The sequence below is a fragment of the Diadema antillarum genome, unplaced genomic scaffold (genome assembly GCF_040938485.1).
Source record: "Diadema antillarum isolate AM-2024a unplaced genomic scaffold, OU_Dant_1.0 seq00000862_RagTag, whole genome shotgun sequence".
Classification (NCBI taxonomy): Eukaryota; Metazoa; Echinodermata; class Echinoidea; order Diadematoida; family Diadematidae; genus Diadema; species Diadema antillarum.
In genome coordinates this window covers 553,329-841,686 of record NW_027271732.1, presented here as the reverse complement: position 1 = coordinate 841,686, position 288,358 = coordinate 553,329, and the positions used below count along the sequence as shown (strand labels likewise).

Sequence of the window (288,358 nt, the reverse complement as noted above, 5' to 3'; positions counted from 1 at the left end):
CTTCATAATTTTGCTCCCTCCTTTTTGTTTTTAATCACCAAAACTTTGCTTGATATATCATATTAATATAGAACTACATCTGCTTCAGATTGTATATTATCATAATTAATATTAGGCCTACAATTATTGCTCCTATTATTGTTATTATTATATCATTATTATCATTATCCTTATCATTATTATTATTATTATTATCATCATCATCATTGTTATTATTTGGGGAGGGGGAGATCATAGTCATCAGGTTTAATAGTCATCAGGTTTAATAAGGCACCCGTGGGAGTAGGTTCTCACGACCTCGTATTTTTTTTCTTTAATATTTTTCCCATGTTATGGAAGAAAGAAGAATATATACATCACTGCATTCGTCTTCATTTGCTCCCTCTTTTTTGTCACCAAAACTTGGTTTGATAGACCATAGAACCACACATTCTATTTCCACTTGCAATTTTAAAAATAGGCGGTCGGCAAAGCGAGGTTTTCCTCTACGTCCGCTCATCTTATGAATATGTATGATTACAGCAGCTCTGCAGTAAACGAATGGACACAGCTGCGCGTGTAATCTGATATGTAAGGGTACGATCGGCAAATATATTTAGCCGCGTCCTAAACAGTCTGCGTACAGTGACACCGGACTTGAGAGCAAACGGCGAGCAAACTAAATGACGTACCTGACGTTCGTTGTTTTCATTTGGGGACGCAAATAATGGCGAACTGTACGTAAATGCCCTTGTAGTCCATATCACGCACACACAGATTCGTGTAACCATCGTCAATACATTCAGTACACGTAACAGGCGGAGGCAAAGGTACATCACAGAACTGTATACACACAGTGTAGAGTGTGTATAGAGTTCTGCGAGGTACATTGTGTGTGTGCGTGCGCGTCCGCCGGAATGTTAGATGTCAGAGATTTCGCTGCACCATCATCTTTAGTATCCCCCAGTGTCTCTGCAAGCTAAAAGATGGAAGATCGAGAAAGCAGAAGGCCAGCGCAGGTTCCGTGAATATTGAAACGCTCGGCTCTTTCGTCACGCACAAAAATGCATTATGCATGTAGCTAATTAATTTTTCTTTTTCGTCCTCGACGTCGACACGGAGACGGAGAGGGGACGAAACCCGCGCCATTCGATGCAGGATACTCTCCTGCGGCCGACGGCACCGGTCGCAACTGCCCGGAGCCGACGGCTCGGGAGGAGATAGACAAACCAGCAACGCCGAAATAAAACAGGAAATACATAAGGCCGCGACAACAACAACAACTTCGAGTATTATAGTATAGGACTAGCAGCACCCGTGGAAATCCACGGGTCAGAGGGCTTTTATTTTTTTTATTTGATTTTCCACATTTTTATTGATGAAATAAAACAAAACATTTTTGCATCCCTTCATGAAATTGTGCTCCTCTCGTCTACCCGCCACGTAATTGCTTTTATCACAGAACTTGAGTTTGGAGGGGTTAGCAGCACCCGCTGAAATCCAACCGCATTGTCTTGTTTTCCCTCACCTCCCCGCTCATGCAAACACACACACACACACACACATACACACACACACACAAATATCCATCCCCGCATAAAATAAACAAAACCAAAAACCAAAATTCGGGGAAACTACTAAAAAGCTTTGATATAACATTCCCAGAAAATTCTGCCAAAAGATTCTTCTTGTCGAAATGAGGAGATTTTTGCTTTGAAATTACCCTCCCCCATCCCGCGCACGTGCCTCCATCGCAGGCACCTGTGGAATTCCACGGCTCTCAGGGCCTAATTGTACGGTGTGTATTTTTTTTTCATTGATATTTCTTTTCCTACGCATTAGAATAGAAAAAAATCAAATATTTTCGCCTTCGTTTGCTCCCTCCTCTTTGCTTGTTTTTTCCACCCAACTTTGTTTGATGGATCATAGAACCATCAATGTATCTGCTTCAGACTGTTCCTTTATCATTCTCTCTTATTGTTATTGTGATTATTATCATTAAATATAAATCACCTTTACTGTTTTCTGTTATTGTCAAAAATGGGGAAGGAAAAAAGATGATTCGTCATGGATTGTGAATATCTTTTTTTTTTTCATTCATGTAAAAGGTATTCTTCACTTGATGAGAGGCTCAAATAGCTTTTGATACTTTTATTTTTAAACATTGAAAAAAAAATCCACCCGTTATATAGCGCCTCTTCCGCCCAGGGGACTTTATATCATGGGGGGGGGGGGGTAGAGCCATTTAGAGTTTTGGACACAGTAATATATATAGGGTCCTATGTATGTATATTTAGGGATGAATCAAGGGGGAATTAGTTAATTCGATAAGGATTGTGAATATCTTTTTTCCATCAGGTAAAAGTTGCTCTACTCTTAACGAAAGAGTAGGTCCTATATCCTGTGTAAACTGTCCCAACCTGATTCACTGCAATCACGTAGAATGTATACGTGATCTTGTGCCGAGTAAGTCATAGAATTCTATAGTGTTATTGATGTTGTTGTTGTTGTGCTTTCCCATGAAAAGTACACTCGCTATAATTCCACTGCTCAGTTCTACCAATACAAAGAGAAAAATTGAGGGAGATAGTGAGGAAGGGATCGAGAGCTATAGGCAAATTTCCAGAGAGCGTTATTTGCTTGGATTTATTGTAACGTTTCAAGACACTTTCCTTCATCGTCACATTCCATTTACACAACCGACATGTACAGCTCTATCCCCAACGCCTTTTTTTTTTTAAGTTTAAGGAGTGTATATCTAGTCTTTGCAAGCGAGTCATCGAGTCAACTCTCGCGAGTGTCATAACATGTACAACAGACAAAAAATGTTAATGGCCAACACAACGATTTTAGGACATGCCCGTCACTTGAGCTAACATTACAACTTCCCAAATTTTGTGAGGCAGCCCGTGGATCTGTTGAAGTTCGATGTAATTCCGACACTTGGATCCGCAATGCATGCACCACAATTGGATTAGGATAGCGACATTCTGACCGGCTGCGATGCCCCAGGTTGCTCGAATGAACTTAGACCGGGGGCCCAGAGCATTTATTCAGCTGAAAAGGGTCACAGTTTTTAATGGTCTCATCATATAAGGATGTGGCCAAGGGTCAATAAAATGAATTGCTGGCAAGTCACATCCTGTACCGTAAGCCTAGGGGCGACAAACAGGGACCCCGAAAAATGGATTTATTCAGCCGAAGGGGGTCACGGACAAAAGTTGGTGGATATTGTTCCTTTGGGTGTACTTATCATGAAAACAGCAATGCCAGCTATTTTATCCTGTACGGGGCCCCAGACAGTAGCCCCAAAGGGCCCCACAAATATGGTGTTATTCAGCTGAAAAGGGTCACGGCTAATTTCTTTTGCAATGGAAGTAGTTCCCATCAGAGATATCCAAAACACCAATGCCAGCTATTTTATCCTGTACGGGGCCCCAGACAGTAGCCCCAAAGGGCCCCACCCCCCATAGGCCCTACGTACAAACACACACAAACATTGATTTTATTCAGTTGAAAAGAGTCATGGCTAATTTCTTTTGCAATGGAAGGAGTACCAATCAGAGATATCCAAAACACCAAAGCCAGCTATTTTATCCTGCATGGGGCCCCAGACAGTAGCCCCAAAGTGCCCCGCCCCCTATAAGCCCTACGTACAAACACACACACACACACATTGACTTTATTCAGCTGATAAGAGTAACGGCTAATTTCATTTGCAATGGAAGTAGTACCCATCAGAGATATACAAAACACCAAAGCCAGCTATTTTATCCTGTACGGCGCCCCAGACAGTAGCCCCAAAGTGCCCCCCCCCCTACACACATACACAATAGTTTATTCAGCTGAAATGGGTCACAGTTTTTAATGGTCTCATCATATAAGGATGTGGCCAAGGGTCAATAAAATGAATTGCTGGCAAGTCACATCCTGTACCGTAAGCCTAGGGGCGACAAACAGGGACCCCGAAAAATGGATTTATTCAGCCGAAGGGGGTCACTGACAAAAGTTGGTGGATATTGTTCCTTTGGGTGTACTTATCATGAAAACAGCAATGCCAGCTATTTTATCCTGTACGGGGCCCCAGACAGTAGCCCCAAAGGGCCCCACAAATATGGTGTTATTCAGCTGAAAAGGGTCACGGCTAATTTCTTTTGCAATGGAAGTAGTTCCCATCAGAGATATCCAAAACACCAATGCCAGCTATTTTATCCTGCATGGGGCCCCAGACAGTAGCCCCAAAGTGCCCCGCCCCCTATAAGCCCTACGTACAAACACACACACACACACACATTGACTTTATTCAGCTGATAAGAGTAACGGCTAATTTCATTTGCAATGGAAGTAGTACCCATCAGAGATATCCAAAACACCAAAGCCAGCTATTTTATCCTGCATGGGGCCCCAGACAGTAGCCCCAAAGTGCCCCGCCCCCTATAAGCCCTACGTACAAACACACACACACACACACACATTGACTTTATTCAGCTGATAAGAGTAACGGCTAATTTCATTTGCAATGGAAGTAGTACCCATCAGAGATATACAAAACACCAAAGCCAGTTATTTTATCCTGCACGGGGCCCAAGACAGTAGCCCCAAATTGCCCCCTTACCCCCTCCCCCCTCCCCCCCCCCCCCCCCCACACACATTGATTTTATTCAGCTGAAAAGGGTCGCGGCTACTTTCTTTTGCAATCGGAAGTAGTACTCATCAGAGATATCCAAAGCACTAAAGCCAGTTATTTTATCCTGTACGGGGCCCCAGACAGTAGCCCCAAAGTGCCCCCTACACACACACACACACACACACACACACACATATATATATATATATATATATATATATTGGTTTCATTCAGCCGAAAAGGGTCACGGCTAATTTCTTTTGCAATGGAAGTAGTACCCATCGGATATCCAAAATACCAAAGTCAGACTTTATCCTGCACGGGGCCCAAAACAGTAGCTTCAATGTGTTTTGCTTTATTCTCTTTATCGTTTGCATCTCTTCTTCTTCTTAAATATGCGCTCCTTCGTCTTCATTTTCGCGACAACGACAACGTCCTCCTCATCATCATCAGTTTTGCTGTTCTGGCAAACATTTTCCAGCGTATCGGCTACGTTCGATTTTAGAGCGGCGAGAGCGGAAGACATGCGTAATTGAGTCTGGGAAAGCGTAGGAACAGCGTAGCTAAAGCGGCCAACAGCGTTATCTAAGCAGGAATGAAGCGTCGTAGGAACAGGCCTTGATTTTATACGAGAGTAGTGAACTTAGTGAGAGCGTCGTTAAAGCGGGAAGGTTGTGCTTTGATCAAGAAAGCGGCGCAGCAGCGGGACCATGTCGTCGGTGTCTAGTTTAGACTACTTCCCGTTCTTGTGACACTGTTACTACGGTCAGAAAAACCTAGAATTGTTATGCTCATCCCGCGGTATTTACACTGTCACTGCTCTCTCCCCGTTTGGGCTACGATTCAGACTAGGTCAATCTTGATGGGGAGATGGGGAAGAAATTTTGAACCAGTTCAAAATTTCTTCCCGATCTGTAAAATTGCCAGATCCAACCCCATCACCCAAACGCTGCTGCTACGATGCTCCCGGTCCCCGTACACTTTTGCCGCTCTCTCCCGATCTGACAGATTGAATAGATCGGGGTGCAGATCTTGATAGTGGAATTACATGTGGGGACACTTTAGGAACACTCCGTGGGGCCCCATACAGCTATATAACTGGTTTCGGTGTTTTTGATACCTCGTTGAGTACTACTTCCATTGCAAAAGAAATTATAGCAGTGATTCTTTTCACTTACTTAAGAATAAAATAATACGGGAGCACTTTCCAGCTACTGGCTTGGGGCCCCTTAACTGGATGGGTTTGTGTTTTACGTATCTCAGCTGTTAATTCCACTGCCAAGGAAAATAGGCATACATGACTCTTTTCACCTAAAAACACTTAATTCATATGGGATGGGAATACCTTGGGGCTATACCTGTCAAAGGTCCTGCATCCGGGCCAATTTCGCACCTCTTTTAATCGAATTCTTTACTGTTGAATTAAATTTAGCAAAAATTTCGCCTAGATGACATGGTAGTTCAATGTCATAATCTCTTCATTCAAATTCATTTTGAAACATTCACATTACCTCTAACCTTATTCTAAATAACACTTTTTCAAATGAAATCCATGATTATAAGACAATCACCATTCCACTATCCGTTCATTCATAAATTCATAATGATATAGTCACGTGATCACATGCTGCACTCGTTCATTCAAATTGATTTCTGGTCATCTAATTTAACGTGTCTGCAGTCCAGATATGTTCATGCTTGACCTCTTTCCTTATTTCCTTTCATCGTAGTTATTGTTTTGTAAGCATCATAGCTTTTCATGTTTTCGTATTCGTTTAAGAGACTTTGACACCAGTTTTTTTTTTTGTTTTTTTTTACGTGCTTTTTAAATCAGAAGAAGTAAGAAGCCACAAATTATCTGGCCGTTACGAGCGCTTTATTACGAGCGGTCGGCCAGTTCTAGGAAGTCAAGGTTATGATCCTCAATTTTTTTTTAAATAATTCTTTCCATGTCTTCTAGAGATATACGTCTGTGTCTATTGTGCTGTCATGCTTATAAAAAAATGAAGTTAATCTGCATTACTGGTACACGTATAGGCCTATAATGACATGTATATGACAGAGAAGGAGCGTTACCAGTCTGGTTACCATTGTGGTTACAGAACAACCAAATCCAGTTATACTAGATAAGAAATATGATACTTTTACTGCTTTATAACAGTAATTTATAGATGAAACGAAAACACACATAGAAAGACACATTAAAATGATCTGAAACAAAGAAATAGCATGATTTAAATTGAATTAACACGTTTGGAATTTGACTGTCTTTCGCGAAATTTAATGACTGAAATACCCTTTTCGGCAAGTCAAGGCGAATTTGAATGAACGTATAGGGTACCGGCCAACCAATTTGAATACCCATTGTACGAATTCGAACCTTCTATCAAATGAACCGACAAAAGTGCGAAATGGGCTGGGAAAACCTAACTGGCTTTGATGTTTTGGGTATCTGGGCTACGGTCACAACTCAGAGCGGCGACCGACCGATTTGTAGCCTGCTCGGTCGCCGCTGAGATTTTGGCACTGCCCAGCAGTTTTTGGAGCTGTTGAGCAGGCTGACAGCCCCAGCGAAAATCGAGCAGTGCCCGAGCGATGATCTGTCGATGTCCTGTCGGTGACTCGTCAGTTGCCGGCCGATTTTAGGTCAAACTTGGCGAAATGCGAGGATCCTCTCAGCGCAGAGTCCGATCAGTCACCGAGCGATTACCCGTCGGCAACTGAGCGGTCTCCCACCGGCCACCGGTCGATTTTTTAAAAATCGACCAGCGGCCGACCGATGATCGGCAGGGCATCAGAGGTTTCCTGTCGGCGTACGGGCGGTGGCCCATCGTTCCCTGCCAGGATGTTCTCACGAGCAATATTTGGGACTGTATGTCCCTTTTGTATAAACAATAACGCTCTTTCTCTGCATCAGAGAGGTCAACGAGGTCTAAGATGTCGTTGATTCCACCTCAACTACTTCGACAACGAGATCCACAAGTCCAGCAGTTTGTGACAGTCGGTCTCATTAGGGATTTAGCCAGCTCCCCCAACAGATGTCCTCTCTTGGCCTTATTTTTGTAATCATTGTTCCCCATGTTAAAGAACAATGTATGCTCCTCAAAAAAACAAAACACAACAACAACTGTGCGATTTGTTCTTCCTGCTCCTCTGTGAACCGTTTGCTGGAGTTCAGTGATTGTTGGATGGAGGGCAGGTCGTCATGTTTTGTCCCACAGTTGCTATCCTTTCCTTCCTTGTCCTCCATGTCTCCAGCCGACGTGACCGAGTCCTCTTCTTATGAGTGGACAATTAGAGCCACAGTTTCCTGCTTCTTCCTCCGGGGATAAACCCTGGTGACGGTTGCCTCTTTCTCTCTCCATACCTGTTCCAGACGGCCCCGATTCCTCCTCCCCTTCTTATCGCTTTGAAGTGCTTTTCCTTTGCGCTTTTGGCATTTTCTTGTGAATGAAAATTGTTGGGAAAACCAGGCTGAGTTGATGACTTCGTTCAGAAATCTTACTGTTTCTCTTGGTGGGTGCTGGGCAGCTCTTTATATATGCCCTGGGGAACGCCGCTGTAAATCAAGCAGTCGCCGCCCGGACGCCGGTCAGTTTTTAACTCGCCGACCGGTGACCGACCGGTGACCAACCGATCTCCCATCGGTCATCGAGCGGCCACTGCTCGGCAACTGATTCTCTTGGGGCTTAATTTTTTTTAACCTAAACCGCCCAACGGCGACCGCTCGATAAGATCGGTGACCGCTCAATTAGGTCGCCCAGGCACCGGTGGCCGCCCAGGCACCGAGCGTATTTTGAACGGCGAGTAGAAATCGAGCGGTCACCGCTGAAATTTTAGCTCCGCGCTTAAACTTCAGCGGCGACCGACCGATGCCCTAAAAATCAGCAGTGCCTGGTCGGTCACCGGTCGGCGACCGACCGATATTGGCTAAAAACTCGCCGAGCGGTCGCCGAGCAGGCTGATTTTGGGGGTTGTGACCGTGAGATGTAAACTAAGGCCTACTTCGATTGTAAAAGAAAAACAACTATGACTCTTTTCAGCTAAATGATGTCATACAATTATGTGGGGGAGGGGCACTTTATGGCTACTGTACTGGGCCCGATACAGGATGAAATGACTGGTTTTCGTAATATGGTCATCTCGGTTGTGCACTATACAGAAGTATGCTTCCTTTGCAAATTTCTTGGGTGTTTTGCTACTGTAGTAACCTATAGGACTCCGTATACAGGATAAGATGACTTGCTTTGGTGTTTGTGATATCTCTGTTCAGTAGGCCCTGATATTTACGTTACAAAAGAATTTGTAAGACCATTTTCAGCTGATTCACAGTACTTGAATAATGGATGGGACACTCAATCTGGGGCTCTGTACAAGATAAAATAACTGGTCTTGGTGTGTTGAATATCTCTGAAAGGTATACTTCTTCCAGTGCAAAAGAAATTACCCGTGTTTGGGGCTATACTGTCTGGGGCCCCGTGCAGGATAAAATAACTAGCTTTGGTATTTTGGATATCTCTGATGGATACTACTTCCATTGCAAAAGAAATTAGCCGTGACCCTTTTCAGCTGAATGAAAACTAATGTGTGTGCGTGTGTGTGTGTGTGTGTGTGTGTGTAGGGGTGCACTTTGGGGCTACTGTCTGGGGCCCCGTACAGGATAAAATAACTGGCTTTAGTGTTTTGGATCTCTCTGATGAGTATGCCTACTACTTCTGATTGCAAAAGAAAGTAGCCATGACCCTTTTCAGCTGAATAAAATCAATGTGTGTGTGGGGTGGGGGGAGAAATTTGGGGCTACTGTCTGGGGGCCCCGTGCAGGATGAAGTAACTGGCTTTGGTAATTTGCATATCTCTGATGGGTACAACTTTCCATTGCCCAAGAAATTATAGCCGTGACCCTTTTCAGCTGAATGAAGCTAATGAGTGTGTGTGTGTGTGGGGGGGGGGGGGGTACTTTGGGGCTACTGTCTGGGGGCCCCGTACAGGATAATAGCTGGCTTTGGTGTTTTGGATATCTCTGATGAGTACCACTTAAATTGCAAAAGAAATTAGCAGTTGACCCTTTTCAGCTGAATAAAATCAATGTGTGTGTGTGGGGGGGGGAGGGGCATTTTTGGGCTACTGTCTTGGGCCCCGTTCCGGAATGAAATTAACTGGCTTTGGTATTTTGGATATCTCTGATGGGTTCTACTTCCATTGCAAAAGAAATTAGCCGTGACCCTTTTTAGCTGAATGAAACTAATGTGTGTGTGTGTGTGTGTGTGTGTGTGCGGGGGGGGGGGGGGCTGCTACTGTCCGGGGCCCCGTACTGGATAAGATAGCTAGCTTTGGTGTTTTTGACATCTCTGATGGGTACTCCTATTGGAAAAGAAATTAGCCGTGATTCTTCACAGCTGCACGAATAAAATCAATGTTTGTGTGTGTTTGTACGTATAAAATTATGGCCTATAGGGGTGGGGCACTTTGGGGCTACTGTCTGGGGCCCCGTAAAGGATAAAATAGCTGGCATTGGTGTTTTGGATATCTCTGACGGGAACTACTTCCATTGCAAAAGAAATTAGCCGTGACTCTTTTCAACTGAATAAAATCAATGTTTGTGTGTGTTTGTACGTAGGGCCTATGGGGGGTGGGGCCCTTTGGGGCTACTGTCTGGGGCCCCGTACAGGATAAAATAGCTGGCATTGGTGTTTTGGATATCTCTGATGGGAACTACTTCCATTGCAAAAGAAATTAGCCGTGACCCTTTTCAGCTGAATAACACCATATTTGTGGGGCCCTTTGGGGCTACTGTCTGGGGCCCCGTACAGGATAAAATAGCTGGCATTGCTGTTTTCATGATAAGTACACCCAAAGGAACAATATCCACCAACTTTTGTCCGTGACCCCCTTCGGCTGAATAAATCCATTTTTCGGGGTCCCTTTTTGTGGTCCCTAGGCTTACGGTACAGGATGTGACTTGCCAGCAATTCATTTTATTGACCCTTGGCCACATCCTTATACAATGAGACCATCAAAAAGTGTGACCCTTTTAAGCTGAATAAATGCTCTGGGCCCCCGGTCTAACTCTTGTGTTACTTGTATGCATTGATACAGCAGCGGCGCATGCAATCCCTAAAATAGAAGGGCAACGACTGTGACGAACACGTCCAAGTAAAGTAGACATTTAGCCATCCTAATTAGAGTCTGAGTACAATGACACCCGATTTGAGAGCAAACTCAATGACTTACCCGAGCTACACAGGACCCTGTAGTTGTGCAAAAATGCAATAAAATACTGAGTAGAGCAATCGGAGCTTTCATTTCAGCCGTTGCACGGCGAAATAGGCAAGCTCCCGTGTATACAATGTACACACCTGTATTTACCGTGCGTACGCTCTCTGTGAGCAATCAGCTGGGCGATCGTGTGTGTGTGCGACCTGAGCCTGCGAGTTGGCGCGAGCAGCTGTATACATGTATAACATGTATACATCGTGTGCGTGTGTGTGCGTCAGGAGTCCGGCGCAATCGCTACCGTACTTGTTGTTGTTTGTCTTATGTGTTTCTTTGTTTTTTGTGCCGCTCTCGACGTCGACACGGAGGAGGTGCGCGGCCGAAACCCGGCCTATCCAATAGAAGAGACTCTCCCGCTGCCGACGGCACCGGTCTGGGCGGCCCGGAGCCGAGGGCTTCGGAGGAGATAGCGTTACAAAAAACAGCTCTCTCGATGACTAGCAGCACCCGTGGAAATCCACGGGTCAGAGGGCTTTTATTTTTATTTTTTTGATTTTCCACATTTTTAATGATGAAATAAAACAAAACATTTTCCTATTCCTTCATGGAAATTGTGCTCCTCTCGTCTACCCGCCACGTAAATGCTTTTATCACAGAACTTGAGTTTGGAGGGGTTAGCAGCACCCGTTGAAATCCAACCGTATTGTCTTGTTTTCCCTCATCCCCCCCCCCCGCTCATGCAAAACACACACACACACACACACACACACACACACACACAAATATCCACCCCCGCATAGAATATACAAAACCACTGAAAACCAAAATTTGGGGAAAACTACTAAAACCGCTTTGATATTTACATTCCCAGAAAATTACCCTGCAAAAAGATTCTTCCTGTCGAAATAAAAAGATTTTTACTTTGAAATTACCCTCCCCCATCCACGCGCACGTGCCTCCATCACAGGCACCTGTGGAATTCCACGGCTCTCAGGGCCTTGTACGGTGTGTATTAAGCTTTTGTTTTGTTTTTTCCATTGATATTTCTTTTCCTGCGCATATTAGAATAGAAAAAATCAAATATTTTCGCCATCGTTTGCTCCCTCCTCTTTGCTTGTTTTTTCCACCCAACTTTGTTTGATGGATCATAGAACCATCCATGTATCTGCTTCAGACTGTTCCTTTATCATTATCTCTCTTATTGTTATTGTGATTGTAATCATAAAATATAAATCACCTTTATTGTTATCTGTTATTATTAAAATTGAGGAAGGAAAAAAGATAGTTCGTCAAGGATTGTGAACATCTTTTTTTTCATTCATGTAAAAGGTACTCTTCACTTGATGAGACTTTCATCAAGTCAAATAGCTTTTGATACATACCTTTTTAAACATTGAAAAAATCCACCCGTTATATAGCGCCTCTTCCGCCCAGGGGACTTTTTTATCATGGGGGGTGGAGGGGGGGGGGGTAGAGCCATTTTAGAGTTTTGGACACAGAAATATATTATGTATATATATATATATATATATATATATATATATATATTTATATATACATATATATATATATATTTATATACATATATATATATATATATATATATTTAGGGATGAATCAAGGGGGAATTAGTTGATTCGATAGGATTGTAAATATCTTTTTCCATCAGGTAAAAGTTGCTCTACTCTTAACGAAAGTGTATATCCTGTGTAAACTGTCCAAAACTGATTCACTGCAATCACGTACAATGTATACGTGATTTTGTGCCGAGTAGGCCTCAGTCATGGAATTCTAGTGTTATTGATGTTGTTGTTGTGAAGTTTCCCATTAAGAGTACACTCGCTATAATTCCACTGCTCAGTTCTACCAATACAAAGAGAAAAATTGAGGGAGATAGTGAGGAAGTGATCGAGAGCTATAGGCAAATTTCCAGAGAGCGTTATTTGCTTGGATTTATTGTAACGTTTCAAGACACTTTCCTTCATCGTCACATTCCATTTACACAACCGACAGGTACAGCTCTATCCCCAACGCTTTTTTTTTTTTAGTTATAGGAGTGTATTTGTATATCTAGTCTTTGCAAGCGAGTCATCGAATCAACTCTCGCGAGTGTTTTTTTTTTTTGTGAGGCAGCCCGTGGATCTGTTGAAGTTCGCTATAATTCCGACACTATAGCGACATTCTGACCGGCTGCGATGCTCCAGGTTGCTCGAATGGACTCGTTCGTGTTACTTGTATGCATTGATACAGCAGCGGCGCATGCAATAGAAGGGCAACGACTGAGACGAACATGTCCAAGTAAAGTAGACATTTAGCCATCCTAAAGAGTCTGAGTACAATGACACCCGATTTGAGAGCAAACTCAATGACTAACCCGAGCTACACAGGACCCTGTAGTTGTGCAAAAATGCAATAAAATACTGAATAGGGCTATCGGAGCTTTCATTTCAGCCGTCGCACGGCGAAATAGGCAAGCTCCCGTGAACACAATGTATGACCGTGCGTACGCTCGCTGTGAGCAATTGGCTGGGCGGTCGTGTGTGTGTGCGACCTGAGCCTGCGAGCTGGCGCGAGCAGCTGTGTATAACATGTATACATCGTGTGCGTGTGTGCGTCAGGAGTCCGGCGCAATCGCTACCGTACTTGTTGTTGTTTGTCTTATGTGTTTCTTTGTTTTTTGTGCCGCTCTCGACGTCGACACGGAGGAGGAGCGCGGCCGAAACCCGGCCTACCCAATAGAAGAGACCCTCCCGCTGCCAACGGCACCGGTCTGGGCGGCCCGGAGCCGACGGCTTCGGAGGAGATAGCTCCAGAAAAAAAGCGTGCAAAACCTATGGGGCCTCCTCCCACGATTACTATATATAACTAGCAGCACCCGTGGAAATCCACGGGTCTGAGGGGTTTTACTCTTTTTTTCCCTCTCATATATACGATTTACACATTTTTATTGATGAAATAAAAAGAACAGTTACTTTGTGCTCTCTTCTACTCATGACCACCATGCCCTCACACACATTTTCACCCTCGCAGAACAAACAAACAAACAAACAAACATTCAGGGAAAAAATCACCAAAAAACGCTTGATGAGATTCTCCGAAAGTTCTGCCCACAGATTCTTCCCGTCTGAACGGGGAGATGCTATTGACACTGTATGACTTTGATATTAATTATACCCCCTGTTCTTGCATCCATGCAGGCACCCGAGCGAATCCGCGGCTGGTCTCAAGGCATCGCATTTTTTTTCATTCCTATTTCTTTTCCCACGTTATGAGAAAAAAATATAATATTTTCGTCTTCAATCGCTCCCTCCTTTTTGTTTTTAATCTCCAAAACTTGGTTCGATGTATCAGAGAACCATCCGTTTATATACTTCAGACTAAACATCATCATTATTATCATATTGTTATCATTATTATGCTCCTACTGTTATATTATTATTGTGATCATGTAGTCATTAGGCTTTATAAGTATAAGAAACCCGTGGAAATCTACGGGTCTCAGGGCTTCGTATTCTTTCTTTAATATTTCTTCAACCACGTTATGACAGAAGAAATACACAAAGATTATTTTTGTCTTCATTTCATTGATACTGTTTATTGTTTTTACTATCATTATAATCATTGATTATGATTATGATTATGATTATTACCATTATTATTATTTTCAGGGAGGGGAGATCATAGTCATTCGGTTTCATTGCTATTTTATATAATTCATTGACATGGGGATGACTCAAGGGAATTCAGAAAAAAAGTTTATCGGTCAAGGATAGTGAATCTTTTTGTCCGTCATGTCAAGGTTACTCTCAAGGTTACTTATTTCAAATAGCTTCGTTATCATTGATATTTATTTTTAAACATTAAAACAATCCAGTACCTGTTTGCGTCTCTTCCGCCCACTCTTAGTTATGGATTATAGCACCCCTCCCCATTAATTTGTATTGGCCTATTCTCTTATTATCATTATTACAGTGTAATATTGTTATTGTTATTATCATTTTTATTATTACTAACATTTGTATAATTATTATTATTTTTTTAATCATGTTCCAAATTTCACATTTCATATTCAGGTTACATATTCCATTTGATTTTGAAGTAAAATATGTTTAACACAACAGTCAATTTTAGACATAATTTCACAAATGTATAAGGACATGTAATACAATGATGTGTAAATATGAGGAACCTACTAAAAAGCAATGCTTGTAGGATGTAGGTTCCAAAGAAATAATGTAAGCGTTTAGTGCAACATGCTAATTACGAAAGATTACGAAACACATGCGAAATTCAGTATGTCGAGATTATAATAAAATCTACGGAATGAACAAAATAGTTTATAATTTTCAAGGTAAAAACTCAAGGATTTAATGCTACATAAAATTGCAATATTGGTCAAACAAATGTAGTCAAATGTAGTCACCCGAGCGAGGCACCATTAGGGGAGAGGAGAGAGTAGAGTCATAATATAGGGATGATCAACATAGGGAGGCAGAAATGTTAATTTGTTAAGAATTGTAAAAATCTCTTTCCCCCATTTTTCTGCTCTTGATAAAAAGCTTTTCTGAAGACAGTCCTGCGCAAACTGTCAAAAACTGCTTCACTGCACTAACATACTCAATCTTGTGCTGAGCAGGACTACCCCAGTTGTGTTTTTGTTGCTATTGTGCTGAGAGAAATACAATATTTTCGTCTTCACTATACTGCTCTCTTCTTTTAGTTTTTATCACCAAACCTTGGTTTGATAGATCATAGAACCACCCGTTTATCTGCTTCAGACACAGGTACATTTTATCATCATTATTATCATTATTGTTATTATCATTATTATTATTATTATTATTATCATTATCGTTATTATATTACCACTATAATCTCCACTATTATTTGTGGAGGGGGAGATCATATTATAGTCATTAGGTTTAATAAGTAGGCACCTGTTGGAATCCATGCATCTCAGGGCCTCGTATTTTTTCTTTAACTCTTTTCCCTCGTTATGGGAGAAAGAAGAATATTTTTGTCTTCATTTGCTCCCTCTTTTTTATTTTTATCAACAAAACTTGGTGTGATGGACCATAGAATTACCCATTTTATTTCCACCTGGAAATTCAAAAAAAAAGAAGCGGTCGGCAAAGCGAGGGTTTCCTCTACGTCCGCTCATCTTATGAATATTCATGTTTACAGCAGCCCTACAGTAAATGAATGGACAGCGGCGCGTGTAATCTGATATGGAAGGATACGATCGGCAAGGACAAAATTTAAGTGGATATTTAGCCGTCTCTAAACAGTCTGAGTACAATGATACCCGCTTGAGAGTAAACTAAATGACGTACCTGAGCTGCATCTGGATCAATGCATATGTATGGTATCCTGCAGTTGTGCAAAATACAATAAAATAACAGCATTCGTTGTTTTCATTAGGGCACGCCAATGCCAATGGCGAACGTCACTGTACGTAAATGCCCTTGTATGATCGCGCGCGCCGTGTATTATACGATATGAGAGTCCCATCACGCGAAAGCAGATAGTGTTTCATGTAACCATCGTCAATACATACACACAGGCGCAGGCCACACACTGGCGTACCGTGCCCACCCGAGAGTACATTGTGTGCGTGCCTGCGTGTCCGCCGGAAGATGTCAAAGATTTCGCTGCACCCATCATCTTTAGTATCCCACTGTCTCTGCCAGATAAATGATGCACTATCGAGAAAGTAGGAGTCCAGCGCAGGATTGGTGAATATTAAAACGCTTGGCTCTTTCGTCACGCACAAAAATGCATTATGCATGTTGCTAATTAATTTTTCTTTTTCGTCCTCGACGTCGACATGGAGGCGGAGAGGGGACGAAACCCGCGCCATTCGATGCAGGATACTCTCCTGCGGCCGACGGCACCGGTCGCAGCTGCCCGGAGCCGACGGCTCGGGAGGAGATAGACAATCCAGCAACGCCGGAATAAAACAGGAAATACATAAGGCCGCGACAACAACAACAACTTCGAGTATTATAGTATAGGACTAGCAGCACCCGTGGAAATCCACTCGAGTATTATAGTATAGGACTAGCAGCACCCGTGGAAATCCACGGGTCTGAGGGGTTTTATTTTTTTTTCTCATAATACGATTTTGCACATTTTTATTGAAGAAATAAAAAGAAAAGTCTTCTCATTCTTTCGTTAATTGTGCTGTCTTCTAAATGACCACCCTTCCCAGAAATTTTATAATACATTTTTGTAGTATATGCCAGGCGATCCGGTCCATTGGTAGGGATCATTCCCGCCACTACTTGCTTTTATTATAGAACTTGAGTTTCGAGGGGTTATTTGCACCCGTTGAAGTCCAACAGTTGTCTTGTTGCCCCTCGTACCCCTCCCCCCCCCCCTCACGCACACACACATTTCCACCTCCGCAGGGCAAAAAACAAAAACATTCAGGGAAAAATTACCAAAAACGCAAATGAGATTCCCCGAAAGTTCTGCCCACAGGTTGTTCCCGTCGAAACGGGAAGATATTAACACTATGACTTTGATTACCCCCTGCTCTTGCATCCACGCGGGCACCCGTGGGAACCCACGGCTGGTCTCAAGGCCTCGGTTTGTTTTGTGTGTTTTTTTTTTTCATGTTTCTTTTCCCCACGTTATGAGAGAAAAATAAGATATTTTCGTCTTCATAATTTTGCTCCCTCCTTTTTGTTTTTAATCACCAAAACTTGGCTTGATATATCATATTAATATAGAACTACATCTGCTTCAGATTGTACATTATCATAATTAATATTAGGCCTACAATTATTGCTCCTATTATTGTTATTATTATATCATTATTATCATTATCCTTATTATTATTATTATTATTATTATTATTATTATTATTATCATCATTGTTATTATTTGGGGAGGGGGAGATCATAGTCATCAGGTTTAATAGGCACCCGTGGGAGTAGGTTCTCACGACCTCGTATTTTTTTCTTTAATATTTTTCCCATGTTATGGAAGAAAGAAGAATATACACATCACTGCATTCGTCTTCATTTGCTCCCTCTTTTTTTTTGTCACCAAAACTTGGTCTGATAGACCATAGAACCACACATTCTATTTCCACTTGCAATTTTAAAAATAGGCGGTCGGCAAAGCGAGGTTTTCCTCTACGTCCGCTCATCTTATGAATATGTATGATTACAGCAGCTCTGCAGTAAACGAATGGACACTGCTGCGCGTGTAATCTGATATGTAAGGGTACGATCGGCAAATATATTTAGCCGCGTCCTAAACAGTCTGCGTACAATGACACCGGACTTGAGAGCAAACGGCGAGCAAACTAAATGACGTACCTGAGCTGCATATAGTATTCTGCAGTTGTGCAAAATACAATTACATAACCAACGTTCGTTGTTTTCATTTGGGGACGCCAATAATGGCGAACTGTACGTAAATGCCCTTGTAGTCCATATCACGCACACACAGATTCGTGTAACCATCGTCAATACATTCAGTACACGTAACAGGCGGAGGCAAAGGTACATCACAGAACTATATACACACAGTGTAGAGTGTGTATAGAGTTCTGCGAGGTACATTGTGTGTGTGCGTGCGCGTCCGCCGGAAGATGTCAGAGATTTCGCTGCACCATCATCTTTAGTATCCCCCAGTGTCTCTGCAAGCTAAAAGATGTAAGATCGAGAAAGCAGGAGGCCAGCGCAGGTTCGGTTGAAAGTTTGAAAGTTGAAGTTTGAAAGTTTATTTACTCACAACCCAAACTCTGGGTATCGGAGTCCAATGAAAAACATATAGCACATTATAATATCAATAAATAATAATTGCAAATAACTCTGAAAAGTGTACAAAACAACTATAACAAACAAAATAAGAATGAAATGCGATTGATGAAAAGAAAAAAAAATGTACAGAAATATACAATATATACACGATGTATAGTGAAAAAAAAACAAAGAAAGGGAAATATGACGACAGAGAGAGAGAGAGGAGAGAGAAAGAAGGGATATATGGAGGTGAAGAGGGAGAGTGAGAAGGACACAAGACTGGTGAATTAACAAAAGATATACGAGTGACTTTTGGTTCAGGAAAAAAAGAAAAAAAAAGAAAAAGAAAAAAAAGAAAACACACAAAGACATATGGAAATGAATTCATACGCTAAGTGAACAAGAAGCAAGGAAATATGGACGAGAAGAAGAAGAAGTAGAGAGGGGAAGAAAAAAGGAGGAGAGAATGAAAAGACAAATAAGTTACAAATCAATTGTAAAGAAGGCACAGCCTGTAAAAAAGCATGTATTATTTGCAAAAAGGATAAAAAATACTAATAATCTAAACATGTGTCATTATATAATTACAAAACTTGGATAAATTGGAAAGGACTGTTTTCTTTTGACAATTAAATAATTGATCCATCTTCATAGTGTTGGGGTATTTCCAGTAATATTTTTTTAAGTATTTCTTTCGTTGTTCATTAAAGAGTCTACACTGAAAAAGGTAGTGAAATTCATCACCAATTTTCTCTTCATTACAATGGGTACAAAATCTTTCGTTTCTTGGAATATTGAAACGTGAATATTGAAACGCTCGGCTCTTTCGTCACGCACAAAAATGCATTATGCATGTAGCTAATTAATTTTTCTTTTTCGTCCTCGACGTCGACACGGAGGCGGAGAGGGGACGAAACCCGCGCCATTCGATGTAGGATACTCTCCTGCGGCCGACGACACCGGTCGCAACTGCCCGGAGCCGACGGCTCGGGAGGAGATAGAGAAACCAGCAACGCCGAAATAAAACAGGAAATACATAAGGCCGCGACAACAACAACTTCGAGTATTATAGTATAGGATTCTATTGTGTGTAAGTCTTTTTTCAATGTGTAGGTCTGCTTAGTCTACAAATGTTGATTGAAAAGGGGGTGTATCCTCCTCCCACCAGAGAGAACCTTTTATATTTCTGGAACTGAAATTTGTAACTCCGCCCACGAGCAATGAAACTTGAATGACAAAATAATGGTACATGAATGAAGTAGTGACAGATATCACGATAATGTCATGTGAATTCTCACACTAACTATTCTCACATCAACCAAAAGTGTAATTAGCAAACGCAAGACAAAAACAAAGTAGAATAATCATAAATTCTTTAATCGCTGCGTGAATTAATGAAAAAAAAATATCGGCGTGTAAAGAAAGGATATGGTTTTTGTTTGTTTGTTTGGGAGAAAAGGAGAGAAGAATGAAGGTAGTTTTTCAATGAATTTATGAAGATTTCTTTGCGCCTACCATAACTTATACTGGGAGTCTGATTTATATTTTCATATTGTCCTGATATCAGGTTTCCTATTTTTGATAAGACTATGTAAATACTGATTGCCTATGACAGCGGATTTTTGAAAAGTACATGATAGATAAAAATCGATAACAAATATTAAAAGTGACAGCCCAAATGTGCCATATTATCGAGGAGTGGAGATGCAGAGCGCAACACAGGAGATTTTGAAGTTTCAGACCTGAAAATCAGTGATCTGGTGTGCATCATTTCTGTGTACATGATAATAAATCTATAGAATAGAGGGAAGGGGTATGTGTGGAGATACCCCCACGCACACAACGGAGCTTTTGCCTTTCGATGATTGCAATATAACGATCTGTTGCATATAATGCACATTTTTAGTGGAATATTTTGGACAACTTTGACTGTCAACCTCCAAAGCGTACCTATAGTCTATGCATGGAGGGGAGCCGAGCAGGGGGAGGGTTTATGGTAGGAGTATCCCCGACATCTCCCATGCGAGGGGGCATTTGCATTTAGAAATACAACGGAAATACGCTTTTTGAATTTTATATTTTGGACATTTTCAATCAAAAATATACAAAATCTTTGGAGGGGAACCGAGTGAGGGAATGGTTAATCAGAATGGGATATCCCCCTTTCACACGAGGGAACTTTTGCTCTCTTTTTTTAGTTGAAGTGACAGATTTGGTATATAAAGCATAGTTTTGGTGAAATATTCAGAATTTTTTAATCTCACAAGTGTACAAGTCTATGAAAAGGGACTTCACAGGGAATGGTGTGGGAGAGGGTGTCCCCTCCCATGCGCGGGAGATTTTGCATTCTCAGAATTAAAATTCAACGATCTGCTGCAAACTATATATGGATGAAATCTTTGGACAATTTTATTAATGAAAAAGCGAGCAATTTTCCCTGTGAAAAATAAAAATTGGGGGTGCTTCCGCACCCCCAATTTTTATTTATTCACAGGGGTGCTTTGCCCCTCCCCCCACCCCCTACTCCAAAAGTCAGGGGTGCTGCAGCACCCCCAGCACCCCCGGCTCCCAGGGGCTTGAACACCGTCGCCCATAGCAACCAGGTACTCGCACACTCCCCTCGGTCGTAGGGGCTACGAATAATAAATGAAATTGTCATGTACTCGTTGAATGAACAACAGACAACGACCCATCTTTCTTGAAAAGTGAATAATTATGTTCCATTCGTTGCACGATTGGTCTTCCGTTCGAGGTATTCAAAGCTGAAATCTGATAAATATCTAAGATGTGTAGAGAACTAGTGGCAATAACCGTACGTATACGTGTTTGCAGAAGTGGAAGGCGACACTGTGCAATGGATATGGTGCGGTATATGGTTCTTTTAGGTGAAAAGCCATTCGCACATTTCTTCTAACTGGGAAAGTTCGCTGTAGTTCCTTTTCACCATGACTCGTCCTGAGCTTAATGATTTTAAACCTGTAGGGCTATTCGGGAATATTTATGGTATAATGATTGTGTATACATTCTGTTGATCTGCGTGTCATTTAGACACAATAACCTAGACTCTAAAATTGCTCCGACAGAGATTTTTTAGACTCGTGTAAACGAGTACACGAACATATTTGTCGATATTTTGTATGCTTCTCTGCGTATAATACACGCCAGACTGTATCACTATGTTCGGGACGAAGAGTCGTTCCGTTTCACCTGATATCCGTTAGATCCTATAGGCCTTCCTGCCGAAAATAATTAACACGAGATTGAAGTACGTGTATATTCGACCAATACCATAAACGTTGAATTTAGAACAGACTAATTATAAGGCATTTGTATGTTTTAGGGCTAAGTGTATTTGTCAACCAACTTAGATCAAAAGTGGTATATTATAACAGCAGCATCAGGAGTAACCATGTTTAGGTAAAATCAGTAGAAACGGAAGAAGATGAACTGAGAATGATAACATACTATTTGACCCGCAATGAACATAAGACTCGGCCTCATCCATGTTGTGTTCTTTTCTTTTTTCGACTACATGTTCATTAGCGACCCATCAGTAACTGTAAGATCAGATTCATGATTCGCTACATTAACTTCTCATTGTTTTATGTGTCAAAACATCTTTCACAAATATCCAATACAAAGTCAATGTTATTGAATTAAAAAAACAACCTAAACTCTCTAGCCGTACATGCACTCTTGTATCATACGTAAAGGCTAACCGATTCCTTTAAATTTAACTACAATTGTACTACAATGCTAGACCATGTCTCACAGAAAAAAAAAATTACAGTAGTCGTGTCATGTTTGTACTGTGCTTTCAGTGCATTTATTTTCAAATTTTTCTTTTTTTTCAATGAGTTGATTTTTTGTTGTCATGATTGATACAACACCGTAACTACATACTTGTCACCTTGTCATACTACATACCACGTGCCATCCAGCACAACTTTCTGGACACAATTCTTCACTCCTTTGAGAACTTATTAAATGGTAACACTTTCGATAGGTGTGACTCCAACGGACAATGGTGCGTATCCTACAAAAGGAAAAAAGATGAGATGGAGAGGAAGAAAGATAGACAGATAGAGGTTCATCTACATTGTACAGTGATCTTATCCTTGTTTTAAATCAGTATTACTTACAACCTACATGTGCACTACTTATCCAGCCATTCCCTATCATGCCTTATATAACGACGGATGAATCTTTTTCTTTAAAAAGTATATAATATAGAGTATCAAAAATGCCGCTCCAAAACAGCATGTTATACAATTATACCATCCAGACTGTACAAAGGAAACACATCATGGTCTTTGGTAAACAAAATAAAGGCTCTGGTAAATTCTTTTTATCGCAAATAGAACATTTTCTCTGTCACCACAGACTTAAGACAGTATCACTTTTTGAATCCACCACTTCGACTAGAACACAGCAAAGAAAAAAATATTTGTTGACCAAATCTTCCCTTAAAAATGGGAGTTATACTTGTCCTTACATGGGCATTGAATGGAAGAATGTGTAGATTGCATTTCGATTGAGCATTTTGCAAACATGATATGCCCTTGTTGCTATGAAAAACAAACATAGAACACATTTTCCACTCCCAACACCATGAGCGCTCTTCATATATATTTAAAAAGAAAGCCATCAAACAAATTCACAAATGCAGAGCATATATTCTGCAGTTACAACATTCTTCTGTTATTAAAAGATTTGTGGTAAAAGATGTCTTGCAATGGAAAAACATGAATACACCAAAGGATGCCTTGGGCAAATCGATACATTTGTGTTTCTGTCATGTGCATTTTTACATCTCTGGAAGTTATTCAAAACACAAGTGGGCACTGCACCAGTGCTTCCTTCAGCAGCTTTAAAGCACAAAGCATTAGGTATTGCATACCCGAATGCTTCTCCATTTTCTTTGATATGATCTCTTCAAAATATAAATATGACATATCTGCCATTATACTGATTCTTGATTACGTCATCTAAAGTTTGATTGCAACATGTCCATCAGTGAATAGCTAATGTAAATATCTCAATGATATATCTGATTGTTCCACCAGTTCACCAAAATTCACCAATACACAGAACCATTTATTATCGACTACCTGAAAACCACAGTTTCACTGCACACCAAGATCACCAGATTCCACAAAATTTGGACAAAAAATCACAAGCAACACAATACGCCATTAACAGTACAGATCTTCGGTAAAGGAAATTCAACTTGAATGCATAACAAGTCTCAAAGGAAATAAAACATCATTGTGCAAATTTATACAATCCCATCAAAAACAGAGAAAAAAAAACCAGAAATGTGAATATGGAAACAAAAGTTTCACATTTACTTCTGATACTGACATTTCACAGAATAAATCACACCAAAGTTCAAAATTTCTGTATTCTCTTTAAAAATAACAGTTGTTCTTCAAAGTTCTCAACTAACTGCTGTATCTATAATCTTGAAGGTACCATTGGTAAAAAATTCTTATTCAAACACAAGCATGATAGGGAATGGCTGGCTGTAAAAATGTGCATAAAATACTTTTCAATATTTTTTTTTTCTTTTTGTATTTTTTTTTACGTAATACTTTCATTTACATGCTACCAGTACTTTGCTGCTAAAAGTAAACTTTAGTTATATCTCATCTCCTGGTTCACTTTTGAGCCTATACAAATCCTGTCCCCTTTTTTTTTCCTTTCTCTGACAAACATCCTTAAACATTCCATCCATACAACTGATGCAGTTTCCAAGGTAGCAGGATTCCACAAGACTGCTCTGGAGTCAATTTGTTAGCAACAACAATTCACTTATTCTCCTCCTGTTACAAATCACATCATAAAGCTTGCCATGTTTTTGAGAACACTGCTTCAATGAAATCTGGCTCCTTGCTGTTGTCCCTTCCTGTAACACACTCCAGAGGTATATTCGTCAAGCATTCCACTCATAATTAAAACCACCCACACATGATGAAAGATATATGAATCAAAGATAAGAAATAACAATCTACCTCCCCAGGTCCATGCCTGCAGGGAGTTCTACTCTACTTTTTAGTTTTGATTGGTCTTTTCTTTTTTAAACTACATATTTTACAACTTTAACTACAACTCACTACATATTCAAGTGTGTAGAATCATTCCTAACACTAGGTGAAAAGAATTGAAAGAGTAACTTACACTACACAAGCTTAATATTACATACATTCTCCTTTACTGTCTTGTAAAGTTCAAGAAAATTCAATATACTGACATAGACTTGTAAAGTGTTGTTACAACTGTTGGAAATTACAAAAGTGTAAGGAAAACAATCACTGTATTATTTCTTTCTTTTTTTATAGTTAGGACATAAACAAAGCAAGCTAAATTGCAATTTGGTCTAGAAAGAGAAGTGTGAGAAAGGGCATGATGGCACACAGTGATCATCTGATGAGTTGCCTGTGATCATGTACTGATTTGCAGAGTGATTTACTATTCAAACATATTTGTGTCTTGTAAGATTTAAAAGCCCTCATATTCATATATGCCGCAATTCATAAACTTTAACATGCAATGAAAAGACAAGAAATCTAAAAATGCTTGTTGGTGCAGAATTACTCTTCCCTTGATTGCCTTTCTGACTATATACACCAGCATCAAGGAAGTTTGAATTGACTGAAGAAATATGTTTAGAACTCTCCACTGATTGCATTTTTTTTTTCATGCTAATAAAGACCTCTCCATGAGGCTTTTTAACTGTCATCTGAATACAACAGTAAATACTGCTTGTTAATGGCATCCCTCAGAAAACAAAATCACATTCTCACAAATAAACATATGGTCATCAAAGAAAAACAAATTGACGGCAGAAGAAAACCATAAAGTATTCTGATCTAATAGCATCTGAAATGTGACATTACAAATCCAGCTTACATATAGTTGATAATTTGCCTAATAGGCGTCCCATAACTCTGTACTTGGTCTGTTTCATCATTCTCCACACAGACGAAGAAAGAAAATGAATTCATAAACTCTTCTATATGAGCGTTGAGTACATGAGTAAGAAATGTACAGATCTTCAATAAATAATGATGTATTATACAAATAGTACACATATGTCATTTTGAACACACCTTTGCTTTATCATTTTGCAAATGCAAATGGCAGCACTACACATGTATGCTCTACTTTGTCATTTTCATTCAATGAATAAATACATACACAAACAATACAAACAAAGGAAAGATCTTTCTTCATTGTGTGCTTGTTACAGGATCAAAGCTTGTAATTTCCACATGAACATGGCTTAACTGCTGCTTCTGGTACTGGTATGAGTGGAATGGAATGTAATTTGGAGACAGCTTTTAGAGCATACTTTATCACCTCAACACTGGCTTGAAGGAATCAGGTAACTTTCATATACTTATCTGTTGTTACAACCATGCTTCACACATGTCCACGATGTGTCTAAATAGTAGCACAAGGTATATTAAGTTGCAATTCAGCACAACTTTGTTATGTGAAATTTGATAAGAAAATCAATGAGAATGTGTGCTGTAAAAACACTGGAACTGGAAGTCTTTGGTCATTTTACTCTTCCTTCATTTTATAAATTTGGAGCGGTGCTAAAGAGAAACACACACAAAGCAAAACTGAAGACCAATGCAGTCACAATGGAATGAAGGAATGAATTTTATGAAGTTACGTTGTACATGATATCCAACTTTGGTCCTAATTATTTCTGGTCACAGGGGCCTTAGTAATAATCTTTAACACTACACCACACCCGTCTTTAAATTAGAGCTTGCAATACCTTTTTTGACTTTGCATTCTTGCTGTACTTTGACTTTTACATACTCAATCTAAACACACTTGCAGTGGTCAGTTCTTATTCAAATATTATAGGCCTACACCATGTGACATCAAGACAGCTCAATTTATCATGAAACTGATTTAACAGAGTACTGTACTTTAAAACTGTAATGTAGTTTTGCCATATCATTCCAATCATCGTGTTTATCAAGCAAAGACATGATCTTTCTTTTAGAAGCCTTCAACATTTTCCTTACATGTATGTCTGTGAATATGAGAAGACACTGATCTAGGTGTGTAAAACACATTTTGTGTTCTTGAAGAATGTTAAGCATCATGGCATGTGACAACCACACATAGTTTAATAGCTGTGATACTACACATCTCTGTAGTTTTACACTTCTTTCCACGTTAGACCCGTCTGTGCATAGAGACAGAGAAGAAGTGTGAAGTTGCATGCTGTTACTCATGTCATGTTTCATCCCACTTGTCATGATGGTCAGGTATATAGCCCTAAATATCTAGAAAATCTCAAGACACATCTACACTGGTAACTTAATGAATTGGAATGACTACATGGAGTTGAAATTGAATCAGTGTGATGACATGAATTGCAAACCTACAACTTAACATGAGATGGCCATCATAACACATCTGAATTCAAACTCCACGTCCACCCACTTTTGCATCTGTTGGTTCATTCTGTTCTCTTGTTTAAAGTTATATCATACCTGCAATTTCATCATATCTTGAAACAAAGCACAGAACTATACACGAGATTAGATCAAGCATGAAAGTGCATGGTGAAGGCAAATAAATCTATGAGCAGATTTATGTTCTTCACCTCCGATTGGTCTTCTGCTTATTACTGAATTCAGAGCTTTGTTCCTTAGATTTTGTCTTCAAGATTTACATACATACTGCATACAACTCTAGTTGAATGTGGGGAAGAACAGCCCTCGGACTGAAGTATGTACTGTGCATACACAGAGGAATTTAACTTTAAAAAAAAAATCATATCAACACATTAGTGCAACATCTGTTTAATTCAACTTGAGGAACCTGATGGTATAGATAGAACTAACAAAAGAAAAATCAAATATTTCTCAAAAGAGATTAGATGTCTTATGGTTTGGGGCAGGAACAGTTGTTTTAGGCATAAAGTGTAGTTATATGATTTCAACAGAAAGTACAATACAGTTCAATGTGACGGCACACAAGAAGAACATAAAACTCTTTGGTTGTCAACATTGACATTGAGAATAAATAAATTAATAAATATGTCACATATAAACACAACACAGTCATTGACAGGATACTACCATGAAAACCAAAAAGAACAAAGAAAAAGAAAATGCCACTATGATTTACAAAGGGATGATCCAGCAAGTGCTGGATATATCTAACTGGAAACAAAACAAACCTATCACTTGAAACAAGTCTTTTCACTTAACTTGGCCAAACATGACATAATTCTAGGTTCTACATGCAAACTGTCCAACTAAAGAGTTTTTTACCTCCTACTTGAGGTTAATATGGCATATCAATATTGCACTTTCTGTGTTTTCTGTTTAACAGCCTGAGTCTCCTTGTAGAAAGATAGCACAGACCAAGCAAAAAATAAAAAATAAAAAAAAATAAAAAACTGAAATAGATGAGATGTCTGGTCACAAATAAACAGCAGACCTAAGTTCCTGTCTCCTTCAGCAAGTCTTCTGACATTAATGTGCATCATGCCTGCTGCTGGAGCACAAACTTACAAAAAATTTCACAAAAAAGAGTTGACTTTATTTACCTTTATTGATTAGCCATGACTCCTTTCATGCAAGAAGTTTCTGTCACTGAATTCTCTACAAGGTTATTGCAAAACAGCAAAATGAATGCATGGCATGTAAATAATAACCTCTATCTATACATGCAGCTGAGCAGAAAAAAAAAATGTTATTCCACCTCTTCTGCGACTTGGGAAAAACGTGGTATATGTGAAATACATTTCCTTTATCCTCACAAAAAGAGGAAGCTGTACTTGGACAGTCATAATAAATGTAACACCTCTACAGTCAAATCTTTGAATATATCAAATGCTTTCAGTGATTATCTCTACAACTCATTGTATACAATTGTAAATTTCAAAAAAACAGAAAAATCATATATACAAAATAATCAATTAAACATTCCTTGCTTAAGAAATCCTTTGCTACATCTGTGTGTATGCTCAAATGCTACAAATGTCCTAAAAATTCCAAATTAAACCTGATAGAGTATGTACACAATCATTATTCTTTCAAATTCCTGTTCATATCAGATTGAAAAAAAAAGAGTGATTACTCTTTCATATCAATGCACATGTTGCTTTTACACAGGATGGAATCAAATTTGTAGATATGAAGAAGAAATGGTTATCCTCAGATGCTGGAAGAGAAGATGACTCCAAAGCCTGGCACAGCCTGAGTAGAATAAGTGAGAAGAAAGAGGAATTGTCTATAGATATCATGTAGTCAGATATGAACCATGGAGGTAGAAGCCCTGAAATTGAGGTAGGATGGCAAATCAAGGAAATAAAATCAGTTGCAGTTGAATCATATTTTTTCATTCCGTCATGGAGTAAAGTCACTCTAATTTCCTGAAGGTTATTCTACGACTAGTCAAAAGCCAAAATATATATAATTTTTTTTTTTTACAGCTCTTCACTCGTTTCTTTTTTTTAAATTGAAGTTCTGTGCAGCCTTCTTGATAATCAGAAATAACAACAAAGGTCAGTTGAACGTTACAGAACACTGCTTCATCGCCGAAAGTGAATTCTTTGCGTTGGATGGACTGAGCAAGGATATTGTGAATATTCTATTTTTTAGCTTGCTCATAATTTCCCATAACATGGGAAGTCATAGCAAATATATGTACATGATACACACAAAGATATGAATAATGAGGTAAAAACAAAGAAAATGTACCACAGATAGTGTGGTCAACCCTTTCATGGATTCATTAGAATCAGATAATATGAAGGCAAGTTACATATCACGCATAAAAATAACAGAAATTCAAGGATTATTTGAATTTCTGACCTCTGATCATTGTCTGCTGAAATGCATGATACATCCTCTACAGGGTGTCCCAAATAAAACTATACACTTTTGAAATGGCTGCCGAATAAGAAATATATAATTATGGGGAAAAAGGTTTATATGTATGGATAGCTTATGGACTCAACTTTTATATGACACCAAAAGGTCTGCAAATAATTCATGCTTGAATGAGCACTACACACTTTTGTAAAGGGTATGAAAATTAGGCTGCGCAGGAATTAGCCTTTTAAATTTTCGACAGGTGAGTCCGTTGGAGCTTAAAAAAACTGAAGTTGGTATGATAAATTTATCAATTGCGATCTGTTTGGGTTTGCTGAGTGAATTCTATGGTTTATTAAACCAAACTTTTATGCCTGAGTGAACCGCAATTGCATTTATTTTATTGTAGCATTGCAAATTTCCCTGGTAGACTCAGTGGTGTGTTCATGTGAGTAAGGATGAGGTGATGGTACATGTTGCAATTTCCATGTTACACACTCTTATTTTTTACATCTGTGACTTGAATGAAAACCTTCGCCCCACATTGCAGTTATTTTCAGATTAGTAGAATAGTTCATTGATTTACTTAATAACCAGATGGGGATGATGTAAATTCATTATTCAAATACATTTTGTTGAAAATTTTGCTAACTCACATGAACACACCACTGTGTCTACCAGGGAAATTTGTAATGCTACAACAACATAAATGCAACTGCGCTTTACTCAGGCATAAAAGTTTGGTTTAATAAACCATAAAATTCACTCAGCAAACCCAAACTGATCGCAATTTATTATAAGTTTTTCATATCAACTTCAGTTTTGTAAGCTCCAATGGACTCACCTGTCGCAAATAAGGCTAATTCCTGCGCAGCCTAATTTTCATACCCTTTACAAAAGTGAGCACTGCTCATTCAAGCATGAATCATTTGTAAACTTTTTGGTGTCATATGAAAGTTGAGTCCATAAGCTATCCATACATATAAACCTTTTCCCCCAGAATCATATATTTCTGATTTGGCAGCCATTTCAAAAGTGTATAGTTTTATTTGAGACACCCTGTATTGTTACCAAGCACGTCTTCAGACAAAATTGGGAGGTTATTGGATAAGGTGTGCCAAATAAAATCAGTACTTCGAAGAACACTAAAAAGGAACATCAGCTTACAGGATTGGAGTACTTAAATGTGTGTATCTTGATTAATTCCTCCAAATTGTATACAATTCTCTTTTACACATTCATGAAAATAACTAATATATAGACACTTTGAAATAAACGGCAGGCTTGAGTACCACTGATTTGACTGGAGTAAATGCTATTCACTCTGACAGAGAATTCTACAATGATCTCTTTGAACACACAGCATAAAACTTGCATCATATGGGTTGTAATTACCAGTCACGCAGCCTGCTAATAATCTCATCCTCCCAAACCCAACTTGGCAGTGTTCCACTAACCTGCTCTAGGCATCTTGCTCCTATCTCCTTCTGACCTGTTTTCCTCTCTAGTATGGCTTGTTGGCATCCTTGGGACGCTTGTGCTGCACTTTGAGTCTCTTCATTCCTATCTGAAAACCATTCATAGCCTGGATAGCTGTCTGGGCACTCGTAGGGTTGTCAAAACTCACAAAACCTGAAAGCACAAAAGAGAGGAGTATATCACTCTGGTCTCAAAGCTGGATATGTCTATGGGGAGGTGACTAACATGAAATAATTCCAGCAGAGCTAACTTCAATTATGAAGAGAAAGCTTCAACATGAAGGTCAATTAACCCGTTCCTTACTGGGAGCAACTGATATACTTTTGTACCGGAACCTGGTATACCAGGTTCCCAAGATGAAAATAAGAGTGCCTACTTTTGTGGCCTGAATTCATGTTTCTTTGTGTTGCAATGCCCTGAAAAATGGGTTTGATAAAAAGATAAGAGTTCATTCTATGACCATATGTGACCCGCTACAACAAAAGGATCCTAAAGTCGCTGATGGCCGAGCCGAGGAAATCGAGTTTGAAGTCACATCATTAAAATTGGTCAAAACAATCAGATTTCTGTTTTTGGCATAATTTTGTAGTCTATTATGTTTTGTCTATCATCTGCCGAAATTTTGAAGCTAAATGATCAAAGGAAAGGCAAGAAATTGGCGTTTTACTGGGCCATGATTTTCCGACTTTCAATGTAACAGAATCGTGTCAGAAGATTTGGATTTAGCGCCGCAGCTAGACTCCACCCCTAGCAACGAGGGAGTGATCTTATTGGTCAGTGTGTGGCATCCTGATTACCGATTGGTCGTGCGTAAACTGCTGGCGCTAAGCTTGAATGAACATCGCGGAGGTTGCTAGGAGCATGCCTTCAATTGTCAAGTGGTGAAAACTGTCTTGCGTCCCCTTGATCATGATAGTGTCGGAAGGAAAACTTTGAAGGCGTTTTTCTCGAAACTCATATTTCCTCAACCACTTGACATGCGCTAATAAAATCATCGATATCTCCGCAACCGAGTACTTTCATGAGTTGTGCTATATATGAAATTAAAGTAGAAGAGTAAAGGAATAATGTCATGCCATTTTCAGAAAATTGTCCCCCCCCCCCCCCCCCCCCCGACTTTCAGGTCCTTTTGTTGTAGCGGGCCACATATGTTCTCTTTCTTTTGAAAAATATGTATATCACAGCATTATTTCCCTTTTTCTGATTTAGTTTGCGCCTGCTTTGCTATAAAACTTGTATGAACATGTACATAGCGATAGAAGCTGAGCTCGAGTAGATTTCTCTGTTCGCTGACCTCAGTCATCCCAATCAAGTGCCCGGTTTGTGTAGAACAAAAGAGTCTGTGAGCCCATCAGCGCACGCTCTATTCATACCTTGCACTCAATCGATATTTTCATTGTTCACTGGCACATGTAGTTGACCGTGGAAAGGGGATACATGTACCGCTTGACTGCTTTCGCTCAGGTGGATTACCAACCTGTCCGTTCTCTGTCGACGGGCAAAAAAGAATCTCGTTTTGGGGCATTTAAGACACTCAAAGAATTGTGGAAGGAACGGGTTAATAAGCCAGTTCCAAGTTCGAGTCTGCACATCAGCAGAAAAAGGTAATTTGTATTAACGGGCAGGTTGGTTTTAAATCAACTGAGATAGAATGTGTGATATGACGATTATTCATGTAATCCTCATAAATGGCACTTGTCAGATATGTGGAAGGAACGGGTTAATAAGCCAGTTCCAAGTTCGAATCTGCACATCAGCAGAAAAAGGTCATTTGTATTAACGGGCAGGTTGGTTTTAAATCAACCGAGATAGAATGTGTGATATGATGATTATTCATGTAATCCTCATAAATGGCACTTGTCAGATACATCAACCTGACCGCGCGCTGCATGGAATTTGGCATATCAATAATGCAAAACAATAAAATGAATACTTCCCTAAGTGTTGATTGATGGACCATTCTGGTCACCTGTTGCACACAAGTTCATTCTTTGTTTGAACATGTTATTCCATAAATTGTCATGTAGGGCAAGCTTGCAAATGCATTATGTCACTTTGAAAATAGGTGAAGTGTCTAACCAACTGAGAAAGCAGAAAGGTCATTTGCACCAATGTGCACATGGCCTAACTCTGAACTGGCATTTGCATGGCCTTTTAGTAGACATTCACAGGCGCAGTGGAGCATACCAATTACAGGGCCGAAATCCACTGAGTGCAGCACTTCATATGAATAAAGTAAACATCACATCTTTGTTCAGTGCAAGAAAGTAAATAATTTTCCAACTCCAAAACTCAAAAAAGATTAATTTTTGGAAACTAAGCTTGGATATGAATTTTGATGAATATACAAGCATACTCATATACACATAGATAAAGTATTACACTATCAGAAAAAGACATTTTAGTGATATTTTGACATAGAAAACTGAGTAAAATTTGAAGTCGAATCCATCTAAAATTGTATGATTTTTGCTAGTGACCTGCCAAGTTTTGTCAATATATCAAATAATAGAGACCTAATTCATTTACCCATGAAATTTTGCAAAGATATTCACCCGACTAGATTTGTGTCAGGTTCAGATTGTGCAAAAAAGAGAATGATGCTTAGGGCAGTCCCATACATTCACAATCACGATGTGTGATGCATGCACCGCTGATAGTGATACATGTACATATGCTGCATGCATCTACAACTGCAGCTCAGAGCCACACTCGTACCACAGCAGCGGAATTCTCTACATTATCAGCTGTGCAAAATGTTCCCGCGATCTACTGCAGCACTGGACACTGAGCATGTGCTCTTTTCTCTACAAGCCAATTTGCTTACTCAAAATTTTCATATCAAGCCCTATAGAAAAGCATTGATATCTTGAATATTACATTGTAGTGACCTGGCACATTTTTATACTGACGGCTACACAACAGTTGCGGTCAGGAGACGACCTAGTTCCTTTGTTTTCCTTTATATTCAAGTTCCGGTGTTTACGCGCTTGGTAGACGTGCTTTGACCTCGGTTTAGCACTCTTCCTGCGCCAATGTAACATTTTAGCGAGTGTCAACATTCAACATTCCAGGTGTTCGCTCCATCTCACTAAGATTTCTGAGGCTCCAATCAGAGCTCACCTTCATCGCCGGACCAATTAGAAATCAGCGTATTTTCACGGCGTGATTGAGTTCAACCAATGAACGTTGTTTGTCCGCCGTGGTCACCGATTTCCGAAGCCGCGCTGGCAAAGTCACTTCTTCATGCTCGACACTTTGCTCTTAGTACTTGGTCACGTTAAAGGGGACCTCCGGATGATTTTCAGACTTTTACATTTGAACAGCTATAAATCAGTTAAACCGAGTACAGAGTTTCAGAATTTCTAGTGATTGGGATAAGGAATAAGAATGTTTTCAAAATTTATAACAAATTGCAATGAACAAGGATGATGACATGCCAGCCTCACCATAAGCATAATAAGAATGCATGAGTTGGGGCTCAAGGAAGCAGAACAAAAGAAGAAGGCATGCATAGATTTTCACAGGTGAACTTGTTGAGCAAGTGGTCTTGTAATGGAATTACACTGCTACATTTATGAAATATATGAGGCTCTGATGTCATCAACACTGTTCAGTGTAATTTGTTTAAGATTTTCAATTTATTGGTTTCTCTGCTCAAGGACCACAATAAATTCCACGAATCTATACATGGAGCTGTTGATTCATGTACTTCATGATGTGAAATTATGAAAATCGTCCGGAATGTCCCTTTAACTTCACGTAGGCCTGCAGTCAATTCATAAGAGTTTAGTCGCTATCGTATCGCTATCAACGGGAACCTTTTTAGCTTCACCTTCCGTGGATATCTTATTGGATATATACTGTTCTTCATGGAACTGTGCATGCATCAGCAGTTTTTCTGACTTCGCCATGGCTCGGATTATTCCTGCTTTAATTGGATTGCATTTACGCGAAAGGAACGCGCCATTCTTTTTCATGGTTCTTTACCGGGATTGTGCAATATCTGTGGACTTAACCTACGCGGTTATTTGCCACGCTAATCCAGCGGATGCTTCGCTTCCTGCGGTAACGCAGTGGTTCGCCCGGGACTTTCGGCTCGGCGGCTGGCCTCCGACCTTTAGCCTGTGTCATAGCTAGCAGTCCTGTCTACTCCTGACATTCTCTACAGTCTACGCCTTTGTTCTCGGTGAGTAGAGTAACTCTACGTAGACCTATGGAGTATAATCAACCGTTACTCCACAACATGATGGTCCAAGCTAAAACTGCTACCATATACTGTAAAAGTGGAAATTTTCACGGTGTGGAACTTTTCGCGCATTTCGTGCAACCAGACACCAGCGCAAAAATAAAATTACGCAAATACTTTTGCATACCATATGTTCCAGTAGTTCATGTCCTGATTCTGCGAAATTAAAAACATGTGAAATCCATCTTACCCGGCCAAGTGCGAAAAATCACTCGCGCAAAAATATCCAGTTTTACAGTATGGCTTGGAACTTCATGAATCAGTTTACAAATATCATGTTTATAGAGTACCAGCCAGGGGACAATCACAAAATAAATGAGTGAACATCTCTTGTGAGTCTGATTTCAAACATGTTTGTATCTCATGTTTTCAAATTTGATAATTTTGCACTCATATTAAGTTCACGGAAAACTTAGATAGCTAGGAAGGTTTCAGATCATTACTATTTTTGCATATCGATGCCACCCAAAGATAAAGATTTTACTTTCCCTGGCCAGGTCTATGGACAGGCGAAGACATCCATTGGTAATTTAGATAGAACGGACAGATAATGAGATGTAAATTGGGGTGCTCTGCTTTGCCTGCTCAGCCATCAAAAGAAATTGCTATCAACAAGGAAAAAGGGTAATCAGCAAAGTGTCATTTCCATTACAACAGCAGAAATATCAATAATTGTACATAATAAGACATACTGCTAGGGATGATTACTTGTACTACTGCACCTTTACATTAAAGCTGTGAAAAGAGCTAGATAATTAATAGTACTGTCAAAAACCGAGTGGTAAGAATAGGTTATAAGTTAATGACAGCTTACACAGTTTAATAAAAATACTACTAAAATCACTGTTCATCACTTCACAAAACATTTTCACATTTCATGGTCTCACCAAAGCACTTGCTCTGGTTGGTAACGCGGTCCACAAACACCTTTGAGCTGATAACGGTGCCAAAGGGCATAAACATCTGGGTCAGCTCACTATCACCAAACTCTTGAGGCAGGTGGTAGATGAAGAGGTTGCATCCTTCTGGCCCTGGGTGGAAGAATGCACAACAGTCTGGGTTCACACATCAGGAATTAATTTCACTACCAGTTTGGAACAGACCATCAACTTTATGTCTGTGACAAATGATTTAATTTCCAGGCATGTTTGGTGAGAGACAGACAGGTGAAGATTTGACTGACTTTGTCTGTTCTCTGAATTTTTATACAGTAGGCAAATATCTCAAAGACATACTGACTAATTGTTAACCCTCTATGTACCCAGGCACTTAGCTTAACTTGACCTTAGTGTAAATTTAGCAAGCTCACTCAGATGTAGCAGTGTGCCTCAGTCCAACAAAAAGGCCAAGTTAACACAGTAGGGATCTGGGTATTAGGTAATCTCCATTCATTGACAATTTGTTTCTAGACATCTGTGCGAATTGGTGAAGAAAGCACTCCAGCTTGCATGCTAATTGGCCATCAAAGCACAATAAGGATTAAAGGTGGCAGTACTAAAAGGGGAAAATTAATAATTACAAAAAAATGTCCTGGATCTACACAAAAAGTGATACACATAAGCATTTTGTGATGAATGAGGTGTGCATAAAGCAAGAAAAACCTTTCAATGTTCATTTATTTTCTCATTTTGTGGCAATCAACAACAAAAAAGTTCTGTGATAAGATATTGCCATGATGTCACACTCTGAGTTTATACGCACTCGTTATCATCACTCAAAAGGGGTTACAGTTATTTGTCTCCTCTTTTTTTAAATGGGGGTGGGGGGGGGGGGGGGGGCGATTAAACTTCTGTCCAGTCCAAATGAACCTCTGGCTTTACTTATCTTTCTACAATGACACCTTACTGTGTACCTATATAAAACCAATGATACAGACAAATCTTAACAAGAATATTCCATCAAACATCAAGGCTCAACACAATAAAAACAAATAGGGAAAATACACTAGGCATGCTCAAAAGAAATCATAATGTACAATTTAACATAATGCTGGGTCTGCAATGTAGATTAAAAAAAAAAAAAATTTACACTAACACTATCAATTGTTTGACCTTCCATGCAATTGCCACAAAACATATTTAAAAGGATAATAATAAGTAAAAAACATTTCTTTGAGTCAATCACAAAAGAGAAAAAGAGGATCATTTGCAAAATTATCAAGAACTAGGTTATGGATCTTTCTTTTAACTTATAAACAATTACATAACATCCCTCTCAACTCAACCATTATGAGCTTAAGGTTCTTAAGGTTTATTTGTTAGTAGTTTAAAGAATGAAGAGGACAGAACATTGGGCAGTGAACAAACACTTAGATAAAAGGGCAGCTAGATAGTGTACAAGACTGATTGAGGTGGGTGAGAGAATGGGGGAAAGTTTTGTTTTATGTTTTGTTAATTTCATCACTTTATTCTCCATAGTGCACACACTGCAATGTAAAAATAACAAAGTACTTCATATCTTTACTTACCATGAGACAAACATCTTTACACACTAACAATCACTCTCTTGCTCCCATTCACAGCTGAAGACAAATCATATGGTAAACCTTATCTTATGGGTTGGCTGTACAAACTCTACAGTACCCCATTGTCAAACTATCTTTCATTTAAAAGCCAATATGCATTCTTACCATGGGGAACAGCATACTGTACTGACAGAATAGGAAGTGGGAAGAAGGGGAAGAGAAGAAGCTGACATTATGTGTCAAAGAAAGTGAAATAAATAGAATGATATAAAGTGTAGGAGGTGAAATAAACAAACAAGAGACCCGCGGGTCTAGCGCTCACCTGAGTATCGCAGGTTCACCTTTCACGTAGTCACTAATCTAAATTACACACAGCTCTACCAAAATTTGACCAGGCATTCTCAAGTAGAAGATGAAAATGTACAATTAGGGCCCAAATTTGGACCCCCCCCCCCCCCCACTCATAGTATCAATTTTAGCTCTATCACTTCTGGTTCTAGAGAAGAGCACTTTTTTAACCCTAACTGCACTGGGGGGGGGGGCCTCGGAGGCCCCCCCCTTGACATGTCGCACAATTACTCTGCAACACGCAATGCTCTCGCCGCGATGCTCCATGACTTTTTTCTTTTGAGTTTCCCGCACATTTTGACACCAAATTTGTGACGCCTGGGAGTACGGTTCTGAAGTTACATGACTTTTTGTACATGCACGTGAGGCCAAAAATGGCTAAAAAATGTGATTTTGTGTACAAAGTCAATGCAAATTGAGTTTTTTCACATGGTTCATATAAATATGCTTATTTTTACTCTCAATGGCTAAAATTAGTTTGTTTTAGGAGTATTATGCTTCAAAAAGTGTCTGTGACAAATTTTGTTACAAAAAACAACAAAAACAAAAGGTCGAAAAAACAAGGAAATACATAAGAAATTAATGAAACAATAAAATAAATAAGAAATTAATTTTGATACTGAATTTTTTTTCAAGTACATTTGCTAAGAATGCCACAAAGATTAATTATACCAAAAATGAGCACTTTTGGAGCTTTATTTACTGATTTAGATGAAAGATTCTGATTTCTTGCATAAATTATCATAATTAATCAAAATAAAATAGAAGAAGTCTATTTTGGAAAATTTAAAAACACGATCTTGTAGATTACATCGCACGCTACCATTGTGCAAAGTTCCGCGGCGATCGCGCGATCCACGGCCGAGATCTTGGGGGGGGGGGCCCTTGAGGCCCCCCCCAGTCTTTCGAGCTACCAAAATAGCCCAGTCTTTTTAGGGTTAAAGATTCCTTAATTTGGGGGGATTGAGGTCCCCTGGGGCCTCCCTGTGTGGAGCATGGTGCCCATTTTAACAAATTGAGATTGTAACCCCTAGGGATACTACCTGCCAAGTTTGGTGAACATCCATCATGAGGCTTTCAAGAAGAAGATGAAAATGTACAATTTAGGCCCCAATTTGGACCTCCCCACCCCTCCCCCTGCCTGCAAGGGGGGCACCCCTGGATCTGCTTGAACAAACTTGAAACTACAGTCATTAATGTACTAACTCATAGTATTAACTTAGTTGTATCACTTCTGATTCTAGAGCAGATTTTTAAAGATTCCTTAATTTTGGGAGGTTTGGGTCCCTTGGGGCCCTCCAGGTGGGACACTGTGCCCATTTGAACAAATTGAGATCCTATGCCCTTAGGGATGCTACCTGCCAAGTTTGGTGAAAATGGGTCATGGGGATCTCAAGAAGAAGATGAAAAATGTACAATTTAGGCCCCATCAGGACCCCTCCACACCCCCTCCCCTGGGTCCCAAGGGGGGCACCCCTGATTCCGCCATGAACAAACTTGAAACTACAGTCATCAATGTACTCACTCATAGTATTAACTTAGCTCTATCATGTGTGGTTCTAGAGAAGAAGATTTCTAAAGATTCCTTAATTTGGGGGGGGGGGTGTTGGGCCCCCTGGGGCCCCCTGGGTGGGGCATGGTGCCCATATTAAAAAATTGAGATCCTAACCCCCTAGGGATGCTACCTGCCAAGTTTGGTGAAAATCCATCGCGAGGTTTTCAAGAAGAAGATGAAAATGTACAATTTAGGCCCCATTTGGACCTCCCCCCCCCCCCCCCCCCCCCCCCCGGGTCCCAAGGGGGGTACCCCTGATTCCGCCATGAACAAACTTGGAACTACAGTCATTAATGTACTAACTCATAGTATTAACTTAGCTCTATCACTTCTGGTTCTAGAGAAGAAGATTTTTAAAGATTCCTTAATTTTGGGAGGTTTTGGCCCCCCCCCCCTGGGGGCCCCCTGGGTGGGGCATGGTACCCATTTTAACAAATTGAGATCCTAACCCCTAGGGATGCTACCTGCCAAGTTTGGTGAGAATTGGTCTTGGGGTTTTCAAGAAGAAGATGAAAATGTAAAAGGGGCGGATGACGGACGAAGAACGATCACAATAGCTCACTTGAGCCTTTGGCTCAGGTGAGCTAAAAGGGACAGAAAGAAATATTACATTAGAAGGAGAACCACACCAAACACTGATAAAAATTAGCTGAAAAAGAGAGAAGAAAAATGAAAAATAAGCAGACACAAACCATGATGTCAGTGGGTGAAATCTGGGTACTGTGAAAGGATACAGGCACAATAACACTTAAGTTCCTGAATACAGAAACAAATGGGTGGAGAAGTCAACCTGATTGGCACAGAGTGACAAAGGTTCAAGCACAGTGCTAACTGTTATGGGTCAGGTGTGGCTGTCACAGAGCAAAAGAATGGAATACAGAAGTGACACAAATGGTCTGTGAACACAAATCAGGGGGGCATGAAAATGTTGTCTAGAGGGAGAGACAGGTGATTAATGGGAAGACACAACATAGAAAAAAAGAAAGAAGTGAGTGTTATTTACCATACTCACCCTCCCTCTGAGGTGCTGTGGGGATGACTTGCTGCTGGGTGGCAGTGGTGGCAAACCCCTGGGACAGACCCCCAAAAGCAGCAGGGTAGGTAGCTTGGTTAATGAAAAATAATACAGATACCAGTGATGAGTTCAAGGCAAGCTAATTATGTGGGAACACGTAGGATATGAGAAGCCCGAGGTTGACAGACAAAAGCACTGTATAGGATCGCAACACATGACAAATTATCGTATGTTGCTACAAATTACAGTGTGCAAGATTTACTGTAATATGTTTGCCAATTGGAGATATCATAAAGCACAAGTTTTACGACAATGTGTAGAACAATACGCAACAACAAGAACAGCAACTCCTTTTATTGCTAAAACTGGCAAAGCATGGGAAAAAAAATCTTTTGCCAACGACTAGGAGAGTCACAGAGTGAAACTTGATTCACTCGTACGTAGATGATGTGTAGTGACCCTTAGCCTTTACCACTGAATTTCTCCTGGAATCCCCTGAAATCATGAGACTGATATAAGGAATGTGATACAGTAAGCTACGTAGACTGACCTGCATACTGCTGCATCCCAGTGTAGGCCTGCTGGAGAGGGTCAGTGGCAACTGCTGTGGCAGCAGCAGCCACTGCTGCTGGGTTGGCAGCTAATAAGAAAGGAAATGGTTGAGAAATAGGTAAATACACACCAGGTTCATTTCATGTGTCTTTGTTACTCTTGTCACGACTACTTTTTCTCTACCCTTGATAAATCACTGCAGAATTAATTCATCTGTAACTAATGTGTTTATATAAAACATTGATATTCAGTTTATTATTGAAGACGCTGTGTTCATGCATAGTAAAATCCACAGAAGTTGGTTTCTATTAGGCTTGCAAATTGTGCACAGATTGTATCAATAAGGCTGATATCTGGTTATTGGTATTTTCTGCAAGCGTGTCTTTTTTTTTTCATCATCTTCTGGAGCTGGGAAGGATGATGATGATGATGAAACAGCATTTACATAGCCCCATTTACCTGTAGCAACATTCAAAGGCGCTGGCTCCCACAATGGGTGATTTCAAGTTCGGTGTTAGTGCTTAGTGCTAGTGCTATCTCAGCACGAGCACCAGTGATAAAACCGAACCTGAAATCAGTTGGTGTTGGGAGGTTGACCTCAAAATTATGACTTATTTCCGGTTGCTGGTGCTGGGCTTGGTGTTGAATGTCGTCTGTGTGAACCAAGCCCCACTGTTTGTGTTAGCGATTTACATGCTTTTTCCCCATTAGCCAACACAAGCCCCTAGGGATAATCATCGTCATTTCAAGTTTGGTGCTGGTGTTAGTGTTATTGTGCGAGACCCATATTTACGTCCATAAGTAGGCCAGTCCATATCATATTAATGTCTTTACTTTGCCTGTGCTGTCATGTTCAAAGATTCTACTGCTCAATGTGAGGCAAACTGTATTTTGTATATTTTCTAGAATGCACTCCACCTAGCTCTGCATGTTGTTCATGTGTATGTATGTCTACATGCACAGAGATTACTGGAGTATGTACGGCCCACATATGGCCCTATGCATCCACATCATTATGACTTAGCAGGTGTGAGGCAATCTCCTGATGTTGTGATTGGCTTTCTACTAGGGAATTCCCAATCTATGCACACATGCGCATACTGTACATAAACACAAAATGTGTCACACTACACATTATGCCTAACATGTTCGAATCTTCCACACACAACTCATGCTTGCCAGTAACATCACATCATTTACCGGACGAACATGACACAATCGCACATAAACTATTACAAATTTGAACATTCATTAAGGAACACATTCTTAAAATTGTATTTCATTGCCCAAAAACATCCCTTTATACATAAAGGTGAGTAAAATCTCTCACACACATTGCAGGTTATCTATATTAATTGAAATGTGATCTGTAGTCTCACATGTACAGATAAGTGTTTGTATGTTCAGCTTTTTTTTTTAAAGCTAACTGACATAATGAGATATTGGCTATATTGAGGAAAAGTGCTTGGTCCCAACCTCCTCATATAGGCATATATATATATTTTTTTTTTCTTTTTCTGACTGCTCTCATTCATTGTGCATGAAAACGCTTGTAAAAACATGACAATAATTTTGTTTAATTTAAACAGCAGTTAATATTGATACCTTCAAATAAACATGAAAATTATTTGCTCAAGTACCATGCCAAGTTTAAGGGTACAATTTATTATGCTTCATCTACTGATGAATCCCCTTTTTAACCCCACTACAGTAAGGTGTGTGAGAGCATTCAATGCGTATTTGTGATACTCAATCTCAGCGACTGAGACAAGAAATAGACAGTTTGGAGGTCTACCCTCTGGAAAACATGAATCACACTGATCACTACAAAAAGGGCATGCAGAATGAATGGGCTTGCAAAATACAAGATAAATCTGTTCAATCTATTTCTTCAATGAATGCATGCAAGAAAAGGGGACAAGTTATCAGAATAAATCTTCTTAATTTCCTTCTTTCAGCTTGCCTAGGCTGCGTTAAAATATGACAACTGAAATTAGTGTCACAGATGCAAAATACAAGATAAAACTGTTCAATCTATTTCTTCAATGAATACACGCAAAAAAAAAAAGGGACAAGTTATCAGAATAAATCTTCTTAATTTCCTTTCTTTCAGCTCGCCTAGGCTACTTTAAAATATGACAACTGAAATTAGTGTCACAGACTTTCACAAGTTCATGACAGTATATGCCTACTGTGATACAATATACGCTTCAATATTTCATGAAGTACCAGAACCAGGGTCATACATGAATTTCTTGATTCCTTTTCCTCGATAGTATGGTGAACTTCAAGAGAAGCATCACTGCTACATTTGTCAGATTTCATATGGATAGACCATCTGTTTGTCAAAACACTCAGCTATGTCTGAAAATAAATATTCTTGGAGGTAAGGATCTTTGAGCTCCCATGGAATTATTTCAGGGAAGGCAAATGTTTGACTTGCGGGTTTCTCATCCAGTGTCGATGGCTCAACTCTGTCCTTACCCCCTTCCACCATCACTTACCTGGCCCTTCTCTCTCTCTCTCTTTCTTTTTCTCTCCCTCCATTTCATCTCCCTTCCGTTGCCTCCCTCAATCATTTCCTGCTTCAAACTGCATAACATCCTCCTCAGATTTCCTCTTCAACTCTCTTTAAAATATTTTCCTCATCTACAGTTCTCCCAATACAGATGAATATCATCTGTTTCCTTTATATTTCCCTATGCAAATGAAAAACAAACAAAACCTCTTCAATGGTTATACTCTAAATTTCAATATTTGGCATGTCCCCTCCCCCCACAAAATTCACTAATAAGAATTCAAACTTCAATCTCCCCCATTATCTGAGAGTGTTTTCCTCTAAATGTTCCAGGCACATTTTCTGTCTATGTTGCTCTGTTTACCTTGCCATATCTGCAGTACCTACCTCCCTCTCCCTCCTTTCCTTTTTTCCCCCTCTTTCTTCACCCCCCCCCCCCCCCCCAATATTGGCTGCTTTTCTCTACAAGTTGTCTTGCTTGCTGCTCCTTGTCGACCTCTGGGAAGCATCTTGCAGATTGCAAGAGACCCTTCACAATTTTTCCTTGCCTACCTGCATACTCCCCTGGGTACTGTAGGCCATTGGTGTAGAGTGCGTCTGCCTGTCCATTTGTCTGTGCAGCCAGAGTGTATGTGGGCATGGTGGGGGAAGGGAGGGTGGGGGTGCTAACAGCACAGTTTACAGCAGACTGGCCGCCTCCTGGTGCTGGCACTACACAAGACAAAAGAGACCAGCAGACGAGCGTAACAAAGATAGCACTGATCAAATGCTTCTGATATTCAGTCATTGTTTCTAATAACAACATGTCATATCATATGGTGTACATATCATTCCACATACAATGTCATTAGTCAGCACATCTAGTATGAGCCTAAATGGAAATAATCCTCCATGTAATGTTACTTTCATGAGGAAAAAAATCACCGTAAGATACAAGCAACTTCAGTTTAATAACAGATCTGAATCTAGTTACAGCCACTTTTAAAAACATCATGGTAACACAGAAAATGCCATGAATACTTTACTGCAAATAGCATCACAAAACAAACAAAATTGTAACTTGTGCATCAAGGACTTCCCACCTAGAAGATGTTCTCCAGTAGTAGGGATGGTTGCTGCAGTACCTGCTGGAAAGCCATTGGCAGCCACAGCATTCATTTGGTTCATCTGCTGGGCAGCAGAGAGGGCAGCCATGGGGTTCATGTAGGCTGCAGGGGACTGCTGGGCCACAGTCATCAGGGCCGCCTGCTGGTGGAGCATTTGCTGCATGAAGTAGACAAAATGCATTAATGGACTCTAGCTACAGATATCCTGGATCGTGTGTATCATCAGACTGACAACAAAGTCATGCTTTGACTTGCAGTGAATGTCTGCTATTATTATGTGAAAGCCATTTAATACAGTGGTTGTCAGTAACAGTATATAAATACTACTCAGGACAGTCCAGTTGAAGCCATCTAAGGACACTCTTCGCTCAAATCACTTTCGTATACTGTAACGTCAAAATGTAAAACTCGGAATACACATTTAGTAAGTCTGCATTCATTTGGCATTATACGAGGCAGTGCAAAACTACACTAGCCCCTTGTGCTGCGCAGTGGCTTCAGATAAAAAATATGAAGACATCAAATAGGAAGCATGTTTCAGATCTCTGTCACGGACTCCATTACCATCTGTCAAACACAGCTCGCATTAGACCATTCACTGACAGGAAAGCATGTGAGGATGCCGTCAGAGCCATTTTTGCATCCAGACTGGATTACGCCAACTTGCTGCTTTATGGCATCAATTCTCATCAGGTCCAGCACCTTTAGAGGGTACAGAATTGTACAGCAAAACTCATCTTCATGTGCTGTAGGCGTGATCATGTCACTCCCTTGCTGAAGCAGCTACATTGGCTACCAGGCACACAGCGCATTGCTTTCTAGATCTTGACAATTGTGTACAAGTGTCTTCAAGGGAAAGCTCCTACTTATCTTAGATCTCATATCATCCCATAATATTCTGCTCGACCTGGACTACTGTAAAACATGATATATTCGCGGCATGGATTTTTCGGGAATTGGAGCCGAAGGCCTTTTCTGCGCCATGAAATTTTCACAAACTGCCACTGGCATTCAATGCATATAGTGTAGACAAAAACTATCGCGTGCATTTTAATTTTGCGAATCTTTGCGCTCGAAATTCGTGAAATTAAAATGCACGCGAACATTCCCCGTTTTACAGTATGTTCAAGTGCAGATAGCACCTTGCTCCATGTACCCAAAACTAACAGCAGAGCGGGAGACAATGCTTTTATGATGGCTGCACTGCGATTGTGGAATGATCTACCTCGGTTCGTCTGATTTCCCCATCCCTTGATGTCTTCAAGAAGAATCTTAAGACCTTTCTTTTTTAAGCCAATCTGTGACTGAATTACATTGTAAAGTGCGGTGAAACCAGTCACTGACTGTGTAAGAGCGCTATATAAATGATCCAATTGTATTGTATTGTATTAAAGGTCCTCCATCATCACTTTCTCTCTAAAAATCTGGACGAGAAACTACTTTCTATTCTTTACTTGGACGTAACTTCAATTTAATGCTATTTCAATTTGTTCTGTATATGATGTGTATGTATGACATTATATGTAGGTGTGTATATCATGTACATATATTACTTGGTTATTTAAAGAAGAAATCCACTCCAGAATTGTATCAATTTCATTAAGATAAGAGAAAAATATTCCCTACAGAACAGTGCAAAAATGATCAAAATTGGTTAAGAAATAAGTAAGTTATGACATTTTCAAATTTCAAAAATTTTTGGAAAACACTTCTTGACTAGTCGTTAAAAATATTCAAATCAGCATGTTGATGATGCTATGCTCTCACAATTTCTTATTCATTTCATATACAGAAATGACAAAAATCTCATGTTTCAGCTGTATAGATATGAGACTTGCTTTAAAACCGCCCAAAATAAAAAAGAACAAATGTTAACTCTGATATATTTTGGTATGGGAATATGCTTTTACCTGTATTAGCTAAAAAAAAAAAATCTGAATTTAATACATAACATAATAAACTAGAATTACCACTGAAGGTGATTAATACCCCCGCCCCTAGTGTTGCTTTATAGTATGTGATGTCATGAGGGCAATGACGTTAATACCAAATTTGTGCACTTGTCGAATTGGAAACAGAATAATTTTAGTTTACTGTACAATTACAGAGTTGACACTGAGTATAAAACTTACAGCAAATGGAAACATGTTTTCCCCCAGCATCACTACACTTAAAGACCATCATACACACCAAATTTGACCGTAATAGCTTGGTTTATTTTGATACAAAAATGAGTGGTTACCATGGCAACACATTTTCCTTAAACTAACACATTGGTGTCTTGCAAAACTACACTTCTAGATCATGATACATACTAAATTTGACTTTAATTGCTTGAATGATGGAAAAGTTATTTGATCTGCAAGGTTTTGGTAAAATTGTGGTTACCATGGCAACGGTTTGTGTGACAAACACAAAAATTATGTGTTCCACATCTATACCTCAGGGCCATAATGCCTACCAAATTTGGTTTCAATTGCTTGAAAACTGTGGAAGAAGTTCACGCCACAGGATTTTAAAAACAACAACATGCGGTTACCATGGTAATGCATTGTCCGATACAAATACAAAGGACATTTTGCAAAACTACACTTAAAGAGCATCATACACACCAAATTTCACCTTCATAGATTAAATGGTTCAATTTGATACAAAAATGAGCTGTTACCATGGCAACAAATTTTTCTTATATTAACACATTGGTGTCTTGCATAACTACACCTTCCGATCACCATACATACTAAATTTGACCTTAATTGCTTGAATGATGTGGAAGTTATTCAATCCACAAGGTTTTGGTAAAATTATGGTTACCATGGCAACGCTTTGTCCGACAAACACAAAAATTATGTGTTCCACATCTATGCCTCAAGGCCATAATGCCTACCAAATTTGATTTCAATTGCATCAAAACTGTGGAAGTTGTTCACTCCACAAGATTTCGAAGAAAATATGCGGTTACCATGGCAACGCTTTGTCAAGTACAAACACAAAGAGTATCTTGCATAACTACACCTATAGATGATCATTGATACCAATTTTGAAATTGATTGCATAAATACTATGGAAGTTTTATCTAATCCACAAGGTTTTGGTAAAATTATGGTTACCATGGCAATGCATTGTCCGACAAACACAAAAAACATGTCTTGCACATCTATACCTCAATATCATCATTTACCCTAAGTTTCATTTAAATTGCTTCAAAACTGTAGGAGTTCGCGACGCAAGATTTTGCAACAGACCGACCGACCGCCCGACTGCCCAACCAACATCACGGTGATTCCTATATACCCCCTTCACACTATGTGTGGCGGGGGTATAAAAACTGCGAGGGCATGACATCAATAACAAGGAAAAGTAGAAATTACGCGGTGCGTAATATATGTTCCCGCCGGAAGTAGCATTTTGTAGCAAAATGTACAATATAGGTAAAAAATCAAGGTCAAAGGTCAAAGCAGTCGCAGGTCAAAATTCTGTGTAGAAGTTTTGAAGCCCTCACTTAGTGCCATCACATAAAGCAAACGGAATCGAAATCGGGTTAGGAATGGCGAAGGAGTAGCATTTTGTAGCCAATGTACAATAAAATGTAGGTCAAAAATCAATGTCAAAGGTCAAAGAAGTCAAAGGTCAAAATTCTGTGTAGAAGTTTTGAAGCCCTCACCTAGTGCCATCACATAAAGCAAACCGAATCGAAATTGGGTTAGAAATGGCAAAGGAGTAGCATTTTGTGGCAAAATGTACAATACAGGTCAAAAATCAAGGTCAAAGGTCAAAGAAGTCAAAGGTCAAAATTCTGTGTACAAGTTTTGAAGCCCTCACCTAGTGCCATCACATAAAGCAAACGGAATCGAAATCGGGTAAGAAATGGCGAAGGATTAGCATTTTGTAGCCAATGTACAATATAGGTCAGAAATCAAGGTCAAAGGTCAAAGAAGTCAAAGGTCAAAAGTCTGTGTAGAAGTTTTGAAGCCCTCACCTAGTGCCATCACATAAAGCAAACGGAATCGAAATCGGGTTAGAAATGGCGAAGGAGTAGCATTTTGTAGCAAAATGTACAATACAGGTCAAAAATCAAGGTCAAAGAAGTCAAAGAAGTCAAAGGTCAAAATTCTGTGTAGAAGTTTTGAAGCCCTCACGTAGTGTCATCACATAAGGCAAACGGAATCGAAATCGGGTTAGAAATGGCGAAGGAGTAGCATTTTGTAGCAAAATGTACAATATAGGTCAAAAATCAAGGTCAAAGGTCAAAGAAGTCAAAGGTCAAAATTCTGTGTAGAAGTTTTGAAGCCCTCATCTAAAGCAAACAGAATCGAAATCGGGTTAGAAATGGCGAAGGAGTAGCATTTTGTAGCAAAATGTACAATATAGGTCAAAGGTCAAAGGTCACAACTGAAATTCTGTGTAGAAGTTTCAAAGCTCCCATGTAGTGTTATCATAAAAAGCAAACAGAATCAAAATTGGCTCATAAATGACAGAGAAGTAGCAAATTGAACATTTTGATCACACACGGACGCACACATATACACAGGGACGGACACACGGACACACACACGTACGGAGCCCGTTTCATAGTCCCCTGCTCGAACTCGTTCGGCGGGGACAACTAGCTCATTAAATATTCACAAGGACTGGTCAAGAAATGTTTTCTGAAGAAATGTGAAATGAAAAAATGTCATATCTTCCTTATTTCTTATCCGATTTTTGTCATGATATTTGCAATGTTCTGTCAGGATTTATTTTCTCTTTCTTTTAGAGTATATTTATATTTGGGATAGATTTCTTCTTTAATGTCTATTTCATGTACACATTTGTATTTACTTCACTTTTATATGCCTTTTCATCTGCTTTCAAAAGTGATTTTTTTTTTCCTTTATGTGAATTTGGTATTATCAAGATATGGAAAAATGAAATAAAATGAAATGCAATTGCTGTATCAAGGGAAGTACATAGTGATTTTGAATATACTTGTTGAATGATAAATTATAAAACTGAGTTGACTTCATGCTAATAACATTTGAATATGATTGCAACTGAAGAATGAAATGCATGTTTCATAATCAAGATTCTAATTGATTGACAGTCAGAAGGTTCTGGACATTGGTCTAGGTCTTGGTATAGGTTTTCAATGACTACATATGTACATCTAAGAAATTCCGCTCTATCAGGTGTAGCTGGTAACCACTGTAAAAGGAAAATGAACAACATCTAGTCATTACTGTATTTTGTAAAGTTAAGAGTTGGTTTGCAGTTCACTACATAATTCAAAGTACTTCATAGCAGCAATATATGCATGAATACCGTAAAAGCTGTTATTTTAATGATGGCTTTAAAATTTTCAGTAATTTTGTGAATAATTGTTGGGCCGCAAGCTTTTGTCATTTCACGTGACTGGCACTATAATGTACATCTAATAATTCCATGAGGCTGGAAAACAGAACCACCTTTTTAAGCCCTTTTCTCACCTGGTTTTCTTAGCCCTGAACTATCCTTAATCCTGGACTATCCTTAGCCTCTTTTCTGACTGGCATATTTAGTACCATACTATCGATACAGTGAAGGCAGGAGGCTTCTAATTTACAATAGTTTATATAGGTATGATGACTCCATTCAACACTGTATAAACCTTTCCTGACTTATCTTGGGATAATGTGTTCCATTAGCATTCTTCAATTTTCACAGCACTTACTCATTTCCTTTACAGCATGAAGGAATTCATCTGTGGTGTTTTTCCCAAGTATCATTTAATCACAAGTTCCACTCCCCAATAATTATATTACAATATGGAAATGTGTTGCCTTCCATGTTAGGAAAGAACACGTTATCATTTAAAACTTACCTGGTAACTACCATAGATGGACATTGGGGAGTTAACAGTGGTCATCTGGTTAAAAAGGCCCATGGAGCTGGACATCTGCTGCATGCGGCGAAGTTGGCGCTCCTTTTCTGTATCTGCAAACTTGACCACCAGGTTGGGGTTGGCCTGGACAAGGGAAAAAGAATTATTAGGTATGCGAAACCCTCTTGTGGTATGGACATAAACCTGATGTCATTTTGAGAATTACTTCATTTTCAATTAATCCAATTACAATGAAATATCTATTTCATTCAAGAAGCATTCCATATGATATACCCAGTTTACCCAAGGCTAGGCCTAACTTAATACTATAGGAGGTGAAATTTTTGCAAATTTCACAAATGGCCTTGGAACCTTAAAGAATACCAGAAAATATTTCTACAAAAATTAAGCCATGCCAGTGCTGGATCATGCGCAACTAGTAACTCATGGAGGTCGAGCACACACTGTGGGCCACGACATAGAGATATATGGGGAATCATTGAGTAAAAACATCAAGTACTAATTTCTTATACACTTATTTCATTAAAGGTAAAGCAACTTTAGCATAGACCCTCGGAACCACAAAATCAACAGCACATGAACATGTCTGACCAATGGCAATTCACAAAAATATCTTTTACACAAGAAAATTTCATCTCACACAGTAGGCCACTTTTGTGAGGCTGATTCATCGATAATATCAAATAACAAACAAACAAACAAAGAAACAAACAAAAACCAATAAAGATAGTTGGTAGCACTGCAATAAAACCAACATAGTATCAGTACAATGTCCACTAACAAAAAAGAAACTTACAATACTATTGACATTAATAATCATGCTTTTGTTACTCATAGGGTTACAGTAACATTTACGCCACACATGTACATACAACTTAGTATAAAGCAATAAACAAACTCTCATCAAGATGCAGGTAAGACATTATGTCAAAACTGATAATATATATCTATACCCCTCCTTGGAAGATTTATTCCTATACTTTTCCATAAGTCATTGCTGTGCCTTGATCCTCAAACCTTATGTTTGAAAAAAAAAGTCTTATCACTGGTTAATATCGTAGTTAAGTAAGTCCCTAGTTTAACTGATTTCTTCTATCATGTTTCTACTACTTCTTTCATTGTATAATCTGGCAAACAATATGAATTGTTGCAATACTTTCAGCTCTCTTCCACACATCAGTGAATACCACTACTGTAAATGGTAAATGAACTTCTGGACTTTTCACTTCTTTTCCAATACTAGAACATGTGAGGTCCCATAAAGAACTATAATCCTTGTACCAAGTTGAATTTCATTCAGTTTGCTATCAACATCTCAAAATGCTTTTTTTCCTTTCTTTTTAGACTTTGACCCTTTCTGGGGCTTTCTTTCCCCATACAACAATATCATATTCTGAATAGTTCTTCTGGCATAAGTATGCAGCTGTACAAAGATCAAACCACCAAGACATCAAAATTGAATTAGCGTTGATGTATGAAAACTATGATATTTTGCCAAGTCATCTTACAAGGCACTCCTAAAGATCTTGAAAGGGATCATACAACCACGAAACATATTGCTTGAAATTCCTATCTAATTGTGCATTACAGGAATACAATCTCAATTTTCTTGCACACTTAGGAAAAAAAATCAGCCTCATCTGTCTATGATGACATCTCTGCGTACAATATCCTTAAAGGTCCTGTTTACCTTTGGGAGCAGTGATTTAAAATTTTTTCAAGATATCACATTTGATGCATATGTGTAGGTCTGTTGGATCACAAAACATCTTAGTATATAAATTTTTCCAATAAAGCCTAAAATATAAGGTGATATCAGTATTTTTCTCAATAAACCGTAACTGTTGACAGTTTAGTCTGGAAACATTTTTATTATACCTATTGTTCACATTTTGTATATTCAACAATACTTAACATCGATTATACAGATTCAAATTTCTACAGTGGTTGTTTCTATCCCTAACTCACATTTAAGAACTATTATGAAGCACTAATGCTGGTTTTTTGCTTCATCTGCAAATGGTAGATTATGCCTTTAATGTATATGATTGAAGAGTCACAAAGACATTTTTAATAATTAAATTTTTTTAAAGTGAAAAAGAACTTTTTTTTTCACAAATAAGGAACAGAGAGTGAAAGAGAAAAAGGATACACTGCAAGCAACATCACTGCCACATCAACTCTTACAAGAATTAAATGTCAGATGACAAAGGGTATAAACTGTCCTTTAGGTAATAATTTTCCAAATGCATCTTAAACTCTGTTACTCAAATTTTCACTCCACTTGCGTTTGCTGCACTCTGGTTACAAAGTATACAATTTCCTTAATATGTAACATTTTTCTTCTGTGGATATTTTACAGCTGCATTTTTTTCATTTAAGTACTAATGGACTTTACTATTAACTCTATCCAGAATTTGCCCCAAAATGATTGTTGCATTGCTGTGTCTTTACAAATGTAGCATCTGTGATGAACAAAAACCTGCATAGTTTGACCTCGATCAAAACCTCTGTTGCAAGTTTCTATCAACATCAAAATACATGTATTAACATTAACATTAACATGACAATGGCAAAAAACAAAACAAAAACAACAAAAAACAGCATTGACAAACATTCATGTACAGGAAACATCTCTAGGTATTCAAGAGTTTATGTTCAAGTCACTATGAGACCATGGGTCAAAACTGCAATAAACCAAACATTACACACAATACCAGAACTTCTGGTAGTATGTAGCTGCTACATGGCTCTTTGCCACCCTGTCACACAGTCAGAGACTACTTAGAGCTGTTTCACAGGAGTTACTGTCAAGTGGCTGAGATATTGCAAACAAAAACATGTGAACACAAATGACATGAGTTGAGCTGCTGTGATGATCGATGTCAGTAAATAATGACTCCTGCAAAGGCAAGCATAGAACTGTGACCAACCCCCTGTTCAGACGCAAGCCAGTTTATACCAAAACTCGATAAAGAAACAAGGTATAAAGAATCATCGTATAGCCGACAGACCGTTCAGATGCTAATTTTGACCATTCTGGATAAACAGCGTATAGATGTGCAGTTTCTCACTGCATATGTTGTTATGGTCATGAATGACAGGTACAAAGTCACCTTTTGTGCTTGCTCCCATTAAAGGGATCGTATAGTTTTGATTGAGACCTAATTTCGGGTTTCTAACATTTTTTGGTGAGATAATGAGAAACCTCTTATGAAATATGAAAATGCATGTAATTCCATGAGGAATTCAACGTTTATTTGACGAAAATTGGTTTTGAAATGGCTGAGATATCCAAAACAGAGCGATTATAATAAAGTGTGGGACCCACACTTTTTTACGATCGCTTTGTTGTACTTTGTTTTTGGATGTTTCAGTCATTCCAAACCTGATTTTCATCAAATAAACTTTGAATTCCTCTTAGAATGGTATGCTCTGTACTATTCCAGAAGTGTTTTCTTGGTATCTCGCAAAAAGTTAAAAGCCCAATTCTCATCTCCACCAATACTGTACCATTCCTTTAAGCCCCGCCAAGTTATACCGTTCTATGGTCGCCATACGTTCAGACGCACGATGGACACGATGGAATGCTGATTCGTTTTCGAGTTCTAGTTTGAAACGATGCTCTGACTGTCGTCTCGCTATACGTCGTTTCGTTACATGTCGTTTCGTTAGCCAGCGTTCCGATGTATAAATTCATCGTATAGTTATACCGTTCTAGTAAGTAGTATAAATTGTTCGCGTCTGAACACCCTGCAAGACGTCATTCTCTCACTGCATCGAGTTTACGGCTGGAAAGTTGTTCTGAATGTTAAAATTGGCTGAGAGTGCAACCGAGCATATGAATATTACTTTATAATGACAAAGACACAATGGACAGAGTATAGGAGCTAAAAAAAAAACACACAATTCAAATATTGCCTACACATGTAGCTATTGTGCTAGGACACCTGTTGCATCAGATATTCTCCCTTCTTCCTAAAATTATCAGTGCACAAATTAGCAGAACTGTCCTCAAATATGTAAGTAATTCATGCAATATAACTACTTTTGCTCTCAAGACACAAATTTCACAAAGCAAATTGAGTACAGATAAGAAGCAATATTCCTATGAAGATGTTGTCATCACAACCCTACAGCTCAAATCACGTACATTACTCATTAGATACATACATGTATCTTCGTGAAAAAATGGCATTCATACCTACCTAGTACTTAACACAATATACAGCGTGGCTAAGGAATGATACAAGGTATTTTACCCAACCACAATGCCTACTTGCATACACTTGCTTTACACTGCACACCTCCTGATGTAAATTTGGCATATCTGTATGGCATGTAACATTTTTATTTATTTATTATTCATTTTGGTTTTATTTCCACAGAGTAGTCTCATCAAGACCTGTAGGTCCTGAACATGAACATTTCTTGACACCTTCATCTGTCACAACTGAATGATTAAAATGCAAAATATGGACTGTGTTGGCAGAGTTTAAATAAATGAAATATCCCCACCTTTTTTTTTCTTTGGTAAATCCTTCACAAATTTTGCATTTTACCTTCTTCTTTTTTTAAGTGGACAGAAAATTATTACATTAGTTGAAAAAATATACATATTCTCTGGCTGATATGCATCCCCCCCCCCCCCTCAAAAAAAAAAAATGCTTTTCCATATCCTCTATAAAAAGTAATACATCATGGCCACATTTGAACCTTTGATATGATACAGAACATTGTCAGAGCAACAATCCTGTTCTTGATAACTAAAAGATATTGAAACTGCAATTTCAATAACGTGAGTAAATTTGACAAAGATGTTTGCATCTGATTACTCTTACAGTAATGGTGAATGTAAGGGTGATGTGGTTTGAAAAATGATGAAAAGAAAATGCAATAAAATCATTCTTAGATCTTTTTGAGTGAGCTCTGTGTGATGAGGAGATATAGTGTATGGAGTTTTAAACAGTTCCTCAAACATGTATTTTCAATTGGCATGTACTCCAATGGCAGTCAATGTCAATTCTGCTTGGTGTCCAATGTAACTGCAACCAGTACACAAGATTAAGAAATGACAAGTTGTTTTTAAGTCAAAAAATTGTTTCTATTCTATATTGGATTTAGTCATACACATACATTTTCTTCCTATAAACATTGCTTTTGTTTTTAATTTTTAGGATACATCCTGATTTCTGTCACACAGATGCCACACTGAAAGTTGGTGCATTTCACTGTGCATGTTTTGGATTAAACTTTTCCACGAAGTGATGCCAAGATGCAAAATTGATGATGTAGACAAAGTAATTAAAGGTAGAATTGCTAATCAAAAGTGCAGTTGTAACATGGGTTAGTGTGGACATCAAAACACAGTCAGTAATTTCAGTACCCAGCAGCATTACCACACTAGAGAAGCACTCTGAGAGCACAGACCTCCGCCGAGCAGCTCATTTCCACCACTGATCTTGTTCCCCAAATGAGATCAGTGATTTCTACCCATACGTATGAATGCTGAAGATGTGATACTGCATGTGTAAAACCTTGATGAAAATATGCAGAGTATCAAGTCAGCTAGAAGTTGAAAATTTCTGTGCAGCCATTGCTAAGTGAGAATACTACAGTTTGCAATGTCCTGTATGTACAACAATATGAATAAATAATAAAGAGAATTCCACAAAACGTCATTAAGAAAAGTACATATTCCCTCCACTTGTTACTGACAAATGTTAAGGGTAAGATTTCATTTTGCTAGAAATATGAAAGTATGCTGAATTCTCTTAATATTTCCTTATATTGTTGTACTCACATGACATCACAAAATGTAGTAGTCTTCTCATCCAGTGATGACTGCACAGAAACTTTTGAAATTAACAACTTTTGAACAGATTGTCTCATTTTCCTCAAACTTTCACTGACGTGTTCTACTAACATTGCTGCAATTACTCAATTCACACATGTAGTTGGATGAACTTGTCCTTTAACTTAAGACCAATTACAGTCTCTAAACATTCTGTCCATAAAAAACAACGACATATGTATATGATATGTATATCCACTTCCAATGCCCTGTATTCTACTGAGTTTCAGATTCCAAGGCACACAAATATTGATAGCAGCTTGCATGTATTACGAGATGTTGTAAAATCTCAATTCATGATTGTTATAACGTCAGAGATCACAAACAAGCCAATTACATGCTAAGTTCATGACTATCAGTGCCTTTCCCTGCCAAGACTGCACTGTGAGCTCACATTAATGTCAATTCACAGATGACATGTCACTTTTGTGTAAGCATCCGTTCATTCTGAAATTGGAAAAGTGGACACTTTCACACAATCAAGTTTTCCTTGTTTGGCCAATTTATTGTAAGTGAACTTCACTCAGCAGCAACTTATTGGAGTTCTGTGTGAATATTTGATATCAGGCCTCCTATTTCATATCTTATTTTGGTACTACATCAGAGAGACATGTAATTTGTGAACATGTTTACACAGTGAAATATTCCATGCTTCTAGTACTCATATCTGACAGACACACATTTGATTCTGCTGATAAGTTTAAATCATTGATGAAAACTTATCTATTTACTCAATCCTAATTTTTGTTGATGTTGTTGTACATAATGCTGTATTTTAATTATTCTGCATTAATGCACTTAGAAACATCAGTATTAAATGCTATATAAGTGTTATTTATTACTTGTTATTATCATTATTATTATCATTATTTAGAAAAGACTTCTTCAGTTTTCTCTTCACATTCAAAAAAAGTATATTTGTTCTTGAATATCAACCAAAACTTATAACAATAGCTTGAACTACTTCTTGTAACTTGAAATATGCTTAATTTGTATGCACACACACGCCTAAAGACTGTAAATACATTGAAGATTCCTTTGAAATTGATGGAGCAATCTTTTATCTCCTCCCTTCTCTATTTCTCTCACACTACCTTTGCCTCCATCTCTGTCATGTTATGCTGCAGAGCTGAGTAAACACACATGTTAACCAATAACTAGCACTACGGTATGAAGCTTAAGTGTAAAATGCAGATGCATAATGCATTTACAAGATATCTAGTGCTTTTCCTGGTATAGTTTTGTGATACAATGACACAAGTGCGAACTGCTCTGTTCATGCAAGTGCACTGGTCAGACGATAGCCTTATGACTTTTTATTGGGTACCTGAACGGCTGATATTTCTACTTTGTTGAACCTCTCTTATCTGGCCTCCCTTTATCCGGATCTCTCTATTATACGGACGCAATCTCGCTGTGATTTTTTTAAAAATAATTACGGGAGGAAAGGGGGATTCCCAACTCCTTGAGAACTCCTACACAAACACACATGAATTACATATTACTTCCAACATGATTAACATACATTACATCAAATTTCCTCCCAAATTGCTTACCTTCAGACATTTTAACATCCCCAAACATCCCCAAATGTAACAATGAAAAGGTTGCAGTATACACATTACTACATGTGGTACTACAATGGGCTACATCAGTACATGTGTATGTATATGTACATGTATAAAGCATCGAGTCTCCAGTATCCGGCCAAATCCCTTATCCGGATGAGCCCCGGTCCCGACTTGAGAGGTTCAACTGTAATTGAATATCTCACAATCAGTTAAGAATTGACTGGCATACATTCAGCACTAATGCTCTATTGCTTTTCACATTGCCACAGCTTACTACCACTGGCTATAATATATTACTACCACTATGTTGGGTATTTTCTTTTTTTTTAACATAATATATCATAATATAAATCATTCTTCTAAGCCTAATAGACCAAGCTGTGCAAATTAATGATATTGTTTACCATTGGTAGCAGTGATTTTAAAAAAGGTTGAGTTATAACATTTGATGCATATATGTAGGTTAGTTTATCACAAAACATCCTATCATATAAAAATTCTGCAATAAAGCCTAAAATAGGAGATATCACTAATTTTCTGAGTAGACCATAACTGTAGAGAGTTTAGTCTGAAACAATTTTATTATAACTATTGTTCACATTTTGTATATTTAACAATACTTAACATTAATCATACTGATTAACATTTTCACATAAGTTGTTTCTGTCCCTAAGTCACATTTTAGAACTATTTTGAAGCACTAAAGCTGGGTTTTTATTTCACCTGCAAACGGTAAACGATGCCTTTAAAATGGAATTTCACAAAATAGGCAGTAATTTCATTTAAAAAGCACTTTTTTGTTGCAATTTATGCTAATGAGCTGACGAGCGTGAACGTCATGACATTATGGCAGCCCTACTGCTAATGTGCAGTCTTGCTTGTGCATTAGTATGAGTAGCAGACGACAGGCACACTTGTGTGTACTTACACGTCTATTATCCATGCATGTGCAGGTAATTCACCATCAACGTGCATACGTATATAATACCAAGCTCTATTCTGTAGCAATCATTGCGACAACTGCCCAGGGAAATCAAGATTTTTTTTAAAAAAACCATTCCCAATCCAAGGGAAGATAGGGAAAGATGGCTCCAAAACCTCTACAATATGACCAAACTGAGCGTCAGAACATTTGAATACTCAAAATTACATGTAGTTTGTAAGGACCACTTTGAGCCTACTGCTCTTGAAAGAGACCGCTGAAAAATTCATCACGTTGACAAACCTTTAAAAATCCTAAAAACTGATCTTGTAATGACAAAATGTCAGCACAGGAACCATGGAGACTACGGGCCTAGACCTGTGACCCTCAGAAGGGAATGTGATAAAAAGCATAATAAGGTATTCTTTGCTTTCTTGAATCTACGAGACATTTGGCATGATACTGCTACATATATACCATTCCCATACCATCTATCCCCACCTCAGTCTAGCCCATGTAGTGACAGTGTGATTGTATACATGATGTAAAGCAATGTAACAGCAGTGAAATTTCATGGATGTGATACGATATGCGTGTGTGGTCACCAACATTGTTTGTGTGACTAGAGTTAAAAGTCTAAAATTTCCTGCAGAAATCAGAATGTAAATGCAAAGTCTTCAAATGTTAGAATGCTTTACAGAAATCCATATCTGCACTCTAGTGGATAATCAGAGATTTGGATGTCATAAGTGGGTATGAGGCCAACTTTGTGGATTGACAAGCCATCACTATCACTATTGCCACTGACACTGCTGTTTGTGTGGTGCACCAGCTGGAATTGACTTTGGGTAGAAGCAAAATTGTACAGAATGGGGTCATCTTACTTTCTTTCAGACATCATTCTTCAGTGCCAAACAGTGAATAGAAGATACCTCTCTTTTTCATGTTGATTTTTGGGGAACTTTGACTGAAATAACAGTTGCTGAGGTTCACTGGTAAAATAAAGTGTAGAAACAACTCAGCCATAGCCATCAATCTACAAGTTATGCATGTGCTTATGCATTAAAGCTTACTTATTTTATACACAGCTCTCAACAGGAGCACCAAGGGACAACGATGCCAATTTCATTTTACAAGTTGCAACAATTTTCCTCTCATTTCCACAAAATAAGTCAGTATTGAAGTGATTCATTATTAAAATTTACAAAAATAGTTTAACAACTTCATTTTGAATTCATTTATATGAAATTGAATTATGATTACTTTATTACAGGACTTCATGTAAGGGTTCTTCAGTATATTGACATGTGCTGGTTGTCAGAGTTGGGCTGCTGTGATGTATGCAATTTTTGTGGATTGTTCCATTGTTTGCCAATTATTATGGTTTGTTTGTTGTTTTTTTTCAAAAATTTATCACAAGCTTATCTTGGGTTATAAAATTCTCTTTCCAACAGCAGGTTTTCACTTTCAGTCATAAAGGTAAGAAATATTACAAAACTATTGGAAAATGTCAGCAGAGTCTCCTTTTAATGGTACTAAAAGAAGTAGTCATGACAGGATTAAAGAGAAGATAGAAGCTGGTTGACCTGCAGGTAAGTACTGCTACTGAGGATAGAGGCATATCAAGAGTGTGATAAGATATTCTGCAGCCAAGACAGATTTGCCATCCACAGTACCCCCTGCATAAATAACTAGGAGCTAGCATATTTTACTTGGTAAACTGCATGAAATTACTATCCTTGAAGAATTCAACATGATGAAGTGTGTAGATAATAAACTAGCCGATATTTTATGTCAGTAATAGAGTTTGTTTGCATCATAAATCATTTGTATTTCAGTTCTGAATACAAAAAAAAAAACATATCAAGACATAGTTTATTATGTTATTCATGATCACTTCTGCAGGCAATACAAGTCATTATCTAGTCATAAAAATTCTTGTCATAAACCTGATATAAAAAAAAAGTTTGCCTAAACTTCTGTTTCTCAGTGTACAATGATGATCTATTTAACCCCATAATCATATTGTATGTGCACTAAAGATGATAAAGGCCAACATCACTATTATTTTTGTTTGTGTACCACACTAAAAATGCATTCATTTTGTATCTAGTTGGATTCACTGGCTTACATAAAGCATGTACAACACTGGAGCTTAGCATATGAACCAAAGTTAAGCAAATATAGGTTTTCCCATCCATTTTCGCACTTTTGTTATTCAATTTCAAAGATTTATTATTCAATTTTGTCCCGAGAAGCAGGTGGAACGCAAATCCTAACTTCAATTTTGTCAATTGTCATTGTAATTTGTTTTTCGTCAAACATTTTCGAAGATACAGCATTCAGAATCGTCAATTGTCATTCAAATTCGTCCCTCCCGCTAACGGATCGCAGAATGTGAAGATCAAATTCGTCTTTGTTCACACAATTTCATGAATTTTTCACTCAAATTAGTCAGATGTTGTCGATTATTTTGATGGTGAACCAAATTTAAGCCGACATATTTTACTTTCTCTCGTAAACTGTATCGTCACACATTATTCCCTAACCACTTGCTTGAACAATACACATGAAAAACAAGACTGCCAACGAAAATGATTGAAGGATAAACGACAGTCAAAAGTCATAACCCAGGACAGTATGTCAGTGTCACATTTTGAACTTTAACTCGTAATGTTCAAGTTTTCGCATCATAATGCATGAAGCAAAGTTAAAATTTTGTACCCTGGAAAGCAGCAAACATAATTATGTTATCCATTCTTTGACATTAAACAGGCGACAATTCTACACTTAAATTTTGTCTTTAATTATGTTTGCCTAGAAATCTTTTGTCAGTTTTTCTGTTTGCGAGACGGTACACGTCTGTTTGTATCAGTGTGTACTCGGATTGCTTGTGTGTGTGTCTGTATCTGTGGTTCTGTGTGTGTCGGTGTTGGGGGGGGGGGGGGGAAGGCACTTGTGTGTATGTTAACTCCTGAATGTAAAATGTGAACGGTTACAGAAACAAAAAAAAAAAAAAACAATACATGAATGACTGGAAAATCACACCGGGTAGAGATATGAGACGAATATGAATGAAAATTTAACGAAAATGACTGACAAAAGACGAAATCGATCCTGCTGTTTTGAGTGCTGCGAGTGAGACTGACGAATTTGAACTGTAAATGACAAAAATGTATGCCAAATGACTAAACTGAATGGACTTTATTTGAAAATGAACGACGAAAGACGAATTTGAAAGTAAGATTGGCCTACTACCGACATTCCGCGACGAAATTGAAGTAAAAATTTGTGAAATTGAATGAAAAAAAGTTTGAAAATGAATGGGAAAACCTATATTAATCAAGAGGTAGAATCATATCATGGCCAGGGCCACGTTTTTAAAAGGGGGGGGGGGGGGTTCATCAGCTGACAAGCAAAAAAAAAAAAAAAAAAAAAAAAAAAAAAAATGGCCATACCCTCTTCATCGGCTGGCAAATGTCAAAAGCTTAACCACATTCTGGTTTTTTTTTTTTTTCTGGTGTCGCGTAAGGGAAGGGAAGGGAAGGGGAGGTTTCTAGCCTTACAGGCTTTTAGCCGGCCAGGCTCCCTACGGGGATGACAACCCTAGCTTGCATCTGTACGGACTGTGAAGGGGGAAACCCTGTTTCAGTCCCAGGAGCAAGTGGCTCCGGCCCCTGGTTACATTTGGTCTGGGTTGACTGCCCATTCCATCTACTTCTTATTGTAACAAATAAAGACAGAATAAACTGACCAGAAAGAATATAAATTATTAGTGGAAAAGTGAGCAAAGAAAATGGGATTCCATCGGGATTCGAACCCGAGACCTCCGGATTGCTAGACCGGTGCTCTACCGACTGAGCTATAGAAAGCCCTAGTGCAGTGTTCGTCCCAGAAACCCTTAATTCTCAATGCTCGGGTGGTCAGAAGCTATAGCAGTGTGTTTGTGTGTGACACACACGCACAACACTTGAACCTGGCATAAACCCGAAGGATAATTCAACTTGGGGATAAATGCGAGGGATCACCGAAGTGATGCAGCTTTTTGAGTTTGTAACAAATAAAGACAGAATAAATTGTCACGTTACCAAATGATAAAGCCTCGAAACGGAATGATTATATGATGATGAATATTGGAACGAATGACCGAGATTATGGCATTGTTAGCTTATTTATGTTATTTCTTATGATTTTATCACTCATTTGTGGAGACATTCATCCAAACCCAGGTCCGCACCAGAATAGATTTATTGTAGGCTTCACAAATATACGTGGTCTTCGCTCAAACTGGGATTCTTTGGAGCTTTCTCTCCTTAGATCCCGACCTCATATCTTTTGTGTATCAGAAACCTTCTTGAATAGCAAGATCGACGGTGATTTGTTCACTGTGCCTGGCTACTCCTTTCTTAGACGCGATCGACCAGACAACTCTAGTTGGGGTGGAATTATGGTGTACTACAGTGATGCCTTCACTGCCACAAGAATGCCTCAATATGAAAGCCTGTACCATGAATTAATCTGCCTGAAGATACATCTCCCTGGCCGCATGGTATTCATGTTCTGTGTGTATAGACCACCCTCTGCTGACGATAGCATCTATGATGTCATCTCAGATCACATCGACACTATCCAAGAGCTCCACCCTAGATCTGAAATTATTGTTCTGGGTGACCTCAATGCCCACCACGAAGAGTGGCTGGGAAGCATAAAGACAGATGCCCACGGGGATTCTGCATTCGACTTTGCCACACTCAACAATCTCCATCAACTTGTAGATGACCCCACCAGAATTGGAAAGGATGGAAGCTGTTCTAAACTGGACCTCTTCTTAACTACTTCCCCTGACAACCATGTGGTATCAGTTGATGCCCCCCTTGGCTCCTCTGACCACTGTGTGGTTATGGACGTAGCTAACTACAGACTTCCAACTACAAGCAAGCCTGCCAAGCGCAAAATCTGGCAGTACGATAAAGCTGACTGGGACGGCATGCGCTCTTTTCTATCTGAAGCTGACTGGTCCTCCCTTTCAAAGACACATAGTGCTGATGCTGCCTGGAACAGTGTAAAAGACAACATTGGTGATGCCATGGACCTTTTCATACCATCCAGAACTACCAAACACAAGTACTCGGATAAACCATGGTTCAATGGTAGATGTCATGATGCTGTCAAAACCAAACAGAAAGCATACAAACAGTGGCAAAAAAAACGCACAAGTGAACTCTGGATCTTGTACATGAAATCCAAATCTGAATGCCAGCGCATCATACGCAGAGCTCGTATTCAGTTCTCGCACCACCTGGAGCAGGAACTCAAGTATGCCAACAGTAAACAATGGTGGAAACTGGTGAAGTCTGTAACTGATAGCAACAAAACATCCGCTGTTCCTCCATTGAAAAGTGATAATGGACAGATCTTCAATGAGGTTGCAGACAAGCCGAGCTCCTGAACAACACCTTTGCTGCAAATGCTCATCTTGACGACAAGGGCAAAGTCCCTCCCAATCTGAACTTAAAAACTGATGAAACCATCTCTATCGTCAAATTCTGGCCTAAGGTTGTTCTTAAGAAACTCCGTAATCTCGACACATCCAAGGCTACTGGCCCAGATGGCATCTCAGCCACGGTACTTAAGAACTGTGCGCCAGAGCTTGCACCTGTTCTTTCAAAGCTCTTCCAAATATCCTTGAACAGCAAGTCCGTGCCTTCAGAGTGGAAAACTGCTCATGTTGTAGCAGTGCCCAAGAAAGGGAACAAACAAGATCCATCCAACTACAGGCCCATATCTCTTCTCTCTATCATCTCGAAAGTAACGGAGAGCATAATTGGTGACCAAATTCGGAAACATCTCGAAAGACATCAACTTCTGAGCGATGCGCAATATGGGTTCCGGGAGAACAGATCCACTGTTGACATGCTTTCATATATCACCCAATGGTGGAACGACTCCCTAGACTCTCAACAGGAAGTCAGGATCATAGCTCTAGACATCAAGAAAGCCTTTGACTGTGTTTGGCACCGTGGCCTTTTAACGAAATTGTCATCCTTTGGCATACATGGAGATATATATGGATGGATTTCATCATTCTTGGCCGATAGGCATCAGGCTGTTGTTCTAGATGGCTACACTTCATCATCCAAGACCCTATCTGCTGGTGTGCCACAGGGAAGTGTGCTAGGGTCCCTGCTCTTCCTTATGTACATTGACGACTTGACTTCCCTTGTGGAAAATGATCTCCACCTCTTTGCTGATGACTCAACTCTGCACATTGTTATAAAGAATTCTTGTGACAGAACCATCTGTGCTGAGAGCCTCCAGTGTGACTTGTTGACTATTGAGAAATGGGCTACAGATTGGTGCGTCACCTTCAATGCAAGCAAGACAGAAGAGATGATCATCAGCAGGAAGCGGAACCAGAACCACCCTCCTCTCTACTTCATGAACTCTGCCCTACAGCCAACCAGACGTATCACCCTCCTTGGTGTTATCATTACCAACACCTTGACTTGGGCTCCTTATGTCACATGCCTTGCCAAAAAGGTTGCAAAGAGGCTTTACATTCTTAGCCGTTCAAGAGATCTCCTTCCATTTAAGGCAAGAGTCACCATCTACAAAGCTTACATTAGGCCCTTAATGGAGTATGCATGCCCGATATGGGCTGGAGCTGGTTCCACTGCACTTGGGCTACTGGACAGGCTACAGAGAAAAGCCCTTCGCCTCCTAAGAATTGATGACCCCACCAAAGTTGGAATTTATCCACTGGAGCATCGAAGAAATGTGGCATCTCTTTGTACCTTTTACCGCCATTTCTTCTTGAGACCGTCCCTTGAGCTGTCTGGAATTCTTCCACCACTGGTCTCCAATGTTCGATTGACACGCTCTTCTGCAATTGCTCACCCCTACAGAGTTACTGTACCAAAGTCGAACACGTATCTCCATCAGTCTTCTTACATACCAAGGACGACTCGGCTGTGGAACTCACTTCCCACCAATATATTTCCTCTAGCTCCAAATATGGACAGATTTAAGAATTGTGTTAATTCGTATTTAATTAGTTTGTTGTAAGAAATGATTTTTGTTATTTTGTATATATGCATACAGTGTATAAGTTATTTTGATTATGGTTTACAATTTGGTAATCTAGGGCCACCTCTCATCAAATTATGATGGCAACATCAGGCCCAAAAAATCTAATTAAAAAAAAAAAAAAAAAGGGAGGGGGTGGGGGCCCAAAGTTGTTACAACCTATGTATTCCTATGTATTGTGCAAAAAAAGTGAGGGGCCCCGTTCCGCCAGCCTTGCTTATCACATACACAAACAGCTGGCACATTAGACTGTCTTTCTCTTTTAAAACAATATAACAAATGATGCACAGGTCTGAGTATGTCAGTAGGAATTGTGTGCATAAGGCAACTATGAAATTGCTAACCCATGAAGCAAAGCCAAGTGGGTTTAGATGGGATCCATTGTCACTACATGCACACTATTCCTATGAATAAATCATTGAAGCACAAGTGTATCATCTGTTTTATTGAACAGTGGATAAATTTTTGCCAAAGATCTATTTTTTCAATTATATGGCAAATGTACTTGATGCATGGCTAGCTGTGAGTCAGCTACCCTGATGCATAACAAATTTACTGGATCCATGGCTAGCCATCTCTTGTGAAGTGCAAAAGCTCTTGCTCTTTATGTGAAAACTACATGCAGATCAATTAATTATTGCATGGCAATGGTTTTTGTTTAGAAAAAACCACGAAAGAATTAATGATATTTGTGAATTTTATCAGACTATCGTTTCATGAAAGTAGGCAGCAATGACAAATTGTCAGTCTCTGACAATTACCATAGTAACGGTCAGTGATCAGAGCATCTCAGCCAATCAAATTTGAGGATTTTACTGAAATTGTCACAGACAAGGAGCATCACACAACATAATGCCATCACATTGTGTGAGCCCATTTTGCAAACTGCTCCTCCATGATTGCCCAATAGGTTGCGGATTTGGGGAGAGTTCTGGCAGCGCATCTGCTACTTCACTACCCCCATGTTGAGACACTCCCCACATAAACACTGCATTGCTTCAGATATACCTGCAGCAACCCAGAGGTAGCAATTTAGCTCTGCCATTTCTTGACTGTTTTGAGTTCCCTCTTTGTCCGTGAATTTTTGTTCGAAGAGATAACTTTCCCAGACCACAATCTTCCTCTTTTTTTTTTCCATTAATAGGCTGTAATGTACTCTGAAGTGGAATTTTCAGAGAAAAGTAACTTCGAAAGGGAAACAACACATGTTTAGCTACAGCCTCTTACAGAGCACAACAATTGACATACATGTACTATACACATGTGTTTGCACATATGTATGAAGTCCCTACTGTTAGGCATGCACATGTGATGGTTGTGATCAGGTGCATGCAAAGTCAAGCAACGTATTGCTCTATGTTACATGGACAGCATCGATCGATATAATGTATCATAATCGAGCATCAACCCATCACGGGATTGTACAAATATTCTCCTTTTGTGAAGTTAGCAAGAAACTCTGAGAATAAACTAGTTGAGTTATGTGTTTACAAGTGCCGTATCTACCATATAGTATGAGCTAAGTCCTTGCCTAATAGTACACCCCTGTTCATATGAAGGCTAGAGAGACAACTGACTGCTCTTGATACTGACTTCTGCTATAAAGCATTCAAAATACAGTTTAACATTCTATTCAAACAACATGCAGAAAATAATAAATGACTAAAACCACTGTCACGCTATGGAAAAATTGAGTATTTACTGCATAATGTGGTGGAGCTTGCTTGTTCAATTGATTTCAAGGTCCAATCATCACTGAGATATGAGAATTGCTATTTGATGGAGAGCTAGCAAAGGCAGAAATAATCTCAATTAATTCCTGTAATATGCCTTAAGTTTCTGCAATATTCTTGGCAGACTAATCAGAGTTTACAGATTAGTGACTGACCCTGTAATCACAGAGCACTATTAGGCAAACTCTTGCGCAAACGCACAGCACAATGCTGTGCTGGAACACCAAATATGTTGTTCACTGGATGAGTTAGTCCAGTTTTAATAAACAAAGCACAGTACAGTTCAACACAGCACACCACTGAGCAGCATGAATGACATCAAAACATTACAGGAAAAAAAAAAACACCTGCCACCAAGATTTCGAAAAAAGTACAGATACCTTTTAATATTCATTATAGGACACTAAGTAAACCATGATAAAATCAAATCATGCAAGCAGATAGGCAAAAAAAGCATAGAAATATTCATGATATCAAAATCTACCATATTCACAAGGGTCATAATAAATGAAACTATCTATTTGGAAGAGTACAATTAAAAGAACAGTCTAGCGCAAATATAGTTACAGCACAGGACTTGAAAAGACTGGACTTGGCACTTATTATAAAAGAGTCACACAACAAGAATTCCATCAAACTTGAAGCATCACTATGCATTGCACCTGCCAATAATGGTCAAGAACTGCATGTGCTATATGAAACACATCAACTGTAGACATAGAACTTCCATTCACTAAATGGAGGATTGAACTTGGAATTACCTGTCCATTCCATCCCCTTATCTTGATGAAATGACTGTACCTTTAGACATCAATGCGAAGAATTTGTGATACTGCCCCTACTGAAAATTATTCCTTTAGTATATCATTTGCAGTTAGCTAACTGAAAAAGTGCCTATGAGGCAATGAACTTCGTACTGCCATACTACAATTCAATGACAAACAAAACTTTGATCTGAAATTCAGAACCAAGAACAATTACAAAATCCCATACATTTGAGAACATTGTTTAAATATTGAATAAAATATGACATCCACAAACAAAGCAAAGTCTAGCGACAAATAAGCATATCTTGTTGTTAATTTTTCAACACTGTCATTTTTGGAGTTGAATGGAAGTTCACAGTCTTTTGACAATAAACAACATACATCCAGTCTGATACCTGTTTGTGTATGTCTAAGGCTCGCATGCCATTTGAGACTTGCTTGAAGAATGGCCATTGGGTTGAACCATTGCCAATATGGGTAGGAGATGAGCATTACAAGATGAGGAATCAAACAACAGCATGGTTCTTTAGGAATTCATTCTGAGTTTTACTGTTGTTTTTGCTTTGAATTGGCAAGTCTCATGCAGCAGTTGACTCTGCTCTCACGATGGCAAGCAGTTATATTCCATGTAATAATAATGATTAAATACTGTATATCAATGTTTTCCCCATACCTGTCTGCATACAACTGGCTATGTGGTCAATGGGATGTGTGATAGTTTTAGTCTAAACAGAATATAACTTTTGTTAAAAAGGAATGAAATATCCATATCAGAATATTTCAGCTCATTTAGACAAATGTATGCACACTGACTATGTTTTTCATTATATATTTGCCTGTCTTGCACCAATGCAGTAAACCATTGGTCAATGTAGTGAAAATGGAGGGCACTATATGGGAAAATGGTTATTAAGATTCTTTCTCAACTCAGTGTTACACAATCACAACTAATGGGAAATTCATCTTCTCCCTTGCAACATACGAAGATGAAAAGGAATAGCCTGATGTACTACTATCTTTGGGCCAAAGTTGCCAATCCTGTTGATTACCAATACCCTTGGTTGGTATCTGCAGCTGTTTCTGCTTCTTCATCTTGCTTGAGTCAAAAGGGGCATGAGCTTTTGATCTTAGCAGAATCTTCATCAGAGGCAAAACGACAATGTCTCCTGTCTATAGGCTGCCAAAACCCATCGCAACTATTTGGGATAGTTTATATGATTACATTCTTGTAAGGACCTTCACACAGGCACTCCTTGTATGGCAAATGAATAAAGAGATCAACAAGAAACATGAGAGACAAAATTGCATGAATCTACTGAGCACAATACTAAGTATTTTCCATTCTCCCTTCCCTGCACACCAAACTATGTACAAGGAATGATGGTTAATTAACTCCTGCATATTGATGGTTGAGTTGAGTTGAGTTTATTTAACCACGGTAAAAAGCTTGCTATCAGCTAAAAGCTGTTTTTCAGCAAGGCTGTGACACCACAGGAACATGCCTTTATACACAGCCTGACTGTGGATTGGGGCAACATCATGCTTTTTCTTTAATGAAATTATAAATAGAATGGTAATCACAGTCATGCTTTGACTGTGAGATGGGGTAATGTATCAACATATATATGCATTGTTATATTTGACATTACAGGACAGTATGAGAAATATTTGTACCGCACAGATCATTGATAATAGTGAGACTCTTATAAAGCGCTCATTTCTACCTAAAAAGATACTCAAGGCGCTATAGAACAGAGTACATATTGTGTAACGTTACAACAGTATCACAGAAAATGATAAGACAATAAACCAACAAACAATAGGCCTATATACGTACACATACTATACATACAGGTATACAATATTGTCAATTTAAATTGAAAATATAGGTCTTGTAACAGCCTTGGGATTACAGGGCAATTTCAGACTAGTTAAAATTTTAGTCTGAAGAGAAAAAAGAACAATTTACTAGCACAACAATAAATATTTTATCAAATTGGATAAAAATTAGGGAAGTTATAAAATTGTGAAGTTTTGATAATTTTCACAAAACAATTCTTGAACAGTCAATAAAAACCTGCAAATAGTGAGCCTATGATGTCATTGCCTCACAACTTGCAATATAATTTGTACATAGAATCTTGAAATTTCCATTTTTTTTTTTTTGGTTCAAGTGCAATTATGCCCCAACCTAAAATCCTAATGTGTGACTGTACATCACAAAACCAACGGTCGCACCACTTGATTTTACATAAGGACTAAAAAAGGGTGAAACTGGTCAACCTAGTCAAGCTTGAGTTCTTCATATATACTGAAAGAGCTGTTCTTCTACATTATTCTTAAGTTTGGGATCATAAAGCAAATGGGAAAGTGTGTTTTTAGCAGTTTTCTAGAATACTGTACAAGTGGTTACTAAAACTAGTAGGTATGTCTTACAGGCCCCTTTTCATTTCTTAAAAATCCTTTACACACTCTTCATTCTCAACTCTATTAACTTTTGAAAGGATGATGCTGCTTTGAAAGTTGGTATTAATCATGGACAGAATCTGCTAAGAAAATCTGCTCAATTTCATCTTAATCTGATAATCCCGTCATTGTCGTTGCCAAGGTAGTTTACATCCTGTTTTGTTTTGTTTGTTTGTTTGTTTGTTTGTTTTTTTTTTTTTGGGGGGGGAGGGGGTCCCATTCCTTGCACGGCTAGCATGGCTTGGTAAAGATTAAGCGTTTGAATAGACCCTCCACTTTGGAGCCTTTTTTGTCAGTTCACACTTTTCCAGAGTGTGTGCTTTCTTTCCAATATTTAGATAGGTTAGAAGAGTCCATTTCAATTGAGTTATACATCATTTTAAAGCTTAAATTCTGCTCTTTCAGAATCTGCCCCAAACTAAAAATCCATATCTGGCGACTTTTTTTTGTTTTGTTTTGTGATGCATGGTCACATATATCTGACTGAATGTTATTTTGAAGATATTCAGCCAGGAATAACATTATGTTTCATACTTTCAAAGCAGACGAATTGAAATTTTGTCTTTTGTCTACACTATCGATGGGAAATTGTGGGATGACTCAGCTCACTCCTTTACATGCTCATATCAACTGTTTGAGAACTGTGTTTGCAAAAATTAGTGCATCTTTTAAAACATACACTGGGCACTTTTAATCATCTTTTTTCAAATTTTCACTCAAGTGCTTGCAAACTTTTTTCTTTCTTTTCAGACTAACATTTATCTGGTCCAGAATTCATCTTCAAGGTACAATAGGAATAAAGATTAAGACATGCATGGTCCTTTAAGTATCACCATGAGGAAAAATGGCAATTTTGCTTTTCTCCATTGCCAGTACCTTAATATCTTAGGTAGATAAGCCAACCAAGTTGCATCCTCCAACTTACTGATGACATACATGCCTACCTGTATACATCCATTTCCTGTATGCATCAATTAAGAACATATCTCTATTCCAATATATCTACCTGCAAATACACATGAAATCACAGATGCATATACACACACATACTTGACTATCAATGCACATTCAGATTCGCATACTCACTCTCAAGACCCCAAGCATGACTACTATACAGGTGCATGGTATACAGATAATTCCTATCAATGCACATAATTCCTTTCATTAAGATAAATGCAAATGCAAGTTCACCTGAATTTGATAACCTAGACATCATATTGTGAAATTCAATGCCATGATAAAATACTGTGTGCATTACCAGAAAGCTCTTCTCTCTCAAAAGAAAAATACCTTGTTTACTTGAAATTCTTTACAGGCTCACACAGATTTTGATGTTAACTTCAGGGCAAATCATTCAAGTAAACACATCTACTGGATGTGTAAAGTTGCCAAAGTTCAATGGCTTAGTATAGAGTTCACATTTCCTCCTATAATTTCTACAAGATTATTGATAGTTGTTAAATATTTTAATGTAAACCATGTATAATGTGGTTACTTCATCAACAAACCCAAGGGCTTGGCTTTATGCAGGATTGTGTTAATATGTGTCTGTCAGTGAGCATTAGTAAGCACATGTGATTTGACTGTGTGTGCTATTGTGAGTGCGTTTGAGTGAGTGTATGTGTATTATAAGTGGGTATGTGCGTAACAGTGTGCTAGGGGAGGGGGAATTTACACAAAGAGAAGCATCTTATGCCAAGTGGAGACAAGTAAGAACCAGCAGACTGATCCCCTGGGACTGTGAATTACAGGTTCACCTACCGATAACAATGGATATTGTAATCCCGCAGACACAGCCTCATGCAAAGAGTTATAAAGATAGAGAGAGAGAGAGAGAGAGAGAGAGAGAGAGAGAGAGAGAGACATGAGTGAGAGAGTTAGACTGATGGATAGACAAAAACAGAGTGTGGGAAATACAGACACAACAGGGCAGTGCAGAGGAAGCAAATGCTTAGAATTCAACTGCCTTTCATTCTTTCTCACACTGCTGCACCTCCCAACCTTAATTCCAATCTTTGGTCACTGTCGCAAAATTACTTGAAAATGTGACATAATCGGATACCACTGCAACCAAGGGAGGTGCCTGCTAATGGAGAATACCTCATTGGGCTATGTTTGCTCTAACCATTTCACTGCTTTATTGATCACTGTGGTGTAAACTCATTTGGTGTAATGGCCAAATGACTTCATATAATAAAAAGCCAAAGAGAGAGGGGAAAAGAGAGGTAAAAATACTTTGAGACCACACTGGAACAGAGAACCCTACCATGTAATTAGGGAGAAGAGTTAAAATAAATAGGCACAAGAGGGAGAGAGAGAGGGAGAGAGAGAGGGGGGGGGGGAGAGAAGTCAGGTAATTACCAAAGCATAAGACTCTGGGAGAAAGATAACATGTGAGTCAGAATGGTACATGAAACAGGTGGAATTGCTGAGATAGGGGCACAGCTACTGAAGAATAATAAATAAATTCAACGAGAACTTACCTGTTTGAAGTTTGATTTTTATTATTTGAGTAATAGGAGTGTGAGTTAATATGAGATCCCACTCGCACGCATGCGCAGTCAATATTCGTCGCCCAGGCAAATCTCCACGTAACAAAATCGGACTGTCTTCCGACGTCTCGCCTTACATAATGTCAATTTTAGGTGAGAGAACTGATCCGAAGACCCAACTGGGTGAAGTGAGATTTGCCTGTTCCAAGAGGAAATGCGACCACTGTCACAATCCCACAATCTGGAAATAAATTGACGGAGTAAGAACATTACCTTGAAGTTTGAATTGAGGGTGGGAGTGGAGGGCATATTAACTCACACTCCTATTACTCAAATAATAAAAATCAAACTTCAAACAGGTAAGTTCTCGTTTAATTTATTTATTATTTTTCGTAATCTCCGTTGTTCATTAATATGAGATTTTGAAGCAAGTGGTCACATTTCTGTAAAACCAAGCAATGTATGGTGATAAGAATGACATAGCTCACCAATAATACCCAAATCTCTTCAATGATTATCCAGTACCGCCATGGAGAACCTACATGTAGGTCCTGCCCTGATCGACGGCTTATCATAGAACCTGTTGAAGGTTTCCTTGTTAGACCATCCGGCCTGTTTCAGAATGTCCGCTATGGGCACATCTGCTGTCTTTGCAGTAGAGACTGCTGCAGCCCTTGTAGAATGCGGCTTGAAAATTCTAGTGTCGATACCCGCCGCACTCATTGTCTCCTTTATCCACCTGGAGATGGTTTGCTTACTAGCTCGTTTGTGAGGTTTCCTATAACATATGAACAGGTGCCTTTCTGTATCCCTCAGCACTTTTGTACGCTCAATGTACTTCTTCAGGTAGCGTACCACACAGAGTCTTTTCTCTGAAGGATACTCTTCAATTGTAGTCCAACTCCCTACTCTGTCGGAGGTCTTGTTCTGTTTTACCAAGTCACTGACATGAATCTCTACGCTATATGAATGTAGAACAAAGTCTGTGCCCTTTATGCCGAAGTGAGTGCGAGCAACATACACAGCTTATGAGTAAGTTCACACAAAGATAGCTTACTGGCTGGTGACATTTTGCGGAGATGATCTAACACGATTTTAACGTCCCAGATATGGTTGTACCGTAGCAGCGGAGTTCGTAAATGAAATACACCTTTCATGAATCTTGTCACCAAAGGATGTGTACTAATTGTACAGTTGCTGTTCTCCGACAGCACCACTGAGGCCAAAGCACTTCTGGCACAGTTAATAGCACTGTAACTCAACTTATGTACATGAAACAGATAACTCAAAAATTCTATAACACTTTCTGCAGCAGAGCAATGACTGTTCAAAGTTTCCTGTCTGCAATACTCTTGCCATTTCCTAATGCAGGTTCCATATTGTGTGCATGTAGACAGTCTCCAAGATGCACACAACACGTCCACAGTCCTGTCCTGTAGTCCCTTCATCTCGAACTGTGAACGCCAATCCTGCAACAAAGAAGATCGAGTTTAGTGCAGAGTGGGTGAGTAGCCTTAGATACTGGTTGTGTCAGCAAGGATTTGCTTCTTTTCAAGATCAAAGGTTCTTCACTCATCATACTTGTCAAGAGAGGGAACCAGGCCTGTGTAGGACAATTTGGTACCACAAGCAGGCCATGTGTATTGTCTTCTTGTATTTTCTGTAGGCATTTTGCTACCAAACAGAAAGGAGGGAAGGCATAAAAGAGTGCAAATTTTCCCCAGTCTAGTGTGAAAGCATCAACTGACTCTGCATTGGGATCTGGCAACCATGAAATGTACCTAGGTAACTGAGCATTTAGTCTGGATGCAAACAAATCAATTACTGGTGTACCATACTTTGCCACTATCTTCTCAAAGCTATTCTTATCTAGCATCCACTCTGTTCTGTCATTAAAGTGTCTAGACATGAAGTCTGCCTCGTTGTTCTGGCACCCAGGTAAGTGAGCTGCTGACAACCATATACTGCGTTCTATATACCAATGCCAGATGTCTAACACTACCTGATTGCAGGTTTCTGATTTCAGCCCTCCCATGTTATTAAGGTAGGCAACAGCCATAGTGTTATCAATCCTCAATAGGACATGTACATTTCTCTTATCTGCACAGAAGGATTTCAGAGCCAGTCCAGCTGCCAGTGTTTCTAGGTAATTAATGCCCAATGTTTGAGCTGAATGTACTTCCTCTGTGGTCCACCTGCCACCTGTGTGAGAGGTTAAGTCTGTAGCACCCCACCCCTCTGCACTGGCATCTGTAAGTAGCTCCAAATCGACCTTTTGTCTGACGACATGATTAAATGACTCATGAATATGTTCTTTCCACCATATCAATTCATGTCGTGCCTCCATGAAAAGAGTCATGGGCCTATCAAAATGACCACGAGCTGCCTTAAGGGCCTGTACCTTGTCTCTAGATATCTGTAATGCAATGGGCCATACTGTACTGCAGGGAACATGGCAACTATTTTCCCTTTGACCCTAGCAACCTTTCGAATGGATGGGGTGGCATGGGATAAGAGGGAGGTGCAAACCTCACAAATGCCATCTTGTTTTTCCCTTGGCAAAGTAATGTGCATTGACCTAGTATTCAAATGAAACCCAAGGAACTCTAGGTCTTGGCCTGGGCTAAGTACTGACTTCTCAGGATGAATTAAGAACCCCAGCTCTGTTAGAAGCTTAGTGGTAGCTGAAACATCCCTTTGGGTAGCATCCTTAAATCTCCCAATTATCAAAGTGTCATCAAGATAACCCATAACTACATGCCCTTCTGTCCTAAGCTGGGCAAACACTGGCTTCAGCATTTTCGTAAACAGTCTGGGAGCCGAGCTGAGACCATTAGGTAGGGCCTTGTATTGGTACAGTTTACTTTGCCAATAGAAACGCAAGTACTTTCTCGATGATGGATGGACAGGAACTGAATAGTATGCATCTTGTAAATCAATAGATGCGATGTAGCAATTTGGGCTGAGGAGTGACAAGGCTGTATGTATGTTGTCCATTTTGAAATGCTGATAAAGGATGCCTGTATTAAGATCAGAAGATCAAGGATAACTCGTAAGGAACCATTCTTTTTGGGTCTCATGAATATATTGGAGATGAATTCTCCATTCTCATGTTCGCAAAGTGCAATGACATTTTTAGCTAAGAGGTGAGAAATCTCTTCCTCTATCTGACTGTTAAGCTCTGAACTGCGAGATAAATTATACAACTCTTTCCCTCTTACAGTAGGGAATTCATTAGGATCAAATTTGAGTTTTTATCCTTTGACAACAGCATTCAAAATGTATGGATCTGAAGTCAGGCTTCTCCATTTGTCATAGAATTTTTTCAGTCGTCCACCCACCATCAAACAAGCAAGAGTAAGGAGAGGGCATGTACTCACCTCTACAGAGGATGAGGAGACTGTTGGTTTAACATGCTCAGTTACTTGCGGGCCCCCGCAAACCCCCGGTATTGAGGGCTCTGTCGGCCGCTGCCCTTGTTGGGTCTGGTCATCGGGGTGGCAGTATGTGGCTTCCAAGAACGCTGGCCTAAAAAAGGCCGCTGTACCGACCCAGCCTGTACGGATGGCGTGGTCCACCCCGCTGATCGCATTCTACGGTAATTAGCTTCCGTCTGTCAGCGGTAAGGGTGATAGTGAGACTGTGACTGCGAATATGGATGCTGACGGGAGTTACCTGTTGAGAAGGGTTTTGAGCCTTTCACAACGCCGGCTGCTGCTCTTTGTTCTTCCTGGATGTCTTTAACTTTCTTTCCTAAGTCGTCCCCAAACAGCTGTTTGGTCACAGGGTTCTGAGGCTTGCACAAGTGAGCAAATTTTGCATTCAAGCCAGGTTTTATGAGGTCTTTCCTCAAGGCATTCAGCTCGAAATTAGAGCTACACAGGAGTCCGAGAGCGTCCTGCTGTTTTTCTGACAGCTATGAAGCAGAAAGGGTCTGCTCAAAAGCGGTGATGCCTTTCACAAGAGCGCTCTGAATACGCTGGAGCTTCAGGTCCCTAGCCCGGGTAGTAGGGTTTAGATTCTCCCAAATCGTCAAGTTGACTTTGGGCATGTCAAGTAGTGGACAGTTTTCTGGGCTAGTGTACTTCTTACCAGTCTCCTCTTCGGCAGCCTGTTCAAGAGAGTGGCTGACAAGGTAGGATACTGACCCAGCAATTTCCTCATCTAAGGGTTCCCCCACGCTGAGAGGCACTGCGAATTTAGCGGCGATAGCTGGGATAGATTCATTCTTGCCAGAGGCAGGAATAGCATTACTATCTTCAGTGTTTGTTTCAGCACTGAAATCAGAAGCCTGTGAGTCAGACGCTGGTGTAAGTTTACAGCCAAAAGGCCCATCATCTTGATCGCAGTCATACTCATAGTCAGATAAAAGGAGATTATCATCCTCATCTCCGAGACTTCTCACGTCATGACTACTATGAGTCTGTGGATGAGAAAGTGGCAAATGATCCACCAATTTTCCCAGCATCTCTTCCAGTTTATTCAGACGATGTTCAAAATTTGAGCCACCAGCACTAGTGCTTGGTCCCAACTTCGAGGTAGCGGTCTGTGGAGGCTCTGCATGAATGCAGGCCTGACTGTCCTTCTTTGAAGTAGGATCTGCACGAATGCAGTCCTGGACAGCCCGAGAATCTTTGGCTATAATCTCAGAGTCATTCATGATCGAGGGCTTCTTAATCATAAGGTCCGAGACCTCAGAAGTAGCAGCCGACTTGGCGAACTTCCATGCGATGGCGGGAGGAGGAGACGTGATCTTCGCTGGTGCTTTGCCTTTGGCTTTTCCCGTGCCTTTTCCACCACGGCTAGCCGAGCTCGCCGCTGCCGTCTTACCCTTTCCCCCTGGATCGCTGCCGGGGGAGGGACCTGCTCACGGCGATGCTGGTTGAACCCGCATCGCGAACCAGCTTCTCTTGCGGGAAATTCGGCTTTGTGGAAGAACTCGAATTTGCTTCTATCGCTCTCCAAAAACACTACCAAACGATCGGGGAGGTAAAATAACCTATGAAACCCAGAAAACTTGAACGCGACAGATCGCAAAGTGAAAGAAAATTGGCGAAATTTAGAGCTCAAAATGGCGACTTGACCGCTAAGAAACACACGCTACGAATGAATTGACTGCGCATGCGTGCGAGTGGGATCTCATATTAATGAACAACGGAGATTACGAAAAATAATACACAAATTTAAACATTTCATGACTTGAGGTCCACAGTATATCTCTTTGGTTCTGCATGCTAAGTTGACTGACTGAAGATCAACAGACGAATCCGGGTACATCGGGGCACATCGGGCACTTTTCAGCTCTCTGGACGGGGGAACAGCGTGATAAGATCGTATAGAACGTTCAGAGCGTAAATACAGTGTGCATAGATCGGATAACATCGGCAACATCGCACTGACAGTGTACTTACATCGTTCTAAAGCGTAACTGCAGTGGCAGAGATTGCAATGTCTCATTCCCGATCATCGTAGTAAGAGCGTAGCTAGCACGTGTAAGCTGTAAATACAGCATTCTTAGAGCATTCTAACATCGTACTGTGTCCAGATCGGCTCATGTTTTACCCGATCCTTCCCGATTTGAGAAAATTGTCAAATCGTGGCGAGACAGCATAGTGGAACAGGGGCTTAAGCAGTGCATCTGCTTATGCCTAGGTCACAACTCGCCATACTTGCAAGTGCGTGCTGTCTACTTGCAAAAACATGAGCAAAATTTGGGGATCCGTACGCAGGAAGTACCGCCTCAGTACGGGTTTTGGAGCACGCAGACACGACGTATAGCACTTTTAGTGCATGATGAACTTTCGCTGCGTTCGAGCTGCGGTCGTGTTACGGATTCATCCTCAGTACGGGTGACGCGCGTTCTCTGAACAGCCGACTTGCACGCACTTACAACATACGTGAGCATCATGTGAAAGTACGTCCTCGGTATGACAACGTGGCAGTCGCATGGAAATCGTACATTGTAAGCACGTTGTAAGCACGTACAACTTGAACGTAGATCGACGTGAACGCTGACGACACGTATGTACACCTTGCGCAACTGTACTCCCTTCCTGCTTTTGCCACTCCTTCCCCATGTTTTCAGATAAACTTGATGGCCGTGGCCTTCGTTAAAAACTTACGGACTGTAAACACGCATGGTGAGTTGTGACCAAGGCTTTAACTGGAGAGCATGTCTCATTCATGTCACAGCTACCAAACACTATTAACTACATGTATGCACCTTACCTGTATCACATACACAGCAAGGTATGTCACTATAACAGCCACAGCTTGTCTGAAGTCACACACAAGACTTCAAAGAAACCCTGAAATATTATTTTTCCATGAACTGCCTGACGAGAGTTGCTGTGGAATTACAGTTTTGTAGCTTATTCTTCATTCTTTCTCGAGAGCTGGCAATGTGTAGCGACTAGTGTGTCACTGTATGTAGTTTGGGCAGTGGTGCTGGTGCAAGAGTTTGTACATGGCATGCATAAATGTGTCTATACCTGTAGTAATATGGGGAATCGATCATACACTGTGCATTTACTATGTTTTAAAAACATCAATGAAAGTGCTGCATTGTCTCTCAGCACCTCAGTTTCTTCAGAATTCAAAATATTTGCCCTAATTTCAGACTTTGTGCGGCAATCCATGAGAAAAGACGAGGTTTATCCAGAGAGCATTTCCACCGGTTTATCCAAAATGTCTACCCGATTATCTGGTAAATAATAACACACATCAGAACTGTTTGTTCAGTCTGTACATCAATTAAGCAGAGTACCAAATTAAGTTGTACCTGAATGATGCAGAAAATCCTGTATTTCACTCAGTAATACATGGTGATACTAGGAACTCTATCTGCTAGACAAAAGTTTTCATTTTGGGGGAACTATTAGATGCATGAATACAACAGAAGGGAAAAAAAATCACTCCCAAATGTCTGAATATCTGCCAGGTAGGTATCTAGGCTGAAAATTTGGCACATCATCATGCAGTTTGCAACATATTTCAATGATGTATGACTAAAGACTACTATACATACAAACAGTATTATACATGTTCCACCTTAATACCAATCTATGGTGCTATGTGAAGGCAGTCAAATTTACACAGAGGCAAGCTGAGAAATATGAACTATGCACTGCACAGTTTTCTTTTTACTTTCACCATGATTACACCAGATCAATAACCTCCACAGGAACTCTATCAATACAAGGCTATGCCAGCACAGGCCTCATTCATTTATTGAGTTACCTGTCCGTGAATTAGGGAAAATAAAACCCCTGCCATCCATACTGGACAAACGGGCATCTCACTAATCCCTCCTACTGGCTTTCCTAGCTAAGTGCTGGCCATGTGTCCCTAGATAATAGCATCCATTTTAGTTGTGTATGTGAAAGGTTTACAAGAATTTGAAGGGCCACTTGTACTGGAAAGTGCTTTTTACTAGAGAACATATGGGTAAAGTAGCAATGGCAAAAAACATTGTTCTTGCATTAAAATAGTAATATATATCATTAGCTTAAAGTAAATATGGTATATATAATTCACTCACAAAGACATACTGGACCATCATTGTGGAATTCTTTACCAGATATAGTAACAAATTCTCCCATTTCTAATACCTTCAGAAGAATCTCAAAATTATCAAATTCCATATTATGAAATACATAATTATCACATGTATTTTGTCCCTGTAGGTTTGTGTAATGAATCACTGGTGCAGGATTTACAGACTTTGTTATCATCATAATGCATTCCTTTGTATTTACCTTAATGTTTTACTCCATTTTATGTCATAACTTTGAGACATATCTTTCACTTTCCTTTAGTTGGGAATTACTCTTTATGTAGTTTCCATGTTTCATCTTTAATAATTAAATGTTATGTATTACATATTAATATATTCATCTTCTGTGCTCTTTCTCTTTTGAACAATATGGTATGCTTTTAGATGAAACAAAATAAAGTTCAAAGATAAAGTTCAAATTTCAAGGTTCAAATGTTACACATGAATGGTGTCTAGAAGTTAATGGTTTGCACAGCATTAACATGAATAATGCTGTGACAAAAAAAAAAAGACAGTGATGTGCAATAATGAACATTGTGACCAGTGCATCAAATTACAATACTTTGGCAAAGAATGAAACTGAGCTCTGATCAATGCAAAAAAAAAAAAACCCAAACAAACAAAAACAAAACGAGAAAGAATCAATACGTAGTAATGATATTATCAGTACAAATAAGAGCATGCAATCTTCTGATTATGCATTTTCCATCTCTTTTGTATCTTTCTAAGCAGCAAAGCAAGACAAAACAAGAGACCCACGGGTCTAGCGCTCACCTGAGTATCGCAGGTTCTCCTTTCACTCAGTCACTAATCTACATTATTCACAGCTCTACCAAAATTTGACCAGGCATTCTTATAGAAGATGAAAATGTACAATAAGGGCAAACATTTTTTAAGATTCCTTAATTTTGAGGGGATTGGGGGCCCCCTGGAGCCCTCTGGGTGGGGCATGGTGCCCATTTTGTCAAATTGAGTTCCTAACCCCCTAGGGATGCTACCTGCCAAGTTTGGTGAAAATCGGTCATGGGGTTCTCAAGAAGAAGATGAAAATATACAATATAGGCCTCATTAGGACCCCTCCCTACCCCCCTCCCCTGGGTCCCAAGGGGGGCACCCCTGATTCCGCCATGAACAAACTTGAAACTACAGTCATCAATGTACTAGCTCATAGTATTAACTTAGCTCTATCACTTCTGGTTCTAGAGAAGAAGATTTTTAAAGATTCCTTCATTTTGGGGGGTTTGGGCCCCCCTGGGGGCCCCCTGGGTGGGGCATGATGCCCATTTTAACAAATTGAGTTCCTAACCCCCTAGGGATGCTACCTGCCAAGTTTGGTGAAAATCGGTCTTGGGGTTTTTGAGAAGAAGATGAAAATGTAAAAAGTTTACGCACGACGGACGAGGGACGACAGAGCTACCAAGTCTCACGCATTCTGCGTGAGACTCAAGCATTTAGGGGCAATCTCATGATCTCACGCATGTATGACACCCATTTTTATCACGCATCGGGCCAAGTCTGCAACTTGGGCCTATAATAATGAGTATAGCTCAAAAGATTAAAGTGATCGTTGCAAATAAAGGTATATTTCCCTTTTGTCTTTCAAAATAAGTAAAAAATAGTCACTTAAGTATGCACCTGATCGCACCATTAAGAGCTAAAAATTGAAAAAGCTCCCTACCGTGGGAGGCCACAGGGGGGAAAAACCCCTCCCACACCCTCGCTTGCACACACATTCGCATGCCGAGATGCCGAGTCATGAAAATCTCACTCATAAAATTTTTTTGAACTTGACATCCCTGGGATGACGGACGACGCACGCCGGACGCCGGACGAAGGGCGATCGCAATAGCTCACTTGAGCCATCGGCTCAGGTGAGCTAAAAACCCCAACAAAACAAAAATATAAATTGTTTACTTGTACAAGATATGCATTTGCATCATACAAGAATACTTTAAGGAACCTGTACTGCTTCCTGAACCATAAATGTCAACTGGGGTCCAAATAATGTGTGACAAAGTTTGCATGATAATGTGTAAGGTTTATGCTAATGTCACATTTCTTGTCATTTCACTTTGTACTTGATGCACTGAAAAAAAAAAAAAAAACAACGTTGAATTTTTTGACCGCTGCATACAACCAGTAATATGATGTTGCCAACATTTTGAACAAAAAACATTATCTCAAAGGTAAAACATAGTTCTTGGATGCCTGCAAAACTGTCAGATTCCTCTCCAAAATGTACATGTAAGCCTAAGAAATGTGTGGAATAACGCTGTAATAACAAGATATTCATTGGGTAATGAAGAAAATGTAAAATATTAACCAAAAAGCTTCGCTGGAGTCGCAATCTCAGAACTTACCCTATCAGGGTCAGGCTAACTCGGACTCATGAACAACTTGACCTTGCTTTGACGGCGGGGCCGAGTTGTCCCTCTGGATTGTACAGTGCTGTACTATGGGAGTGCTTCACGTTCCGGCTGGTCACAGTTAGGGGCTGAATTGATACAACATGCGCATCAAAGAACATCTTTGGGGCGCATACAAAATGAACGTGCACCTTCGAGATGTATAAGATATGGCGATCATGAACTGTGTGTAAATTGTCTGAAATAGGGCTGAGTTGTCCTGAGTCCGAGTTAGCCTGGATCCTTCTAGGATAACAGTCAGTATACTGACATTTCTTATTCTACACTTTGATCTAAAAATACTCCAAAACAATTCATCATCCTGGCAAATTGCATTAGCCAGGTAAATTTCCTGGAAGACTCTTTCGATACATTACAAGAAAATATGAAATGGTGCGAGACGGGTTCTAAAACCCTTACCAGAACTATGTTTTCACTTTAAACTTCACTTCATGTGCTTTCATGTACTTTGCATTTGCTTGGTCAAAACACAAACATACTCTTTTCTTGGAAGGGCCAAGAAACCTATGTATATGAAAAATATAACAGCTTGCACAGAAGATATCTGAATGCTAAGGTTGCTTGTTCTGTGGTACAAGAGAGTGTGTGTATGTTTGTCTATGTGTTAAACATGTATGTACACACAAAGGACAAACGCAACAAGGTGCAGCATTTTCATTCTCCTGTGACAAATTAAATTATGAATAACAAAAATGAGATGTAAAAACATACCCAGACAATTGCTGATTCATATCACTGAAATGGTTCTATTGTGATATTATTCACACAGAAGTAACAGAGCAAATGCATAGATTGAAAAGAGTACCAGATCATTGTCTAATCTAATCTATCAAATTCATAATTTGATCTACCACACCAGTCTTCCCTATCCATGTCGCACCATGCATGTCTCTTGCTCAAAGAGATCAAAACAAGGATCAAGTCATGCAATATGCAAAACAGAAAGAAAGAGGGCGAGGGGGAAATGTGACATACCACTGGCTGGATAGAAGAGCTCCTTTTCTTGTGTGTTTCGAATGGAAGGAACATATGGGATACTGCACTATCCATCTATAACTCTGTTAAACCAATAAGGGTGTGCCCTAATTGGTATGCCACAGAAAAGACTGACAAATGGATACCTTTCACCAATTTCTCATGGTAATAATAGCCTCTTGCCTGTTACATACATACATGTACATCATCAGATATGTAAAGTCAGACCTGCTTGTGCCTTCTTTTTTTTTCCCAAGCCAGAAAGTCAGTCAGTGCTGTGAACTGTGTTGTTAAGAGATACACCACTCTCCTGGGAATGCATGGAAATGGATTTTATGTAAACAAGCTTCACACGCTGCAGCACTGGGGCCATATTTGCATATGATACACTCCAAACGTCACATGCTGGAAACACTGAGTTAATACTACAGAAATGAGTGAGACTCATCAGTGAGAATAAATGTGTCGTAATCTGGCATAATTCATGCAATTTTCTTTGCTACTGTTTTCATCCTTCTCCTTTCATCCACTGCTAATACTGGTATACCGGTTCTAGTGTGCTTCTCTTGTTCTTCCATCACTAGCTGTACAAACCACCATCTCCCAATCCATGCAAATCAATAAATGAATTATTGATGTATGCTACCACAATGTGTATATAATTAGACTTACAATGCTGTATAATATATGTGTAGCCTAATGAAATGTTCATGTCCATCAAGAAGATATCCATCCTTTTTTTTTGTATTTTTTTAAAAATGTTTAAAACAAATATTCATGTAGAATCCACTCTGAAAATAATGTTAAACAACAGTTAAATTAGACATATGTAATTAGTGTTAAGGCCATTTGAAGCTACACAAGTCATCTTGCCTGGCATCCCATGATACCCACAAAAGACCTGGTGACCCTGAGTTGCTCTACCTATGTAAGGTTCTTCACATGTTCTTACACAAAGACTGTCACCTATCTCTCATTTTTTTTCAGAGGAAATTTTGCCCTCTTGCTAAGTGACATCAATCATAGTCATGTGACCAATGTGACTTCTCTGATATCATCATGGCACGCCATAGTACAGGAATAACAGCCACTGAAAACAGACATGTATAGTTTTCTCACTATTTGTCCATTAGTGCTCAGATTTTTACTATAAAAAAAAATATACCGACTGCTAGTATCATTGCAAAGTCTCACAACGATTATGGATTTGGGGTGTGTACTGTAGAAAATATTGACAGTCTGTTGAAGAGAATTGCAGTCCTAGCAATGAGCATACTTACACTGAATATAGACTATTCCTATCATAGATTAGCGGTTTCTGAAAGGATGTCGGATATCTACCTATGCTGCACCAAAAAGAGTGTAGTCAATTTTACGAACCTTGATAGTACACTAAAAATAGGGTTTAATATGGGGTTGAAATTAGTGCAAAGAACCCATATTTCAACTTGGGTTGAATATTGTACCCCCATGGGTGCACTCTGCATATACATGTGTACTATGGTTCAATAATTGAAAGGGTTGAGTTCTGTTCTTTGCACCTAGGATTGTAAATCTTGAATGAAAACCCACATTAACAACATAATATCATTGTTTGCTACAATATATTTCATCAAAAAATAAATCCATGAAAGGTATGAAGATAATTATTCTGACTATTAACAGAATCGACAGAATCATACCATAATCAGTTGAAATTGCATAGATCTGATCATCGGATTTCAAAGAATATAATTGCATAAGACTAGCTAACCTTCAGTTTGGGGAGCCCAATTTGATGAAGCATAAGTTTAAAGCAAGCCTGCTCTGATGTCTACATGTGTGAACTTTAATGTAAGCAATACCATGCATACTTTATGGCTATTGGGTATTGGTTGAGAACGTAACAAATCCTCTCACCTCAGCACCATCATGGCTAGAAATGTGCATACAGTCACAATCATGCGTAATGCCACTAGAAAACTCCATAATGTATCCATTAGATTCACCCCCTTATTGTTCTAACATGCACACAGACTACTGCTCTGAGCCCAAGCGTCTAGTCTATCTGAGTAACCTAGTGAGTGAATATTTGCATATTGTATACCTAACCAACAAAAAAATTGTTTCTGCAGTTAGTTCATTAAACAACTTTCAAATGATATTGGTACTGGTAGCAGTAATGTAGGCCAAGGTATTACAAGTTTACATAAATTATGCAATCGGGTGAAAAACTGAAAACCTTGATCTATGTTCTGCTTGTTCTTTCAACTGTGTGTTAGTGTTCGTGTTTGTTGTGTATGAATATCATTCTGTGTCGTTTCATATCTCAAGACTTATTAGTGGTAGGCCTTTACTGGTGTCAGAGGGTATGTCAGAGGGAATGTTTTATGGCTATGGGCAGCTGAACAGACAGGCGATCCATACAATCTATATGGCCAATGCATGACTTCTGGTCATGTGAACCTTGTTTAACTTGTGTTGTAAATGATGTCTTGTATGCAAGGTCTGGTGCACCATACTAGAAAAATAGGAGTAGGAAGTACTCTGTAGCTGTGTACATAAGGCCTCAGCTTCTATTGAAAGTTATAAAAATTACCCATTGTCTAGACCACCCTTTCATAGTGGTATTTAAATGACAAGAGATATTCTGAAGGAATGTTACTAGAAAAAACATATATTAGTACAGTATATGGTATCCTTCAGTTACTTTTGCACTGAATATCATTACAGAAGTCTTAATCCTTTTTAAGTGAACATATGTATTTCAACAAATGTTAAAAGCAGAAATAATGGTAGCACTGTTGGGATAACCCTTCACCTCAGTCTTGCCCTTAAAATCCATCTAATCTATTGTAACAAATAATTATTCATTTAACTTATCTTTTTGTTAGAGTGTTACCTGTAAACAATGTATTTCAAGTAGAAAGAAAGCACGGCATGATGTGCAGAGCATGACAATGATACTGTGGTGCTGAAAATTGCTTACTACTGTCTGAAACCATTGTTCATAGTTTTCTGTAACTGTAAAGTAATGCATGTGTTAACATAAAAAGGGTATATATATATATATATATATATATATAGGCCAAACAAAGAATTTGTTCAATTACTTATTTACGATACTGCCTAAAGAATAATGTACACTGCAAGACTAATTGTCAGTCTTGCCACTAAAACTCTTTCTTCAACTCACTGCAACTGCAACACCTTTGATTAGGTGTATTTTTTGCAGAATTTTAGGAATTTCTTGACTTTCAATTATTCATTTACACTAACAATCTTGATTTTCTTTTGAGGGAGGGAGCAAATTATTCACCCTACACTACCACATGATACTGCCTTGAATGAATTTTGTTGATTACATTGCACTGTTTAGCAATTACCTCTAAAGGAAAATTACTGGTACTGTATGTGGTAGCTTCAAAATAGCAAATTTTGCATGTAATTTTAAAATTCCAGTAATACAGTTAGGCCACCATAATAAGCAATACTGTATAAGCTGTTATTTTCGCATACAGATATTGTTGCCAATGAGGAGGTAACAGGTATTTTTGTGACATGCTGTTTTCATGAATTGACACCGAGGCTATGGCAATTGCACTTTTACCCTAGCGCATTGCAACATTTTCACTTTTACCCTAGCGCATGGCAACATTTTCACATATTTTGCAAAAATATATTGCAAAAATAACAGCTTATACAGTAATCAGAGGAGATTTCACTGCAAATCTAGATTCAGTGAATGCAGAAATACTAGTAGTAAACATCAGTGAAGTTAGAGAAAAATTGGATAATAATTTTGGTTAAATTCATGTGCTGTCATCGCAGAATGAGACTTCAACAATTTGTGTTGTTGTAGTATGGTAATGATATAAAAATATTAAGAGAATTTAACATATTTTCAGTTTCTTCTCTCAAGCACATTAAAAGAGCACTATTTCAATGCTTAAGTGATGTCTCGTTATTTACATATAACATCTTGTGGCACTTCAGAAATCAAAGAAGTAAAGGTCAGCAGATATGACAAAAATGCATAACCATGGTCATCCAAGGTCAATAAATTACAATATTAAATGTATTTTTGTTAAATATTATTGTAACATGTCCCTTTACACTCATACAGCTTATTTAAAATGCTGATGATCCTACAAATATGTGTTAGACTTAAGAATGGAGAGTGCCACTTAATATGTCTGTTACCATTCCCAGTTATGTGTGTTTTGGATTGTTTTTTGCTCTGACTATTTCTGGAGAATGTTTATGTGTATAATGGTGCATTTTTGGGATTACTGTACTGTCAAATATTGGGAGTAAAATTGCACTATGAGTTGGGATGCAATTTCGAACAATAGAAGGGGTGCTTTTGCATCAACATCTGAGGGTACAAATTTAGACCTGTACTTCTTACTGTATATTGCTATCATCATGCATATTCATATTCGGATTCAGATTTCAGATTTCATTTTATTGTCCATATAGGAAATTCTTTCTGTTAGCATTTATGCAAATATTTTCCCAAGGTAGCATCGAAGAAGTATCATATTTTCAAATCACCATGATTCTAATAACCATGATAAAAAAAGTTTTGAAACATAGAAGTGGTTTAACGTAGAAAACTTGGAACAGGCATGATGACAAACATGCAAACATGCAAGAGGGGCAGAAAGGTATATAAGGACAGAAGGAAAACGAGAAAGATGAGAGAAAGAGAGGTGGGGAGAGAGAGAGAGGAGAGAGAGGGAGACAACAGAAATATAACAGGGTGTCTCTTTAGGCTGTCAAGGTAGCCCTGATCAAAACAATGTTCCTTGAAACTTGAGGCGACAATTATGGTGGTAGCAGCTGACCTCAAATTCTTTTAACAAGCATTGATTATGAGAGACCAAGACCCCTCCCTCCTGGATCTAATGAAATTACCCAGCATGCACTGTGGGTCAGTGCCACATCCATCCATGCTATATGAAATGCCCTCTTCTTCTTCCCAATACTGACTGCTCTGTATAAAATGCACTAAAATTCAGTGTAGCCTTGCTTTCAACACATGGAATGATTACTTATGATGCTGTATGTAATACCTTTTTCATCTTCACAATACTAACACTGTTCTGTATAAGATGCATTAAAATTTACTGTAGGTCTACTTTCTTTCCTTTTGACATACAGAATGATGTACTACATATACACGGTTGTATATGTTTTATTTCACTGTTTAAACATTACTTGCACATATATTAAATATCTTCCTTCATGTAAACCTGGAAGAACAGTAACCTTTTGTCTTTCCTTTCTGCTGGTTCATGTATTCTAATGTGTTTCAAAGGGGACACAGCTTCATGTTACAAGTAATTTCACTCCTGTAGGAAGATGCCTACAGTAAAATAAAGTGAAATGACCAGTCATTTTTCCATGCTGTCAAAATGATCGTTTTACTGTCAGCAACAATACATCACAATATTTCAATGGCACCTCTAAATGTATTTGCCAGAGGACCTCTGATCTTGCCACAATGCCATTGTAATCATTGAAACATAAATGACTCATACAGCTATTCAAATGCATGAATCCCTGAGAAATTTCTAAGACAAGGTACCCTGACTCATCATTCATAAATGACACTGTCTAATCACATAAAATCTTTCTTGCCATTTGTCTTTTGATTGAGTGGTGATTTCTTCTTTTTTAAAACAAGTTTTCTACATATGTCTACTGGTTAGATAACACAATTTTCCAATAAAAATAATTTGCATGGATGAATTTCTTTCACTAGGTACTCACAAAAGTACAATGCACATGAAAAATTTGTTCTTGTTTTTACACAATGAATCATTGAAAGTTACATGCAGCAAAAAGGTCTGTCACCTCAAAAGGGATGGTATAGTATTGGTGGCCATGAGGATTTAACTATTAACTTTTTGCAAGATACCAAGAAACCACTTATGAAATAGTACAAAACATATCATTCTAAGAGGAATTCAAAGTTTATTTGATGAAAATCGGTTTTGGAATGGCTGAGACATCCAAAAACAAGGTAAAACAGAGCGACCCTAATAAAAGGTGAGTCCCACCTTTTATTAGGATTGCTCCATTTTGGATATCCAAGCCATTTCAAAACTAATTTTTATCTACTAAACGTTGAATTCATTTTGGAAGTACATGCTCTTTCTTATTTTATAAGAGGTTTCTCATTATCTCACCAGAAAAATGTTATTAAACCTGAAGTTAGGTCTCCACCAAAACTATACAACCCCTTTAATACTGACATTTTGTCATTCAGTGAATAAATGGTAGCTTGGAAATGTAATCATTAAATCATTTGCAGTGTGGATTTTTCAGATTTTTCCCCTTTATTTTTGTGATGTGAACACAAAAACAAATACTGTTAAACCAGAACGGCGTGAAACTTTCGTGTATTTGAGCTGACAGCCCTTTTTGCTGCATGAACTTTCAATGATCCACTGTGTAAAAAAAGAAAAGTTTTATGTGCAAAAAAGAAAAGTTTTTTTTTTGTGAATATTGGCCCTTGGCACAATTCATGAAAGTTTCATGCATGTGAAAATTTCTGGTTTTACAGTATGAGAAAAAAGTATTTTGTTCACTTTGTATCATCTATATAATTCACATTATCACTTACAGAGTGTCAAACATACAAATTTCAGCCCAGTAGACTGAGTAAAAAAAAACAAAAAACTAATAATATGAAAAAGTAAGATTCAAAAATTTGTTGTGTGCAATTATTCTTACAGCTGCTATGAAAAAAAAATGAAATTACTTCTTACATGCACCTGTTAAGAATGATTGCTACAGTCAACATATGTAAGTAACATCACAACATCACCCTTCTTGACCATAAAACTCTCTGATAACATGAGAAATGAACACTTTGATTATAAAAATGCAGGAAGAGAACAACTAAGAATATCCTTCATCCAAAATAGAGGACAGCCAAGTCATAAGTAATAGAAATATCATTGAGCAAACCGCCAACCTGTGATATGATACTGTGACCACTGCCTGCCATGCTGTGTGGCATTGTTGTCAGATCATGTAAACTACACTGAAGCTGCAGGGTGGGAAGGTATGGGGAACATAGAGTAATCATAATTTTGAAATTTGATCGGACCAGGAGGAAGAGAGCAAGACAGCCATGGCCCAACTCTCTTATTTCTCTCTCTTTTATTCCTCCTCTGCATAGGCATTGAAATTAACAAGCACGTGTGTGGTGCAAGCCAAGCATATAATTTTTAATATCACAGAGGCCATGCTACATTCAAGATGGATCCTCCCTGGCAGACAATAGACTTTGCACAGTGCGTCATCTCTCCCTCTCTCTCTCCCCCTCTCTCCCTTTCTATTTCTATTTTTCTCTTGTGGGGTTGATATCTCATGTGAACAGAGTGATTTTTTTCTCTTTTTTGCAATAGCTGTTTGCCTCAACATATTGGTAAGAAGATGTCACAACAGTAAAACATACGGCAGTAAAACTTAAGTAAGTGAATTAAAAAGTAGAGAAATGCAGCACACACAGCATTTAGAATTTCAATACTAATATGGTAAACTGAAGTGTTTCATTTTTATCATACAGCTACCTATGGTTTAACAGGTTGAAAGACTGCATAAAAATCAACACTCACAGAATATATGTTTGTTTTTCTCTGGACAAGTTGTACAAGGAAATCTTGTCACATAGGAAACATAATGGATGTAAAAAACCTTGAACATACCAGCAGACAAAAATAAATATGGGAAAGACAGAGAAAGATACAAATTAGTTTCTGAGTAAAACACCTGTCTTTGTGCAGCATCACAGTATGTCTAGTTATTATCCTTGCATACTCCTTTTATGAGACTGCACTGATGAAAATAAACAGTGAAGCCAGTGAACTGTGGGGTGGTCAATGAGGATGCAGGCCAAATAATCTACTATGCTTTTTGCAGCAGCTGAAATGTTTGTATAGCTGTGGGAAGGAAGGGGTAGCCTTTTCAATGCTTGCAAACTCAGTGCACATGATATGCCTGCATGGCAATAGGTCGAAGGAAGAAAGCCATATAAAGACAAAATTTGCTTTTCAAGGACTACTCTTTGGATCATTTTTTTTTTTAATAAAATAGTTTTTCCCAAAATTCTGTAAACTCATCACTCTGAATGTGAAGAGGAAATGTGCACTGCCACTGTTCTATGCAACTTATTTACTTTTAACAGCACCTACACAACTGCATTGTACCACTTAGTGGACTTTGAGTTAGAAGTTTAAAATTCACACAGATTTTCGACACTTTCCTCCATTTAGGCACTCATTAGAGCCACATACACTATCTAAACAATTCTTTGAATCAATGTGATCCCAGGAGTTATTCCTGAACAGTTTGATGAAAATTTAATCATGCACAATTAAATGAAGATAAAGAAATAAATGTAGACCAAAAAGGCCCCATCCAATGTCGTTACCTAGTATTACTGTTAGGTGCCACTATGCAACTGCAGTCAAACCTAATAGCGGCCATCCAAGGGAAATTAAAAAAGTGGCTACTACAGGCAGGTTGGTGGCCATTTTGAATTTCAACACTTGCATTGTATAATAGCATAAAATACTGCATGATAGTCTTTTAAAAACTAGAAATATCACTTAAGGTGATTAATACCCCCGCCCCGTGACGACAGTCTTACCCAAGGAATGATCTTTCCTTGATCTTCTGCCATTTAAATGCCGTTACCATGGCAACGCAGCTTCCGACACGTCTGAAAAATATGTCTTGCACATCTTCCCACCAAGACTATTGTGTGTGCCACATTTCATAAGCTTTTGTCAAAAACTGAGGAAGTAGTTCAATCCACAAGATCTTTCCTTGATCTTCCACCATTAATATGCCGTTACCATGGCAACGCAGCTTCCGACATGTCCAAAAAATATGTCTTGCACATCTTCCCACCAAGACCAATGTGTGTGCCACATTTCATGAGCTTCAGTCGAATACAGAGGAAGTAGTTCAATCCGCAAGATCTTTCCTTGATCTTCTGCCATTTATATGCCGTTACCATGGCAACGCAGATTCCGACACGTCCGAAAAATATGTCTTCCACATCTTCCCACCAAGATCAAGGTGTGTGCCACATTTCATAAGCTTTGGTCAAAAAACTGAGGAAGTAGTTAAATCCGCAAGATCTTTCCTTGATCTTCTGCCATTAAAATGCCGTTACCATGGCAACCTACTTTCGGGTACTGTCAAAAAATGTGTCTTGCACATCTACAACCAAAGGCACACATCTGTACCAAGTTTCATGGAAATTGGGCAAAAACTGAGGAAGTAGTTTGCAACACAAAATTTTCCATCATTTTGGCTCATAATATGTGAGCTGTTACCATGGCAACATACTTTTTGTCACTGTCAAGAAATGTGTCATGCTGACCTATATCCTAAGACAAACATTCAATATGAATTCCATGAGAATTGGAAGAACACTGATGAAGCAGTTTTGCCATGAAGCATTTTGCCCTATATTTTACCAATAACATGCTGTTACCATGGCAACGCACTTTTTGCCACTGCTGAAATATGTGTCTTGCACATTAACATATTCAGATGAACATCTGTACCTAATTTCATAAAAATTGATCAAAAACTGTGGGAGGAGTTCGCGACGCAAGATTTGTACCCATTTTTGCCCATAATATGCCGTTACCATGGCAACGTACTTTTGGGTACTGTCAAAAAATACGTCTTGCACATCTACAACCCAAGGCACACATCTGTGCCAAGTTTTATGGGAATCGGTTGAAAACTGAGGAAGTAGTTCGCGACGCAAGATTTGCAACGGACCGACCGCCCGACCGCCCGACCGACCGCCCGACCGCCCGACCGCCCGACCGCCCGACCGCCCGACCGCCCGACCGCCCGACCGCCCGACCGCCCGACCGTCCGCTGATTCCTATATACCCCCTTCAAACTTCGTATGGCGGGGGTATAAAAACTACCAAATTATAAGTTTGCATGAGCAGCTATAATATAGAGGTGTTTTTTTTTTGTGTACAATATCCTTCCTTTTGAATTTTCTCTTAGCCTACTTCTGTTCTTTTGATTTTTAAAATTAAATTTTGAGCCTGAGGAACTGGTTCGTAAGACATACCGGTTTTGCATGAATGGGGTTCACGTGTGAGTCCAGAGGGGATAGATCGATAATATGCGAAGCTGACATAAAAACAAGCAATACCCACACAAGGATCCCATTGTCCTTATTCAAAGGGATTTTAATCACTAATTAGTCAGCATTTTGGTAAAGTTCTAAGATGTTATGGGAGCAGCCTTTGCCTTTGTAGTATCTATTAAGGGTGGCATTACCGAAGCCTGGATCTAGTCAAGTTAGTGACAGGTTGGCTTTTCACGGCTAAGAGCTGCAATTCTCGCTATCGCCAATGACGTAAAAAACTCCTGCGCACGCTAAAGAGCTCTGTCACAGGTGCACTGTGGGATTCCTCGGTCCATTGTTCACTTCCGGTTGTCTAACATGAGTCGCAGTTCCCATACGATTCAATGGAGTTCTTTGTCTGCTTTTCCGTTGTTAGCCCTTTTTTCTTGGCTTTAATTCAGCTTAAAAGAGTTGAAAGTGTCTAAGCTTTACTGATTTGCGGTCACTAGAGTCATGGTTCACTACTGCAAGGCTTTAATGTGCTGGTCACATGATGGAAAGCGAAGAAATCTTCAACAAAAAATACGTCTTTATAAAGACAGAGCGTGTTGTAAGTGCATGTGCAGCCAAAACCGGGGCTAGTTTGCCACCCGAGCTATCCCATAATACATCTAAAACGCTGCTCTGCGCACGGCACCTACGTATTGGCGATACCCTCAATTGTCTATCATGTTTGGGTGATTGTGACAGAGCTAGGACTAGGTAAAATTCATGCAATGAACAGAAAAGCAAATTTATTGGTGGCTGATTTAGCAGTTCAGCTAAATTTTTGTGGCTGCTATACACAGATAGATATTCACCACGGGATACAAAAAAAAATGAGTGGCCACTGGCCACGTTAGGCAGGTGACCACTATATAAAGGATCTATAGTACAGCATTTTCGGGCAGGGATTTTTCAGTGGCTACTATAAGCAGGTGGCCACTGTAGACAGGTGGCCGATAAGACAGGTTTGACTGTACTGCCACCATCATAAACAATTTTGAGTTATGAGTACTATATGAATACAAATTGGATGTTCTACCTAAGATCTGGAGGAAATTAATGGAAAAATGTACATACTTTTTGGATCTTTCGTGACCAAATACCTTGGATCATCTTAACCACAGGAAAAATATGCATTTGCTTCCCCAGGAATAATGCCAGCTAGGTTAGTAAAAATCTGATCATGCATTTTGAATAAAGAAAAGGTTAAGTTTATGCTTTGAGCCCAATTTTAAAGAGTATCAATACGGTAAAACAAGGAATGTTCGCGTGCATTTTAATTTCGCAAGAGCCAAGATTCACAAAATTAAAATGCACACGAAAGTTCTTGTCTACACTATATGCATTGAATGTTAGAGGCAACTCGCAAATATTTTATGCCGCGAAGGCGTCGGCTCCAATTCACGAAAGTGTTTTACAGTACCCTGACAATTAACTTTCTGACATGGAAGAACACTATTCTAAAAATGTTTCCTGAAAATATGAGTGTAAAGCTCTTTACAAACAGAAATAGTGAAAAGAAGAATATTCCAAATTGCACTAAAACGTGTATGCATCTTAAATTGACAGGCACTATCGATAGGTGTCAATTACACAAGTTGGATATTTTTGTGTAGATCTTAGGGTGTAGTATGCATGTGTACAATGGCTTGCCTGAATGGCCAATGGCTGGTTCAGGTGCACTATGCATTATAGGTGGCCTAGCATTCTTCTACTTGGAAACTTTGCTACATGGCACAGGCACACTCACTATTTGATGCTGGATCAAATACTTACACAATATACATTGTTTATATGCCATGCATGCTATCAGCTTTATCATACGGCATGTTGCATGAGCATAGATATGTACACATACAAAAGCGTGAAATCAGAATGGAAGTTGAAACTCCACTAGATTTGTTACATTCATCATAAAATGTATGCAATCCTTGGCACTGTATTGAGGTGATAAGCACAATCAGGGAGTGCAATTATGGTTTTCTCACTTTAAACTGTTGTAACTTTTAAAATAATGCACCAACTGACTTCAAAATTCACATGCAGCACATTTAGACATCAGTTATCACATGTGGACAGAGAATTGATGATTTTCTCTCATTTACTGTTAATTACTGAAGGTTAATTACCAAAAAGTCTCCAAAAACCCATGTAATGCATCAAAAAAACTGTTTTATGACTTACATAAAATCAAGATTTGAGGTCTGAATTTTAAGACTTTCCCTATGTGTTTGGTATCAAATTAATGGATTTTTTCCTAGCATTCCTTAAGGACGTTCCTCAGTTGAGTTTGTGCACATCCTAGCTGCGCAGGTGTCAGTGACGTAACAAAGACGTAGAAGCGCACGCACGAGTGATGAGCTGAGCTAGCTGAGCTGAGCAGCTGCTAGTAGATCGAGAGCTAGAGTGTGGTACGTGTACGTACGGATACCCGACAGCTCCCCACCGCGGCCACGCCGGGCAGCCGCGCTGGGCGGCCTCGCTCGGCTCGCGTGCCGACTGTACGCGTTACAATCTGTACATACTACGCAAAATTCAGCGGTCCGAGCCGCATATACATGGTCATTGTAGCACAACACTGATTGACGGAATCGCGAAGCTTGGAAGTGGAACAGAGTTGTTTCCATTTTCAATCCATATATCTGTTTTGTGACATGAAGTTCATTATCTGGTCATCAACATGGTAAAGTCGAGTGCTAAGGTATAGGGCCTATAGGCCCTAGTCGGGGTCTAAGGCTCACTAGTCTACTGGACTAGGTGTTAAAAACAACAACAACAACAACAACAACAAAAACAAGCATATGACACGCATTTCATCTTTAGGTCTAGCAGCTAAAACAATCTGAGTATCTTTGTTAAAATCTAAATTAGATCTAAACCTGTCGTTACTAGTAATATAAGATATTGCTTTTTTTATTTTTGGTTAAAAAATACAAGGTCACGAAAGTGTTATCAAACGAGACTATTCATCATCAAAGAATTATTATTATTATTATTATTATTATTTTTTTTTTTTTTTTTTTTTTTGGGGGGGGGGGGAGGTACATCTCCATAGCTTACAACACGCACTTTACCAACCACTGCAACAACCAACACATGCAATCTACAATCAACGTCATTGTATTAAGATTTGTTTTTCCCTTGAAGGACCGTCAGACTAATGCCAAAACTCCCATTTCCTTATTTCTATTCTTCTTCCTCCATTATCACTTTCTGTACATGGTTACAGCAAGTGGGTAAAACAAACAAACAAGCGTGCATGTCAATATGGAGTTTTCCACGCTTGCATCCACATAATATCATTATGGCTGTGTAAGGGAAATAATGACAAAAACGCACATTGACCTTTCTTTCTGAATATATTTCACCATATCACTGCAATTGTGACACGTTTTTTGTTTGTTTGTGTTTTTTTTTTTAAAGAAAATGGGGTTTCGAGTGAACCGCATGAGATTCATGCATCCTAGCAGGGTATATCCCTGCATTGGTTCCTGACCAGATTTGGGGGTCTTACGATGATTTCTGTCGCAAGGAGGCTCTGCTAGCGCTAAAACGAGCACATGAACCCCCCATTTTTACAATTGTTCTGCATTAAGTAACCCTTCTTCTACAATTTGATAAAGTTTCGTAAAAATGACATTGGTTTTGAATGTACAGCATGACATTCACAAACCCCACCTATAACCATGCAGGGCACCCACGAGAGGTTTATAACCAGATTTTCGGGTCCGGTGAGGTGATTTCTATCATCTGGGGATGCTACCAGCACAAAAACTAGGACAAGAACCCCCACTTTTTATTGCTTTTCTGAAATTAGTAAGCCTTCTTCTATAATTTGGCCAAGTTTCGTAAAAATGACATGGGTTTTGAATGAACAGCTCAAGTTTTATGGACCAACCTTGTCAGGGTATCCCCGCATAGGTTCTTGACCAGATTTTGGAGACTTACGATGATATATGTCGCATGTGGGCGCTGCTAGCACAAAAACGAGCACATGAACCCCAACTTTTGATAATTTTTCTGGAATTAGTAAGCCTTCGTCTACAATTTGGTCAAGTTTGGTGAAAATGACATGGGTTTTGAATGAACAGCATAAGTCTAATGAACCCATCTTGTCAGGGCATCCCTGCATAGGTTCATGACCAGATTTTGGTTACTTACGATGATATATGTGGCATGGGGGCGCTGCTAGCACAAAAACGAGCACATGAACCCCCACTTTTACTTATTTTTCTAGAATAAGTAAGCCTACCTCTACAATTTGGTGAAGTTTCGTGAGAATGACATGGGTTTTGAATATACAGCATGAGATTTATGAACCCACCCTGTTAGGGCGACCCTGGATGTTTTCCTAACCAGATTTTAGGGACTTACTATAGTAACCCTATATAGCATAATTATGTCGCATGGGGGGGGGGGGGGGGGGGGGGGCTGCTAGCACAAAAACGAGCACATGAACCCCAACTTTGCATAGTTTTCCTGGAATAAAAGCCTTCCTCTACAATTTGGTGAAGTTTCGTGAAAATTACATGGGTTTTGAATGTACAGCATGAGATTTATAAACCCACCCTGTCAGGGCGACCCTATGATGGATAGGTTCCTGACCAGATATGGGGGTCTTATGTTGGTATATGTCGCATTGGGGGGCTGCTAGCACAAAAACGAGCACATGAACCCCCACTTTTTATTGTTTTTCTGGAATAAGTAAGCCTTCCTCTACAATTTGGTGAAGTTTCGTGAAAATGACATGGGTTTTGAATATACAGCATGAGATTTATGAACCCACCCTGTTAGAGGGCGACCCTGTGGATAAGGTCCTAACCAGATTTTGGGGTCTTACTATAGTATGTCGCATTTGGGCGCTGCTAGCACAAAAACGAGAACATGAACCCCAACTTTTCATAGTTTTTCTGGAACAAGTAAGCCTTCTACAATTTGGCCAAATTTCGTGAAAATGGCATGGGTTTTGAATGTTCAGCATGAGATTTGTAAACCCACCCTGTCAGGACGTCCCTGGATAGGTTCCTGACCAGATTTTGGGGTCTTACTGTAGTATATGTCACATGAGGGCACTGCTAGCACAAAAACGAGCACATGAACCCCCACTTTTGATTATTTTTCTGGTATTAGTAAGCCTCTTTCTACAATTTGGTCAGTTTTCATGAATTTGACATGGGTTTTGAATGTACAGCATAAGTTTTAAGAACCCACCCTGTCAGGGCATCCCTGCAAAGGTTCCTGACCAGATTTTGGGGACTTACGATGATATATGTCGCACAGGGGCGCTCCTAGCACAAAAACAAGCACATGAACCCCCACTTTTGATTGTTTTTCTGGAATAAGTAATCCTCTGTCTACAATTTGGTAAAGTTTCGTGAATTTGACATGGGTTTTGAATGTACAGCATAAGTTTTATGAACCTTGTCCTTTTGCCCACCCCTAACAGAAAACGTCGATGAGAAGGATTTGAGAGATTTCGGTGTTTTCTGCCGCGTGAGGGCGCTGTTTGCTCAAGAATGAGAGAATAAACCCTTACTTTAAAACCTTTTCCTCGTTTTGGGTACCTTTTTCTGCAATTCTTGCAAATTTGGAGAAAATAACGTGGATTTTGAAAGAATTATGGGGATTTAAGTTTGTCATTGCATATTTTGTTGCCAATCATGGTCTTAATCAGGCTGTAACGCTATCATTTTGGTACAGGACGGCACATTAGTCATATTCTTCAAAGTCCCGTAGAAGAAAAACAAGCACATGATCCCATGGTTTTATTTACATATTTGGGCTTCGGATGGGTCAAAGTTACGGTATGGAAAGTTTGAAGAAAATGACATGGACTTCACTTCAACTGAGGAACGTCCTTAAATGCAATAAAAAACAGTGGGCCTTTTTGCTGGAGAAAGTCATGAGGTCTAAAGTATTTTCATGGTAGGAGTGTAATGCTGGCTAATTTACATGACCTTCTGACCTTTTAACCCATGCTGTGCAGCTATACATGGAGAAACAACTTATATTTCTACTTTTTCTGAAAGTACTGAAAACACACTTCAATTTGGTGTACTGTTTGCTAATAAAAGTTCAGCCGGTTTTGAGTTTTGAGCCATCTTCAAATGCTGAGGAAAATAAGTGCGGCCATTTTTTAGTATTTTCAGTGATCTACATCCTTATTTGACAACATGAAAGAATCTGTTCCTTTTATTCAATATCCTTTGCATTTTAGCCATGGATTGTGCATATGTAGTAGTCTATTGTGTGAAAATTTTAGCAAGTTTGAACAATGAGAACTTATATTTTTATACACTTATAAATTGCTGAGGAAAAAAAATACTGATCCGGGCCCACTCCCTACTGCATCAAGGTCATATGATAAGTGTGTAGTGTTCTTATTTCAATGATTATTCACTCTTTAAATATGTCATTAGCAAAAACACATTATTTGGGCTAAATATCCAATTTTTCTATTGTCACAGCTTGGATATCAACTCAAGTCAACATAAATCTCATATAATTACTCCATCTATGTTTACACACATGAGAATGGACCCAAACATTATGCGCATATATATGAACACGTAAGGTCAATCCTTAGATATGAATTTTTGATGAAAAATATCATATCTTCCCACATACTTGTGTACCAGCTCTAATTTCGTGAAACTTTGTAATAATGGCTGACGTATGTCTGTTATCTATTCCTGAAAGTTTCACCTCTGAACTCTATGCCAAATGCGAAATATTATCAAATATATGAAAGTGGTTTTAAATGAATTCAAAGTTATGCCTACAAAATCGAGTGTCCATTTTGATTACTTAAAATATGGCATTAATTTTTATTTTATGATATGTCATGGTAATGTACTAGTGGTGAATGAAAGAGGTAGTTATCAGAAGTATATAAAAGGAATTTCATAAGAAAAAAACATTTCTCTTTTTTTAATGAATTTTTGCAATATATCAGTCATTTTAATGTAATTTGACATCCCTAATTAAAATGCTAATTTATGCGCATATAAATTCAAAATTTTCACTCTTTTTGTACATGAAATGAAAATTTGTATAATCAGATATAAAAAGCAGCAAAAAAAGCATTTTCGCCAAGATTTTTCATTTTTCAAATGTTACGCATTTGCATACCCTGATTGTGCTATTGACCTTGAGACAAGATGCGATGTATTTGCACATACGGTACATAGCATGCATACCGCATTCACGTTTGCCAGTGTATGACTTTGATGATTTTGTAACAGCTGCAATGAGCGGATGCACACAAGGAAAACACAAACACATACACACAAACAGGATATTTACAGAGTTTGTCAGGGAATGAACTCTGTAAGTACCAGGTATTAAATCAGTTTATGTACACTATGGAAGAAACTGATGAACAATGAGCACACTGGTGGTATCTCTACAGGTGCACTTCCATGTCACAAAGTTACTTTTCAGGGTATATACTTTCTCCTACCACCCCTACACACTTTGTATGTGTTGAATTAAGTCCTCACTTCCATTTCTATGAGGAGAGTATATCAAATACTTGAAAGACTATCTAAATGCTGTGTGAATTGGCTGTACTATTACCTGATCAGGAAAAGAAAACCTTGGAAATTTACACACTTTAACACTTCTTGGCCTTACCCTTCATTCCTCATGGGATCACCTGCACCATTAGAAAAATTTGATATCCCCTGTCCTTAAGCATGATTCCTGCAAAGTTTGGTCAATGTCCAATGATTAGTTTTAAAGCAAAAGACAAAAATTAACAAACTACCGATGAAAAGTGATTGCAATTATAGATTATTTTAGTCCTTGGCTCAAGTAAGTACAGTTGAACCTCTCTTATCCGGCCTCCCTTTATCCGGATCTCTCTATTATACGGACGCAATCTCGCCGTGATTTTTTTTAAAATAATTACGGGAGGAAAGGGGGATTTTCAACTCCTTGAGAACTCGTACACAAACACACATGAATTACATATTACTTCCAATATGATTAACATACATTACATCAAATTTCCTTCCAAATTGCTTACCTTCAGACATTTTAACATCCCCAAACATCCCCAAATCATCGCAAGAACATGGACAGATTATGCGCTCGAGTCCTCTCATATTGCACTGCCACATATAGGTCCATACACAGCCGTCGATATGACTAGATAGACATGCATTGTTTTGAGTCATTGGCTGAGCAACGAATTATATTGAACAATTTATAAAAGAAAATGATTTCATTCTTGCAAACACGAACCTCTATTTTGGGGTCTGTTACTGAGTGTAACAATGAAAAGGTTGCAGTAAACACATTACTACATGTGGTACTACAATGGGCTACATCAGTACATGTGTATGTATATGTACATGTATAAAGCATTGAGTCTCCCGTATCCGGCCAAATCCCTTATCCGGATGAGCCCCGGTCCCGACTTGTCCGGATACGAGAGGTTCAACTGTAAAAAGAAACAACAACAACCACAACTCTGCTTTGATGCCTCAAGTTCGATGGTTTGTGTCAGATAAGTAAAAAAGGTAGAGAGAATGGAGTGCACTAGAAATGCACGCTAGAAACTTAATTACATGACTTCAGCTGCAGAATGTGTCATATGAAAGGCATTTTGGGACACTGCCAAATGTGGTACATAATGTTACCATGACAATATCAAGAAATTGTTACTTGGCCTTAAAAAAAAAACCAGTACTGAAAGGCTTAAATTCTTAAGTTCAGAGCAGAGTCCTAGTTGCCTTGGGCCTGCGTAAAAGATTTTACGTATACAATGTAGTTTTCAGTGCTTAAGTCATCAATGTACCATAATACATTTGAATATGATATTTTGCTATCAGAGTCACCTTTCAAAAAACTTTAGATAACATTTTTACTGGTGGCAAGGCAGCTATCCTTTTGGGATATGTGTTAAATGGGTAGTAGTGTATATAGGTTTGTGTTCAGCATATTTGCCTTCTGCTCAATGAGCCCTTGTCATATCTTATTTTATGCTCGCATGCATGGTAATGCAGTCACTAACAAGTCTAATGCACAAATAATCCCATCTCTTGGCTAAGATGGCTTATAAACATACAGTGTTGATGTTAATTTCATTCCTATGAATCAGCATCATGACACAATTTCTTTTTTTGGCATACATTCTGACGTTAAATTCTTTGTACACAAATACAGCATGGCACTCCTGAACCTTCATACCTACTTCTAACTAATCAATTTCTTGCACAACTCATATCATGGGAAATAAAGCTTACAATCTTAGCTGCCTTGTCAAAATAGTAATGTATATTTCCTATTGCTGCACAGATGCTCTGGAAAAATACAGTGGTGGAACTGTATAGTTTGATATCTAGATATATTATATTTCTTGCATGAGCCAAACCATGGCATATGAAACTAACATTTTCAGCTGCCCTGTCAAAACATATATTTCTTATCGCTGTAAAGATGCTCCTGATAACTATGACAACAATGGTGGAACTCAAAATCTGATCTTGTTCTTGGCAATGCTGCTCTCTCCCCTCAGTGTATATACAGTATGCATTAGGGGAATTTGTCCAGGCTTTTGGACATATTCATCATGAGAGGTGCTCAGGAAAAGGGGTTCTTCAAGTTGTTATGGCAACATGTACGGTTAATGGGCTTTGCATAATTACACTAATCCAACAGGAAACATAAAGAATTAATGTACTGAGGTTCCTGAATGCTTCAGATAGGCACATATGCACAAACATGTCCACAGACACACCATGATATCACACACACACACACACACACACACACACACACACACACACACACACACAAAATACCATCTACATATTACTCACACTGCACTGAATATTTAGTTTTTTGTTACCCCATCTAAAAACCAGAAGTGTGCATCAGTCAAGAGAAATGGACATTTTGTATGGAGGACAAGCATGAACTGTCTCTTTGGATGAACAAGGGGAGAAGGAAGAAATATGAGGAGAGATGGAGAGAGACAGACACAGAGAGATGCAAATACACTTATACAGATAAAAGACATAAATTTTAAAAAAAAAACCAATAACAACAAAATCCTGCATTCTTCGATTCCCTGATTCAGCATCCCGGGCACATAACATGACAACTAAAAAGAGTGCCTCCAGCACATCCCACCAGAGAGAATTCCCCTGGACCTACTAGCAGCATGAACAGATTACTTGAGAAAATTTGACGCTCGTCTACCTTCCCTTGGAGAAGGACTAATGTTGTGACACACTTTTCAATCAGATGCCTACAAATACAGAGGTAATGAAAATGAGCGTCACAATTATACATGCATTACAGACAGGTTGTCAGCAACTGATTGTCATTTTTTTCTGACATTCTTTTTCTACCTTTTATATGAAAATAACAGCCAAATTTCCACACAGCAAGTGTGCTAGCTTGAACAATAGAGTTATCGTTTCTACACTGTGCTTGTGTTTCTACATTGATAACAATGACTTCTCAACTTTCTTTCAAAGAGCAATCAGAAGGCCAGTGGTGACACATTAATAATTTGTCTAAAAAGTATAAATTTTGAATTATACATACATTTTGTGTATATTCTATGGTTATCATGCATCAATGAAATTTCATTTGCAAATATGTGACGGTATGTAGCTTTTGCATCTTTTATATAGATTATTCTCTGAGTCAACATCTAACTTGACAGCAGGTGAGAAATCTTCACTGTCATTCCAAGACCCTCCAGTAAGGCTTACAGTCTTGGACACAGTCACTGTAATGTGTAGCAAACAAGACATACTACTAGCACAGTGTCATTACATCCCACATGCCTATCCACATGTCAAGCATGCTCATATTCTCTACTTCTGCTACTGCAATAATAATGCTCTTTTTCTTTCAATGTACCAAACATGAACCAAAATAGTTGTGCTGGTGGTGATCAGTGAGAACAGGAAATTCATGTCTGAATAAAGTAATTTCTCTATACACTTTGCCTTTATTTCCTGCCCTTTGTTCATCCACCTGCTACTGTCCATGGGAAGGTTGCATTCTACAAAGGCACTGACTTCTCTTCCTCAAACACACCCTCCTACCCACACACACACACACACACACACACACACACACACACACATACATACATGTGTGCACATGCACATATAATATATATATATATATATATCATACACATAAACACAAATATGTGTGTGAGCAATGGCATACATTTATGTATGTATATAATACATTGTATGTGCATGAGAAAAAGCAATTGTATATGGTTTAACATGGGTTTGTCATATAGCTTTGCTCTGGGGGAATGTGTTAGTCTTGTCACCAACAAATACTGTATACGCCATATATTTAGCGAGTCTAATTTTTCGCGAATCAGGACTTCCTGACAATTTCGCGAGTGGTTAAATTTGTGATTGTGGAGTGCAGTACTGAATGGAGAAACGTATGTGTGCACGTCACATTGATGTCAGGGTCAGACTCAATATTTTCGCATGTTTTTAAATTCGCGAATAGCACCAGACTCGCGAATTCACAAAAAACTCACAAAATATTCGGTGTATACAGTTAATATTTTGCATTTAGTGTACTTCCATCTGGAAATAACATTAACAAAGACTGTAAATTCAGCGATCAGAATAACTGGACCAAGTAGCTGAAATTCCTGCCATGGTTGTCTATGCAACTTAGCGAAAGATTCCAGCAGTGACACAAATCACTTGCAAAGCACTATTCAGGCTCTGGATAAACTCCAGGAGATCCCGACAAACACAATTACAAAGATTAGAACACAGATTGGTAACTTATGCCAGAAGTAAGTAGTAGCTAGGCCAAGTTGAGCCCTTTGAGCATTTGAGTGTGAGGATGTGAGTGAGTGTAAGTGTGTGTGTGTATGTGAATACTTAACAGCTTTGTCTCAAACTTTCATGGATATTTCTAAATATGAAACATGCCTATGACTCTTGATCATCACATTGAATGTACTACTCATATTGTTGACTGTAAGATAATTCTTCATGCTGCTTTGAGATCACCGTTGGTAATTAATCCTAAAAATGTCCCTTTCATCACTAATCACAGTCATCTGCAATATAATTTTTTTTTTAAACAAGGTGACTGTCCTGTTTTCTGATCCCTTCAAGCTTTCAATGTCTTTGAATTCATAATTTGTGGTGAAATAAAGATAGACTTTCAAGTTGCAGTGAAATAAAGAAAAGCATTTAGTAGTAGAGGGCTTCACAGTGCACCCACATATTCTTTCTTGGGTATGTATGTGGCCCAGATAAGGTCCTACCACTCTTGATGTTTCAGCAAGCATGTTTTTGCCATTTCTCTTGAAAACAGCAAGAACATACTTGCTGACATGTCGGGGATGGGTAGGCCCTCTTCAGAGCCACATACAAGAAAGAATACGTGGTGCACCATGAAGCACTCTACTACAAAATGTTCTGTCGTCACGGAAACCTTCAAAGATTTTAAAGATAAGCATGTTCTATCTATCAGGCACATTCCACATGCCTTTTATCGTAATAAATCCAGTGATGGAACAGTATATGTTACATCATGCTCTGATAAAATCAATACTGTTTGAGACCTAGGAATACTTCACTTTATGTAAAACCTTCTTCCTTTAGAGACTTTACTCTTCCATTTTCTACTTTATTCTCTTTTATTGTATATGAAACTGATACACAATGATATTCACAAGGTATTTTAGATAGTCTCCCTAGCTATGTCCTTGACAGGAGTTCTGGGGAAATGTCCCCCGGAAATATTAAACTGCATTTTCTTGACCCAAAATTTGGCTGGTAGAGCAATAATTTTCAGTCTGAGAGGTATCCATTCAGGTCCACTGTTTCAAACATTGAAAATATTGAGTGTGTACACATTTCATTTTTTATCAGTCCATATTCATTTAGGATTTTTAACACTGAAATTTACCACACTCTTTAAAAGAATACTGCGAAGCGACAGACCACAACATGCAAAGATTATGGTCAGTATTACCTCCTAATATGCAAAAGAACACAAGTCAGTTTTCAGCATCTTTCATGGGAGTGAAACTTTGCAATCACAAACCAAATGATCTACAGAGTGGAAAAATCAGAGGTGCTTTCAGAAAGAGATTGATTACTCATTTGAACATTCTTGATGAAATGTGACTTTTAAAGAGTTTAAGTAGAATAGCATAAATATCTCATGTCATGATTGATGAATTTGTATAAAATATAAATAATCAAGAAAAACATTAATGCTCTCAAACAGTGGTTTTATATAATTCATAAGAGCTACATCTATTTGTGTGTGTGTGTGTGTGTGTGTGTGTGTGTGTCTTTGTTCTGTATTTACCTTTTGTACACATAATCTGGTTTAAAGAATATACTACAGTTTTATCTATTTATTTTTTCTATTAAATCTTGCCAAAGATAGAACCTTGTGATTCCTTTTAAAAACAATATAACATTCACCTTTTTCACTTGTAAATAAATGAACTTAAAATCATTTTTCCATATCATTCTTAGTTTAATACATGTATGTCATGCTCCTTGCATTCTTTTGTTATCTCTATATTCACATTCATATCCTCTATCTCATTTGCTCTTCTTGGTATTGTTAAGAACAGACGAATATTTTGTTCTTAGATCTGGTATTGTTGTAAATATAAACTCAAACTAGGCTCAACTCAAAACAGACTACCAACCTGGCCCTAGGCAGTGAGGTGAAGACTAATAATGGAGCTATGCTCCTTTCTATGCTCCTTTCTAAAATGAGCATGTATGATTGATATTTTGATGATAATGTCACAGAATTGAGGTATCATGCTCTCTCTCTCTCTCTCTCTCTTCTCTCTCTCTTTTCTCTCTCTCTTACGCCCTCCCCCTTTATAATCTAATATGTTATATCAATCTTCATCATTTTTTTTTTTTTTGGGGGGGGGGGGGTTCTAAGCATTATGTGAAACAAGCAATAACTTAAGGCCAGGAGATGCTAGAATGTATGTATTATTAAAATTACCTGTTGTCCAGTTTATCTACTACTTGAAAATCTGACAAAAACTTTGTTGTTTGTGATTTGGGACATACATAATTATACTGTAGCAGGGATTTTTATGGGTTTGTCAGTCTTTAATCATTCATCATATCTGGAAAACATCCAACTAGTCTGTTTGGTGATATAAATCTATTTTTGCTCACACATAAAAATCATGCAGCACGTGATATATCTCGAGTTGGTGGCACATCTATGTTAAACAGAAAGACAATATTATCCCACACCATAAACTCTACAGGTAGCAATTACTATTAATTGTCATCCTAGACGTATTACGTTTCACATTTTACTTTATCCTTTTACATCAGCGACAGGGTTCAGTAGGTATCTTAAAGGGATATGGTGCTAAAATAATTATGTGGACTGAGTGAATGCAGCAATATTATTAGAACACATCAGCAGAGTTTGAAGAAAATCAGACAATCTCTTCAAAAGTTATGAATCCTTAAAGTTTCTGTGCTGCTATCACTGGATGTGAAGACTAAAGCAGTTTGTGACATCACTGCAGGACAATGATATAAAGAAAATATAATGAGAATTAGGCATGTTTACATTTTTCTAGCATAATTAAAGAACACTTGACTGACCACTTTTAGAAAGCAGGAGGAATAATATTACCATTACCACATGTCAGTAACAAGTCAAGGGAGTGTGTACTTCTTATTACTGCATTCACTCAATTCACATATATTTTTTAGTATTATTCCCCTTTAATCGCCACTAGGAAAGTAGGGGCAAAAGACGTTGTGAAACTAGTGATGCATACGGTTTGCTCTTCTTCAATGAGTTATTTCCATATCTTGCCCTTCTCTGTACTTGGAATTTCCATGTGGTGTCGGACCCAGACAGTCAACTTCTAACCTTACCTCATGGGAGAGAGTGCACTGCAATGTATTTACTATCTCACAATGAGAGTCAAACATACGTTGACTCTGATGGCACTTGCCCAATGATGATGAGGACTCTCATGACTACCATTGTATAATTTGGACTATGCATGTCGATGTTTGTAAGTCTCTGTGTTAGTGCTAATATGAAGTAGCAAGCAGTATTAAGAAACATTTCTTCTATCATTTCTTGAAATACCTGTATAACACTGCACACATTGAGGAATGAGATAGGTGAGTCATACAACTTACCGACAGATTGATACTGTTAATGGCACCAGCAGCTTCTTTTCTTGTGCTGAATTGACAAACGCACATCCTGGATGGTAGCAAATAAAAGCACAAGAAGAAATGAGTAGTGAGAGAGTAAAAATATGATGCTGTCACAATGTGTATCATCAGAACCAGGGTGACCATTGTGGAAACATTACTCTCTGAATATGTGTATACAAGCATTCTAAATGGCTTTATCATGTAGATATTTCACGTTATCAAAAATGGTGACGACAAATTGCTACATTACAAACAATTTTCATTGTGAGTCCATAACATTTTTTTTTTCTAGAACAGGAGTTCACAACCCATGATCCATGATACTCAACTCAAATTCATGAAGTTGCTATGTAAACCACTATAGACACTTTCAACATACCGTCTTGCGCCTTCACATCTTTTACAGCCACTGTTTACCATTGGGAGCAGTGATTTAAAAAATTTTCCGAGTTATCACATCTGATGCATACGTATAGTTCAGTTGTATCACGAAACACCCTACCAAACAAAAATTTTGCAATAAAGCCACAAATATAACAAGATACCACTAATTTTCTCAATAAACAATAACTGTTGATGGTTTATTGTACAAGATTTGAATAAAACTATTGTTCACATTTTGTATATCTAACAATACTTCACTTTGATTATACTGATTAACATTTCTACATTGGTTGTTTTGATCTCTAAATCACATATTAGAACTACTTTGAAGCACTGAAGCTGTTTTTTTTTTCATCTGTAAACAGTGGCTTTAAATACAGAAGAAAAGAAAAGAAAAGAAAAGAAAGGAATTATACTTAGAATTGAAGGTTTCAACATTTTTGCTAAAACAGGCTTCCTGGGGTTATTCTGAAGTAAACAGCAGAACACAGACTCTAAGAGACTGGACCAGGTGTGGGTATAACAAAGAATCCAAAAGCTTGTGTCAAAGCATGATATTCCACAAGTAACAATAAGGTCAGGGTATGATTTCTAGCCTGAAATTATGTTCTCTATGTAAATAGATAGAGAACTATAGAGTACCTGTCTCTTGACATGAGCTTGCCTCAATCAGCCAGAGGCACTAGGGGTGACATGACATGCATGCTTTGTTGTTCTTTGCTGTGCTTGATGGAAGTCTTACTCATTTATATTTAAGTATAACACCTTCTACAATCAGGCCGAAGCTATACTACCAAATTATAATGTATTCCGACACACTGGATGGGTCATTAATTTTGTGCAATAATTGCATGTGAATGAAGTAGACAAATTTGCAAGCAAATTGCTTCCTACATCATTGAACAGAAACTGAAATAATTTTGTGATTATATTCATATAATACTGACATGCAATACATCATTTTTTATACATATTTCAAAAAGACATGAGCTTTCATCAGGCATTTTCACATCAGCCCGATGAAAATCCAAGCTCAAGATTTTTTCCGCGTTCACACAATAGCATGCTATTTTTTCATGCTCATTCAAAAGCTGAGCATGCCCAAACAGCATTGGTAGAGTGTGCACCTTCAAAAAATAACCTGCAATTTATGTGCAGGTTGCCTCGATCAATCTGGTCACACACGCTAGGCATGATGGGATGTATCGCGCTAAGTTCTTGAGGCGAACTGACATTATCAAATAGCGGCCCAGTTTACAAATCATCCTGCTATTTCGGAAATTACCCGAGTTTCGGTCGAGAAATTTTCTCGAGCTTAGCTTTCATATTATCAAACAGCATGCTATTTGGTCATCAGGTTATGAAAATCCAAGCTCGAGATTCTGAAAATAGCGCACTACTGTATACGCTGTTATTTTCGTGAACAGATATTTTCGCGAATGACGAGGTCACAAACATTTTTGCGAGATGTTGTTTTCGCGAATCAACGCGGACGCTTACGTTAATGCTCTATTAACACAGCGCATGGAGTCATTTTCGCGTGTTGTTAAATTTGCGATCCAACTGTGATTCGCTAAATTCGCAAAAATTAAACCCTCGTGAAAATAACAGCTTATACAGTATTTTGAAGCATTGGGCTGATGTGAAAATGCCAATTATTATTCCCAAGATATGGCGAGCATCCAAACTATTAGAAACTGATGACTGATTCCCCCCGTGAAATTTACTATGTACAAATAACAATGGACCCACTGCTTCAATTGTTCCTTGCAGCTGTATTTCTTTATCAAGAGGACTTCAACACATGAGTATGGCTTGGCTCTTTTGAAAAATTAGAGGATCTTTGACTCACGAAAGGAACAGCAGCAGTTACATTTAAAATTGTGGGAAGGAGTGCCAGTTACACAAAATGTCCCACTCATGTACACACACATACACATGTACACATCATAATTTATGCATACATATTTACATAATGTCCCTCTAAGAGGCATATCAAAATTACTCAATCACTAATTTTTCCTTCCTTTTCTCACAACTGTGGCAACATATGCCATCAACTTCAAAAGCATTTTTTTTTTATGGGGAAAAGCTAATGATGATGTATGCCCAAAATGCTGTATCAAGGAGCATAAATCTAAATTACACATATATTGAATGCAAATCAAAAATATTAAATGAGCCCCACCTTAGATATTACAGGATATGTATGAAGTAAAATTATTAACTTTAAGTAATCAACATTCGCTGAGGAGAGTGTGTGAAAAGAAATGCATTTTATTTCTTACTATTGATAGGTTTTTGGACTATTTACATACTGATTGTTGATCGGAATATTACAGGAACAGAATTGCTTCCAACAAATCTTCCAAAGACAAATTCAAAAAAGAATAGAAATTTGATCAAATATGATCAGACTGAGCATATTTTACCAAAGAGTTGTGTGTTATTTAAAAAGAAAAACAAGAACCAAAACAATTACTTGTATAATTCTTGTGTTCATGATCATCTGAATATTTTGCAGGGTGTTTTTTTTTTTAATCATTGTTTCAAAATAGATTTTTATGTGATTTTGAGATGATGTACTTTGACTCAAAACATGTTTTGTACTTCAGAATGTAAACCATATAAACTTAATAGTCCTCCAATGAAGCAAAGAGAAAATCAAAAACTTAAAAAAACTAGCTGTATATTGATGTAATATTTACACACAGTACATAGTATTTGTAAGAAATGAATGTTTGCAAACAAGAGTTTGCATGTCCCATATGCAGCTTAATTAGTATCCCCTGCATCCTTTCAAAAACAGGTGAACTCACTGAAAATAGCCAAAATACTAATATAGCCATAAAACAGGACAGATGTCTCTAGACAAATCCATCATGAATACTCATTACTAAGATGATATTCTTACAATCAGAAATGAAATACTTGAAATGCCATAAAACTTTTATTTTCTATAACCTGTAATCCATCACATTAGACAATGCACCTGCAAGTAATGCACTATTGTTACACAACACTTGTAGCTTAGAGACAAGGATGGAAGAGCTATCTTTACTCTAATAGAGGATCCAGTCATATGGTAGCAAAGTGCCACAGTACATTCTCATAAATGTGAGAGAGCACACAGAGTAAACTCAGTCATACAGGTTCTGCTCTGCCATGACTGTTGAGGTACAGTGCTCACCTGTTAATCAGGAACCACTTTAGTGGGAACCCCACTTAGGTGTAACAAAACTTGATGTAACAATTTTTCATATATATGTTATTTCCACCACTTAATTGGAACCACAAACTGCTTTATCTGAACAAATTCTGGCTGAAGCACTTTTATTGTCTAAAAATAAGTAAATCCTTAGAAATGATCAAAGGCATTTCATTTCCTTATCATATAGGGGTTATTTTCTAATCACTTCCAGACAGATTAGGCCGATTGCATAGTCTAAACAAATGCCATTACGCAGCAGGATGTAGTGCAGGCAGTCATATGATTATAATAATACTGTAAAAGTGGATATTTTCACGCGACTAATTTTTCGCGCTAGGCCAGGTAAGAAGAGTTTCGCATGTTTTTAATTCCGCGAAATCAAGACATCAAGTACAGGAACATATGGTAAAGCAGAAATATTTGCATGTTTTTATTTTCGCTCTAGCTTCTGGTTGCGCAAAATGCACAAAAATTTCCACTTTTACAGTAATAGTGGCTACTTGTATAGCACACAGGTCCACCTTTCGGTGCTCATGGCGCTTCAAAAAAAGAAAAGATAGATATATATATATATATATATATACATGTTCAGACATGACAACAGAGAAGGAAATGGCAAACAACAAACAAACAGATATCAGATAAAGAATACAATTGTTCCAAACCTCATAGACTGCAATTATAGTCCTCAGTGTGAGAGGAACACATACATTTTAAGTTCAGATTTGAATGTTTCTGTAGATGACAGTTGCCTTAACTGAATAGGTAACTGATTCCACAATTTTGGTCCCATCACGAAGAAAGCATGATCACCCCATCCATGTTTTACTCTGGGTGTTTGGAGTAGCAATGCATCTGATGATAAACGTAGACTTCATGTCTGATTGTATTTGGGAATAGAGTCACGTAGGTATACGGGGGAAAAAGAATGAACTGAATGATGTACTAACAACAGAATCTTGAAAATAATCCTATTTTTTCTACAGGTAACCAATGTAAAGAATGGAGAATCGCTGATATGGAATCAAACTTATTAGTAAAAGTTTAAAGATTACACAACAAATTTGAAAAAATCTAACCAAGAAGAAATCAAAGCATGAATAAGTATCTCAGCTGCAGAGTTATACAAATATTTCCTTATGAAACTTAAATTACACAACTGATATCTAACATTCCGCTGAATTTTAGTTATATGACTTCGAAATGACATTTCCCGATCAAATATAACACCTTAATTATGGGCTGTTTTTGATGGAGTAATACAAGTGCTACCGATGTGGACATGACATGATTGGTAATCGACTTTACTTAGCATATGCTTTGAACCCAATAAAAAAACCCTCAGATTTATTATAAAGCATTGTCAGCTTCTACTCATACACTTAGCACCCAATGCATAGGGAGAATCACCTTGCCATCATGCAGTCTATACTCTCACTGTTAGTGCATATGGTAGTAATGTGTGTAGTGTGTGTGATTGTGTGACAGACAGCGTTAGAAGGGAGGTATGAGTATGGTAAAGAGAAAAAATGTGTTCTTTCCAAGAAGTGTCAGCATATTTTATGTACATTTATGTACCACGTTAAAGTTAGCAGAGTTGCCTACTTTCTCTGGATTGATAGGGTCATAGGCATCATGACTTGATATGCCCTAGGAACTCCAAAAAGGGTTATTTTGTGGATAAAATGAATACAGATTTGTTCTGATGATGCATTTGCCAAAATTATGCGACTGCTGTGTCTTTTTTTTTAAATTGCCGTTTTGTGCCTGTGTGTCATAGCGCCTGTGTAATTGTTGCTGTGGTTATCAGTGGGTTTGATGACTGTGCATAGTTTAGTCCAGCCCACATACAGGGCTTCATGCTGTGTGGTTTGTACAGGCCAATACCAGTCACCACTTAAGTGGGAGCACTGCTTTAATGGGAGAAAAACATGTCTCCCGACCCCTCTTGATTAAGCAGTGACCACTGTACTAATATTAGGCTGAAAAGTGAGTAAAAAAGGCAGCCATCGCACAGTTCATTTTAGGTGCAAATATACAAAACAGAGCCAGCGAGAAGATGGGAAGGGTCATCGTGCAATTCTCGTCCCTAATGGCCAACACGCTAATGGCTATGTGCCACATGTCACTCTCAAGTGATTATGCATGGCTGCAGTGAATGTCAGTAGGGTACATACGTTCAGTAGTAAATTGTCAAAATCAAAACAAGCCCCTTAACATTGTTCTTCTGAAGATAAGTCATACTAACAACACTAACAAAAAGAAGTACGAGGTTCAGAGCCTAGTGCAAGCAATGATAAGTTAACTATTCCTAAGACAGGCTATACTCTGTGGAATCTGTGAGCTGTGAGCTGATATATTGGGATTTTGTACTGTTGTTTCTGACAATTCTATTCAATTCAAAGTTTATTTCATTTTTCGACAAAACATATATGTTACACTTCTTTTACAACAGAGAATAAGGTAAACAGAACATAATGCAATGAAAAGACTGTGCAATAATTGAGGACCTTATAGTAATTATACATTGTAGAAAAAAAGAAACAGAAGTGGTCGAAATGAAGTACATGTATAACTTTGCTTAAAGTGCGAAAAATGGAGAGACCCACTAAAAAGACAGAGCTTGTAGAATGTGGGCCCCTCTGGAAAAAAAAAAAAAAAACATCGATGGGAAGATTAATTGGAGCATCATAAATACAAAAGTAAAGAAGGAAGAAGAGGAAGAAATCTGGAAGCCCACTGAGAATTAGGTTCACAGATAAATACACTTACTTTCATAGACGCGAACAAACATGAAACAAGACTAGACAACAAAGTAGATGCTGAAGAAAAGGCTGTACGGGACAAAATGGAATGGACAAGACTAACAACGCGAACAAGCATGAAACAGGACTAAACAACAAAACAACTACTGAAGGAAAGGCAGTACAGAACTCATGTTGCAGATATTTTGAAGTCAAACCAGCTGACTGCTTTGAAATGCAGCACAACTCTTTCTAGATTTAAGTGCTTATTGAAGTGCTCTTTTTTTTTTTAACAGTTAGCCATGAATGAGTAGGCAATGTTCTTTTTATCTATCCTGTCTGCTATCCTTATGTATACTGCATGTGTGTGTGTGTGTGTGTTGTGTGTGTGAGTGGATATAATATGTATGTATTAAAGGCATAATCTACCATTTGCAGAAGAAACAAAAACCCAGCATTAGTGCTTTAAAACAGTTCTAAAATATAAGTCAGGGACAGAAACAACCACTAAAAAAATTTGAATTCGTATAATCGATGTTCAGTACTGTTAAATACACAAAATGTGAACAATAGTTAAAATAAAAATGTTTCCAGACTAAACCGTCTACAGTTACGGTTTAATGAGAAAAATACTGATCTCCTTATATTTTAGGCTTTATTGCAAAAATTTTACATGGTAGGATGTTTTTTTGATACAACAGACCTACAAGTATGCATCAAATGTGACATCTTGAACATCTTTTAAATCACTGCTCCCAAAGGTAAACAGGACCTTTAATGTGAAGGTGTCTTGTTTATCTACTTGACTTCACGCAGAATTATTTGTAATGTTGCCATTGTAAAGTATATAGTATTATCATGTGTAGGCATCCCAATACAAGCACATGATGCTTTCAAGGCTGCCTGGCTCTCATTGTAAATGCCATTATCTATATGTTTTTGTGTTTTATTTGGCCGTATAAATGGCCTAAATTGGCCTCAATCAATCATCTTAGACTTATGATTTTTGCAGGTGTGTGAAAGTACCTGCAGAAGAAAAACAAAATAGAAACTTGCGAAAAAAGGTATGAAGCGCATTAAACTGTGAACATTCCAATGCAATCAAACTGCAAAAAAAAACCCAAAAAACAAAAGACAAAAAAAGTCTGAAAAGTGGGCATTGGGTACAGCAAAAAGATTTGAAATCAAAACTCTGAACTCTGAAATCCCTGTTCATAGTACAACAAATGGCCCTGAGAACAAGCAGTAAGAATCTCTGAGAACATTGTGATTCAAAACATGACATTTCTGATACATTTATGATGTGCAAATCAGAGGGCAGATAATGTTATATATTCAAAATACCAAATCATATTTGCATCTATTATTGTTTTTAACTTTCTGTCATATATCAGTCTCTTATTTTGCTAATTCACAAAGTCTTTGCTAGTTTGAGCTCGCCACACATACAGATGGATGGAAAGGACGCTTGTTTTGACAGACAAACAAATAAATAATTACAGGTTGCAGCTCGAATGTCTCAAAGTCTCATTCTCCCTTTAGCCTGTCTTCAAGGTTGAGAGATGTTTTCAACACCAGTCCTCAATCAAACTTTATAAATACATTGGTCCATGCCCAAGTCTTGGGTGCGTACCTATCTTGTGAATGACCTAGGACAATTAGTCTAACTGCAGAAATGTTGTTACTGATAAGTGACCGAGCACATGGGTGGAACAATGGGCAACAGCCTGTTTCCAGGCCGAGTGCCCTGTCAGACATAATTACATAGCTCACATAAGTTGATATATAAACCTCCTTAGGTCAAGGAGTGTGAAAGGAGCATTCATGCTCATTTGGTTTAGACTAAACATCAATTTGAATCTAGACAAAATGGGGACTAGACCATATACAAATTGCAGAAACATGTCAAGAGGAAAGTGAAAGAGAAAAGGAAAATAGGACATAGAATGTAAAAGATGGAATGGAGAGAGTGATTGAAAGAGGAGACTATACTGGCACTTTATCTAGAGTAGATATGCTTCTCTGAATTCAAGAGAGACAAATCTATAAAACATGTTATGAATTAAAATGTCTTAATGAAAGTTTTATTCAGTATTATGGATTGTATATCTTTTCGTACTGCAACTGCAATATCTGTATGACAGGAAAAAAAATAATCACCTGAGCTTCCACTGGTTGTTTAGTATTACTGCAGACTCAACATTCATTTGCTTGTCTGCACATAGAAGCATCTGTTTTTCCCATGACAAGCCTGTCACTCTCCAAATACAGAACATTCTGAGGAACAAAGGTATGTTGGGAAACTTCCCTGTCATATCAGACTTAAATCAGTTTTATCTGATACCAAACCAGCTGCCTTCAGGACTGTCTTAGTAATAACATATTGAATGTGATTCCAATGAAATGACCTGGCAAAGGAGGCAAAAGGTGCTAGTGGGCACAAAATCAAAATATTTCCATCACAACAGACAAGACAGGCATTCACAGTCATGGAGACAGAAGAAATAACTTAAACCTCACAGAACCGAGAAACAAGCAGGCAGGAACAATGGTATCATAATGATAATTTGAAGAAAAAGAAATTAAGAAGAAAACATTCACTAATGAATGAAACAAGCTGAGAAGTAGTAGGACATGTGAACTGGAGTTCACAAATTGCAGAAATAGTCTCATTCACATATGGCAAAAAAAAGATACGTGGCTGAAGAAAGCATGGAAACAAATAGCATGAAGAGAGGAAGAAAAGCAAACCCCAGGATAGTCAATAGCAAACCCACAGTAGGGTCAAGAGAGTAATCTTATGTCCAAACCTCGACTGATTCCGTTAGGGTCCTTGAGAATGGTGCACTCGTCTATCTTGCCAAAGTGACTGAACATGGCACGGACTTCTTCCTCCGTCTGAGCTTTGTTCAGCATCCCAACGAAAAGCTTCCTATCTTCTGTGTAGCAGAAAAAGTGGGAACAACAGAGGGACAAATACGGTAAGGCAAATCAAGATTAAGAAGACACAGGCATGCCTTAATGGGGGACAGTTTCAGAAAGCTTGTAGATAACAGACATATGACCTCAGATCACCATATTGCTGACTAACCCACCACTCTACTGCTTGTTGTTTTGTTAACTTTTTGCCTGTCTGTCTGCTAGCCAGCTTTGACCTCTGGCAAAAATAGGCAAATAGTTAAATACAGTATGTCCCCCAAAAATTACAATCTGACTTCTGCATTAATAACCTTCAAAATGATTAAACTATCTTAACCCTATTTCAGGGTATAAAAATATAACATCTTACCTTGGTCTGTATTTTGCAGAAAACCCCATTCAATTTGATTTAGTGGTCAAATAGAGAAATGTAGATTGTTGCAAGGCCTGTCATGGGTCTGATTCTTCCAAGTTTAGCACTTGAATGCTTTTGGAAATGCATATTACTGTGTGACATACAGTATAGAGTGCTTTCTTATGTAAGAATGGACATACTAGTTTTTTGTTTTTGCTTATGCTGTCGAGGCATAGGTTTAAAAGTAAAACTTGTATTCTATTCTTTAACACTTTGTTAAGAGGATTTCTCACATTTAAAAAATGATCTGTTGTTCATATCTAACATCACCTGTGCACCATTTCTTTATAACTATCAAGCTTTGATACACACACACACATACACACACAAATATATATGTTAGTATGTTGTACAAGGATTCTCATTTTAAAAGCAAAAGCTTATCACAGTACCTGCTACCTCCTTTTAGGCACCAGCCTTTGAGTACCAGGAAAGTTGCAAAATTTTGAACCAGCAAACTAAAATTATAGATATTTAGAGGTACAGCTTAACATACAACATTGGGGTTTGCACACTCGAAAAAATACAATACACAAAAATATCACTGGTATCCTCTGCAGCAGAGGCATGTAATAAAGTCTGAACATGTTAACTGCTCATCTATGAAATAAGACATGTCAAAGAAGGGAATTCATGGCTGGGATATGAACTAGCAGAAGCCTCTTTGTAGTAGGAAAGAGTTACAGTTGCTGCAAGATAATTATGCAACTGTATATCACATAAACTTTGTTTCCACAGAAAATCTGGAAGTTATTGGATAATGAGTATGGTAAAGAAAAAAGGGAAACCTGTTGGGTAAACTGAACACTTAAATGCAAAAAGCACACCAATGCATTTATCCATTTCATATTGTAACATTTTGATATTGACACATTGGATTAACCCTTTTGGTGCCATGGACTTTGGAAAGTGTGTAAAATGCTATGGGGTTTTCTTTGTGAATGTGGATTATCAGACAAGACTTGGCACTTCACAGTGCACAAAAGGGATATGACTGCGGTTGACTCAAACTTGTTAATGATGTGTAGTCTACATGTACATGGTCTCTCTAAGCTGTCTCTCTACAGAGATTAGCAAGTAGTATTTCTTCATAAAAACCCACCAAATGTCCAAATTTTACTTATAAATGTTATGTCAGAAAATATGTGAGCTTTGAGACTAAGCCACATTCACTGCTGACAGCTGTAAACAGCAATTCATGATTCCCTTCAAGTGTACAAAACAATATAGAACAGCTCACCACACATTTAGCCCACTGAGGGTGAGTCCAGAGTATACTCGGGCAAGTGTCTATGGGAAATGCGTGTTGTACCAAATCAGCCCGTCCTCACTAGGTTAATGGCATTTGGCTCTCCAGACATCAAGTGACAACTTCCTGTCTACAATTTCCTCATTTTATCGCTAACAAGTTTGTCTGTCTCATCACTGCAGCACTACAAAATTCCTTTTTGGTTAGGGATATATAAAAACCCATCCAATTGATGCAAGATACAAATGAAACATAAAAAAAAAAATGAATCTAACATGTTCACATCTAATGTAGATAATAAAGAAGTGGCATGAAGATTATATACAAGTCAGCAAACTTGATGACCTTTGACACTATAAAAGATGGAACACGGAAGGAGCATCACCAAAAACAACAGGAGTCTGGATTTGACCATCATACATCTGAGTACAAAACATTAATGATATCTGTCACAAAATGCTAACTTTATGGTGCACACAAGATACCCAGAATAATATGGCCTTTGGCCCTATAGGAGGTGAAACAGTAGGAGAAGCAGTATCAGAAATTGTAGGGGTCTAATTTCACCATGATGCAGGTCTATATGAGTTTTGAAAGAAAAATCCATCAGGAAATGTGGATGGCAGAGCACTACATAAGAAATGACCAAATGAAAGGCAAAACATTTGAGGGCAGCATAAACTAAAACAAGTATGGGTCAAGATTTAACGAAAATACACCTCTGTACAAAACTTAAACAAAATCCTTTGACAAATGGGGCCAGTAGAATGCAGAGAAGGAGACCATAGATATTCAATCAGTTTGTGACAAAACAAGTGAGGTCACTACAAGAAATGGGAGGCTAGATTTATAAACAAATACACTTCCAATTCGATATGAGTAAAATCCATCAAGAAAATAATGGCCCATTGGCCACCCACATGACATCAACCAAAATATGACCTTAGACCCTAAAAAGGGCAAAACACTAGGGACAGCAGCATTAAAGACATTAAGGGGTCTAGGTTTCACCATGAAACACCTCCATACCACTTTTGAAGAAAAATCAATCTAGAAATGCACACCACAGAGCACACACAAGAAATACGATATGGTGACTGCCTTTGATTCCGTACAAGGCAGCACATTAGGGGCAGCATCACCAAAAATTACAGGGGTTCAATTGGGGGCAGTAAGCCGAAATGAGCACAGGTCTCTGGGATCCCCAGAGGGTTCCTGGGGTGGGGGGGGGGGGGGCATGGTGCCCATTTGAACAAGTACATCTTTCATCATGCTAGCAATTACACATTGTATCAATTTGTGACAAATTTGACAATACATTTTCAAGAAGATAAAAATGTGAAAATTGGCCCTTACTTCAGTCCCTTTACCTCACCCAAAACAAGCCTCAACTTGGTCACCCCTGGGTCTGACATGAATAAACATGAACAGTACAGTGATCTACGTAATTACATTACTAACTTAGCTAATATGGTACTATAGAATACTATACAGTACTGTACTGTATTGTGACATACAAGTATATACATTACATCAACCCAGCAATAATACCTGTAAAGTTTGGTAAAAATTTGACCATGCATTTTCAAAAAGATGCAAATGTCCAAACTGGTCCCTAATCTGGTCCCCCTCCCTCGCTTACCCAAGCACAGGGAACCCCTGGATCTGCCATAAATTAACTTGCAAATACAGTCACCAATGTACTTACTCACAGCACTAATTTACATTGTAGCACCATCACATCTAGACTTTTATAGATTCTTTAATTTGGGGGCTTTGGGGCCAAGGTGGGAGGGGGGCATGGCACCCATCTGAACAAATTGAGATCCTACCGCCCTAAGGATGCACCTGCTGAGGTTGGTAAAAATCTGTCATGGTGTTTTTAAGAAGAAGCTAAAAATGTAAAAAATGTACAGAGGACACATAACAGGCGATGGACGATTAATGACTGCATTTGGTCACTTGAGTCTGTGGCTAAGGTGAACTAAAAACAAAAATTTACTAACAGTTCCATTATTACTAAATACCACAATGAGTTCCAGTAAGAGAAAAAAGGTCATTCCCCTGCAGGTATCTTGGCACTCTCCTGTATGTAAACGTCATCATTATTTTTATTTCAACTGGAAATCTAATGAACGCAGTGTTCCTCAGAATGGACCAGTCATCTAGTCACACTCTTAGCAGTTACTCTGAGGGATTTGCCTCCTGTAAATATTGGAAGACAATGCCCTCTATTGACTCGGTCTTCTCCTCCTTGGATCTGTGGTACTCTTGATCTTAAAGGACAAGTTCACCTTCATAAACATAAGGATTGAGAGAATGCAACAATATTAGTAGAACACATCAGTGAAAGTTTGAGGAAAATTGGACAATCGATGCAAAAGTTATGAATTTTTAAAATTTTTGTGTTGGAACCGCTGGATGAGGAGACTACTACAGCTTGTGAGTCATATGCGTACAACAGTATAAAGAAAATGTAAAAGAAAATTCAACATATTTTCACTTTTTTCGCATAATAAAAGAGCTCTTGACTTGCCTCTTTCTAAAGGCAGGGGGAATAACATTGCCCATAACATTTGTCGGTAACGAGTCAGGGGAATGTGTACTTTTTTCAAAAGATGGAATTTTGTGAAATTCTCTTTATATTTTCCTTATATTGTTGCACGCAAGTTATTCATACACTGCAGTAGTCTTCTCATCCAGCGTTTGCTGCACAAAAATTTTAAAAATTCATAACTTTTGAACGGATTGTCTGATTTTCCTCAAACTTTCAATGATGTGTTCTACTAATATTGCTACATTCTCTCAATCCTTATGTTTATAAAGGTGAACTTGTCCTTTAAGTCCCAAAAGCGTACCAGGGCAATTACCCCTTGGTTAATTACTGGTTAGTGATAAGGTTAGAGTAAAGACTAGAAGCACTCGCAATCGAGCACATGACGTATCCCCCGAACCCGTCTCCCATACTCCATCTAAATTACTTTTTAGGCCAGAATTTTGTACGATATGGCAACTGTTGCAGGATACAATAAAATCCAAATAGGTGTAGGTGTATAGATTTGACTATGATACATTTACATACCAAATTTGAAAAAAATCGGTCAAGAAACAAGGCAGGGTCGCACACACAAGCAGACCCTGTAAAATTCACCTTTTCATGTATAAAGACGGAACAAGCGAGGACGCCATCACCAAAAACAATACGGGCATCTTCATTTCACTATAATGCACCTTTTTGCCAAATTTGAAGAAAATCTTGTAAGAAATGTGGCTGATAGAGCACACACAAGAAATGAGCATTGGCATCCAAAGTCGGAACACTGAGGGCGCCGTCACCACAAACTGTTGTGTCCTTCATGTAGAATGATCACCCATACTCCTCCCTAGCAAGTCTGAATAAAATCTGTTGGGTAACAATCAAGTTATTGCATAAATAAGCACTTTTGCACATTTTGACATGATCAAGATGACCTTTGACCCTGTAAAAGGTGGAACAGTAAGGGCAGCATTACCAATAGGTATAGATGTATAGATTTGACTATGATATATTTACATACCATATTTGAAAAAAATTGGTCAAGAAACAAGGCCAGCGTCACACACAAGCAGACCCTTTAAAAGTTACCTTTTCATGTATAAAGACGGAACAAGCGAGGGCGCCATCACCAAAAACGATAGGCCTCTTCATCTTACAATAATACACCTTCATGCCAAATTTGAAGATGATCAAAGAAGAACTGCAGCCAGTAGAGCGCTCACAAACAGGCCCTATTGAATTTACCTTTTCATGTTTAAAGATGGAACAAGCGAGGGCGCCATCATCAAAAACAATAGGCCTCTTCATCTTACCATAATACACCTTCATGCCAAATTTGAAGACGATCGAAGAAGAACTGCAGCCAGTAGAGCGCTCACAAGCAGACCCTATTGGTTTTACCTTTTCATGTATAAAGACGGAACAAGCGTGCCTAAAACCATAGGCATCTTTGACTTATTATAATACACCTTCATGCCAAATTTGAAGATGATTGAAGACGAACTGCAGCCAGTAGAGCGCTCACAAGCAGACCCTACTGAATTTACCTTTTCATGTATAAAGACGGAATAAGCGAGGGCGCCATCACCAAAAACAATAGGCCTCTTCATCTTACCATAATACACCTTCATGCCAAATTTGAAGATGATAGAAGAAGAACTGCAGCCAGTAGAGCGCTCACAAGCAGACCCTATTGAATTTACCTTTTCATGTATAAAGACGGAACAAGCGTGGGCGCCATTCACCTAAAACCATAGGCATCTTTGACTTATCATAATACACCTTCATGCCAAATTTGAAGATGATCGAAGAAGAACTGCAGCCAGTAGAGCACTCACAAGCAGACCCTACTGAATTTACCTTTCCATGTTTAAAGACGGAACAAGCGAGGGGGCCATCACCAAGAACGATAGGCGTCTTTGTCTAACCATAATACACCTACATGCCAAATTTGAAGATGATCGGAAAAGAAACGCAGCTGGTAGAGCGCTCACAAGGAAATCTCTGCGGCGGCGGCGGCAGCGGACGCGGCGCGACGAGGCCAAATTCATAGTATCCTCCAAACTCTGTTCGGGGGATACAATTAGGGTAAGGGTTAGGTTTAGGGTTCGGAGTTATGAGTTAGGGTTAGGATTAGGTTCGAGATTAGGGCTAGGGTCAGGGGAAGGGTCCAGGGTAATTGCCCAGGGGGGTAATTGCCCTAGACCCCCAAAAGGAAATGTTTCCACATCATATCAACCTATTTCTTTCATCTGAATGATAAGTTTTCCTGTGTGATAGAGATCTTGCAAGGGGGAAATTGGTGAAACTGCAAAAATTTCAAGTTAACTTGGTACTGAGTTACATGCCTATTACAGCAATGGATGCATCGCTACATGGCATCAAACCTATGGTGATTGCTCTAATAAATCTATTTCATTGATTGTAATCAGTAAAATAGATTTCTGTAATCACAGAGAATAAAAGTTATATCTTCCATTTTCTTCCTGTATTTAAAAGTGAGTGAAGGTAAAATTAAAGTTGATTTGTATAAATCCCTCATCATTCTTTGTATACTAACCATGCACTAAGCACTCTCTTCATGTTTGTGAAGGTAAAATTAAAGTTGAATTTTTTGTGTATAAATCCTTCATCGTTATTAACCAGGCACTATGCACTCTCTTCATGTTTGTGAAGGTAAAATTAAAGTTTCGAGATATTTGTATTTTTCTGTTCGAGTTGATCATGGGAAAGGGTACAATTATTTCCAGACACAACTCTGCTAAAGCATGAATATGCATTTGATTAACACATTGCTGGTCTGTATACCCCAGATTCACTACCTGCGAAGTTTCGTGTTTGCGCAATAAGTAGTCAGGTTAAAATCAGAGCAAGTAGACAACCAAATTTTAGAGAAAATATTGGATATGCACAACTAGATCATCCTCCTGCACATACATTCTCTACTGGTCAGTGCACACTTAGCCCTGGCATTCAATGCATATTTTGTCAACAAGAACTTTTGAATACACTTTAATTTTGCAAATCTTGGCTTTTGCCAAATTTACGAAATCAAAATGCACATGAACATTCCTCGTTTTACAGTATATCCAAATCAAATGAAAGTTAACAAAGGATAAAGCTCATTTCAAGCATTACACTTATGCATGCTCTGTCTCAACTGGTAGTGATATGGGAAATTTCTGGACAAAGTGTCCATAAATAATGACTCCTCAAGCTATGTTTCCCTGCATCATATCTGTACTTCAGATAGGGCATTAAATGAAGGTCCCAAGTGTGAAAAAAAATCCCATTTCATTCATATCACAAAGAGCCAGGTGCTAACTCATTGAAGTCGTCCACCAACATATCCACACCAACATATCCACATCAAAAATGAAAATGATGCTGACCCCTCATAATTTGCCCCAGGTGACTTGCAATAGTAAGCAAACCATATCAACAAGCACATTGTGCCATATGAAGAAAAGTAACTGCATATATTACTTGATACATGCCAATTCTATAATTATATTTGTAAGTGACTATATATGTTATCTCAAAACCTGCTGGACTGAGCACAATTCACATTTTTTCAAGGAAAGAATGAGCTTGTCTAACTAAATATGTTATGACAGAATATCATCGCCATCCTTGTGATTTAGCAGTGACAAGATGTAAATTAAATGCAGCAGCTTTTTGCATATGACAAACCACCACCAAGATGTCTCTTGTCACTTCCCATACAACAAGAAACTGCTATTGAGATGCATGCCAAACTTCAGGTTCTTTAGACAGAAAAGACTTGCAATCAGCATTTCAAAGACAGGCCAGGGAAAAGTGGGTAAGCTACATGTCACTAGAGAATAAAAACACTTTTGCCTTCTCTCTGCACAGTTAAATGGCACCTGAGATGACTACCTCCTCAAGTTTCCCCAAATTTACATGCTGATTTGAGTGTAATTGCGGAACTCTAGACCAGTGTTTCAACAAGGCATTGATCTCTAAAACAATTCAAAACTCAATTTGCCCAATTTACCATCTACTGTAGACGAAGGTGTGGTATTATGTATCCTTTTGTCTATCAGATCATCGATACCTACGCGTGCCCATCGATTTGTAATGCACGTCATACAGCTATGCTTCCCAGGTGGGACCTTCCACTCCATTTCCAGCAAAGGAAATTGCTTGTTTTGGTGAGCAAGTATTCTGACAAAGGATGCATGAAGCAAATAGCATTTCTTGTCACTGTTGTTGTTCTGTTTTTCCTGGGCTTCCTTCACACATTCTTTTTTTTCCCCCAGAATTCCTCCTTACCATGGAACATAGGTTGAAGCACATGAATGGATACTCAACATATTCATTCAGTTGCCTTGTGGGTTGACTAGAGTTATCTGCTCAATTCAATACAAAATATTGTCCAAAATAGAAATCTCAGGAGCGTAAAAAAGAAGAAGCTTTTTAATGCACTACTTGTGCATTTCTCGCACAGTATGGCTTCATACATGTAGTACAGTTTGTAGCATGCTTCCATTTGTGCATCTCTGACTAATTTACTTGACAGCCATTAAGCAAATGCAGGCTGTCTATAAGTGCCATAGCTATTGTTCTCACTCTCACATACATGGGAATTGAATCCAAGTCATCTTTTTGTGCTTCATCCGAAAGGCTTGACCCTATTTACACAAGAATTCCTGTTTCTACCGTGGTGTGTATTTTTTTTCCTTTCAAGAAAAAGAATTCACTTAATACAGAAGTCAGCTGGCACTTTGACAATAATTTATAGTTGACAATGACATGTAATGTCTGAGCTAAATTGATATCTCTGATTCACAATGGCCCTCACAGTGGTCTTTTTTTTTTCAAAGTACATGCATTACATAAGATATTTCAAAGATCTGCCAAAATGGTTTCAAATATTGTCTGTTAGTAATCTGATCATGTGAAGTATTCCTTCCTGAGCAATTTTTAATTTTGTGCAAAATTCTTAGGTTTTCAGACTTTTGTACTAGTTTTGTCAATTGCTAAGAATATAAATTCCCTTCACAAATAATTGATAAGTGACTTGTCCCATAGTAGTACTACAGCTAAGCCCATCATGTTGTTTGATCACCTGCAGGTTTTTTGTTGTTTTTTTTAAATTGCAAAATTATTGGATTTACTCAACATTTGATGCATCACACGTTACGCCGGGGTACCGTAGCACCCCGAGGTACCACGTTGTGTAGCGCCACCTCACATCCACTCGAGGACAGCCACAGAGAAATGCATGCACTGTGTGTGCGTGTACATAGTCATTCCCATGCCACTGCATGTTATACTATGCATGCACAGTACGCTGTGATAGCTAGCAATAGCGTGTGCATCAGTGCCGTGCAGTGCAGTGGCTAGCGCACGCTAGCTCCAGCACCAAAAGAGGCCTCATTTCCACTTTTTGGCAACCCAGGGCACAACCTTTAGAAAAAAAAATAATTCAAAAAAATGGCTGATTTTTATTTGGTACCCCGGGGTACCATTTATGTCATCATTTACCATCATCATACCAAGTTCCTGTTATGGCACATCCATGAGAAATCAAGAAACAAGTTTTCTTTTTTTTTTTCTTTTTAGTTTTCCCAAAGCTCAAAAAATATCTTATCTCAACCCGATGACGACATGTCCCGAGAATACTCAGGCAGGTGTCTATGGGAAATGCGTGTTATAGCAAAATAAGTCAATCCTCAATGGGTTAATTGTTAATTGGTCCCCTTTACGAGGTCTGAATTCAAGCTTACAAATGGAAGTTTGTTATGGAGCAATCATTTGGAATTTGACATAGGTTGGGATTTCTATATTCTGAATGAAACTAGTACAATGTAAAATTTATAGATCCATTTCTCCTGTATGAGAAATGGATCTATATTAACAAATCCCAATTTGCCTTAATGAAATATCACAAGGACTACATATGGCTGAAAGCTTTCAATAAAATACGGACTGTAAATATATACACCACAGAATTAGTCTGTATGGATAATACGCTATAAAAACTGTATTTTCGCAAGGGTTTATTTTTTTCCAAATTTCGTGAATCATGATTTGGGCTGTAAATTGAACAACATGCAAAAAATATTGCCACCTGATGTTGATTGCACAAAGTGGTAGAGTGAACAGACAGGCATTAGTGCACTTACAATAGCTTTGGTATTAAATCGCAAAAACAATTTAGATTAAAAAAGCTGTAAAGTGCTTTTGACAGGGCAAACAATGAATACTAATGTAAACATGGTCTAGGCTTTATTTAGGTAAAGCCCACTGAGGTCAATCTCAATCTCTGTGTTTCTCAGGAGTTTAAGTTCATTTAATGTACAACACTTATCTATTTTGCTAACTCTACATAATTGAAATGTTTTTCTACAAATCAGAGCTTTTTTCTTCTATTGAGAACTCACCTGACACATTCATACTTTCATAAAATGAACATAAAGTCAAGTGGGAGAAAATCATGAAATTGCAGGTCATAAGTCTTTAATGAAAGATCCATGCCATCTTTAGTTTGCAATTTGCATTTGCACATTTTCCATCAACACTCACGACATACTGATCACCTGCACTGACACACACAATACTAGTAGCTTATGATGCATTGTCAATATACCAGGTGGACAAGAACCCTAATTTCATAAAAGTTCTCACTGGCACATCTTTGGAGAATGTTGTTAACATCAATCATGGATCAACAATTCTGTACTTAAGCCATTCATATTTTTGTATTTTCTCTTGGTCGCAGATTTCATTTCTTCTTTCTCCAAAGAACCAATACTGCCTTAAAAAAATAAAAATGGCTGATCTCTACTTTTATTCACACAGCAGAATGTATTGCTCATGCCAGGACAATATTAAACTCACTCCTGATGCACTCAATGTGCTTTTACAGTGCATTCCTGTTATAACGAACAAGGTTATAACAAAATTCTGGCTACAACGGAGTAAAATTTCAGGCCACAGCATTATCCACTCTATGTATTGTTATTGTCTGGTTATAACGAAAGAAAACTCCCGGTCCGAGGACTTCGTTATAACGGGAGTCTACTGTACTTCTGATTTGTTGATTACTATAAAACATGACATAGCTATTGACTGGAAAGGGATGTGGAACCACCGAATGGAAGAAATGCTGGTGTCTGAAAAGCTTCAGTCTGTCCAACAATGCAGCTGATGGATTTGACTTCCCAAGGTATCAATTCAATACCAGGGGAAATAACATGATTCCTGACAACCAATCTCATCATGGCTTACATCACAAGCAATAGTCTATGTCTGGCATAAAAACAGAACTATCCATTGTTATGCAGTACATTAAAGATAATACAAAGTTTTGGTACCTCAAAAGTTTCCCTGAGTTTCCTTGTCTTAGTTTGTGTTTCAGGTTAAAGTACCTTTCATATAACTAACACTGTGAGACTTACTCGCCCCAAAGTGCTCTCATGTCTTAGTAATCATGCAATAATGGTTTCGTACAATACGTGTATATTGATTCTCGCGGGTACTGCGTCGAGTCAAACTAACGGCTCGTTCGAATTTTTCAGAGCCCACTCTCCTCTGGTACAAAACCATTATTGCATGATTACTAAGGCATGAGAGCACTTTGGGGCGAGTAAGTCTCACAGTGTTAGCTACATGAAAGGTACTTTAACCTGAAACACAAACTAAGACAAGGAAATTCAGGGAAACTTTTGAGGTACCAAAACTTTATATTATCTTTAATGAGCCAGTGGTTTGCATCACCAATCCATTTCCATGAATATGCTATTGTAGTAAAACCATATGTACTTGAACAGTAGTACCTAACCGTACATCACTACAGCTTACACAAATGCAGCTTGCTGAAGTGCATCAGTGCTTTGAATATTTGGTCCATATTTACAACATATTGGTTTTATTGTTGCCAATTCTGCAAAATTAACAGCATGCCTAAAAATTCTCTCCAGATTCCTTGCATGCAAATGCATAAGAATCATTTTATAAATATCCAATTAACAATAATTGTCAGCAACACTACGCATAATGGCTAAATGTGCAGGTATGACTACATACATAGAATGATTAATGCAGTTGGCGGAAAAAAAAAAATAGTTTGATCAAGTCATGCACTCCTAGACACCATGGGTAGAGTTCATTTTACAGAGGTAACCATTAGCAAACATATCACTTTACACAGTAATTTCTTGTCATTAAGATAAGAATGAGCACATGCACCCTTCTAACATGTTTTCTGAAAATGTTGGATCTATTTTTTCAACTGCAAACTCCACAGTTCATTTATACCCAATGCATCAGTCTTCCCATTGCCATCTTGATAACCCAAGAATCATAATAGCCCCCAAATCATTGGAACATCATGAGCCAAACGTCTGGACTTCTTTGTCCCTAATCTATGACAGTGTACAGCAGTACATATTTTTAGAAGAAATCTAGAAAAGGGCTATTCCACAGGTTGGTGGACATGAGCTTAAAAATTCAAATTCAATATTTTTCTGTGTTATTTTCATTTTTAGTCCTTCATACATGATATTTTCAGGAACCAAAAATAAAAAGTTAATTTTCATATGTTTACTTTGGGAAAAAACGGTTGAAAGTTGTGACTTCCATTCTGTACCAAAATACACGAAAAATAGCGAAAAATGGAATATGGCATATTACCATTTCATTATTGCAACATCATTCCAGTTTATTCATTTCTGAATTTTAGAAGACTCAAATTACCTAAAATACACAACAGCTTTTCAAGTAAATTTGTAGAACTCGTTCAAAAATAAATTTTGTAACCCACTTAGGCGATGTAACGTGAGTAACCAAAAAAACTGACTTTGTTTTCTGAGAGAACAATTCTTCACATTAAATTGGTGGGATTTGAAATTCTGTTCCTTCAAACAAACTTTGACAAGGTGATGACTATCAAAATCACAACAAAATACTAATCTTTATAAAAATGATGAAGAAAAACTGTAACGTGAGTAACCTTGTAACGTGAGTAACCATTTTGTAACGTGAGTAACCAGCAAAAATTATGAATTTAGGTAACATTTACTGTGGGATGGCAAATTTTAAGTCTCGTGGTAAGCTTTAAAGTTATTTTTGGTTCATTAAAGTGAAATGAGAGTACCCCTCTCTGATGTGACTCTTTCCTCATCAAAAATAAACAAATAAATAAATAAATATGAGCTTGGTACATGGCATTGTCAATTTTGGAAACGCATGCTCTTTTCTACAAGGTGTTCCCAGATGTCAAAGTGGGAAAGTATGAGTAAAATTTACTGAACTTTGTCTCGATCATGTCCAACTTTCAAACAAGCTTCCCCACAGTGTTTGTTTTTAAGATACGTAAATATCACGGGAACTTCATCATGGAAATCAGTGCTCTTCACAAAGTATCATCACCATGTCCCATTCTGCATGAGCTCCCAGAGATCTAGAGATTCTTGTGTACATAGTGAACCTACACGTACACGTAAGTGAGCATGCTGGATGAATGAGTCCAATTTGTGCAAGGATGGTGGAGATTCATAAGAATCATGAACTCTGACAGTGCTGGTACCCAGCAGTACATTTGGAAATCTGTGCACAGAAGACAACCGATAAATGAAAGCTGTTGAGGAGAGCACCACACATAAGTAACCTAGTCGATTACAACATACTGTAGTTTGGTGCCTCAGTTCCTCCAACATAACAAGCGTCACCAGGCATAGTATGTGAGGACCAGACATGCAACCAAACAACCAACAATGATTATCCTAAAGAAGCCCTCATTTAGGTTCATTTCAGCAAAAATTACACCTGTGTTGCTCAAGATAAGATCCAGAGTGCCTACTGGAATCAAAGGCAGGTTAGTCTTTTTTACAGTGGCAGTGTGGCATTCTGGGTCTCCATCTCAGCACTCCCACATCAACACATCAGACAATCTTGCCCACAGAAAAGGAAACTGTGCTGGATGGCTTACCAGATCATGTGAAAAAGGATTTCTCTGGTCAGATGGCCCAGCATCATAATTAAAAAACAGAAACATTGCAGCATCACTGTACACACTGCACAGATAAACTCTAGATTTAGTGGAACTTTTTAGACACATCCGATGGCCAGTGACTAGTGGACAGGATAGCTATATTTGTGAAACATCAAATGTGGGGTAAAGTAAGGATCAGAAAAGCTAATATGTGTGATGCTACTACATCTGTTGCTGCAGTTAAGGGCATGAAGGGTGTAACAGTGGCAGTCCTGTCACCAGCTAAGATGAAGGCTAGAAATTGTCTTCATATTGGTATCATATATGAAGCCACACAGCCCATTCCAGGAATCACAAGCTTAAATCGTATGTATTTTTTCAAAAGCAGGGGAGATCTCAAAATTCCTGATTTCTGCGGATGCAGCAAGTCAAGTTTAACCAGAGTCAGAGGAGGCACAAGAGAACCCATCTATCTATTAGAGACTGGTATACAGTGGAGTAAGACAGAAGAATGTATCCTGGAGAAGTAATTGCTGTTGGCCAAGAGAATAACTACATATCAAGTATATTGTACACTGTATCTGTAATGGACCAAGTTGGGATGTATTGGAAATGGCCCAACCCTAGTAATCTTTTACATGAAATAGAAGATGTTTAATGAAAAAACTAGATATATCGCTACAGCTACTGATATGCCTCCGCAATAATGCATGGTTCTCCTAATAGGTCTATAGTACAATGTCTTGACAATGTGTGATGACAGTTTCACACAATTGGCAAAATATTAAAATGACAGGTTTGACACAAATGTGCTGAATGTTCACTTTCCTAGAACTAGGTTCAATTGGATGAATGATTAAAATGTCAGAGTGCAGGTATTTGGGGAACTGATGATTTTTACTTGACTTTTGACCCTTTTATAAGTTTATGCATTGAGTAATTTTCAAGGTATTGAGAAGAAGTATAATTTCAGTATCAAATGGGAAAATAGCATTATCTAAACCTGGCCTTTGACCTTTGACCTCACAGTTCCAAAGAGAATCACTGTTAGGTTGAACATGCATAAATATGTAAGTTTCATGATGATACCTTGAGTTACTTTCGAGATATGGAGGAAAAAGTGCAATTTAGCACTTTCACTTGACCTTTTACCTTTTGACCTTTGACCTTTTGGCAAGAAACTTCCCCAAAAATATATATTGGGTAATACATGCCATACATCAAGTTTAAAAAAAAAAAACCTTCAGCCTATTGCATTTTAAGGAAAGTAGTGATATTTTGAGGAGTTGACCTTGACCTTTGACCCCCTGACCTGTGACCCATGACCCCCAACTTCCCTAGATAATCACTGCCCATCGGTACAAGCATATATACTAAGTTCCATGAAGATACCTTGAACCATTTGCGAGATATGGAGAAAAACATGAAATTTCAATTTTTTTTCACAAAATAAACCTGTGACCTTTGACCTTTGACCCTGTGACCCTAAAATCCACACAAAGTATTATCCCCCAAGGATATACCCTCATACCAAGTTTGATGTAAAACCACCACACGGTTCTTGAGATATCGACAAAAACAAAACGGGACGGACGGACGTACGGACGTATGGACGGACGGACGGACGGACGGACGGACGGACGGACGGACGGACGGACGACCCGAAAACATAATGCCTCCGGCCACTTCGTTGCGGAGGCATAAAAAAACTACTGTAGATGCACCAGCTATCAATATTGGCAATAATTGTGGACACTTTAACTTTCAATACAAACACATATCAGCTGGATAGTATAGTCAAAATGCAGGTTAAATAACATGGACAGTAGTATCAAGAAAGGAGAGCCCAATGTGAACATTTGATTTGGATTTTGAGTCTATGTCTAGGGTCTATTGTATAGCCAATCGGAAGAGTATTTAATTATGTTTGTCTATTTTTCATACTTACTGTTGTTCTTTTTTAATTGATGCTGAAGCAAGAAATTAAATTGAATGCATTTGTTGAGTTTTTTCATTTGCAAAGCCCATGCCAGATCTCATACAGTATAATAAATACATTTAAATAGCATATATATACTGTCCAATTTACAAAATTGTAGTAAAAGAGAAAAGGAAACCTACTCAGAATGTTATCTTTAACATAAACTGGTCTCTGATATCCTACACACATTATTTCAGAAAAAGAAACTTGAATGCTACACACATTATTAATTTTTTTGTGATGTTTATATTGAGGACCATACATGGACAAAATGTAACGTGAGTAACCGTAACGTGAGTAACCACCTTATCTGCACCCCAAGAAAAATCCATGCGTTCGTTATTTTTCATACTATATACAAAGTTGGTCTCCCTACTGTACTTCTTTGAAATGGATATAATTAACTTTCATAAAGGCTTGGTATGAGGACACTTTTCACTTTTGTCGACTTTTCATTTTATGCATGTCCAAATCGTGTAACGTGAGTAACCGACACATTTTAAAGATTTGCCAGGAGCATATCGAAATTTCTCAAGTTTTGTTTTTATACAAAGGATAGTCAGACTGTATACTTTGTTGTGATAAAAAGTTGTTTGGTTCATATCTATAATAAGGGAGTTACAGCTCCAGGAATGAGAGAAGGTTTCTCCAAGTGTAACGTGAGTAACCGTGGAATAGCCCAATTTAACATCTTCATATTGTTGTTGTTTTTTTGACACATGAATAAACTCGTAGGTTCCCACTTACTCTAAACAATGAGTTTAAGGCCATTACAGATAGCATAGTTATTACAATATTTTTGATTTGTTAAATTGGTGCCATGTGACATTCATTGATTTTATTATGTGGCACGGTCATACAATATGCTCTTTGATACTTATGCGAGAATCCCATTGTATACAAAAGGAGTGAGTAATCTTGTTCACGAACAGTAGAGTGGTGCTGCATAGGCTTTTTTGGGCATGTCCAAGTATTCTGAAGAAAAATAGTTGAAAAATTATTGTAAAATATATGGCACATTTGGCTATACATAAAGTACAAGGAATGTGAGATTTGAATTTTTTAATAGGAAAATCATATGAAAAAAGGTGGCAGAGCAGAGGGAAATGTCTCCTGAAACAGATTATCAATATTACTTAATTAAAAAATAAAACTTATCGATTCACTCCACCAATTTTCGCCCCAGAACAGCTATCTTTTTCAAGCCCTAAATAACTACGTCACGCAAAGATCAAAACCCTATACGAGTGCAGCAGTACATTGAGGCAGTCATTCATAAAGCACGTATTCCCGGGTGAGCGGATGCAATATCTGAGCTGTGTTTCTTTGCATCAGTCTTTTTCTCCTGAACCCGTAAAACGTCCAATTCTTACCTTATATGAATATATTTTTGACTTTTGATTTTGTTTTTGTTATATGTTTTTGAACTTTTAAGTATCAAAAGTAGGATTTTTTTTTTGTGTGTAACACCTAGTAGTTCCCAATATCTTTTGTTAATCATGTTAGTACCTTAGAAATGATTGACAGATGATGTCATGGCAGAATCTAGGTTTGGAAAGTTTTTGTTGGCATGCTTTTGTTGACATATCCAAGTCATCTGAGTGCAAAATAGAACTAGAAATGTCGCTATGGTGACTGGTATGCCGCCGCCATAATGCATGATTCTCCGAATAGGTCTCTAGTACATGTGGACAATGTGTGATGATGACAGTTTCACATAACTAGCAAAATATGAAAATGACATGTTTGTCATAAATGTGTTGAATGCTCACCTTCCTTGACCTAGGTTTAATTGGATGAATGGGAGAGCATGTATTTGGGAATTTGAGGACGTTTACTTGACTTTGACAATTTTATAAGTTTATGCATTGAGTAATTTTCAAGATATGGAGAAAAAGTGCAATTTCTGTATTGAATAGTAAACTGTTACCATTTTCACATGGCCTTTGACCCCTGACCTTTGACCCTAAAATTCACAAGAGAATCATTGCCAGGCAGAACATGCATAAATATGTACTAACTTTCAAGACAACTTGAGCCACTTCCGAGATATGCAGGAATTAAGAAGTAAAGTTCAGCACTTTCCCTTGATCTCTGACCTTTTTCCCTTTGACCTTTTTTTGGCAAAAAACCTTCCCAGACAATCTTTATTGGGTATAAATACATGTATACACCAAGTTTTAAAAAAAAATCCTGCAGGCATTGCAAAAATATGAGGAACATAGTCAAATCTTGAAGAGTTGACCTTGACCTTTGACCCTGACATTTGACCCAATGACCCCAAAATTCCCTAGATAATCACTGCCAGTCAGTATGTGCATATATACTATGTTCCATGAAGATACCTTGAACCATTTCCAAGATACAGAGAAAAAAAGTGAAATTTTAACATTTTCACCTGACCTTCGACCTTTGAGCTCGTGACCTGAAACTCTCACCAGAGAATCTTAAAGGGGATGGCTAGTAAGTGATCAGTGGGAATCAGTGGGAATGCTGGAGGATGATTGTTCCAATCCTTGTGGGATTCATGTAAGAGTACATTATATATCTATTGTTGTGTGAAAATTATTTGCTTCAGAATGGTCTCATATTCAAGTAATGTGCAGTTTAATGTTTCCAGGTTAGCATGCCTGGTCAGTGACGGGGCATTAAAGGACAAGTTCACCTTCATAGACATGTGGGTTGAGTGAATGCAGCAATATTAGTAGAACACATCAGCGAGAGTTTGAGCAAAATCAGACAATCCGTTCAAAAGTTATGAATTTTTGAAGTTTCTGCTCAGTCACGGCTGGATGAAAAGACTACTATAGCTTGTGATGTCACATGAGTACAACGATATAAAGAAAGAATAAAGAAAATTCAACATATTTCAATTTTTCTTGCATAACAAAAGAACACTCGACTTCTCTCTTTCAGAAGGCAGGGAGAATAATATTACTCTTAACATTCGTCAGTAGGAAGTCGAAGAAATGTGCTCTTTATTCAAAAAGTAAAGTTTTGTGAAATTCTCTTTTTATTTTCCTTATATAGTTGTACGCATTTGACATCATACACTCTAGTAGTCTTCTCTTCCAGCAGTGACTGCGCAGATACTTAAAATATTCGTAACTTTTGAACGGATTGTCCAATTTTCCTCAAACTTTCACTGATGTGTTCTACTAATATTGCTGTATTCTCTCAATCCTTATGTATATGAAGGTGGACTTGTCCTTTAATCTGCACATTACTTGAATATGAGACCGTTCTGAAGCAAATAATTTTCACACAACAGTAGATATAATAATGTACTCTTAAATGAATCCCACAAGGATTGGAACAATCATCCCTCAGCATTCCCACTGATTCCCACTGATCGGTTACTAGCCATCCCCTTTAATTGGGTATTACTGTATGAGCTGAAATTTTCGCGTACAGATATTATCGCAAATTGCTGCTTGGAGGACATTTTTGCGTGTTGTTAATTTCGTGGCTGCGAGGGTCTAACTGAAATTAGTTATTCGAGCATTCTTATTTTCGCGTGTTGTTATTTTCGCGGTTCAAAGGCGATTCGCGAAAATAACACCACCGCAAAAATTTCAGCTCGTACAGTACATGTATATACTAAGTTTCAAGAAAATATCTTCAGGCATTGCATAGATATGGGGGAAATAGTGAAATTTTGAGCATTTGACCTTGACCTTTTGACCTTTGACCTTGACCTTTTGACCTTGAGCATGTGCACCCAAAAGTTGATAAACTCAACTTCACCTCCTCAGACACATACATGCCAAGTTTCATTAGGATACCTCAAAAGGTTTATTAGTTATGCTGTCCACAAAATTGATTACGGACGGACGCAAGGACGGACGGCAGGACGGATGGACGGACGGACAACCAAAAAACATAATGCCTCCGGCACTACTTGGTGGCAGAGGCTTAAAAAATTATCATAAAATGTATGGCCCATATTTAGACATTCATTTGACCACATAAGTGATGTTGTGGGGATGTTGCACAGTTCCTTTAATGTTTTGACAAGATTATATTTCATATGGATCAAATTCAATATGCTTTTAGAGAAATTTGCAATCATCTGTCTGCTAAGAGAAAATAATCTAATGTTAGTCATTCAGTAATGCAGTTGCCATACATTAAAAATCAGAAGGAAAATATAGAGTGCATTCCCTACTTTATTTGTACCTTCATGGGTGAATGACTTCACATTTAACTGAACACCAGCAGGATAGCTTTGCATAATTATGATGTCAAGGAGAACAGTGTTTTTTTTTTTCAAGAGCCCCACAAACTTACTGACCTCTAAAACATTGCCTTTGCCCTTGCCTACACACACACACACACACACACACACACTCCCTCCCCCTTTTCTTTCTTTATCTGTTGCAGAGTTAATGACATCCTGGGCAAGGAGTCTTTTGTCGAGGTGGACTATGCTTAGATCACTTGGATTCATTAACAAAGGAGGAGAGATTTATAGCTTCGTCTCTAGATCGATAAATTCACCCTCTCCATCTGCTCAGCTTGCCGCTCTGAGTTCTTACATGTCACATTGCTCTTGCCCATATAATCTCACAGGCTGGGGCTGTCACAGGATCCTGCTTGTTCTTTCTTCAAAGTTATCTTGTAAATAGAACATCAATCAGCCGGTGACGGAAGAATGGCTGGCTTCAAACAGTCTGCATAATCAGCTACTAGCCAAGATTATGATAACATTCTTCACACTACTGGTATTCCCCAGGTTGAACAGGAAGACAGTTGCACACATTTACTGTGAAGCTTGTTCGTGCAGAGTTCATAGTGCCTCATGAATAGTGAACTAAAATAGCCTAAGAGCGCATGGAAATATCTCAGAATCTTCCATTACTATTTTCGACTGAGGAGAAAGCAGAGTTTGTCTTCTTGTGATAATCTTCTAGGGTGTGGTCCCTCATCAGATGCTGCTACTGTGCTCATTCCTACCAGCTACACAAAGCTTTCATATACATTGTATCATACACCCTTGTGTCAGTGTATGTAATGATGGGATTTTGGGGCTTATAATTACCTCCACCAAGAAGGTTATTTTTTTGCTGATATTGGTTTGTTTGTCTGTCTGTATGTTTGCAACTAGAACTGTCAGTATGGTGACTGGTATGCCTCTGCCATAATGCATGGTACTCCCAATAAATCTACAGTATGTCTTGACAATGAGACAAAAGTTTCACATAACTGGCAAAAAATTAAAATGACATGCTTGTCACAAGTGTGTTGAGTGTTTACTTTCCTTGATCTAGATTTCATTTTGATGGATGGCTAAATTGTTTCAGAGAGCAGGTATTTGGGGATTTGAGCATTTTCACTTGACCTATGACCATATGGCTAACAATTTTTCAAATAATTACTAACTGGTAATATCCATTCTCATAGCAATACTTTGAACTATTTTCAAACCATGGGAAAAATTGTGACATTTGAACATTTTCCCTTGACCTGTGACCCCATGGCCAAACTCCTTCCCTACAGAATCAATTACAGTAATCCATGTATAGGCCTACCTACTTTTATTAAGTTAATGCATTGAGTAATCTCCAAGGTATGGAGAAAAGGTGTAATTTCAGTATTACATAGTAGAATTGTAGCATTTTACCCTGACCTCTGACCCTTGATCTTTGACCCACTGACCCAAAATTCCCAAGGGAGTCATTGTCAGGCAGTATTTGGATGACACTTACATGAAAAGTTGAAAAGAACACACATCACATTTTGGTAGTGATCTGGATCACCATCTGGATCCAAAAGTGTTTTTTTTTTAACATTTCAAAGAACTCTTTATCATTGGTAAATAGGGCCCATAAACACGGAATTCAAGCTGCACATGAGGTGCGCATAATTTGTGGACTGAGTGCATGCTCAAGGCGCAGCAGGTAAAGACACTAGAAAGGATTCTTTATCACTACGAAACAGGGCCATTTTCAGCACATATTTATGAGTGGAAATGAGCTGCTTGGTTGAGGTATGTGCTATCAGAATGCTTTTCTGGTTAGTACTTGTTATAAAATGGGCTTTAGAATCTGCAATCTGCTTGGTCAATTATCATGCATTGACTGTTACTTATCCACACTGAGCCATGCGTCCAGTAAAATTTGAATGCACGGCCATGCATCCGGTAAAATCCAAACACATAGCTCAAGCCTTGTATAGTATTTTAGGTGTACCAGACACATGATGGTGAAAAAAGTTAAATTTCATGAATTTACGGGCCCTTTTATGAAATGAATGATGCGCAGGCCTTTTTCATGGATCAGTGAGAATTGGATGCTCTCACTTAACTTTGGAAATAGTCTAAAACCCACTTACTGCACTCGTGGGTTTAAACTGTTCCAAAGTTAAACTTGCATGTCCAATTCTCACCAATACACTCTGTCCTGTACATCAGTTGTTGAGGCACGAAGGTAGCAAACCCCAATACTGGACAACTAAATGTTAGTATTAGATGTTCTGGTGGCTTAATGGAAGGTCCTGATAGCAAGCCTGTACTTTTTCACTAGAGCAGTGCTCAAGTGCTCAGATCGCTAAGATGCTTCTGCTTTTTTAAGCAATTACTCTACTCTATTGCATGTATGGCTCCTCAGTTACATTCGGATTAAGTTCACTGATCTTGAACTTGATCTTGAGGGTTGACCTTTAATCCCATTGCATGATGAGAATATTCCCCTTTAACTATTTCTACCCCTCTTAGCATAATTACACTACCTTTGGTACATTGACTAATTTATTGCATTTTGCACACTTCAGATGTGGTGTCTACTTCCAGTAAATCAGTTAATATCATGATGTGACTTATTCACCCACAGTTCTAAAACACTATCAAAAAGTGACTCAAATATCTATTTAATTCACAGTTCATACAAAAGAAAAAGTGTTTTGGGAGAACATGGCGTTCTGTTGTAAAGCAGCAATGTGCTAGTCAGAGGAAAATAAGAAATCTAACGAAGCATCAGTGGATGCAAGATGTTACATGGGTAAAATTTCCAACACATCCTAACTGAGCAGCAGCATGAAAGAAACTGCTATATCTCACAAACACACGTTTGAACTGACATAGTATTCCAGGCTTTGTTCAAGACGTTTTGACGATGCACAAAGTTGTTTTGATGGCCATGCCTATGGCTTATCACCACAATTTTTCTTTTGGGATGATTACAGTAGCAGTTCACAAAAAGCGAGACACTTCTGCCACAGAGAAAAGAAACTCTGTTGTAGCTCATCAATGCCATACCAGCATGGAAGCATGGAAGCTGAAGCGACTGGTTAAAGGATCGGTGCTGTTCACGGGCTCATGCTACAAGCCATTGGTAGTTTCTTAGTCGGTAAATTCACACCTCATATAGCATATCTCGGCCAGTTACTAAGAGGATCCAACAAACAGTCTTTCTGAAATTGCTAAAACAAGAAGTAGGACAGGGGGATGGATGGATGGACAATTTACAAATTAAATGCCTTTGGCACTCATTGAGATCTAAACATACAAATGTCATTGACAATTCAGTCAAGTAAGAATCATCCTTAACATTCTTGGAATTTCAAGCACTGCACTGTGAAGTGTGGCTGGACAATATATACCAATATCATACTGAGCTCATAGAAGTAGCAAGATAAAACCAAACAGATTTGGTGTTTAAATTCACACCAATGCGATTTCTTTACACCATTCTTAATGGCAGAAAGTAAAATTGATTGATTGTTGCTAAAAGTGCTCATCACAATCAGCTTGAGATGTGTTCACCTTTATCTACTCTTTTCTCCAACAATAGATATAATCCTACACATTATTATCACTATCATCATTATGTTTTTGACTAGCAGATTTGATTCTGTGTACTTCACTATCTTTTCTTAATTACATCGACATGATGCTACATTACTTTTGACAATTAATTTCAGAGCCATCATTATGTTAGTCATTGGCAACACTGTCACCAATGTCTTCTATCTAATATAAGATCACAATCTGACATTTCATAATTTGCAACAGAGAAAATTAGCAAATGTAGAGACTAAAAGATGAAATTAAAAAAAATGAAAATTAGAAAATGGATAAGAATTTGTACAAAGAAAGAAAAATTTAGAGATACAACTGCACAATATAGCTCAAAAGTTTCTTCAAGCTAGAGGGATTTCTGGCATTGGAAGACTTAAGATCACTGCCAATGCAACATGACCTACCGCTCATGATCCTCAGTCTTAAACCTTTGTCCTCAATTCCTGCTTCTCTTCTACTTTCCCCGCAGGAATCACGCTTTTACCCACACTCAACTCCCAAGGGGGATTACATTTCCTTTCCACAGCAGCAAAACAAAACAAAACAAAACATGCTTATAATCAGCCACCTCAGAAATGTATTGCAAGAATCCCCAGTAGTAATCAGAAGATAAAGCAAGTGCAAATTCCATAATGCACTTAAGGGGAAAAAACTGGACATTTGCAACAAAACAAATTTTGAAATAAAAAGAGAAAGACAAGCCATAAAAAAGAAACCTCACAAAGGATAGAATCGATCCAAGAAGATTGAAGAATAACAATTACTGTATCTTGAGGACATTTTGTTCATCTCGTCTCCACTTTTTTCTTCTTTACTTCTCCAGTTACATGCAAATTTGTCAAATTTTCTTGAAATTCACCATCCAGCATCTGAGGGAAATAGCAGCAGCGATCTGTCAGATTATCACTTCATGAATGCCAGCAGAGAGGGAGATCAACAAAGAAAGGCAGGAATACATATCAGTCTCCCCTGCTAACAGTAAAAAAAAAACCAACAACAACTGAAGATTGGGGAACGATTTCCGCCATGAAGCTGGCATTTTGAATGAAACAATGCAATCAGTAACAGGGAAATGAGTTGAATTTGTATATAATTTATTGATAACACTGGCAGAACATGTTACTTCAGGGTCACTTTTACAAACACAAATATTACCTTCTGAAATATTTGATGAGCATCATTCTCAAAATTCCACGATATAAATACAAGGATCAAAGCTGTAGAAAGCATGAAATCTATTTGACATTCAATGTAAGAACTGTGTTCATTTCACATCTTACTACAGATCCTTTCTAGATCTGAATTATGATCTGATTATCATCAAACCATAAACAAACTTCTCATCATAAATAGCTTATGTATCCTCCAGTTACACTTAATATAAACCTGTGCAATTCTTATGGAATATGTCTTCAAAAAATATAATTGTGTGAAACAAAAACAGCTTTCTAATATCATATGATATAACATATTATGATGAAATCAGTTCTCATTTAGTACATAGAGAGGTAAATCAAACTAAGATCATGGGAAAACTTTGAGATGCTTGGAATTAATACTTGAACAAACACCACACTAACATGAACATGATGAAAACAAACCTTTAAGGGATCTTTGCTGATCTGATAAACTATCTACATCTGTGTACCTGGTAGTGAAAGAGACAACTTTACATGGTTGATAGCCAGCGAAACATGATTAGATTTCAAAACTCATGCTCTGTCAAAGGCCATTTTTGCCTTCTTCCCACCCTATTCACCCTCAGTTTTACAAGGGGTAAAAAATGCTAGACGGCACCCTAGAGGGTGGAAATACGAGTGTGAAAATAACGTGTGCATATGTATTCTAATCACTTGCATCAATTATGTCCCTGCACATTCAAGCCCCGTAACAGGGACTTGAATTCCCAGAGCACACCCCCCTCCCCCAGTTCGATGATTCTCCTAAAGGCATATGTGGGTATGCTGCCACTGAGTTATCTATGAGAGTGCTTCGTCATAAGCTCTCCGATGACGACGGGCAAGGCAGACACTGAGCTGGAAGAGCAGTTTGAGAAGACTATAATGAGAGGGATCTGCATGCAAAATCAGCTTAAGGCCAGAGAGCCATCAGAGTCTTGGCTCACAGACCCTCTTATGGCATTGAAAAAAAGTGAAGTATACTGAAGTTAAGGTTTCTTTAAGATTTCTGCGTTTTCAAACAAGGGTCTTACAAACATAGTTTTTTCAGTCATATTCATCTAAAGGTATTTGGCAATAATGATTCCAGGGTATTTTTCACGTATATGTAAAACAGTTTTCTAAACATTTTTGTCACAGGTAAAAAGAAAATAGAATTTGATTCCTCTCCAAAATACCACAAACGCCTGACTTTACACTCATCAATTACCTCTGATTGTGATGCAGAGACATATTGAAGTCATTACAAACAGACTTAAATGTACATGAAAGAAGTATGACTTCAAACAAAACTGAAAATTCTACAAAGTTGCCATGCAGAGTTCATTACCTAAGAATCATCCATTCCAGTAGAATCTCTTGGAAATTCATATAAAAACAAGTATACATTTTTTTTTTCAGTGTCCTGAATTTTTTTTTTGTGCTGTTGCAATATGTTTTATCACAAGATAGTGACTAAGCATAGAACAAGCTTTTTGTTATTCTTCCTTCGTCTTCAGTCTAACATTATCACAGCATAGCTATGATATCTTAATTCAGACTTTATCTTAAATTTCAAAAAGGCAGGATTACAGGAGGAAATGCATTGGACCATTGCCACAAGGATCCACAAGCATGCCTGTCTGAAGGGCAAGTGGACTCTCAGAGTAAAATGTGTAAGGTTGAGGGTAAAAACGACAAATCTGTACTCAACAGGGAAAACAGTCACCGACAGAGAGAGATTTCAGCAAGTGGGAAAAGAAGCCTGGAGGCAATGAATCATTAATGCAGACACCACACAATTATTGTGAAATATTCCATATCATAGCCTGAATGATTTAGCGTGGGTGTGGCTTTTAAAAAGGTTATAGCTCTTTGTATCTACATGGATACATAATTGATAAATCATAAAAATGTCCCAATCAATGATGCACCGATACTAGAAAATAGATGTGCACATTTAGATGATGAAATATCATAAATAACTTGAAGCTACAAGTGTACTGCATGAACTATGTATATATGTATGTGTATATATATCTATATATATACATACATTGTAGTTGTTCCGCGTATTGGCAGTACTAGAAATAGCAATAACAAGGAAAAGTAGAAATTACGCAGTGCGTAACATATGTCCCCGCCGGAAGTAGCATTTTGTAACAAAATGTGCAATATAGGTAAAAAATCAAGGTCAAAGGTCAAAGAAGTCAAAGGTCAAAATTCTGTGTAGAAGTTTTGAAGCCCTCACCTAGTGCCATCACATAAAGCAAATGGAATCGAAATTGGGTTAGAAATGGCGAAGGAGTAGCATTTTGTAGCCAATGTACAATATAGGTCAAAAATCAAGGTCAAAGGTCAAAGAAGACAAAGGTCAAAATTCTGTGTAGAAGTTTTGAAGCCCTCACCTAGTGCTATCACATAAAGCAAACGGAATCGAAATCGGGTTAGAAATGGCGAAGGAGTAGCATTCTGTAGCAAAATGCACAATATAGGTCAAAAATCAAGGTCAAAGGTCAAAGAAGTCAAAGGTCAAAATTCTGTGTAGAAGTTTTGAAGCCCTCAACTAGTGCCATCATATAAAGCAAACGGAATCGAAATCGGGTTAAAAATGGCGAAGGAGTAGCATTTCGTAGCAAAATGTACAATATAGGTCAAAAATCAAGGTCAAAGGTCAAAGAAGTCAAAGGTCAAAATTCTGTGTAGAAGTTTTGAAGCCCTCACCTAGTGCCATCACATAAAGCAAACGGAATCGAAATCGGGTTAGAAATGGCGAAGGAGTAGCATTTTGTAGCAAAATGTACAATATAGGTCAAAAAATCAAGGTCAAAGGTCAAAGAAGTCAAAGGTCAAAATTCTGTGTAGAAGTTTTGAAGCCCTCACCTAGCGCCATCACATAAAGCAAACGGAATCGAAATCGGGTTAGAAATGGCGAAGGAGTAGCATTTTGTAGCAAAATGTACAATATAGGTCAAAGGTCAAGGTCAAAGGTCACGACTGAAATTCTGTGTAGAAGTTTCAAAGCTCCCATGTAGTGCTATCATATAAAGCAAACAGAATCAAAATTGGCTCATAAATGACAGAGAAGTAGCAAATTGAAGATTTTGATCACACACGGACGCACACACGGACACACGGACACACGGACACACGGACGGACGGACGGACAGACGGACGGACACACGGACACACACACGTACGGAGCCCGTTTCATAGTCCCCTGCTCGAACTCGTTCGGCGGGGACAATAAAGTCACAACAGAGGAATGCAGGGAATGCATTGATAGCCAATCTTGATTTAATGAATAATCCGAATTTTCGAGGAACCTTCCTCTTCTTCAGGGACAGTGCGAATCGCACTGTCATCCCTGAAGAAGAGGAAGGTTCCTCGAAAATTCGGATTATTCATTAAATCAAGTGCATATATATATAGATATATATATATATATATACATATATAGATATATATATATATATATATATATATATATATATATATATATACATATATATATATATATATATATATATATATATATATAAATACACTTTTATTTGTACATACATATCATATATATTTCTGAACAGTAAGTTTTTTAATCATTGTGGTGTTTTGGTCTATGTTCAGTTTGGATTTCAACAAAAAAAAAAATATTACCACCCATGCTTTACTTGCATTTATAGAAAAGGTCACCACTTCATTGGAAAGTTTTTAAAATCCGACTGGTATATTCCTGGACTTCTCCAAGGCCTTTGACACTATCAACTATAAAATCTTACTCTATATATCACAGCATTACGGCTTCATGGAAGGGCCTTAGAGTGGTTCAGGAGTTACCTGGCCAACAGGCAACAGTTTGGTTCTGTTGACAACAATGCATCTATGATGTGTGACATTTGATGTGTTGTATCCAAAGGTAGTTTATTAGGCCCCCTTTTTATTCATTATTCATATCAATTATTTTCTTAGATCTTCTTATATGCTCTCTTTCATTCTATATACAGAAGAATCTAATCTGTTTTGCTCTCATAGATATCCTGAAATTCTGTAGCAAATTATCAATGAAGAGCTGAAACATTTTACACAGTGGATTCAAGCAAATAAATTGTCTCTTAATTTGATTAAGTTTATGCTTTTTAGCAATTCACTTGAATCGCTGACTGGCAATGTTGTGCTTGATGACACTTTGCTTGAAATGGTCTCATTTCTCGGTGTTTATGTAGATAGTAAATTGTCATATAAATTTCATTTAATGATTATTGTAAGAATGTATCCCGGAATATTGGTATTATCAACAAGTTGAAGTATTTTCCCCCACCCATACTTTACTTACTTTATATAATGGTCTTATATTTCCACATCTGAACTACGGTATAGTCACTTTGGGAAATACCCATCAATACTTGATTGACAAATTGTTGTTATTTTAAAAAAAGGCTTTGAAAATTATATATCATTTACAACCATGCGACCACTTTGACGAATTGCTCTTTAACAGCAACATTTTGAAGGTTAAAGATATCTCTTGATATCAACTAGGACAATTTATGTTTACTTTCAGGACAATTTATGTTTACTTTCAGGAAAAACTAGAACTAACACTCATAGTGATTGATACCCCCACCTAAAACTGTAAAGAGTTGGCTCGACCAGCAAGGACTTTGTATGCTTTCTATTGAGGAAAAAAAAAGTTGTTACCATGGCAACACAATGTTCAGCATTGAATCAAGATGTGTTTTGCTTATTTACAAATTACACTAATTAGTCACATGTGACATAAAATCTCAAATCAAGTGCTAAAAAAAGTGAGTTAAATGAATAAATTGGTAATTTCTATGATTTTCATTGACAAGAGACCTGCGGGTCTAGTGCTCACCTGAGTATCTAAATTATTCACAGCTCTACCAAAATTTGACCAGGCATTCTTAAGTAGAAGATGAAAAAGTACAATAAGGGCCCAATTTTTTTTAAGATTCCTTAACTTTGAGGGGATGGGGGTCCCCTTGGGACCTCTGGGTGGGGCATGGTGCCCATTTTAAGAAATTGAGATCCTAACCCCCTAGGGATACTACCTGCCAAGTTTGATGAAAATCCATCATGAGGTTATCAGGAAGAAGATGAAAATATACAATTTAGGCCCCCATTTGGACCTCTCCACCACTCCCTCCTGCCCCCAAGAGGGGCACCCCTGGATCTGCTATGAACAAACTTGAAACTACAGTCATTAATGTACTAACTCATAGTATTAATTTAGCTCTATCACTTCTGATTCTAGAGAAGATTTTTAAAGATTCCTTCATTTTTGGAAGTTTGGGCCCCTTGGGGCTCTCCAGGTGGGATATGGTGCCCATTTGAACAGATTGATATCCTCTGCCTCTAGGGACGCTACCTACCAAGTTTGGTGACAATCTGCCATGGGGTTCTCAAAAAGAAGATGAAAATGTACAATTTAGGCCCCATTAGGACCCCACCCCACCCCCTTCCCTATGGTCCCAAGGGGGGCACCCCTTGTTCCGCCATGAACAAACTTGAAACTGCAGTCATCAATGTACTAACTCATAGTATTAACTTAGCTCTATCACTTCTGGTTCTAAAGAAGAAGATTTTTAAAGATTCCTTAATTTTGGAAGGTTTGGGCCCCCTGGGGGCCCCCTGGGTGGGGCATGGTGCCCATTTTAACAAATTGAGTTCCTAACCCCCTAGGGATGCTACCTGCCAAGTTTGGTGAAAATTGGTCTTGGGGTTTTCAAGAAGAAGATGAAAATGTAAAAAATTTACGCACGACGCACGACGCACAAAGAACGATCGCAATAGCTCACTTGAGCCTTTGGCTCAGGTGAGCTAAAAATGCTGTTACTATGGTAACACAATGTTGGACATTAAAAAAAAAAAAGATAAATTTTGCACAACCCCATTTCCTTACGGTCACATGTGCCAAATTTCGATCCAAATGCTCAAAAGCTGAGGGAGTTAGCTGAATCCATAATATTTTTGTCTGATTTTCAGCTAAGATATGCTGTACCATGTGGTACAGCATGGCAATATATTGTTTGACAAAGACCAAATATGAAATTTGCACATCTGCATACCATAGCAGTAACATGTGCCAAATTTCAAGCTAAATGCTAGAAAATTGAGTTTACTGAATACACTATTTTTGCATGATATTCATTAAAAATACACTGTTACCATGGCAACACATCATTTACCAATGAGGAAAGAAGAAGTTTGCACATCTGCATACTATAGCAGTTACAAGCCAAATAATACAAAAAATGAGACAGTTAGCTGAATCCACAATATGTTTGTATGATTTCCAGTCAAAGTTTGCTGTTATCATGGCAACACAATGTTCAACAAACACAAAAGATGTTTTCACATCTACGTACTAAAGTAGTAACAAATTTCAAGTCAAATGCTCAAAGACTGGGGGAGTTAGCTGAATCCACAATACTTTTGTATGATTTTCATTCAAAATATGCTGTTACCGTGGCAATGTATCTTTTAACAATGAGGAGAGAAGAAGTTTGCACATCTACATACCATGGCAATCACATGTGCCAAATTTCAAGCCAAATGCTCAAAGACTGACGGAGTTAGCTGAATCCACAATATTTTTGTAAGCTTTTTAGTCAAAAATGCTGTTACCATGGCAATGCACTGTTCAACATCAACAGAAGATGTGTTTTGCAAGTCTGCATACTATAGCAGTCGCATGTGCCAAAATTCAAGTCAAATACTAACTAGAAATGTCGCTACAGCGACTGGTTATACCCCCGCCAAACAACATTTCATAAGCTTTGGTCAAAAAACTGAGGAAGTAGTTAAATCCGCAAGATCTTTCCTTGATCTTCTGCCATTAATATGCCGTTACCATGGCAACATACTTTCGGGTACTGTCGAAAAATGCGTCTTGCACATCTACAACCAAAGGCACACATCTGTACCAAGTTTCATGGAAATTGGGCAAAAACTGAGGAAGTAGTTTGCAACACAAAATTTTCCATCATTTTGGCTCATAATATGTGAGCTGTTACCATGGCAACATACTTTTTGTCACTGTCAAGAAATGTGTCATGCTGACCTATATCCTAAGACAAACATTCAATATGAATTCCATGAGAATTGGAAGAACACTGATGAAGCAGTTTTGCCATGAAGCATTTTGCCCTATATTTTACCAATAACATGCCGTTACCATGGCAACGCACTTTTTGCCACTGCGGAAATATGTGTCTTGCACATTAACATATTCAGATGAACATCTGTACCTAATTTCATAAAAATTGATCAAAAACTGTGGGAGGAGTTCGCGACGCAAGATTTGTACCCATTTTTGCCCATAATAATCCGTTACCATGGCAACGTACTTTTGGGTACTGTCAAAAAATACGTCTTGCACATCTACAACCCAAGGCACACATTTGTGCCAAGTTTTATGGGAATCGGTCGAAAACTGAGGAAGTAGTTCGCGACGCAAGATTTGCAACGGACCGACCGCCCGACCGCCCGACCGCCCGACCGACCGCCCGACTCGACCACCCGCTGATTCCTATTTACCCCCTTCAAACTTCGTTTGGCGGGGGTATAAAAAAGTAAGGGAGTTCGGTCAATCCCCATATTTTTTGTATGATTGGTATAAAGAACTGCTGTTGCCATGGCAACAGACTTCTTCACACACATGAAAAACATGTCTCACACAACTATGCATTACACTGATATTATGTGCTTTCAAATGAATTGCTTTAAAACTGAGAATAGTTGAATATACAACATTTTGTATATTTTTCAAAAATTTGCCATTGTCATTACAAGACATTATGCAATATTAACACAAAAAAAAATGTCTTGCACATCTACCTTTGATAGCGGTCACACATGCCAAATTTGGGGTTAATTGTTCAAAAAATGAGGGAGTAGTTTGATCCACAACATTTTGTAATTTGGGCAATTCCATAAATGTGTCAACCAGCAGGTCAAATTTTCAAATTGAACACACCAAGCTAAATGACACATCAACTGAAAGCTTATTGTATGAACTTTCAGAAATCACGCATAAGAAATAGTTTGCGCCAAGTTCAAGGTCACAAAATCCTTTTCAAGCAAGAGAAAATATTGGGTGCATTTTGATCTCCAATATGCTGTCTAATCGTTTTCATTATATTTTCCTTCAGTAAATGTGAAATTACCACTTTTGGTTTTGTGTATGAAGAGCATAGTTCAGTGAACAAAAATTTGTTAATGACACTCAATTTGACCTGTGTAATTACTCTGTACTACTGTATAAGCTGTTATTTTCGCGAGGGTTTTATATTTGCGAATTTTGCGAGCTTTGGGCTGATCGTGAAATTAAAGACACGCGAAAATATTACCCTGTCATACCTTATGTACAAATTGATGACAAAATGCATCCAACGCTGGCCGGACCAGAACGCGGTTGTTACATCAACCAGTACGTACACATACTATTACTAGTACGCTCATTAATCCACTAAGTACTGCACTGTTTCATAGTAATCATGCCATGGTAATTTGTGCATTGTAGGCCCTATGTGCTTTTCGCCAGCTTTTGGGCAATTCCACTGAGCCACAGTGAGGAAATTGGCCACTTCCGAGAGATAAACACTTCACTTCAAAGTAAGGCCCTAAAAAAAAATTATTGCATTGGCGTAACCCGCCCGACCCTAAAAATTCCGCCGACCCTGTGTTATTTTATTTTTTATTTTTGCTGTCGATATCAAGTATCTTGTTGATTGCGATCGCGATCGCAAAAACCCGGAAGTGGAAACGGCTCTGGGGCCCGGGAGGCATGTACGAGGGAGAGATCTAGCTAGCTCCTAGCCTAGCCTCGCTTGATCAGTACGTCGTCTATTTCCAACACGGATGCGTACTCTATCAAGATTTATGCAATGTATTTGCATTCAGACTGCAATGTATTGTGTACAGTTTTGCCATAGGTTTCTTTGTGGAAAACTTACACGAATCTGTATATGTGGGACTGTAATAGAGATCGCCGTGTGCGATGAAAAGATCGTACACATGGGTCAATTTGCATCTATCTTATCTAAGTCAAAATAGTAAAATATGAAGTGAAAACATTCAGGATAGGGATTTCAACATCTTTAAATTCTGTGAAGGGGTATAGTTCCAGTAATATCGGCCTCATAAATGATTTGTAGAATAGATGAACACTGCACATTCAGTGCAGCAGTAGTAACTGTTAACTGAGCACTAACAGCAGTGCAATGGGTCTCTAGTTACCCGGGGCCAGCGGGACAGGTGTATGGGTCTACGGAGCAATAGGGTTACAGTAGCCTCCTACTGGCTGCCTGAAATGAAGCTGTACACAGTCTTGATTTTGGTGTAGTATGTTTACTGTTTATTATTATAACACAGGAACTATCACTACATGAAACTTTAGTTCAATGCAGGTTTATCACGGAGTTATCACGTTAAAAAAAAAAATTAAATAAAGAGTCTTCATATGGGATTTCCTGGCATTTGACGATAGAATTTACACATCTTAGAGCTGTTGTAAAAACTACAGTCAACCTTGCCTAGTAAAGACCTATGGAAATGCTAAATTGCATAGATCTCTCATCTTTTGGCCACTGTGTATCAGGAGACAGAGAGTTAGAAGTGGCCTCTTAATGCCATAAAACAAAGAGCACTGTTACTGCGTCAGATGAGCTATACAACACAAGTAAATCATCTATAGATCTACACAATTATGGAGCATATGTTGATTAGGATTAAACAAAAATACCCTAAACTACCCATAGTCCATGTGGTTTCAGATGGTGCATGTACCCAGTTCAAGCCATGTCTTACTTGATACAAAAGTAGAAGGAAAATATCAATGCAGATAATGATAAAGTGGCTTTTTGTCACTACTTCTCATGGTAAGGGTACACAACGAAAGTGTGTTCTCAGTGGATGGACAAGATAGTACTGTAAAGAAAAAAAAAAGAAAAAAACAGAACAGTTTGGAGATACATGACATATATGTGAAAATTGGGCGGGCAGCTACATCAACTCCACAAATAACCTAAGAGGTAGAAATACTAAGAATCCCACAAAAGATGTGATTAATAAAGGAAATGATATCAACAGAGAGAGAAGTTGAATTCAAAGGCACCCCTATTTGCAAATAGCTGTACCTGTACCAAATGCTCACACAGTCATTATATAAGGAGCATAATGTGAGTAAAGTGCCTAATGCTTTAGAATACAGGAAAGTCCAATTAGACAGGTTTAAGATCTATGATTCCATTGACAGTCTAGATGAGATACCTGAAGATGACACTTCAGTGAAGATGACACGTCAGTGAATGATAAACTTGATGTAAATGTTGGGGATTTAGTGTTTTAGATGAATATCACAGAGAAACATTTCCTGGTGAGGTTCTATAAATGGGGGCACTAAGAGCAGGAATCTCAGGACCAATGTCATGCATATTGCAAGTGGTCATTGGAGGTGGCTTCAGCCACCAGATCAAATGTTTTCCTTTAAAAAAAAAACACTGCCAGAAAAATCACACTACAAATAGTTGATGGCAATCGTGGCCAGTTTAGCTTGAGTCTGGGACTAGCATTCAAACTCTTTGCTCTGTAAATTATGTCCTTCTTTCCATTAAAGTCTCCATCATTCCATGTTGCACTATTTTTAAGACAAAAAAAAATGTGAAATTAGTACTTCAGTTTAACCATACAAACTAGTATAATTTTGTTTTTAACATGCTGAGAGATAAAAGATTTTTGGAATACTTACAGTTCACAGGACAAGAGATACCATGATGTGTTTTTAACATCCACATCAAAATAGATTCATCTTGTTAATGGCTTTGTTCTCACTAATTCTGGTCATCATGATAGTTTACTGTCAATTTGTTTTTATGTACAAATATGTATTTATTTTTTTATTTCAAAACTTTGATCAGGTATAGCTATAATTCAGATATATGTTAAAAAGGATTTTGTTTAAAATGCTTGCAAAGTATAGTAGGCCTACACCATCAATTTTTCATGTGTGGTGCAAACCATTTTAGCACTGCTTTGTGTGTACTGCATACATGAGCAACGGATCTCTAGATAGTTTTATGGTGGCAATTAATTTAAGTTTCAAGTTTCAAGTTTATTTAACCAATACATTAAACATTTGACATTTTACAAAAGGATACAGCATTAAGAATAATGAATGGTTTGGGACCCCAAAAGAAGCAGAGCTTGTAAAAAAAGGGGTCCCGGATAAACATATAAAACAAAACATAGTAAAGTTTTAAACATAATAACAAGAAGTATAATAGTAACATATTTACATAGGACAGATGCAACACAAGCACACACACACACACACATTCAATCACACAAACACGTGTCACAAAAACGCTCATGCACATACATGTAGTTCACATAAAATTGCAGAAAGATACTTTATATTTTACTATACTTTTAAATTCAGCTTCCAATATTAAATGAATTCATTTTCTACAAATTAATGTTTTAGACCATAATATGTCTGTCAAAATGATATTGGCTATTATGACCAACTGACAAGCTAATTTACCAAAAAGGATATTTCTTTGGTTAACGTAATCATCCTGTTGCTCAGTGAAGCACGAACTGTATGCAAGATGATGATCTTGGGAAGGTGTTATCAGATTTCAGTAAAAAAATGTGATTGTCATCTAAAATTATTTTAAGATTGAGACCCTACAGCATGAGAAGTCACCAAATTCTGGTAAAAGGATCTTAAAAATCCATCAAAATAAGGAAATTAAGAACAATTTCAAAATGTATGTCTGTAACGGAAATTTTGTACGTCTGTAACTGTACGTCCGTAACACAAAAAGGGTGCAATTAATGCCTAATTAGAAAAGAAATAATTCTTCATTTCTGCACTTTTGGGTTGTTTAACATCTAATTAAAATGAAAAAGAATGAATTTGCTGGAAAGTACCCCACAATTCACAGAGTTTTCCACTTTAAATTCCAATGTCAGAAAAGTCAATTCGTGCGAGTACGTCTGTAACGGCACTATTTTCCATCATTTCACGGTCAAAGTATTGATCATATTGAATATAATTTTGTGATCACTTTACCTGAGATGGATGTTAGAAATTAAAAGTATTAAATCTTGTGAATGAAATCAAGTCTAGTTGTGAGAGCTTTTTAAAGTGTACGAAATGTACGTCTGTAATTATGGAATCGCCCATTTATGAAAATTTGTGGTTGCCATTGCAACACATTATGTGACCGTAACAAAAAAGGTTTCTGTATACCTATCTATGATAGTGGTCTCACATGCCAAATTTGGGGTCAATTGCTCAAAAACTGAGGGAGTTAGGTCAATCATCATATTTTTGTAGGATTTGTATAAAAAATTGCTGCTGCCATGACAACGGATTTCTAATCACTCAGGAATAAGGTGCTTTGCACAACGATACTTCATATTGATCGCATGTACCAAATTTCAGCTGAATTGCTTTGAAACTGTGAGTAGTTCGATCCACAACATTTTGTGATTTCATTTGCCATTGCCATGGCAATACATTACAGGATACTGACAAAAATGTTATCTTGCACATCTACCTATGCTGGAGGTCACATATGCCAAATTTTACATCAATTGCCAAAAAAGTGTGAGAGTTGTTCGAGCCACAACATTATGCATGATTTTAATAAAAATTTGCTGTTACCCTGGTAATGCGTTACTCCATACAGACAAAAAATGTGTCTTGCACATCTACCTATGATAGCAGTCACACATGCCAAATTTTAGATCAATTGCTCAAAAAATGAGAGAGGTCAAGCCACAAGACTTTGCAACGACCAACCGACTGCCCGATTGACCACCCGCTCGGCCACGCGACGTCAGAGTGATTCCTATATTGTATATACCCCCATACACACTATGTGTGGGTGGGGGTATAATGAGTTGCCCACAGTACTTGATGATGTATTTTGTACAAATGTCATTGTTCATAATCACCCTACAAGAGGATCCAGTGAATTTCATTTACCTTTACTCCGCACGTCCTCACCAAAAATAGTTTTATTCATACAGGTCCAAGCTTTAGAATCAACTAAGTGATGATCTAAAATTGCACCAAGTCTTGCTGTATTCAAAAGAAGATGAAAGACAGTCTTGTTTGGTTTTTAGATAATACATTACATTTTATTTTGTTTTGTTTTTTCATCACATTTGCATAATTTCATTGATGTTAATTACCGTGCCCATGCCAATGGATAGTATCTGGCAATAGCTCTGCATGTGCTGCAACCCCTGCTTCCTCTCAAATAGTCCTTCCTTCCTTCTTACCTTCCCTTCCTTCCTTCTTCCTCTAATCTACCCCTTTCCATTGTCTCTTGTTGTTTGTCCTGTCCACATCTTTGTTTTCCCCCACCATCTCTGTGCCTGTGTGTGTGCACCTTTTCCTTTTTTCAATTTTAAGTTCAGCTTATCAAGTGGCCCACATCTCTACAAGCTTGTCTTTTACATGGACATCTCTTTTCCAATAACACAATTATTATGAATAGATAGTTTCACACATATATGTTTTATATTGTTGTAGTACATTGTACAATCATGTTTTCCTTGAACTTGTATCAACGACAAAAATGTGATATTGGAAATAAAATTCAATTTGAATTGAAATGAAAAATACAATCGACATTGACCATAGCACGTCATTTCCAATAGAAGAAAACAAACATATACATAATTTTTCATGAGTAAATCTCTTTTCAAAAGCAATTAATTCCTTCCATTTTTTTTTGTTCTCTCTAAATAAACTATTAAAACAATGAAAAGGGTTGTGGGCTCTTTTAAAGCCTAATGAAAATGTGAATATCATTGAATTCCTTGTGAACAAGACAAGGAGATACATATGATTGAAGAGGAAGAATAAGTGAAGAGATTTCTTTTTGCAGAGCGAGTGCAGTTATAGAATTCTTTTCATAGTTATATAGTTGGTATGCTCACTCTGTAGTATCTTTAATACCAAGTGAAATAGAAGGAACCAGCCTGGCATTTGACCCTGCATCACCTATTGTCTACAGGGCAGTTGCACTACCAACACAGTTGAAGCCAGTTCATTGCAGTGACATGATAAGTTGGAACAAATACCCAATTCCTCATCTCATTTCACCTCAATGGCAAATGACTCACAATACAAAAGCTAGGGTTTCAATACAGATTACATCTTTCATTTTGTGATGCTCCTTTGTTCCACAAGCTCTGGTAGAACTGATAGAGGTGTCTTCAGTATATCACTTGTTGGATCATTCACCAAAATAAATTCTAAACAAATAGCAATGCAATATAATATCATGTGAGTAGAAAAATACATGAGATTGAAATACCATGTTCATCTGTGCTTCATATTCACAAATTTGAAACTGTAAAAGGGCTTCTTTGTAGTGCAGACGTGTAAAGATCAGGATAGGACATTGTGTGACCAGTTTTCTGAAAGACTGAAAATCAGAGATGTACCCAGCAAGCATGGGATATAGAAAGTTGGATACTGTTAGTATTGATTACACAATACCTTTCTTGTCAGAGTAAATACTTAACAAGTATGTTACAGTCAGTCATTTATCATTCTACACAATAGACACAAGATTTAGATCACATGGAAAAGAGAGACTATAGATAAACCATAACACAGACTTTCTGAATTTAACATGCACTCTGAGTAAAATGAAGGAATCAACCCCACAACTACCTAGGGGTGAAGCTTGTTTTTTGATTAACTTCCTGGAATGCACAAACACAAATGTACAGATACCACAAGATGTCCTTTTTCTTCTCTTTCTTTTTTCTACTTTCTTCTATTCAGGAAATGCACCCTTCCCCCTCCCATTTATGATATAATTACTCCCCCTAGAAGACAAGGCTACTTCAGAACACCTCCATCCTGACTGGAATATGCATGACCAATTAGAGGAACATTTTGTCATCCCAGGAGGTAGTGATATGTGAACTCCTGGTCTCTGAGATGTGCGCTGCTGATGGACGTTTGCAGTCACCTGCGGAGAGATTTGGGATTACCCAAGAGAAATGCAGCTACACTGCCTGCAAGCACTGACTAGTTGGCAGCAAGATGCTACCAATTCCATGCTGAAATTCTAGTCGGCTGCATCTACTGATAGGATGTCAAGTCTCAGCAGTACACACACATTTACAATAACAATGTGCAAAGCCCACATAAATATTACAGCAGTTCAATATCCTCCTCCCAATCATCTTTAAGCCATGATAATGGGCAATTCCAGTTGTTTTTTAGAAAAATTGGTTGGAAAACATGTGGTTTTGTCATGTAGATGGACTAAGAAAACATTTTCAGAGCAGTCTAGTCTATTTTTGAATAAATGGTATCAACTTTCAATAAAAAATAAAAAAATACTCTACTTCAGCTACAAATATGTATGGAACTTTTCAGTACAAAGCATTTGAACATAGCTGAGTGAGTATCAACACACAAGATTGCTAATCACAAGCAGTATGGAATGTGTGTGATTGAATATTTTTATTTCAAAAGAAAATAAGGTTTTAATGTCTAAATTAATTCACTCTTTTACAAATATAGCACTTTACATTCAAAGTTGGCTGAATTGATTAAGAACAAAATGATTTTCATGCTAAAAGAAAGCATTGCTTAAATTAACAAACTCCTGTTACGGGTGAGTGTGAGCAGATGAGATGCTATGTTTAGAACATTACTGAATAGCTGTGAAGAGAGCAATTGTGTTCTTTTTACATCATGCTCAAATAGCTTTATGGGAAAGTGTGCAATGCACTGTAGTGCAATCTAGCTTGAACTAGGGCTGATCTTGCAGGTACCAAAAAATTAGAAATGCTTCCCTGGTTTACTTTCGAAGACTGAAACACAATTTCAAAGTGCTACATCTTATACTTTCCCATGAAAGGGCATAAAATTTGTCTTCAGATTTCATTAAAGAAGAAGAAAATCTATTTTAAAATACAAAGTCAGGTACATTCAATGACATAAATGCTTTGGGGGATCTTCAGCTAATGATAAGTACACACTGTTCATATGGGTATTCGATAGAAAAGATTCACATCTTTCAAAACAGCAAATGATTTATACTACCTTCATGAATAGAAATTTTAACATTTCTGTGAAAACTGCACAAATCATGTCTTCTACTGTTGAAGGCACGATTACCAGTCAGTAATAGTTGTACTTGTTGCTATACCAAATTGCAGCATTACAAAGTCAGCTGATGAAATCAACTATGATATATGGAAGAGCCAAGTGTGATTCTACATGTACTTCTTCATCTAGAGTAAAATGAGAAGGAATATCAATGAGGGGATATTAAAGGCATTATTTACCATTTGCAGATTATACAAAAATCCAGCTTTAGTGCTTCAAAGTAGTTCTAAAATGTGAGTTAGGGATAGAAACAACAAAATTGATAATCAGTATAATCAATGTTGAGTATTGTTAAATATACAAAATGTGAACAACAGTTATAATAAAATTGTTTCTAGAATTAACCATCTACAATTATTGGTTTATTGAGAAAAATAGTGATATCTCCTTACATTTTAGGCTTTATTGCACAATTTTTACCTGGTGAGAAGCTTTGTGATACAACTGACCTACACATATGCATCCAGCAAATGCGATAACTCGAACATTTTTTTAAATCGCTGCTCCCGATGGTAAGCAATACCTTTGAAGCAGTATATCTATCTATCAAGTTGCTCAAGTTTCATTTTCACAAGGAAATATATATATATATATATATATATATATATATATATATATAGAGTCCCATATATAATAACTCTCACAGAGCTTGCCACACTATCAAATCCTAAATCATCAATGCCTATTTAAGCTACATGTACATCAACTTATATCAGTTCGTGAAAGATCACTTTAGTCTATTTGCCCAAATCCCAATATAATTTAGATATTAGATGACAACGTGTTTATGTCTTACATGCTAACTGACAGTCCTAAAATTACAACACTGGAAATCTTGCTGTTAGGTTATCCTAACATGTGATGGAAATGGCATTTTCTCGAAAGAATGCATCTGATAGGATGGAAAGATTAGAAGCACGTCGTCTGAAATCTAGATTTTTATTTTATGTGTGTGCATGTCTTGTACAATAAATCAATTCTGCCTGCAGGTCCCAATCTGCATTCTTTTTGTGAGCAGCATTTCATCTATCTTCTGGTTGTCACACTTGTCGCTGACACATTTGAAATGTGAAAATTTCACTTTGATTAATCAGTCTTTCGGTTAATTCCCACATTTATCAGAAACTGAGAAAGATTGGGTGTCAGGCTTTCTCTCAGTCTAAACTTCTTTTTCCCCTCCTTCCAAAGCTCCCATTTCTGTCATAGTCATTCAAACCCCCCCCCCCCCCCCCCCCCCCCCGAAAAAATACAATTTCAACCTTCTTTTTTTCTGGATGCTTATTCAGCAGCAAACATGTAACTTCGCTCTGCAGCAAAATTTTACTTAAATTAGTTTTCCTTCCTGAATGATCCACCAGACAGAAAAAAAATATTGATCATGGTTTAACAGATATGAATAAATCTACAAAGTCAGTTTGGACTAATTGATAGTGTTTGGTGCATCAAAATGATTAATATCAATATCAAATCCATACCATCTGTAGATAAAAATGTTACATCTAGGTTTTTCCTCAGCAGCAAATGAAAAAAAGTGGCTAAGAACATGCAAAACCATCTACAATGGTTAAGTGGAGAAGTGTATCAATGACCCACAGTAGACACACACAAACATGTGTCAAATATTATATTTAAATGTGGATATATCCAGAAAGTGGAAAGGACTATCCTGTAAAGGATCAAGAGGAGGATTATTTAAAAGAAGCATTGTGATTCATTAGATCAGCTGTCTCCTCTGATATGGATTATTACAATTTATCACAATTAACATACAAATAGTTGTGCTACATTAAACCTGCTGATGATGATGAAAAAACATCAAACAAATTGTAACTCCTTAGACAAATTAACACTGCTCTAAAACAGGAAGAGCATAGGCAGTGAATATATTCCAAGGAAGATTAGCAGAACAATGTGAATATCATGAGAGCATAGTGATAGCATCTGATGAGACGAGAACTGTTTAGAGGTGGACGGGAAACTCACATGCAGGTATTAAGAAGAGGAAGAGAGAGAGAAAGGGAAAGGATGAATCAGAGAGAGAAGGCCATTTCACCCAGATTGGGAAATGGGAAGGAGACAGAAGACACCAAGAATCTGAATGAGAAGGATGGCTATCCGTTGGGATCTGACCATTCTAATAAATGGGAAAGCCGATCCTAGCCATTGTAATTGGGTTTGGATGTGGGATTTACTGTATCCCTGCCACTTGGGCATTCACCATTTCATATGGCACACCCAGCCTGTCTATTCATCATTTGGCTTTCACACAAACAGCTAGAAGGAATGGCTGGATGGTAAAACTCACAGGAAATTGAAGAGGAAAGCAGAATAAAATATTTGGGCTTGGGATATATTGAACAACACTTTTTCCTTTTTCTTTGCCCAAACTGCATTCAATAGTTACTCTTAGATTTGAACTGGCATCACAGGTGTTTCTCAAAATAGTGGCTTGTTCATGTCTTTTGATGAAGCTTGCTACACCTGGGGCACTTCATTAGTATACAAAATGGCTTGTGGCTCTGCCAAAAGTATGCATATGGATAAATGTTTTCAAACTGAGGCAGAGACGGATAGGCAGACAGACACACACACAATGAGAGAGGGAAAGAGAGAAAGAGATAGCTCTCTCTTTATATGATGCACTACCTGCTGTATAGATTTTAAGGGCAAAGAAAGTGTTCTTGTTTGAGAGCAGGTAAACAATAATCTCTAGTGGGGAAACACACAAGCTTTACACTTTCATTAACATGAAACATGAATGAAAGAGGCAAAGCAGCAAATCAATGAATATAACTACTTACTAGAGGGTATTTATCAAATGCTTGCTTTCCATTGGTTGCCATGCATTGTGGGTTCAGTGGGTATGGCTTCTGGTTGTATTGCCTACTGTACTTCTGATCTTTTACACCACATGTAGTACATGTTACAATACAGTTTACACATCGTATATAGTACAATATCTTACAGCTACATAAAGAATTCATCAAATTTTCCCACTCATAGTTTTATAATAATGTCATGAATATGTATTCCTATATCTAATGTCACAAGTCTTGTCTAGATGGCCAAGTTACTTCATTAACAATAGGTAGATTCAATGGAGAGACTACCAATGGTTTGTAGCATGAGCCTGTGAATAGCTGCACTTTTTCAGCCCATCTCTCCCTCAAACTTACAGCTTTCATGCTAGTTTGGCACAGGTCTCTTCAGTAGAGTTTCTTTTCTCTACAGCAAAAGTATCTAATTTCTTGCGACGGCTACCATAGTTATTCCTACAGAAAAACTGTGGTGAGCCAGCAGCATGGTCATCATGTCAAAATTTGTTCATTCGTTCAAAATGTCTTGAATAAAACCTGGAATGTTTGGTCGGTTCGAACTTGTCCTCGTTCCTGTACAGGAAGCTAGTTCTACACCCAAAGTATACCAAAGTGATGTAGCACCACCATCGCCGGATATCTTATACTATACTAGTACAGTCCTCACCACTTAATCGTGTAGTATCGTGCAGAGCATTTCTTGCCCGATTAAGCAGAGTACCCGATTAGCCCGAGAGTGTATAATTCTTTCATGTCACAGCTACCACAAACTATGCACCTATCTGCATCACATACACCACATGCACGTTAGGTCACTACAGCCACAGCTTGGTTGAAGTTGCATACACAGCCTTTCCAGAAACCCCAATTACTTTTGCAATGATTTTAAGAAAATGACACACAAACCCAATGGAATTATTATGTTTTATATAACCTTGTTGATGACCAACTGCAAAGGATACTAATAATCTGGAATCCACTGCTTGCATGAGAGCAGACTTGCCATTCATGAAAGTACGGCTACATTAGACAAGTCATATTAACATAACATTATTAATGCAACTTGCCATCGTAAACTTTGCATGCAGCTGTAAATTCTGTTGTCCACATTAATGGTAATTGCAAGTGCATTTTTTAATGAATATTTCAGTGGAGCTAGCTTGATTTTTTGTTTTTATCGAGAACTGGATAGACACATGTAGTGATTAGTATGTCACTATGTGTGTAGTTACGGTAGAGTGTGTAGTGCTGTGTATTGGTTTGTATACATAGCATGTATAAATGCATTTACGTAGTATTATTATTCACTGCACATTAACATGTTAAAATGTAAACCATAGCTCTCTATCGACACTCAGCGCCCTTCAGAATTTATTATTACATATATTTCAAAGACTTTCCGGATGAAACAAAGAGAATAGATGGGGCTTGTCTGGATAATTTCTACCCGTTTAACCAAAATGCCAACTCGATTATCGGGTAAACATAACATGCAACGGAACTGTCTGTTCACTCTGAATGTTAATTAAGTGAAGTATCGGATTAAGAGGTATCTGATTATGCAGAGACTACTGCAATGATAATAGTGTCAATAACTCTGGTGCCACTTTCTTCATATAGAAGATGTTAAGATATTATTCTTATTTGTAAAACAATGCAATTTGGTGAGCATGCTCTCTTCAACCCTAGCATAAAAATTGGAGGAAATATATTCCTGAGCAGTACGTGAAGCAGGGCTGAGTTTGAGCAGATTTAGCAAGAAGTTCACATCTGCAGTAGATATTGATTTTCCCCTCAAGTTTCCACATAGGATCCTTATCTGCATGGAGCACTGCATACAGGTCAGCAGAATCAATGCTAGTGGTATGCCCAGAAATGGTATGAGATGGAAGGGCGGGACAGAATCACAGCAATGGCTGAGAGATGACAGGATGGGAACAAGGCAGAGGGATAAGACAGAGATTAGAGAATGGGACAGACAATGTGGGGTAGGACAAAGACTAGAGAATGGGACAGACATTGTGGGGTAGGACAAAGACTAGAGAATGGGACAGAGATTAGAGAATGGGACAGACATTGTGGGATAGGACAGAGATTAGAGAATGGGACAGACATTGTGGGGTAGGACAAAGATTACAGAATGGGACAGATATTGTGGGGTAGGACAAAGATTACAGAATGGGAAAGACATTGTGGGGTAGGACAAAGATTACAGAATGGGACAGATAATGTGGGGTAGGACAAAGATTACAGAATGGGACAGATATTGTGGGGTAGGACAAAGATTACAGAATGGGAAGAACATTGTGGGGTAGGACAGAGATTGAAGAATGGGACAGACAATGTGGCATAGGACAGATATCACAGAACAGAGAGATGTATGGGGTGGGAGAAGTAAAAACAATAGAACAGACAGCTTGGGGTGGGACAGAGAATAAGGAATGGACAGGCAGTAAGTAGGAAGACAGAGATTTAAGGATGGGGCAAGCATGGGGGGGGGGGCCCTAAGATTTACAAATGGGACAGAGTGGGATATTTTCTGCAATAAAGTGATATATATATATTTTAATTTTTTGGTTATTACATACTCATCACAATCATCACTTTTGTGCCAATTCTGATGACATTTAAGAAAAGTCTAAAAAATACAGCACAGTGCAATCAAGGTAGTGTGCACAGCCATAGTGGCAACTGCAATCCTACAATAATTCGACCCTGCACACATCACACAACAGCACTAACTCATACAACACTTAACTATTGAATAGTGTGTGTGAATGAAGGCATACTGGTACAAGTGCTCAGCTACTGAATAGTGTGTGTGATTGAAGACACAAACATGCATGCTTTTTCTCACCAGAGTTTTTTTTTTTTTTTTTTTTTCCACACACACTCCATCATTCTTCACATTACACACTGAAACATCATTTAAAATCCTGACATGCAGCTTGCATCATTTGGAAAACCTAAAGTTCAGACAAACAAAACTAAATTGTTATGAAACACACAAAAACATGAAGGAAAAGTTTATTAACATAAGTAATGTAGTAAAGTCATGAAGTTTTGATCAGAAAAAAAAAAACTCTCCATTTTTTTTTTTTCTGTTTTCCTCACCAAATTTGGGATGTGGCTTATCTGGCAATGCAGCCTTATCACAGGTGAATATGTTGAATAATTTGAAACTTGGCATATTCACATTAATATCATGCATTATGAAAACAAAGGAAATTATGCATACAAAGGAAAGCAAGTTAATTAAATGCAGTCATTTCTAGTATTTCATAAAAAGACTACTTTTTCTAAATCTCAAGGAAATCATGGCCACCTAATTACATAAACGGCACCCCATCAGAAAGTCAATCTGTGTTACTTCTGTTGGTTTAGTGACAATAAGTCACCACTAAAAACAAACTAATCTGGTAAATTACAATATGGTTATAAACAGATGAACAAAGGAATATGGTGGCTGAAAAGGTACTGGTGATATATGACTGATAGACAGTGGACATTTTGGAATGAAACATACAGTTTGCATACCTGTTTACATCTTGCAGACAAAGCTTTGAAATTGAATTATAATCTCAAGTCCAGTATGCGATTGATGTCAACCTATATACTCCTTCCTACCTAAAACTACAATTATGTTAAAGGCAGGCCAGTGCTTGTGATTCTGTGCAATCCCTTAAAGAAGTGAGACAGTGGCACAAGCCCCTTCAAAACCACTGTGAATGGAGTATGCATCTGCAGAGTCACCAGGATTCATAGAGCTATAACCCCAAGAGGCTGTATCAGTGCATTATTTCATGAGAGGTGGGGACTTTAAGACAGAGTTAATTGGATGTGATTGATGGCTTGCCCAGTGAGAAACAAACCGTGACTGGCTACAGCCATGCTTGGAAGGAGGAGGAAGGAGAAAGTACCAGAGGCCAAGCCAAAGTGTCAGCCCATATTTACCTTGCTAACAATCAATGAACACTGAAGAAGAGGACTGAACTATATCACTCTCCCTCTAGCTTCCTGGCTTCCCTGCATCCACTCCAATATACCACACAATTTGTCTTAATTCCTGTAAAAGAGCTACAACCTTGGGATTCTTTAAACAAGAGCAGAAGCTTTTAAGATTGGGGATATTCATTTGAATGTTTGTATGTGTGTGGTGGATAGAGAGGCAAACTGAGGAGAAGATAAGGCTCACACAATCAGTCACCTACTTATTTACTATTTCGGTTTTAGCAAAGGGAAAAGAACATCATGATGCCACAGGTGCAAAGATCATCATAAATTCTTTCAGGTCAATAATTCCCCCTCCTCCCTAAGGGCAGATGTGAAAAGTAATGATTTCATAACTCACAACTCAGGCTCTGAATAGCTTTAAACGTTGTTGTTGTTGTTGTTGTTGTTGTTGTTGTTGTTGTTGTTGTTGTTGCTGTTTGTTTGTTTTACCTGTCCTATCAAATGTAAAGCTTACTTTCATTCATAACATGCCACTAGCACTTCTTGCTATAATTATGAATTGCCTGCTGAAATCAGTCTCAACTCAATGACCAGTATAAGAACATTTGTTTTTCTTGACAAGAAGAAGCTTATCTGTCGTCATCCTACTTAAGAACAAATAATAAATGCAATTTGACTCAAATTCTTGTTATAACATAAGATCCACAAAAGCTTCAAAGCAGAAGGCGGTTGTGCAAATTAGTTAGATCACCTCTGAGAAACATTTGTTAATCAGAATGCATTTTAAAACTCCTTCACTGGCAGGATTGCTGCATTCCCGAAACAAAGGAAATGAAAGTGAATGAAATGAATGATGAAGTGTTCTTCAATTTGTCATTACTCAGAACACTTGTCTGAAGTAACTCTGTAGCTCAACAAGAATAACAAATGTCAGAATATTACAATTATTTATGATCTTTATTATTTGATGTTATGACTATCACTGTCATCATCATTATTATTAGAATCCTAAAGTAGTTGTGACGGCGGTGACGGTAGCCACCACAGATGTAAAATCATCATTATCACCCATGATACAGTCAAAACCTGCTCTCGCAACCACCTGTCTATACAGGTCACCTGTTTTATGCAGCCACCACACATTCCTCCTGATATATATCATGTGTTAAAGACCTGTGTATAACAGCTACCTGTCTAACAAGGCCAGCAGCAACCAAATTGTCTTCTTTGGTAGCATTTTACTGTGTTATCTATATCGTTGCCAAAAACTTTAGTAAGCTCCTTCTGTCATCATTGTGTTTTACTTTTTTTCTACTGGACTTACCACACCTCACAAATGGTGTGTGTGTGTATGTGTATGTGTGTGTGTGTGTGTGTGTGTGTGTGTGTGTGTGTGTGTATGTATGCATGCATGTGTGTGTATTGTTTTATTTATTTATTTTTTGGCCAACTAAATTGGTAACTTATAGTGGTAACTCAGAATAAAATACACTGTGCTGGCACTCAGTCACTTTGAGGTACAGCTTGTTAACTTCATCAAAGTGCCCTTGTATTGCACTATAACATAATTGGTGAAAAATTGTTCCATTTTTCATTACATGGCCTCAATGCCCATTCACTACTGTATTTATCAACTAGGGGAAATGATACAAAGCAAGTTCATCAAACAAAATACATGCATATGACCTCATAATCAGCAACTGTATATAATGGCTTTAACTTTGGTTGAGGAGAGATAAAAAAACCCAGGATTGCCTGTTTGAAGAAATCTTCGTATGTACAACATATCTATTCATCTACAGATATATGTATATATATATATATATATATATACATGTATAATAATGATGTGCACATACACACACATGCACATATATTTTCGTTCACTGTATCTCACCTCCCCTACTTTCACTGTCTGCGGGCTTGACCTGCAGCGCACGAGTCATCTGTAGAATAGGGTGAAAAGTGGGCAAGAGAAGAAAAGCACAATAACATTTTAAACAAACATTACTGTAATAATGTTACTGATGTGCTACATAGTAAGGCATGCAGTCTCAAGAAATGTTATCTGAAGCCTAGCAAATCAGAGTTATGAGATCAATATCAGGCCTAACAGATCAAAATATTACGTCATCACCTACCATACAAATGAAGGAACTGGTGGCACAGAAGAATGCTTATAGCTCCCCTCCCCTTGAACTGACCTGTATCAGCCCTTAAACACATTGTTTTCTTCTAGCAAATATTGAAACCTCCCCCTTATTTGGAATAGAATTCAATATCAATGTAATTTTGATTTCATCAATATTTGGAATAGCACAAAGACACCAGAAAGATTTGTACCTGGAAGCAAATACACAGAAATAATTGTTTTCAATATGAAGGTGCAAAATACTTGAAACTTTCAAAAGTATTTTGAAAACAAAGTGGAAGGGAAAAGTAAACACATAGAAACAAACACAAAGAAAAAAAAAGTTCCTCAGAAATAAAACTACGAAAACAACATCTTTGTACAGTCTGAGAGAATCGTAAGGTTTTGGGAGTCTGCGCTCATTAGAAAATTTTGCCCATCCCATTCTGATGAAAGGCTTGACTACTACTGAGAATAAATCAGAGGTGTCAGCTAAGTGCTCTGCCTACTTTGCTAAGTTTAGTGGTTGGGCAGGCAACTCTACATTGTATAATTCCATTACTGTTCCTGGCCCCTATTTATTATTCATGGGCACAGCTGTATCGCACACTCCCATCAGTGTAGCAAGGCGCCACCTCCTAATCCTGTTCAATCAAGTATCCTCACCCTCTTAACACGCCTCCAAGAACCCAATCATTGAATCAGGCAACCACACCATCCCTAGTCTACTCTCGCAAACCACCTTCACAACATCCCTTCCAACTCCCACTGAATCACAGTGGTCAGTGCAGGGGATCAACACAGGTATCTGCTGTGAATCCTACCAGCATGGGATCCTTTGTTTGCAAGTCTCTATGGGTCATCTCAATGACCAAATTGATATGCAAATCACAGTAATTTCTCTTAAGATGTGCAATAAATCTGCAAGCTTTGCACAGTTTTCATACCATTCGAATATTGTGTAACCAATAATTCAATACATATTACACACATGAACACACATGAATGACAAATAATACAGACATACATATTTGAAATATTGCACTACAACTTTAACAGACTGCCCCATCTGAAGTGAACAGACATGTGATAAATAACTATTGCTAGTGAATCTCTGTCATCTTGCTCTATGATCTCCAAACTCCAAAACAGAAATCATTTCTTGAAACAGAAAAAGGAGAAGAATGTTCTTGTAACTCATACTTCTTCCCACCTTCGCAGAACTTACTGCAGACAATTTTTTTATACTCCCTGTACAACATTACAGCTTTCTTTGTCACTCTCATGTGTACTGCCTATTTGACCTCGAACTGAGTAGTTGCTCTGCAATCTTCATCATGAACAATTTGAGTTAGCTTACATATTCTGCTCATTCAAATAAAAACTGAAATCATTTCCCCTGGAGAGGGAGATCTCTGCTATCAGACATAATTTCATCAATTATCAATACATTAAAAGTCATATCATGATTTCTAATGATTATACTGTTATAGTAAACAACAGTGCTTTCTAGGGCAAGTAATTGCAGTTATAATTGCACAAGAAAAAAAAAATCATCCCACACTTGTAGATCATGATCAAAGCACAGTTCAACCCTGTTTTTTTGTTTTCCTACAGAAATCCCTCTATATGCATAACATGCTTTCACTACACAAATCAACAATCAATACACACCGATACACCACATATTTTTATCAGCCTCATGTACTAATATCTCTTTTATTTCTCTACTGTAATTCCCTTTGATAACAGAAATGGACTGAGTGCTTGCATTCTTAAAACATGCATGTGCATGTTCCCCAGTATGGAAAGACCCCTTTGTTTCTCCCATTCAAACATCTTTTGATATAATAAAGTCTTATGACTTAAATAAGTCCTAAATATTACCCGAATTGCTTCCTATCATTCTGCCACTATATCATCTTCTTATCACAGTAGCTAATGATACTCTAGCTGGTATCACACGCATCAATACTACAATACACACTGACACAAGAACAATTTCACACCATATTAAAGTTAGCCTTAACACTTCATAACAGAGAGTAAAATGCCAGAATTTCCATTTGAATTGAAAGTTTAAAAAAAAACAAGCAAAAAATGTTATCTGATGTTGACATGTTGACACCATCATATGATAGTCCCTAAGATTTGTGCACAAACTGATCTAAAAATCATGGTTTTGTTTGATATCTCTAAAACCTCAGCTCTTGTTGGCTATCCAATAACAGCTTTAAGATAATGTTAAGGATACAGGATATTCTCACTGATTTCTCTTAAAAACTAGAAATGTTGCTTAAATGGCGACTGGTATACCTCGGCCACAATGCATGATTCTCCTAATAGTTCTACAGTACGTCTTGAAAATGTGTGATGAAAATTTCACATAAATGGCAAATATTTAAAATAACATGTTTGTCACAAATGTGTTGAATGTTCACTTTCCAGGTTTAATTGGATGAATAGCTATATTTTCTAAGAGAACATGTATTTGGGGATTTTAGGATTTTTACTCGACTTTTGACCCTTTTACAAGTTTATGCATTGAATGATTTTCAAGGTATGGAGAAAAAGTGTAATTTCAGTATTAAATAGCAAAATGTTTGCATTTTACCCTGGCCTTTGACCCTTGACCTTTGACCCTATGACCCTAAAATTCCCAACAGAATCACTGTCTGGCAGAACATGCATAAATATGTACTACGTTTCATGATGATACCTTGAGCCACTTCCAAGTATATTATGGAGGAAGAAGTGAAATTTAGCACTCTCACTTGACCTTTGACCTTTTTGGCAAAAAAAAAAAAAAACTTTGCAGAGAATCTCTATTGGGGAATACATATATACAGTAAGTTTCAAGAAAAATCTTGCATGCATTACACAAATATGAGGGGAAAAGCGAAATTTTAATACGTTAACCTTGACCTTTGTTTGACCCCATGATCCCAAAATTCCCTAGATAATCACTGCCAGTAAATGCATACATATGTACCAAGTTCCATGAAGATACCCTTTAACCATTTCCGGGATATGGAGAAAAAAAGTAAAATTTTAACACATTCGCTTGACCTTTGACCCCTCACCTCATGACCCAAAACACTCTCTAGAGAACCTTTATTGGTTAGTACATTGTTAAGTTTTGAGCATTTGACCTTGACCTTTGACCTCTGACCTTGAGCATCTGCACCCAAAAGTTGATAGGCACAACTTCACCCACTCATACATATGCATGGCAAGTTTCATTAGGATACCTCAAAAGGTTTTCTAGTTACGCTGTCCACAAAATTGATTACGGACTGACAGAAGAAAGGATGGATGAGAGGACGGACAACCCGAAAACAGGGACAGGGACATCATATCACTATTCTTGCATTATATGCATGCGTGTTTCACACCGATATAACTAAATTTGTTTTTGTGCAAACTTGTGGCACTTCAAATAGCCCATAACTTTCTAATGTTCAATCTAAGTGAAACTGCCATCACTGCCTATTGGTTACACTGGAAAACTAGGCTGCATCTTTCAGAATCAGAGAAGTGTCAACATTGGAATGTGAAAAAGGTGTGATTTTTATGGTGAACTCACTGCGTCTTACTTTCTCTCACCAATCGCCAGCATACACATTTGTCATAGCCTTTTTTTTTGTAAAATGTTTGATGGACTTGCAAACAGAACTTTGCTGATTTGAGGTAAATATCATCCCGAAGAAATATGTTTTGCTATTTATCTTTGTTACATCATATATCAACAGCCAGGAGTTTAGGCTCTACAATGCTATGTAAATAATCTGTCATTTTCTCTACTTATATAGTTCTCCATTGCTCTCAATTGCGATTGTGCCCTACACAATCTACTTATATAGTTCTCCATTGCTCTCAATTGCGATTGTGCCCTACACAATCGCAATTACTATATTACTTCATTTTTGTGACACAAAATATTACTTACAGGAGGGGGATAGTCACATTAGCAGCAGAGTATAAGAAATATTATGAGACGTTTGGACGAGTAAGCAAAAAATCTATGAAATTATGCATGAAAGCTTGAATTTTCTTCCTGCCCAATGCATAACCTTTTGCTATGAGTATCATCTTGCTCTCTCACAAAGACAATTTTAAACATGAAATGACAGGCATGTGTGCATATATCTTAAATCTTCAATAAACTGGAAAGCACAAACCCCTTATTCTTGTGACTCTATAGAGATCCATGAATTGCAGAAAACAATGTCAGAATATAAGAAAAGTATATCATTCTGCACATGTTTCTTATTATCGCTGTGTTTGTGCGTGTGTGTGTGAGTACTTGTGCATGTGTGTATTACAACATAGCACACCATGCTAGGTATTATACAAACATTCAAAAAAGGGTCATAGAATCTTGTGAACAGTCAGCTTGTATCAATGTATGAATTTGCAAACAACAAGATTCATTTTGTGTCTCATGAATAATTGATCATAATTGAGCCAGTACTCTATGTATATGTGTATATCTTGAGGTTATGCAGCAGACTTTACCACAGTAACACTGTATTGGTAACTTCATATGAATATTCTGTCCCAAGCTAGGAATTTTCATTTCAATATCAGAACTGGACTAATTCACACATTGACAATATGTCAGTCCATCGTCTGTACAATACATTGCTATCTCTCTGCCTGTTTCTCTTTCTTCACTCTCATCCCTGTGGGCCCATGGAGCTGGCTCACTCAGATGTCCCTGATTACATCTGATAGTGTGCATTGCACACACGTGGCTTCCCCTGGCAAGATGAATGGCAGGAAGGGATGTTGGCATGGCAACCCTTATTGAGGATGATGAATCATAATCCATCTGACCACTGGATACCATGGGGATCCATGGGACACACACTGCTATTGCATCTTCTGCTGTGCTCCAGTCTCCTTAATGAGATCGGGTCTTCTCCAGTGAGTGGCAGTTGCATGCTAGCCCAGGCATAGCATGTCATCATCTGTGCAACACTCTTCTATAGGTTATGATCCTCTGTTGTTATGAAATACTAATTTACGGAAGAATACCAGCTAGTACATTTGGAAAGTGGATGGTAGATTCCAAAGAAAAATAGCTCTCAAAAAATAGATCACCTCCCACAAGAAAAAGAATATTGATATTTAGATGTTTGCAATGTTGATAGATATATATAGATATGTATTCTGTTGACATGCAGCAATAACCCAGATAAGAGTAAAACTCTGAAAGACCAATTACACACCAGCTACCATCGATTTCATATTTTATATTTCTCCAGATTTTTTAGGGATATTGAGATTGACTGCTATATTTCACAAGCTTTCATGCTATCCACACTACTACTACAATTAGATTGTAAAATATAATATTAGAGAACCATATTGAATGACACTATGATTACCAAGAAGAAATGGTAACATCAGTTAAAATCAATTTCATATATCTATCTACTGAATATATTTAGTATGCCCATGAACTATAGCCTCCTCAGGACAGAATATGGAGCACAAGATGCAGCTACTTCTTTTTTAGGGGGGGGGGGGGGTACTGTTTTGCATGATACTATAAGACACACAAGAAAACCTGTGAAATGCAGCCCAGCATACTTACTTTTCTGCCACTTAAAAGAGATATGCATGTCTTAGTCATTATGGAATTGCAACATCATATTATGAAAGCTTAGGGGAATTATATACATGCTTTCTATCATCTGTTATTATCAAGGGTACGTTCTGTAGAATGTGAATGCTATCATGTAAGTCTAGGACAGTGTTGATGGGCAGTGTACTTTGGAACATTCAAAAAAATACCAGCACGGTTATCTGCTTCACTGCCACTTTGCCAATCTATAAATATCTCAGCAGACAGGTTCTACTTACTTTGGTACATTACAACATAGTAGGATATAAGCAATGTGAATAAAATCGGAGATACATAAACTGAAGGAGAAGGAAACTAGGTAAAAGAAGATAATAAACAATGACCTATTTGCATTGATGCACCATGGGTGACATTCTGTATCAGAAGGTAAATCACAGTGAACTGCATTTGGATCTGCGTAAGCAGTTGTAGGTCACATCTCCCATGAAGTAAATTGGATGTGCATGTTTTTGTGGGTTTTTTTTTTCCCCTCCCTCAGCAGAGTATTCCTGCCTGTCAGCATATTGTATGATTTACAGTAACTGATGCAGGCGCAAATGCAAAATCCCAATCATCGATGCTTCCCATCTTGAGGATGCTTCCCATCTTGAGGATGCTCCCTCTGCCATTCATTGGCTGCATGCTAAATGCCCTGTGTTTGGCACCCGACTCTTTGCCACTGCTGCCTGCTAGTGTTTCTACGACCAATAAAAATAAATTGAACACGTGTATAAATTTGGAGCCAATCATTTCGCCAGCCCCCAGGCTGATTGGAGAAGCAGTGATGGCATTCTCAGGCCTTACATTTTGGCATTTTATTCAGCAACAAGGGAGGGGTGCAAAGGAGGTCCTCCACAAATTTCTATGGATTTCTAGCTATTTCACTACGTATAAGCATTCATCCATTTCAGGTTGACAACTTGCAAATTGCTTTCGCTGCACAGGCTGACAAAAGTTTAGCTGAATCTGTTTTGAACATACTTCAAAATGACAGTCCATTGCTTACAGAGCAGAAAGAAATTCAAATGTTCTTCCTTTAATATTTAAATTAGCAAAGGAGCATTTGCAAATCATTGGAGCAAAACATTAATCTCAATTTGCCCATGGATTTCATTATACACAAAGACAATATGAAGTGGAACAATACAAGGAATGGCAATTTTCTGAAAGGGTGGCTTATTATCACACCATAGTCATTACATCATATACTATTCAGTTTCTTCATACAGGTCATACTTCAAGACATCAAACCATACATCTCAGGAATCAGATGGAACTGTCAAGTCTCAATGAAAACATATTTTATACAGGGTAGCATTCAGCCAATGACTCAATGACCAATAAGTAGCCTCCCAAGTCTGTGACACTACACTAATTATGTACATATAGTATCTTCTGACTATCGTAACAAACTTCTTGCATTTAATATGTATAGCATGAGAAAATATGAGGTTAGTATATATTATTATCTTTTAGCGATCGTGAATTCTGTAATCTCATTGGTCAATCAACCCCTTAATATATCCCGTATTACGTGGATATGACGTCATGTGTACTGTATTACACAGCCAGCTGCGCGTATACCAAAGACGCTTATAGTAAAGTGCGCGCTAATCCTGTACAAAACAAATGGACAGCGCGCGGTCCTCAAGCGTATTGCGCACATAACCTGAGACCACTAGACGCTTGATAAACAACAGCAACTTATATCTATCTGGCTACTGCACTGCAGTATCTTATGGCGTGTACGTGTACGTATTTGTATGCGCGCATCGCATGTAGTAATCAGCTCGTGAGACGTAGGCCTAAGTCAACATGGTCATGGCTGACAGCCGGCGATTTCAACATCATTCACGAGGGGAAATCAGGGAGAAGAAGGTTAGCACTTACACTAAAAGATAAAATCTTTACCCCCTCCTTGTTCTTAGAAATACGGGAAATATCTACAGGCTGGTGCCATATTCCATTCGGCCTTCGGCCTCATGGAATATGGCACCAGATCGTAGATATTTGCCCGTATTTCGTGAACAAGCAGGGGATAACTAATACACCCTTTGTCTGATTTCTGATAGAGTACTAACCTCCTCTCTCTTTATTTGCGTGTGTGTGTGTGTGTGTGTGTGTAAAGAGAGATGTATAATTGGTATATGTATATATTCATGTAATTCAAGGCTGTGACATCAATGCTTCCATAGAGAACTGCAAATGATGTTAAACAGACTAGACTGATAACAAGAATGAATCCTTTCAGGGTCACCTACAGATTTTTTTCTCTCTTATCTACAGATTCTTAATAAGACATTATAAGAAAGTCTTGCAAGAGACAGAAAGGGGCTAGAAAGTCATTGTAGAATGGACTGAGTGCAAATTGTGGTAAAGCATACTGTGTGCATTGTATTAAGAGCAGGCTGCAGTCCCATTGGAAGTTTGTGTACAGTATCATACATGCATCATCTGGACACTTTGGAAACGAGGCACGGAGTGTTTTTGCAGGAGAGAGTGTTGCGTTATCACAGGAGGCGACAGAGGGCTAGAAGATCAATACTAAAGTGGGAAGGATTGCGCATCTTGCATTGATGATTAGAACCGCAAAAAGGCCCGAGGGGGGGGGGGGGGGGCATGGGAAAAAGCATGCACACAGGGCACAAAATTGGATAGAAGTGGTAGTCAAAAAACATGGTTAATACCAAAAAAGTGGGTCAAAATGGAATTTAAGAACTTTGTGAACTGGTGACTGGTATGCCTCAGTCATATTGCATTAATTTCCCAAATGGGCTATAGTATTTTTTTGACTATATGAAACAACAGTAGAAATCACATGATTGCCCCCCCCCCCCAAAAAAAAAAATGCTTAAATTACATACATTTTGTACACTATGTTTGAAAGTTTGGTGGCACAAAACCCCTAAATGTGTTAAGTGGTTTTATTCCTTGAACCAAGTTTCATTTGAAAGGCAAAATTGTTACAGATAGCAATTATTTAGGAATTACATCAAGTTTCATGAATGAACTTGCTGTGCATTCTTAATGTACAATTTTGTTGATATTGACCTCATGACCATGACGACTATTTTCTGTTGAGAAGCCCGAGCTGAGCAAACATGTGCTTTATCTCCAAAAGCTTGAGCAAATTACAGAGAGATGGGGAATTGTATCATTTGGTCTTCACCTTTTGACACTTTACCCTTGACCTTTGACCCCACGGCATACAACATTTTCCAAATAATCACTATAGGGACTGGTAATATAGTATGCATACACCAATTTTCATGACAAAGCTTTACGTAATTTTCAAAATAGAGGAAAAAGTTGACCTTTGACCGCATGGCCCAAATCTTTTCCTGCTGATTCACTGTGTTGTCAAGTTTAATAAAGTGCATCCCTTGAACAATCTTTATGATATGAAGTGTAATTTCAGCATTTCAACTTGACTATTCACAAATCATCCGTCAAATCATCAAATCATCGAGCCATCAAACACCTGACATAAGAGATATCCCTGGTAACGATGATCATCCCAGGAAAATCTCAGGAAGATATGAATATAGTACTACTGAGATGCTGGCAACAGCAAGAACTTTTAGCACATTGACTCTAGTGCAGCATAACTACTTAAAATGTCTACTACACTCCCACTGGCTGGGAAACTGAAAATAAAGGAGAATATTTACAATAAATCCCATTCTGACATTTCTCTCCTCAGTGTTCATGTCACATGATGTAGCTGGATGACAAAGGAACATGGTTGCTGATTTCTCCTTACAGTAGCTTATGCGAACAATCCTCTCCAGAAATGAGACGGTGACTGGTGTGACATGTTGTTTATATTTCTCACTGGATGGAATTCATTATAGTAGAAATGGCTGAGCTTTCAGGTAAAGCTCCTGACAGTGGCTGCAATAAGATTCACAAAGAGGACAGATTGATCAGAGTAATATGCCGAGAGCTTCTCTCCTATGAGATCCATCTCTGACGGGTTTGTATACAATGCACTTGTGGTATATGCCAACCATTCGGTTTTCACATCCTGGGAGCCAATATCTTCTTCATGGGAGAAGAGTACATCGTACACTGTACCATCTACTGAAAAGGGAAATGTGGGTACATACTAGTGCATGCATCAAATATAGACACAATGCAACTACCTGCAAACAGTACCCTGTATGTCAATTTATGTGATTTCTTAGGTTATTTATAAAAAGTATGCCGGATAAGCTGTTGGTTCAGCACTAATTGTGTACGGCCCTCACTATAATGTTTTGCCCTGCAGATAGGCTGATTAAAATGTATGTACTATTATACACACATGTATGTGTGGCCTGTGGAAACATTAAGAAAACAATAACTATTTTATTCTGAAGAAATATTCTCAACTATATTTACATGTAGCAGAAGGTGGTGTCAATATGGAATATTTCAACACCCCGAGCTGAATCGGCAAAAAATGAGGAAATGGATGTCATAGTGGCATGTTAGGTTTTGTTTTGTTTTTTGTTTTGATTTTTCGTATTTTGTTGATTGAGGCCAATTTAGGCCATTTATTCGGCAAAATAAAACACAAAAGCATATCATAGTGGCATTTACAATTAGAACCAGGTTTAAGCAGAAATGGCCATACATATAATCTGTCATCATTAGAAGTTATAGATTAGACTGCAACTTGCAGGTCTCATCAAGAACATATACCATAATATTTACTCTGATCACATACCCTACCACAAAGATTTGACAAACCCAGCAAATATTATCAAAGCTCCATTTTCTGGTCTGATCAGGAATGTCTAAATCAAATTAGAAGGAGTGCCCCAAAACAGTGATGTGTTCGAAATAATTTGCTTCTAAAATGTCCTTCATCATATGGAACAGCACATCCACCCTCACTGATTATTTGTGTGGTTAATGGTACAGTGCCATTCTCCACACAGGTTTATAAAAATACAACAACACTTGTACGTACACATATATTCAATGCTTTCAAGTTTCTTTCCAAAGTAAACAAACTTGTTTCTGATAAGAGCTAATATTTGCAAGTTTGTTTTTTTTTTTCATTGTCATCAAACCTTAATCAGAGGAATCTTAAATATTGGATGAGGTTTGTGAAGGTTAGCCACTATGAATGTGAATCCATGGGAAGAAACCCTATCAACAGCTAATCACATATCATGGAGCTTTTTATTACCTCCGCCAAGGGAAGTAATGTTTTCATCGCCATTGGTTTGTTGGTTTGTCTGTGTGCAAAATAACTCAAAAAGTTTGTGAACGGATTTGGATGAAACTTACAGGAAAGTTAGAAAACAACACAACAGATGATTGAATTTTGGTAGTGATCCGGGAGTTTTTGTGGATTTTATAAAGGATTTTTGATATTTTGGCAGGTAGGGTCAATGAACATGGGAGTTTGAGCTGCGCATTTTTTAGGTTTTTATACGCGCACTGAAGTGCGTGATCTAGTTTCTGCTAGGGCAAGACGCACCACGCAGCTGGAAATTGAAGACATAACAAAAGCCTTATATTGGGAAATCGGGCTCAGCATGCATATATAGGTGGAATTCACTATCTCTATGGAAGAACAAGATCAGTGGTGGAAATAAGCTGCTTGGCAGAGGTCTGCACTCTCAGAATGCTTCTCTAGTTGTTTTTTAACAGAACTGCTATTCATATGCTGTCCTTTCTCAATGGCAAGAGACTTTACATCAATAAGAACTCCAGGTATTGTGAAAAAGTGTCAGTATCACTATTGTGTATGAAGAAATGATAATTTGTGATATTTTTGTAGTTGCAATAACTAGTAATGTAATTTTTAAAATCCTCTATTGGCTACTTAAAAGACGAGAAAACGCACTCCTCACTCCTGTCTGTTTTACATGTATTTCCAATACTCTGACTTCTGAGAAATGAGAACAAAAATAGAAACGAAGTACTACACAGGGTAGTACATCATAGCCTGCCACATAAGAATGTATTGCCTTCACCATGTGTCCTAATTTTTCAGGCCTCACTGTCTAAGAATGAGAGAGGGTCTCCAGTGGTTATCCAATCAATGTTCATACAAAACTTAAGTTGAACCAATTAAAAATGCATCAAAGATATCAAGAACACCATGTTGTTTGTATACTAATTTGATCAAGGTATTTCAAGAAAAACTGAAAACACCTGTAACTATGACCTGGTTTGCACTCACTTCTGTTAGTTTAAAATCTCTTTATGCGCTTCCTTTTTTTTGTGCATACACATACAATACACTCAGACATACACACGCACACAAATACAAACACATGCACACACTCGAGAGAGAAGAGAAGATAGGCAGCCATTATTCAAACCTTGCACAGTCATAGTGAGTCAGGCATAGAGACAAATCTGACCAGCGGGACATCTACAAGCTGCCATAGCATCACAAGTGTGACGTAAACATGCGTGTCAGAAATACCTTTTTTTATCATTCGGGTCAGTAACCATCATTAGTCTGCCTGCACATCATTAAGTTGGGCACTGAAGTGTGCACAGTAGTAAGCTGTGGAACAGCCATCCACACCAGCAAACCAATGGGTGATGGAATCTCACAAATGGAAAACTTGTAAAATTAGTTCAGCTGAATTGATCACATCTCATACACGTATGAGAGATTAGCAAATTAGAAAAAAACAACTATATGTATATGTTGTAGGTATCCAACACAACTGCAGAATCAGAATGCAACTTAATACACTATACTGAGTTGTCTAACACATTCTAGCAATAATTTTGTTGTCAGATGAGTCAGGAATAGCTACACTCCCATGACTGACTCTAATCAAATAGTCAATATTGATTAAAGTTATTGGCTCTAAGCACTGTAAGTCTTATGTCTTACAATGCAGCACTCTTACATGTTGTCACATGTCTATACCCAAGCACTGCTTTTACCTTTCACCTTTACATGCTGATTACATAAAATGACGAAATGTCGAAGAATGCTAAATATGCTGCATATTTTATTCATAAAGCTCTGGGCTCCGTTTTATCAAAAGATAAAATCGATTATAAATTTCCTTAACACACAGGCTGCCATAGACTTATGAAAGAAATCAACTATATAATCAATTATAACTCTTCATAAAACAGGGCCCTGGTCCAGATTATCCCTGTGCCACTGTAACAATGATCCAGTGTAATTGTGACCAAGAGTCAAGGCCAGGAAGATCCAAATATTTCCTGTTTCACTACATTTATTTTTATATACATTTTATCCCATTAATATGATATGACTTCAGGCCCCCCAAAAAGTGAATCAAACTATAGTGGGTTGATTTCTATTTATCACATATTCGGTATGTGTGTAAGACAGTTAAAACAAACTCTTTCAAACTTTATCCTACTCTTCCTGAAAACACTCATCATACCTGGCAACAAGCAGATGTTTTTTGTATAACAGTCAATCAGAATATAAAATGTTTTCTTGGTCCCTATATGAGACAACATCAAGGTTCAACAGAATGAATGGAAAAGGACAGAGAATACAGATAATAAAGTTAGAAGAGAAACTTTCTGTCAGGGAGAAGATGAGGGGTAGGGCAGGTGACAGAGAGAAAGAGAGAGAAAGAGAGAGAAAGAGAGAGAAAGAAAGAGGAAAGAGAAGAATATTTCATGTGGTACTTCCCCCGTTTATGTTTCATCACTATCATTCACCCGACACTTGCATGTCACAAGGCATGCATCACCCCAGCTTTCATGACCAAAATTTCACTGCTCTCCCAAATCCAACCATTCACCATCTAGAAGATCTGTCATTCTCTTGAAGCACACACACACACACACACACACACACACACATATATACACACACGCGCACGCGCGCGCGCAAAATGTACAAACGGATTGGTTGACACTGTATCATGCAAGCAAGGTCACTTCTTATTTAACACATTTCAATGGAAACATTACATATGTGTAATACTGGTACTATATGTGCATGTTGTAATCAACAATGTATTCCATGTTCAGCTACTAATGCCATCATGCTAAGGAGCTGAAGATGTGAAGTTAGTGCTCTGACTATTACTCAAGTGAAAGAACATGTTTCTTTCTACAAGCTCATCTGCATCTTGGTAGACAGTGAGGCATCCATCTAGTGAAATAGTAATACACCAACATTAAAAATTCTCAACTGGTACCATCAACACTGAATAGTAACCGGTGTGAAAATTTTCAGCCATTTGATGCCATGTTAAAATGTGATATAATTATCAACGCCTCAAAGCAAAAGAAACTATTAACAGAGATATTCTATCCAACTTGACGTAGCACAAAATATTATGCACAGAATATTTTCATTTCACAGTATGTGAGGAAGGAACCACAGGGCAGTTTATGCATGTGAAAGCATTTTCATTTGCATAAGGACAGGATGATGGGGGCTGGGAACCACTTGAAGAGAGGGATTGAGGGCCACCTACTCTTGACACGGGCAAACAGGACGCTTTCTTCGGGCTTGTGGTTGCTATGGGCATCTCAGGCATTTGTGAAGTGTCCCAAAGGAGATGGTTTAAAATGCTGGGCAAATTCTTCTGCCAAGCATAATCAATTATAGTTATCAATTCAGGAATAGTAACTAGTGGCATGCAATAAGTACAGACTCGTGTCACATTTTTAGCTTCACTCAACGCCTAGTCTATGCACATCATTAGTTTGAAAAAAAAAAATGAGTTTGAGCTGAGTAGGCAATGTTTGCTTGTTGGTCAAGCACCATGGCTATGGATTTGAGGATACACAGACACAAAAACAGGGCTGACAGAATGAAACAGTTTCTTCATTTGATATGACAAAACATGAAGTTCTACATTAACTTTTTTTTCTTTTTTTTCTAGTCAAATTTCATCAAAATTGTCAAATTTCATATTTGCTGGCCTGACGATAAAATTTGGTGGCCCGAAAAAATACAGAAAAGCATGATAATTTGATAAAACATCAAAGCAATCATAAATCATGATGAATACGTAAAAATTGGCAGGAATGATGATAAAGGCTTGAAATACAATGTACAGTTTCTCGAAAGTAAAAAAGAATAACATTACAAAATGAAATGATTTCAAACACAATTATAAATCATGATAATTGTGTTAAAACTGGCTGATACGATAGGGGCTTCAACTAGCACGTACTGTGACAAGAAAGTTCACAAGGTCTAACATTTTAAATACTTAATTGAGGCACAATTATGGTTTGTTGTTACTTTTTTCCCCATGACACTATACTCACAGTATATCAATGATGTGACTGATTTTAACATTGGGCTATATACCTACTTTAATTTCAAGACAGTTAAATTTGGTGGTGAAATTTGGCCATGAGAAAAAAGTAGTTTGGCCAAATTGGGCAGTAAAATAGACCGAGTTTGGCCGTGAAGACTGTGGGTGATCAGGCAACCCTTGTTGAGGCATCTACATAGTAGAAATGCATGCAGTGATACTAAGCTAAGTTATTCTTCCTTTTTTTCTGGACTAGAAAAACAAATAAAAACAATGTATGCACTCACAGACTTTGGTGGCCCAGTTGGGCCACCAAAACATATAATTTCTTAAATAATGCTGGCCTGGCATCTATTTCTGATGAGCCTTGTATGTATACAAATGTAAGTCACTCCAGACAAATGCATATCAACCATAATATTTATGTAGCATATTCAGGGTGAATTTGTGTGAAGTATGCACAATACTATTTCGCCATAAGATATCACACCCCCTTCAACCTGTATATTGGCTTTAAAAGTCTTATGATATTGATGAGCAATGTGTCACAAACAAGTATAACTTCCATGAAAAGATCTTGTTTTCATATCCTTTTTTATGAAGAATAAGTAACAATCAAGCAAGCAACACAAGATTACATTTGTACATGATTTGGTTAGTCTGAGAAACTCTAAGGACCCATTATAAACATCTTAACAGGGCTTTTGTCTCCCTGCTGTCATCTCTTTCAGGAGGAATCTCATTTGAGCCTATTTGTAATCAACCAGCTGCTGCATATCAAGCTCCTCTGTTTATTGATTACTGTACATCTGAGAAGAACATTAGATGTAATTCTTCTTCTTCAAAGGAGTAGAAAGAAAAGCACAGCAAATCAACACAAAAACATTTTAATGCCACTTAGACCAAAAGTTATGTACACAATCTAATATGGGTGATTCAGAGAAATCTGAAAAATCAGAAACATTTTTATTGAATAGTTTTTCAAAACATACTTTGAAAAGAACAAAGCAGTTATCTCAAATGAAGTCATTGTTACCATTTATGTCGACAATCTAAACCAAGGCATTAAGGCATTATTTACCTTTTGCAGATGAAACAAAAGCCCAGCTTTAGTGCTTCAAAATAGTTCTAAAATGTGAGTGAGGGATAGAAACAACCAGTGTAAAAAAGTTAATCAGTATAACCAATGTTATGTATTATCAAAAATACAAAATGTGAACAATAGTTATGATAAAATTATTTCTAGACTAAATCATCTACAGTTGTGGTTTAGTGAGAAAATAGTGATATCTCCTTATATTTTAGGCTTTATTGTAAAATTTTTATTTAGTGCGATGTTTTGTGATACAACTGACCTACACATATGCATCAAACGTGATAACTCAAACATTTTAAAAATCACTGCTCCCAATGGTAAGCAGTACCTTTAAATGTGGTATCCTGCAAATCAAACTTAACAGCATCTATATGAATTACTACAAATATCCGTTGCCACCCAATGGAAGTGGATCCACAGGTTGTTACATTATAGGGGTTAAAAGTATACCATAATGAATCTGCATACCACAGGAAAAACAAAAACAAAACAGTTAAAAAGTGTGGCCAGTACAGCATATAAAAGTCAGCAACCTAAATATGACCTTTAATCCTAAAAGAGATGGAACACTGAGGGACAGCATCACCCAAAACAATAGGAGTTTAGACTTGACCATCATACAACCGAGTACAAAATTTACACAAAATCTGTCTCAATAGGGGCAGTCACACTGGAAAAAGATCCAAAGTTTAAGATCGCGAAGTCCTCACCATCTTTTGTCTTCCAGTCACACTGGCAAAAGATCCAGAAGTTTGGCAGGGGTGGCATAGGGGGAAATATCCCTAGTTGGAGTGGGAAGTTTCATGAGAAGTTTTGCAGGAATTTTTGTGGGAAGTTGAGAGTCACACTGGCAAAACTTTGAGATCTTAAAGATCACAATTTTAACTTCTCAATCTTTTGCCAATCTGACCACACCACAAATGCCCTCTGTGTGTCATATACAAGACACCCATCAAAATATCACCTCTGACTCTTTAAAAGGCTGAACAGGGGGAGCCGCATTGCTAGAACAATAGGGGGCTGAATTTTACCTAGATGCATGTCCATATGTTTTCAAGAAAAAAACAAGACAAAACCATCAAGAACTGTGGATAGTACCTTTGACCCAATAAAAGGTAAATCACTGGGACCAGGACAGCCTAGGATATGACAATGATATACCTTCATGCAAAATTTGCACAAAATCCATCAAGAAATGTGGCCAGACGAGTGCAGACAATGAGACCCTTAAAAATCAACCATTTTGTGTACAGAGATGGGACAGGCAAGGGGCATTATTACCATCAAAAGTTTTTTGAACAATACACTTCAATATTGAATATGAATAAAATTTCTCTAGAAACACCACCCAGAGGCCACACAGGAGACACCAACCAAAATGTGACTTTTAACCATATAAAAGGCAGAGCACTGAGGCCACAGCACCAAAAACAATTTGGAGTCCAAGTTTTACCATGATACACTTCAATCAACGTTTGGAAGAAAATTTAGAAAGAAATGTGCATTGTACAGAGTACACAATAAATAAAGCACAGTGGCTGCCTTTGATGTTATAAAAAGCAAAATTTGGGACAGCATCACTGTAAATTATGGGGGCTCAGATTTGACTATGATAACCTCTGCACAAAACTTGATAAAATATATTTCAAAGAAATGTGATCAGTACAGTGCACACTCACAGACTCTCTAAAACTCAACCTCTTTCAGTGCACAAAGATGAAAAAAGCAAGGTGCTACCAGTGAAAGTGTATGGGCAGCTAGATTTTTCAATGATGTCCTTCAATATCTAGTTTGTAATAAAATTCATCAAGAAACATGGCCAGCCTTGCGCACAGAAAGTATGATGTCATGGCAGCAGTGCAGCAGTGATATAACACTGCTGAATCCAAAGTACTTCAAGTACACATACAGGGGGATACACAAAAAATACTAATACATGTACATTACAGTCTTTGCAATAATCATCTCCGAATCTAAAATAACATCAGTTGGTTTGCTTTTTAAGCAGTATTTTGAATAGGTTCTTTGTGACCAAATATTATCAACAAATTACCCTGCATAAGAATGGCATTATACAATGGCTGACATGAATAGATCCTGGACCCATGGCCACTGAGTGGTGAATGAATTAGCTCATTAGTTATATAATGATTGGACAAGTATTCATCCGATGATTAATGAATGTGCACGTAGTCCAGTCTTGAAACTAAGAGTATATACAAAGTACTGTTAATTCCCTTGCTGTCCACACCTTGATTTATAAAAAGTTGAGTATGGAGGACAAGAATTGGAAATTGAACATATACAAATGCTAACACCCATATCTGTTCTTGAAAAAAAAAAATGGTGTCAAAATGGTGTCCTGACACTCTCCGTATTTTTTCCACATGCCAATTCTTTACAAGTAGGCTAAAGACAAGGCAAAAAGATGAGAACGAACTATGTCTTATTATCTCATATTTGAAGATTTCATCATATTCCTCTACAAAATAATAATTTCATAGCAGTGTCCAGCATTCTGCAGTTAAGTCCAAGCCTATTTGTCTATAAAAGTATTCCTGTGAATATGTTGATCTCACTATTCCATACCATCATATCTTATTGCCATGATGGGCCCAGAGACTCTCTTTGTGTTTTGAGATAAGTAAAGAGTGCTTGCCGATTTCCTTGGCTTGGTTTACTTTGGCTTCAAGATGGAGGCTGCCTTTAGTCCATAAAAAATGCATGGATGAATTGAAGCTAAGATGAACGCATGATTGTCTCTGTGACATATTTGTTTCCTGAATCATGACAGCATTTCATACCAAAAACTCTACGTATAATATATAATAATATATCGTGCTTTACAGTATGATGTCTCATACTGTAAAGCACGATATATTCGCAGCATGAAATTTTCATGAATTGGGGCTGAGGGGCTTTTTGGCAGCATGAAATTTTTGTGTATTGCCACTTGCATTCAAACGCATATACTAGTGAAGACAAGAACTATCGCGAGCATTTCAAATTTGCGAATCTTGGCTCTCGCAAAATTCGAAAAATTAAAATGCGCGCAAACATTCCTTGTTTTACAGTATCTGGAGGAAATGTCATTGCTGGAACACAAATCATACTTAATTTTCTGTGGCAGATTGTAAGCAACACTGACTCCTTTCTGCAGTTAAGGAAGGAAGGGTGACTTGAATGTTGGATAAACTGTATTATTTGTGCATTTAAGCAAGCCATAGCATGGCAACTCAGTTTGAGTTGACTGAAAATGTATTCAACGTGCAACCTGTGACACCATCTTTTGAACTAATGGCAACATGTGAATTCAGAGGCAAACACAGACAATAGAGCTTTTGTTCATGGCTTCCACTGGTATTCACATTATTATAATTATTATTAGTACCTACTGCTTACACTACAATGGCTTATAGCAAGCATCCTTGTGAATAGTAAAAATGCAGGTGTACATCAGTGGATGATTAAGCGCTAACAACAGCAATCCTAAACATGGCTTCTCGTTATATTGCCCAGTAATGCTGTCACACAGCCATGATAAGGAGGTTCTTTTTATGAAAGTCATAATGTGTGTAATACCACTTTTTACAGGAAATCACAATGTAAGTCATTGACCAAGCATTCAACTATACTCTCAACAGAGAAGTTAAATTTTTGTGAAGAACTACAGCATTATACAGGCCATGTTTCTCATCAATCCAGTATTTGCCTGGACAGAATATGACCACCGTATTCATCAATGCAGCTTGGGCACTGCCTGGCACACTGTATCCCATTTAAAGACTAATCTACTAAACATTGACAGTAAGAGTAGTATGACAGAGGAGAGTCTGGATGGAATTGTTGAGATACATAGCTCTGACTTATTCCACTACAAACAATCTGACAAGTTTAGAGTCATTATTTGTTCATTTTGTTTTGTTTTTTTCTCTTTTGCTGTTTTAGTAAATACTATTGATTTCTTGTATTTTGTTAAAAGTGACAAAGCACTATGAGTCTGTACAGAAAAGGCGGTATATAAATGTTGGTTATTATTATTACATAGTATGTCTTTTTCATATGAACAAGTACTGACAACAGAGTTGAAGTAGGGCCCTATACTATTCTACTACAAAACTGTTCATACACATTCAAATTGCTCTACTACTCAGTATATCTTGCAGAGTTCTGCGGGACTATGATGTTCATGGTCATTAATGATTATCTATGGCATTGATGGCAAAGTCAGCATTTCTAATAACAGAGGTTGTATATAAATAACACATATCAACTGGCCCCTACTTCATGACTCATAGCATTAAAACTTACTGTAGTACTATAAATTCTGTAGCTTTCTCCGTATTTCACATTTGAAGAAATGGAATAGGAAGAAAGATTAACAAATGATAGATGAATAGGTGGTTACATAGATGGATAGATTCATATCTCTAAGCACAAAACAAAAAGGAATAAAATGACCTTTTAATCAAGCTTTCCATTTCCAAGGCTTACTGGGTATCAAGACAAGCTGCTTTCTGGGATGACTTCATTACTGCAATACAAGGGCTGGTATTATATTTTGTATTTTCATCTGCAGTCTGCCGATTGTGCCACCAAAGATCAGGTATAGGGTTGCAAATTTTATTAGAAGAGATGACTTTGAGACAGACTCAGGAACTGTGCTCAACAGATGGAGGGGGCTGGCAAGGGATCAATTGCAATACACACACTGACACCTCACCCTCCTTGGGCCCACGGAGACAAGGAAAGGGGAAATGAAAGATACACATACAGAGAGGGCAGGGACTGTAGAGATTCAACAAGACATCAAAAGTACAGAGAAGGTTGTCCATGATTTAAACCAAAACACAGTCGACTGGATCAGACAAAGATAAGGCGGGATGGCTAACGATTATGACAATTGCCTCAGTTACCGATCAATTTGCTCATTTTTTAGACACGTGTATATGGCAGGGCATGACAATGGCACACGGCAGCTTTCCAGGGGCAAGTGAAAATATACAAATACTCAAAATTTATTTTTCAGACTGGGTAAGAAAAATTTTTATTGTAAAATGAGGGGGAGATTCAAAAAATAAAGTCTTCTCAAAAGTGAGCCAACTATGTGTAAAATGTGTTCATATTACAATGTCGTTCTTCTACATGTCAACTTCCAGCTACCAAATAAAAACTTAATGGCTGACTTTGGTAATTTCTGTCTGCAGAACTTTTTTTTTTTGGGGGGGGGGGAGGGGAGATAATCTAGTCTCTGACATGACAAACCAGATTCTCAGCTCATAATGGAATTCTTTTGTATCAACTACATTTAACATAAAACTGTTTGCCAACATATGGTAAAAAATACATTTCTGAAGTATCTATTTTGTTACTGACAGTAATAGTTTATACTTTTTGTACATTACTTTGCTTGGAACAAGTTGCCTGTGAGGTAAATGCAAGAAGACAATGTAATTCTCCATGAAAAAAAAAAGTTGTTTGATGCTACAGAAAATGCCATTGTCTTTTACTGACATTTGGAGGACAACAGATGTATCTCATGGACAGACCACAACAAATCAATGGCCATCCCATTGGGGTACATTTCTGATCAATAGACTTCCTTGATGTGATGGCCCACCAACTGCAATGAGATGGTGTGCTGTTAGCAGCAGGCTTGAGTTCTGTTAGATTGTATGTTTGCAACCTCTCTCAGCCTTTCCTATCACTCTCTTAACCCGTTCAGGACGAGTCCCAAGCATCTATGGAAAATGTGTGTTGTAGCAAAATCAAACCGTCCTCAATGGGTTGATTCATCAGTATTTGAAAGCATATCTTTGGTGAAGAAATATAATGGCACTAAGAAGCAAGAACTGTAACTTGTCAACGTAACAGTATTTTTTTTTTTTTTTACAAGCATTACAGAATGTTGTAAATTAGTTGGTTCGATGAAGTTTTGAGTATTTGCTTGAAGAAAATCCTGGGCCTGATATTAACCTTTAGACAGTTTTGACCTCGAAGTAGCCTCCCTGGGATGCCCCCTTGAAAGGTTTATCAGTCAAGAAATGGGGTTACCTGAACAATTGTTGTGGACAACTTATCAGCTTTCCCCTCATGTAGGTATCTACAATATCTACAATTGTTTGGAGATGTCTCAGAAGTCGCCCTGGAGTCACCTTCTTGGTGAGAGTGCAAGCCATTTTTTGGTGACTGATCAGTTGCGGCAGTCACAGCGACATCTCCTCCAGTGAGATATGCCCTTTCAATAAACTTTGAGTATTTATCATGAGAAATTAAAGTACCATAACACAAGCATGAAAAAAAAAAAACCCTCTATGTGTTTTTCCTATAGTGCTGCTAAAGTGCCTTAAATAGATAATAACTCAGTATATTGTGTGAACTCCCAGCTTTCTACTGATGTCTAAAATGCCATATTTGAGTTTTCCTAATAAATCTGTAACTATAACAATGACAGATGACAATTGATAGATGAAGGACAAAGTGATATCAATCATTCACATGTACTTTTGTATTTTTGCCATGGGTAAAGATTATTACATTCCAGTCAAAATATTACTTTGTCAGGGATATTGGCTAAGAAACCACTGAAACACATGACAAAGTTCAATTACAAGCAGACAGATTGTATGTTAGACGGTAATTGATATGACTGCAATGAGCTAAGTGCAATCATTACTGATCATTATAGGTTTGTTGTAGCAATGTCCAGGATTCCATTCCTTGTCACACATACACACACACATGCACACACATAATATGCAAACTAAGCAAATAGATAATGTCATACATTACTAGATTTTAGATCACTACAAACAAAACCCAGAACCAAGCAGACCAAAAGCCATTATTGCACATGACCCGTATGGTAAACATACCTCAGGAGCAGGTGTATATTTTGTTCTCGCAAATTCTGTTGTCCTGTAGCATGTCCTTGTCACATGGAGTTGAACTAAGGTCATTATGAACAATAGACACACAGTACCAAAAGACGACTCATATATAATGCTATTTAATCCAGCTTAAGCAATGCTTTTTATTTTTTTTTCCTTTTTTCTCAATATATTTCTCTTCCACAACTATTCTAGTCATTCTAAATTAAGCGAAGCAATATCAAATCCACTTTCAAAATTACTAGATTAAGATAATATGTGTGTGTGTACACACCATTCCCATTCACCCAAACAATGTAACAAAGGGTTGGCACAAACAGGGTTTGTAAATGACTCTGCAAACAAAAAAATCTGGATGCAAAGTGCTGTACAAACAAGTGAGTCTATTCCTGTGAATCCTGCCTGTATTCTAATGAAGGCTCATCATCTTATTTTATGAAGTAAATGTACATAACACATTTATTACCCATCCCATTTCATTATCAAAAGCAGCAGTAATAACAACTAACAACAGTCAATTCAAAGGAGAGAAGAGGTGATATCAAGTAGGCAAGTGGAGGCAAGGAGGTGAACTAGGACAAGTGAAGATAGTATGAAGTTGGAGACTAGTGGACTTCAAATGAAAGAGACTGAGAGAGGACAGAATAAATACCAAGTATCATCTAGTACTGCTGTATGTCAGTGGATGTGTAAGTTTTTTATGATTTTGAAGAAATATTCAGAGAAATGCCACCTGCTGTCACACATGATACATATGAAAGGGTAACGTAAATAGTAAGTGTAAGGCACACCCCAACTTTGAATATTTTCAGGACAAAAAAGTGTGCCTTATATGAGTTTTGTGGTTCATCATTTCATGCTTGAGTATGATAGCTATTACATTATATTTTAAAAGTAAATAATTATACTTACAAAGTATCATGCTAATTGGGATTACCAAAAGAAATTGAAAAGCTGATCTATGATGAAACTAGAAATGCCGCTATGGGAACTGATATGCCTCTGCCATATCACATTATTCTCTCACAGGTCTGTTGTACATCTTGACAGTGTGAGACCACAGTTTCACATGATAGGTAATAAATTGAAATGGCATGTTTGAAAGTTTGATGGCACAACCACAAATATGTTTAGTATTTATACATTTCTTGAACCAGACTTCATTTGCATGACTAAATCTTTTTCAGAGAGCAAGTATTTGGGAATTTGAACATTTTCACTTGAACTTTGACCCTTGGCCAATCTTTCTTCAAGTAATCACTAACTAGTAATATCCAGTTTTCATGGCAATGCTTTGAGCTATTTTAAAAATATGGGAAAGAATAGTGGCAATTGAACATTATCACTCTCTGACCCACCCAAATCTTTCCTTACAGAATCATTGTACGTATATGTAGTTTAATTAAGTGTTGGCACTGAGTAATTTTTAAAGTATGGAGAAAATTGTGTAATTTCAGCACTATATAGCAGATTTTTTTCAGCTGACCTTTGACCCAGTGACCTCCAAACTCCAAAGAGAATCATTGTCATTATGCAATATTCTAAGTTTCATGAAAATAACTTGGGCTACTTCCAAAATATGGAGAAAGAATAAATCTTAGCATTTTCCTTGACCTTTGACCTTGGGATTTTGACTCCATGGCCAAAAACTTTGCCTAGAGAATCTTTACTTGGTGATACATTTATATACTAAGTTTCATGTAAATACCTTCACACATTGCAGAGATATTGCAAAAATTGTGAAATTTTAAGAATTTGTCCCTGACCTTTGATCTTGAGCATCCAAAAGTTGATAAGCACAACTATGTCCACTCAAATACATATGGCAAGTTTCATTTCACTCAAAGTTACGCTATCAACAAAATTGATTATGGATGAAACGACAGACAGACGGATGGACAGACAACCTGTCCTCCAGTGACACTTCCAATGCGGAGTCATAAAAACAAACTATCAAATTACAAGTTTCTTTAAGATGACTGCTGTAAATACAGAAAAAGGTACATACAAGGCCCATTCACACAGCCACCAACAATCATGATTTTTGTGTTGTGATTCTAATCACAATGCAAAAGCCCTTCTTTTTATGTGCATGGACATAGTATACAAATATTGACTGCTCATTAGGATGAAATGCCTCGGGGTGATGGAAGGGTCAGTATGAAAAGCACCTTGGGAATGATAATTTCCACCACCATCTGAATACAGAGCAGTTAATATTTGTTTTATATACCTCATCGTTTAACACTTAACCAACATCTAGGGCTAGGCAAATACAAAGTAAATTCTAACTGTTAGGCCTAAACGTTAGCCCTAAAATCAGGCCACAGCCTGCGCTTGCTTGGATGGTTTTCGTGCATTTCGTAGACTACCCAGTACGCACGGTACTCACTCACAGTTAAAGTCACACGGCCTTCGGCGAGCTCCTGCATAAAATCTTGGCAGAAGATTACAGTAGGGCCTATACATCCAGTTTCCCGTCGCTCGTGTTTTAATTTGATATTTCCAACATGCTGAGATTTGTCTCTGCTTCAGGATCCTAAGAAATCCTAAAGACAAAGTGTACGATCTTTGATCCAGCTCACTTCAAATCACGGAGGAGCGCTCGATCACCATGTCACGTTGAAACATGCCTGCTGTGCGCTATCCAGTGCGATGATTTTGCATGTGTTTATACGATGCACGTAGTGAACGTCCTTGGAGGGGTTGCGGACACCGCGCGCCAAGTCTAGTGTACCTGTTATGTGTACAAAAGTCGCGGAGGGTTTACGAATTCTATCACGAGGGTTTTGCCTTTCTATCACTTATATGAAAAGCCTAAGGCAAGATAGACGGGACTACACCTTGTCACGTGATATACTTTTGACCAATCAGTGATACGAATCTCACTTATGAGGTATATAATAATCATTAGCACTAGTATTAGTGAAATTCAAATTGCTATCCACACAACCCTGAAAGTGTGACATTTCTGAACCAGTCACTATGTTTGCACTGCACAGCATGCACAGAAGGGTGTGCATATTTTGTATAAAGTCTGTACATGTCATTAAAACCATTTAGAGCAAATGGCCACCTTCTTCATACAATAACTTTTAAGTGTGTAACCTGTCACACAAAACATGATGCCACTACTCTCCCAGTAGTGGCCACCACGCCATTTTCAGAGCTACCAAGTCTCACAAATTGTGAGTGAGACTCAAGCATTTAGGGTCCGTCTCACGATCTCATGCATGACACCCATTTTTGTCACGCATTGGGAGCATAGCTTAAAGGATTAAAGTGAGAGTTGCAATTGAAGGCATATTTCCCTTTTGTCTTTCAAAATAAGTAAAAATTAGTCACTTAAAAGTATGCACCAGCTTGCACCTCCTACACCCTCCCCTTGCTCAGTCGCTTTGCTCCCTTGCTCACACACATGCGCGCGCGCCGAAATGCTGAGTCATGAAAATCTCACTCGTAAAATTTTTTTGAACTTGGCATCTATGCATTTTATACTAGTTCTGTCACAGCTATCGACTGCAACTCTCAACATATCTAACAGAGATTTTCACAGATTCTTCATCCTCTTATTCTTGATGATTTTTTTCCATGACTGCCAAGACATGATGCTCCACCTGTCATTTGCACGTGTGTACACACACATTTGAAGTTAGCTTACCTGTCACTTTGTGTGCTGCCTCAATTATTCCTGCTGGGCAGATCACAAGATCACCCATTGTCTTCTCCCTCATGTGAACATGCATGTAAGTTCAGGTGCTGCCAATGCCCTCACAGAGAATATGCAGGGAATATTGACAACCTCTATACATTTGATGTGAATCTACAAGCAGCCACAAGTCAGTCAGAAAAAAAATGCAGAGAACAAGTTCACTTACACACAAAATATCACAAACTTGAGATTTTGAGAAGTTTCAATTAATTTGAAAAAGTAATAATTGATTCACGAGGTTATAATTGATTTCACTTAAAGATCTCTTGATGAATTGGACTTACAATTGATCAAGAGGTTATGACTGATTTATGGACTTATGATTGCTTTGGGTAAGTTAAGTAATTGATTTCCAGGACTTATAATCAATTACTGTAAAACGAGGAATGTTTGCGTGCATTTTAATTTCGCGAATTGCGCGGGAGCCAAGATTCGCGAAATCATAATGCACATGAAAGTTCTTGTCCACACTATACACATTGAATGCTAGAGGCAACTCGCAAAAATTTCATATAAGTTTATTATATAAGTATAAGTTTGGATAAAACAGGGCCCCGGGCGAATAAGTTGTCACCTTGTTTGAAGACATCTTGGGCATCACCCTGGAGTCACCTTCTTGGTGACAGAGCAAGTCATTTTTTGTATTTTGAGTTGCACAAGTCACAGCAACATTTCCTCCAGGCCCTTTAAACAAATTATGGAATAAGTATGTTGTTTTAGGTTGCCTAAATGAAGTACATGTAGGCAACTGCCTTGATCTTTCTTTTTACATTCTCCATTTTCTTTACATACTTGTCTCTGACCACATTTTATCAATGATATTGTGTCATCAAATACATAGACAAATAAGAAGATGCATTCTTCATGCTACCTCAGAAAATATAATATGATCTTCATAACTGCAAACATGAGAATTTGGAGGCATGTAGCACCACTCAACATGTAACAGAAACTGCGCGTACTTTAAGTTCTCGTGGTGAACCTGAATACACCGATGAAAGATGTTCAAACAGTTGCACATCAATATCGTCTTATTTGATTTAGTGTGTCAAAGATATGTTGCCTTATTTCATGAATATCATTCAACTAACTGCCAGTATGCAGCTGTTTGAGGAGCATTTCCCTTTAAAGCTTTGCTGTTAAAGGGAAAAGGGCTTACTCTCTTTGTGTGGATGGTGATCCCTTTAAGGCCTTAATGAGGTGCCTTCAAAATGAGCCTTTCTCCCAGCAGCCAGGCCTGCTGTGAATAATTAGCAGTCAGGCTAATCAATGTGGGAGATGCCACTGTGCATATTGACTGTGTGCGAACCACAGGATGATCAAGATGGCAGAGAAGTGCCAGTGTTGCTAGGAAGCTATGATGGCATCAACCCCTTATCCAGTCATCTTACCACAGCTCTTTCACTAACCCTTTCCCTTTCACTCCATCTCTTCTTCAATTATCTTTCCATACATCTCTTTCCTTTGTCTTTCATATCCTTTCCTCATCTTCCTTGTCTTGTTCTCTCTCTCTCTTACTCTTTGTCTTCCATCCCTCCCCTTCCCTTGTTTTTAACAGTCCTACCATCTTCTACTTACATCTCTACCATTCACACTTGGTATATATTTACCCATGATTAACTAACACTGAAAACACCATGGAAAACACAGAGTCATTGCTAGAGTCATTCAGTGCTGCTTGTATGTATTACAACTCATTTCTGAAAAACCTCCAAATAATCATGTAAACTGTATGAATACTGATCTGATGGAATGCTGCAACCACAAACAAATTTTCATTGGGAATGATACAATCCTCCAATCAATGATTGTCAAAAGGGACATTCATATGCACTTGTTCTTCATTAAAAGCTATTTTGACTTTCACAGTGGCCATGCAAAACCCTTGAGCCAATATCCATTGTGAACAACAAAAATAAGCAAAGTCTTGGATGTTCTATGATCCCCTGCCTGTAATAAGTTGCGGAACATACAATTCAAATGCTTCCCTTGGTATATCCCCATCTGTATCTGACTTTGACCTCTCCACTGCAACAAGGTATTCTACTAGTCTTTGTCACCTTGATGAGTAAGCGATGTAAGTGCTGTTGGTCACTCACAATGCTCCCCATCCCTCCCCATTTCCCTTGCTCATTAGCATTCATCGTCGGATGCTGGCTTATAATGAATGCTTGGTCTCTGATTGCTCTGCATTTCATTTTGCCTTCAATTGCTTGCTATTGTTCTTTCTTTTTCCCTCTGTCCATCCTTCGAACTCTCTCTTTCTATCACATTGTACGCCAGTATATATAAAGATATATTATATATATATTATATATATATATATATACATATACATATATGATATATATGTATACATATACATATATATTTACATGTACGTGCGTACATGCAATGTTCATATACATGTTGATATATATACTCCTCTCTGCTGTGAAGTTTGTGTTCCAACTTCCATCTAAAATATTAGCAGCGCAGTAGAAAAAGTGCAATAAAAAGTCTATGTAGTAATGTGTGTGGAAAAGCTGGAAGACAAATTAGACATAACATGCATTACCAAAAAAAAGTTTCATTGTTCCTTTAGACCCCATATCCCTAGACACACTGAATTTTTACTTATGCAAATGTGGTATCATAATATCTTTAATAGATCCTTGAACCTACCAGTTTCCTCCACTTCTCCTGGACAAAATATCAAGTATTCCAGGATATCACCTCATGTCGGCATCCTGAACACTGTTGAATGCATACATGAGCATCATCTATCATCCATCTATCACAATCAGGCCTTATCCTAACAATCCCCCTCCCTCATTCTCTGGCAGTCCTGTCATATTTTTTTTTATCTTCCCCAAATAATCAGCTTGCCTCCTGTCAACTGCTATTGGGCAATGTTCCCAGCGCGTGCCATGCATTGTTCTGTAGGTTGTGTGGTGAGTACAACACACAGCCTATAGCTGCTCAGGCACGTGCCAGGGCTTGACCCCTGTGGAGAGGGGTGCAGAGACACATTTCTGTTTCTCCCCTTCCCACCATTGTTTTTTCTCTATCCATCTTTCTCTTTCTTTCTTTCTCTCCCTCCCCCTCTCTCCTTTCTTTCTCTCTCTCCAACTCAACTGTGTACTGAGTGGTACAGTCCCTTCATAGCGTTATTTTCAAGTCAGTCCATTCACACACCGCTGCTTCAACACATGTGTGTAGCTCAGGGGACAAAGGCCACAAAGCCAGCAAAGACTGGCTGTAGGGAGAAAGGCAAGCTAGCAATAAAGCTGTAGCATTACAACAACCCACGGCTATGGCTTTCTTGACCTACAGTCTACAATAACTTTTGTCACACCAATGAACTGCCATGAGATACTCAGATGGATAATCTAATAAATCTAGTATTTTCAAATATTCCCACACATGAAAAGCATGGTATTCCCACAATTTGTTCAACAAAAATATTCTCTGCCTGTGCAGTTCATGTCTTTTATATAGGCCTACTGTGAAGCAGTCTATTCGTATTACTACTGCAAACTACAACATTGAACTATTTCTTAAACCTCTGACCCAAGCAAATAACTGGTATAACCATGTATAGTATCTTTCAAAGCATCAAATAGTTTGACGACAAATAACACATATTGCTCATGTTTGAGCTTTGGGCATGAAAATAACTGATCAAGATAAAGCACATTGAGATTATATTCTTTAAAGGACAAGTTCACCTTCATAAACATAAAGATTGAGAGAATGCAACAATATTAGTAGAACACATCAGTGAAAGTTTGAGGAAAATTGGACAATCGATGCAAAAGTTATGAATTTTTAAAATTTTTGTGTTGGAACTGCTGGATGAGGAGACTACTACAGCTTGTGAGTAATATGCGTACAACAGTATAAAGAAAATGTAAAGAAAATTCAACATATTTTCACTTTTTTTCGCATAATAAAAGAGCACTTGACTTGCCTCTTTCTAAAGGCAGGGGGAATAGTATTACCCATAACATTTGTCGGTAACAAGTCAGGGAAATGTGTACTTTTTACAAAAGATGAAATTTTGTGAAATTCTCTTTATATTTTCCTTATATTGTTGTACGCATGTGACATCTAAGTTATTCACACACTGCAGTAGTCTTCTCATCCAGCGGTTACTGCACAAAAACTTCAAAAATTCATAACTTTTGAACGGATTGTTCGATTTTCTTCAAACTTTCAATGATGTGTTCTACTAATATTGCTACATTCTCTCAATCCTTATGTTTATGAAGGTGAACTTGTCCTTTAAACTGAATGTTTTATAGGCTTACATATCAAGTTTCAACTTATGTTCATCACAAAAATACAAACAAAGTCACTCAGTACCAACGTATAGGCCTACATCTTGTAGTATGAAATTCTAAATGTTTGAATAAATCATGCAATACCATTTGTGAGCATGTAATGATACCTCAAACTCAACAAACCCTTAGACTGAAACATTACAAGATTTAATGCCATCCCAAATTATGCACCCATTCAACTCCTAGATTTTTTTCTTTTCCTTGCTATCATTACATTTTATTGCTTGACCTTAACAAAATAATTCTACAATACAGCAGGTAACTGGGAGCAAATCAGTCCCTTAAGTCAATGGCCTGATGGAGTGGAGGGTTTACCTCCATGTAAACAACCCTCTCCTCCGCCATTTTACCGGAGAGTTAAAGAATTAGGGCTCCCTCACTTCACTAGGAATATCAAATCAGTCACATTAGTACAGGCAACTTCTAACACCGTCATTTTCTGTTTCCCATGAGCAGAATATAATAACTACAATACACACAAAAGGAGATATACTAGACATGGCTGGTGGTGCAGACAGCTGAAGAAAACACCATTTCACATCAGGAGTTATACAATTGTGTGTGACCGTTCCTCTGTAGAGCATGAAGTGGATATTATTCAATATCAGTACACTAACATGGAGGGGGAAAATGGAGTTCAGAGTGACACTGATTAAATTTGCCTGTTGCATAGAATGTATGTCTGAGAGCTGTCACCACTTGATGTCTCCCCCTTTGTCTGCTGGCTGTGTCGATGCCTGCAGTGTGCACTCTCAAATTAAATTTTAAGTCAAGAGATACAGGACATTTTCTTACCCTTTGTATCCAGGTTTCCCAATGGTGCTGAGACAAGCACATGCAAAATACAATGCATCTAGTCAATTTATTATCTTCCATTGATACCATCCATGTAATTCAAATGCCGTTTTCAACATATTGCCACATAGATAGTCATGAGAAATTTTAAAATGTACTATGTTTCACTTTCACATTTACATGGCTAGTAATCACAGTCCTACCTGTTGTTATTTATCATACATGACATTTTTGACACCATGCCTCATTCCAAATGAAATCATGAACGAAGTTGATGCACTCTTGCTTGAGAAGAAAAAATGATGGGAAATGTGGTATGTTCAGTATCAGATCAGTTTCATAAACTTTGAACTATACATATCAGAAAATCTCAATATTTTGTGCCCATCAATAGATAATATATATATATAAATGTATATATATATATATATATATATATCTCTCTCTCTACATATACATATATATACACACACACATATATATATATATATATATATATATATATATATATACATATATATACATATCATATAACTTTAATAATGAAATATACTCTGAATTGTATTATCTTGAATTGTGCTGCGGTGGCTTTCAATATACCCTAGAGATTCTCCTCAAGCTGTATATAAAAAGACTAAAATTTGGTCTGAAAGAATTAAATCGCACAGTAATTTCACTCCAAAAAATTAGCACTCCCATATCACATTCCCAAACAAGTGGGACTTTAGCTCCTTTACATTTACAAAGTAGAATGAGCTTTCAAGCCAACTTTTATAGATTTTGACATATGTATAGCACATTCAGGCCACGCATCAACAAAATCAAAGACAGGTTTGACTGTATCACCTTAATGAGCTCTGGACGTGTACAAGCAGACAACCCCAAAACAGGCCTCTCGACACCCTTCAGAGCAGAGGCATAAATGTCCTCAATCGTAGTCTTGTGTTGACATAATATTTATGAGAAGCCACACATTGATTAGTTTTGCTGAATCTTAAGTGATGTAGAGTTATTACTTTAATATGACATACTAACCCTGATATAGTACACTAGCACAGTGGTCACAAATAGAAAAATAATTACATAAAGATATTGTATAATATGCTTCCCATATATTCCTACATTTTCATTGCAGTGACAATAAGCAGCAGTGCTTTCATCAACATCCTTGTCTGTGGGAAAGATAAAGCACATATTGTTTTATATGTTATGTGGTCATTCCAGGAAACAGAATAAATCATGAATAATCACTTATTTGTAACAGTCCCACATATTCTCGCCCAATATTTCTAGAGGAATTAACCTCACAGAAAAAGTTATTCAATAAATTCATTAAATATGAATTTAGTCAAAATGGGAAGCAGAAGTTGATAAGTATCATTAAAACATTCACTGTTGTTGAATAAATGTATGAGACAGGGACTGTGAGAAATTTCTTGCATTCTTGTGAAAAGAAAACCTTACAGAAGTCCACAGCAATGTCACAAAGAAAATGAATACTTGGAGGAAAAAAGGTATGAAACATCTTGGTCTTCAAATACGAATATAATAAGAAGCACTCTGCCAGGGATGTCATATTCACACATAACCAACAGGTGCTGTTAAATCTTGTTGTTCTTGTTTTTATTGTTTGTTTTTTGTTTGTTGTTGTTGGGTTTTTTTTTTTGTTTTTTTTTTTTTTGGGGGGGGGGTTCAATGCAGGGGTGGGAGTGATTTTATCTATTCTATTTTAGGGGGGATACAAATTTAGAGAGAGAAAAAAAAACGGTCAGGGGAGCTGAGCTGTAGCCCCCCCCCCCCCCCCCCTCCCTCTTCCCGCTACATTCTGCAGCTTGTGATCAATATGTAACAATTTCATTTCATAACAAATCACATTTGGTTGTTGTTTGCTATTCTGAAAATTGTCAAGCTTTACTCTTTCTTTTTTTTTTTGCAATAAAGATACATTGTTTGGATGTGGCACTCTCCACATAGAAATAAGGTATTTTTGTATTTAGTATTTTAAAACTATATTCCACAAGAGCAAATGATTTAACACTTGGCTGCAGAAATAAGAGGGGATAGTCTTCTGGCACTGAATCTTTCACAGAGTATTCAAATGTGGAGCACTGGAGTGCAGGTAGATATACAGTGCCACATTTATAAATTCCCCTCCAGCCAGCTCTGCATCAGTGCCATTGCCCGGAGACGTGCAAGCTCACCAAGATGTATCGCACGCATCGCCAGGTTGGAGGATGAGTCATAGGAATACTTCCCACAGAGCTGCGCATGTTAGCCGAACCCATCACCCCAATTGTCAAAACACCAGGCTCTGGAATGAGCTTGCCACTGAAAGAAGCCTGCCACTGATTGCATTGATTTTACTACATGTACATTATATATGCGTGTGTGCCTTCTGTGCGTGTCGGCAAGTAAATATGTATGGGTGTATTTATGTGCATATGTGCATGTGTGTGTGTGTGTGTGTGTGTGTGTGTGTGTGTAGATATATCACGAAATTTGTATTATTTTGCAATTAACTAATTTGTATATTGTTTATACGAAAAAGAAAGAAAAATAAAAGATTGACAAAAACATCAAAAAAGTATGCGCTACTTATTTTTCCTTGTGTACATCCATGGCATGTTTTATATTGAATCAATGTCCTTTTTTTAACACTCAATTGTTTTATAAAACAAATACTTCATGCAGCAAATGACCCCAAAATAAAATTGCATTGTAAATGGTCTATGCTGTTGTGTTCTCAATAGAGACTTCCATCAAAACTTACTTTCTCACACAGCTTATCAAAGATTACCACAGAGAGAAATCACCTGGCATACAGATGGAATTCTCCTCTTCTAACGATGAATATACACTTGCTGGTTTGTAATTGATTTCTCACTACTGTATAATATTACACTTTTTAGAATAAAATCATTAGGTACCATGAGTATGTATGTGAAATCTATAACAAAACATAATCATGTGTCAATTCTGTTTAATGTTTTTCTTATGGATATGAGTATGTATGAAGAAGCAAACAGTGATAATTTTGAGATCTTCTGACATTCACAGGAGGCAGAACTGTCCTCATATTGACAACATGACCCACTTTTCCTCTTGGCAACCTGCATAATGCATGCAGTATCACCTTCCATTACCCTGAAATGAATGCAATGATGTACCTTGTCACATAACACCTTTCTAGCTGTGGTCAGGTGTGAGGAAGAAAAATGGTCTTCTGTTCCATCAAGCTTACTGGTCTTCCCAAAGTAAAGAATTAAGGTAAACAGTCAATATTAAAAGAGTATATAAGGTATGGCCAGTTCACAGAATGGGCTTGGGTCCCATCATCACGACCAGACTGAAGGTTGTTGCTTTTTCTTCCTTTTTCAGATTTGCTCAATGTTGTTTCACACAATAATATAAACAACCCATTTACAGAGCAGTATGTATAGTGTGACAAACTTCTAAAAATAGATACAGAACATTGAGCCCTCAAAATAACTGGAAAATACACATTCATATTCAGATTGAACATTCACAACCACAAATTATTTCACCAAAACTTGAATGTGACTGGGCTTATAATAGCAAATACATCTCACATAATAGATTTGCAATACCTCTTAATGTCTGTAATTGTCCCCTACCCCCCCCCCCTCCATCCTGGGTTTTGAGGGGCAGATAGCAAGTGGGAAATATTTTGATAGATCATTTAGTTACTTACAAACAGCAGAACAAATTCATCTGTATTCAGGCACCACTCCAAAGTACAGTATACCTACATTATTGAATTTCTACGTCATCGAATATCATTGGAGTTCAACAACATATTGCAGTTGTAGGTATTTAAGGCCATTAAAACATTGATTTTATATGAGTTGGTACCAAAAAAAGGGCTATGAAGCAATCTTAATCTCTAAAATGAAATGGTGATGACAAGTAATGAAATTTGTACACTACAAAACCATTCAGAAAAAAAATATATATATATGATATCATCAGGTTACATTACTCAAATTGGGCTATGACCGCCCTTCCTAACCCTAATGTCTTGTAGGACTTGTAACTGATTGTCAATTAGAATCCAACATGGATAGATGAAATCATTATTCTATTTCGTTTTTCACTTCTAGAATGTGTTGAAGCACAAGTAGCTGTCAGATTTATTAGATAATACTTCATGACAGAACACATTATCAAGTATTGTCAAAGTGATATCAGCTGTCAGATATAAAAGCAGAGAAATGAGTGAAACAGATGATATATGGAGAAGATTTAACTCTTTATGTGCCACGTTCGCACGCCCAACACAGTTGCTGGTGTGCAAAGTTCGTCTATTCTGCTTGAAAGCACAAACCCAACCAATTCGATAGATAAATTGCCAAATGTAAAAGTACAATAAAAGCGTTTCTGGTGATTCCATTCTTGTCACTTTTTCTGTGCAAAAGTGAAGGCTCTACCAAAATGTAGCTACTGGTCATTAGAAAGAAAAACAATCATAGATTTGCCATATAATTTGCATCAAAGCAAAGTTCGGCATTTTTTCTACAACTTCTGTCATTTCATGTCAAGAATAACAACACCCTTTAAAAGTTACACCAATTTGAAAAACAGAATGTTTCCCAAAAGCATGAAGTATGTTCCTGTCTCAGAATAATGTGGCTTACACGGGGTTTACACCATGGCATATAAAGAGCTAAAAAAAGCCAGAAAATCATCTTCTTTTCTTAAAACAAGCATCACTGTTGTGAGAGATTATGGTAGTTTATTTTGTACAAAGCTGCTATACATACACAAAATTCAGGGGGAAGTTTTGACCTATTCAATTATGCTCGAAAAATTTAGTTTGTCAAAGAGGCAGTATGAAACTGTAATGTCATTTAATCTTTCCAACTGCAAACAGTATATTGAACTTGAGGGGAAACATTAAAGTTTAATAGTGTTTTACAATCAACACAAAGTGTAAGCTTTCCTTTCATCTTATGGTGTGAGGGCATTAAATATGGTTGTCTACTGATGTCTCTTGAATCTCATGTTAAGACAAACATGCCACCTTTGCGAAAACCTGAAGCCTACATCACATACCAGTTTGGCATACCTACAAGTACTGCAGAAACTGTAGTGAGAAATTGTATTATAGCATACATGTGGAAAATCACACTGAAATACACCAGCATAAATGACAGCAGATTGAATGCTCCGCTGAAGAAAAGAAAGAAAAAACAACAACAAATAAACAAGAGACCAAGGGGGTCTTGCCCTCATCCGAGTATTACAAGTTCACCTTCCCTGTATTCTTGCAGACTCTTACTGTACCTCAGAGCATTACAAACTTGGGGGCAGGGGCAGCTTTGAGAGTTTGGGGCATAGTGTCCATTTGCATATCCATCAAACCGGTAAAATACCTGCCAATTACACTGTACTTAGAAAGTTTGACTATGCAGTTTGAAAACAGGACTTAAAGCTCTATCACTTCTGATTCTAGAGAAGAATATTTTATTGAATATTCCTTAATTTAGGAGGTTTGGGCCCCCTGGGGCCCCAAAGGGGAGCATGGTGCCCAGTTCAACAAATTGAGAGAGATCCCAACCCCCTAGGCATGATACCTGCCAAGTTTGGTGAAAATCCATAAGAAGATGAACATGTACAAAGCCTGGGGGGAGCACCACTGGATCTGCAATGAAACAAACTTGAAACTACAGTCATTAATGTACTAATTCATAGTATTATCTCTGCTTTAACACTTCTGGTTCTAGAGAGGAAGATAGTAAATATTTTAATTTGGGGAGTTTGGGCCCCTTGGGGCCCCCAAGGAGAGCATGGTGCCCAGTGAACAAATTGAGAGAGATCCTAACCCCCTAAGCATGATACCTGCCAAGTTTGGTGAAAATCCATAAGAAGATGAACATGTATAATTTAAGTCCCCATTGGACCCTCAGGAGCCCTTTCGTCAGTGAGGGGGGGGGGGGGGGGGGGGTCACCCCTGCTTCCGCCATGAATAAACTTGAAACAACAGTCATCAATGTACTAACTCATAGTATCAACTTAGCTCTATTACTTCTGGTTCTAGAGCAGCTATTTAAAAATGCCTTGATGGGGGGGGGGGGGGGGGGGGGGGGCCTGGGGCCCCCGAGTAGGGCATGGTGCCCATTCAAACAAATTGAGATCCTATCCCCCTAGGGATGCTACCTGCCAAGTTTGGTGAAATTTCATCGTGGGGTTTTCAAGAAGAAGATGACAAATGTGACTGTGCACCTCAAAACGAACATAAAGTCGCACACACTGAATTTGTGTGAGGACTGAAAATAAGTGAAATGGGTCAACCTAGCCGAACTTGACTTTTTCATATTTTCGGAAAGAGCGAGTCTTCTTTTACATTATGCTAAAATTTGGTTTCATAAAACGGGCAGGAAAGTGTGTTTTTTTAGCAGTTTATCTCGAACATTTTTGGTAGAATAGTATGATTAGGTGTGTCTTTAGAATCCCTTTTTCATTTCTGAAAAACCTCGTCCACACACTTCACTTTCAACTCTTAATAACTTTTGAAAGGATAGGGCTACTCCTTTGGAAGTTGGATTTAATTATGGACAGAATGTGTTAATGAGGCATGCTTAATTTCAGTTTAATCTGATAATCCCTTCATTGTTGTTACTCTGGTGGTTTACTTCCTGTTTTTTGTCCCATTCATCGCACAGCCAGCACGGTTTGGTAAAGATTAAGCGCTTGAATAGACACTGTACTTCAGAGCCTCTTTTCTCCGTTCACACTTTTCCTGAGTTTGTGCTTTCTTTCCAACATTTAGATAGGTTAGGAGAGTCCATTTGATTTGAGTTATGCATCATTTTAAAGCTTAAAGTCTGCCCTTTCAGAATATGGTCTTAACTAAAAATTCATGTCTGGCGACTTTTTGTTTGTTTTGAGGTGCAGAGTCACAAATGTACAATTAGGTCCCCAATTGGACCCCTCCCCCAACTTTCAACTATGAGCGTGTTTCTACTGAGTGATGAAAATTCGAGGTGATGCCAGGCGATGCAAGGTGATTCGTGGTGATACATGGTGATGCGCGGGTGACACCTCGAATTTTTCCTCGGTAGAAACAGATCGGGTAGTGGCCGACGTGCGGTGATGTGAGGTGCTCCGTCATCCATCTTTTGAGGTGGTCAATGCGCGGTGATGCGAGGGACGATTCTCAGTAGAAACACACCGGGTAGCGAAATTCGTGGTGTACCGGAAGTCTCGAATTATTGGGAGCTTTCGCCCGCGCTTTTCAAATCGGTTCATCGCACACTCCGACACTTGTGTACATGCACAGCGATCGTAGTTTCGCACACATCATGCCTTGTATGAACTCCTACTAAATACTTGTACATGAGGTGGTGGTACATGTGAATTGCGTGCATTCATCATTTATTGTTTGCGTGCCCAGCAGCCTACTTATTAATCCTCTGATTTTTACACTACGTTCATTTTCCCAAAATATCATATTGTCTCGAAGTTGTAGATTCCATAATTCGTTTTCGCTGGAATACTAACGTTAGTATCTCCTTAAAACACATCTATTTCATGAGAGTTTCCCATAGTTACATTTTAGTACATTATCTACATCGTTCCCGGATATCAGATATTTTCATGTGTTATGATTATGCAATTATCAGTCCCGTAATTGTAGTTTTCTGCATATTGTATGATTTTCAGTTAAGAATTAGATTGTGTTACTTATGAATCTGATTTTTTTTTCTTTGATTACATCTTATTGTTATGCGCAGTTGAGTATATATGCTTCATAGAAACTGCGCAATATAAATCCACAATTACTATTATTAGTAGTAGTAGTATGCCGGAGCCTCTAGACAGCATTGTAACTGGACCCTAGACCTGCGACGATTCCTAATAACCAAGTGGCAGGAAATCTTGGTGAGAGGCATTTCGAATGGAAAAACTAAACGAAATTCAGTGGTCTACCACAAAATGGCAGTCGAGGCAGCGTGACCCGATCTGTGACCTGAAAATATGTGACTTCCGGATTCACCGCATTTTGCACGTCACCTTCCGTCACCGCGTATTTTATCGCTCTGTAGAAACAGCTCGAGTGGTCGTAAAATATGACGTGATGCGGGATACGAAATTCGCGGTGATGCCAAGTGATGCGAGGTGATGCGAGGTGATGCGAGGTGCTCTCAGTAGAAACACGCTCAAAGATGGTTATTGCTATGTGGGAAGTGGGTCTATGACAAGAAAATGTGTGGAATTGAATTATAAAAAGCTTTCTGGCATCTGGCCATGGCAGGATACATTATATCATTCTAATTGTAGAATACTGTTGTTATGCTGACTTTTTTAATACTGTTGATAACATCACAACAGGTGAGAAAGATTCTTTAGATGTGGAGCTTAGTGGGTACAAAAAGAAAAAACAAATCAAACGCAGGGACGCCTATTATAGAATGATGGAGAAAGCCTGAAATTCATCTATATGAAGCCAATTTGTACATGAAATGGTCTGAAACAAAAAGGAGCTAAATTAAGGCTTTTGCCTGAAAATAATCAGCCCTGCAAACGATTGAAAACATTTGATCACACTTGATCAAACAAATCTAGAATATCGGAAGTGAAAACCTACTCACAAGAGCATTAAAAATAATGTTTCACAGGACTGGAATAGGATACCAGCGCGTTTTTCAACATAACAATTCATCTGCTTTAAGCAGTGAGATGACCATACAAATATGCTTGTAATGTATATGATGGGATTACATTTTGAGTTTTATTCAAGGTACAAATCTTGTATAGACAGATCTCTTTTGAAACTGACTGATATCTTGCAATGACATGCATTAACAAAAGACATATCTTAGAAATGGCTATTTTGAAGTATTGTCTTCCTCTGCCCACCACTACATACAAAACCAAAAACAAAGGTAATTGATGAGTCTCCCTTTTTATAATCATAATAATATTCAGAGTCTTTATCTTCAATCGCACCCGTCAAATGATGATATTCCCCACATACACATCAAGTAGGTGGCATTTCTAGTACTAACTGACCTTTTGTAAATTTATAAAGAGATATTGTTGCTAGGAAACCAATACCTCATTATGAGGCCATGATGACTTGTCTCCATGCACAGACTAATTTTCACTTTTGATATTACAAAAAATCTTCCAGTAAAAGTAGAAAAACAGAGACTAGGAAAGTTGTTACGACAGAGGGACAACATGTATACCTACACCATGTTCACTGGCATACTGTACATATGCTCGCAGCAGAGCTCAAATGCTCAAAACATTTTTTCTGGATGCATGACATTTATGACATTGCTCACCAAACTTGCACAAATTGATTCCATCATGTCTCAATGAAACAAATGAAATACGGGCTTGTTAGGCTGTGTGTCTCACTTTCTACGAACCACAGTTTATTCAACTCACACAGGAAAAGCACTGTCAACAGCTCTTTATTTGTCCTTGCCCGTTCTTGCATATTTGGCCTATTGAAGACTATTTCAAAACCACAATTCTAAAAGACAATGACAGAAAAATCATCCACAATGGTACAGCATCTCATGTGCAGAAGAATACCTGCCCATAGCACATTAAAGGGATGCAGTCCTCACAAAATTTAAAAAAATATGCTGTTGTTGGTACCTCCAATGAACTACTTTCATCAAAAACAAACTTTCAAATCACCAGATAAGCTCGTACATTCCGGTTAAAAAAGTGTGACTCTGCAAATGAGCAAGTCTTGGCGGAGAGTCATACATCATCGATGCACAACTCTTTCCAGCGGTGTTCTGCTCGTCATCCCTAGTTATTTATAAATACATGTTTACTATTTATTTTTATATTAATTGTATATATAAATAAGCATGAAATATTTTGTTTGAAATAATAAAACCACATATTGTCACATTTTATGAAAAAATCAGATATGATCATTTTGAACACTTAAATTGGTTTTCTGAGGCACGGCTGTCAACTTGAGAGTAGGGCATCAATGACGTTGCACCTTTTGGCAGGCTCTTACACGATCGCTTGCAGGAATTATTTTTTAAAAATCGCGTACGGAGACAATTTTTGAAGTCCACGCGTATAAATTGGTGAAAGGTTATATTTTTTACTCTTCTTAATTATCAGTACAGTGAAAATCTCAGGACTGCTTCCCTTTAATCTAAACATGGAGTATGTGTATTGCATATCAGTTATAAATCAAATTGTCTCTTACATTAAGTATGCAAAATTTGCAATGAACATGATTCGCATGAAATTGAAATATGTTTGAAATTTTGATGGCACAACCTTAAAATGTGTTGAGTGGTTACACATTCCATCAACTACTGTATACGCTGTTATTTTCGCGTACAGATATTTTCGCGAATGAGGAGGTCACAGACATGTTCATGAGATGTTGTTTTCGCGAATTGACACAGAGGCTTACATAAGCGCACTACTACCTCGGCGTATGGTCACATTTTCGCGTGTTGTTGAATTCGCGGTCCAACTGTGATTCGCGAAATTCACGAAAATTAAACCCTCACGAAAATAACAGCTTATACAGTAAGTTTCAATTGACCTTGACCCTTGACCTTTGAAGCCATGGCCCACAATTTTCTCCAAATAATCTCAATCTGGTAATATATAAACACCAATTTTCATGACAATGCTTTGAGAATTTGACCTTGGCCTTGCCCCCAAAGATTGATTATGGACAGAAGGACAGATGGATGGACAACCTGTCTCTGGCGACACTTCATAGCAGAGGCATAAAAATGAGCAATAATCGCATCTTAATCCAAGAACAAAAGGAATTACCAAATTCAAATATATCCAGAACCTTAGATATAAGAATTCATGAGCAACCATGTTGTATGCTTTTTTCAAAGTCCATTGTAACTAAAAGTTCATTTGTATTTCATGCAATGAATGAAATTACATCATCATTTAGCTAGTTTTGTACAAACTCTTATGCCTCGTCCTACATTTCTGTTTTCAATAATATGTCCTAATTAATCAAGGTGATCTGTTTACCATAAAACTTCATTTATCCTTCTTGATAACGCCTTAGATAATTATCTTATTATCCACAATAACAATATAATTGGTCGGTAGTTTTGAATGTACAGTGCATTCCCATTTTTTCCTTTTCCTTTTTCTTGCAAACCTTGCTTTTCTGATGTTGATAAATCCCCTTCATCATATTCTTAATTCAATGCATCTACAATAATTTGCCTCAGAACTGGCTAAAAGGTGAGATAAAACTCTGCCATGAAGCCTTCATCCCCTGGAGCTTTTTCACCATCATTTCTTTTAAAACCATGAAACATTCATTTCCACCTTAATACTTTACCTTTACAAAAATCCTGATTCTCTTTACTTAGTTTAAAAATTTGTTCATGACATAACTTACTTCCCATATTGCATTACAGAAATATATTTCAAATTTTCCATGATTATCTTCAATATTCCAGTTAAATCCTTTGTTAGTTGTTCTTTGTGATCAAATATTCCATTTGTATAAATAATTGTTCAAAGTATTGTGTTCTTGCTTCTCCTTCACAGAAGCCCTCAGCACTGGGGCAAACTCTGAAGTGCTGTCTGGAATAATCATAAATTCTCCGCAACACATTTTTTTTTTCTATCAATGTCATATCCTATAGTTTTTATAGGTGCAACCACCATCTGATTCTCTACATACCTATTTCCCTTTCTAATTTTTCTATTTTACATCCTTTAAGCCCTGCTTTTTCTTTCAAATAACTGATTATATATTCCCCTATTTTCATTTTTATAAAAATTCTTGTAATAACCATTTATCCTGAATTTCAAAATCAAATTCTCCTTCAATTGATTATCTTATCAGCAACCCTTTTTTTAATCTCTATCCATACATTATCTGCTAGTAAATTTCCAATACAATTTTCTATTACACAACAGACACTCACACACACACACACAAAAAAAAACAAGGCATATGATGACACAAGGAAAATATGATGTCTTTTTGGACAATATCTGTCCAGTAAAATACCAAAAAGTCTTCACTGTTTGCAGAGCTTCTAAATGTTTTTTATCATGTAGATAAAAAAGATTTGTGCTTGTTATTGTTCATTATCCTCAACATGCCAAAATGAAAATGGCAGCTCTACCACCACACCACTGATATCAGAGCAAACTAGAGCCTAATTTTACCAGGAATTCATCAAGTATTTTAATGTATGCAGGTCAGGACAGGTTCTGCACCACATACTGGAGAAGTAGCTGTCCTCATCATTAAGACAGTTCAAAGGGAATGGAGAGAGAGAGAGCGCCTGACAGCCCCCTGGGAAGGTAACGTGACTGATAACTTAAAAGCATGTGAGAACTTAGAAGCTCACTAAACATGGCAGCTAAAAAAAGAGAAAAGAAACGAAGAATTAAAAACCAAAGGCTTGAAAATTCTTGCATAATGTGTAAGCTAATCTAAACTGTACACACAGTGAATCAGTCCATTAAGAGACAGAGGAAAGGACCAGTAATTAAGAAACCCTGAAGTACAGTGTGTCTCAACTGATATAATTGCCAGTAAAATTAACCTCTGATTATCTTGGAAAGTCTTTCATATAAGAAATAATGTCATCACTCTCATTTTCTATCTATCTCAGTCTCTTTCCCTCTAACCCTGTCTGTCTCCTTTAGATATACTATGAACCAACCCCCCCATGAAAAGACTCAAATAAATGTAATGATAAAAGTGTGCCTCTTAGTTGTACATGAGAACAAAAAAACAAAAAATCATTCCAGTGGAGAGGAACAAGCTTTGAGGCCCGTAACCAGAAGATGTGGCAAAAAAAAAAAAAAAAAAAAAAGCATTGACATTTGTCCAACGAAAACCAGAGCTGCATGCCTATGTATACCTGTATACATGCAGCAAGTCAACAAAATATGGGAAAATTTTAAATGGTCTTGGACTATGAATGAATGGGTGACAGTTATACGTATTACTTGGCTGATAGCAAGTAGATCTACAAGTTTATATCATGCTACAAAATGCTGAACAATGACAGCACCATACCATGCACAATCCAGATAATGAAAAAGTAAAAAGGAGTACACAGACTAAATTGAAGTTGCAATAAGCAGCAAAAGCAAACCATGTATATTATCATATGTGACCGGCGACAACGGTTTCAGGCAAAAGTCGGGAATTTTGAAAATTCATTTTTTCACTGAATCTCATTGCCCATTTCCTAAGCTTTGCATTGATATAAAACACTTGTATTCTTCGGCACCATAAGTGGGCATAGAAAGAGAAATAAAATGCACTTTTTAAGTTGATAGCCTGACAAAATTGCGAGAAAACAGGCTTTGAAGATTCACCTCTTTCTCAAAGACAATGTCCGGGCGGCGATGCGAGGGGAGAATCACCCATCCGTACGATGGTGCCAATCGATGTTAAGCTCCGCCTCTAGCAACCACATCGCCTTCTGATTGGCTCACTGAGAGAGTCAAATTTCCCGGGCACCTTCCTCGGAGCTCAGCGTATGGAGCCGAAAAATAATGCATTTCGCTCGGGTTTGTTTACCATTACGTCTTTCAAGATGGCGAATACGATAATTGCACGTATGGTGTACATGTACAATGTTCTTGTGTATGGTGCACGCATTACGCAATGGCATCCACATGCCACTGCCGTGTGCATGTAACAGGAGCGGTGGCAAATCCACACATTTACAAATCGCGTTTTCATTGTGGTGCCTTTTTAAGGCAGAAAATTGCTAGTGCTGGTGAGGGTCACGCTTCCTGTTTGTTTTGCTTTCACAAGACATGCATATGTTGCTTTGTTCGGTGGTGCTAATCAAATTAAAACAAACAAACAAACAAACAAACAAACAAACACGACTCGTTACTCTGGTGCGATCTTGACGTGTAGTATGTGAATATGATTGGTTACATGTGACGGCTCCTTTCCTCTCATCTACCTTCCATTGAGTCAGTCTACTGTCATAATTTTTACTGCATGTACAAGTAGACAAATTTGAGAATATTTAGTTTTCTTTTCACACGATTATGTCATGCTACATGATTTTTGTTTCACTTCCGTTGTCGAACATTGCGGTAGAATAGTTCGGATAGAAAGCCAAACGAAGAGCACGCACTACAGAGCAAGCGTATAAACCACTATAGCAAGAACAATGGAGCGTGCACGCGTGGACAAAGCATTCCCCAAATGCTGCAACTGGTGTCTCCGAAAGCCGAATTATGTAAATGTATGCGACGCACCAGCCAATTGCATGCGAGATCCTGCGCCGTAGCAACGCTGAGGATATTGGCGCGGCGTTCGAAAGAAGCTCGAAACTGACGGGTGCGATCCAACATAGGGTGCTTAAAATTCCATTTTCGATAGGAAAAACTTAGTCTTATGCTATGAAATTTGGTGTAGATGTAGAAAACATATCAAAGATTCGATTTCTGCAAAAAACCTAAATCGACAAAAATAATGGTCAAAATCTTTGTACCCCGCCTAGGAGGGAATTTGCTCTTGCGACTTTTGCCTGAAACCGTTGTCGCGGGTCACATATAGTGGAACATGGGATGTAATGAGGGCAACAATAGCACAAATGTAGAAGTAATAAGTTCCCTTTTTCTTTGTCAATGTATTAGTTCATGACCAACACTGTATTCTGACCACAGATATATGGGCCACAAATCAAAATGCTCTGTATTGACCGTATAGGCTTAAAGAGAGCCTCTGGGTTATGGAAAACTTTTGATATTGTTTTTGTTTCAAAATGATTTTCAATGGATTGAATAAAGGATTTCTGTGATTTCTGTGATGAGAAAACTAAGAAATAATAAATGATATAATGGGTTTCATTGAACATATATATATACATATATATATTTGCCATGTCTAATTTTCTTTTGTTTGTTTGTTTTCATGATAAGTATATATTCACTGCTTATTGCCAATAAATTATTGGCACTTCATGCACAGAAGTGAAGCTTTGGATGCAAGCATGCGTGCACACACGGTAGCTATAGACTCGCTGTAATATCACTCACTCATGCATCAAGCACATCGCTTGCGACTTGGTGCATGCAGGGGCCAGTGAATTATAGTATACATCGCTCTACATTATATCCAAAAACAAAAAACAAAACAAAACATCGAGTGATGTATCGTTCCAGAGCATCAATCAGGTAAGAGATTGTACAAAATGTTCTCCTTTTGTGGAATCAGAAGGAAATTTTGAGATATGTAATAGGTTCAACAGGTAAAGTTACGGCCTGTTGTGGATCAATGCACCACAAGGGTAGAACAAAGTCAGCATGAAAACATAATCTGAAGAAGTCAGAAGTGAGTTTCTTCAACAAAAGTATGTGTGCGTGTGGAGGAGTGGTAGGATGGGGAAGAGGGTAATTCAAAACAGATAAAATCATGTCAGGCGCTTTGTTCTCACCAAACATAACATGAAATTTTAAAAAAATAGTGTCATAGTATATAAAATTCAAAGAGTGTAAAGAGGAAATGTATTTTGAGATTTTGCTTCGGCATTGGGATTATTTCTTAAAATTATGATGTGAAATAATGCATGTAATACATTTCAAAGCAATATCATTGATACAACTGACATGTTTACATTTCACAAGACAGTCTGTCTAACAAAATGCAAAAATATGGTAAGAAATGAGAGCAAGGGAAGATTCTGTGCTCTAAGTGCTGCTTTCTAGTGGAAACAATCCGAGGTCTAAGTGCCGCGTTTTCTCGAAAGAGCAACATCGATAAAGAGGAGATCGCCTTTGAGCATCCAACTTGCTGTATTTGGGATATCGCTCCACTGCTGATCTGGTATCTATAAAGCCAGCAGCACTCTGCTTCGTTATAAGCTTGGATTACAGGGTAAATTTCCTTTCTGCCCAGGCCTGTATGAGTGGCTGTGGGGAATGACCAAGCAGTACAAGGATATCTCCCTACCAACACACTGAAATCAAAATACTGAGGCAAGCGCGTACGTCAAGTGTTTTTGCTCATCCCCCACTCTAAGGAAGGTGATGTAATGGATAACTGCCTTCAGTTGAGGAAACAAGGCATGGAGCCTTCCCAGCAAACACAACACCAATGCAACATGCAGTACCTTTCATTAGCAAAACAGTGTTACATTTCAGCCCTTTCCTCCATCCCTTTTTGTCCATTCCAATTCTCTTTCAATCTCTCCCTCACTTTTTCTAGCCTTTAGAAATAGATCCCAGCCCAACAAAGATTTTACTACTTTCTTAAGTTAATCTTGCAAAAATTTCAGTTTTGACAAGAAGTATTTCATGTCTGAGATAAAATGAATATCTTTTGACTGTTCTGTACCATGAATATGACCAACAGGAGTGATAATACCCCTGTCAGCTGGGAGGGTTTTAGTCCGGTGCACTCAGTGTTAAAGGACAAGTTCACCTTCATAGACATGTGGGTTGAGTGAATGCAGCAACATTAGTAGAACACATCTGTGAGAGTTTGAGCAAAATCGGACAATCCGTTAAAAAGTTATGAATTTGTGAAGTTTCTGCTCAGTCACGGCTGGATGAAAAGACTACTATAGCTTGTGATGTCACATGAGTACAACGATATAAAGAAAGAATAAAGAAAATTAAACATACTTCCATTTTTCATTATTGATATCATCTGCCTCTCAGCTTAACCCGTTGAGGACGAGTCCCCAGTATACTCGGGCAGGTGTGTATGAGAAATGCGTGTTGTAGCAAAATCAGCCCGTCCTCAAAACTGAAATATTTTTCATCCAGAGCTTTCTTGTCAGTCAAGAAATATAGAAGAAACTTAAATATTTTGGACATGTTCAAAACTCTGACAATCACTGATAGAAAAACTTATATTCTAGTATTCTTCACATGTATGGGCATTTTAAAATGTCTCATTTGGCATTTCTGAATTTCCTGCAGTTGTGGTAACAATTCAAACCACATTCCCTGCATAATGCTGATGGCACGAAGTCTGCAGGTAATCATAAGCACATAAAAACCTAATTTTAGAATTGACAGGTAGTAACAAAGTCTCCTAAGCCCTGTTTTCACCCATTGAGGATGGACTGGCTTTGTTTGTATTTGTATTTTGTATTTATTTATTCACCACTCATGGGATGGATAGCCCTTTGATGATCCAGCGATCTGACCCCAGCTATCACTGCGTGCACCAACAATTTGTATGACTGCTGTACATGTGCGAGTGCAACATTGCGGTGTACACTGACTCGTCGATGCAGTGGCAGAGGACGTTACGGGTGTGCAATGAACTTGCACCTCATAAACAACCACTTAATTTTTAATATCAGAACATGCCTCAATGAAAAAAAAAAAGCAAACATCTATATTAACTATGATACCACTTGTTAGGTCTTGACATCGGATCATTTGGACTTCATGCAGATTTCATTGTCCTAACAATACGAATTACGATCAGATGTAACAGTGCATTTCCGTGAAGAGAATACAAAAATTTGGGTATGTGGGACTGTACTTTGTCTCCAGCAGTGGGAAAGACTACAAGATTTGTGCTCGGAACAAAGGCAGAAAATGCACCATCTTTTGATTATTTCCAGACAAATTTGGATGCATGACTCCTCGAATGTGATTTTTTTGTTTTAAGGATTTAGTAAAGAAATATATTCTTACGAACTGTACTGATGTATTGCAATATTGCTTGGGGACACACATTTAGGACTCATGTACATAAGTTGCATGTTCTTCAAAAGAAAGTTGTCAGGTATATAACAAATTCAAACTATAGATCACCTAGTACTCCTTTGTTTTTGCAGCTACATATTTTGCCGTTTGATGAAATGGTTTCTCTTCAATGCTTAATATCTATGTTTAAATGTCGTTCTCTTCAATATACATTTTTGTCTGATGTGTTCATGGAAAATTCTTCCATCCATCGCTATAATACTCGCCAGAGTAACTTCATCCATCAGCCATATGCAAGAACACAAACTACCTTAAATTCATTCAGAATAGTCTGTGTTTAAGAGTGGAATAAGTTGCCTCGTAATAAAATTAATTCCACTACACTGTCTCGTTTCAAAATTTTGTGTAAAAGACACCTTTTCGACAGATTGAAATTAGGTACATGAATGTAGAAAATGAGATGAGGTAGCCATGTGTGAAGTGTGCATGTATGTGTGTATGTGTGTGTGTGTGTGAGTGTGTTTGTGTTGTGTTGTGTATGGGGGAGGTGGCATACGTGTACTTGTCTGCATTTATTATGTTGTATAATTTGTACATATGTTATACTCCATGTAAATATGTTACACCTTGCCATACTATTGTGTAAAGGGGCCCCGACCACAAGCTGTGCTTCACTGGGGTCCCAAACCTATCATTCTAAATTTTTGCAGTTATGTCTTGTACTTTTGTTATGTTTGATTTGGTTTGAATAAACTGAAACTAAACTGAAACTAAACTAAACACACTTGTAAGATTTTGGTTGTTTACGCCGTGAAGATGTGAAATTTTAGCAAACATTTCTTACCATTATATTTTATTTTGAAAGAAAAGTTTTACTCCATTTTGTAATTTTTTGTCATTATTTAACAACTGTAACATAATAAGACCAAAAAAAAGTAAAAATCATTAGAAAGTATGAACTAATAGTGGAGTACATTATAGCAATTTTGCTGCGACACTTTCTCAATGGTTTCTCGTATGCAATGCATTCTTTCGGGGGGAAAGCAAGGTCGCAGCAGAATGAAAACCGCGAGTTAATTTTACCTGTCTGCTGCAACAGCATTGCTCAGTGTATTCCTACAATCTTTTCACCGCAGTCCACTATCACCATTTTTACCTATCATATGACTGCACACTCCACCAGGCATGAGCTGTAATTTATTCCCCCCCCCCAAGTGCATCTTATCCTCCCCTTCCTTCATCCTCTTCTTGCTCTTATATGAAAAGGGCAATACATGGTGATTAACACAAAGCAGCGAAAGGAAATTTGGATCCCTTTGTTTATAATTACATCAGCAAAATACAGCATCATTACCACAGGAAAGCAGTAGCTACCCCCTAAGTCATAGCCTACATCAACTAATTTTTGTGGGATTAAATCTAAGCCTGTACTGAACTTATCTCAAGATTCAAATCACCAGTGCTGCCTGTCATGGATCACTGTTCACATACATATTAAAGGTATTGTTTACCAATGGGAGCGGTGATTTAAAAAATGTTCGAGATATCACTTTTGATGGTCATGTGTAGGTCAGTTGTATTGATCACAAAACATCCTGCCATATAAAAATTTCGGCTTAAAGCCTAAAATATAAGAAGATATCAATATTTCTCTCAATAAACCACAACTGTAGACGGTTTATTCTAGAAACAATGTTATTATAACTATTGTTCACATTTTGTATATTCAACAATACATTTTTACATCAATTGTTTCACCAATCCCTAACTCACATTTTAGAGCTATTTTGATGCACTAAAGCTGCGTTTTTGTTTCACCTGTAAATGGTCAATAATGCCTTTAAAATGGCTGCATTCTGCCTCAGTTTCCTTCACGGACTGGTCGAGGAGGGATGGATAGGGTGATTACGGCAGGCCATACATTTTGAGTCCATCCCTGATGAGGAAATTCTCTTAGTGCCAAGAATATGAATGCAGAGGATGATATGAATCCTTAAGTGCACAGGAACCTACATGCTAAAAGGGTTTCGTATGTGGTCTCTCCAACTGGCAAATAAAGACGGGCGGAGATCTGCCAAGAAATGGCGACAGCGGTGGAATTAATATCGAGAATGCGGAAAAGTTTAAGCAAACATGGACAAGCTGCCGAGAGTACAGAGTGAGGGTGCGCTGCTCTTTGCCAATCTGGCTGGACTTTGGATAGCGGGAGCATCAGCGACCAGTACCACATGAGAAAATTCAGCCACTCTGGACTTATGAATCTCCCCTCATCTTTCATGTGAAAAAAAAAAAGAAAAAATGGGCCATCTTTAGAAATGGTGCATGTCCCAAACATGACAGCATGTACAATAGGAGGCAATCTGTAAATGCAAACTGTTTCTTATTACGTAGTCATTAGGATGAAGAAGTTAACACTCAGTTTCTCATTGTTTTTTTTTTCTTTTTTCTTGATACAAGTTGAACTGGGAATGTATATAAATTCCAGCTTTATCATGCATGCTTTTATCATTCATTCATTGCATTACCATGGTACTCACTTTTAATTACAATGTACATTCTTTTAAACATTCCAATCTTAGGCTAGAATGGGTTGTTATCGTTCCCCGTCATTCCATCACAAACATCATACCTAGATTGATAAGCGTTCCTAGCTATTGCCCCCCCCCCCCCATGAAGAACTTACAGACTACAATAAGCATCACACCCCTAAACCGCTGCCATCCATTATCACTCCCTGAACTCTTTTTCATAATATCTGCCAAGTATTTACTTTTGCTCTAAAATATTCTCTGTTCTGTCCTCCTTCTGATTTTCTGTTCTCAAATGTGATGATGGTAGAGTCAATCATAGACTTGAATATGTGACAGTCTGGTGACAGTAAAAAATAGGCATGCGGAGTAATGCCTGCTTGCATGTTGGCATGAATGGCAAGACATGGCTATTCTCATTCCCTGTAGTATTTGCCAGGCAGAGGAAAAATATACGTGTAGCGTCCCTGCTTGCTTCCTTTTTTGAGGGAGCCTGCTTTTTCTCTCTCTCTTTTTTTCTTGGATAAAAAAATGGAAATACAATCTCATTCCAAAAATTTAGATTTTTCTTGGATGAAAAAATCACACTTTCTATTTTACACACCCACATCAACTTTTCCATTTGCTGTAAAAATTGTCAATGTATGTCTGCACAAGTCTATGATTTTGTTCATGTTTGCCCTGTGTAAATTTCAAAGTCACTTTGAAATGAAATACGGCCGTACAAAACTATCTCCCCATATGTGCATGTCACACAGTGTAAATTAAAACCATGAACTGTTGTAAGATCTTTTGCTGTTCTCTGTTCTTCTGTAGAGAGAAAGAAAAGTCATATCCTGAGTCCAAGTGGGGTTCATTAACCCATTGAGGACGAGTCCCGAGTATACTCGGGCAAGTATCTATGGGAAATGCGTGTTGTATCAAAGTCAAATCGTCCTCAACGGGTTAAAATAAAAAAAAGCTGGCAGCTACCTTGAAAAACAATTTGGCCGGTTGTTTTGGCATATGTGTCAGGCGGGCATTCAAAAAAAAAAAAAAGAGTACCTCCTACTCCAATGTTTTCCATGGAGGCAGGAAACTAAACACACTTTTTTTTTTCTTTTTTTTTTTTTGCCTTAAATGTCTGTTTACCAGATACATCAAATGCTTCACACCCACACTCATTCCTAATTTCATCAACATCTCTTTTGCCTGAGGATACATTTCAGTTTCAGATTTAAAATTTGATATTTGCAGTCCATGCATATGAACTGACTGTCTTTTCATTTATTCATAATTCTACACATCTGTATAAATGGCATACAGTCCTTACTTTTTACAATAAAAAACCAGTGCAGAGAAAGTGGTTTAAGGAAGAGCAAAGCAGCTAACTGATTGTACAAAAGAAAGAAAGAAAAATAACCTACACATGGGCATATTACTGATGGGTTTCCCTGTTTTCACATGCTTTATGTTAGTCTATGAATACTTTGGAAGCATGTAAGTTCTGTGAAGAACTGGGTAAGAAAACTAGGTAAGAAAACAACTTACAAAGATCACAATAGTCAGTCAGCATCAACCTGACACTTCAAATATTGAAATATATATGATATATATAAACAAGGAGTTGATACTCCCTTTACATCTACCCCTGATGTCATACTTCCAAGAGCTCATCCTTCCCCCTACTATCATCCCCCCCCCCCCCTTTTCCCCCTGTATCAACTTCCTGGAGAAGAAAGCAAACATGAACACTGCTTCTTCTAGCCCGGATCCCACTCCAAAAGTGAACTGTCAACACTTAGAGCCAAACCACAGCAGAAAACCCAGAATACAGAAGAAGACTTGCCAGAAAGAGGATGCCATGACAGCTTCCGTTCTTGCCTGTGAGTCACAGATTGTATCTCCAGACTTGCCCCGTGCATCTCCTTGTACACAACAAATTGTAGTTTTCATTGCATGCATGATTCTTATCCATCTGACATGAAAATTGTCCCAATCTACACAAACTGTGTCATTAAGGAAGAAATGAATTATGATGATCCTTGCACTCTAAAGCACCCTGGGTTTTTTGTCTTTCAATTCACTCATGTTCCATGAGAACTTCTGCCTATCTCTTCCCCCAATCTTCCCTGTCTTGTCCTCCCTGCCCATTTTCCTACCTCCTTCTCTTTCTACCTAGATCTCTCTTGCAGTATTTGAACAAGTATGTTCTCAGGCATGTCAATGGATGAAGCAAATATGTAATATTTACCTCATCCAGTGTACATTTTTTTGAATGTTTCATAATTAGCAAAATTAAGTTGTACCATTCAACAAAGAATCCCAAAAAGCCACTAAGATTTCTCAAAGATTTCTTGCATGCTTTCATTAGTAAGTCGGTATTTGAACACAATTGTGACCGGCGACACGGGTTTCTGGCAAAAGTCGGGAATTTTGAAAATTCATTTTTTCATTGAATCACATTGCTAATTTCCTAAGCTTTACATTGATATATAACACTTGTTTTCTCCGGTACTGTAACTGGTCATATAAAGCGAAATATAATGCACTTTTTGATTTGTTAGTCTGACAAAATTGTGAGAAAATGGGCTTTGAAGATTCCCTTCATGCTCGAAGACAATGCCCAGCGGCGATGCGAGGTGAGAATCACCCATCCGTACAATGGTGCCAATCGAGATTAAGCTCCGCCTCTAGCAACCACAGCGGCTTCTGATTGGCTCACTGAGAGAGTCAAATTTCCCGGGCACCTTCCTCGGAACTCAGCATATGGAGCCGAATGCACAATGCCTTTCGCTCGGGTTTGTTTACCAGTACGTCTTTCAAGATGGAGGATACGATAATTACAAGCTGCTGGTTACGTGTGTATGGTGCACGTATACTCAATGGCATCCAAACACTATGCCTGTGTGTATGCGTCACGGGAGCGGGTGGCACATTCGCATCCACATCTTTACAAATCACGTTTTCATAGCGTTGATTTGTCTTGTATATTTCATCATTGTGACCCTTTAGAAGGCAGAAAGATGAAAAGGGTCACGCTTCCTTTTTTTTTTCAAGCCGTGCATGTGTTGCATTGTGTGGTAAACGAGCAAGCAAGCAAACAAACAAACGAACAAACACGACTTTACTTAGTTTGGTGCAATTTTGATGTTTACTATGTCGGGTGTATTATGTGAATACTGGTCATTTATATGACACCACTCCTTTTCTCTCTTCTACTGTCTGTTTGAGTCAACCTGCTGTCATATTTACTACAAACACAATTAACAAGTCAGTTTCCGATCATATGTTGCGCGATTTGTGTGGCGATTTGCCACTCTGATACGCTTAAACCATGTTCCCTATCGTATCTATTTTCACGTTAAGTTAGTACTGCCTAGTGTTGCTGTTCACTTTTTGTTTCACTTCTGTTGTCGAACATTGCGGTTGAAAAGCTCGGATAGAAAGCCAAACGAAGAGCGTACACTAAAGACCGAGCGTACTGGTATCTATTGTTGCAACAACCATGGACCCTACTTGGTAGGGTCCATGCAACAACAATGGAGCATGCATGCGTGGACAAAACATTTCCGATACGCTGCGAGACGTACATGTATCTCCGAAAGCCGAACTGTAAATGTGTGCAACACACTATCCAATCACACGCGAGATGCCGCGTCGTAGCAACACTGGGCATAGTGGCACGGCGTTCGAAAGAAGATCGAAACTTGACGAGTGCGATCCAACATAGGGTGTTTAAAATTCCATTTTCGGTAGGAAAAACTTAGTGTTACTGTAAAAGTGGATATTTGCGCGCGACTAATTTTTCGCGCTTGGCCGGGTCAGAAGAGTTTCCCGTGTTTTTAATTCTGCGGAATCAAGACATCACGCACAGGAATGTATGGCAAGCAAAAATATTTGCGTGCTCTATCTTCGCGCTAGTTTCTTGTTGCGCAAAATGCGCGAAAATTTCAACACCGCGAAATTTCTACTTTTACAGTATGCTGTGAAATTGAGTGTAGATGTAGAAAACATATCAAAGATTCAATTTCTGCAAAAACCCAAAATCGACAAAAAAAATGGTCAAAATCTTTGTACCCTGCCTAGGAGGGAATTTGCTCTTGCGACTTTTGCCTGAAACCGTTGTCGCGGGTCACAATTATGTTTTTTAATACACAGTTTCCATTTGCATCAATTAGTTTAAGGACATCACTTTACATTAGTCTTTAGCCACATCAATCCCATGTTTCTTGCAGACAATTTCTGCCTTTTAAAAAATTTTGTCTCATATCAAGTTATTTTGCTCCCTCACCTCCCACATTACACACACACACACACACACACACACACACACACAAACACTAGCACAAACACACACTCCTAGGCTCCACTTTCTTTCCCTTATTTTTACATCCCCGTACATTATTTCACCCCATTATGCATCATGGCAATCTACAATGAGACTTTCGTATAATTTTGTAGTATTCCACAGCACAGTGAGAGACCAAGCAGGATGAATCAATGAGCAAAGAGTGCAGTGGAAGCTAGGCATAATTATATTGGTGATGGCCATAGGATGGAGGAGTAAAAGGAAAAAAAATCGATGATGATGAATGGCAGTGTTGATGAGGATATATAACCTCTATGAGACTAGACCACTACATCTAAAGGATGTGCAGCATACCAATGACTTATAATTTCTTCAGCTTTTTCTTCTTACCTAGTACACAGTGCTGACTCATTCTCCTTTGTAATGATCTTAATCATCAAGAATATTACAATACTCTACATGTGCCTGGTTGAAAACTGAACAGAAATATGTTCCTGATTTGAATTTGTTTTTCAAAAAAAACTTCAAGGTACTTACTAAAGTATTTGAATTGTATGTACTCGTATAGAAATCACAATTTTGTTGGCCCTGTCCAAGCTACTGGAATTCCATCTTTCCTGAGCAAAGTGCGTAATGATCAATTTCAACATTGCAGAACAATCTCATTTAAGCGGGGTTCCCACTATCGTGCGATCCATTGCGAACGTCACGATTGGACATTCGTAACTGATCGTGGAAAATTTGTTGAACTCGTCTGAAATTTCACGTTTGGATACGAGGTTATGCGAGTCAATACGTGTTGGTACGCTTGGATGCGATATGGTCACGATTGGTCTATTTCAAGCGATACGATCTGTCACAATCTGGTCTGCCGTTCAAATACGATCCGACAGGATTGTCCTGATTGAGTTCACGATTGGTACCGATCTAACATGACCATTACGATCAGGATTCCCGATCTGGTACGTGCAGCAACGTACTGATACGTTCCAATACGAATACCGCGAACCATTACAGGCTGCTGAGATATGATACGATGTCTTTTACGATCGGGATCAGAAGCGACCCCCATTTAAGGCGCAATTGGACCCGAATGGGAATATCATAGTCCAGCTGACGATGGATATAGGCCTATTATTTATCCACAACCATTGATGATGGCAAGGCTTGACAGGTTGACGATGATGACAACGTAACCTTTGCAGTATTGCTAATGACGATTATGTTATCAGAGAGAAAGCAGCACCCAGGCCAGACATAACCTCAGATATTCCCTCGTCTAATATTAAACGTAAAGAAATTAATAGATTATTAAATCGACATGCTCACCCTCCCCCCTCACAAAAAAAAAATGAAATAACGAACCCAAATACATAAGATCAGATGGTTGCCCCTCTTCCCCAGAAAAAAAACCCCAGCAAGACAAAATGACCTTTCTCTCCAATACATGAAGAAAATAATTATATGATGAAATGGAAGCTAAGAAAGAGGATGGGATCATTTTGAATGTTATGTAACATAGTATTATGTGTTATATACGCTCGATATGCGAAAGTTGGCTGAATGGATAGTTTTGCTTATGTGTTCGATTTCATATTCGCAGAGTGTATGTATCATGGATGCCTTTTTATTTCAAAATGTTCTGATCTCATGGGTTATTAAAAAGTTTGGTTTATTCGGCTTGATTTAGTGTTTTACTTCAGTGTTTAACATAACTGATACACACACATAACAGAAAAGTGACTCCCTAATCAAAATGACGTCACTTTTTAACAAAAAAGGAGGTTTTACGCAAAATTATTTCGCAGGGGTATATTGCTACACTTATTGAATAACTAACTGTGAAAAATAATAAGAGTGATCTTCATTGTCATAATCATACGAGTGATCTCACATCCACGACAATGGTCACTTTTACATTTGCAGTAATAACGAGATTTGAAAATAAACATTTTCCTCTAAAATTATGCTCTACCAAACATACAAAAAAAGACATTGAAAAGTGTCAAAATAGATTTAATGGGGTCAAACGATGGGTGATGAAACAACAACTCTTAATTACTATGTACAATACACAAGCAGTAGGATACTGCACCCCCTAAAAAAAATACTCTGTAATATACTTTTAAAAATTAACCATTTGCCTTTTATATTTACCCATTCAAGCACGATTCATTAAATTATTCTCATCTTTGTACTGACGTTAGTCAATACGTGCAGACATACAATTGCCTTTTTTTTTTTTTGCTCATTTTTTGTTTTCGTTACAAAAGTTATCCCATATCCTGTTTTGTGTGTCTGTATAATGGTAATAGCAACTCATTAATGTAAACATCATCAACATAATGTATGAAAACATCTAAAAATCTGTAAGATACAACTTTCATTTTATGAAATCATTTAAAAAAAAAAAGATTTTGATAATGTACCTTAAAAATTACGACAATTAAACCCCACACCGTCATACAATTTACCGTTTGGAAATAATAATCTAAAGATGCAGGCTACCACCTATCAGAATGCAAAATAAATCAATCTATGAGTAAAATAAGGGCAAATGGGCAAAAAAGTAATAATAATAAGCGGAAGTGAAGTAAAAAAGTCGATCCCGATCAACACGATTAAGAAGCACGATTAGAAGAGATTTGCTGCGTTTGGATACGATCCTAGACGATCTGATGCGATGATCACGATCAAAAACTAATCGTGTTAATCGTAGAAAATTTTTGAACCATCCAAAATTTTCCTACGATCAACGCGATTGCCATGATTGACCTTAAGATCTGATACAATCTGATAAGACCATCACGCTTGCTGCACGATTAAGACCATGATTTCAATCGTGGCGCCAATCGTGATAGTGGGAACCCCGCTTTAGTGACCGACAGATATTTTTGCTCCCTGCAAATACATATTAGTACAAAATATGTATGAATGTATAAAATACAAAAAAAAAACAAATAAACAAACAAACACACAGAGATTTTATTATGATTAATATTTTGGCATGCACTGCACACCCTTTAGCCACACTCCATGGCATGGTGGTCCTGCATAGGTTGTAAAATTGCACTTTCTTTTTCAATTCATCAGTTACGAGAAGTGCTGAGCATGGTAGAGTTGCATCTGACAAGCAGCTATGGAAATTGCTGTTAAGATTTTTTAATTGATCCATATGATTTTTTTTTTTTTTTTTGGGGGGGGGGGGCTGTCCATGCAGGGCTGCTACCATAGCACACAATACACTGGGCAATCAAAGTGTCATAGTTCACTAAGTCATTATCCATGTGTAACAGATCCACTTGATGCACTTTTATTCATTCCATTTTCAATTCTAAGGATGATTGACATTTGAAAAAAAAATGTACAAAGGGAAAAATAAACAAAATGGGAAAAGTTATGTGCTTAGCTGTGAATGATAAATATCAAGTAGGTGTTTATTGTACATTAAAGGCATTATTTACCATTTGCAGATGAAACAGAAACCCAGCTTTGGTGCTTCAAAATAGTTCTAAATGTGAGTTAGGGATAGAAACAACCAATGTTAACATTTGAATCAGTATGATTAATGTTAAGTATTGTTCAATATAAAATGTGAACAATAGTTATCATAAAATTGTTTTTAGAATAAACCGTCTACAGTTATGGTTTAATGAGAAAAATAGTGATATCTCTTTATATTTTAGACTTTATTGCGAAATTTTTGTGGTAGGATCTTTTGTAATACAAATGACCTACACATGCATCAAAATAATGTGATAACTCTAACATTTTTAAAATCACTGAGGCACTCCCAATGGTAAGCAATACATCTAAGTTCTCACAAGAAGTGTAAAGCAATCTCAAACTGCTTTGATCTTGTGTCTTCTCTCTTACTGCTCCAATGCTTTGTTCTTTCCACCCTTCAAGTACCAGTGACATCATATATACATTAAAAATGTGCAAATGGAGTTAAGCCAAAGTAGCTATCATACAGTACTTAGTAAAAGTATTGCTGCCGACCATCATATGTGAGGGATATCAGCTCTGTCTAAAATAGGTTTCTGCAGGAAAGTTACAGCACGAATCAGCTCTCAGCAAGTCTCCAATTGTCTGCCAAATGCCAGGAATGGCAGCAATGCTCCACACATGGGGGAGAGGGTCGCAGAGGTTAAACTAAGACATCTCCCTGCTATGCAGATTACGCGTAACACGCCATCCACTCTTTTTTTTTGGGGGGGGGGGGGGGGGGGGAGGAGGGGGGTCTGCACTACAACATTGTGTCTGCCATCTCATAAGACGATTTTACTTGAATATAGTGTTTCAGTTGCCAAAGCCATAATTAATGCTTGACATGAGTATCAAATTAATCCAACTGAATACTGTGATTCCTAATCACTTTAGTATGAACGGCAAAATGAGGCAAGGCATTCTTTAATGTAGGGAAAACAGAGGCTTTTATGACTCAACATAATTACAAAACGACAACATTCAAACTGTAATCCATGCCATGCTTAAGCTGGCTCAATTAAAGTCAGCACAACCAAACTTTTACAAATTGGAGAACATCTCTTCACTTTCATGCAAATAACAAATTATGGCCCTAAACTTTTGTGTATTTTCAGGAAGTCCATTTACTGCAATTACCCAACAGCAGATTAGATACTGTACAGTAACCTTTACTGTTCCAAGTTAATCTTTGGTTCATGAAATCAAACAGGAATTAACTTTTGTACAAATTATATTAAAGTGGGAATACAAACCTCAACAAGAACACTTTTAGGAAGAGGGGTCATACTTGTTACATTATCAACTCATAACAGCTGTTATGTGTTGTTGATGAATAAATGAATTTGCAACAAAATCTATTGGGGATAAAACAGGTAACAACAGTCTCAAAACACAACATATTTCATGGCATCCCAGAAAGTGCCAGATGAACCCATGATCTCATTTGGTAGACACCTCCATATCACCTCCAGCTGGCTCATAAAAGGTTGATTTTCGGTAGGCCTACACATATTGTAACAGTGAGGGCATTGCAGCATGATCAATGAGGAAATCTTGGTCTTGGAATTCAACTTTAGGTGTACAGCTTGTTGTAAAGCAGCCTTTCAGACCATTTGTGAAGCTGTTTCCTAAGAAATTATAAGGGACCACGTAAGAAACCCTTAACAAAAACACCTAGAACCTGACATTTCTGAAATCTATTGTCATATTTCTTTATGTCATCAAAGTTCACATGTAACACACTAATAACGTTATCATTAATATCACCTGAACATGCAGCAGGTTTCAGTTGCTCACTTTTTGGCAGTTTTCTACTGTGGTTTCTGCCATTGATTTTGTCATTGGCATCACTAGTGTCATGGCATGACTTTCAGAGACCCTCCTTCCATGCTCATCTGGCAGCCAACCATTTGGCTCTTCGATGTACTTTTATGGGCATGCAGGGGATGGACCAAACCAGTTTCATGGTCGCCTAGCATTTCAGGAGTAAGTGCAGAGGAACCAAGGAGGTTTTGGCAATATATCTACAATGTACCATGTTTATGTATACAGTGTAGTACTTCACAGAGAACTTGCCTAAAATGACATGAAGAGACAGTCTGCACTGTACAACCACAAATGTTCCGCATGCATTTTAATTTCAAGAATTTCTTGAGAGTCAAGATTTGCAAAATTAAAATGTATGCAAAAGTTTCTGTCTACACTATACATTGAATGGCAGTGGCAATTCAAGAAAATGCCATGCTGCCAAAAAGGATGAAAGCTCCAATTTGCAAATATTTTATGCCACCAAAATATCTTGCTTTACAGTAACTAATGGATCCAGAGAAACACTCTCTATTGAACCTCCCAAGTTGGATTTGTTTTACCAAGAACAAAGTATAATGAAATGACAATCAATCTATTGCATCAGATTATATAATGCCAAGGGTAACAAGAGTTAAGCATACATATGAATTAAAAACAGACTTAAAATAACAACATAATTGCAAAGAGCCTTTGTGTTGAGCATTGCATCAATCCCCTTCCGCATAGCCTTTATTTCTCAATAAGTTTATTTACAAAATGAATAAAAAGATTGTATTCCCCCCCCCCCCCCATGCAACTAATTTTGAATGTCCCAAGAGTAACCACATGCAAGCATTATGGGATGTTGCTTAGTCTTTCCCTTTTCATTTAGCTACTACTCTTGGACAGTAAAATGTTTCATCTTAATTACCTTTATTGGATCATGTAATTATTTGGTCATCCATACAGTAAACGTCTATTCAGTTATGTTTCAAACATATCTTCTTACCTCATTGGCACTACTGGTGCCACTATTGTATTATAGCATCATGTCAGAACACCTGCTAACTGACAATGTGCACTATCTCAGTGGAACTTCAAGAAACATTTCAGGAATATTAATCAATCTTCAGGAACAGGTGAAACCCAATCAAAGTGGTACTATTGCAAGCCATATCAGGATGATTGCAAAATGCATACACCACCACACACCATGCAGGGCTCCCTCACAGTGGCCATGCATCAAATTTCTTAGGCTAATGTGAAATGTGACTCCATGATCATGGGTTGCAGGCTAACAGAGCAGCCTGACGGGTGCTTCGCCGAATTCAATCACAAAAGAAGCATCACATGGCCACATGGGAGATATGAAAGTGATGCCATCAGTTTCTGTTGCAGCTTGAGCTTCTACTTGATCCCCATCCCCACTTTTCTGCCCCTTCCTTGACAATTAAAAGTTTCCATTTATATTCTTTACCATATTTCTGTCTTATGGAGAATGGCATTATCCTTGATCTCATGACTAATGGTGGACCATCTTGTATTACAACTGATGCACTACATCTCACTTGTAGCTTAGAAAGGCAGTCTCTGTCTCATCCGGTTCTTTTCTTCCTGTTCACAATCTCTTTTGCCCTGGAAACCAATTTTTGGCTGGGATTGGGTTACATGCACAGCATACCTACTGAAAACATCTTGGTAAAATGGAAAAATGGAATAAATCAGATTTCTAGTCTTGCCACAAGCTTACGATTTCAGCTACCTAAAAGTTATGTGCACAATTTTAAAGAGCAACTAAATTGTTTCAAGCAGTGCTATGCTGTACCTGGAGTCTCTCATCTTTAGTTAGTTTGAGCTTGAGGTTATCAACAAACTCTTTTGTGTGTGTTGTTGTTTTGTTGTTGTTTTTTGATGGACAGCAATTTCAAACTGTGCCATTACAAAATTCTTTACCTTATAGTGCACTACATCCTGCCTATTTTCTGACAAAATGGAATGAGTACAGAGAACAAAACAAAGGACTGATGATGATCTGGGTAAACATTCTCATACTAATTTGTAAACTGTTATTTGGCATTTCAAAAGGTACACAAAGATGTACTTAAAAAAATAACTTCACTGTTTTTCCATTCACCCACACTAGTTCCATAAACTATAGAGTACATGACTTTTACAAGGTTTTACCACTATTCTCAGAATATACTCCCTTTGGACTTAAATAATGAATAATTCTAAAGGCATTTCTACCATAGAGTTCTATGGATTACATGCAAATGAAAGTACTACTGTAAAAGTAGAGATTGTTGTGGTTACGAAATTCTTGCGCATTTCACGGGACCAAAAACTAGAGTGAAAATAAAAGTACACAAATATTTTTGCTTCTTATATGTACCACTATTAAATGTCTTGATTCCATGGAATTAAAAACACAAGAAATTCATTTTACCTGGCCCAGCATGGAAAATAAAGTTAAAATTATCAATTTTTATAGTATATTTGTTGATGTACTAACTGTACCCCTCAGTTCTGTATTCCAGTTTATTGAAGAAGAAAAAAATCAGAACACTGGACATTTAAAAAAATTACATCTTAAGGTCTTACAATTGATTATCATGCAGGGATAATTGAATGTTAGCTGAGTAATGTAAATGTCGATATTTTAGCATGGTTAATTTTTCGTGCTGTGCGGCTCAAAACCATATTCATGGGTTGTTAAATTTGTGATGCACGATTGTCAATCCATTCACAATGTGCAGAGAAAATTGTGAAAAAGATATTTTCGCAGGTTTTAGGATTCGCGCTAGCCAGAAGTAGCGTGAAATACGTGAACATTAATGTACCGCTCAAATTTCTGTGTTTACAGTATTAATTATCACCACCACAAGGAAGTACATCAATGCACATGGTACTCAGTAGCTCAGAGAGAACTGGAAATTGACATGTCATTTTAAGTCTCTAAAATTTTGAGAAATAAATTTATGAATCATCAAACATGCCCAATAAGTACCACATTCTGCACTCCTGCACACAGTCTGCATTTCTGCACACAGATTTACTCTTGTTGTGTATCAATCACACCTTCTACCAGCTGGTATATTGAGGGTTTTACTGTCTATAAATAAGTGAGGTGAATACGGATGGCATCATGTTTGTTTTGTTTCATGACAGCACAGAGGAATACCTCCAACACATATCTCACTCTCCTTTGAGGCAGTTCTAAGGACTCGGCTATCTGTGATAGCATTTTGGATGCATTAGAGGGGATACAAATATACCAGATCTAAAAGGGTCTGGTAAAACTCTGTGCACGAGGTGACTTCAGCAACATGATTTTCAGAGGGGCACAGCCCGAAGGAAAATAGTAAGTACTATGAAGTCACCAAAGGCACATAGTTTTTAAAACCGGTACCTTAACAATGGCCTGGATATAATTACTGTCTCCGCCAAGGAAAGAGGTTACGTTTTCATTGACGTTTGTTTGTTTGTTTTTTTGTCTGTTTGCAAAATATCTCAAAAAGTTGAGAACGGATTTGAATGAAACTTGCAGGAAAAGTTGATAATTAAGACAAGGAACAGATGATTAAATTTTGGTAGTGATCTGGGAATTTCCATCGATTCCAAGGATTTTTGATCTTTTGGTATATAGGGTCAATGAGTTATAGTTCAAGCAGTGCATATATGAGGCATACACAAACTAGAGCACATGCTCTGCTCGAGGAGCCGTGCAGCAGGAAGCTAATAAACAAAAGGCTTCTATATTGTGAAATTGGGCAATTTTCAGCATGCTTGTATGCGTGGAAATGAGTTGCTTGGTGGAGGTCTGCAACTCTCCAAGTGCTTTTCTAGTTTCAAGAGTAACAGTAAAGTATGTGGGATTTACTGATGAGGTGCTGTTTACAATGAGCAGTTGACCAATCACCCAAGTCCATTCCTTCAACTCACAAAATTACACATATAAGTCATCACCTGCACTGTGCGATACTCATTTATTTGTACCCGGAAAACCTAACCTGTCTTCTCGCAAAGCAAAGACATCATGTTCGGTCAAAAAAACTATACTGTATACTCATGATGTAGGGAGTTAATCAAGTTGAGCGGTCTGCGATATTGTCTCATACACTAACTACTTGATACTTGATAGTGGTAATGTAACCCCTCTTGCAGCTCCAAAAAGCTACTGTAAAACGAGGAATGTTCGCGTGCTTTTTAATTTCGCGAATTTCGCGAGCGGCAACATTCGCAAAATTAAAATACACGCGAAAGTTCTTGCCTACACTACAGATGTATATATGCATTGGATGTCAGTGGCAAGTCGCGAAAATTTCATGCTGCGAGAAAGGCCCTCGGCTCCAATTCGCGAAATTTTCATGCCGCAAATATATTGTGTTTTACAGTATACTGGGAATGAACTACTCGTGTGTTGATGGGAGGCACTACAGTGATGAACTCTATTTACAATAAAGGTGTGCAATGTGCAAGTAAAATTCGAATACATCCTTCTTTTAAGGATGAGGAATCCAGAAGAAGGCTGCATATAAAATATGCATTTCTAGTGACAGTACATTTACTTATAATCATCAGCAGGATTTATTTATTTTACTATTTCCCTCTGAGGGTGATAATAGAACATGAATATCTTGATGGGATACCGTAAGGAATTTCATAGTGGAAATATGCTTTGTCACTTTCAGTGTTCTCAACAAATCAGTGAACAAGAAATAAATTGTGAGAGATATAGAACACAAATAATTATTACGTGGATTGACTGAATGTAGAAATAGAAGTGGAACATATTCAGTTTGAGGAAAATCCAACAATCCATTCAAAAGTTGGAAATTTTTAAAGTTACGGTATTGCCATCGCTTGCTAAGAAAACTACGAGTTGTGATGTTACGGCTGGACAGCTAGCAAAGAGGTGAAGCACTTGGCTTACCACATTCACAAGACAAAGGAGTAATATAAAGAATAATTTACCATTTGCAGGTGAAACAAAAACCCAGCTTTAGTGCTTCTAAAATGTGAGTTGGGATATAAACAACCAAGATGTAAAAATTTGAATCAGTATAATTAATGTTAAACTTTGTTAAATATACAAAATATGAACAATAGTTATATAAAAACATTTCTAGACTAAACCATCTACAGTTATGGTTTACTGAAAAAAATAGTGATATCTCCTTACAGTTTAAGCTTTGCATAAACACATTGGCATCAAATGTGATATCTTGAACATTTTAAATCACTACTACCAATGGTAAACAGTACCTTTAACTTAAAGGTTCGTGGAATTCTTTATGTTGGTGTCCTAACTGCAACATCATAAACTGAGCTAGTCGTTTATCAAGTGATGCCAGTGCCAAAACTTTAAATACCGGTATTCATAACTTTTGAACCAATAATCTGACTTAACTTTCTCAAACTTCACTGATGTGTTCTACAAATGTCTCTGCATCCACTCCCCTTCATATTATTCTTTCACTTGCTTTACATCAATTACATGTGACCGCTTTGATGTTTCCTTGCATCCTCAACGACAAAAATCTAACATTCATGAATGCAATACAGCTCAATACAGATTCTGTTCCCACACCACTTGTTTTTTAATTAAGGATGACCAAAGTTCAATAGTGTCAGGATGGTAACAAAAGAAAACTGGCTTGCTTTGATCTTCACTGCAGTCTCTCCTGAGATCAGGTACACATTTTCAGCATTAGTCATCTTCTTAGCCAATATTCAAGCATTTTTGCCAATGAAACTGTAATTCCTAAGCAATAAACTGGGGAAACAACAAAATATATTACTGGTATCCTCAAGAGTCCAACTGAAAAGTAGCAGTTATCAATGATATTTATGGCATCAAACTGACAGAAACAGATGAATATCATGACATACTGCTAATTCATCTTATCATTTGTAAAGGAACACAGTTTCCACTTTTCACCACCCCCACATAATTACAAAGATTTGTTCTTTGCTATTATTGTATGAATACATGTGTACTTAGCAATGAATCTCTTCTAACAAAGGAGCACAGGAAAGGTGATGGGAAAAACAAGAAAACATGTTAACAATGCATATTTTGCAAAAATGCTCATGAACATCAATAAACACAAAATACGTACAAGTCACTGATTTGAAACTGTACTTTGACAACTTAGATAAAAATCTAGAACATACACTTTTATGTTCTACTGTTAAATTTGAGTTGTGGAATTTCTATGTCCGAAAATTTCTGTATTTTATATCACAGGGCCCTGTGGAACACCATGTACAGTGTACATGAACAGGCTATCCAGTCTATCTTTAAAAATGAGCAAACAAATGAATAAAGAAATTAATGAAAAAATAAATTTATGAAGGAGAGTAAAAAATTCTTTAAAATGGTTTAGCTATAAGTACTGTTTTCCATAAGTCTGTAACCGTAATGTGTTTTTGCCGATCAAGTGTCTCAGAGTATCTGAACATAAAGACTTGTCTACAGAAAGCAAGTATGTATGGTGGTTCAATTTTTGTTCCTTTTTTGTAGTCTTGTTTTTCACATTGTAGATATTTAAGGGGGCTATTTTTCTGAAATGAAAGTATCACTTTGCTATTCATTTGAAGCTTTGAATTTTTTAACAGTTCGTATTCACGTCCAATCTTAAAGGCATTATTTACCATTTGCAGCTGAAGCAAAAACCCTGCTTTAGTGTTTTAAAATAGTTCTAAAATGTGAGTTAGCCTGTTAGGGATAGAAACAACCAATGTAAAAATGTTGATCAGTATAATCAATGTAAAAGAATCATTAAATTATAAAATGTGAACAATAGCTATGATACAGTTGTTTCTCTAATAAACCGTATAAAGTTATGGTTTAGAAAAATAGTGATATTTCCTTATATTCTTGGCTTTATTGTGAAATCTTTATATATGATAGAATGTTTTGTGATACAACTGATGTACACATATGCATCAAATGTGATAACTCAAACATTTTCAAAACTCTGCTCCCCATGGTAAACGATACCTTTTAATGAAACTTCAACATTTTATTTCGGGGGGGGGGGGGGGGGGGGCTGATTGCCTAGAAGGTATTTACAGAACATGTGCGGAATTGCACTGTTACATTAGGATTATTTCTTTTCTATGGTCAAATCACATATGAAATTTAAGAACAGAGATGAAAGAATCCTTAAAGACACAAAAAAACTGTTAAACATTTTCAGATCGAAATATATATATACATAATGAAACTATTAAAGCAAGTTCTCTAATACCTCTTCAAAATTGAGTCAAGTGATATCATTTCAATGCCTGATAACATTTGCCAGCCTGCCATTCTTCAACTTGTCTTATCAAAACTAGTTCTGACTAGCCAATTTCTTGCCATTTTTTTCTTTACATTAACAGCAATGTAATATAGGCCTACCCTACACTTGTGTTGACATGTAGTATGAAAAGACTTGTCTTTTTAAAATATTCTGAATGCGTAATTTTGAGTGAGAAAATATCTGTGATCACCACAATACAAAGAATACCCCGCTTAGAGATAAATGCCTCGAAAATAATAGTAAACACATGTTAGGCAGAAACCTATCTTAGAAAGCCTTGGTAACACCACAGTGTGAATATCTAATTTCTATTAAGTATTGCAAAACTCTGTCACATTTATGCACATCTGCATTTTCTTGTCACATAAGTGACGAATTAATAAAGCAGAGTCAATACAAAGTTAACAGATAAAATTCAAGCAACACAGTGCACCAGTGACAAAATTTGTACTAGTCACAGCTTCTTTGGAAGCAATAAAGAGTGATGCTAGGTGGGTACAGTGGAGTGCAATAAACACCTCTCTGGTTCAATGAATGAAGTGGCATCAACTATCAGATGCCAGACAATGTGATAAAGAAACCTGGCAAACAAGATACACCTCATTGCACTTACACACTAATTCAACCAAGCCTTTTCGCGTGCCAAAACAAAGAGGGAAGTTATTTTGGACAGTTACTTTTTACTAGAAGGTTTACTTGCTACTGTATTCAAGATCTTCATAGCAGCCCAGCTTTTGGGTACATGACAAAGAGCATGGGAAAAAAAGAGCTACTCTACTGCCAGTATGAATGGGTCTTTGTGGCATTGATTGATACTACCTATAGTAGCATTCAGTGCCGCGCCAGCTAAGCTAAGGGACAAGGGGTCAACTTACAATGGCAGACAAAGTCGACTCACATGGGGACAGAAAACTCTCATATAGACATGAAGGAATGGCTTCCACATACATACCCCAGGCAACGTCTTCTGTTCATGGAGAGCCTTCTGTGCACGGATGGCACTGTCTCTGTCACAATATGTCAAGAAGGCACAGCCTGTCATATTCAAAGGGGCAAGATGACAAAAACAAACAGATAATCATTTTGCAAATTTATGACTTACAGACTTTCTTTTCCAATTATTCTGAGTGATGGAAAGTGATACCAACTGAGCATGCCCTTCTTCTGCAGTATGTTACGTCACAAAAAAAAAAAAAAAATGGTAATAATAATATTGTGAATATCAAGCATTATTAACATCATTATGTTGGGTCAGGGACTTGTATTGTGTATCTAACACACACTTCCCTGCCTTGGGTTCTTTATCCATAGCTCCAATCTGCACAGAAAGGCAATGGTCTGCACAACCACTTCCAGGAGAACCAAATAGAACCAATCAATTAAACAAAAATAAAAACAAAAACAAAAACAAACAACAAACAACAAAGCAGAATCAGAAGCAGCACCATGACCTTTGCTCATGTGAACCTCATGCAAGCATCAACAGTTGAGGAGCATGCAAATGGCAGAAATTCGAAACACAAATTTATAATGAAACATAATAAGCCACTAAGGTGCCGCCACTAACATTTAATATAACATCAAGTTCCTTGTTATTCATTTTCTATACCAAGGCCATAGGTCTACACAGAACATCATCACACCTTTGTGCACGCCGGTGTATCTGTCCCTGAGTACTGTCAACTCGTAGATGCGTCCATATTCTTCGAAGATGGGTCGCAGGTCTTTCTCCTCCAGGTTCCTAGGTATCTGTCCCACAAATAATTTGATAGCGTCATGGTCTTTCATTGGAATGGTCTGGGGTGCACAAGAGACTCCGTTGGGCTTGCCTGATTGCGAGACTTGGTTGCCGGTGGGTTGCTGTGTGTCAGGGGCGCTTGCTAGCTGTGTGGCTGCCATGTTCGTCATATTGGATGCAAGAGGTGACAGGAGGAGGAGAAATTTCCGGGCGTGCGCGTGTACGTGTGTTGCCGATATGAGAAAGTAGTATAGTCCTCCCGATTGCCGTGGAGATGTTTACAGGGATGATGGAACTGTTTGACACATAAGCGATATTACCACAAACTCGCGCCCGTGCCTAGATAGTGTAAAGATGCTACAAAAAATGGAAGTACACCTATTTAAAATGTATTGCATGGATTTTACAGTTTTCGACGAAGATCAACCAAGAATTACACTGGCACCGAAATAAAGCGTTCACAAGACACACGTACGCACACGACCCAGGCGGACGACACAAACAAGTCGAACGGCTGGAGCTGTGGAGAAGCCTTTTTTTTTTCTGATCAGAAAAGAAACCCTACGACGTGATCTGACAGAAGCTAGGTCCTATGCAAATGAGTGTGCATAATTCATCACAACAAAGTACGTATTTCCATCACAAAATGAACCCGTTTCTATGCTTTCCTCCGTTTGGTTGGAGAATGCACACAGGCGAGCAGAGCAGGCGAGATGGAGCAATTGTGGAGGACGCGTCGATTAGTGAGCAGGGGGGCGAAGAAGTATTTTGGTTCTTTGTTCGCGTGGCGAGGAACCAGGTGCATACAGGAGTTTGAAACGGAAACTCTCTACCTCTCACCTCCCTGAATACACTATAGAATTAATAACCAAAACGGTTACTCACTACTAAGATAAAACAAGATATCCAATTCAAACAAAGGTTCTGATGTTACTTCATGCTGACATTTTCATGAGACATATAACGAGGAGCAGTTTTTGCTGATGGGCCCCGTCAAACATTAATTATCCAGTGACATACCACACCGTTGTGAAAAAAAAGAGTATTTCGAATTTAATGGGAACATTACTCCTTTGGACGGAATACTGAGTAACCTAAGCATGGAATCTTAACCCACTTCTCATAAGTTTTCCTTAGGGTCATTCTATTCACAATAGTACGAACAGTAACTCAGCAAAGAGCATTTTCTCGCCAATTGGTCGAGAAGCCATGTAATTCACCCCTATCAAAATTATAGGATCGTCCAGCAATCTTTTAGCCTGATTATCATCCAGCACGCAAACCCCAATAAACTCACATTTAGCATAGACAGACCTTAATGAAGGGACCCATCGGAGTGAATATCATATCACCAATTATTGCTAATCATTTCATATTTGCGATAAAGTGAAATATGGTGGAAATGCAAACGTTACCTATAAAAACTGATGTTTATGGTACCTTGATAGAATATGGGTTTTATCTTGAAATTTATCTTCTGTCTTTAATCAAATGCACGCACGCGCACACGCACACGCACACACACACACACACACACACACACACGCACACACACACACACACCATACAACACACAAAACACATACTTTCACAAATCAGATTTCTGGCAGTTGCCTGTACCATTATCTTCTCGTACTTATGGGCGAACAAAATTAATAACAGTGTGTCTTCAAGCAATGCAATAAGGGCGTTACTGTAAGTATAATTATATAGCGGTTGGCTGGACGTCTGAAAACAATATACTTCATGAAACACCAAAATGTGTGAATGGTTCGAATGTCGCTTCATTTGCCATGCAGTGTTATCATTGGTATTTGTGCTATGGTATTTGCGGCGCAGAAGAATATAGGTACATAGGTTTTGCGTTTTATAAATTGACATTGTTATTATTACTATTGTTATCATTGTCATAATTATTTTGCATTCTCGACGTCAGGGTTATGGGATCTTTTTCAAGAACAAGACAACACACAGAAAGCCACAGCCACAGGAACAATGAGCAAACAAAGACAAAAACAGAACGCTGAACAAGCCAACAAGTCCGGTACTATCCATGGCCCTTTGTCGTTAACGCAAAGGTCCTCCCTCCTCATGTCGGACATGTGTACGTTGTGTATCGCGGTCCACTTGTGTAGCCAGTTTGCACCTGCTCAGTAACACACAAACGATCAATACGGAACAAAGGGGACCGGTAATGACTAGGGGAAAGAAAGAAAAAAGGGTAAAAACGTCGATAGGGATTATGCGTTTTCTCGTGGATGGCACGCGACCTCGTTTGGGCTGGCATTGCCTTCTAGCTGTACCTATCGACAGTCCTCCACTTGTCATTCCTTTCCGAATTCTTTTTCTTTCTCCTTCATGTGTCATTGTTGTACGACCTTATGTCACCTGGCACGCTGTTCCTTTGTCTTTGATATTTTCACGCCCTTTGTGTTTTTTCTTTCTAAGTATATTGATATTGGAAACACCTTCCTAGACATTCCTCTGCACGTGATGACAAGACACAAATAAGAAAAGAAGAAAAAAAAAACCGATCGTAATGTTGCAGGTTGTTTATGTGTTTTTCTTAATCACGCTTTTGTCCGTAATGTCAAGATTCCAGGGATTAGTAACTTCTCCTTGAGTTTACACTTATTGTTTGTTTGTTTGTTTGTTTGTTTGTTTTTGCAATCTTTCTGTTATGAAATCACATATACATTTCCCAGGCAACACAGCTCTATACAATAAGCCAGTTCGCAGTTCCACTTTGCGCATGAGCAGAAAAAAGGTCATTCGTACCAACAGGCATGTTGATTTTTAAATTCACTGGGATAAGCATCTGTGATGTAGTGATTATTCATGAAATCCTTATAAATGCTGCTTGCTTAGCATATCCACCTGACAGCAAAAGTGGTATTTGGCTATAACAATAGAAAGAGATTGTTATTCATTCAATGCAAAATAATGAAATGGATGCTTTCCCAAGTGTTAACTGACCGATCATTGTGGTCATCTGGTCTACGCAAGTTAATTCTTTGTTTGAACAGGATTGATGAATCCCATAAGTTGTTACGCAAAGCTTATGCTATGCATTATGTCGCTCTGGAAACGAGTGAAGTGCCCCTAACCGGCTGAGAAAAAGAAAGGTCATTCGTACCAATGTGCCCATGAGCTAACTCCGAACTGGCTTATTGACCTGAAAGGTCTTTTTCTTTGTTTGATACCTCACCCTTTAGGGCTCACACCCGTAAATACAATGGAATGTCCCAGACCCCTTCACAAATTCGTACCAAAGATACCAACATAAATGAAGGAAAAATTTGATTAAAAATCAATGATGTAGTTTGGCAAAAAAACTGAATAGCTGTAGATATTGAGTATGAATTTGGAAGATGAAAGCTTTTCTGATGGAATTTGAGGGGACTATTATTTCATTGGGTATACGTGTACGGAAAATAGGTGATTTTTTGAGTGACAAGAACTCGTAGTCTGGCTTTGCGGACCCCTGGACAGAATTTGGACTGAAGAATTCATCCACCCTGAAAATTTGATGGATGAAAGGGTATGTCTCACTTATACAGGTTAGTGAAGCTGAAATACCTCATTTCTCCCAGCTATTTTACATAATTTTTTGAAATTTGATTTTTAACACACATCCCTATGGGGAAATATCTATGGGTGTGAGCCCTTTACCTCATGTAGGAAGACTCCTCTCTTGCAAAGACAACAAAGGAGAGAAAGTTATAGAGTTTCAGAGCAGCAAGAGGAATATTACTTGAAACGCGGTGGTGCCTTTGTCAAATTCGTAGTCAAAACCAACAAAATAATGCTTAATGAATGCATAGCCCTATTGTCTTTAAAGGAGACCTCCGGATGATTTTCAGATTTTTACATTTGAACAACCCTAAATTAGTTATACTGAGGACAGAGTTTCAGAATTTATGATAATTGGGATGAAGAATAAGAATATTTTCAAAATTTAGAACAAATTGCAATGAACAAGGATGATGACATGGCAGAATCACCATAAGAATGCATGACTTTGGGCTCAGGAAGCAGAACAAAAGAAGAAGGCATGCATTAGATTATACACAGGTGAACTCGTAAGCAAGCGGTATTGTAATGGAATTACACTTCTGAAATATGTGATCCTCCTATGTCATCATCCTTGTTCAGTGTAATTTGTTTAAGGTTTTTCAAAGTATTGTTTCTCTGCTCAAGAACCACAATAAATTCTACAAATCTGTACATGGAGTTGTCAATATGTACTGCATGATGTGAAATTATGAAAATCGTCTGGAATGTCCCTTTAATGACTTATAGGGACATGTTTTTTTTTTTTCATCGTGAGAAGGACAAATAGAACTTTCAGGGGAAAATATAGATTCAGCAACTTGATTGAATTGTACGTACAAAAGTGATGTCATGAATATTTATACTATCACGAAAAAAAGAATCACAATCATGACTTACTGATTTTTGGACAGCTTTGCTCAATTTTCACAAATTTATTTCGTTTCTTCTATTTCTGTTATATCATGTAGGCCCTAGTCTCTGTGTCTTTAATTCCACGTGAATATGACGTCTATGCTATCAAAATAAAGAAAAGCAAAATAAAATATCAGCATATGTATAAAAAAGAACTATTATAATTACTTTTTTTAAAATTACTAATAGAAACGGAGGGGGGGGGGGGGAATACCAGCATGGAAAAGTGACAGTTTTCTGATTCATGTCGATTTTTATGCACTCTTCTGGGAAGTGCACAGATAGTTTCGTTTGTTTGTTTGTTTGTTTGTTTGTTTGTTTGTTTGCTTTTGTGGTGGGGTTTTTTGTGTGTGTGGTTTTTTTTTTGGGGGGTGGGGGCGGGGGGGGGGGGGGGTCCGTGCAGCTATCAACCGCGCGGAAGATTTTTTGGTTTCATTCCTCCGTGGTCCTGTTTCTCCGTTTCTCGGTTTCCTGTATGGACATTCCCTTACTATTTGCCTATACTGTTAAGTGTATAGTGATGTGACAGCAAACATCAGAAATAAATTTTTCGCATGTATTGATATGCCTTTATTCCCTTATTCTAACATGATAATCTGTCTCACAGAAAAAGCGGTTTCCAGTATCTTTGTCTCATGCATTTACTCATACCCCTAGCTTTGTGTGCACAGCGACTCTTCTCTCTTTGTGCTGCACAGATAGACATTTTCATTCATTAGAGCATACTGTATAGGCCCTATACAATATAGTCAGTGAAATACATCTGTTCATGACTTCGTATTCTTTAATGGTATTGTCTGAAAAAAACAAATGTTCAGACAGATGAACACTTGACCGTTAAAATACAACATGGGAGATAGAAAACTTGTTTTGCTTTGTTTTGTTTTTCAAGGTCGGCGCGTGCCAGCGCTTCGGCTTCTCTATACACAAGACATGTCAAGGCAAACAATGGGCGTTTCCGATGGATTTTATTGGCTTCGTTATCGAACTTGGTGACAAACACAACGCGATACAGAGAAGGTATGACGTACTGACACATGCACGGAATATTCTCTCTCACTCACTGAAAATAGTTGATTTCCCTTCCATATAGGAGGATCCTCTAAAGATCGATCGATTTTCTTACTCGTCGTGTGTGGATTTCTTGCAAGAGGTGAAATGGTTACACTTCAACCAGACATTCCTATAACAATCATGTAAGTGCTAGAAGGGTATATCATTCGTTTTTCTTTTGCAATGCAGCTGAGAAAATTAGGAGCACCTAATGTATTCTATACCTAATGTATGTCACCAGGTGATAATTTACCAAAATGATAGCTCTGTTTTTCTGCATTTGATATGACAGAAGGGTAAAAATAAAGTAGAAAGAAAACGATCTCCAGGGTTCAACGTGGTACCAATCGATGTAAAATGCTTACGAACATTTCAGCTTTTGTTAATTTAAAAGTCCGACAGTGCGATTATGCAACTCCTAACAAATTACCTCATGCTTTGTAAGTCAGCATGTCCAACGTCCCATCAGTCTTTGTTGAACCAAGGAGGTACATCATTGTAGGCCCTATACCTTCTAGGTCGAAATGATCTCAGATGTTGATACTGTCGGATGTCCCCTCCTTTATCCGTGACATTGAAAAGATCTGACCCTTTTCTAACTTTAAAGGAGACCTCTGGATGATTTTCAGACTTGCATTTGAACATCTATAAATTGGTTACACTGCAATTAGAGTTACAGAATTTACATTAATTGGGATAAGGAATAAGAATGTTGTCAAAATTCATAACAAATCACAGTGAACAAGGATGCTTACAAAGCAGCTTCACGTAAGATAGAAAGTAATTGGGTGCTCATGAAAACATAACAAAAGAAAAAAAACGTATTTTGTAACGGAATTCATGGATATATTACTGGAATATGTGAGCCTCCTACGTCATTATCCTTGTCCAGTGTCATATGTTTTGGGTTTTCAGAGTGTTGATTGGTCTGCTCAAGGATTACAATAAATTCCACAAATCTTATATACACGGCACTATCGATAATGTATGTGACGTAAAATTATATAAATCGTCTGGAATGTCCCTTTCACGTGCCTTCATGCCCATGAACATGATAGAATTACACTTTGTGTAATGACAAATCTATTTTGTTTCTGAAAGTGATTTACATTTACTATCGATCATGTCAACAATAATAGGGCCACGATACATACATTGATTAATCTGATCTGACAACAAAAAAAGAAAAAGAAAAATGCGTATAGACTATCTTGTTCCTCACGAACTTGGAGAGTTTGATTATACCTGTATTCAAGGAAATCATTTTGAAGTACCTTAAACTGCAAGTTTGATTTCATACACAAAGTTTGCAAAGTCGTTATAATCTTGACGCAGTCTGTCACTTTGCCCTCTTGCTCAGGACTTGTGAAACCGGCCGTATCCCCTCCTTAGTATAGGTTTCCCCGGTCAATTTCATTGTTTTGTTTTGTTTTTTTTTTGTTTTTTTTTTATTCAATTTCATTTTAGAAACATTCATTTTCGTCAGATTTGCTCAGGCATCAAAATACGATCACTAAAAATAATTTTTCTTCATTCAAATTGACTAACGTGGCAACCGATTTCGCATTTACGCATTCTAATTCATTGAATGGGCATACAAAGCCGGATATGGGCAAACAAGTTCATAAAAGGAGCATTCAAATCAAGCCTGTTTAATGTCCATAAAAGTACATGCAAAGTATACTGCGTTTTAAATTGAATGTTAAAAACGTCTACATATGGACCACACTTAGTAGTGCAAATACGTACTGTATATAAAATGATGATCAGAAAACTGTATGATGATCATTTAAGGTAAAGATCAATTGAGATAAAGATGTCAAGTGATTGTGATCAAAATATGATCTTAATGAAAATAAAGATGCAAATTCGAAATAAAGACAGCCAAGAGCTGACATGACGAAATGAGGATTTTATATTGCAGGAAACGAGGATTTTATATTAAAGTTTACATAACATGTTTAGCAAAAGAAAACAATCTGGATGTTCAAATAAACAAATGCTGAGCATGATTATTATGTAAGATATAAAGTAAAAGTCACATTCAATGACTATCTGGACGTAATCACTCTTGCCTATAATACGTGCATTACGAAATGTAATGCTCATTTGTGATTTTTTTTTTTTTTTGCTTAAAAACGTGATCTGTTGAGTCATGCATGAGTGAGCGCACATTAACGACAAAGTGGTCATTTTTCCAAAGTCACAAAAGATATTTTGGGGAGTCCGTAAAACATTCTGCTTCTGGTGAAAGTTTAGTGGTGTTGCTGTTTTATCATCATTGTGTGACCCCCTCCCCCTTTAGGAAATATCAACAGTATATTCTAGCATTTCTCCCTCCACCTTTAAAGTACACACATTCAACCAATGCACAACGACATCATCTTAAGTTCACTCAACATGTACTGTATAATAACGATCACGTCGGTAACAATAATCTGATGTTAATTCTTTCAATAAACTGAATGGATTTCCAGTTATTGGATGACTGTATTTCCTCTACCGAGGTTGCGCTGGCCTGGAAAAGAGCCGTGCAGGATGGGTGTGAGAGGGTCAAACAATGGATGATAAAACAACAGCACTTAAACATGAAGCAGAATATTTAACAGCCCCCGTTAACTCTTGTGACCTTTGAAAAGTGACCATTTGCCTTTGATGTGCTCCCCCAGGACTATATAGGTAAATCATTTTCATTTTCATATAATCATATGCTGCATTCCCATTATCACGACTTGCGCCACGACCGAAATCGTAGTCATAATCGTGGAGCAATCGTAGAAGTATTTGACAGGTCGTATCAGATTTAGAGGGCAATCGTGGCTATCACGTTAATAGTGTAACACTTTTGGATGGTTCAATTCTTTAATATTTTTTTAACGATGGTCATTGCATCACATCGTCTTGGATCTTCACAAAATGCAGGGGATCCCATCTAAATTCACGTAAGTTGACATTGATTCCTTTGATTTTGTTTTATATATCTGTTTGTAGTTTGTTTAAGTCAGTCTCTTATATATTTTTTGAGGGTCCCATATCGTACAAGCTTTGCTTTTTAGTGGGTCCCTCCATTTCCAATCCCATCCTTTTAATGTGTATTATGCGTATATGTATACCTTAAAAATACGATTATGTTGTTACTCATTATCACACGTATTTTGTTAATTTCCGTTTTTGAAATTATTACAAATATGTTCTGCTTATGCATTGCATATAATCTTTCTTGTTTATTTGATGGAAATCAAAATAAATTTGAACCTTGAACCTTGAACCCTAGATGATCGGGATCGACCTTTTCACTACCCTTTTGCCTATTTTTCGCAGTTTTCCTTATTTACTCGAAGACTAATTATTTTGTTTTCACTGAGGCGGTCTCCTGCATCTTTAGATTATCATTTCCAAATGATCAATTACATGATTGCTTAGGCATGTTTATCGTCGTATCTTGTAAGGCACTTATGATTAAATTGTTTATCATTTCGTGAAATTATCTTGTATCATTATGTTATATTCATATCTATACACACACAACTCCCCCTAACCATAATGGCGTTGAGCAAAATAATAAATAGTGATATTTCTGCACTCACTGACTAACTTCTGTTACTACCCTTGCTTCAAAGAGGTTAAGTGTCATAACGACACTCGCAACACGTCAGGCAACTTGATTTCACAGAACATTACTTGTCAATTCAATTATCAAAGACGGATCAATGGGATATAGTTGTCGTCAGCAGCTGCTGGTTAAACTGATATTCAACCTGAGCAAAATGTAACTTGTTTTTGTGTTATCATTAATAGACACACACACAAAAAAAGAAGTTTTGTAAAGTAAGCCAGATTCGTTGAGCACCTGCATCAATCGACATCCGTTTCATATAATGACAGATAATCGAATTTGTGATGATCGCAGTTACCGGCAACATGCAGATCATTCATCCAATCAGCACTAACGCTAACGTTAATAATATTACCTACATACATCATGCGCAAAATTGATGCCACTCATAATTCTGGCCCTTCTTGAGAGACGTAGAAACCAGAATCAAGTAATTATCCTTAGACCCCATTGTCGCTTTGATTCGTGCTCAAAGCACTGTTTGTTTGTTTGTTTGTTTGTTTTTGTCGGGGTTAGGGACCTTCGATGCACCATAGTAACGTATGATTGGTGTGATTTAATGAGTTAATGCCTTGCTCGACGTAAAAAGCCATTCCATTTTCATGCTGACTTCAATAAACGGAAGCCAAACAAACAATGTAATTTGTTATTATGACATTGAGGAGTAGATATGAAGCTACGAAGCGAATATACATTATGAACCTTATTCTATTTTTGAAAATAACGAACCTTCGGAATAACGAACCGTCGGAATAATGAACTGTAACCATTTTCGCAGCTCCGTCTCCTTTGGTCTTTATAACATTGCTTGCAGAGTATAATTTGTGTGTGTGCAATTTTGCAATTTTCACTTTTGCACATCGGCACAACACATAAAAGGAATGTGTTCATTCATGTGTAAAGTTTCAATCGGATGATGTCAGTAATTACAGATCCATCTCCCTATCAAATTCGATATCTATTCTTAATTTGAAAGAATGATATATATTCGAACTGTGATATTTCTTAAAATTAGCGACATATTTTCAAACTTCCAACTTGGATCTATAGAGCAAACTACGAGACGACGCACGCCTTTTACTTTGTTGCGAGGGCTACATGGTTCACCTATTACCTCCTTGATTACACATGCACTCAATACATTTTCACATTACAACTGGCATCTTCCTGCACTTCTCCGAGGCTTTTGATCAATTAATCACAATGTACTTCTCTCGAAAACATCCCATAGTACATTACGGCATACGTGGAAAAGTCTAACAGATCCCAATTTGTACATGTCAACGGCTTTATTTCCAAAATGAAAACTATTGAATGTGGTGTTTCTCAAGAAGCATATAATACTCGACCCATTGATATTCATAATACTATTTACATAAATGATTTCATTAGGTCCTTAGACAAACTCTCATGATTTTAGTTGGATCAAATTGAATCAAATTGAATTGAATCGAATTGAATTAAGAAACATTCTTTCATTTTCGGAATTACTAACCTTTGGAAGAATGAATATGTAATCGAGGAAAATGAATATGTAGACATGTCAAACTGAATCTGAATCTGTCTGAATGCCAAAGGATAAAATTTAATTGTAGCAGATGAAATAGTTTTGTTGTTATTTCTTTCTAACAATAAAGACCTTAATAGTGGGGAAATCACAAAGTGTCATTATTTCCATTAATAAACAAACAAATAGACAAAAGAAACACACAAAGAAGAAACTGCCTTTACAAGTTTAATCCACTATAATAGATAAGGATATTTTACAGAATTATTGACCCATTTCAAATCTATATATCCTTTGTCAGCACAGTATGATGGAACGCGTTTTCTTCCTCCGTCTATCAGACTACAGTAAACCTCGCATGAGTCGAAGCTCTCGGGACTGGCAAAAATGCGTCGACTTAAGTGAAATTCGACTCTCGCGAGAGTCGATTTTTTTTTCGACTCACAGTTATGTACATGTATTATAGTACATTTGCATGCACGTGTGTGTGTGTGTGTGTGTGCGTGCGTGTGTGTGTTTGCATTCAAATTTGTCTGTTCTTGAAGATAATGTTCTTATTTTGTTCTAAATTGAACATGGAATTTGTATCAATACTAGTAGTTAAACGTAGTTCTGAGAATGTCTCCGCTAATGTGGCAATGTGCATATGCTATGTCTATGGTGCAACATACAATGTAGGTAGCCATCTCTGTCAACCTACCCTGAGACAAACACTCTCCCAGGCCCATCCCACCTCCATTGAACAAAACTATACAGCCAGCCAGGCACGCACAAACAAGCTCCGCCCACTTGGCCTGTCACTAAAATATTAAAGCAGCGATTGGTTGACCAAGGAGTTCTGGCTTGACATGGATAAAGTATGGATGTGCTGTGTGTATGGATAAAGTATATGGATCGATGTGCTGTGTGTATACCCTACATGTATACATGTGTACGTATTCGACATGCGTGCATACCGGTACGGTGAGTGTGCATGCTTACCTGCAGCATGCAGGCCAGGGACGGGGTTCTGCGACATGCCGATTTTTTTTGTTCTCCTCTAAATGTCATGAGAATGCCAGACAAATCTTCTTCGGCTCAAGTGATGTAAACTACGTGTATTTTGTACAAAAGGGACTGAATGTTTTACTTCGACACAGCCGAAATTCGACTCTCGTACTTCGGCTTATCCAAATATTTCTTAGAGAAAATGCATAGGGAAAAATCGGGACTTTTTATTTTGCTTCGAGTTAAGTGATTTTCGACTCACTCGACGTCGACTTATCCGAGGTTTACTGTATTTACAGGAGAATGGTTTTCTTGACGCTTATCGCCCCAATCATAGTGTCCGTATAGAGACATTACTTACTGACCTGACTGATTAATGTTTGGGCAGTTTAATGATTCCAGGTTAGCGTCCCTGGTCAGTGACGGAGCATTAATCTGCACATTACTTGAATATGAGACCATTCTGAAGCAAATCATTTTCACACAACAATAGATATACAATGAACTCTTGAATGAATCCCATAAGGATTGGAACAATCATCTCCCAGCATTTCCACTGATTCCACTGATCAGTTACTAGCCTTCCCCTTTAATAGATGATGTTGTGTTCAAACCAATCAGTGGAATAGCTGCTATTTTCCTAACGTGAATTCGTCAGGTTTTTTTTTTTATACTCGATATGTCAGCAGCTTTTGATACTTTATGTGGATCATTCTATTCTTACCATCAGACGCTTAGATCTGCTGGTGTCACAGGACTTGCATTGGAGAGATGTAAACCTTACCTTAAAAACTAACAGTTCGCAACGCGATAAGCACAGTGTCAGTGACTCTGATCCTGCTACACCTATAAGTTGTGGTGTCCAGCAGTAATCTGTGAGGTATGTAGACCACCTCTGCATGTTCTCCCTGTATTTTTCCCGGATTAAGGACGTTTTCAAAAGACACAACATTCAATATCACTGTTATGCCGATGACATACAGACTTTTGTGTCTTTTAAACGAAGCATGATTGGACTTTCTCAACTTAATGCATGATGAAGTAAAGGTATGGATGGAATGTAATGGTCTGAATTTTAATGACAGTACGTCAGAATTTATTTTTAAAGCCTCCAAACTACTGTTTTCCAAAGTGAAATATTTTGTGTTAGAATTGGTAATAGTATAGTATCAAGCCTTCGAAAAATTAGGTATATATACTTGGTGTTGTATTTGATGCAAATCTGTCATTGTTAATATGCCATGTATCCCTATCTGTATAGGTTTCATTTGCGCAATCTGGGTACAATAATATTGGAGAACATCTAATTACCCCTATATCAGCTCCTGAACAACAATTGAAACATTCCCTTATCCCCTACCCGTCTGGATTTCAACAATTCTTTCGTTTTGTAACCTTCCACGAAAAGAAATTAGTAAATTGCAACGTCCCGAGAACGGTATACTGCTATATACATGTATACTATACTTACTTATATACACTAAGAAAACAATACATTATATCCCAGTACCTCAGTCCCTCCACTGGTAGCTAAACGCATATACCTTCAAGATTCTTTTCTCTGTCTACCGTACATTACACAGATTTGTTCACACCGCTTACCTTCACAACACCCTTTATCTTTTACCAACCATCACGAAATCTTCGTTCATCTAGTAACTGACAAATTTTACAGGTTCCTCGGATCAAACAGAATTATTATGGGGGGGGGGGGGAGGGGATCGTGCTTTTTTATACATGGACCAAAAACTTTGGAATAACCTTTCCATATATTTATGGCAAGCACCTTCTACTAATATTTCCAAATTGAACCCCAACACCCAACTATTTCATTTACATTGATAATGCTACGTTTTGCTTGTTGTTTGTTTATGTTTTGCGATGTTATGTTGTAATCTGGGGTTGTAACGCATCATAAGAAATTAAACTTCCTTTACATTTTCTGCTTCCACATCGCCATGAATAGGCCAATCTTTTTATGTGTTAATGTGCGCTTTGATATAAGAGTCCACTATTATCACTGCTATTATTTCTATCATTAAGAAATTTCTTGGAGATCAACATCACCTCAAGTTCCGACTTTTCTGAGGATACTTGCCGTCCCGAGCAATGCTGGCTATTTGGAGTGTTTGCACCTGGTCGGATACAACCAAATAACATCATATAGCTGCTTTGGTTCTGAGTGCTCCTACTGCAATCGTGCACACATTCATTTTCACAATCCAGTGAACTACTTGTGTCAGTTTGTCGGGTCGTCTTTTGAACTCTTTTGAGGCCAGTTTGATACAATCACATACGATTTGTTGCACTGTCTCGTCTCATTCTCGGCATATCCTGCATGTGGCATCCACATCTCTTTTCTGTATCTTATAGCTTTTACGGCATTTGTTGACAATGCTTGCTCTTGGGCAACAAAGATCAGTTTCTCAGTATCCTTCTTCAGCCAAACCGTATGTGTTATTACTTCTGATGTTATCATCATTATTGTTATCATTATTATTATTGTTATTATTATTATTATTATTATTATTATTATTATTGCTATTATTATTATTATTGATATTGTTATCATTATTATCATTATCATTATTCAATTCATTCAATTCATTTATTTTCATTCTCATTTTTCTTCCAACAAAACATAACACAGAATAAATCAGGAATGATATCATAAGCTTATACATTAGAATGTGGGAAGCAAAAATTAACAAATAGAGATATAAATGGTTTATACGAAGTTATGTTTGGAGGGGAAAAAAGAGAACTGAGAGGTCCACTCAAAAGCAATGCTTGATGTATATCATGAACCACTCAAGTGTTTCTTTCAAAATATTTACTGTAATTACAAATACTTAACACAAAAATAATTAAGACAGAATGGAACAAAACAGCACTAAAATGATTGAGACAGAATGGAACAAAACAGCAGAAACACAACAACATGACATGACTAAACTGACGGAGATGCGATTGGAAGGACTTGGGCAGAAACAAAATTAAAGGAAGAAAGGAAAGAAGAGAGAGAGAATGCCTACACGCTGAACAAGAGAAACGGAAGAGGGGATAGAGGAGGTGCTTTTGACAGCTGGTGACTGCACGCAGCTGTGCAAAAATTATGCAAATAAGATGCAAATAAGATTATTGTTGTTATTATCATCATCAGCATTTTCATCATCAGCATGGAATATCATCAGCATCATCACCATTATCACCATCATCATTATTATTTCATCATGTATCGGCATTGACTGTTTACTTGGTAAAAGGGGCACAGTTTGCGGTTTGCATTTTGGTACGGGCAAAAGTAGTTACATGTATATCCCCTCCCATTTCGCAGCACTTGCTGGCGTCCTCTAATTTTGTATATAACTCTTACCAACAACCTCACACAATATACATTTCTTTACTTTGTCAACTAATTGCTTAAATACTCGGCAAACAATCTGAATCTAAAATCTAAAAGAGAGTATTATATCTCAATTATTCGGTAATAATAGCTTCGGACCCAAAATTCATCTCTACTCGGTACACCACGCAGAAAAGAGTATTCTTTTCAAGCAGATTTAGATTAGTTATCAAACATAATACTAGTATACGTTTCACTTACTTCTTAGTCTGTTGATGTAATCATATCTTTTTATAACAAAGGTATACATTGTGGTCAGATGTATTGAAAGCATTGGCACCAAATCAACATACATTGTATATCCCCGTAGAAAGTCGCCTTCATTGGTAAAAGTGTGTTGTTTAATTGATGCCAAATCATGAAAGACATAAAGATCTAGTGTGGCGTGCTCTTTATTACTATTCCTATTCTATATTGGTGCTCTTGTGGACCTCAGTTACTTTCATTTAATCAAACGAGAAATTACAGTGAATTCTATTCCTTTACAAACACCCGGTAAAACAGAAATTGGCAATGATTAAAATTTCTAACTGAAGATTTTTACATCTGTACAGATTTTATTTCTGCGTTTATGTTGTAAGTTAAGTTGTAACTTAGATGTCGCATCTCACATACTTTGCAATTCCCTTTTTGTTTTGTGTTTCTACTTTCTCGATTGAAATTAATCAAACAATGTGATAGTTTTACGCATGCTTTATATTGTATTATATTTTGTTTCACTCCTTGCTGGTTGCAAAAAAAAAATAAACTGAATTGAACTAAATTGTTTAAGTTTGGGGTGCACTAATATACAAGTTGAGAACGATAAATTAAGGATAGGGCCTAACCCATATGCACATTATTTGCAGTCCACGCCGTTCAGTATAGAATCGACACTTGGCACAATGAGTAGGTCCTACCTTCAAGGTATATTATTGTCATCTTTACAGGAAAGCACTCGATCAATATATGACCGAATGCCTTGGGTATATACAATAATTATACTCAATACAAGTCACACAAAACATAAGCAAAATTGTGTGAATATGAGTAAGGGAATTTTCCTAATGTTATATTACATCTACTTTTTGTCTACTAAAAGCATTCACTTCTCAAATTAACGGTGAATGTGAAGGATGCATGCAATAGAGTTATTGCCCGATCGAAAATATGCTTTGTTATCTCGGACAAAAGGCTCGAATCAGAAGAAGAAGAAGAAGAAGAAGAAAAAAAATATATATATGTGGTGGGGGGGTGGGTGGGTGCGTGTGTGTGTGTGTGTGTGTGTGTGTGTGTGTGTGTGTGTGCGCGTGTGGGTCTGCACGATACTTTATATGAAGTTGATGGGTAAAGAGCGTGTCTATTAAGAATTGTGCTTTGGGCACGGCATTTCCTCGTAGCAACCACTCTGCTGCAGATATCGCCTTATCACATTAATGCAGTCCATTAATGCATCATTCAAAACAGTTTTTAGATAGAGTGGTTTTGTGTCATTTTAAAATTGTTTGATAGATACTTTATTTTCTGCAAATCAATATATACATAAATTACATAATCATGAACATGGAAAACATACAAAGTATATTTAAAACATAAACAACGATATAAAAGGAAATTAATGATATAATATTACAGTATGCATGTCTAGGCAGCTGGGATTACAATAACAATATAATATCTAAGAAGCGATAATACAGAGGGCCGCCATTGTAAGCATTGCTTGAAAAGATGGCCGGCCCGAGGAAAAGGTAGGGACGTATCAAATTCGTAACAATACAAATTCTGCTGCGAAGGTAGCAGGGGAAAATAAACTCTGATGTGTGATGGTGGTGAATGTGCGTGCAAGTGCTTGAAAGTGCACAGGGGCAGATAGGCTGGAATTTAGAATAATAAAATTGGTTTGCTGGAAGAGGGAACGACTTACGATGTTGCTATCGGGAGACCAACGTGAGTCATATAAATTATTCGTGCTTAATTCGTATTTGAAGTATACTGTAGTAAAATATGCTTCTTTAAGTTTGCTTTGAATGAAAACAAGGAGGCACACTGTTTCAACTCTTCAGGAAGAGTGTTCCATGTATCCGGACCGTGATGTCTAATCGACTTTTGAGCAAGTAAAAGCTTTGGATTGCTTAAATGAAAATCATGGGAACGACGGGTAGGGTATGGGTGAATATGGTCATTGGTTACTAGGGCATTATGGAAAAATGGTAATAAATTTCGAATGTGTTTATACATAAATATGGCATATAGGTATAAATGTATATCATGGGCCTTTGGAGTTTTTAGGCGATAAAATATGGGATCAGTGTGAGCCAAAAAATTTGAATGTGTGCATATACGAAGAGCCTTTTTCTGAAGAAGAAAAAATGTTTTCAATTTGGTTTTGCTACAGTTGTCCCATACAATATTACAGTACATTGCATATGGTAGAAATAAGGTGTTGTATAACATCATTAAAGTTTGATCATTAATTCAGTATTTTATTCTCCTTAAAACGCCAGTTGCTTTAGATATTGCTGTTATAATATTCTGAACATGAGTATTCCAAGTTAGATTGCTATCTAGGGTCACTCCTAGGAACTTGGTTAAATGTTTCTCAGCAATATCTATATCATCAATAGAAATACTTTGAGGAAGGGTGGGTTGGGATTGAAGCGTATGAAAATGTATAAAACAAGTTTTATCAATATTCAATGAAAGCTTATTACTTCTAAACCATTTCGAAATGTTATCTAATTCCATATTTAATGTATCAACCAGTGTTACAATATCCATATGGGAATAAAAAACGTTGGTGTCGTCTGCAAATAAGATGAAGTTTAAACGAGGAGAGGAATTAATAATATCATTAATATAAATCAAAAAAAGGAGGGGCCCTAGGATAGATACCTGAGGGACACCACAATCATGACACGTTCAAATATGATGAGTGACTGGATTTAAATGCAACATATTGTTTTCGATGACTTAGATAACTTCTAAACCACGACAAAGTAATCCCTCTCACGAAATAATTATATAATTTTTCAAATAAAATGTCATGGTCAATAGTGTCGAATGCTTTACTAACATCCACAAAGACTCCAATTATGTGCTCCTTTTTAATAAACGCATCAATAATATTATCAACAGACTTGATTATAGCATAATCAGTAGAAAATCCTTACCTAAAACCAAACTGATTCACATTAAATATTTCATTTTCAATCATGAACGAGGAGAGACGCTTATAAACTACTTTTTCTAAAATTTTCGATATTGGAGGTAACAATGAGATGGGTCTATAATTTTTCACCATTGATGGATCTTCTCTTTTATAAATGGGGATAACTTTGGCGATTTTAAAAGAGTCTGGAAACTTACCGTTAAGTAGGGATAGATTGAATATATGGGTGAGAGGGGCTGCTAAGGGGTAAATTATTTTTTTTCAAAAAATTCACCCTTAAGTTATCAGGCCCACAGGATTTACTACATTTCAGAGATCGAACAATATCAATAATTTCCGATTCATTAATTGGAGTAAAAAAACAAAGAATTTTGATTACTTTCAGGTAAGTAATCTTTATGATTTTTTTATATCATTTATGGGAATAGATGCTGCTAAAGAAGGACCAACATTGACAAAGAAATTGTTAAAAATATTTGCAATTTGGTCAGGATTGGTAATAACATTATCATTATGAGTAATGCTATCAGGACATTCCGTAGGTTTCTTTTTGAGTATTTCATTAACAATCCGCCAAAGAGCACTTTTATCATCCTTATTAGATTCGAGTTTATTTGAAATATATGATTTACGTGAAACTCTAATCAAGGTAGTTAATTTGTTTTTATATGTTTTATACCTTTTCACGTTTTCAGTAGTATAGGTTTCCTCAGAGATATTTTATAAAGACGGTTTCGAGTAAGAATGGAATGTATAAGACCCTGAGTAATCCACGATTGCCGAGCTCTTTTCCTTCCATTCGTTTTGGGAGTTAAAGGAATGTGTTTATCATAATTATCTAATAGTTTTTGTAAGAAAATTTCGTAGGAAGAATTAACATCTTGGAGTTCAAAGACGTCATTCCATTGTTCTTCGAATAAATCTTGATTCAATGAATCAATATTTTGTGGCGTTTCATTTCGATACGTTTTCAAATACTGTTTGGGTTGGCAACGTATTGGAGTTGTTACAGATCTATCATTAATCATAAAAATCGGTAAATGATCAGATATATCTGAATAAAGAATACCGTTCATACAGGTTTCAGTTATAACATTAGACAGTATATCATCTATTAATGTTTTACTATGGGTGGTGTTATTTATTCCGGTATGTTTATTGATGTGGGGATGCAGTGAGTTGGAAAGTAATATGTCATGGAAATGGGTGGGTTGTAATAATGTTGCAAGACTACAAGGGATCAGCGCAGAATGATTGCAAAAAGATATACATCATTACATTTTAAGCATGGGAGAGGAAAAAAAAATAACCTAGCAAAATAAATATGAAACCTTATGATTATAGAATTTTGTGCAAAGCACCCATAAATAGGTTCAATACTGTAATATAGGCCCTAACATCAACTTGGAATATGGGTACTCCGAATGAGTTTTGCATAGGTCAATCCTTTCTTCTTCTTTTTTTACTCAAAAGACTTTGTTATCCTTTTTTTTGGGGGGGGGGATGACTAATTTGCCGTCAAGACATGGACATAAGCAACATCGAATGCCCATGTTGCAACATTTTCCCACCGATCATAAATCCCATCCAACACTGACAGAACACTTTCAAAATCCGACGTGAACTTATGCTTTTTTTTTTCTTTTCATCATAAAATCACTTCTTAGATATTTGGCTAAATGCGACATGTTTTATTTAATGACTTCTGAAAAAATTATTTAATGGAATTATTCCCGGTGGAATTCTTCCAGTGACGTCGAACCTTTCAGGAGTTGCATACACAGGACGTGTACAGAGTTCTGTTCCGGTTGCATAAAGTATGATACTTCTCTCTCTTTCACTATAATCTGTTCCACGTAACCTTACTTCAGGATACAGGTTGTGACGAAGACGTTATTCCCACTGGCACCAGGGATAAGAAGGTGGAAGAGAGACCACCTCCCTGGTTTCACAAAGCCGGTTCTGCAGCAACCCTATCTTTTCAGTGATTCGATAGATACAGGGCAAGTTCATCTTTGTAGAATGGCGACTATTGCAAGTGTTGCTAATAAGGCAACATGAAATAGTCGTCTAACGGACTTCATTTGATACATTGCAAGTATTGTGAAATGGGAAATCATTCAAAAAATTGAAATGTAAAGATGTATAGACGACTCTAGTTACCCTGATTCATTATAAGAAATCTGACTGAATGATCAGGGAGGTACTATAGGGGCCTACTTTCACTCTAAAAACGCAAATGTTGAATCAACATTTAAAATGGGCCGAGGAGTGACAGCATTTTTGAAGTGTTGCATCCAACTTTTAAAATAACATTTTAAATGTTGAATCTAGCAGGAAAACCAACACTTTGAAAATGTTGTCACTCCTTGGCCCTTTTAAATGCTAATTCAACATTTGTGTTTTTAGAGTGTTCACCTCCCTTGAATGTTTTGTGACTTCGAAAGTTTCGACCGGCGGGAGATTTTCACAGTTTCGTCAAAAGAGGACGACATACAGTTCACCCACTCCCGAATCAACCGTGTACCAGACACAGAACTCTTACAGCTGAGTCGAGCAGAGCCAAGTTGATTGCAACGCTCTTCCTACACACACACTACTGCAATTCCAAAGAGTATACGACACTGTACTGAGTTGGCTGTTCGTGATGGCAGACAGCGTCACTGTGTCTTTTAAAAAGCGAGGACGTTTCGCACATGCGAGGAAGAGAAAGACAAGTGACAGCGACGATGGTAAGTCAAGTGATCAGTAATTACAGGGTTTTCTCCCTTATAATTCTCGAAGCCATGCAATTACTTTATATTCTAAACTGAGTGACCTCTAACTTTAGACTAAAAAGAGGCAAGTGCTGAGTCCCATCTAGTGCAATTTGTGTAGGCCTAACGTTAGTATTCCGCGAACAGCGCAGCCGGCAGTTAACTCAGATCAGCGGGGGAAAATACGCGTAACGTTTATAGAACGTTTTAATAGTATCCACATGTTTTTGCTCCATATAACGGAAAGTTAGATTGACACGGATGAGTTCAGCACAATGCAACCGAAGGCCAACTGAAAAACAGCCCTGAGCTGAGGCTAGTAGACTCTAGATAGATCTAGTGATCGACTGATGATAGTGTTGTTGACTAAAATTAACTAGAATCTCTAGACTCTATTTACTAAGTAAATTACATTGTACGTAGACTAGACTCTATACAGTTATACACAGCCCGGCCGGCCCTGTCACGCTGTAACGTTACGGTTTTTGGGTTAGTGTTATTGTTTTTTTGTTTTTGTTTTTTTAACTGTATCGAAATATGATAAAGTTACACCTGTAACTGTACATGATGATGTAGCCCGACCAGATGCTGTAAGTACGCTCTGCGAATACAGCGTCTGACAGGCGAGGCATGCAGCTTCAAAGTGAGGAATCTCAACACAACTAAAAAACTTATGAAAATTTATACTTTTATTCTACAAAGAATCTTTAGATCTATGTCAGTTCGGGAAACCCACTCACAAGGGGGGCCCCTCCTTATAAGTAACCCGTCCCCCTTATAAGTAACCCCGTCCCCCTTATAAGTAACCCCCGGGGCACCCCTTATAAGGAGTCTCCACGCTTTTTTGCAATGCAACGCGAAAAAGAAAGGACTGCGGCAATTCGCTTGATTATTTCCATAAAGCTTCACAAGTTTCCTAGTTACTCACGAAATTTGAGCAAAATCGGTTCGAGGCATCATATCTAAAATCATGGATTTAAATGCGATGTCAAACGACCCATGCGAATGCTGAAATGCGAGCGATTACTGGCGTGAGTGTCACCAGGCGCGGCGGCGCGGCAATGCTTGAGTGCAGACGTGGCGACTGAGTACAGTTTTTGCTCAAATTTCGTGAGTAACTAGGAAACTTGTGAAGCTTTATGGACATAATCAAGCGAATTGCCGCAGTCCTTTCATTTTCGCGTTGCATTGCAAAAAAGCGTGGAGACTCCTTATAAGGGGTGCCCCGGGGGTTACTTATAAGGGGGACGGGGTTACTTATAAGGGGGACGGGTTACTTGTAAGGAGGGGCCCCCCTTGTGAGTGGGTTTCCCGAACTGATGTCACTCACGCTAAATGCATGCTTGTATTACAGAAGAATTTTTCACCACACCGGGTCCATAGAGAGCCCTTGCGATAAGTCCGTGGAACAAAAAAATGACAATTTCTGGTGCAATTCCTGACCGTCCGGGTGCCGTTTATCGTTGCAGAATTCAAAATGGCCCCTTCATGCTCCAAAGCGAGCGCAGCGTATGCGGTGAGAACGTACTGTATTACAGAACCTATATATCGTATTGCGTAGGGCCTACTGCCTAACGTCGTCTGCTGCGGAGAGATCTTATGTGTGCGTGCGCTGCTTGAGTGTGTAGCAGCACGGTCGATAGCATACAGCTCTATTGGGCATTCACATCACGTATACGTATTTGTATTCAAATTGGCCTGGCGTGAAAGACAATGTACCGTTTGGACATGCTGGATATAATCATCGATTTCGGTAAGTTTCATAACATAAATTTGAATACTGATAGCATAGATATAGAGTCTTATTCTTAAAGATTGTATTAGATGGGTTTGAGGTGACAAAAATGATCTTAAGTATCAAAATTGAAAGCGATTGGAATCCGATTACAGAGCTCTCTTTGCGGTTGGTAGTCCCGCCTGTACAGCCCTGTCGCGACGTACCTACGTACAGCGACTGGGCTGTGTATAGTTACTGTACATGTAGAGTGTAGGTCTGACGTTACACTTACACTTAATGTTACAGGTACCAGGTAGAACCTCAGCCAACAGGGCCCTGATTCCAAATAAAACTAACGATGCTAGTGTACTTTCGCACCTTCTCGTCAATTGATCTCCAAACATGCACAAAGTCACTCTAAATATCAAGCAGCCACGAATATTTGCATCTGTGCTGTGTGAGACCCAAGTTCAGTAGACTCTAGAAATGGAATTTTCGCTGTATTGATACTTTTACATTTCTCGGAATAAGTTGATCGCAGCTAGTTTGCTCTGTGACAACTGCGTTGTACAGGAGCAGATGGTGCAGTGCACAATATACAAAATATGTTCACGGCACAGCAGCAAGTGCTGCGATTGATCTGAATGTAACAATCTCACAGCGATCACAGCAAGTTCTTCTATGGTATCTTTAAAAAAGATAATCTGTTTTTCCACCTTTCCCTCAGCTTGTACCGAGTCTTGCAGTAGCAATTGATTAAGGTTTGGGGTTGTCGTTGATGTTGGGCTTGCGCCTGTGTGTGTGTGTGTGTGTTTGTGAAAAGTGTGGTTATAAGAAAGGGTGAAAGAATATAGAGAGAAAGCATAGGAAAAGGGGGGGGGGGGAAGGAAATAGATGAAAAGATACTAAAGAGGTAAACCTTGAAAAAAATGAAACAAAAGGTTTACACTACAGAATAGAAAGTACGCTTGAAATAAAAACAAAAAATAATGGAAGAAAAAAAAAGAGAAACTTGCATTATAAAGGAAAGCAAGGGAGAGATGAATGTTTGAAAAGAAAAGCAAGAAGCAAAAAAAAAAAAGATTGACAACAAAAAAGCACTAGGTATTTTCCTAGATAATAGAATGAGACATTCATGAATCAAAACTGGATGAAAACAACGATGAATACGAAGGAAAGAAAGAATTGTACTACTACAGGTTGTAAATGAAATAAAGAAAAGTATACATCAAAGGGAAACAAATGTAGAAGAGAAACTGTATTTGACCTGCTCCTAGTTAGTAATCCAAAGTTAATCACTGATGTATCAGTTGTACCCAACATGTCACTCCGATTGGTTGCCCACTTCTCACAATTGCTAACAGAAGCAAGCGAGAAGGACTTACCCACACAAAAACAGTGCATTTATCTTCAGGCATGAAACATGCAGTTTAATGGAAGAAAAAAAAAAAGAAGGGAAATGAACATCTGAAGCAAAGCAGTTTGGGAAAAGTTTGCTGACTTCATGCAATTTCATGCAAGTTGAAGATAAGCTTGACTTGTTCTTGATGAACGAGGCATGGCTTATGTTCAAAACTGGAATAGAGAAGGGAATGGCAGAATTTACATGAGCTGACATCTAAAGAAGGATGACATACCAGGGGGTACCATTGATCACTAACAAGATTGAAAGGATGATCAGAAGGAGAGATACATGTAGGTTGAACAAAAAAAAAAAAAAGAAGAAAAAAAGTCGGGATATGAATGGGCTCCTCCATTTTCAAGAAAATCAAGAAAATGCTGCAACAAGAGCTAAGGAGGGCATATTGGAGTCTCTTTTTTTGTACTGATGAAGACAACACAGAATTTGACAGTATGAAGAGATCTTGGAGTCATTAAGCACAACAGGACAGATAACAGAGGAATGACAGAATTGAAAACTGATAGTGCTACAGTCACTGACTTGATTGCAAAAGCTGAAGGTGCTGATTTGACAGTTCAAAGGTGCTTTCACCAAGGAAACACCCATACCTGATGATCTACTATCTGCAACCTGCGGGCTTTAAAAAAATGGGGGATATTGTGTTCACACCTAAGGGTATAGAGAAGTTGCTTTGTGACCTAACGATACAGTGCTCCTCGAACAGATGGTATACATTGTAACTCTACAAGTCATGAAACATTTGGCTAAACTCTAGCTCCCATTTTTTGTGGGTAAAAATTCCGCTTGTCATATGATTTGAGTGAAATATCAAATGACTGGCGCGAGGCAGGTGTTGAACCAGTCTTCAAGAAAGGAAATTGATCCACTTCAGTAAACTACCGTCCCATTTTCATGCCTCCGCCACGAAGTGGTGCCGGAGGCATTATGTTTTCGGGTTGTCCGTATGTCCGTCCGCATTTGTTACGTGATAACTTGGTTGAAGTATAAAGTGTGATGGGGCAATTACTTGATTAGATTTTGGGTGAAATCGGCCAAAGGTCAAGGTCAAATCATGAAATTGTATATGTTTACGCGATAACTCAAGACTGGATCAAGCAAATTTCACCAAACTTTGTCAAAGGATTATGTATGGTGGGACAATTACTTGATAAATTTTTGAGTGAAATCAGACAAAGGTCAAAGGTCAAAGATCAAGGTAAAATCCTAAAATTTATCTTTTTACGTGATAACTCAAAACTGGATGAAGCAGCTTTCAGCAAACTTGGTCCAAGGATGATGTATGATACGGCAATTAGTTGAGTAGATTTTGGTGACATTGGCAAGAGGTCAAAGGTCAAAAGGTCAAGGTCAAATGCTAAAAATGTTGCTATTTCCCCATACATGTATCCATGCAATGCCCAAAGGTATTTTCTTGAAACTTAGTGTAGACATGTAATACTGCATAAAGATTCTCCAGAGAGAGTTTCATGTCATAAGGTCAAAGGTCAAAAGGTCAAAGATTAGGTGAAAATGTTACAATTTCACTTTTCTCACAAATGGTTCAATGTATCTTCGTGGAACTTGGTACATACGCATGTACTGACTGGCCGGGATTATCTAGGGAATTTAGGGGTCATGAGTCAATAGTCAGGGGTCAAAGGTCAAGGTCAACTTGTCAAAATTTTACTATTCCCTCATACTAGTATATATGCAATGCTTGCATTATCATTTTTAAGACTTAATATATATGTATTACCTAATGGAGATTCTCTTCTAAATTTCCTGCCAGAAGGTCAAAGGTCAAAGGTTAAGGGTCAAGGCCAGGTTTGAATGAAAAAAAAATCTATTTCATACTGTAATTACACTCTTTCTTAATACCTTGAAAATTACTCAATGCATAAACTTATAAAAGGGTCAGTCAGAAGTCAAGAAAAAATCCTCAATTCCCCAAATACATGTACCTGCACTCTTTAATAGACAATTATAGCAAACGTAGTTCAAGGAAAGTGAACATTTAAAATATTTCTGACAAACCTGTCATTTCAGTATTTTGCCAGTTATGTGAAACTGTTATCTCACATTGTGAAGACATTACATCCATTGGGAGAATCATGCATTATGGCGGAGGCATCAGTCGCCATAGCGACATTTCTAGTTCTGACATGTATCAGCTGCAAACTAGTGGAACATGTCCTAGCCAGCAATATTATGAAGTATAGGGACAAAGATAACATTATCTTCCCCCTTCAATATGACTTTTCATAAGAATTATCATGTGAACAATGATTCATAAGCTGAGAATGAGAAGGGCGTTAAGTTGCCACTAAACATATACCGTGTGTCTAAAAAAAAAACTATACACGTTTGAAATGGCTGCCAAATAAGAAATACAGTCAAACCTGTCTATAGAGGCCACCCTAGTGAAACGGAAAAAGTGGCCGTTATAGACAGGTGGCCGCTGTAGACAGGTAATCTAACTTTGTGCGCATTGCGTACATGCACATGTATCATCGTTGTATCCTTACATGTATGTATGTATGTGTGTACGTATGCACACACCGTGTGTTTCATGCATTTAACCATGCCGGTGTACAGGTGTACTGAAATTGTTGCACAGTTTTAGTATGTGTTTTGTCGTGAAGAAAGCTTTACACTAGTGCGTTATTATGACTACATGAGGGATGAATGCAGCGGTGGTGATCACTAAACGTTGCCTGCACGGCTACAAAGCAGAAAAACACGCTGAATTATCGGCTCAGCTACAGCTCCATTGGATTTTTGGCCGCTTTAGACAGGTGAAAAACAAAATTTGTGGCCGCTGACCGCGTTAGACAGGTGGTCGCTATACACCGGGTCTTTAACATAGCTTTTCTCTCGGGGGGGGGGGGGGGGGGGGGAGATTTTCAGTGGCCGCTATAGACAGGTGGGGGAAAGGTTTATATGTATGGATAGCTTATGGACTCAACTTTCATATGACACCAAAAAGTCTAAAAATGATTCATGCTTGTATGAGCACTGCTCACTTTTGTAAAGGGTATCAAAATTAGGCTGCGCAGGAATTAGCCTTTAAATTTGCGACGGGTGAGTCCGTTGGAGCATACAAAACTGAAGTTGAAATGATAAATTTATGATCAATTGCGATCAGTTTGGGTTTGCTGAGTGAATTTTTTTGGTTTATTAAACCAAACTTTTATGCATGAGTAAACCGCAGTTGCATTTATTTTATTGTAGCATTGCAAATTGCCCTGGTAGACTCAGTGGTGTGTTCATATGAGTCAGGATATTGAAGGTGGAGGTACATGTTGCAATTTTCATGTTACACACTCTCATTTTTTTACAACTGTGACTCGAAGGAAAACCTTCGCCCCACATTGGAGTTATTTTCAGATTAGTAGAATAGCTCATTGATTTACTTAATAACCAGATGGGGATTATGTAAATTCATTATTCAAATACATTTTGTTGAAAAAAGAATGTCACAGCTACTGGCTACTTATTATTCAGGTTACTCATTGACCTGAAGAATAAATAGCTGACATCTTTGACATTCTTTTTTTTTTTTTTACAATCCATAATTGAATATTCAATGTTGACCTCTCGCAAAATTGGAAGGCTAATTTCTGCGCAGCCTAATTTTCATACCCTTTACAAAAGTGAGCGGTGCTCATCTAAGCATGAAATATTTTCAGACTTTTTGGTGTCATATGAAAGTTGAGTCCATAAGCTATCCATTATATAAATCTTTCTGCCAGAATTGTGTATTTTTTATTCGGTGGGCATTTCAAAAGTGTATAGTTTTTTTGAGACACACAGCAGTGTTCGAGGCAACTTAACGCCCTTCTCATTTTCAGCCGATGCATTATTAGGATTCACATAAACGGCATTTTACACAATTTGGACTTCTATGGTATCAGAGGGAAAAATCTTAAATGGATCCAAAGGTTTCTCCATGGAAGAAGTCAGAGGGTCCTTTTGGATGGCATTAAATCTTCACCAATAACAGTAGAATCTGGAGTGCCATAAGGGTTAGTTCTTGGACCTTGTCTTTTTCTGTTAAATACATTTGACTTGCCTAATGGCCTAGCATCTAAGGTACACCTATTTGCGGATGATGCAATTTCCTACAGGACCATCAACAACCAACACCATGCCCAAAATCTTCAACAAGGTCTCAACAGGATTGGAGGCTTGGCTAAAATATGGATTTAATGGTTTTGAACACAGACAAATGCAAGGTACTAATGATCTCCAGGAAAAGAAGAAAAGTTCAACATGTGTATCACATGAACAATACCCCTCTCAAATCTGTTTAATCCATAAAGTACATGGTTGTAGCCATTACTTCTGATCTAATGTGGACCCAACACATCAATAATACTGTCACCAAAGCCAATAATGTCCTTGCATTTCTAAGATGCGATCTTAGATGCATAATTCATAGATGCATAAAGTCCTCTTATCTTAAAGCCACTGCTTACAAAACGTTAGTTCAAAAAATTGTACATGTAAGAGTATGCCTCCTCTATTTGGGACCCAGCTTTCAAAAACCTCATCCACAAAGTGGAAAATAGTCTAGAGAAGAGCTGCGAGATTCACTCTGAATTACTACTGTAACACCTCAAGTGTCAACAAAATGCTGCAGGAACTGGATTGGACTACTCTACAACAACGCAAAGGAAATGGCAGGCTATCATGATAAACAAAATGCCCAATAATCTTGCTCATCTTTTGGCACAGGACTATGATATCAAACAGGTTACCCAGTTGACAAGAGCCACCAACCACATTCCCATCAGATACCATACTCAAGAACCAAATTGCGTCATCATTTGTTTTTTCCGAGAATAGTAAGGAGCTGGAATTCCCTGTCCTCGAAAATTGTCGCAGCGCCATCTGTGGGAGCCTTCTGTAAACTTACAAAATTTAACCAGAAGAAGAAGAAGAAGAGGAGGAGGAGGAGGCTCTAAGGCACTGATGACAGAGCCATGTTGAAAAATACCATTCGTAAAACTAATTATTTCTACCATGACAAACCTCTGTTCTGGCTTTAGTTGAACCTCATAGTTAAAGGCTACATGCAACTTTATAGACCTCCGCAAAAGTACAGAATAATCACCAAGGTGGTTGTGGTCACTATCACGGAAGAAAGCAAAGAAGAAGCCTCATGCAATCTAGGGTTTAAGGGGCCACTGCATGCACAGTCAATACTTATTTCCATAGTAAACTGTCCTTGATTAGACATGCTGCCATGTCAGTCTATGGGTTGGTATTTTTATGCCTCTACCACGAAGTGGTGCCGGAGGCATTATGTTTTCGGGTTGTCCGTCCGTCCATACGTACGTCCGAACGTCCGTACGTCTGTGCGTCCGTACATCCGTCCGCTTTCGTTTACGCAATAACTTGAGTAATATTGACTTGAATTCTACCAAACTTGGTTGAAGTATAGAGTATGATGGGGCAATTAGTGGATTAGATTTTGGGTGAAATCAGCCAAAGGTCAAAGGTCAAAGGTCAAGGTCAAATGATGAAATTGTATCCGTTTACGCGATAATTCAAGACTGGATCGAGCAAATTTCACCAAACTTTGTCGGAGGATGATGTATGATGGGACAATTACTTGATTAGTTTTTTAGTGAAATCGGATTGAGGTCAAAGGTCAAAGATCAAGGTCAAATCCTGAAATTTATCTGTTTATGTGATAACTCAAAACTGGATGAAGCAGCTTTCACCAAACTTGGTCAAAGGATGATGTATGATGGGGCAATTAGTTGAGTAGATTTTAGTGACATTGGCAAGAGGTCAAAGGTCAAAAGGTCAAGGTCAAATGCTAAAAATGTTGCTATTTCCCCAATATCTATGCAATGCCCTAAGGTATTTTCTTGAAACTTGGTGTAGACATGTACTACTGCATGTAGATTCTCCAGAGAGAGTTTCATGTCATAAGGTCTAAGGTCAAAAGGTCAAAGGTTAGGTGAAAATGTTGTAATATCACTTTTCTCACAAATGGTTCAATGTATCTTCATGGAACTTGGTACATACGCATGTACTGACTGACAGAGATTATCTCGGGAATTTAGGGGTCATAGGTCAATAGTCATGGGGTCAAGGTCAACTCCTCAAAATTTTACTATTTCCCTCATACACTAGTATATGAAATGCTTGCATTATTAGTTTTCAAACTTAATATATACATGCATTACCTAATGGAGATTCTCCAGGAAATTTCCAGCCAGAATGTCAAAGGTCAAAGGTTAAGGGTCAAAGGCCAGGTTTCAATGCCCCCCCCCCCCCCAAAAAAAAAAAAAATCTATTTTGTACTGTAATTACACTCTTTCTTCATACCTTGGAAATTACTCAATGCATAAACTTATAAAAGGGTTCGTCAGAATTCAAGTAAAAATTCTCAATTTCCCAAATATGTGTACCTGCACTCTTCGACAATTATAGCAAACCCAGTTCAAGAAAAGTGAACATTCATGTCATTTCTGACAAATCTGTCATATCAATATTTTGCCAGTTATGTGAAACTGTCATGGATCACACATTGTGAAGACATTGTACTATATGCCAATTGGGAGAATCATACATTATGGCGGAGGCATCAGTCGCCATAGCGACATTTCTAGTTTGTATATGATTCAGCTTCTTCATCATGCTATTTTGATCAAATTTTGGCCTTGAAAGTTCACCTTTAAGTGCTGAAATTTCACATTGTGCACTTTGTCAGGAAATGGAGTTCCATACCACATGGCCATGGCATTGGTTCATGCATAAGTACTGTACGTTGCCTCTGCACAACATCTGTTGAGGATTCAGACTGTGTTTGAATTAGTGAAGGAATTTATGGATGGAGCAAAACTTGTTGGAGTAGACTTAATTTTGCACAAATTTTCATTGTATGTTTAAATGTGAATTATACTTAATCAGGAAGTGGAGGAGAAGGAAGTGCTGTAGTGAGGAAGGAAAGGAGAGCAGATCTGACCAATCCTATGAAACAAAGAGTAAGTTTGTAATCTCGTAAGCATCCTTGATTTGTTTGGTTTCATTTTGCAATAAAGTTCATATTGAAATTTCAAGGCGTCAAATTATTAGGCTTGCAAAAAAAAAAGTGAGTTCTAAGATATTAATCATGGTGTGGGAAAATGTTTATGCAGAAGTGACATCATTGCAAAATGTCTAAATATGCAACTTAGACACAATGTACCATTATGTTTTTTTCAGAATGAAAGGAATATATTTATCAAGTAGACTTGGAAATTTTGTATGTTCAGGTCACATTGTAGTTGAGTCAAGTGAGCCTTTATGACACTGCAGTTATTTTGTGAGTTCATTCTCACCTTTTCAAAGAGATATTGCTAGCAGTCAGTGTACCTTACCTTACTGTACCTGCATGATTATCCGACTCTATGTTCTGAAGAGTATACCAGTACTGAAAGAGAAATGGGAATATATATTTTTTTCCTGATAGCTAAGTAACAAAATCATATAAATATTGTGGGATGCTTCATATGTGAAGGAAAAATAAAACCTCTTACACTCCAGGGTTGTTTGCCTGTAATAATGAACTCAGCAGCTACATGTATGTCTGTCACCCAGGGCTTATCATTGTTTTAAAGTGACTGATAATGAAACATGTACATGTAACCGCAGGAACTGACACAAGAAACAAGGTTTTCTTGACAAAATAGTACTGGTGTGACACTGAGTGACAGCGAATTATTCATTGTAGTTCATTCTTATTGCAATTCAGTGGAGTTTCTATGAAGTCTCATTCCTTAGAATCATTTTTATGTTGCAGACCAAGAAGTTGATGGGGAGACAAGATGTGACGTACAGTGATAGCAGTGATGAGGAATCAAAGAAGACATCTGTGAATTACAAGTCAAGCAGATCAGCTGTAAGTGAAAGAATGTAAAAGGCTGTTGCTACATAATTATAGCATAGGTTTCCAAGATGTTTTAATGCAAACCACCATTTAGATTTCAAGACTGTTTGAATGAGCAGTGTCTGACAGACTGAAATTCGCACATTATTTGAATTTGAATTATAATTTCCTGTACAGGTATGTAATAAAAAAAAGCAGTGAGTGCTCATGCGCTGGCAACCACAGCTTTGTTTCTCTATGTCCCCTCTGATAGGCTGGGCATCATGCAGAGCTGTTACGATAAACTCAGGAAACAACTGATGGCATATTAAGACCATATCTGCTGTTAAAAATTTATTTTTGTAATTAGTCACATGTACCATCAAATTTTTACATGTAAATTGCACCTTTTCTAAGATCTTGGAAATGCTAAAGGGAGGAAGGGGTACCTTATATCAGGGAGGTGTTAGAAAAGGAGAGACAACTCTTCGTAATTCATGCAAACACATATTTTGGTTCAAAGCGTTACAATGGGATGTCTAGCATTCCACTATACGCTTTGAAGTCATGCCCTGCACCGCTCTAGTTGCAAGGCGAAGTTCGAAGATGAAGAACGCATTTCACCTTTCGTTCAATTACAAGCTTTATTTCCATGTAAAATTTTAAATGAAATACCCGAATTGATGAAGAGTAGTTTAGGAAAGAATTCAATATTATAAACATGTGTTTCTAGTTTCTTCGTAATGCGCAAATTGAAATGAAATGAAAATTAGGCCCTCTTTAAAACCTAATATTTTTCTATAATCCGCACATTTCCGCATGTTAGTTTTCTATCCTTTAATCTGGGATATTTTGATCTTTCAAATAAAGTACTCCGCTAAAGCGTGCACCAGCGTGCTTTTAAACTATTTGCTGTTAAAATTGTAGTTTTACACTGCATTTTGATTCGCTGCTCCAATTCAAGGTACACAAATTCATTGTTGCCATCACATTGAAAGAGAGAGAGCGAAATGCAGTAGGGGCAAGTATTTCTAGATGTGAGAGTGCTAGTCCCAATTATTGATGCTCTCTTTTGTCAAAGCACCTGATTTCCACCTGTAGTTACGCGCATAACTTCTCGGCGGTGCCGCGCATGACTTCAAAGGAGAGCAGGAGTTGTCTCTCCTTTTCTAACACCTCCCTGCTTATACAAGCATGGCAGAATCACCACTTGTCCACGAATAAACGATTCTAAGCCAGCATAGTCTCAGTGCTGGTTCCTCCATGGAATTTGGGGATGGAGTGCCATGAATACTCAGGACACTCTAGCCCTTTTCCATGAAGCAGATTTTGGACAACTTCATGTAAAATTATTAAGCTGCCACAAGTAGACATTAAGAAAAAAATGTTTACTGGGGGAAATGTGCAAGTTTGCAGAAGACCAGTGGGTAGGAAGAAAATCTAAGAGCTGCCAGCCAAAGGCAGTAACATGAACTCTAAGACTCCCCACACCCCACTTGTCATTTGCTATGGTAAAACTGGAAATAAAGGAATAAGGAATCCAAAGATAGAATATCAAAAGGCAGCGTATTGTTGCCCTTCAACACCCCTTTAGACTGTCTTTCGTCACCTTCTAGGTTCAGCAGAGGTTAAAGGTTAGCTCTACACTCGACAGTGTTGGGGGAATTATGCAGCTACCAACAACATATACCAGGTACTGGACTTTGCATTACAACTCTAATCAGCAAATATGATGTCACTGCTGTTACATGCTCTTTGTGAGAATTTTTGTACATCTGTCCCATAAATAGAAACCAACAGGTCCTGATGATGCAGGTGCAACGGCAACCTTTAATATGGACACTGATCACAGTTTGGATGCCCAGGCACTGTTTGAGCACCAGAAGAAAATCAACGAGGTATGGCAAGATCATGCTTTGAATTTGTTTGTATTTCAAGTTGACATTGCTGTTTTTGCTGTCTTTGTGTGTGTGTGGACATTTGAGTAAGAGTTTGTGCAAGATCATGAAGTCATGTTAAGTTTTAATCTTTGTCATACATTGTAGGCCCACTCAATGTAATTGCAAAAGAGGCATGCAGTCACAGAGGTCATCATGCAAGACAGAGTTAGAGACAGATGTAGAGCAGCCAGTTAGAGACAAGCCCCAGCAAGAATGCACTTGGAGATCTGTTAGAATTTCATAACTTGTACCTATGAAGTGCTGCTTTTCTCTACAAACATTTAATGGCAAGAATTATGACCAATCAGCAAAAACTGTGTAAGAAGATGGGCATATAGCCATTCCAGTGGTTTGAAATGACTAACTGAATTTGTTAGTGCTGAATTATTACGATGAGGCATCATTAATTGAGTGAATGAGGAAAGAACTAAAAGTCCAGTGTTTTGCCTAATCTCTCTAGAGTCTTTAAACATCCATTGTACATGTATGGTTTCATTGCCATTCAGTCTAGCCAGTTTACTCAATTTATCCACCGTAATAATGACAAAAGCGATATTAACCCCAAACCAAAAGATAATAATAAAAAAATGGCTCTGTGAAAACATCTGTTCTATAGAAAAGAAATATAGCTCTTAATATACACTGCATGAGTTGACATGAGGGGGGGGGGGGAGGCAAGTCTCTGAATAAAATCTTAAGCTTCTGCCACGTGTGCTCTGTGGAGCAAGAATTTAGTATCAATATTGTATACTCACTTATAAGGCATTAAATAATCTGGCTCTAACATATATTCAATCAGTGATTAAAACTAGTTCATTTCATTGTAGTACTCATTTAATAGCCCCGTAAATGTACCATATCCCCAGACTGAATACAAGAAACATTCATCCAGCTACATCGGGATGTCATTATTTAATGAACTTCCAAATTCGGTGCAAACTAGTTCCTCACTTCAACTTTCTAAAAACAAATGCAAAGGTGTAATACGTAGTCTGTAATAAATTATGTTACATTTACTCTGCACCTTGCAATATGACTAACCCATACAAGGTATTCCTTTTCTGAGGTAGGGGTGGGGGGGGGGGGGGACTAAGGGGTAGGGGAGGGGGAAGAGGGACAGGGACTTCAGATGGGGTAAGGGAGTGAGTTGTAATGTTGGGGGTGGGGTGAAGTTGTATTACTGTTGGTTAATTTTTCTTTTTGTAGTTTATTCCTGTGTTGTTCATTTGTTATTTTCAACAATACTGTGAATTGTTATTCATGTACTATGTCATATTATATTTTACTTTGTATTCTATGTACCTACAGGGCGTGCTTGCAAAGCAGTTTATTAAACTGAATGCACCTACCCTGTCATTTTTTTTTTTTAAGAAGACATGAATAAAATAAATACAATAATGTAGTGACCTAGCCCAAACCCCTTTCCCTTTTGCAAAAATGGGGCACATTCTGTGGAATTGACTACAGTTGGCAAAGAGTCTGTAGACCAAACCAGTTATATTAGTTATCTGAAGCACTCAGACAAAACATGTTTTCAGTGGGAGTTTTTCATTTTCACCACAGAGTTCATATATTTGCAAGGAATCAAATCTGAAAATGATATGTTGGGGACCGTGCATCACAAAACCAACAAAAAGTCGCACACACTGATTTTGTGCAAGGACTGAAAATAGGTGAAATGGGTCAACCTAGCCAATCCTTAGTTTTTCATATTTTCTGAAAGAGCAAGTCTTCTTCGGCATTATGCTAGAGTTTGGGATCATAAAACGAACAGGAAATTGTGTTTTAGTAGTTTTTCTCGAACACTTTCTTGTAGAGTAGTGTGATTAGGCGTGTCTTATACAAACCCCCTTTTCATTTCTTCAAACCCTGTACACACTCTTCACTTTCAACTCTAATAACTTTAGAAAGGATGATACTACTGCTTTAAAAGTTGGCATTAATCATGAACAGAATGTGTTAGTAATGCATGCTCAATTGTGGTGGTTTGCATCCTGATTTTTGTCCCATTCATTGCACAGCTAGCACGGCTTGGTAAAGATTAAGTGCTTGAATAGACCCTATACTTCAGAGCCTCTTTTAATACACAGTTTACACTTTTCTGGCATGTGTGTTTTCTTTACAATATCTACATATAAGTAGGTTAGGAGAGTCCATTTGAATTGAGTTATACATCATTCTAAAGCTTAAGGTCTGCTCTTTCAGAATCTGATTTGAACTAAAAATCCATTTCTGGCGACTTTTTGTTGTTTTTGTGGTGTAGGGTCACATTTGAAATAAGTACACAAACTGACTGTTGTTACATGTGTGTATGCTGTAATGCACATCACACTTTTGATTACAAAAATAGGCGATTATTATGGTGTAATATTATAATGTACCATAGTGAAGTAAATTATCAAAGTTTTGATGCAAAGTTATCTTTACTATCTCTTCTACATAAGTGAAAGATAAATGAACAAATACACCATGCGCTGAGAGCCTGTGGTTGGAATTATGGATTCCAAGATGATCAGAATTTTCTGAGGGGCACAGCCCCAAAGAAGATACCGCAATATCTGTCACCAAGGAACTATGATATTACTCGAAATAGTGCATGGTATATTTGTTTTATATCCTCAATAACATCTGTAAAAGAATGCCAAAGGTTTTCACTTAAAATAAATGTACCTCTAGTTTTTTTTAGGTTTTTTTTTTGGTGTGTGTGACACACATTGCAGCAAGGATGATCATGCAGTATACCACATGCACAGTGGATGTGACAAAATACACAGTGGTCTTATGACACCAGTATCAATAGCACTTTATACATGCTATCAATGAATATACAATGAATATGACAACGCAGTATAGCTCACTTTTTATGCCTCCGCCACGAAGTGGTGCCGGAGGCATTATGTTTTCGGGTTGTCCGTCCGTCCGTCCTTCCGTCCGTCCTTCCGTCCGTCCTTCCGTCCATCCGTCCTTCCGTCCGTCCGTAATGAATTTTGTGGACAGGGTAACTATCAAAACCTTTTGAGGTATCCTAATAAAACTTGGCATGTATGTGTATTAAGGGCTTTTTACACTTGCGTTTCTTAACCCCGGACTTTCTCTGACCCAGGACTATCGTTAGTCCCATACCAATTTTTTCAGCTTTTTACACTCGCCAATTAGTCCCGTACTATCTCTTGTCCGGGGCTAAGGAGAAAACTGACCTTTTTACACTTGTATTTCTTAGCCCCGGACTTTCCAAACCACATGAATATTCATAATTACGCTGTGTACTGTAGACGTACACGCACGCACCGGCAGCACTTGATTACCTCGTTTCTGATTGGTCAGTGAGGGTCGGACTTCGTCTCCGTCGCTTAGCCCAGGATTATTTTTTCGTTCTGTTTACACTCACTTGCTTGGCACCGCAATTGCGGTGCTAGCACCGCAATTGCGGTGCTAACCCCTGCTATTTTGCAGGGCCAGATAGTACCGTACTATCGGTGGGGCTAGCCCACTTTGGCAAAAACGAGTGTAAACAGAAAGTGGGCTAAGGATAGTCCCGTACCAACGGTGGGGCTAAGGCCCCCCCTTAGCCCCACCGTTGGTCCGGGGCTAAGCAAAAATTTACAAGTGTAAAAAGCCCTTTAGGGGGGGAAGTTGTGCCTATCAACTTTTGGGTGCACATACTCAAGGTCAAAGGTCAAAAGGTCAAGGTCAAATGCTTAAAATTTCACTATTTCCCCCATATCTATGCAATGCCTGAAGATATTTTCTTGAAACTTAGTGTATACATGTATTACCCAATTAAGATTCTCTGGTAAAAGTTTTGGGTCATGAGGTCAAAAGGTCAAAGGTCAAAATGTCAAGTAAAATGTTAAAATTTCACTTTTTTCTCTCTATCTTGGAAATTGTTCAAGGTATCTTTATGGAACAAAGTATATATACATGTACTGACTGGCAGTGGTTATCTAGGGAATTTGGGGTTCATGGGGTCAAAGGTCAGGGGTCAAAGGTCAAGTGCAATACTTCAAAATTTTACTATTTTCCTTATATTTATGCAATGCCAGCAGGATTATTTTTTTTTTAAACTTGATGTATGCATGTATAACCCACTAGATATTCTCTGGGATTTTTTTTTTCTTTTGCCAAGAAGGTCAAAGGTCAAAAGGTCAAAGATCAAGTGAAAGTGCTGAACTTACTTCTTTCTCCATATCTCGGAAGTGGCTCAAGTTATCTTTAAACTTAGTACATATTTATGTATGTTCTGCCTGACAGTGATTCTCTTATGAATCAAAGGCCAGATGAAAATGATAACAATTTACTGTTCAATACAGAAATTGCACTTTTACTCCATACCTTGAAACTTACTCAAGTTTGTAAACTTATGAAAGGGTCAAAGTCGAAGTTAAAGTTCTTAAATCCCCAAATACATGCTCTCCTATTCATCCAATTAAACATAGGTCAAGGAAGGTGAACATTCGATACATTTGTGACAAACATGTCATTTTAATATTTTGCCAATTTTGTGAAAATGTAATCACACATTGTCCACATGTACTATAGACCTATTAGGAGAATCACGTATTATGGCGGAGGCATACCAGTCGCCATAGCGACATTTCTAGTTCAATTGACATTTCTTTTTACTTTTTGTTTGTTTGTTTGTTTTTAGCAACATAGCAATGTTTTGTTTGGTCGTATGGCACTAAGTAGGCCAATCAGCACAGAGGATTTCATGGATGAAGGAAACAAAAAAAAATGTGTATCACAGCTGTATTGGAAATAATGAAAATATGACATTTTAAATCTTCTGTGCTTAAATCTCTCCAGAATTATGTACATACCATATGATGATATATTGATTATGCTTTATCTGAATCCCGTGATGTACAGGAGCTGAAAGATCAAGAGGATGATAAAAAGTACAGGGGAATGAACAACTACCACACGTACATTGAGAAAAAGGACACAGCACAAGGCAATGCAGCCAGTGGACATGTCAGGTTAGTCCACTCAGTTATCATCATGTAAATCATATCAAGGGTATCAAAGGTGACTTTACATGTTAGAGGAAGTTATTTTGATAAATCATCATTTGAAATCAGCAGATCTTTGAAACTGAGCAAATTACGACAAGGTGTAGAACGTTGTAACAGTTTGAGAGTAGAGGGGTTAAACATATAATCTTTGGAATTTGCCTTGAAGTCTCTATCTTATGATATCTATCATTTGCTTTGAGCTCAAGATGACCAAAATATTTCCTAATAGTTGCAGTGAACAAGCACTAGAAGCAGTAGAAGTAAATCCAAAGCATTGGAATTATTTTGCACTTGCAGCATCAAATATGGTTTTATCTGATCTGCCGATGCAAGTTAGTGGCTATCCTATGGCTGTATAAGTAGCGCAGCATCAGGAACAGCTTCAGAGCTTAGTTGTGTATGGGATGTTTAGAGTATCATAGGCTGCATCTGATATTATACAAATGATGCACAGGATAGAGTGTGTTAGTTTGCGCCTCGTGCATGTCGCACCATTGTCAATACTCTCGAGCGCGCCGCACCTTCACTAACGCCACGAAATAATCCTGTGCATCATTTGTTTTATAAAATGGGTCGAAAACTAACAGCATTATTCACGTACCTTTGTGGGTCAATACCAGTCAGCTACATGTAGCACTCGCTCAAAAGTCAAGATGTCCGAAGATGTTCGTCCCAAACATTTACGCACGTCGCACTCGGAAATCCCGCACATAAGTACTGTACGTACGTATAAGAGTATACGTACGCCACGTGTTATGCACAAGAAAGGCCGCCGGCTGTTGTGGCAGCCCGAACTAGAAGTTGTTTACAGGATTGACAGCGCGTATAGTAGCGAGTGACGCACTTGTAACAACTGATTGAGTGCGCACTGCTAGTGTAAACATTGTGACGTACGTCAGGCCGTGCATTTACTAAGAAATTAATGCACGCACACGTGACTCATTTCAGCGCTTCCAATTGGCTACATTCTTGAACCCATTTTATAATAGACCCTGAAATCCACTGTCTTTTGTCTGAACAGATTCTCACAAGCTGTGTACATGTAGCAATGTTTTTATGCATCAACATATTCATATTTGTTATCAATTCAATTCAATTCAGTTTGATTGTATTGTCCATTTGTGGAAATATGTTTTGTTTGCATGCACATATTCCATCAGTACATACACAGAATGCATTTAAACACAGAGCACTTGTATAACATAGATACATAAACACGATAGACATACAAGATATATACAACAATACAGTATCAATATCAATGCCAGACATGCATAGCATTGAAGGAAGTATTAAATCTGTACGTATGCGTCAACATCGTGTTTGTGTGATGTGCGTGTATACAGGTGTGTAATGTGTGTCAAATTGATATTAAGCCTATTAGAATTTTAAATGATATGAGTTAGTGTATTTTTATGTCTAAATGAGTGGTACCTATACTTTGTTAAAGGTACTTTTTACCATTGGGAGCAGTGATTTAAAAAATGTTCGAGATATCACATTTGATGCATATGTGTAGGTCAGTTGTATCACAAAACATCCTACATATAAACATTTTGCAATAGAGTATAAAATAGTAGAAGATATCGCTATTTCTCTCAATAAACCATAACTGTAGACGGTCAAGTCTAGAAACATTTTATTATATTGAATGGGTTAGTCAAATACCGGTTAGTGATTGGCTAAACAGAGTCACGTGATGGAGGTACATTCATTATGTTCTCCCATGGGCGAACATTCTTGGTAATGTTCTCCCATGGGAAAATATTTCCACGTAACAAATGACAGAAGGCAGGCCGAGGACCGCGCACGCACAGTGAATTTGGCTCTGCGCGAGCGAGCTATGTAGTGCGTAGTGCTAGCTGCACATGCATGCTATGCTGGTACATGGTGGCCGTGGCTGCAAAGTTTGTACACTGAATCTCTACGATCTTTGGTGGTTGACGTTGACGTATTTGACTAACCCATATAATATGACAGATGATGACTTTTGTTGTCGGGAACATGTACCAAACGTTCCACCCTCAGGGTTTGAAATGCTATTGAGGGAGGCTATAAGTCCCTCGACTTCGTCTTGGGACTTATATCCTCCCTCAATAGCATTTCAAACCCTTCGGGTGGAACATTCGGTATGTTCCTCCACCCCCCACCCCCCCCCCCCCCCCCACCCCCCCACCCCCGCCAGTCATCATCTATATAATAACTACTGTTCACATTTTGTATACACATATTTAACAATACTTAACATTGATTATACAGATTCAATTTTTACATTGGTTTTTTTTTTTCAATCCCTGATCCTCATTTTGGAATTATTTTGAAGCACTAAAACTGCATTTTTGTTTCATCTGCAAATGGTAAACACTGCCTTTAAAAGGATACCTACTTCATAAAGTTTATCAATGTATTGAGACATCAAAACTGTCTAGAGGGAGGTATGCCTAATCCTTGACCTGCCATCTTGCAAATGAAAATAAAACACCACCCAGAAGCTGGTGATACCTTTGTATGTATAGCTCAGTAGATGGTAATTAGCAGAGAGACATTCATGAATTTCCATACATAGTTGGGAAATAGTAGATTACATGTTTACAAAAACTTTGCTCTTTCTGTGAAATATGTCCACATTTGTCTTGTTGGTACTTTCGTGGATAGTATGTACTGGTATGCATGCTTGCATGCACATGCAAATTTTACACAATCTGGTATTGTCAAACTGTATCACTTTAATGGACCACATATAAAATGTTGTTACATTAAATTTGCATGTGAAGATGAAAATTGTGACCTTTGATCTTTTGCAGGAAAGGGCCAATAAGGGCACCCACAAACTTACGAGTCACAACTCGCTGGGACTATGCCCCTGATATCTGCAAAGACTACAAGGAGACAGGCTTCTGTGGCTTCGGTGACAGTTGCAAGTTCATGCATGACCGCTCTGACTACAAGTTTGGCTGGCAGCTTGAGAAAGAGTGGGATGAGGGAAAATATCAGCAGCAGCAAGGTGAGGCTTGACCATAATATTTGCAGTAGAATCTTAATTATGTCGGTCTCGGGGCTCCTAAAAGTGACCTACCCTTCTTCACCTCATAAGCAAGGAGCAATGTCAGATATGAGAAACAGGGGATAAAACAAAAAAACAAAACAATGTGCTGGCAGTTGGGTTGTTATCAATGGGGGTGCAATGGAAAGAAACATTTTATACTCCCTTCCTTTTTCCTTTATTTCATCATGATGAACAGTCAGTAAGATTTTATTTGCCTACCATGTCTCTAATTGAGCAGTAAATAGAGAATTATATGAGACACCACAAACTTGCCAGTGTGATTTGATTGGGCAACAGAGTATTGAAAGATGTTGTTATAGAAGGAAATATTGTTTGCCTTGTCTTCATCAGATCCCACCATGTATGAGATTGACAGTGATGATGAGGATGATCTCCCATTCAAGTGCTTCATATGTCGTCAATCTTTCACCAACCCTGTTGTCACCAAGTACGTAAACCATGTGTTTTAGTAAGACTTCACTTTGGTAAAGATGTATTATGGTACTTGTACTAGGTGTTACAAAAACATTTCCCACTTTTGATCCTTTATAGTTCAAAAACTATATATCAGATAACACTAACATTAATATGAGCAATAGCTGAATAGTGTACAATTTTGTTGTAGGTAATTTGAAAATGAAAACATGATTCATTTACGCTAAATTCAACATTAATTTTTCAGATAGGTTTCAGATTTTGCTCTGTTTTCAACCCTCTGTACAAAACTTTAACTTTGCACAGGGGTTATTGGTGTGTATAGGAGTGTGTTGTTGATACCCAGACAATGGCCCTGGACAATAGCCAGGATTGGTATACAAATAATGAATGTTTATGAGTGCAATGGACAGAAGATTTCATCAGGTGAAAGATGAAATAGTCCATTCAACAAGGCGCAGCCGAGTTGAATGGATCAAACATTTCATATTCCACCGAATGAAATATTCTGTCCATTGCACGAATGAAAAACATTTATTATTTGTTTTATATAACGCCCTAAAAAAAGATCCTTGTCATTTTAATATTTTATTAATTTAGAAACAAGACAGAATCTGAGATCGCGAGATAGTGCTCAATGAGCGCTTTTATATACGCTAGCACGCTGTCGCATACACACACACTGCAAACGCAAGCGTTTAACACGCGGTGTGTCCCAGGCTCTCAGCGAGCGTGCAATGGAGCAAATCGTATGGATCCAAAATTGCACGGTAAATGGAGCCACAATTGTACGGATGATGACATCATAGTTAAATGGGCGGAATGATCAATGTCAAACAACCAATCAAATGACAAGGATCTCTTCAGGTGTTATACAAAATGCTCTATTACATATTCATGAGGAATTCCACTATCACAGCTAGTCTTTATTCATTCTGAAATGTGATGTATGCAAGCACATGGAAACATGTGCTTACTTTGTTCATGTGCATGCATTTCACCCTGTGTCATGAATTCAGACTAGCAGTGCCCAGGGCAATCCATCATGAATAATCAATAAAGCATTCATGTGCCTTGGAGCAGAGCTCTGAACAGGTGGTATCCATGTCCATTGCTCAGGGTCATTGTAAGTACACACTCACATACACATCATTAGTTCCTGTGGTAAGTTCAGGTTTTGTACAGAGGGTTAAAATTTGATCAAAATCTGGAACCTAACATGGAAATAAATCATGGATTTCATGAAACTAATATAGGCTTTCATATTCAAATCACCTCCAACTAAATTGTACACTATTCAGCTATTACTCATGACAATGACAGTTTTATCTGATATATAGTTTTTTAACTATTAAGAATCAAAATTTGGAAATGTTTTTTGTAACACCTAGTACATTGTGTCTGAAAAAAGAAGTCCCCCCCCAAAAAAAAAAAAAAAAAAATGAAGAAGATGCAAATAGCTTTGGTCATGCTGTTGATCTTATCCGTACATGTACTAGGTGTTTCAAAAATCATTTCCCACTTTTGATCATTAATAGTTCAAAAACTATTCATCCGATAAAACTGTCATTGATATGAGTAATAGCCGAATAGTGTACAATTTTGTTGGAGGTAATTTGAATGTGAAAGCATAAATCAGTTTCATTAAATCTAAGATTGATTTTGAACTACAAGACTTCAGATTTTGGTCAAATTTTAACCCTCTGTACAAAAATTGAACTTTGCACAGGAACCAATGATGTGTATGTGAGTGTGTGCTGACAATGGCCCTGAACAATGGCATGCCTGAACCACCTGTTGACCTAGGCATCAGTCTGGCACTCCCTGGCACATGAATGCTTAATCAATAATTCATGTGGATTGCCCTGGGCACTACTATTCTGAATTCATGCACGGTAAAGGGTAAAATGCATGCGCTTGGAAAAAGTAAGCACATGTTTCCATGTGCTTGCAAACACCACATTTCATTCTAGCTGGCAATCATTTTCAAATTTTGCTTCACATATCACTAAATTTGGGATATAAATAAGCATAAATGATCTAAAGTTCTTCATTTTAATACAACTGTCTACTAATAGTCTGACAAATTTGTCACTTTTTCGATAAAAAGAGATCATTTTTGGTAAAGAGTTCAGCAGCATTTTTCATTGGGCCGATTTGTTTCACAGTAGATTTATCTAAGGCTCCATGTACACAAGTGTATACTCTAATTGATTTTCTTTGCTTCCTGTCACCATGTTTACGACAGAACAGAAGGTATTCATTGTAATTTCGTTTTTCAGAAGTAGGGAGAGCACTGTCGCAACTCATTGACAGTATTGGCAGGCGTTTGACTTTACACAGATACTGCCAGAGGCTGAATAAAGACTAGTTGTGATAGTGGAATTTCTCATGAATAAATAATTAAGCATTCAAACCCTGGCCATTGTTCAGGACCATTGTCAGGGTGTTAACCACACACTCCCATACACACCCATTGCCCCCTGTGAAAGTTTTGTACAGAGGGTTGAAAGTAGAGCAAAATCTGGAACCTAACTGTGAAATTAATCATGGATTTCATGAAACTGGTTTATGCTTTCATATTTAAACCACCTCCAACAAAATTGTACACTATTCAGCTATCACTCATATCAATGACAGTGTTATCTGATATATAGTTTTTGAACTATTAAGAATCAAAAGTGGGAAATGTTTTTTGAAACACCTAGTACATGTGCATCTACTTTCTCATAAATAAATGAAGAGATGTAGTTTAAAGGCCCGGTCACACTGCCCAAAAGTCGCATAAACGCATGAATCACGCAAGAAATTTGGTTGTGCGTGCCTGTCCGTCGAGAATCTTTGCTGATTTACGCGATGAAAATCACCGACGAATTGCGCGAGAACTATGGAAAGATCACACAAAAATCACTAACAAACCACACACTTTCAGCGCATAGGCACGCAAAGGCCCCAAATAGGGCGAATTCGTGGTTGTGCGCTTTGACTGAGGTCCATGGAAAACCACGCATAATCTGCGCATTATCACTAATGAACTGCGTATGAATCGCGCATGATTCGCGCATGAACGCGATAGCGGCAACATTTTCGCGAATGATCACTGATATTCCACGCATTATTCGCGCATTGTTCGCGTAAGAACTACACAAACTACGCAAAAATTACGTAAAACAGCGCAATACTGCGTAAACTTTTATGCGAAGCCGAGTTTTGAGCTGCTCAAAACCTGGAATCGCGTAAAGCACCGATCCAGCGCACATCAGCGGACAACTACGAAGGTTCCACATCAGGGAAACTCATGAAATGCGCAAATCGCGCATGTATCGCGTAAGGCTCGGATTTCTTTCGTAATTCATGCGTTTACGAGACTTTTGGGCAGTGTGACCGGGCCTTAAGCTTGTATGAAGGAATACGGTAGAAATAGTGCCTTTGAAATTACTCAAACTTGCTGCGTAAATCACAATAGATGTCTTTTTAGTGGTTTATTCTGTAATGTAGTCAACATCGATCACATTTGACTGTTGGTTAAATGTCATGTGAAAAGCAAAACTGATGATCAATAACTTCTCACTATCTTTCAAGTAAATGTATTTTTTTCCCCTTTACAATAAGTATGTTACAGTAGTATCTTCAGAAGTTGAATCACTTTTAAACAGTAAATCACTATTTTCCAAGCTGTCTTTCCGTTTCGTTCAGATATGAACATTTACCACATTATGCATGTAAATGAGTGACTTAGCAAAGTGGGGAGAAAAAGAGGTTATGATACATTTATGGTTGATACCATGATTTTTGTTTCCTTTTTGTGAAAAGGTGCAAACACTATTTCTGTGAAAAGTGTGCCCTGAAACACTACAAGAAGAGCAGGAGGTGCTTTGTGTGTGGAGAGCAAACCAATGGTCTCTTCAATGTTGCCAGGGGTAAGTAGTAAAAATATGTGTTCTCAGAAAAAAAAAAATTGTGACTTTGGTGTAGAGGCATTTGTGTGGTCATATTTAATGTAGTAACTACAAAAATCTTGCAGTGGACCTCACTTGCTTATTATTCAGGTTATTCTTTCAATACTTTGTTTGTAAGTGTCCCAAAATATTTGCAAACACTTATTTTGGGACCAAATTAAGTAGGGGCTAAAAATTTTCAGCCTGCAAGTGTTGCATTTGTATTCAGTAGAGTGGTTCTTTACTGTGTCTTCTAAAGGCATAATTCAGACCTTTCCTCTAGAAAAATTGTCAAAATCCTTTTTCTCATAAATCTTGTTACACAGTGTTTGCCAGTATATTACACTACTTAAAGGCACCAGGCTGACACTTTCCACTTGTCATGGAACGTGTATGGCAGTGATCTGATTAGTTGTTGATATTCATTTTAAAATTGAGAGACAATATGCAAGAAGATGCTTGGGCAGAGAATTCTACAACTGTAGAATTATCTTCCCATGTGTATTGGGACTTATTGAATGTTAACTGCACATGATTGCCATTGAACCAGTCTCACAAGTAACAGAGTAGTGCCATCATTAGTAGTTATACATTGTACTTCAGTTTGAGTTCTCATTTATGTTTTTACAATCTCCCCAGATCTCATTGCTAAACTGGAGAAGTACAAAGGAAAACCAGAAGAGAGTGATAGTGAGCCATTTGGAGGCCAGGATGTTTCCAGTGATGAAGGCTGAGAGTTCTGTAACTTGCTAGCATGGCACCATGAGTTTACAGATGGCTGTGGAGAGGACCAGTATGAGCACACTGCAAACCAATCAACCAGACCTATTCATAGGTATTGTGCTTGTCTGCATCAGGAAAATTTGGCCTGCATTCCTGATATGTGGGTCAATCAGCCAGTATGCATGCTCAGGAAAGCTTTGTACTCTAGCTACAACTTGTAGATGAGATCATGATGACACACTACTGGTATGCAACTGTGCCTTGACAGCAGGCAGAGGTTAGAGAGGTTGGACCTGCAAGGTTGAATAATGATCAGATCTGCACTGCCATGGCAACAATGGCAACAATAATGAAGAATACCTTGAGTGTTTCTGAAAACAGTCAGCCTCGCTTATGCTACGTTTACACCATGTTCCCAGCGGCTACAGCAGCCCCGTTTGCCCGAAATGTAGCCTGCCATGGGTAGATGAGATATTTTCATGTTTTTTCGCACGATCCCCTCTGTACTCAAGTCTTGTTTGTTCCAGTCCTGTCTCCAGTGAACATGTAGCTATCAGAGGCCGTTTTCACAGCATCTGGTCAGACTAGACTATACAATATTTTCCATCGTGTCCCAGTACAAATCACCTCCAAGTTTTGTTATGGCCTTTTACGTGCTGTCATGTTTTGTTGTGTTCACCCCATTTTATTATGGCCAACCAGGTTTCTCATTAGCACCGGGACTGCTGTGGCAAATTTTTTGACAGTTAAAAAATGTGACACAGCATCAACGGCAATCGGGGCCTGTCACATTTGCTCATCCTGTCTCATGTTCATCCCGTTTTGTCCATTGTGGCCCAAAACGTGATTGCCGTGGTCGCTGGGAACATGCTGGGAACATGGTGTAAATGTGATAAATGTAATAAGGACTGAAAAAAAAATGGTTAGACCCTTTATGGGAAGTTTGTGGTTCACGTACAGCGAGTTTTCTTTGACTTACCAGGTATTCAACATTGCACTTATTAGTCAATGTTCAAAGTGAATGAAGAATGTGAGGATTTATTATTTTTTCCTCATATGATTTTATGTTCAAATTTTGCTTCTTGCCATGCTTGAAAGTGATAGAAAATGTGTTGTTTGCCTTGACCTACAAAACCATTATAGTAGAGTATAGTACAGCCATATGAGTGTGCACCACATTCCAACCTGTTATAACATGAAGTTATGCAACTACACATTTGCACTGCTCATGCTGGCAGTCTGCCTTTTTCTAAGGGGCAGGGTTAACAGATCATGGTGTATAATCATGCTAATTGGAATCAATTTACTTTCTCAGTGAATATTTACTCCATAAAATAGTCTAGATCTGAATGCCTTTGTATGAATGCAGTTAAATTCTATCTATGCCTTATTATGTTTCATGCAATACAATGATTTCAAAATCAGGACTTTTATTTTGCCCTAAGATAAGTGATATTCAGCTAATTCGACGTATGGCAGGTTGACTGTGTGTTTTGACATTAGATTATCAATCTCAATTAAGAGGAAAGACCTAAACTACGTCTGACAAAGGATGACAACGGTGCATTACTGTTGCATGAAAACACATTGCCAAAGACGCTTAATTTTCCCTGTCTGGCTCTCATTGTTTTTTCTTGTTGTCGTTTTGTATGCT

At 37.9% G+C, this 288,358-nt stretch overlaps 3 protein-coding genes across 3 annotated transcripts; 1 reads left to right on the top strand and 2 right to left on the bottom strand.

Annotated features, from left to right (window-relative positions):
* Nucleotides 1–22,432: 22,432 nt before the first annotated feature.
* LOC139740590 (CUGBP Elav-like family member 4) lies at nucleotides 22,433–109,817 on the bottom strand. Its single transcript, XM_071651177.1, has 9 exons — nucleotides 109,752–109,817; nucleotides 50,558–50,701; nucleotides 44,695–44,875; nucleotides 44,165–44,323; nucleotides 41,093–41,182; nucleotides 40,540–40,632; nucleotides 36,048–36,191; nucleotides 30,890–31,064; nucleotides 22,433–28,814 (listed from the first exon to the last, which is right to left on the bottom strand). The coding sequence occupies exons 1-8, from the start codon at nucleotides 109,815–109,817 to the stop codon at nucleotides 30,937–30,939; spliced, it is 1,005 nt and encodes a 334-aa protein (XP_071507278.1). The 3' UTR covers nucleotides 22,433–28,814; nucleotides 30,890–30,936.
* A 9,078-nt stretch (nucleotides 109,818–118,895) lies between these two features.
* Nucleotides 118,896–240,166, bottom strand: LOC139740589 (CUGBP Elav-like family member 4). The gene is made up of 4 exons (XM_071651176.1): nucleotides 239,590–240,166; nucleotides 238,899–238,981; nucleotides 168,975–169,023; nucleotides 118,896–119,050 (listed from the first exon to the last, which is right to left on the bottom strand). Exons 1-4 carry the CDS (start codon nucleotides 239,852–239,854, stop codon nucleotides 118,896–118,898), a joined length of 552 nt encoding a protein of 183 aa, XP_071507277.1. The 5' UTR covers nucleotides 239,855–240,166.
* Nucleotides 240,167–260,503: 20,337 nt separating this feature from the next.
* LOC139740604 (E3 ubiquitin-protein ligase RNF113A-like) lies at nucleotides 260,504–287,859 on the top strand. Its single transcript, XM_071651189.1, has 9 exons — nucleotides 260,504–260,600; nucleotides 270,671–270,744; nucleotides 271,542–271,640; nucleotides 273,398–273,505; nucleotides 278,417–278,526; nucleotides 281,367–281,566; nucleotides 281,960–282,056; nucleotides 285,857–285,963; nucleotides 286,621–287,859. The coding sequence occupies exons 1-9, from the start codon at nucleotides 260,516–260,518 to the stop codon at nucleotides 286,713–286,715; spliced, it is 975 nt and encodes a 324-aa protein (XP_071507290.1). The 5' UTR covers nucleotides 260,504–260,515; the 3' UTR covers nucleotides 286,716–287,859.
* Nucleotides 287,860–288,358: the final 499 nt, after the last annotated feature.

Bases quoted from the DNA above. Each gene is read 5' to 3' on its own strand.
- LOC139740604 (XM_071651189.1), top strand. From the start codon at position 260,516: ATGGCAGACAGCGTCACTGTGTCTTTTAAAAAGCGAGGACGTTTCGCA. The intron at 278,527-281,366 runs GTTAGTCCACTC...GATCTTTTGCAG, and splicing joins GCAGCCAGTGGACATGTCAG to GAAAGGGCCAATAAGGGCAC. The intron at 285,964-286,620 runs GTAAGTAGTAAA...CAATCTCCCCAG, and splicing joins TCTCTTCAATGTTGCCAGGG to ATCTCATTGCTAAACTGGAG.
- LOC139740589 (XM_071651176.1), bottom strand. From the start codon at position 239,854: ATGACGAACATGGCAGCCACACAGCTAGCAAGCGCCCCTGACACACAG. The intron at 238,982-239,589 runs GTGTGATGATGT...TGAATATGACAG, and splicing joins ATACACCGGCGTGCACAAAG to GCTGTGCCTTCTTGACATAT. The intron at 119,051-168,974 runs GTGAGATACAGT...TCTGCTACACAG, and splicing joins AGACAGTGAAAGTAGGGGAG to AAGATAGGAAGCTTTTCGTT.
- LOC139740590 (XM_071651177.1), bottom strand. From the start codon at position 109,817: ATGTGCGTTTGTCAATTCAGCACAAGAAAAGAAGCTGCTGGTGCCATT. The intron at 50,702-109,751 runs GTAAGTTGTATG...TCCCTTGTCCAG, and splicing joins TTAACAGTATCAATCTGTCG to GCCAACCCCAACCTGGTGGT. The intron at 44,324-44,694 runs GTGGGAAGTCCT...TGTCTTGTGTAG, and splicing joins TACTGGAGAACATCTTCTAG to TGCCAGCACCAGGAGGCGGC.